Source organism: Schistocerca americana, chromosome 2 (genome assembly GCF_021461395.2).
Source record: "Schistocerca americana isolate TAMUIC-IGC-003095 chromosome 2, iqSchAmer2.1, whole genome shotgun sequence".
Lineage (NCBI taxonomy): Eukaryota > Metazoa > Arthropoda > Insecta > Orthoptera > Acrididae > Schistocerca > Schistocerca americana.
Genome location: NC_060120.1, coordinates 937,577,390 through 937,847,665, shown reverse-complemented (window position 1 = coordinate 937,847,665; position 270,276 = coordinate 937,577,390). Strand labels below are relative to the sequence as shown.

Here is a 270,276-nt window from a genome sequence, read left to right as displayed (position 1 = left end):
TCCCTTCTTATAGTCAAGTTGTGCCACAAATTCCTCTTCTCCCCAATTCGATTCAGTACCTCCTCATTAGCTGCGTGATCTACTCATCTAATCTTCAGAATTCTTCTGTAGCACCAAATTTTGAAGGCTTCTAATCTCTTCCTGTATGAACCATTTACTGTCCATGTTTCAATTCCATACATGCTACACTCCATGCAAATACTTTCAGAAAATACTTCCTGACACTTAAATCTATACTCAATGTCAACAAATTTCTCTTCTTCAGAAACGCTTTCCTTGCAATCACCAGTCTACATTTTATATCCTCTCTACTTTGACCATCATCAGTTTTAATTCCCTCAGCATCACCTGATTTAATTCGACTACATTCCATTAACCTCGTTTTGCTTTTGTTGATGTTCATCTATCCTCCTTTCAAGACACTGTCAACTCTGTTCAACTGCTCTTCCAGGTCCTTTACTGTCTCTGACAGAATTACAATGTCATCGGCAAACCTCAAAGTTTTTATTTCTTCTCCATGGATTGTAATTCCTACACCGAATTTTTCTTTTGTTTTCTATACTGCTTGCTCAATATACAGATTGAATAACATCGGGGATAGGCTATGACCCTGTCTCACTCCCTTCCCAACCACTGCTTGCCTTTCGTACCCCTCCAGTCTTATAACTGCCATCTGGTTTCTTTATAAATTGTAAATAGCCTTTCGCTCCCTGTATTTGACCCCTGCCACCTTCAGAATTTGAAAGAGAATATTCCAGTCAACATTGTCAAAAGCTTTCTCTAAGTCTACAAATGCTAGAAATGTAGGTTTCCCTTTCCTTAATCTATCTTCTAAGATAAGTTGTAGGGTCAGTATTGCCTCAAGTGTTCCAAAATTTCTACAGAATCCAAACTGATCTTCCCAGAGAATCCAAACTGATCTTCCCAGAGATCAGCTTCTACCAGTTTTTCCATTCATCTGTAATGAATATGTGTTAGTATTTTAAAGCTAAGACTTATTAAACTGATAGTTTAGTAATTGTCACACCTGTCAACACCTGCTTTCTTTGCGATTGGGATTATTGCGTTCTTTTTTAAGTCTGGCGGTATTTTGCCTGTCTCGTACGTCTTTCTCACCAGATGGTCGAGTTTTGTCAGGGCTGGCTCTCCCAAGGCTATCAGTAGTTCTGATGGGATGTTGTCTACTCCTGGGGCCTTGTTTCGACTTAGGTCTTTCAGTGCTCTGTCAAACACTTCACGCAGTATCATGTCTCCTATTTCATCTTCGTCTACATTCTCTTCCATTTCTATAATATTGTCCTCAAGAACATCGCCCTTGTATAGACCCTCTACATCCTCCTTCCACCTTTCTGCTTTCCCTTCTTTGCTTAGAACTGGGTTTCCATCTGAGCTCTTGATATTCATACAAGTGGTTCTCTTCTCTCCAAAGGTCTCTTTAATTTTCCTGTAGGCAGTATCTATCTTACCCCTAGTGAGATAAGCCTCTCTACATCCTTACATTTGTCCTCTAGCCATCCCTGCTTAGCCATTTTGCACTTCCTGTCGATCTCATTTTTGAGATGTTTGTATTCCTTTTTGCCTACTTCATTTTTATATTTTCTCCTTTCATCAATTGAATTCAATATCTCTTCTGTTACCCAAGGATTTCTACTAGCCCTTGTCTTTTTACCTACTTCATCCTCTGCCGCCTTCACTATTTCATCTCTCAAAGCCACTCATTCTTGTTCTGCTGTATTTCTTTCCCCTGTTCTTGTCAACCATTCCCTAATGCTCTCTCTGAAACTCTCTACAGCCTCTGGTTCTTTCAGTTTATCCAGGTCCCATCTCCTTAAATTTCCACCTTTTGCAGTTTCTTCAGTTTTAATCTACAGTTCATAACCAACAGATTGTGGTCAGAGTCCATATCAGCCTCTGTAAATGTCTTACAATTTAAAACCTGGTTCCTAGATCACTGTCTTTGTCTCCAGGCCTCTTCCACATATACAATCGTCTTTCATGATTCTTAAACCAAGTGTCAGCTATGATTAACCTATGCTTTGTGCAAAATTTTACCAAACAGCTTCCTCTTTCATTCCTTACCCTCATTCGATATTCACCTACTACTTTTCCTTCTCTTCCTTTGCCTACTATTGAATGCCAGTCTCCCATGATTATTAAAGTTTCATCTCCCTTCACTGTCTGAATAATTTCTTTTATCTTGTCATATGTTATACATTTCTTCAATCTCTTCATCATCTGCGGGGCTAGTTGGCATATAAAACTACACTACTGTGGTAGGCGTGGGATTCGTGTCCATCTTGGTTACAATAATGTGTTCATTGTGCTGTTTGATGTAGCTTACTCGTGCTCCTATTTTTTTATTCATTATTAAACCTACTCCTGCATTACCCCTATTTGATTTTGTATTTATAACCGTGTATTCATCTAACCAGAAGTCTTGCTTCTCCTGCCACTGAACTTCACTAATTCCCACTATATCTAACTTAAGTCTATCCATTTCCCTTTTTAAATTTTCTAACCTGCCTACCTGATTAAGGGATCTGACATTCCGCACTCCAATCCGCAGAACACCAGTTTCAGTTCTCCTGATTATGACATCCTCCTGAGTACATCCTGCCCAGAGATCTGAATGGGGGACTATTTATTTCTGGAATATTTTACCCCAAGAGGATGCCATCATCATTTAACCATACAGTAAGCTGCAAGCCCTTGGGAAAAATTGCGGCTGTAGTTTCCCTTTGCTTTCAGCCGTTCGCAGTACCAGCACAGCAAGGCCGTTTATGTTACAAGGCCAGATCAGACAATCATCCAGACTATTGTCCCTGCAACTACTGCAAGGGAACCACATGTTTGTCTGGCCTCTCAACAGATACCCCTCCATTGTGGTAGCACCTATGGCACAGCTATCTGTTTCACTGAGGCATGCAAGCCTCCCCAACAACAGCGACGTCCATAGTTCATGGGATACTGTTAGCCAATAGAGCGCTTTGTTGTGGTTACTGGGTGTATTCTTGTGTGGGGGATATATTGTTTAGGTGCAGCACTCCAAAGGTAAGCTGTGCCATCATCAAGACAATGCACCATCTCACAGCTAACGAACTGTCATAGTATAATTTGAGAGTGCTTCATGGGCTTGAGGGTGCTTGTGTGGTGCCACAGGTCAGGTGGACCCACTACTATTGTACCTTGGTGTAAAACCCATCACGGTAGCCATTACATTGTGGGAGGAGGTGGGGGGGGGAGGGGTGAGGTGTCGTAAAGTATTTGCATCGTGGTAGCCCCTGCCCGTACAGGGATTGCACTGTTGGGGCCTGAGCTGGAAACTCCCTTTGCAAGCTGAGGAGTGTGTGGTGTGTACCCACCATGACTGGGGCACACGGAGTCTGGGCACTGGTTTACTGGCCAGGTAGCTGGGTGGCGCCTGTGGGGATAGCCACTGTTCAGAATGGGTGGCACCATAGTGGAAGACTCCCACGTGAAACTAATCAAACTTCCTTCAGGTAGAACACATTGAGGAAAGGTTTGTAGAAGTGGCAACAATTTGAAAAATGAATAGTGGCTCTGTTCTGCTTAAAACAGCTGCTCGCCTGCAACAAACTGGGTGACATTCCTGTCAATATAACTCCCCATGAAAGTCTGAATAAGGTACAGGGTATCATTTTCCACTGAGATCTCCTTTTACAGACTGATATAAAGTTACCGAAGTATAAGTTTAATAAGCCACGGCTGCAAAATACTAACACGAATTATTTACAGATGAACGGAAAAACTGGTAGAAGCCGACCTTGGGGAAGATCAGTTCGGATTCTGTAGAAATGTTGCAACACGTGAGGCAATACTGACCCTACGACTTACATTAGAAAATAGATTAAGGAAAGGCAAACCTACGGTTCTAGCATTTGTAGACTTAGAGAAAGCTTTTGACAATGTTAACTGGAATATTCTCTTTCAAATTCTGAAGGTGGCAGGGGTCAAATACAGGGAGCGAAAGGCTATTTACAATTTGTACAGAAACCAGATGGCAGTTATAAGAGTCGAGGGACATGAAAGGGAAGCAGTGGTTGGGAAGGGAGTAAGACAGGGTTGTAGCCTCTCCCCAATGTTGTTCAATCTGTATATTGAGCAAGCAGTAAAGGAAACAAAAGAAAAATTCGGAGTAGGTATTAAAATTCATGGAGAAGAAATAAAAACTTTGAGGTTCGCCGATGACATTGTAATTCTGTCAGAGACAGCAAAGGACTTGGAAGAGCAGTTGAATGGAATGGACAGTGTCTTGAAAGGAGGATATAAGATGAACATCAACAAAAGCAAAACAAGGATAATGGAATGTAGTCTAATTAAGTCGGGTGATGCTGAGGGAATTAGATTAGGAAATGAGGCACTTAAAGTAGTAAAGGAGTTTTGCTATTTGGGGAGCAAAATAACTGATGATGGTCGAAGTAGAGAGGATATAAAATGTAGGCTGGCAATGGCAAGGAAAGCGTTTCTGAAGAAGAGAAATTTGTTAACATCCAGTATTGATTTAAGTGTCAGGAAGTCATTTCTGAAAGTATTTGTATGGAGTGTAGCCATGTATGGAAGTGAAACATGGACGATAAATAGTTTGGACAAGAAGAGAATAGAAGCTTTTGAAATGTGGTGCTACAGAAGAATGCTGAAGATTAGATGGGTAGATCACATAACTAATGAGGAAGTATTGAATAGGATTGGAGAGAAGAGAAGTTTGAGGCACAACTTGACCAGAAGAAGGGATCGGTTGGTAGGACATGTTCTGAGGCATCAAGGGATCACCAATTTAGTATTGGAGGGCAGCGTGGAGGGTAAAAATCGTAGAGGGAGACCAAGAGATGAATACACTAAGCAGATTCAGAAGGATGTAGGTTGCAGTAGGTACTGGGAGATGAAAAAGCTTGCACAGGATAGAGTAGCATGGAGAGCTGCATCAAACCAGTCTCAGGACTGAAGACCACAACAACAACAACAACAACAACAACTTAGAACCTCTTGTAGACTGCTCTTTAAACAGCTGCACAAACTGACAACAGTCTAACAGTACATTTACTCCATTACAAAGTATGTCATGAACAGTCAGTCACAGTTTAAAAACAACAGTAACATTCATAAATATAATACTAGACGAAGATCTGACTGACCCATCACTCAACTTTAGTATGGTACAAAAGGCAGTGAGGTATATGGCTATTAAAAACTTTTATCAACTTTCCCAGTGACCTAATGAATTTAATATACAACAAAATTGACTTCAAACACAAACTGTAATCATAGCTGTTCCTACTGCTTCAGATTTCTGAGTGGGTGAATGTTTGTTCAAGTATAAATAACTTTAAAACAGATAAAAAATTATAGCTCTTTGGAATCTCAACAATATGAAAAAGTAGTTTTATTAAATGTTTTGCAAAATTAACCTTTTTTATCAAAGGAAGCAAGGACATGGTTGCTACAAGTTTCCCCAAGTAAACTTTCATGATATTTCCCTGATTTCCAGACAGGTTTTAGCATTTTTCCCTGACAGATTTTGAGATCTCAAAAACATGTAAGGACATTCGTATTTCTCTCCCATGTGAACAAAAATCTTAAGTACTAACCTCAACATCTTTTGTAATAAACTGTTGTTAGATGGAGAAAGCAAGTCAAATGGTCTGCGTGTTTCATTAAGACTACTGTTGTTATTTTATTTCAATAAAACAAAACACATTTGGTGACAAAAATATGCACTTTCTTGGAGTCACCTTCACTGTTTTCAGAAATAACTTCAGAAAAAATTAGGCCTCTTGCAAGAAGTGTACAAGACAGGGAAGAGTTGTGTAAACCAACATTATAGGTGACTGCCAATAAATATTGGTTCTACTATACTTGTTATTGTCGTTTATTACCCACTGTGTTATGTCAATTATTTTATGGGTATTGTGTGATTTTTCTTTTGAGAGCCGGCCAGTGTGGCCAAGCAGTTCTAGGCACTACAGTCTGGAACCACGCAACTGCTACGGTCGCAGGTTCGAATCCTGCCTCGGGCATGGATGTGTGTGATGTCCTTAGGTTAGTTAAGTTTAAGTAGTTCTAAGTTCTGGGGGGCTGACCTTAGATGTTAAGTCCCACAGTGCTCAGAGCCATTTGAACCATTTTCTTTCGAGAAATATGAGTACATAGCGTAGAAACCACCAGTCACTACTACAATTTTCTTCTTCTTCTTCTTCTTCTTCTTCTTCTTCTTGTTCTTCTTCTTGTCGTCCATGCTTTCTAATACATCAAACTACTTTCAGAGTGCCAAAATATACTTCATTAAATAAAATGTCTATAAAACCTTGCACTGTACAGTGTATTTGCAATGAGACATTCTCAGTTCCTGAAATCCATCGCCTCTGGCCTACCGATGAGCACTGCAGTTCTGGGTCCATGGATAGAACATGAGAATCCACCGCATTATGCCATACACAGACAGATCTGGCCTGCAGACAGATCAGTAAGACTAGATCCGATGGGCAGGTCCTGCACATTAGTGGGAAATAAGGGGCTTCAGATTGGCAGGCCTGATCCATTAGAGAAACCCACAGAAATGGCCTGCTGTTTTGACCCGTCGTGGAATTCCACTCACGTGGGCAGCTATTCAGGAGTCACAGAGAGCATGTTGATGAACTGAGGCCACATTAATCAATCCATGCAACAGATAACTTGTGCAAATACTCTGAGAATCAGTAATAATGATAGGTAGCAACTCACTGTAAAGATGATCGCTGAGCTGCAGATAGGCACCTAGAAAAGACAATCACACTCTCACAACTAAATTTTTAGTCATAGCTTTTGTCAGAAAATGAGAGCACACACTCATTCACACAATCACTCAGACACAGCTCATGTGCATGTAGCCGCCTTTTCGAGCTGTTGCATCTACAGTCTCTGAAAATCAGAGCCAAACACACCAATCCTCACACCTCCCTGCCTCTTGATGGCAGCTGCTAGGCTAGTGGCAAGAAGTGGTGGCAGCACTGACTGCAAGCTGAGGGGAGTGGTAGGAAGGCGATGAGGGAATAGGGAAGCGGCGTACGTTCTCAACTGCATCAAGCCAGTGATGATGCATCATACATCATTAAACAAACCATTTCATCTACTGAGACAAAAACGAGATTTTTCCAGTGTTTTTTTTTTTTTTCTCCAAATTTCCCTGACTTGTTTGGAATTCCCTGATTTCTACTACAACTTGTGGCAAGCCTGAATGAGTACAAGAAATTGACAAAAAGTAAACAATCATATTAAATAGTAATACATACAGCCGCAACACATTCTGGTGGGAAAGTTGTTACCATTTGTCAGCTAGAGCAACACTAGTGCTCCAAGCAGTGAGAAAGCAGTCACGTGTCATAAGGATAATATAAGTTTTTAATTATTTTTCTGCTTAATCAATGAAATGATTGTTATATTTTTTTCCATTCCATGTGTTAGTAAAGTATCAAGGCACATGAATTATTGTGAATTAAATGTAAAAACTGCCGAATTTCACTTATTCTGACATAAGCTGCATCTTATTCATCAACAAATACCTTTGAATATGTATATAATTGAAGCTTAATCTCCTGACAGCAAGAGAATATACACACATACTTTAAGCGTCAGAAGCATATATGTCTGTTCTTGTCTGTTCTTATTATGATGATTTCATTGACACACAAAATATTTGCCCAGTCCTACACATCACTCGACTTTCTGATACATGAATATTGTTGTAAATGCAGTTACTTTTGTTTCAAAAGTGAATGACTTGAAGATACTTGTATTTTGTGGCTCAGAGGTAATGACAGCAGAAAGGTTGATTTCCTTTCTGTTGGGAAACAGTTTTATTGCTTTTGACATTTTATTATGTCTGTGTGATTTTTCCCTTCAGATACAGGTCTAGTGTCTTACTTGGTACATTAAATAACATAGGTATTGCATCCCGTACAGGATTATCATGTCCCACATTCACCGACTTGGCTGGAAGAGCAGCGAACAAAACTTCATATTGTCGGGTACATACTAGATGTCATTCTGCAAAAAGTCGGGTCTTCTGGTGTTTACTAGTAATTTTTTGTTATTAAAGAAAGACAAAATTCGTCAGTAAATGTCTGCACATTACAAGAGAACCATAAATAAACAGTCCTGTAACATAGAGACAGAGGGGCTGGCCAGTACTTACCTCAGCTCGGTACAGCCGATAGATACACAAAACAGAACAGAAAATTTACGTTCCTAGCTTTCGGAACTTTGTTCCTTCATCAGGGAGGAGAGAGTGGAAAGAAAGGGAAGAAGGGAAAGTGGATTCAGTTACTCACAACCCAGGTTATGAAGCACCAGGGAAAGGTAAACAGGGAGGGTAGCAAGGATGGAGGCATGGTTGTCAGAGGGAAGCCAAAGATATTCTATTGTAAGTACTGTGCCAGATTCAAACCAAAGAGGATGCATACAGAAGTAAAGAGGGATATAGTATAAAGATAATCACAACTATGTAGGATGAAAAGACGCATGAGTGGCTAAAGAGGAAAGGGAAAGAGAGTAAGACTGAAGAGTAAATGGGAGTGAGACTGGTTAACATAGGTTCAGTCCAGGGGGATGGCAGGATGAAAGGATGTGTTGGAGTGCAAGTTCCCTTCTCCGCAGTTCCAAGGGACTGGTGTTGGATAGGAGAAGCCAAATGGCACGTACGGTGTAGAAGGTTCCTAGGTCCCTAGAATTATGCTGGAGGGCATGCTCTGCTACTGGGTATTGGACATCTCTTAGGCAGACAGTTGGTCTGCGTCCGTTCATGTGCTCAGCCAGTTTAGTTGTCTCCCGCAACTATACTGCAGACCTTATCCACAAACAGATCTACCAAGTAATACATTCCTCCCCGTCCAACAACAATGTTCCTACCCCCAGACCACACAGGAGCATCCCCCTTGTCACCCAATATTACCCTGGCCTCGAATACATCAACAAATTACTCTGCCAGGGATATGACTTTCTCAAGTCAAGCCCTGAAATGAGATCATCCCTTGACAAAATTCTCCCCACACCACCCAGAGTTGCCTTTCGTTGCCCCCCTAATCTCCGTAACATCCTTGTCAAATCCTACAATATTCCCAGACTACCTTCACTACCCAGTGGTTCCTACCCCTGTAACCGACCCCGATGCAAAACCTGCCCCATGCATCCCCCCACAACCACCTACCCCAGCCCCGCTACAGGTAAAACATACACAATTCAAGGCAGGGCCACATGTGAAATAGCACATGTCATTTGTCAGCTGACATGCCTGCACTGCACAGCCTTTTACATCGGTATGACAACAACTAAACTAGCTGAGCTCATGAACGGACACAGACGAACTGTCTGCCTAGGAGATGTCCAATACCCAGTAGCAGAGCATGCCTTCAGCATAATTCTAGGGACCTAGGAACCTGCTATACTGTACGTGCCATTTGGCTTCTCCCACACAACACCAGTCCCTCGGCACTGCGGAGATGGGAACTTGCGCTCCAACACATCCTTTCATCTCACCATCCCTCTGGACTGAACCAATGTTAACCAACCTCACTCCCATTTACTCTTCAGTCTTCTCCTCTTTCCCTTTCCTCTTTAACCATTCACGCATCTTTTCATCCTACATATTTGTGTTTATCTTTATACTATATACCTCTTTACTTCTGTATGCATCCTCTTTGGTTTGAAGCTGGCACAGTACTTACAGTAGAATATCTTTGGCTTCCCTCTGACAACCATGCCTCCATCCTTGCTACCCTCCCTGTTTACCTTTCCCTATTGCTTCATAACCTGGGTTGTGAATCCACCTTCCCTTCTTCCCTTTCTTTCCCCTCTCTCCTCCCTGACGAAGGAATAAAGTTCCGAAAGCTAGGAACGTAAATTTTCTGTTCTGTTTTGTGTACCTATCAGCTTTACTGAGCTGAGGTAAGTACTGGCCAGCCCCTCTATCTCTTTGTTAGTATTTGTTTCACATCTTTGTATGAGATTTTCCATTAATCATTTAGTCCTGTAACATACTTTTTCATACTTCCCTGTGTCCTTAGAAAACTATAGATTGACAAATGTAATGTTATTTTCTAGTTATTGTTGATTTTTATGGTACTCAATATGCTTTGAGTTGTAAAAACTATGTTACAAATCAACATAAACAATAGTATTTGCACTCATCCTATATCATATTCAGCAGTGTCCCTGGCCGCTTGCTACACAGCTATCGCAGTTGGTAACAAAAACGAGACAGAGTGTTGCGACTTAGCGTTACACTGTGGTTTCACTCTTGAGCCACTGGGACACACAGTTTTCAACCCCCATTTGAAACCAATTTCACAGTTGTCTTAGACAATCTCAACTCTCAAAACTCATGTAAAATCATAATGCTGACAACAAATCATAATCATAACAAACAGAAATGAACTGAAAATTTAATAAATTTGAATTAAAAGTACTTACTGCCCCAGCAGTTTCATTTTGAAACACTCACAAAATCAGTAGTACAAACTAAAATTTGCATTACAAGAACTTAAGGCATGCATACTTTCACTGTCAATGATACCCTCAATATGGTCTCTTATATATGCACTGAAGCACCAAAGAAACTGGTATAGGCATGCATATCAAATACAGATATATGTAAACAGACAGAATATGGCATTGTGGTTGGCAACACATATATAAGGCTATAAGTGTCTGGCGCATTTGTTAGTTAGGTTACTGCTGCTAAAATGCAGGTTATCAATATTTAAGTGAGTTTGAATGTAGGTTATAGTCGGCACACGAGTGATGGGACACAGTATCTCCAAGGTAGTGATGAAGTGGGGATTTTCCCATATGACTATTTCACAAGTGTACCATGAATATCGGGAATCTGGTAAAATATAAAATCTTTGACATTGCTGAGGCCGGTAAAAGATAGTGAAAGAATGGGACCAATGACAACTGAAGACAACCATTCAACATGACAAAAGTGCAACAATTCTGCAAATTGCGGCAGATTTCAGTGCTAGGCCTTCAGCAAATGTCAGCACGTGAACCATTCAACGAAACATCATCGATATGGACTTTCTGAGCTGAAGGCCCACTTGTGTACCCTTGATGACAATGCAGCACAAAGCTTTACGCCTCACCTGGGCCTGTCAACAGCAACATTGGACTGTTGATGACTGGAAACATGTTGCCTGGTCGGACAAGTCTCATTTTAAATTGTATAGAGCAGATGGACATGTTCAGGTATGGAAACAACCTCATGAATCCGTGGACCATGCATGTCAGCAGGGACTGTTCAAGCAGGTGAAGGCTCTGTAATGGTGTGGGACGTGTGCAGTTGGAGTGATATGAGATGCCTGATACATGTAGATATGACTCTGACAGGTGACATGTATGTAAGCATCCTATCTGATCACCTGCATCCTTTCATGTCCATTGTGCATTCCGACAGATCTGGGAAATTCCAGCAGGACAATACAACACCCCACATGTCCAGAATTTCTGCAGAGTGACTCCAGGAACACACTTCTGGGTTTAAAAACTTCCGCTGGCCATGGAACTCCCCAGACGTGAACATTATTGAGCATATCTCAGATGCCTTGCAAGGTGCTGTTCAGAAGAGATCTCCACCCCTTCGTACTCTTACATATTTATGGACAGCCCTGTAGAATTCATGGTGCCAGTTCCCTCCAGCACTATTTCAGACTTTAGTCGAGTCCATGCCACATTGTGTTGTGGCACTTCTGCATGCTTACAGGGGCCCTACACGATATTAGGAAGGTGTGTGTGATATATTATAATCATATAGCATAATCTCAGTGACAACTGTCATTTTGAGAATCATTAGTGATTGTTACAATGCATTACATTCATAGAATTACCTCATTGTACCACTACATGTCTCTGTCTTGCAATAGCACAAGTTGTTTGATGCAAAAGGCACTGGTACGTAAAAAAAAAATAAAAAAATAAAAATGGTGATTTGAAGCAGAAAACTGTGGTACTCAAAGGGTTAAGACAGACATGTACACAACTATCTTGTTACTGGTCATCATGTTGCCATATTTTTCACCGGGAAAGTGTACCACAATAATTGTGAAACTGACTGGTTCCAAGTTATAGTGAGAGGTCACAATTAAAATCCATATAGCATGCAAATAACTAACTGCGAAGACTGACCACTCTTCATAGACCAATGTAATACAAGGTTAGTGGGTTTATAAACACTAGCGAAAATCACTACCACATTCTTAATTCAGTATCTGAAATAGAACGAACTCATAAAATGATCATAATATGAATAAGGTATGCATTACAAGAGTGTACAGGAAGAATGGGAAAACATACTCTACTGGCAGGCTGTGACAACTAGATGGCAAGATCCAGAAAAGCTCATTTTTCAGTCATAGTTAACAATACTGTCAGGGACAGATTGTGAGCATAAAGGGCTTTGAGTCCCATTTAGATATTCTTGTTGTTGTTGTTTTTTTATAGAAAAATGGCTATTTGTATTGTGTAAGTTTATGAAGCTGGGCTGAAGATCATGACTTGTGGCTAATAAATAAGGTACATGACATTCCATTAGCTACATTCATTAATGAAACATGTGTTCAAAATGTTGATCTCCACAGCCAATACAGAGCTGTGCACGTTATTGTTCACAGAATCTGACATATAACACCAACTCCCATACAACAGATTGGTTTTCTTTGGTGGTGGCTGTCAAACGTGGACAAATTCTATTGACACGATTTTCTGGCTCCTGTACATTATCTTATTTGTTTCAAGTGTCTCCACAGAAAATTAATACTTGGTATTATTGTTAAACAGCGAATGTAATAATGTAGCATGTTATGTAATTGGGATGTTTTGAGACCCTGTACTGGCCAGCTCTGGGCAATGACATGTCAAAGGCAAGGGGTTGGTGTCAACTATCGTTAATTGTATAAGCTTGTGGACAGATCACAGGGCATAAAATTGCTGTCTCAAAGTGTACCTCTTGTCACTGTATGCCACAGGGCTTACATATTGGCAAGGATGCAGGAATGCCACCACTGCGTGCTCAAACTATAGAAAAATGTTACCTGGATCAGCAAGTTACAGTACATATTAGTACATGCCAAAGTACACTGAAAATCACAAAAGGCACTTCATTATTGTTGTTGTAATCTGAAGAGACTACAGAGACTGGTTTGATGCAGCTCTCCATGCTACTATCCTGTGCAAGCTTCGTCATCTCCAAGTAACTACTGCATCCTACATCCTTCTGAATCTGCTTAGTGTATTCATCTCTTGGTCTCCCTCTGGGATTTTTACCCTTCACACTGCCCTTCAATACTAAATTGGTGATCCCTTGATGCCTCAGGACATGTCCTACCAACCAATCCCTTCTTATAGTCAAGTTGTGCCACAAATTCCTCTTCTCCCCAATTTGATTCAGTACCTCCTCATTAGTTACGTGATCTACTCATCTAATCTTCAGAATTCTTCTGTAGCACCAAATTTTGAAGGCTTCTAATCTCTTCTTGTATGAACCATTTATTGTCCATGTTTCAATTCCATACATGCTACACTCCATGCAAATACTTTCAGAAACGACTTCCTGACACTTAAATCTATACTCAATGTCAACAAATTTCTCTTCTTCAGAAACGCTTTCCTTGCAATCACCAGTCTACATTTTATATCCTCTCTACTTTGACCATCATCAGTTTTAATTCCCTCAGCATCACCTGATTTAATTCGACTACATTCCATTAACCTCGTTTTGCTTTTGTTGATGTTCATCTATCCTCCTTTCAAGACACTGTCGACTCTGTTCAACTGCTCTTCCAGGTCCTTTACTGTCTCTGACAGAATTGCAATGTCATTGGCAAACCTCAAAGTTTTTATTTCTTCTCCATGGATTGTAATTCCTACACCGAATTTTTCTTTTGTTTTCTATACTGCTTGCTCAATATACAGATTGAATAACATCGGGGATAGGCTATGACCCTGTCTCACTCCCTTCCCAACCACTGCTTGCCTTTCGTACCCCTCCACTCTTATAACTGCCATCTGGTTTCTTTATAAATTGTAAATAGCCTTTCGCTCCCTGTATTTGACCCCTGCCACCTTCAGAATTTGAAAGAGAATATTCCAGTCAACATTGTCAAAAGCTTTCTCTAAGTCTACAAATGCTAGAAATGTAGGTTTCCCTTTCCTTAATCTATCTTCTAAGATAAGTTGTAGGGTCAGTATTGCCTCACGTGTTCCAAAATTTCTACAGAATCCAAACTGATCTTCCCAGAGGTCAGCTTCTACCAGTTTTTCCATTCATCTGTAATGAATATGTGTTAGTATTTTACAGCTAAGACTTATTAAACTGATAGTTTAGTAATTGTCACACCTGTCAACACCTGCTTTCTTTGGGATTGGGATTATTGCGTTCTTTTTTAAGTCTGGCGGTATTTTGCCTGTCTCGTACGTCTTTCTCACCAGATGGTCGAGTTTTGTCAGGGCTGGCTCTCCCAAGGCTATCAGTAGTTCTGATGGGATGTTGTCTACTCCTGGGGCCTTGTTTCGACTTAGGTCTTTCAGTGCTCTGTCAAACACTTCACGCAGTATCATATCTCCTACTTCATCTTCATCTACATTCTCTTCCATTTCTATAATATTGTCCTCAAGAACATCGCTCTTGTATAGACCCTCTACATCCTCCTTCCACCTTTCTGCTTTCCCTTCTTTGCTTAGAACTGGGTTTCCATCTGAGCTGTTGATATTCATACAAGTGGTTCTCTTCTCTCCAAAGGTCTCTTTAATTTTCCTGTAGGCAGTATCTATCTTACCCCTAGTGAGATAAGCCTCTCTACATCCTTACATTTGTCCTCTAGCCATCCCTGCTTAGCCATTTTGCACTTCCTGTCGATCTCATTTTTGAGATGTTTGTATTCCTTTTTGCCTACTTCATTTTTATATTTTCTCCTTTCATCAATTGAATTCAATATCTCTTCTGTTACCCAAGGATTTCTACTAGCCCTTGTCTTTTTACCTACTTCATCCTCTGCCGCCTTCACTATTTCATCTCTCAAAGCCACTCATTCTTGTTCTGCTGTATTTCTTTCCCCTGTTCTTGTCAACCATTCCCTAATGCTCTCTCTGAAACTCTCTACAGCCTCTGGTTCTTTCAGTTTATCCAGGTCCCATCTCCTTAAATTTCCACCTTTTGCAGTTTCTTCAATTTTAATCTACAGTTCATAACCAACAGATTGTGGTCAGAGTCCATATCAGCCCCTGTAAATGTCTTACAATTTAAAACCTGGTTCCTAGATCACTGTCTTTGTCTCCAGGCCTCTTCCACATATACAACCGTCTTTCATGATTCTTAAACCAAGTGTCAGCTATGATTAACCTATGCTTTGTGCAAAATTTTACCAAACAGCTTCCTCTTTCATTCCTTACCCTCATTCGATATTCACCTACTACTTTTCCTTCTCTTCCTTTGCCTACTATTGAATGCCAGTCTCCCATGATTATTAAAGTTTCATCTCCCTTCACTGTCTGAATAATTTCTTTTATCTTGTCATATGTTATACATTTCTTCAATCTCTTCATCATCTGCGGGGCTAGTTGGCATATAAAACTACACTACTGTGGTAGGCGTGGGATTCGTGTCCATCTTGGTTACAATAATGTGTTCATTGTGCTGTTTGATGTAGCTTACCCGTGCTCCTATTTTTTTATTCATTATTAAACCTACTCCTGCATTACCCCTATTTGATTTTGTATTTATAACCGTGTATTCATCTAACCAGAAGTCTTGCTTCTCCTGCAACTGAACTTCACTAATTCCCACTGTATCTAACTTAAGGCTATCCATTTCCCTTTTTAAATTTTCTAACCTACCTACCTGATTAAGGGATCTGACATTCCGCACTCCAATCCGCAGAACACCAGTTTCCGTTCTCCTGATTATGAAATCCTCCTGAGTAGACCCTGCCCAGAGATCTGAATGGGGGACTATTTATTTCTGGAATATTTTACCCCAAGAGGATGCCATCATCATTTAACCATACAGTAAGCTGCAAGCCCTCGGGAAAAATTGCGGCTGTAGTTTCCCTTTGCTTTCAGCCGTTCGCAGTACCAGCACAGCAAGGCCGTTTATGTTACAAGGCCAGATCAGACAATCATCCAGACTATTGTCCCTGCAACTACTGCAAGGGAACCACATGTTTGTCTGGCCTCTCAACAGATACCCCTCCATTGTGGTAGCACCTATGGCACAGCTATCTGTTTCACTGAGGCATGCAAGCCTCCCCAACAACAGCGACGTCCATAGTTCATGGGATACTGCTAGCCAATAGAGTGCTTTGATGTGGTTACTGGGTGTATTCTTGTGTGGGGGATATATTGTTTAGGTGCAGCACTCCAAAGGTAACCTGTGCCATCATCAAGACAATGCACCATCTCACAGCTAACGAACTGTCATAGTATAATTTGAGAGTGCTTCATGGGCTTGAGGGTGCTTGTGTGGTGCCACAGGTCAGGTGGACCCACTACTATTGTACCTTGGTGTAAAACCCATCACGGTAGCCATTACATTGTGGGAGGAGGTGGGGGGGGGGCGGAGGTGTCGTCAAGTATTTGCATCGTGGTAGCCCCTGCCCGTACAGGGATTGCACTGTTGGGGCCTGAGCTGGAAACTCCCTTTGCAAGCTGAGGAGTGTGTGGTGTGTACCCACCATGACTGGGGCACATTGAGTCTGGGCACTGGTTTACTGGCCAGGTAGCTGGGTGGCGCCTGTGGGGATAGCCACTGTTCAGAATGGGTGGCACCATAGTGGAAGACTCCCACGTGAAACTAATCAAACTTCCTTCAGGTAGAACACATTGAGGAAAGGTTTGTAGAAGTGGCAACAATTTGAAAAATGAATAGTGGCTCTGTTCTGCTTAAAACAGCTGCTCGCCTGCAACTAACTGGGTGACATTCCTGTCAATATAACTCCCCATGAAAGTCTGAATAAGGTACAGGGTATCATTTTCCACTGAGATCTCCTTTTACAGACTGATATAAAGTTACCGAAGTATAAGTTTAATAAGCCACGGCTGCAAAATACTAACACGAATTATTTACAGATGAACGAAAAAACTGGCAGAAGCCGACCTTGGGGAAGATCAGTTCGGATTCTGTAGAAATGTTGCAACACGTGAGGCAATACTGACCCTACGACTTACATTAGAAAATAGATTAAGGAAAGGCAAACCTACGGTTCTAGCATTTGTAGACTTAGAGAAAGCTTTTGACAATGTTAACTGGAATATTCTCTTTCAAATTCTGAAGGTGGCAGGGGTCAAATACAGGGAGCGAAAGGCTATTTACAATTTATAAAGAAACCAGATGGCAGTTATAAGAGTGGAGGGGTACGAAAGGCAAGCAGTGGTTGGGAAGGGAGTGAGACAGGGTTGTAGCCTATCCCCGATGTTATTCAATCTGTATATTGAGCAAGCAGTAAAGGAAACAAAAGAAAAATTCGGAGTAGGTATTAAAATCCATGGAGAAGAAATAAAAACTTTGAGGTTCGATGATGACATTGTAATTCTGTCAGAAACAGCAAAGGACTTGGAAGAGCAGTTGAACGGAATGGATAGTGTCTTGAAAGGAGGATATAAGATGAACATCAACAAAAGCAAAATGAGGATAATGGAATGTAGTCGAATTAAGTCGGGTGATGCTGAGGGAATTAGATTAGGAAATGAGACACTTAAAGTAGTAAAGGAGTTTTGCTATTTGGGGAGCAAAATAACTGATAATGATCGAAGTAGAGAGGATATAAAATGTAGACTGGCAATGGCAAGGAAAGCTTTACTGAAGAAGAGAAATTTGTTAACATCAAGCGTAGATTTAAGTGTCAGGAAGTCTTTTCTGAAAGTATTTGTATGGAGTGTAGCCAAGTATGGAAGTGAAACATGGGCGATAACTAGTTAGGACAAGAAGAGAATAGAAGCTTTTGAAATGTGGTGCTACAGAAGAATGCTGAAGATTAGATGGGTAGATCACATAACTAATGAGGAGGTATTGAATAGAATTGGGGAGAAGAGAAATTTGTGGCACACCTTGACTAGAAGAAGGGATCGGTTGGTAGGGCATATTCTGAGGCATTAAGGGATCAGCAATTTAGTGCTGGAGGGCAGCACACAGGGTAAAAATCGTAGAGGGAGACCAAGAGATGAATACACTAAACAGATTCAGGATGGTGTAGGTTGCAGTAGGTACTGGGAGATGAAGAAGCTAGCACAGGATAGAGTAGCATGGAGAGCTGCATCAAACCAGTCTCTGGACTGAAGACTACAACAACAACAACAAACAACAACAACAACAACACGTTGCTTACTGATTTGGAGTGACAAGATGTGCATTTTGTCCATCGTGAGCAGTGGGGACCAAAAGATAATGAATGGATACTGGAGCTTTCCTCTTCGCCTTTGAATGTGACTCATTGCCAAAAAAGGTAAAGGTGATGGTGTACTGCTGTAATTTAAAACCGTATATTCCTTCCATGCGGTGGTACAAATGCATGCTATCCGGACACGTCTTAGCATTGCAATGTCAGTCGCCCTTCTGTGGGGATTGTGGCTATCTGTTGCACACAAATCCTCCTTGTGCCCCTCCCCTCTCCTCCATCTGTGTCAGCTGTGAAGAGCACCATTCACCATGATCCCCATACTGCATCATTTACAAACAAGACAAAAAAAAATCCAGGAATACAAGACCCTTGACCATCTCACAAATCAAGAGGCCAAGAAGAAATACACTGAAGAGCCATAGAAACTGGTACACCTGTCTGATATCATGTAGGGCACCTGCGAGAACACAGAAGTGCCACAACACGACGTGGCACTGACACGACTAATGTCTGAAGGTACTTTGATGTCTGTGAAGATACTTTAAAGTCCCTAAGAGATAGTTCTTTAAATCATTCTTAAATTCCAGCACATTGTCCTCAAGGCATTAAATATTCTCTGGCAGGCTGCTGAATGTGTACCTGACTCTCCTCTGTCTTTGTAGAACACAGACGGCCAAGAATTCAGTTCACAAGTTGGGCTCTGACTTACATGCCATAGCTCTCACACCTGGCTGTGCACTTCAACTACTGCCATGCTGTCCCAGTGTGAGGAAGGGAAAGAGGAGGAAACTGCAAATGAGCACCACACTTAAATGACAATGCAGTTGCACTGCACATGGCTCTGTTTCATATTTCATAACATATACCACAAATAAAACAAATTTTCAGTATTATTACTTTTTTTTGCATTCTGAAGTCATAGTATAACTTTGGTTCGGTACAAATTGTCAGTATACGGACAGACGCAGACAGTTTCATTAGATTTCAGGCTCGGGTTGCCACCTAAATGTGACTTATTTAGTTTCAAAATTGAAAACAGCGTTTCACACACACACACACACACACACACACACACACACACACACATTGATTGCATAATCCGAAAAAGCCTTTCACACACACATGTAGACTGAAATATTTTATCAAGTTTTCAAACTGATTGTGGAGACATGGGAAAAGTCCTCAAGGAAAACAACGCAAAAGTATTTGTCTTTCAAATGGGAATTACATTGCAGGTAAGCCAGTTCCAATCAGCATATGCAGAGTAGTGCTTTCAACTAAAATGGCAAATTGTCTAGAAAACAGATTCAAGATTGGCAGCATCCTCAACATTTAGAAAACCATCCTCTTAATTTTTCAAGGCCACTATGAGTTCTTCAAATCTCATGTTTCCTTTAACGTCAGTAAGTTTAGGGAAACTGACGGCATTTTTTGTCGAAATTTATTGCTTCCACAACGTGATTTTCTTTTTAAATGCTTCCCCATCAAATCACAAATAAGTTGTTTCTCACCTTGCAATATCTGTCTGCCAGCAGTGTTCTGTCAACTCCACTTACCCTGCGAGGTTTGCAATCCATGCCGGACCATTCTGATTTTCGTTCCTGCTACCAATCTACTTTGTGGTAATATATAAAGTCTCCATACTCTATGTATGTCTACATCTACACTCTGCAAACCACTGTGAGATGCATGGCAGAGGGTACGTCCCATTGTACCCGTTGTTAGGGTTCCTTCCTGTTACTTTCACATATGAAACGCAGGAAGAATGATTGTCCCCTGCTGGCATGCAGGGCCTATGGACTCATGAGGTTGTTTCCATACCTGTACACATCCATCTGTTCGATACATTTTGAAATAAGACTTATCCTACCAAGCAACATGTTTCCAGTCATCAACAGTCCAATGTTGGTGTTGACAAGTCAGGGTGAAGTGTAAAGTTTTGTCAGTGCAGTGTGCCTTTGGCTCCAAAAGCACAAATCGATGATGTTTCGTTGAGTGGTTCACATGCTGACTCTTGTTGATGGCCCAGTATTGAAATCTGCAGCAATTTATGGAAGGGTTACACTTCTGTCATGTTGAGTGATTATCTTCAGTCCTAGTTGGTTCTATTCTTACAGGATCTTTTTCTGGCTGCAGCAATGTTGGAGATTTGATGTTTCACCAGAATCCTGATATTCATGGCACAGTCATGAAATGGTCATATGGGAAAATCCCCACTTCATCGCTACCTCGCTCGTGCACTGACTATAAAGACACATTCAGTCTCACTTAAATCTTGATAATCTGCCTTTGTAGCAGCAGTAACTCATCTAACAACTGCACCAGACACTTGTCTTATACAGGCATTGCCAGTCGTGGTGCCATCTTCTGCATGTTTAGATATCTGTGTATTTAAATATGCATGCCTCTACCTCTCACAGAATTCTAAATTGTCTAAGGACAAGAAGTAGTCTTCCACAAAGAGGGAGATACTGGTGGCACATGTTCCCCCTCTGCTTCTGAGGCCCCCCTGTGGGCCCAGAAACCTTGCCCCCCCCCCCTCCCCCCCTCCCCATCCCTCGCATCCAATCACCTGGATTCAGAACAAATGTGTTTTGATGGTGTATGAGGTACTATCCAAAATATCAGAGAATTTCATTGTATCAGTCAAATCGGTAGCAGTACAACATTCTACCACTAAATATCTGTGCTTCTGCAAATTGTGAAATGAGTAACATAAAGGACCAACAGATTTGCATCAAATTCTGTTTCAAGTTGAAGAAAACTGTAGTTAAGTACCACTCCATGCTGACTGAGGCACTTGGTGAGAGTGCACTGAGTCAACCAAGAACTTTTGAGTGGTTCAAGCACTTCAAGGAAGGCCCCAGAATCTGTGGAAGATGACAAACTTTCTGGTTGACTGTCAACATGCACAATGCCAGAAAATGATCATGAAAGTGCTTGAAGAGATTGACGATGACTAAAGGCAGACAATTCACAATGTTTGTTATAGACTTGGGCTGTCGTACACTTGCATGTCAATGAATTCTAGCCAGTGAAATGAACTTGAGATGAACTGCAGTGAAGTTTGCCTCTTCCCTTATCAGCACTGAACTACAAAACCTCAGGTTTCAGACATCCCATGAGCTGAATGAAGAGTTGAAGCGTGTCCAAAATTCATATCCACATTCACAAGAGGTGATGAATCTTGGGTCTACAGTTATGATGCTGAAATGAAGCACCAATCATCACAACAGAAAACGCCATTTTCTGCAAGGCCAGGAAAAAAAAAAATACAAGTTTGCAGCAACATGAAGTAACACTGATCCTTTTTTTTTTTTTCATTCAGGTAATAATACATAAGGAGTTTGCTCCATCTGGTCAGACTGCGAGGTTTTGAAGTGACTGAAGGAAAATGTTTGGCCCAACTGGCCAGAGTTGTGGAAAAAGAAAGACTGGTTGGAGCACCATGACAATGCACCCACACACCTAGCTCATTGTGAAGGAATTTGTGGGAAAAACAACACAAAAATGGTCCCCCAACCTCCCTACTTGCTAGACCTACTTCCATGTGAATTCTACCTGTTTCCCAAGGTGAAAATCGTGTTGAAAGGTTGGTGTTTTCACTTGATTGAAAACATCTAGTGGAATCCCATTGGATCCAGAACACCCTTCAGACTTCCAGGACTGCTTCCAAAATGGGAACAATGCTGGAATTGTTGCATACATGCCCAAGGTGACTACTTTGAAGGTGACAGAGGACATTAAGATGTAAGTATAATTTTCTGATTTTTACAATGAAATTCTTAGATATTTTGGGTATTACCTCGTATTTTCACAACCAGTGGCAGCAGGTGGCCCTAAGGCACGACCTGCCTCCTTGGCCCCATCACACCCCTACAGGATGCCGATAGCATGGTCCTCCAGTGGAACTGTAGAGGTTATGTCTACCCCTTGGCTAAGCTATGACGTCTTTTGTGCATTTCCCATGATTTTGCATCGCCCTCCAGGGAACTTTGATTCCCAGCAATACGGACACCTATCCTTTGTGGCCATCAGGGCTATTTTAAGGATCACACTATGAAAGAGTGTCAGGTGGTGTTTCCACTTACGTTATGGACTCTGTCTACAGCAAGTTTGTGCTACTCAGTATGACTTGGGAGGGTGTGGCTGATCGTGTGAAGACATCTCTGGAATTTACAATCTGTAATCTGTATCTCCCTCCCTATGATGAAGTGTCCAAGAATGTGGGGTTGTCTGCATGTTTTCTCAGTTCCCCCCATCCTTCCTAATAGTGAGTGACTTCAGTGCGCACAACCCTTTGTGCAGTGGAACTATGACCACTGGCTGTGGTAAAGCTGTTGAAAACTTGCTTCCAGAACTTGATTTTCCCTTCTTAAATACTGGTGTTCCCTTTGACTGTTCAGAGATGTCACTAAACCCGCCCAAAGATGTAAACAACCATGCATGGGCAGCACCTAAAAGATGGAGGGGGTCCGACAGCTAATCAGTTCCCGTCATTCCACCAGGAAGGAGGTACATGGCTTGTGTTGTCTGTAGTTCAACCATGCCTAGACGGTCAATACTACAGTTCGATCACGTCTGCATTGTTATTTTGTGCCAGGACGGACTCTCAACAAGGGAAGCATCCAGGCGTCTCAGAGTGAACCAAAGTGATGTTGTTCGGACATGGAGGAGATACAGAGAGACAGGAACTGTTGATGGCATGCCTAACTAAGGCCGCCCAAGGGCTACTACTGCAGTGGATGATTGCTACCTATGCATTATGGCTCGGAGGAACCCTGACAGCAACACCACCATGTTGAATAATGCTTTTCGAGCAGCCACAGGACGTCATGTTACGACTCACACTGTGCGCAACAGGCTGCATGATGTGCAAATTCACTCCCGACGTCCATGGCTTTGCAACCACAACACCATGCAGCATGGTACATATGGGCCCAACAACATGCACAATGGACCGCTCAGAATTGGCATCACGTTCTCTTCCCCAATGAGAGTCACATATACTTTCAACCAGACAATCGCTGGAGATGTGTTGGGAGGTTACGCGGTCAGGCAGAATGCCTTAAACACACTGTCCCGTGAGCGCAGCACGGTGGAGGTTCCCTGATGTTTTGGGATGCCATTATGTGGGGCTGGCGCACAGCGCTGGTGATCATGGAAGGCGCCGTAATGGCTGTACAATACACGAATGCCATCCTCCGACTGACAGTGCAACCATATAGACAGCATATAGGCGAGGAATTCGTCTTCATGGATGACTATTTGCGCCCCCATAGTGCACATCTTGTGAATGACTTCCTTCAGGATAATGACATCGCTCGACTAGAGTGGCCAACGTGTTCTTCGAACATGAACCCTATCAAACATGCCTGGGATAGATTGAAAAGGGCTGTTTATGGACGATGTGACCCACCAACCACTCTGAGGGATCTATGCTGAATCACCGTCGAGGAGTGGGACAATCTGGACCAGCAGTGCCTTAATGAACTTGTGGATAGTATGCCACAATGAATACAGGCATGCATCAATGCAAGAGGACGTGCTACTGGGTATTAGAGGTACCGGTGCGTACAGCAATCTGGACCACCACCTCTGTAGGTCTCGCTGTGTGGTTGTACAGCACACAATATGTGGTTTTCATGAGGAATAAAAAGGGCGGAATTGATGTTTGCGTTGATCTCTATTGCAATTTTCTGTACAGGTTCCGGAACCCTCGGAACCAACCTGATGCAAAAATTTTTTTTATGTGTGTATATGAGGATGTGGCCTTTCAGACATGTTTGCATTCATATAACTCATAAGCCTAGCTGGGCAGTGGATCCACAAACTCCAATTATATGAATGTGTGGCGTCTGATCTTTCAGACATGTCCGTATTCATATAGCTGATATGCCTAGCTGGCCAATGGATCCACTTTCTTCAGTGTGGATGCACAAATACATCCAATCTCCTGTGGGAATCTCAGAGCAGTGAACCACGAGTAAAATGACGGTCTGCAGATAGGTGGCCCTTGGTGGGAATGTGAATCAGCCTTGAGCCATGCCGAGATAGTTTGCACTGTTGTGATAATACTGTGTCCCAGATGGTGCAGTGGTTAATACACCTGCCTAGTAAGCATGAGATCCTGAGTTTGAATCCTAGTGATACACATTTTTGCTTATAGCCGGTAATTCCATATAATAGGACAGCAGTGATCCCCTTCAGTTTTGACAAACTCCAGTCCCTGCTTAAACCCTTAGACCTTTCTCAGAACATCTCCCCTGAATCCATTTCCCTCCTCACCCCTACAACACCCCACACACCAACCTTCTACATGCTCCCCAAAATCCACAAACCTAACATTACTGTATGCCCCACTGTGGCTGGTTATTGTGCCACCAACAGAAGAATTTTGGCCCTCACTGCCCAACACCTCCAACCAATTGCCTGTAATCTAGCTTCCCACGTCAAAGACACCAACCACATCCTACTCGTCATAGTTGATCTCACCTCCCCATACACCAACGTCCCTCATGCCCATGGTCTTATTGCTGTTCAACACTATCTTTCCCAACATCCTTCAGACTCCAAACCCACTACCTCATTCCTCATACACCTTACTAACTTTATCGTAACCCACAACTACTTCTCATTTGAAGGGAAAATATATATATACAAATCTGCAGCACAGCCATGGACAACCGCATGGCACGCTCCTATGCCAATCTTTTTATGGGCCATCTACGCACGCTCCTATGCCAATCTTTTTATGGGCCATCTAGAGGAGACTTTTCTAGCCTCCAAAAACACCAAATCCCTAGTCTAGTTCAGGTTCATTGATGATATCTTCATGATCTGGACTCAGGGCCAAGACATCTTATCTTTGTCCCTTCATAACCTCAACACCTTTTCTCCCCTCTGCTTCATGTGGTCCTCCTCAACCCAGCATGCCAATTTCCCAGACGTTGACTTCCTCCTCTCTGATGGCTCCATCTGCACCTCTGTCTACATTAAATGCACCAACAACCAACAGTACCTGCATTTTGACTCCTGGTCATCTGTTTCACACCAAAAAATGCCTCCCATATAGCTTGACTACCTGGGGGAGGCATATCTGCAGTGACAAAAACTCCCATGCTCAGTTTGCTAAGGGTTTCACCAAGGCCTTCACAGACAGGCACTACACCCAGACCTACTCCGCAAACACATCTCCTGTTTTATTTCCCCTCACACCCCCAATCCTCCAACCACCCACAAAAACCAGCCACGAAGGAGTGTCCCGTTCACCCAGTACCACGCTGGACTGTAACAACTGAATCACATCCTTTGCCAGGGCTTTCTTTACCTATCATCATTCCCTGAATGACAGACGCCCTACTCGAGATACTTCCCACCCCCTCCAAAGTAATATTCCGTTGCCCACCAACCCTCCACGACATCCCTCCTGCAGCCCTAAGTCACTCCCAATCTCAACCCCTTGCCACAAGGATCATACCCCTGTGTAAAATCTGCCTAGGTCACCCACTCAGCACTTCCTTTTCCAGTCCTGTCACAGGTTTACCCTACCCCATCAGGGGCCAGGCCGCCTGTGAAAGTAGCCATGACATTTACTAGTCCACCTGCTTAGCTGAGTGGTAATGTGCTCCCCTCCCATCCAGCGGGCCTGGGTTTGATTCCCGGCTGGTTTGGAGGTTTTCTCCACTCATGGGCTGGGTGTTGCATTGTCCTCATCATCATTTCACCCTCATCACCGGCAGTCAAGTCGCCCAATGTTGCGTCAACTGAAATAAGACTCGCACTCGGTGGCTGAACTTCCTCGGATGGCCAACAATGCCATACGATAATTTCATTTAGCAACTCTGCAGCAATTGTTGCACAGCCTTTTATATTGGTATGAAAACCAACTAGCTGTCACCCAGGATGAACGGCCACCGCCAAACTATGGCCAGGAGCAAAGTACACCACCATGTGGCACAACATGCAGCCAAACACAACACAACACTATTAATTTCAATGGCTGCTTCACTACCAAAGCCATCTGGATCCTTCCCTCCACCAATAGCTTTTCTGAACTGCACAGATGGGAGTTATCCTTGCAACACATTCTCCGCTCCCATAATTATCCCGGCCTCAACCTATGCCTAACATACTGTCCCCACACCCTCCACCCAACAGTTTCCACCTTCCCCATTTTCACCTCCCACCATGTTTATTTGCAGCCCTCAGCAAATTCATCCATCCATCTTTCCCCACTTATCTCCTTTTTTCCACACCTTCCTATGCCACAGCCTCCTGAGGCTGTGCCTGTTGGCAGTCTAGTCCCTGCACACTCCAACAGACAGCGTTCATCTCTCTCCCCACTTGTACACAACTATTTCTTCCCCTTCCACTTGCCCTTCCCCACGCCCTCCAGATTGCTGCTTGCATTACAACCCAAGATGCTGGAGTTGGCAGTCATGTGTGCATGGAATGTGCTTGCTAGTGTATGTGTCTGTGTGTGGATGGTGGGCGTATGTGTTTCTCTTTTACTGAATAAGACTTAATGTGAGTGTCTTAATTGTGTCTGTTTGCAACTTGACATGTCTTCTTTAAGGCAAGTAGCATTCTATCTTTTCCTACATTGTTGTTGCCAAAATTGCAAGTTTTTTGAAGGAATCTCTGTAGGTAGTTCTCTAATTAACAACTGATACAATTCTTAAAACATGATCCTGTAACCCATTACACTGCTATGGTTGAATGACACTAAATTAAACTGGTGTTAAATAGAACACACACCAAGAGCATAAGCTTAAATAAGAGCTAGGTTAAGGTGAAGAAAATAAGGCAACCCTTTCCCAAGATTTTCTTTGTCATTTTTTGTTCATGTATGTGTTGCTGACATTAAATACATACAATCAAATAAAAATAAAAATACTTTAATGTTTATTTTGGAGAGCCTTTCCATGAAGATGCTAAGTGAAGGCAAACAATTTTTCAACAGTGCTTGGAGATTCACAGTCAGCAAAGAAAAGAGTAAGTTTTTAGCAACAGTCCTGCATGTAGCTTAATTTTTAATACTATCTTGTTTTGTTAAACAAGTCTTCCACCCTTAATCTCATTTTTGTACAAGGAAATTTTACTTTAAAATACACCACACGACAAAGCTGTATCAGTGTTTAACAGTATAAACCATTGAGATACCCTTTTTTTGATATGGAGGGATTAGAAAAATAACACAAACTACATTAGTATTTGTTTTACATAAAAACAATTTATTTAATACAACAGTCCTCAGGTAATAATCAAATAGCAGTAAAAAATTCTCAATCAATCACTGTCATCATCATTTCTGCAACGATTAAGTGGTCTTCTACTTTCCTCATCAGATCCATAAATAACATCCTCATCAGAGTCATTTATCATGGAAAATGCTGGATTATCTTTGGTAATGGGAGATTCTGCAATGAAAAAAACATCTCATTAGACAAACATATTGCACTGTTCAAATTAGCTACACTTCAAGGATGTTTTATGGTTACATAATTACCAAATATTGTTCCTTTTGAAGGAGAATACACATATGCCATTGTATACAAATAGAAATTGAGGAGGCCATAAAATGACATAAATTCTGCAGAATTCTTGTAGTTGGTAGATAATTCTGCGACAAAATTATCTTCCAGTATACCTACTCCAAATCTAAGTACAGTTATTGTAAGACTTACTGCCAAGACAATAAGCATCAACAATGTCAAAAATTTGAGCCGCATATCTGGAACAAAAACAGAGGAATAGTGACACACCTTATGACAGCTAGCAGAAGCAAACTGGTAAAGGTTGCATGAAACAATTATAAAATAGTAAATGGTGAAATGTAGTGTAATCTACAAAGGTGCATTGTTTGAAGTATCTCCACTACCATGTGAGTTAATTAAGAACAGAAGACATTCCTGAATAATTGGAATTATATAAGGTATTAAATACATATAGATTTTTATTGTTTTACAAATAATCAATTTTTTTTAAGGTTTCGTGTTTCACAGATCTTTTTTGCAGGTTTCCATACTTGTGACTACTTTACTGTTGTTACAAGATAGGCCTTACTGTTTCCTTATTCTGCTGATGAAGTGTAGCGTCCAACAAAGGACTCTCATTATAAATGTAGACAACATGAAAATAAAGACAGATAGAAGAATGCAACAAATGGTTTGTTTAATGTGAAAGCTTTAAGAATTTTATACAGCAGTTTCAAAATAGTAGTTACAAAATCTACCAACAGATGGCACTATAATCACAACATGTAGCGTAGCGCCTATAAATTGCACTCCAAGGCCCAGAGCAATGTATTCCACCTTTCAAACATGAAAAGATATAAGGGTACCGAAGGAACTAGTTGAAATCATGTTGGGGGTATCAAGCAAAATTTGTGACTGGATTGAGGATTTTTTGGTAGGGAGAACACAGAAAGTTATCTGGGATGGAGAGTCATCATCAGATGTGGAAGTAACTTCAGGTGGGTCACAGGGAAGTGTGTTGGGGCCATTGCTATTCATGTTGTATATTAATGACATTGCAGATAATATTAACAGTCACCTCACACTTTTTGCAGATGATGCAGTTATTTATAATGAAGCATTGTTTGAAAAAAGCGGTACAGATAACTGTCAGATTGTGATATGGTTTCAAAATGATGCAAGGCTGCCAATTTACTTCGAATGTCCAAAACTTTAAAATTATGCATTTCACAAAATGAAGGAGGGGGGGCAGGGGGGGAGGGAATAACACACAGCATCCCTCGATAATAATATCAAAGAGTCATAACTGGAAGCAACCAGTCCATACAAATACCTGTAGGGATATGAAATGGAACAGTCAGTTGGAGGTTAAGCAGGTGGCAGGTTGTGGTTAACTGGTAGAATACTAGAAAAATGTAATCAGTCTACAAAGGACACTGCAGACCAAACATTAATATGACTCATCCTACGATAATGCTCTAGTGTGTGGGACCTGTACCAAATAGGACTAACAAGGGATAATGAATGGATAAAAGAAGGGCAGCAAATATGGTCACAAGTTTGTTCGACCCACAGGAGAGTGACACGAAGAAAGAACTGGATAGGCAGACACTTGAAGACAAATGAAAATTATTCCACGAAGACAGAAAATTTTTAGAACCAACCTAAGTGTTGAACCTAAGAATATATTACAACCCTGTACTTAACACTCCCACAGGAATCACAAAGACAAGATTAGACTAATTACAGGGTGTGCACAGTCATTAAAGTGATCATTGTTCTTACACTTCATATGGAAATGGATCGGGAAAAAGCCATAATAACAATGGAAATTTAACCTCTGTCATGCACTTCACAGTGGTTTGCAGAGTATAGATGTAGATGTAGAAGTATTCCATTGAATAACAAAGAGTTTATGGTACTGCAATATCACAGGTTAGAACAAAGTATTGCAGCAATAAGGTATAGTTTTCAAACATGATTAAGTTCCAAAAGGATGAGAAAACCATTCGTAAGTTCGTCAACAAAACCTAACAGACAGTGTGGCCGCCCCATATAACTGTAGTTATTTCTGAAAATGTCATCATACTTTCTGAACTTATTTAGCAACTTCTGAGAATATCCATCTGAAGGATTACAGTTTGAAGTGCTCCAGCAAGCTTTCAATACTGAGAAACAGTCTACACGTTTCCATTCAAAATCCACAAAGTTACCGGGTCATTTGTTGCTGTGTGGCAAATGCCTGTCCCTGCAAACCAGACTCATATACAGGGTGATTGATTGATGAAAGAATACGGAACAAATGAGGTCTAATGAACTTATGTCTGGAAACACATGTTTTCCACGCTACAGACCATCTATTCAATCCTACATTGTTACAGAGACTGTGGCCTTATATGCACTATACGATGCAGCCACGGTTACAGTATGTGTTGAAAATGGTTTTCACATGCCTCAAGGCATGCACGTGTACACCGTAGCATGTTCTTATCTCACATGTTCACTCAGCCAGGTTGCATCCGAACAATGTCAAAGACAGCATGAATACACTGCTCCAGTGTCTCCACATCTGGAATGGGCTCTTTATACGTGATACTTTCGAGATGGCCCCATAACCAGAAACTGAATGGGCTGAGACCCGGTGAACGAGCAGGCCATGCAACTGGAACCCCTCATCTGGTCCATTGACTAGGGAAGACACTATCGAGATGTGTCAGGACATTGATGGCAAAGTGGGCTAAACCTTTCGAATCATCAATGGCACTTCTTCCAGCAGGGGAGGCAAAGTCACCTGCAAGAAACACCAATAGTTCCGACATTTTAGACGATGTGGAAGGAAGATGTCCCAAAATACGGTTGCCAATTATCCTGGTCCACAGATTCCAGTCGCATCAATGTTGATGATTCACTACCACCATACTATGGGGGTTCTTCATACTATCCCACTGATAATTGTTATGAATGTTGAAAGATACCACTCTGCATAAAGGTGGTCTCACCCATGAATAGGATGTATGACACAAATCCCAGTATTGAGGTTGCCTGGCGAAGAAACAGTGACAAAACTGCTCGTGATGTGGAAAGTCTGTCACATGTAAGACCTGCACACACTATACATGATAAGGGCAGTAACAACTGTCATTGAGAATGTTCCACATGGTCATCTGGCTTACCCCACACTGGCAGCCCGACTGCCTGTTACTGACATGGCAGTCGCATTCCACAGTCTTAATCACATTTTCCTCCAAGCCTTGTGTCTGAACATTATGGGTATGTCTTTCATGATTTCCTGATTTCGGAAATGAGCCTGTCTCAGACAAACGGCAAAACCCTGTTGCAAACATTTAATGCTGGGGTTGCTGGCAGGGACAGGTCTCCTGATACAACCTTGCTGTCCGCTGCCCATTGCCATTTGCCTTTCTGTAAGCAAACACTTTGTCAGCAAGCTCTAGATTTGAATACAGAATATAGTGTACAATGCCGTAGCACAACCACCACCGGGTGAGTCAGCAAGAGAAGTGCATTGGACACAATGTTGCCAATTAATATGGGAGGAGAGTAAGTTTGGGCATGATGTATGAGGAATAGTACCATCATCTAGGAGGAAACCATGGGTACTGTAACTGTGGCTGCATGGTACAGTGCCCATTAGATATCAGTCTCTGTAGCAAAGTATGATTGAATAAACGGTCTTTAGCATGGAAACCAAGCATTTCCGGACATAAATATCTTGAATGGTACATTACACAATCACTTGAAAGGTACATTACACATTATAGTTATATTACTTTAATTTGTAATTTAAAAAGGAATCAAAGCATAATCTATGACATAATTGTTATTACTAAACTTTTGGCGTGAAATTGGTGAACGAGGTGTGTGAGAAAAGTAAAGACTGATTTCTTATCTATCAAATCTTTTATTTTTTTCAAACAACGATCTTGTCCCTTTCAGCAGCTACATACTGGCAGATTCACTGTTCTTGCCTTGGTATCAGTGCTGAAAGGCTTCAATTGGTAGGGCCTTAATAACAAGTCAGTCACATTCTTTTGAATGTTCTCCAGAACCCCAAAATGAGATCCTTTTAAGACGCTTCTCAATTTTAGGAAAAGAAAAAACACGAGCATTTATATCAGATGAATGGGAGGGGGGGGGGGGGGGGGGGCTGTGGAACAACAGGAATGCCGTTCAAACAAATTTCGGGCTTGCAGCCGGTCGTCATTCAATACTTCGCACGATATTTCAACTGGGCACCTGCCAGTCATCTTCAGGTGAGCCGTCGCGGACTGGCAAAAACGTCCTCTGTTCCGCAATATATAGCGTACTGTAACTATTCTGTGCATGCGTCAAAAAAATATTTTGAACAGACTGACGGTGTCGCCATGGGTAGCCCCCTGTCTCCTTTGGTGGCCAACCTTTTTATGGAGTATTTTGAAGAGAGAGCGCTTGAATCAGCTGCCCTGAAGCCAACAGTTTTTTGGCAGTGTGTGGATGACACTTTCATAGTGTGGCCTCATGGAGAAGATAAATTAATGGAGTTTCTACATCACCTCAACTCCATTCATAGCAACATCCTGTTCACCATGGAAATAGAGAAAGATGGTTGTTTGCCTTTCTTGGATGTCCTGGTTCGAAGGAAGAATGATGGTTCTCTAGGGCATTCAGTTTACCGGAAACCCACTCATACTGATTTGTACCTGCAAGCATCGAGTTGCCATCACCCATCACAAACCATGAGTTTGCTTAAAACACTTGTTCATAGAGCTCATACTGTCTCAGATCTAGACAGCTTACCTCAAGAACTCGCCCATCTAAAGACAGTATCCAGCGAAAATGGGTATTCCATCCGGCAGATTAACAGGGCACCAACAGTTAAAACTAAGAAGCAGGAAGAGAATAAAGAGGAGAAGATGCCAGAACAATCTTTAGCTTTCCTTCCTTTTGTTGGCAACACTTCGTTCAAAATAGCAAGAATCCTCCGAAAATTTCAGGTAAAAGTGGTTTTCCGCCCTCCATCGAAGATTGCGGACCTTGTGGGATAAGTTAAGGACAATCTGTTACTACGAAAGGCCAGAATTTACAAGATACCGTGCCAATGTGGTACGGCTTACATAGGTCAAACCACACGCACCGTGAAAGAACGCTGCAGTGAACATCAACGTTACACCCGCCTTTTGCAGCCAAGCAAGTCCGCTATTGCTGAACATTGTATTTCTACTGGACATTCAATGGAGTATGAGAAAACAATGATTTTTTCCACAGCAACGTCTTGCTGGGACTCCATTATTAAAGAATCCGTAGAAATACGACTGGTGGAAAATCTGTTAAACCGTGACAGCAGCTACCAGCTGGACAGTGCATGGAATCCCATCATCTCCACGATTTGCTCAAATCGAAGACGACAGAGTGCGTCAATGGCCGTGGCAAACAGCAACGCAGAGGGTGACCGAGTTCCGCTATTCCACCGGTGAGGGCGCTGCTGGCGGGCAGTGTGGTTCAACTATCAAGTTTTCGACGCGTGTGCAGAATAATTACAGTACGCTACATACTGCGGAACGGACGACGTTCTCGCCAGTCTGCGACGGCTCACCTGAAGATGACTGGCAGGTGCCCAGTTGAAATATCGTGTGAAGTATTGGACGACGACCGGCTCCAAGCCCGAAATTTGTTTGAACAGTCAATTCGCCGGGAAAATTTTAAAATTCACAACAGGAATGCCCTTTGAGGTCAAAAATTCTATGATGGAAGTGTCTTGCGACATGGAATGTTGTCATGATGCAGCACCCACTTGTCTGCATGTGCAGTCTCACTCGATCCACCCTTTTCCTGAATGTTTCAAGGACATCTTTGTAAAATGCTTGGTTGACAGTTTCTCAGACTAAGCATCTGGAAGAGATGAACAGACCAGTCTACACAAGTAGAACAACACTGCACTGCCAGATTGTTTGCACTGTTGTTAGTCAGTTCCATCAATTTTCTTACATACCTTGCATATTTGCAAAAATCAGAACCAGAAACCTAGAACCCGATATTTATGAATTTTGTACGTGAAGATGTATTCATTCATTGCATTCCATTGACACCCAGTAACTCAATTATGGCCTTTGATTTAAAGCTATTGCAGTTTCCCACATGGCTTGCATCCACTCTGAGAATCAACAAGACTCAGGGCCAATCACTTAGTGTGGCAGATATTAAACATCCTGGGCAATGTCGGGCACTGCTGCTAGTAATTAATAATGAAGGATCTGATGTTGGCTCACGCTCGCAGATGACACACGCTTCCACCTGAATGATAGTGAAGAAGCAAAACTGGTGTTTTGTGTGAAGAGTTTCTGTTTGGGGTGTGGGATACAGCAGAGGCATTATTGGCCCTAAGTGGAAATTTTTGAACAATTTGTTGCCACACAGGAACTGTTGGGAAGACCGACCAGGTATCGAGTGGTCCTTGGAAGACGGGGGATTACTACCATGGATTAAGCCAAATTCAATGGCACAGGTGTGGACTGGCTTCCATGTTCACCCAATCTGACTCCTTGTGACTACTTTTTTGGGGTACATCGAAAGACACTGCCTACCAGAACTATCCCACTGCACTGGACAAATTAACTAACAATCTGTGTGACAGCTGAATCCCTTTCCATTGACACATTACAAGATTTTGAAAAGATTGTGATTTGAATGGAAGGACTGCTTGCAGAGGATGAATTCATTTATGTATGCCAAGCTGTACATCGCAACAGCCCCATGTTACCAAATTTTGTGACTACTATTTCAAAACTTCTGTATAAAATTCTGAGAGAAAAAAATTTTAGAACCCAAGAAGAACAATGTGGATTTACGGCTGGGAGATCATGTGTAGACCATATTTTCACATTACGACAGATTTTGGAGAAACTCAGGGAAAAATCAAAAAATATAGGATTAATTTTCATAGATCTAGAAAAAGCGTATGATACTGTTCCAAGAAAATTACTTTGGAGAGCACTACATATGGCAAACATAAACCCTTCCTTGATTAAAATAATACAACAGATGTATAAAGATAACATTTGCCAAGTGAAAGTTGGTAATAAACTTTCACAGAAATTTAGAACAAGCAAAGGCCTTTTACAGGGCTGTCCCATGTCACCATCATTATTTAAAATCTATATAGATATTAGCCGTAGAACATGGTCTCGTAAATGTAATAGTATGGGATTAGAAATAAGAGATGGAGTTTACCTACATCATTTATTATTTGCTGATGATCAAGCAGTCGTAGCACAAGATGGGGAGGATGCTAACTATATGTGCAATCAACTAGCAGTAGCATACAAAACTTGGGGTTTGAAGATTAATTACCAAAAAACAGAATACTTGACTAATGATTCAGATGAGCTATACATTGAAGGAAAGAAAATCAAAAAGATAAACACTTTCTGTGACTTGGGATCTATTTTAGAAATCGAGGGAAAATCAGAGTCAGAAATCAATAAAATAATTAGTAGTGGACGGAGGGTCATTGGGATGCTTAACTCAGTCTTATGGAGCAGGAATGTAATGAGCAGAACTAAAAAATTAATATACAAATCCATATTAGAGAGTGTGGTTCTGTATGGAACGGAGACCTGGACAATTAACATGAAGCACATTAAAAAATTACAAGCTCTAGAGATGGACTTCTGGAGAAGATCGGCAAGAATCTCCAGGAAAGAAAAGATAAGGAACACCGAAGTAATAAGGGGAATGGAAATAAAAGAAAGAATATATGACGTAATGGATAGGAAGAAATTACAGTGGTACGGGCATGTACGACGAATGGAGAAAACCAGAATACCAAAACTGATACTGGAGTGGGAACCGGAGGGGAGAAGAAGAAGAGGACGACCTATGACAACCTGGCTCCAAAATGTACAGCACATAATGAGGAGAATGGGCGCAGAGGAAGAGGACACACAAGATGGAAACACCTGGAGAAATATTTTGAGATTATAGTTTAAGAACGTTTATTGTTTGTATTGTAATTTCCAAGTAAATTATTATGTTGGAGATAAGCCTCTGTAATGGGGAAAAGCTCAAAATAATAATAAAATAAAATTCTTAGACCTTCCACAATAAACATGGCCATTTACATTCTTCTAGCAGTCTTTGTATTCACGTTATTTAATTTTAAAATCAGGGAGTCCTTTGTTATAGTATCTTGGGTTAGCAAACAGGAATTAATGAAACTGGAGGAACTACTTAAGTTACAAGGAACAACTTACCAAAATAAGGCATGGCACGAAGTTCACTGTATGCCCTCAATATGAGGCACACCAGGTACAGTAAATAGACACCACATGCTATGAAGAAAAAAACCTTGAAACCCTGAAACAAAAATTAAAATAGCTGAGCAGAAGTAGGACGATTTTGAATTATTTGATTGACATAAGCCTAACTACTTAAAACTAATGATCAATAACACAAAAAGTGTGTGAATAATGTTGTCTTGGGATTAAAACAATAGAAATGATCCTAGCTTGTTACTAAAGAGGTCTACACTTTCTGCATTGAGAAATGATATTGTTTTAATCATGTCCAAAAGAACAGATACCATCGGTGACCATGGAGCTCATTAGAATGACATTACAATGAAATGAATACCCCTAGCTGCATACAGGCATTGATATAAGTCAACGGGGACAGTTGAAAATGTGTGCCCCCACCGAGACTCGAACCCAGGATCTCCTGCTTACATGGCAAACGCTCTATCCATCTGACCCACCGAGGACACAGAGGATAGTGTGACTGCAGGGACTTATCTCTGGCACGCCTCCTGTGAGACTTGAAAAGATTGTGATTTGAATGGAAAGACTGCTTGCAGAAGATGAATTCATTTATGTATGCCAAGCTGTACATCGCAACAGCCCCATGTTACCAAATTTTGTGACTACTACTTTAAGCCTTCACGGACATGTCCGTGTTGGGAATGTAGGTCTCACCGAAGGCAGACATTTAGTATTTGCTGATAATCAGGTCATCACAGGTGGAGCCAACAGATGGGTTTTGGGAAAGATGGAGAAGGAAATTTATCATGTCCTTTTCTGAATAATGAATGTGACATTTGCCTTACAACAATTAAGAAAAGAATGGAAAAGCTAGTTCTGGATGGCCCCACAGGGAAATGAATACCAGTGCCCCAGATGTGGGGTCAATGCTTTAACCAGTGTACCATTTCAATCGGCTGCTTGTTTCAGAAGTTTTCATAAATGTTTTCTCAGCTGTCGAGCAAGAATTTCAAGTCCTATAAGTCAGACATTGCAAGAATCACCAGCTCCAAAAATCATCAGGACACAAATAATAATAGGTTGGAAAATAAATGAAATACTGATGCTGTAAGACAATGAGGTTGTGAGGGATACAGTGCAAGACACCAGGACAGTTCACTGCTGCATAAAGAATTTAAGTTTCTCTTTTCCTTTTCTTAACAGACTCTCTACAAGATAATGATCAGACAAACTTTTATGTATAATGGAAAATCACAGAAGCATCAAAATAAGGTAAGCAATATTGGTAAGGAAACCCTTCAGTTAAAGGTTCTAACCTAAGATATTTGCTGGCAGCCAAAACAAGGTTGCTGATGTTCTGGAAACAATTAGGAAACTGTTACTCAAATTCACATTGGACACACATCTCCAACAAAAAACAAAAAGGCCATGTTCTGATATATGCAGGAGGTTTTCTCTTACAAATACAGTATACTCATTAAATTTGTTTGTATGGATGCAAATACATGCCAATTAAAAAACTGTTCACAATTCATATCATTGCTGATAGTCTTATAACTGTGGCATTAAAATTTACATAATCCCAAACAAGTTATTTGGGCTGTTTAATGAAAGGCTTCATTAGTGAAAGCTACATGGGTGTGAAACTGATGTCCACTCCCACACATTACTGCAGTAATTATCAGCTAAACATGGTAGGAGGTCAAAAGTGAGCTGAATTTGTGGCACGGAAGGGGTACAGCTGCAGTATGTGCAGTACATTCAGAATTGGACTGTTGGTCAACTATTTTACTTTTAGACTTTTTGTACACATTTTATAGCATTGATGGACTTGTCTGGGGTCAACATAAATTGCCTCATTTGGAGATACTGGGACATTGAAGCCTTCAACTATTACAGAAATAATGTCAGAGAGCAACTCGTATGGTTTTTGTTCCAATCGTTAGATGGAATCACAATGATGTGGCATGGTACTATGCATCTGTGTTCAATTTTGACACAGGATGAGCTTACAACAATGTGTTCTCATTATATCCACTTTCAAAGACTGTGCTGTTTCCTGAAGAAATTTCATAAGTAGCTCCAGTGAAAGTAGCACTGAGGGTGTGCCAAAGAAGAGATGCTTCAAAAACGTGATGCATTATTTTTTCTTTAAATGCCATTTCTTTCTTCCCTATGGTTGAGATTTAGCTATAATAAAGAAAAAAATCAAGAAACATGACCATTTGTATGTTCCAGAACAGTATGTAGCCATACTCAAATATCCATGTGCTTAGTTTCAACTGTCATAATTTGAATCCCGATAATTTGGATTTTGATAACTTGTAGAAAGTCCTTAAGCCTCAAATCACTCCGAAAGACTATTGTAGCCCAACAGAAAGTTAAATTTTTACCTAGTAAATAGATGGACTTTCAATATGATTCACAATGGAGGGAACTTGAAACTGTCAACAAATTTACTGATGATTTCATGTAGCTTCCCAGCTCTCAACGTGCCCTTCTGGGGCTCTTCAGTATTAATATATTGGATGTTTCAGAAAGTATAGTAAATATTTTAGGTGGTAGTGTAGATTAGTTCAAATAAAAATTCTAAGCTGGAAAAACATATCCGTCTTTTGCATGAAAGAAACCTCTTCCAATAATGATAGAAGCCCATTCTCACGAAATTTCAAATATTGGGGTAAAAATCAAACCATGGAAAACCCAGGATGAAATGTAACAATATTAGAGAAGGAAAGTTGTTGCTCACCATATAGCAGAGATCCTGTTCGCAAAAAGTGTCACACAATTATAGCTTTTGGCCATTAAGGCCTTTGTCAGTAACAGACACACACACACACACACACACACACACACACACACACACACACACACACAAACGCAACTTGCACACATGTCTGCAGTCTCAGACAACTGAAACCACACTGCGAGCAGCAGCAGCAGTGCACGATGGGAGTGGCAACTGGATGGGGGTAAGGAGGAGGCTGGAGCAGGGAGGGATACTATGGTGGGGGTGGCGGACAGTAACTCAATACCATCTGGGACTGGAGCAACTGAATTACATTCTGTGCCAGGGTTTCGATTACCTCTCGTCATGCCCTGAAATGAGAAACGTCCTGCCCACTATCCTTCCCACCCTCCCTACAGTGGTATTCCGCCGTCCACCGCGCCTACAAAATATACTTGTCCACCCTTATACAACCTCTGTTCTCAAGCCCTTACATCATGGCTCATACCCCTGTAATAGACCTAGATGCAAGACCTATCCCATACATCCTCCTACCTCCACCTACTCCAGTCCGGTCACTAACATCACCTATCCCATCAAAGGCAGGGCTACCTGTGAAACCAGTCATGTGATTTACAAGCTAAGCTGCAACCACTGTGCTGCGTTCTATGTATGCATGACAACCAACAAGCTGACTGTTTGCATGAATGGGCAATGACAAACTGTGGCCAAAGTGGCCCACCCTGTTGCTGATCATGCCGCCAAACATGATATCCCTCATCTCAATGACGGCTTCACAACCTGTGTCATATGGATCCTTCCCACCAACACTAGCTTTTCTGAACTGCACAGATGGGAACTTTCCCTGCAATACATCCTATGTTTCCATAACCCTCCTGGCTTCAACCTTCGTTAGTCACTGTCCTCACCCATCCAACCTCTTCTCTGTTCCCATTCCAGCACTACACAGCTGTCATTTCACTGCCACAGCCAGTCTTTTCATTTGTTTTTATTTCTCTCCTTTTCGCTACTTATTCCCCCCCCCCCCCCCCCTCCCCACTTTCTTTCCTGCCCTTCATCTAAACTGCAGCATTTCACTGTCCGCCACCCCCACCATGCTATCCCTCCCTCTCCCCGCCTCAGCCTCCTCCTTACCCCCACCCAGTCACCACTCCCATCATGCACTGCTGCTGCTGCTCGCAGTGTGGTTTCAGTTGTCTGAGACTGCAGACGTGTGTGCAAGTTGCGTGTGTGTGTGTGTGTGTGTGTGTGTGTGTGTGTGTGTGTGTGTGTGTGTGTGTGTCAATGGCTGACAAAGGCCTTAATGGCCAAAAGCTATAATTGTGTGAATCTCTTGCCTATCGCAACTCAGCATCTCCACTATATGGTGAGTAGCAACTTTCCTTCTCTAATATTGTTAAATAATGGGGTAGCAACACAACTGTCTAGCATACCACACCATACATTCACAAAGGATTCTTGAAAATGTTTCTCCTCAAAACACAGTGGGTTTTTGGTGGTCCACCAGTATTAGTTACAAGTATTACAGTTTCTTTCACAAATGAGTGCTGCATCACTAATAAAGGATATTACTGGAATTCTGCAGCGATTTGCAACTAACCAATGACAAAATTTCAGTTGCCTACCTTCATCTCCTCCTCGGAGGTGTTGAATCCACTGTAAATAATAAGGATACAGGATGCCCACATGCAATGTCTGTCCATACTCTTGTATGTACAGGGTGTTTCAAAAATGACCGGTATATTTGAAACGGCAATAAAAACTAAACGAGCAGCGATAGAAATACACCGTTTGTTGCAATATGCTTGGGACAACAGTACATTTTCAGGCAGACAAACTTTCAAAATTACAGTAGTTACAATTTTCAACAACAGATGGCACTGCGGTCTGGGAAACCCTATAGTACGATATTTTCCACATATCCACCATGCGTAGCAATAATATGGCGTAGTCTCTGAATGAAATTACCCGAAACCTTTGACAACGTGTCTGGCGGAATGGCTTCACATGCAGGTGAGATGTACTGCTTCAGCTGTTCAATTGTTTCTGGATTCTGGCGGTACACCTGATCTTTCAAGTGTCCCCACAGAAAGAAGTCACAGGGGTTCATGTCTGGCGAATAGGGAGGCCAATCCACGCCGCCTCCTGTATGTTTCGGATAGCCCAAAGCAATCACACGATCATCGAAATATTCATTAATTAAACACGTCGGCCGTGCGATGTGGCCGGGCACCATCTTGCATAAACCACGAGGTGTTCGCAGTGTCGTCTAAGGCAGTTTGTACCGCCACAAATTCACGAAGAATGTCCAGATAGCGTGATGCAGTAATCGTTTCGGATCTGAAAAATGGGCCAATGATTCCTTTGGAAGAAATGGCGGCCCAGACCAGTACTTTTTGAGGATGCAGGGACGATGAGACTGCAACATGGGGCTTTTCGGTTCCCCATATGCGCCAGTTCTGTTTATTGACGAAGCCGTCCAGGTAAAAATAAGCTTCGTCAGTAAACCAAATGCTGCCCACATGCATATCGCCGTCATCAATCCTGTGCACTATATCGTTAGTGAATGTCTCTCGTGCAGCAATGGTAGCGGCGCTGAGGGGTTGCCGCGTTTGAATTTTGTATGGATAGAGGTGTAAACTCTGGCGCATGAGACGATACGTGGACGTTGGCGTCATTTGGACCGCAGCTGCAACACGGCGAACGGAAACCCGAGGCCGCTGTTGGATCACCTGCTGCACTAGCTGCGCGTTGCCCTCTGTGGTTGCCGTACGCGGTCGCCCTACCTTTCCAGCACGTTCATCCGTCACGTTCCCTGTCCGTTGAAATTTTTCAAACAGATCCTTTATTGTATCGCTTTTCGGTCCTTCGGTTACATTAAATCTCTGTTGAAAACTTCGTCTTGTTGCAACAACACTGTGTTCTAGGCGGTGGAATTCCAACACCAGAAAAATCCTCTGTTCTAAGGAATAAACCATGTTGTCTACAGCACACTTGCACGTTGTGAACAGCACACGCTTACAGCAGAAAGACGATGTACAGAATGGCGTACCCACAGACTGCGTTGTCTTCTATATCTTTCACATCACTTGCAGCGCCATCTGTTGTTGAAAATTGTAACTACTGTAATTTCGAAAGTTTGTCCGCCTGAAAATGTACTGTTGTCCCAAGCATATTGCAACAAACGGTGTATTTGTATCGCTGCTCGTTTAGTTTTTATTGCCGTTTCAAATATACTGGTCATTTTTGAAACACCCTGTATGATAATAATGGAAATACTTGGATGGAGCAATACATACAACAAAGGAAAGGCAACCACCCACCTATTGCAGACTGATGCACGGAGCACAAAAACATGTAACAGAAAACAACATTCACACCAATTTACACATATTCACACACACAATTACACAGACACTGAAATGAACACTACCTGGCCACAGAAAGACTGATTATTGATACTCAATTACTGAAGGCAGCTGCTTGAAGTGTTGGGGGTGGGGAAGGCAAGGAAGGAGGCAAGGAGAGGGCAGTGAGAAAGAGGTAGGTTTTTTGTCAAATGACTCCCTGGCTGTAGAAGATGAAAAGAGTAAAGCAAAAAGTTCTGTAGGATGAGAGAGGGATGGGGGAAACTGAGGGGGAGCAGAATGGGGAGGGGGAAGGGGGAGGAAGGAGGGAGGCGTAGAGAGAGAGAGAGAGGGGGGGGGGCACATTGGAGGGAGGTAAGAGTGGTGTGTGAGGCAAGGTAGTGCACAATCTGGATGTAGAAGGGGTGGTGTGGACAAATGAGAGAAAGGAAAAGGAAAAGGGAGGCAGTGGGAACAGGTTAGCGGAAGCTGAAGCCAGAATGCGAGAGTTCAGGATATGTTGAGAGAGAGAACTTATGTGGAACACCAGTACATGTAAAAATTCAATCTGTGCTTGTTGAAGGACCACATTCTACCACACAATGTTAATTTGCACCTTCAGATGACTCCTGGGCATTGCACCAGTTCCACACAGTGTAGTGAAAACATGAATAAACACTCTTAATTGGGTATCCTGCAGTTAGGCAATTGTCTACTGTATTCTCTACAAACAGCACCAGTGTTTCCATTTCAAGACCCATACACAAATACCATATCAGCAAACTCAGCATCTGTAAATATGTATAGAATACTTAATACAGTAGAATTGGCCAACATATCACAACCACAATTAAAGTTGAAAAATTCAATTATACAAACACCAGGACAACTTCAAAATCAAAACAAAAATGACAGTCACAAATAAACACAAAGCAACTGGCGTATCCACAAACAAAATTCAAATTTATCTCTGTAACCAACGAAAAAGTTGTCTATATTACCACCTCCTAAAGCATATACTGTTCCTGCTGAAACACTCTGTACACTCCGCACAAAATACCATGGCCGGCAGATGTGCAGTCAGCAGGGCATGTGTGGGGACAGCTATAGTGGTGGGGATTAGGGTCAGGCACTGTAGGGAAAATGTCAAGTGCTGGATGGGAATTGCCATTCTAAACTGAAGCTCACATTTTTTGTAAATATTACATACTTGCATGGAGGGAGAGGAGAGTGGTATGTGGGCCAAGGTATTGCACAATCTGGATGTAGAAGGGGTGGTATGCTTTGGTTAGTATCTAAAAAGAATTCCACTGAAAATGCAGCAATTTATTTATGCTTGGCCTATTAATCATTTGTAACTTTCAGAGAAGAATCCTGAATGGCGAATTTTGAGTAAAACCTATACAGTCCTCTTGCTGTCACATCACTAACATATTGTGCAGACACAACTGTGAGAGAATTTTGAGACAATTATTTATTAGTTTATTAAATGAGGAACTGAGGAAATATAAGGTCAGTGGCTTATGAAAAGCACACCTCTGTACAAAAATAACATGTAATGTCTTCAATCATGCTGTTCCCAAACCCACAGATTTTCTCATTTCACCAGCTATTGGTGGCTCTTAAAAATTAAATCCTTTCGTTGAAAGTCTGTAGTTAGTCGAATAGCACGGCACACAATGAATTTCTGCATAATAAACATATGGCAAAATACTCTCCTCTTTGTGTACTATCATTTGCCAAAATCTCTTTTAGATATCTCTTATTACTTATGAAATATGAGGTAAGATATTATGGACATTTCACTCTGGTTTTATCACAGGCACAGCACGATCACAAATGAGTATGCTACATCAGGTCAACTTTCTCGAGACTGGTGATGAATTGAGACCTTCACCAAAGCCTTAAAAAAAAAAAAAAAAAAAAAAAAAAAAAAAAAAAAAAAAAAAAGCTGAGCTAAATTTCAAATGCAACAATATACACACATTAAAAAATGTTTTGCATCACATCAGTTCCAAGAGTTCCAGAACCTGTACAGAAAATTGGAATAGGGACAACATTAACATCATTTCTGCCCTATTTATTCCTCATGAAAACCACACAGTGCATGTTGTAACACAATACAGAGACAGAGGTGGTGGTCCAGATTGCTGTACACACTGGTATCTCTAATACCCAGTAGCAAGTCCTCTTGCAATGATGCAGGCCTGAATTCGTCGCGGCATACTATCCACAAGTTCATCAAGGCACTGTTGGTCCAGATTGTCCCACTCCTCAACGGTGATTCGTCATAGATCCCTCAGAGTGGTTGGTGGGTCACACCGTCCACAAACAGCCCTTTTCAATCTATCCCAGGCATGTTTGATAGGGTTCATGTCTGGAGAACATGCTGGCCACTCTAGTCGAGCGATGTTATCCTGAAGGATGTCATTTACAAGATGTGCACAATGGGGGCACAAATTGTCATCCATGAAGACGGATGTCTCGCCAATATGCTGCCTATATGGTTGCACTATCGGTCAGAGGATGGCATTCACGTATTGTACAGTCATTACGGCACCTTCCATGACCACCAGTGGTGTACGTCAACCCTGCATAATGCCACCCCAAATCAGCAGGGATCTCCACCTTGCTGCACTCGCTGGACAGTGTGTCTAAGGCATTGAGCCTGACCGGGTTGCCTCCAAACACATCTCCGATGATTGTCTGGTTGAAGGCATATGTGACACTCATCGATGAGGAGAACGTGATGCCAATCCTGAGCGTTCCACTCAGCATGTTGTTGGGCCCATCTGTACCGCACTGCATGGTGTTGTGGTTGCAAAGATGGACCTCGCCATGGATGTCGTGAGTGAAGTTGCGCATCATGCAGCCTACTGCGCACAGTTTGTGTCATAACACCACATCCTGTGGCTGCACAAAAAGCATTATTCAACAAGGTGGCATTGCTGTCAGCATTCCTCCGAGTCATAATCCGTAGGTAGTGGTCATCCACTGCAGTTCCTGTCTCTCTGAGTTTCCTCTACGGTAGTGGTCATCCACTGCAGTTCCTGTCTCTCTGAGTTTCCTCCATGTCTGAACAACATCGCCTTTGGTTCACTCCGAGATGCCTGGTCACTTCCCTTGTTGAGAGCCCTTCCTGGCACGAAGTAACAATGCGGACGTGATCAAACCTTGGTATTGACCATCTAGGCATGTTTAAAGACAACACGAACCATGAACCTCCTTCCTGTGTAACGACTGGAACTGATCAGCTGTCGGAACCCCTCTATCTAATAGGCACTGCTCATGTATAGTTGTTTACATCTTTGGGCAGGTTTAGTGACAGTATCCACAGTCAACATCTATCTTCAGGAGTTCTGGGAACTGGGTTGATGGAAAACTTCTTTTGATGTGTGTATTATATAATACACAACCAACCCAAAATAAATGTAATCCCTAATTTTCATTGCAAACTTTTTCATATGTCTTGCAGTGTCTTACGTCCATGCAAATATCACTATAACTATGACCATTAATGAAATGGTGGTCATATCGTTATGAACCTGACAAATAAGTAAGGCAAAAATGAAATATTTTTACCAAATAGTTTCCATAAAATTGTTTGAGAAATATTGCAGGGTGTGTGCCATGATTCTTTCATCGCCAACCAGCAAAAATATTGTGAACTTGTCAGTTTCCCCTTCTGAAAAAACGAATGAACTCACCCAGCACTTTGGATGAAAATTGGTCACTGTGCATCGGCTACCATGTCCCACACAGAACCCAGCTATACAACAGGATTTCACTAGATTTTATTGCTTGTCTTCCTGAAAAAAAAATTTCTAGTGTGCTGTTTTGCATGGCATTATATTTACAACATGTATTTTTAAAAAGTGCTGAAAATGTCATGTGTTTTGTAATGTTTCCATGTTTGTTTTTCATCTAGGAAATATGGCTGAATGAGTTCCATTAACTTTGATTATAAAATATTTATATCCTGTAAATACAATATTTTTTTTCTTTAAATTCATTCAAGCATTATTCACTTAGTGCAGACACAATGTAAGGTTTTTCTGAATATTTACTTTTGAAAACTGCAACTGAAACCAAATTGAGAAGTTACTCACGTCATTGTATTTTTCTATGAGGGCTGTTTGGAAAGGAAGTTCCGATCGATCGCAGAATGGAAACCACTGTAAAAATCCAATGAAACTTTGCACAGATGTGATGGGCAGTGTCTCTAGTATGCCAGTCTATCACATCATGTCACTCTTTTCAGTTCTGATTGCACAGTGAGCACATGAAGGTGCCAAGAAAATAGTATCCCCCACCAAGTACGAGGCCTGATAAGATTTCACCTGAAGCTATGCAGCCCATATAACATAAATGTCATGTGTTTCCTTCTTGAAGATAATTCTCTAGGAGCAATGAAGATGCTTCTGCAGCATTTTCGATGCGAAGTGTTTGATCACCCACAATACAGCCCGTAATTGGCCCCCTCTGAGTTTCATCTGTTTTCATGAACCACTGGCTATGAAGACAACATTCTGGCACATACATGGATTTCTATGATGAGGGTATTGGAAAGTTGGTACAATGCTATAACAAATATCTCAGTTGGAGGGGTGATTATGTAGACAAATATCTGGAAGTTGTAGCTTACTGTTGCAAATAAAACATATTTGATTTTCACTCTGGTTTCCATTTCACCGCCGATCAGAATTTACTTTCCGAATACCCCTTGTATATAAGATGCATATATCTATACAAATACATAGAGACAATGCCTTGACCTACTGACACATCATCGCCCTGTCCATACCGCAACAGATAGTCACTTGATATTTGGAGATGGTGTTGATCTAATACCGCAGGTGTCATTTAAGAAGTGATTTTTCGAAATTCTACCCCTAAGGGGGTGAAACAGGGAAGGAAAGTTCTAGGAAATTATTTCACGATGAAAGCGTTTTCAAAGGTAAACCTATGAAAATTTGTATTTACTTTCTCTGCTAGAAATAAAAAAAAAAAAAAAATTATTTCACTGTTTATGTTTATGGAAATTCGACCACTAATGGGGGAAATAGTGGACAAAAATTTTTAAGGAAATATTTTGATATATTAAAAAATTTTTAAAGCTAAATCTATGAAAATTGGTATTTTGCTTCTTGGTTGGATATAAAGAAAGTGTTGCAACATGAAAGGAACTTGAAAACCCAGTTAAAAAAATAAAATAAAATAAAATAAAATCTGCGTAGGCCATATATTTTACATCAGCAAAGTACCAAGTGCGCTGAGCTAGTAAAAAATATCATGACACTTGTTCTCAGTTTGGAAGCAATATACAGTTCTTTGTTGTCCTGGAAAATTTAGAAAATGGACTACTTAAGTCTCTGTGATCACCAATTCATTTGTACTCTTCCATGTGTGTCATATACTCTGGCAACCCTTTCTCATACACCATAGTGACACATGCATTTAGCATGTGGCTGTTATCAAACAGGCACAAACCTTATGCCTTGATCACTCAGTCTGCAATTGACACCACTGACAATTCATCAGCTGACAGTACCACATACATACAAAGTCGTACTGTTGAATTTGCTGATGTGACAGAATTTTCTTTCTAACACCTCTAATTTGAGACATATAGAGACATATAGCAACAGAGCTACAAATGGAATGAGTAAGGAAACACAGCTAACTGCACTGTAAGCAGTTGCAGTTGACTTTCCCTAGTATCAAAAGTTTAATTATATGTACTGATTAGAGAAGTCTTATGGTGAATGAAAATATACAGTTACAAAACTATCGACCAGCAGAATGCAGGAATACTCACATAAAAGTGGCTAGTGTCCAACTTGTAACTGTACGTTGGATCTTGTACTTCATTTATCTTTTGCCACGTGGCCATAGTAATGGCTGAGAACCACAACATACCAACTATTACCATTTTTGGAAAATAGAATGTTAGAAGTCGTCGTTCATTCTGCAAAAACAAGCCCATTTTCAAAAGAATATCATAACATAAAAACACTTACAGACTGTGAACTGTGAATTAATGAATAAAATATTAAACAATGGAAAATCCAGGATGGCATGTAACAATATTACGAAAAGGAAAGCTGTGACTCACCATATAGCGGAGATTCTGAGTCACAGATAGGCACAACAAAAAGACTATTCCAAACACAGCTTTCAGCCTGTAAGCCACAGTTGCCTTAGACTGCCGTCGTGTGTGTGTGAGCTGCATTTGCTTTTGTGTGTGTGTGTGTGTGTGTGTGTGTGTGTGTGTGTGTCGTCTATTTTTGACGAAAGCCTTACTGGCGAAAGCTTTATTTGGAACAGTCTGTTTGTTGTGCCTCTCTACGACTCAGCATCTCCGCTATATGGTGAATAGGAAATTGTAATTCTTGCTGTGAATAAAATATACTTCTCTTCTATAACCCACTAATTGTTGCCAATACATTAATTTTATGCAATTTTCTTCACATAAGCCCAGTAACTCTTAATGCTGAATCTTCTATTTTTTCAGCTATGTTTGAAATGATCATGTGATGAAACTGAAATGTTGAACACCTGAGACAATTCTCCTAGTTTTGCAAGGGCACAGAATATTAAAATCACTCTACAGAACTGTTGTGATTGAATTTCACATCAAACATGTACCGGTACCATGAAAGTTTGGTATGACTGTTTTATATGTATATGCTGTTTAGCACAGCAGAAACTATATGAAAGCTCACACACAGTGCTTCAACCTAAAAGAAAGTTTTCAACTTCTGACACTGAATTCCGTTGACAACACTGATATCTTGAGTAAAACAGACAATGAAGTCAAGTTTCTCTCATTAGCAATGTGTTTGATAATACAGAAACATTATGGTTTAATATCGCATTTTATAAACCATACAATACTCCGAAGTGGGAGCATTAAGGCAGTTATTTCCATGTACTTTCAATGACAATTTTGGCTTCTACAACCAACTCATATGAAGATCATAAAAAATACTAAAGAGCTAATTAAAATTTAATTATTGGAAGAGAAACCTTTCAGACACAACTTACTTCTCAAAAATTAAAGATGAACTTTAGGTTAACTTCATACAGGACATAACAATAAATCACAGTGTTTGTTCACACCCCTCCCATGGGACACCACCTTTTCAAAGACACTTTCATTGTCAAGCAACAGAGTTTGTGTACTTCAGAGAAGCTGAGGGCTACGCCAGCAGCAGCTTAGCTACTGGCAGGGCCTCCCAAGCCAGACAGGCCTCAGCAGAGGAGCCAGACAAAGTGTGTCCCACATTACTGGATAGGAGAGCTCAAAAGGCATAGAAAATTCAAAGTTCCTAGAGGAATAAACAATAAAAATATCCAAGTCCTCAAGCACGGACACTGGGTGGGGAGCCGATAAAGTCACAATGTAAAAGTGTCATATTACAGAACCACAATGGGAGCCTTGGAATGTACAGAAATGACTTCAGCAAAGGAAATGGACAACAGATTTGGCAATAGCAATGTGGAATATACAAAAAATGATGAACTACAGAAAAACGAAAGAAACAGTTGAAGATATTGGGAAGTTTAAGTACAATATTGTGTTCCTACTAGAAGTGAGATTGCAAGGGCTTTGACAGATATATATATCTCAGTATTCTCTGCTGTATAGTGTACCAGAAAGAAGAACAAGTCCATTTGGAACAGGGTGTATAATAAAAAGAGATTAGGAGAAGTCTTTTGGAACTTGAACCTATAAATGAAAGACTAAGCAGACCAAGAACAGGAGGGAAATTCAGGACTGTGACAATAATAACAGTATACACACCAATAATGGAAGCAGAAGAAAGAATAAAAGAACAGCTTTGTGAAGATCATGAAAGTACATGTACAAAACTACAACCTATTGCTAGTTTTGGGAGCCTCTAATGCAGAGGCTAAGCGAAATGAATGCTGAGAGTGCCAGGGAAATACACTTTACATGATGAAACTAATGAGAATGGAGCTGTGTTATGTCAGTTTGGTGCTACAAGTAATTTACTCATCAAGAGTACCTGTTTTCCATAAAAATGAATACATCTTGGAATATAGAAGTCAAGTAGAATAGTTAACGAAACAGACTATGTGTTAGTAAAATTACAATATTCCATGTCAGTAATAGATGTTTGTAGCTGCTGGGTTCCAAACTGTGATTCAGACCACTATGTTGAGAAAGAGATGTTATCTGTAATAAATAAAAGCAAATTGTATTACTGAAAAATTAAATGATCCCAAAGATGTAAAAACATACTTAATAAAAATTAAAGATGTCTGACATCTGGTGAGGAACCACTTGGAAATCAAGATAGGTGGAGCAGGATCCAGAAAGTGGTGGAAGAGGCAGCGGAATTGGGATAAGGAAAAAGGAAAGAAATAGATGGTGTGATGATGAATGTAGACTAGCAACAGAACACAAAAATGCAGCAAGACGAAGAATGACATGGAGGGCGACAAGAAGAAATGTGTATAAGGAATTAAGATCTAATGCTCATGTGATATGAAAGTAAAAGAAAAAAAAGGAATGACCGAAAGCAAAATTTCAAGAGATAGAAGAACTAAAAACAGAAAGAAACATGAAAATTGTATTTCAAGAGATAGAAGAACTAAAAATAGAAAGAAACATGAAAATTGTATCATCCATTAGAATCAAACAGAGAAAATTTTCAACTAACACAAAATGCATGTAAAAATATAAATGGTAAGATAATTAGAGATGAACAAAAATATTGCAGATATGGGCAAAATATTTTGAAGATATGTTTAGTACCAACTCAAACCTGGTATCAAGAACCCACAAGAACAGGAGGAGAACTGAGAGGCAAGAGAAGAAGAAAGGGAAGAAGCGAAAATACCAACAATTCACGAGGTGGAGTCGATGAGACATAAATTAAAAAATAACCATCCACCTGGTGAAGATGTGATAGTCTCAGAATTTATAAAGTGTGGCATTCTACCTCTAATACACACGATACATCCACTAATGTATAACAAGGGAAAATGAAAGCATCCCTGAGGACTGGAAAACAGGAATATGATGATATGCCCTGTACTCAGGGTATAACTAAATTCCCTTAACAAACATTGAGGAGTTGTAGTGGTGACAAAGACAGTTAAGTTGTATGGAAATGTACCATTTTCCTGCAATACATGAGATACCACAGCACATTTCACCTGATTCCCCATGCCCATTACATGCTTGTTTACCTGCCATTCAACTGAGTTTGTAGATCGCCCCGAGAGGTTTGTACTTACTGCTGTGCTTTGGTTTTTGTTCATACTGTTCTACAGTACAGTAGTAATCATTCACTACAGTACATGATGCAAGCTGTGTGTACATTTCATTTTAGTGTGTTGATGTTGACCATGGTGAACAACACATTTGTGGAATACACTGACATGATGTTATTGTACAGTGAAGCTAGGCGCAATAGGAGGGCTGCTTGTCAGTTGGAAGAGTTTTCCACACTGACAGACACCTTTGCACTTGCTCTTTGCTAAGGTGCCAGTGAACCTTGGAGACGGGTACACTGACCACCAGCAGGGCTGACTGTGGTGCTCCTAGGCAGCATTGCACAACCGAGTTTGAAGAGGCTGTACTCGATGCAGTGGAAGAGGATGCAATGATGAGTATCAGAAACATACCTGGTAGACTGAATGTTGATTGCCAAACCGTCTATTGTGTTCTGCATGAGCAGCAGCTACACCCATACCAACCCCCAGAAGGCATATGCAATGCAGCCACAGGATTTTGCATCACGAGCCCACTTCTGCAGGTAGTTCTTTCATCAATGTGCGGACAAGTCTGGCTTCTGGCAGCAGATCCTTTTCGTGGATGAAGCCAAGTTCACTAGGAAAAGTGTTTCCAAGTCCCATAACTGTCATTTGTGGGCTCATGAAAACATGCATACTGCGGCCCTTTATGAGTTTCAGGAACGATAAGGTCTGAACATTTGGACAGGGCTCTTCGATGGATGTGCGATTGGGCCACACCTTCCTCCACCATACCTCAAGGGTGCCATGTACTTGGAATTCACCAAAGGCTCTTGGAAGATGTGCCTATCCATGAGTGGCAACACATGTGGTTCCAGCATGCTGACACACCACCTCATTTTCTACGTACGGTCCAAGATCATCTGGATTAACAGTTTGGGCAACATTGGATAGGTTGTGACTATTACCTATGGGGTCACATGAAATCCTTCAGTTACGAGGCCACTGTTAGATCCAATGAAGACCTACTGACATGGGTTATGGCTGTGGGGGATGCTGATGAACCAGGGACTGATGATTGTGTGTACCGGAACATGGTATGAAGGTACTCTATCTGTGCTGATGTTGGTGTTCATCACATCGACCCCTACTTGTAAGTGGACCCAGACAACAAGCAGGAGTCAAATAGCATCGTGTGTTGTGGTATTTTGCAGGTAGTGGGAAAACTGGACAAGAGTTCCTACACTAAAGACGGTTGTCTTGGTCTCCCCTACATATCCCAAAAGTCTATAAAGGGAATTTAATTACATGCTTTATAAGAAGGGAGAAACGTTAGCATGTGAAAATTATAAAAGCATAGCAAATGGCTCATAAGATGTTTTCTGGAGTGCTGGATGACAGGATAAAAAGTGTGCAGAAGATACCCTCAGAGAATATCAATGTGATTTCTGGCCAAATACAGGTACAGGCATAAGCTGTTTGTTATTAGACAAATAATAGAAAAATTTTATGAATATGACAAACTTCTGTCAGTTCACAAGGGAACGTAGATGCTGTTGCAGCTGTCCAGCAGATGTCTCTGCACCATATAGGTAATCATTGTTCGCAACAACAACAGTCCATGTCGCAACAGCAACAGCCTCGTGTTCTGCTACCTTCATGCCATACTGTTTCATTTCACACGAATGGACCATAAATGTCCCAGGTGCTGAGCAGTGTGTTATAGGTACCATAAGAAAGGACACATTGCTTCTGTATATAACTCCTTTCCAAACCTAAGTGAGGATGGAACAAACATGGGTGTGATGAATGTATCAGCAGTTATGGTGTCTCAAAGCAAGTTATACACTGAAGTGTGTGTGTGTGTTTAAAAAAACCTTTGAGGATGCAAGCGGATACAGGTGCAGCGGCAATGTTGGTGAATTCTCAAACTTATGTGGATCTGGGTGCGCCCCCTCTAATTCCATTGTCACACAGGCTGGTGAGTAATAGCAAACAACAGATTCACATCCTTGGACAGTTTTCTGCACCTATGACTTACAAGGCTATGGTTCATTCATTAACGTTCCTAGTTGTGGGGCCTTGCCACAGTGGTAACACTAGTTCCCATTAGATCACCAAGTTAAGCATTGTCGGGCTGGGTTATCACTTGGACGGGTGACAATCCAGTCTGCCAAGTGCTGTTGGCATGCAGGGTGCACTCAGCCCTTGTGAGAGAAACTGAGGAGCTACTTGACTGAGAAGTAGCGATCAGCTCTCGTACATACAGCCGGGAGGGTGATGTGTTGACCACATGCCCCTCCATACCTGCTTCCAGTGACACATGTGGGCTGAGGATGACATGGCAGCCAGTTGGTACCGTTGGACCTTCATGACCTGTTCAGACGGAGTTTAGGTTTTTTAGTTCTGTACAATGCTTACACTGATAATCTGTTTGGTTTGGATGCTTTCAAACTGTTCGGGCTGTCCATCCATGATGAATTGCATTTGATCTCTGAACACGTTCAATATCAAGAGTTAGATGCTCTCTGTGCCAAATTTTTATCTCTATTTTCTCCAAGACTGGGTTGTGCAATAGAATCAAGCTCATATTATGATGAAACAGTCTGCCCACCCTCATTTTTTCCGGGCCTGCCTAGTACAAGTAACTTTACAGGACCATGTAAAAGCAGAATGTTATTTGACCTGTTTCTTCCAGTGAATAGTGAAAACCATTGGTGATATTCAAACAAGCTACAGGTAAATTACATCTCTGCAAAAAACCTATTAATGCACAGCCGATCATTGATACCTATCCTTTGCCACACTCTGAAGAGCTGTTAGCCAAATTAATTCGGGGCCATTATTTTTCAAAGATTGACTTGGAAGAGGCATATTTACAGCTGCCGCTCAATGAGGAATCTACATGCCTTCTAGTTATCAATCGCCCATTCGGGCTTTATCAATACCAGCATACGCCTTTTGGTGTGGCAAGCACACCATCTATTTTTTAAAGCTTTTTAGAGTGACTCACTGCATCTGTCCCAGACAGCATCAACTATATAGATGATGTAGTAGTGTCTGGTGCCTCTACAGAGGAACATTTGCAGAACCTTTGTGCTCTGTTTTTCATTTTACAATATTCTGTGCAATTTGAATAAGCCAGTTTTTTCAACCATCCATTATTTATTTGGGTTTCAAAGTGACACGTGCTGGCATTAAACCGCTGTGCCAGCATATTGATGCTATTGTTGCATTGCCATAATCCATGTCCATCAAGGACTTACAGGCATTTTTAGGCAAGAAAGTGTCACGTGCTGGCATTAAACCATTGTGCCAGCATATTGATGCTATAGTTGCATTGCCACAACCCATGTCCATCAAGGACTTACAGGCATTTTTAGGCAAAAATGTGTACTATCACAAACTCATACTAGACACTGCTACTGTTGCACAACCACTCCATGCAATATTACGTAAAGAGATTCCTTTCCACTGGTTCAAGACTTGTGACTTGTTGAAATCAAAGCTGCAGTTGGCCCCTTGTTAGGTCACTTTTCAGCCAGTTCAGCACCTGGTGTTTGCAATGGATACGTCTCATTTGGTCTTGGTGATGCCCTTGCTCATAAGTATGTGGACAGATCTGAATGCGCTATTGCATATGCCTCTAAATCCTTAAATTCTGTGCAACAGCGTTATTCTCAGATAGAAAAAGAGGCTTTGGCAATCGTTTATGTTCTAAAAAAATTACATGTTTTTCTATATGGGTCCCAGTTTCACCTGACCACAGACCACAAATCACTTTTTAGCCCTTTTACATCCTTGCCATACAAAGCTGCACATTGTTTACAATGGTGGGCTCTCGATACAACGACGAGATACATTTTCTATCTATGGCATAACACGCCAATGTTGATGCCTTATTGTGTTTGCCAACTGTCCAGATTCAGCATCTGATAAAGTAGAATTATTTTGTTTTAATTTAGTTGTGGAAGCTCAATAAGATGTTGATGGTTTTTCTATTACCAGCACTAAAACTGCAGCCATGGTAGCCGTCAATCCTGTTCTACATAACGTTGCTTCTGCTGTGCAACACCTCCGGGTTGTGTTTCTGATCCTCTGAGAAATTATTTTGCATTACAAACTTGTCTTTCTGTTTGGAATGGAGTACTGCTGTTAGCTACGGAGGACATCGCTCCCCATGTTGTAGTCTTGTTCGCCCTTCAGCATGAGGTTATGCATTCATTACATGTGGACCACTGGGGTGTGTCATGTACAGAAGTGCTAACATGCAGTCATGTCTTTTGGCCAGGCACTGATGGCGAAATTGCGCGAGTTGTTGCAGTGTGCCACTCATCAGACAGCACACCGTGCTTCTTTGTCACGGTGGCCATATCCATCTTGTGAATGAATTCATGTAGATTTTGTGGAAACTTTATTGAATTTATACCTGTTTATTGTAACTGATGCTCGTTCTAGGTTTCTGTATGTGATGTGTTATCTGCCTACTTCTGTGGTGGCAACAACCTCAGCTTTGTAAAAAAATTTACAATGGAAGGTCTTCTGCAGACAATGGCACCCAGTTCATATCTCAGGAATTTGAATGTTTTTGTACAAAATGTGGTGTTTGCCACATCATGGCTCCTCTTTCCACCTTCAATTGAACAGGGAAGCAGAATGAATAGTATGAACATTTAAGACTCAGATGAAAAAATACATTTCGGATGTCACCAGAAGTACCTCTTGACTGATCCCTCAGTTCTTACAGGTTCCCATCTGTTGGCAATAAAGAGTCTGGCAGAGTTATTGCACGGTCATCGACCCCAGAATCTGCCACATATGCTTGGGCTGACGCCAGGCTACCTCTGGCACTAGCGCCACAATGCTGTTTGGGCTCACGGGTTTGGCCACTGGCCGAAACAGACACCAATGGTGACAGAGTACATGTGGTCCACGCCTCTGCTTTATATGCATGGCTGAGAGGAGGGTGTTGGAACACTTTGACCAGCTACAACCTAGTGTGGCCGGCTGTGCTTTGGGCACGCCTCCACTGCCCTCACGTACTCTGTCTGCTTGGCCATCACCTACATCGCAGCTGGTGCCCTTGTCTTCTCCACCGCCACTCCCAACGCTTTCACAACTGCCTCCTCTGCTGTGGATGCCTCCTTCAGCTGTCGTGGGCCATGGTGGGAGCCCGACTACTGTGCTGTTGCAGTCATCGCCTCCGCCACTGTCCCCTACATTATAGATGGTGCCACCTGTTCTGCCCCCTTTTCCGCAACATCCTTCCTTGGGGTTGGACTTGGACATGGAAGTGGAAGCTGTGTCAGTGTCGCCTGTCCTACCATACAGCCCATCACAGGGGGTGGGCACCAAACTTGTCCGTACTCTCGCCACTAACGACCCTACACTCCGGAGGCAGCGAGTCACAAGACTTAACAACCTACATCGACCACAGAAGAAGTGGACGTGAGCACTGTGCTCACTTCTTCAAAAAGGAAGAGGAGTGCTGTAACTACCAATTTAGTGTGTACGCCACTTCATAGTTCCCATACGAAGTTTTTGCTTGACTTAGCCACTAAAGGCCACCCAGCCTATTAATGTGACAGCAGTTGTGTGCGCAGCCTGCTGTGCCCTTCATTGGAACTAATGACCCTATAGGCCAGAGTGAAAGGCTTCGTCGGCCATTTGTGTCTAATTGTATTATACCTTGTCTTTGATGTGTGTGTACTAATCGAACAATAAATTAGTGTTATTGGTTTAAAACACAATCTAAACAGGGTAAGGTACTATATTACACCTGTAATGAGAAAAATGAATATGGATATGATTAGGAGAAATTTCTTATGACATATTTATGAGAGTGAAGTGAGTTAAGTGGGGAAGCAATTTGTACATTTGTAAGAAACTGATTTTACGTAAATATTAATGTCATAAATACAAATTTACCTTTAATTTTAACCCACTAACAAGTGACTTTTTTCAAATTTTGCTCCACAAATAGTTTTTTTAATTAATGAAAAACATTCTATAATACATGACATTACATATAAACACATAAAGAAAGTGTTTAAAGCTCACAAAATAAATCATCTGTAATAAAATCCAGAGTATAATCATGCACTGGACTTCGACTAAAATATCTTGAAACTTAAAGTAATTTTTTTGTTTCTGTGTGGCTTTGAAGCTGAGCACGTATTTCACAATGGTTTCCTGTGAACAGAAGTCTTTGAGAAGCTGGGTGAAGTACAAAGGACGTATTTCTCATACCACTGTGAGCACTTGTCAGTCAGTGACAAACTGTCATCACTTTATCTCTAATGAAGTAGCATTGCATTCTTCTTCACTTTCTGAGCTGCTAAATTCAATGTCAAACTCAGCATCACTACAGTCATCCTTTTTGAAAGCACAGCCTAAACAACGAAATAGAACAGAAGCAGAAAATGCATGCTTTGTAGTCAAGTATCCAGAGCTGCTCACAGTAAACACTGTATCTACTGGTAACCACCTCAACCAAAACACGATAGCCAGGCTACAAAAGTAGAACTGGATGCTCTCCAAAGGCCAAACACTTAACTACCAGCTCCGAAACGGATATAAGTGAGGTTTTACTTGTTCATAGGTCTGGTTTTAAGTTGCCTGAGTATACTAGGGATTTTATGTTACAGTGTTAATTTCATTTTAGTTTTAAGCATCTATTCATAAGTAACCCTCTACTTCCAGTTTAAAACAAGATTTTCATGCAAGAGAGAATAAACATTTCTTTTCATACACAAAGATCCCAATAAACTCTTCTTTTCTGTTACGCTAAAAAATACTATAATGTAGACAGAAAAAATATGTGATCACCAGGGGAAAATACATACTTTCTAAGAAAAAAATAAATAATTCACTATGAAGGTGGTCCATCTCTGGCTCTTATGCAAGCACTTGCTTGGCTTTGCATCGATTGACAGTGTTGTTGGATATCTTCCTGAAGGATATTGTGCCAGACTCTGTCCAATTGGCAAATTAGATTGTAAAAGGCCCAAGCCGGTTGGAGGGTCCTGCCCACAATGCTTCAAATGTTCTCATTTGGGGAGAGATTTGGTGATCTTGCTGTCCAAGGTAGGGTTTGGCAAGCATGACGACAAGCAGTAGCAACTCTTGCACTGTGTGGGCTGGCATTATCTTGCTGAAATGTAAGCCCAGGATGGCTTGCCATGAAAGGAAACAAAACAGGATGTAGAATATTGTTAATGTACTGCTGTGCTGCAGAGGTGCTGTGGATGACAATCAAAGGGAGTGTGCTATGAAAAGAAATGGCACCACTGACCATCACTTCAGGTTGTCAGACCATATGGTGGGTGACAGTCAGGTTGGTATCCCACAGCTGTCAAGGGCGTCCCCAGACACTTCTTCACTGGTCATTGGGGCTCAGTTCAAAGCAAGATTCATCACTGAATACAATTCTCCTCCAGTCAATGAGATTCCAGGCCAAAGACATGTCTGGAGACACCTTGGACAGCGGTGGGATACCAACCTGAGTGTCACCAGCCATACGGCCTTACAACCGGAAGTGATGGTACGGGGTGCCATTTCATTTTGTAGCATGACCCCTTTGGTTGTCATCTGCAGCACCCTTACAGCACAGCAGTACATCGATGGTATTCTACGCCTCACTTTGTTACCCTTCAATGGTAAGCCATCCTGGGCTTACATTTCAGCAAGATAAGGCCCTCCCACACACTGCAAGAGTTTCTACTGCTCGTCCTCATGCTTTCCAAATCCTACCTTGGCCAGCAAGGTTGCTGGTTCTCCCCAACTGAGAATGTCTGGAGCACCATGGGCAGGGCCCTCCAACCATCTCAGGATTTTTACAATCTGATGCACCAACTGCACAGAGTTTGGCACAATATCCCTCAGGAGGACAAGTCTATCAACAAACGCCAAGCTAAATAACTGCTTGTATAAGTGCCAGAGGTGAACCAACACATTTCTGACACACTTTCTCTTGAATAAATCATCCAAATTTTCTGAAATTTTAATCAATTGTTCATCTGCACATGTACGTCACATTTCCAATTCCTGTCCCATTCAGATAATGCCTTCATGGTGTGTCTTATTTTTGTATTAGAGCATAAAAACCATATCGAAATCTGCAAGTTTTCAGAGATAGCGGCTCCTCCTCCTGGCAGGAGGTCTGAAGTGAAAGAAGGGGTGAAGAAAAGGACTTACAAGGTTTAGACAATAAGAAAAGTTATGGAAAAGTCACCCAGAAACTTGGGTAAAGGAGACTTATTGGACGGGATGAGAATGAAATACTAACTGTTGGTGCCTAACCTGGATGAGATTTGAAATCATGAGAACTAGAAGGTGGAAGATAGGGTAATAATCAAGACAAAGATTACTGAAAATACATCATATGAGTGGAAAGCAAAGTGAGTTTTATATGGATGGTGAGGTGGGTAGGGAAAAGTAGACAGGTTGGAAAATAAAACATATAGAAAAGTAAAATGGAGTGAAGAAGAAGATCAGTTACCCAAAAGAAATGCTGAGACCACAGAAATTAATGTAAATTTAGGCCAGGTGGGTAATGAGAACTAAGCACATGTTGTAACACCAGTTTCCACAAGCAGAGTTCTGAGAGACTGGTATCAGGAGGGAGAATCCAGATAGCACATGTGGTGAAACAGGCACCATGGTCACAACTGTCATGTTGTAGAGTGTGCTGAGCAACAGGATTTTGTGTGTCACCAGCATAGACCATCTATCTATGCCCATTCGTCTTAACTGATAACTGGTGGGCATAATCCATATCACTTCAGGCAGGGGGGTTACCTTCATAGTCTCAGACGTTATTGAATTTAGCATATGTTAAAATTTAGGAGTAAGTAAGAAACACATATTTTTCTGTTTTCTCCAAAAACAAATTCCTGCCTTAAGATACAGGCCTCCAAAGATGACACTGCTAACATAATTTTGGAGATGCGAATTTTGCAAAAATTTTTAAAATCTGTATCTCTGTAACAGTTCTAGATATTTTGTTAGAGTTTTTTTTGCTTGAAAGATAATTGGTTTATGATTACAATGGTATCCTCTATCTGGACGTATCTGTCAAAGCTCTTTTACTGTTGCCTTTTGATTTTTTTTTTTATAATTTACAGAATTTTTTTTTTTTTCATAAGTGCCAATCCTGTAAAGTTAGATTTTTTTCTGTTGATTAGTATCATGTAATACTATATTCTCTGCAAAGGAGAGCTTCCACTTTTAAGTTGGACAGCTTTTATTTTGAAAAATCATTTTTTTAACTTTCGAGGGTAATGTATGTCTTCACTGAAGTTGTTTTTTTACTAATTCCTTTGTTACATTGTTTATTTTTACTGTCTTTGTTGCAGTTATTTCTTATCACTTTCTATGTTGCAGTTATATCTTTTCACTTTCATTGTTGCAGATATTTCTTAAACTTTGTTGTAGTTTTGTGTCTGTTTCTTTGTCATGGTTGTTCGTTGCAGGTTTCTTTATTGTAGTTGCTCAGTGCTAATTTGTTTACTGAAGAGGCTTCCAAGAAATCTGAGACCATCCAGTGAGTTCTGTGCTTTCATGACAAATTTGCCTGTTGACACAGCTGCAGTGTGTGTTGTGAAAAAGACTGTCTGAAATGTCTTCTGACTGGGGTCACAGGAGAGTGAAGTGTGCTGACTATTTGCATATCCATGAAGGAGTGATATATAAGACAAACAAAAAAACAGTCTTTGTTCAGGTTGGGAACACGTGTTCTGATTTGAAGATTCTGTTTCAAAGTGAAGATGTTTCCAGTGACAACTTTTTGTGTTCTAAATGTTTTGACAGAATAACAACAATGATAGTATCTTAACAATGTGAAGCCTCCCATGGTGCAGATGATGCAGATTTTGCATCAATAGAGGAAGAATTAAATACCCTGAATCAGTCAACTACAGAAGTAGGTGTTAGTCCTGTTAAGAAACCAGGGTCAGTGAAGTCACTCATAAGCTCTACGCAACAACAAAGCACAGAGAAATTACTAAAGCTATGGATGAATACACTACAGTAAAACTGACCACACTCTTCAAAGTAGAAATTCCATCTTCAAGAGAAAATGAAGCAAAGCACTCCTGCACTTCTTGCCAGGAATTTTTCACAAATATCAATTCAGTTGTTGAATATTGTGCATCCTACAGTGAAAAGGTGCAAGTTTTAACTATTATTCGAGAGACATTTTCAAAGAAAACAATTTTGAACCACATCCCATCAGTATCAAAGTACATGGTATACAAATCAAGAAATGTGAGGTCTGTAAAAGAAGTCTTTGGCAGACAAGATCCCTACTATGGTCATCCTGTAGAAGCAGCTCAAGTTCAAATAGTGCAGTCATTTTATCTGGAAGATAAATGGGACTGTTCTCACCGTAATGCCAAGAAAAAAGACACTATAATAGTTGAAGGTCAAAAAGTTGTGAAAGTGAAGAGGTACATGACTCGCAGCATTAAAGAAACTTTTGCAATTTATAAGAGCAGCTATACAACTTCACATATTGGAAGATCAAAATTGTATGCACTACGACGTAAGTGGGTAGTTCCACACCCACCTAGAGATGTCTGTTTAGAGGTGTACTGTGCGAATTTTGAACTTTGTGTGGTAACTTTGAAGAACTTACTGGAGCATGTGACATATGACACCTTGTTTGGGCGTCTGAAGTCATTAGTAGTCTGCGACGTAAAGTGAGAGACTTGTTTGTTTCAAGAATGTGATGACTGCCCTGGAAAGGGAGGACTGTTTTTACAGACACTTGGCCACTAGAAGACGTAGCAGATAAGTCTGCAGAAATTACATATGTGACATGCGAGGAAAATGAACTAATTAAGAAAACTGTTCCCTTTGACAGTTTCATTGATCAACTTGGTAAATGGCCAATGAAAGCAGTAACACACCAGCATCTGAAGAAATTGCAACAACACATTGCAGAAGTGAAAGGGTGTGTACAGGCTGAAGAACTATGTTTAGTGCCTGGTTTCAATTTTTATGGGCGTGACATATTTTCAAAACAAGACCATAAGTGTTGCAGTTATAAGTGATGACACAGGACATGACTCAGTACATGCTTTGCTAGCAATGCGCAAAATTCTTCAACTGGAAACAAGGGCAGAGAAGATCATCATTATTTCTGATGGTGCTCCTAGTCAGTTTAAAAATTGTTACCAGCTGTTTGAATTGAGTAAGTCATTTGTGCCAACTGACGGGATATACAGTGCTACTGGTCACAAAAAGGGGCCTTGTGATGGCGTAGGAGGCCTGCTGAAGCACCATGCTACAAAACACAATCTTTCCAGACCAAATACAGCTGTGATTCAGGATTTTACGAGAGTTGTGAAATCTTACACATCCACATTCTCCATTCTTTTGTCCAAAGAGGAAACTGAAGAATTCCATGAGCAGAAAAAAGAAAAATGGTCCAAACAAACTACTCCTGTGAAAGGAACTCAGAACACACATTTTTGGACTCAAAGTGATGGGCGAACTCATACTGCACACACTTTACAGAGCAAGAAGAAGAAATTTCGTTCATTCGGCCAACAGATTAGAAACAGCAGGATACTACTCAAATTCACAACCTGAGAAGCGATATGTTTGTGGCATGTGTGTATGACTGTGACTCGTGGGTTGCAGAGGTTATGGACACCAGTTATGAGTTAAACAAAATTGTAGTGAACTTTATGCTATCACATGGACCAGCTGCTGGATATAGGTTTTGAGCTGAAGGACAGCAACAATGCCATCAGTGCTCACTTCCTGTTCACAATGTTTTGAAGATTGTAAGTGGCCAGTTCCTATTGGTTCAACAGGAAGGCATCACCCTATATCATAGGAAGATACTGAAGCAATGGAACACATTTTTAATTGACTGACTAGCTAATTTCAGTACAAAACAGAGTGCACAGAAGTTGTATAAATCGAAACCTTGAAGTCTTTGGATCTTACGCATACATTTTGGAACCATTTAAAATGCTTGAAAAATGAGTGCCTTACTCATCTTTCAAAACTAAAATTATGTTAAATAAAGCTAGGTTTTGATTTTTATGAGCCTGTTATGTGATAATGTGGTAATAAAACAGGTTTTATGTATGGCAGAAATTTCAATTGTTCATAAAACCTGTTCAACCTAAAAGTGGAAGCTCTCCTTTTCACGGAATGTAGAACTATTTGGTACTAATCAACAGAAAAAAATCAAAATTTTATGGATTGGCATTTTTTTTTTAAAAATGAATTTTTTCCATAAATTATAAAAAGAGTTCAGCACGCTATAGTAAAAGAACTTTGACAGGTAAATTCAAATGGAGGATTTCTTTGTAATCACTGAGCAATTATCTTTCCAATTAAAAAAAAAACAAAAATTCACATCTGCAAAATGGTATGCACAGTGTCATATTTGGAAGGCTGTATCTCAGAGTAGAAATTTTTTTGAAGAAAATAAAAATATATGTGTTCCTTACTTAGCCCTTCATTGTAACAAACGCTAAATTCAATAATGTCCGAGGCTATGAAGGTATTATTTGTTCCTAGTCTGCCTGAATTGATAAGGACTATGCTGGTGGTAGTCATGCCAATGTAGACGGTCAAACAGTATTTATAGTATAGTATAGTTTGTACATGACGTGTCATTCCATAGATGGCTCTCCCTTTGATAGTTTGTTTTGCCAGTTACAGGGCTGTTATAGGTGGGGCAGGAAGGTGCCGTTGGGTAAGTCTTACAGAGGGGATGGTCACAGGAATAGTAGTCAAACGGTAGGAAAATAAGTGCAAGAAGTAGCATAGAGTTTCACCAGGATACTGCAAGGATTGGGGGGATGAAAAGCTATTCTAGATGTGATGGACAGAATGTCAAGACAGATTGGACCTCATTTCAGAGCCTGAGTTTCTCCTTTCAGAATACATATAATGCCTTATCGACGTAGCTGATTAATATATTCAGAACTAGGATAGTACAAGAGGTGTACTTCTAAGTTGTTTTTTGGAGGGATTAGCAGTACCAGGATTGGATGGGATGGCCCGAGAAATCTGCTTTTGAGCTAGGCTGGTTAGATAACTATTTACAATGAAGGCTGAAGTAAGAGTGGTGATGTATCACTGTAAAGAGTCTGCATCTGAACAGATATGTTTGCCTTGAATGCCAAAGCTGTAGGGGAAGGAATGCTTGACACAAAAAGGATGGAACCTGTCAAAACGTAAGTAAAGTTATTTGTATGTGATTCAATGTGAACAGCAGTGTGTAGCTGACCCTCGATGAAGATGAGGTCAACATCAAGGAAAGTGGTGCAAGGTTCAGAATAGGACCCCATGAAGGTTGATTGGAAGAATGTATTTAGAGATTCCAAAAAATTCAACATGTAAGCCTCATCATCAGACCATATGTCACAGATGTCACAACATGTCTAAACCAAATCAGAGGCTGAAGGCTTACAGATCCCAGGAAAAAAATGCGTGTATGGCACTGTTGGCAAGGTATCTCCTTCTGGGTAGTTCAACTGCCTGTTGCAAGTCTTTTTTATTTGATGCCACATTAGCTACTTGTATGTTGATGATGAAATGATGATGATGACACACATACCCAGTCCTGAGTCGAGAAAATCCCTGACCCAGCAGGGAACTGTATGTGGAGCACCATGATCGAGAGTCAGCAGTGCTAACCACAAGACCAAGAGCTGCTGACACATCCCACAAAAGACCCCTACAAGTGAACCACGAACAGGTTGTATAAGACGGAACCATCCTGGTTTCCAAGATCATACCCCTGGTCTGTTCACATGACTGCCCTTCAAAGGTAAAGTAGTATAAAGCTGATTAATGTGTGCAAGAAGGATGTCACCGGTTTGCAATCGGATGAGTTCTGGTAGAGGTAATGTCCAGCAGCTGACCATGTACATGGGGAATGCTTATGTAGAGGGAGAAGATGATGATGTTTGGTTTGTGGGGCGCTCAACTGCTTGGTCATCAGCACCCATACAAAGTTCCAATTTTTACACAGTCCAATTTTTACACAGTCCAATCTAGCAACCATCATGAATTATTATGATGGTGGGGAAGAAATGATGACGCCAAAACAAACACCCAGTGCCCAGGCAGAGAAAATCCCTAACTCGGCCGGGAATCGAACCCGGCACCCCGTGATCCAGAGGCAGCAACGCTAGCGACTAGACCATAAGCTGTGGACTAGAGGGAGGTGGTATTGAGCAAGGAGTGTGGGGTGGGAGTTGGATGGGCACATACTTGAGACGATCTAGGAAATGGTTGGTGACTTTAATATTAGAGAGGAGCCTTTGCAGATGCTGATCGACCAAGGCAGAGGTACGTTTAATACGCACCTTGAAGATAGCAACTATGGGATGGCAGGGTGATTGGGTTTGTGGATCTTAAGAAGAAGGTAAAAGGTGGAAGCATGTGGTTTGGGTGTGTAAGAAGTTCTGTTGATTGAGATGTTATTCCTTGTGAGGGGCCTGAGGTTTTAAGGAGGGACTGTGGGTCAGACTGTACCACAACATTGCAATTTTGATTGCTGAGGCTATATGTAGCATGTCAGAAAGCTAGCGTAGACCCTCGCTTGCATACTCCTATCAGTCAAGTAACACAGTGGTAGATCCCTTGTCTGTTGTGAGGATAATGATGGAGGCAACTGTTTTTAGGGAACAAAACACCTGGAATTCTACAGCAGACAGCTTAGAGACCTGAAAAAGAATGGTGAAGCAATGCTGAATGTTTGGAATCCTTGGAAAGGTTGTAAGGAATGATTCTGAGATAGTGGTGGTGGATCAAGTTGGGAAAGTGGTCTGAACTGTTCAAGGCAGCATTCAACATCAGTTTTGCTGTTGGAAATGTTTTGAGACTGGGTTGTAAAGTGGTACTTTGAGTTGACATTATGAGTGAGGATGGTAGGTTCTTAACCAAAGCAGCATGATTAAATGCAGATTTAAGTCTGAAAATGAGACCCTTGGATAAAAGAGATAATTCAGGAGGGGAGAGAACCTTAGGTGAGATGCTGAAAACACTGTACTGTTGTGGATGGTTCTTGGGACCCTGAGCTGCCATTCTTGGGGAGACAGTGCTGAAAAGGTGGGGGGGGGGGGGGGGGGGTGGCATGTTAAGAAGGTTGTCAAAGCCCTCCAAGTTTGTTTTTCATTATAAAATTATGTAATTTTGCCAGTCTTCACTTTGATGTGCATAAATAGTGTAGCCATAGTAGTTACTTTCAATATCCTTTCAGAGTCCACAAGTTAAATACATATAAACCATCTGATCTATCACTCCTCTGTCATATTCAGTTCTAAGAGACGCTCCCTTTAATGGACCACAAATGGTACCTTTATCTTACATGATTGAGAGGCAAGCAATTTCGGTAATGCTATTTAAAATAATAAAAAGAATGGAGACATTTAGCTCAAATAGACATCAGTGCATGTCACACTACAGGAAGCTAGTAGTGGAAAGTTCAGGTTAATCATTATGGATGCACTGCATTCTAATCCAAACCATTCATGTGAAGCTGCATCTAAGACTTTCAAGCATGAATGATGTGCTGATGTAAAAATGCTCCACATTCTAGAACAGTAATGGCGAACACATGTCTACCGTCTACAGCATGGTTCTGCCAAATTGCAGTGTGCTGTATGATTTGGAAACTATTACTAAAAAAATTTCTTAGGTGTGAAAACTAGGTGATCATCTCATACAGTATGTGCATCTGAACAGTGATTAAAAATGAGAATAGTGTCTCAAGATATAATTTTATTTAAAATCACATATTAATTTTTCTGTGCACTTCTCAACCATTTTAGGTGTCAAATGTAAGTGAAGTGTACTAAATTTGTTCAAAGGCTTGCAGAAATGAAGAACACAACTGACAGAGACAAAAATGTAGAGCTGTGGCAGTTTCTTGAGGTATAAATAGATTAAATGGCAAACAGCAACAACAATTTTAAGATTTCATTTTGCTGGATAATGTAGAAACAATGCTGGTTTCCCCTTTATTCTTACAGCAGCTCAAAATCATTGAAATGTGTGAATGTTATACATTTTCCACAACTATGAAAGTATTTATACTGTAAAAAAAATTGTTAAGACAGCTAGAGGCAGAGAAAAAGATAGATAGATAGATACACACACACACACACACACACACACACACACACACACACACACACACAGAGAGAGAGAGAGAGAGAGAGAGAGAGAGAGATAAGAGATAAGATAACAGAGGATTATTGTAAGTAGTGGATAACATTTAACAATTTTAAGAATAATGATACAACCTGCCTGAGGCCATGGTACATACACAGCCAGAAAAGCAGCAATGCACACAGGAAACTAGCCTGTAGAACAGCATCCAGCATTCCTGGTAACCAGGAATTGACTAAGAATGTCATAGGAAAAATAGGATCTGAAAAAATAAAAATGAATACTTTCAGACATTTAAATATGAACTCTATGCTATTACAACAAAATAGTAAGCTATTTAGGATAATAGCTGGACAGGAATTGATAACATAATAAAAAAATAAATAAAAAACAACAATGTTTGCAAAGTATCAAGACAATAAAAAAATTTTGTAAACTGCATTTGAGAATAATTTACTACACCAGCAGGTTTCTACTGTTTTAGTAAATTTCTCTCCTTCCATTTGTGCCCCAGTTTATCTCTAGATCTATAAATTTTCTTCCATCACCCATAGCCTCTCTTCCCACATCTTTATTTTGCAGGTGAAATGTTACCTGAAACTGTTTTTCCAATTTTCTGTCTATTACAGCAGATATTATATTTATAGTAAAAAGAAATTATCGGGTAATCAGTTGGTAATTTTTATGTAGAACACAGACAAGTGTTTTAACAACTAAAATAATGGCAACAGGAAAAATAAACCTCTAGAGGAAATTGAAATGCACATAGTTTAAATTTCACAATTTAGTGTTTAAGTACCTAATTTAGTTTATAATTAACTTAACAACAGTAATTATTTTACATATACTGCTAGATACTGGCATTTGACAGAGTTATTCACTTACTTATGATATCCATTCTTATGGACATAAATATATCTTGCCTGCTTCCTGATGTCATCTACCTATTTTTCATATTGTCTGCTTGTGTCTGTGTATGTGCGGATGGATATGTGTGTGTGTGTGCGCGAGTGTATACCTGTCCTTTTTTCCCCCTAAGGTAAGTCTTTCCGCTCCCGGGATTGGAATGACTCCTTACCCTCTCCCTTACCCTCCCCTTTCGTCTTTCCCTCTCCCTCCATCTTTCCTGATGAGGCAACAGTTTGTTGCGAAAGCTTGAATTTTGTGTGTATGTTTGTGTTTGTTTGTGTGTCTATCGACCTGCCAGCACTTTCGTTCGGTAAGTCACATCATCTGTGTTTTTAGATATATTTTTCCCACGTGGAATGTTTCCCTCTATTATATTCATATGGTTATCAGCTAGACATGGCTGGGCATGTGAGCTGCCCATGGGCACTGTGGGCATGTGTATTGCTTTTATGCAACATCTCATCACTTAAGGCTTTGTATATCAATTACTAGGTTGTAAAAGAGATTTTTCCCCCCCTACACAGTGTAACCCCACACAGCGAGCATAATTCATTCCAGAATCTAAACATAGTGCAAAACATCTATTAAGCAAATCAATTTATCCCGTATAAATCAATGTAAAATGCAAAATGTGTTCCGTGCAGAAAGAGTACTAGAAGTTTTATCTTATTCATGCCATTTATTCAAGAAAATTATACATACAGTATTATGTACTTTATTATTGACAGTACATAACTAATGTTTCTGACAATGCTTCAACACTTGACAAAAACGCAAAACAGCATTATCGCCAAATACATTTGTAGGAAGGATAGCCACTGCTTTATTGGGGTGATGTTTTTCTTTGTACAATGCAACTGATGGCCATGCTTTCAGCGTTTCTCTTGTTGCACAACAAGACTGCTGCTTTGCTATTATTGCTGCCTCCTCCTCCTCCTCCTGTGAAGAACTCCTCTCCACAACTTCCTGCTGTGAAACACACTGCAACTCCATAAGTTCTTCAGTGGTCATTTCTTGGCTGTGATCTCCCACAAGCTCATCACCATCACTGTTATCGAACTCTAGTCTCATACTCTTGGCCAAAGACACTCGTTGACTACAGGCTCCACAGGTGCAGACTCAAATGACTCAAGAGTCACATTCAACAATGCACTCCGACCAAAGCTTCTTCCAAGTTCTCTTGGTAACCCCTTCCCAAGCCTTTCTGATCATCTTGGTGCAGTCAATGGTGTTGAAGAGACATTTCCAAAACTCTCTGAGAGAGAGATTGATAGCTACAGTCACCTCAAAGCAATGCTCAAACAACACCTTAGTGTATACCTTCTTAAAGTTAGAAATAAGCTGCTAGTCCATAGGCTTGAATAATGGAGTGGTGTTGGAAGGCACAATTGGATCTTGATGAATTGAAATTCTTCAAGGAGGCGGTCTTGTAGGCCTGGAGAATGGTCAGGAGCATTGTTCGGAACGAACGAAATGTGGAGTGGCAGATTCATGTCAAGCAAACATTTTTTCACTGACTGATCATTGATCAAATTACAAAAAAAGATTGTGTGTCATCCAAGCCTTGTTGTTGGACTTCTACATCACATTTAACCTGCTCTTCTGGTCTTTGCACTTCTTGAAGGCTCATGGAGTTTCTGAATGGTAAACAAGCAGCAGTTTAGTTTTAAAAACGCCACTTGCATTGGCACAAAATAGCAGTGTGAGATGGTCTTTCATTGGCTTGTGCCCGGGCAATGCATTCTCCTCTGCTGTCATATACGGGTATGCTTTGGCATCTATTTCCAGAATAGACCTATCTCATCATGATTAAAAACCTGTTGCGGCAGATAACCCTCAAAATCTAAAAGCATCTTGAAGTTGCTGATAAAGTTCACTGCTGCCTTTGTGTCGAAGATGGCTGCCTCACTGTGCCTCATAATGCTGTGGATGCTGGATCTTCTCTTAAACTTTTCGAACCACCCACAGCTTCCCTTAAACACCTCTTTGGCCTCTGATGATCCTAGTGTATTCTTAATGAGGTTGGTGAAAATCATTCTCACCTTCTCACAAGTGATGTTCTGGTTAATAGTGTCGCCTTGCAATTGCTTTTCATTTATCCATATAAGGGGCAACCTTTCAACATCATCCAGAATATGAAACCATTGTTTTGATACTCTTGTCACTCCCTTTGAAGCATGTATCTCCTTAATCTTGCCCTTGTTCTTGAGGACAGTGCAAATAGTTGATGAAGGTCGATTGTATGTGTGTGCTAAATCAGTAAAGCTCACACCATGTTTGCGTTTTTCGTTTTTTTCCCCCTTATGGTCATCATCTTATGACTTTATAATTGGGAATGTTTCTATGAAGGTTATTAAAATTTGAACATAAAAAAACTGTGAGAACACAAGTTTAGAAAAATGATTGATCAAAAGCTGCTCTAAGATGGTAGCAGAAAGGGTGCTAAACCCAGACTGCAGTATGTACTAAAGATATTGTCCATATGCTCTTGCTGGCAATGACAGGTGTTCATATTCTTGAATGTTTCCCCTACCATGCACAAACGGCTGGTAGTGTCACACTAAATCGTCATCACACTTTATGTGAAACTTTGCTCATTAAGTGAGTAATTTTTTTAACATTTGTTTTGTTCATTATGCGAACTGTGTGTTCTGGGAGGCACTCGTTAAGTGAGGTTCCACTGTATTTCACAGTGAATGAAATTTTACTTTTGATTTTTTTTCCCTCTGCAACCAGCTCATAGTTCAATGTTCCACTTTTTTTTGAGCACGAATGTATTCTTGCAATACACTAGCAAACAACAGAAAATTAGTTGACTATCTGCACTCTGACAGAGTGACAGAGAAGGAAATAAAGGATAACCTTTTCACTGTGTAATGCCCTAATGAAATTCCAAATTGTTGTTCAGTTCAGGTGAGAAAGGGGGAAGAAAATGAAATACTGCTCGCATTAACAGCACAGATGTAAAGTAATACGCAAAGAACACATCCTTTTTTAATTAAACCTCTACTAACTTAATACATGCCATATTAATGAGAGGTATTACGTTTGGAGCTAGCTTACTACTTAAGGAAAAGAAAGCAACATCTCCTTGTATCACTCTACTTTTGCCTTTAAATGTTTTATCACTTGCATCTCGATGTTTGAAATGTTATTGTTCATCAAGTGCATTGCTCCCGTGTGTTAAACGCCAGTAGGACTACTCAGAAGATTTGATTTCGTTAATTTCAACAACTGTGGAAACTGTTCTCGGAGGAAGTTCTTGTAAAACATTTCAATATTTCCTGCAGTGTGTAACTTGTCCATGAGCACACGATTACACTGAAAATCAGTTAACTTCAACTGAATTCAGGAATCACACTTTCAACGTCCATTGTATAAGGAGTTGCAAACAACCACTGACATCAAGTTCAAACTGGTTTGAGTCACTAAAATTACAATCAAGGTTTTGTAACAAACTCATCAAAATGTTCACTCAATGTCTGTTTTTCAAGATTAATTTCATTTCAAGATTAATTTCATTTATAATTAGTGCAACTTTATAATTATTATTTATAATTAGTGCAACTTTTGAAAAGTGCACAAATGACCTTTCTGAAAGTTGTTTTACCCACAACAGTAATTTTCTTTTAAAACTCAAAGCTAACGTCAAAAACATCAGTAATTAGTTTATGTGTACCATGCAAAGTTGTACCTGTGACATTCAGTTGCTTTGTAAGGACATCTAGAAAAGCAAACTTTAATATCCACTGCAGATGATCAAACTCTTTTATTGGCATTCTTTTTATGTCCATGAACAATCCTATGTCTTTACGCAAGTTGGGAAAAAATATTCTAAAACTGCATCTGGACACAACCATTCTACTCATACGGCACATCACTATAATCACACCCCAGCTTGCCAGGAAAGAGATAAACTGCCAATGTCCCAAACCACGTGATCTCAATTTTATTAACTGTTTTACAACAATGTACATGACACCACATATTTTGGCACATTTTGCCAGCCAATTAAAGCAAACGTTTTGAGATTGGGTTGCAAAGTGATACTGCAAGCTCACAGTACGAGTGAAAGAAAGTGGATCTTTAACCAAATCAGCATAATTAAATGCATGTTTAAGTCTGAAAGTGAGACCCTCAGATAATACAGATAATTCAGCAGGAGAGAAACCCTTAGGTAAGTATTTCCTGCTGGATACCCACTTATTTCTTATCAAAGCAATGACAGCAGACTTTCAACCAATCATTACAGGAGTTTCATCTATTGCAATCACTGAAGTTTTTCTCATTATTGCTCATATTTGTAGATAATGTTTCCTAAGCAAGAATATATGTTGCCAACCAACGATGTAATGTGCTTTGACACTAAATCAATAAATGAAAGAGGAACTGTTTTGAAAACTGTAAGTATCATGGACACAAGATTATTGTGGCAGCAACAAAGCACTCCTAAACAAACTCTCCATTGCTGGCACTGTGCTTCTTCCACGCCAATAAAATTGGAATTCAAAACTAACACTGAGGGCCAATTTGCATTTCCAAAGAATATACTTCTTCCGACTTTGGCTTGAAGCACAGGGATTTACCCAATTTTTGTTTTGAGGGGCTTCACCTAAGTCTCAGCCATTTTCTTCTCATCAATTGTGTCCTACTATGAATACCAAAGAGACTTCGACACTGACAACTCTAATAACATGAAGAAAATAGGTCTGTATTGCCATGCGTGTATTATTAACAAACAAGCGATGTTGGCAGAGAAAAGATAGACTGCTACTTACAGTGAAATTGACATGTTAAGTTGCAGACAGGCACACTTACAATACACTTACACATTAGAAAGAATGGCATTCTGGTCTGAGCTGCTGGAGATGACGACCATGTGCACGAGATGTGCTTGCTTGATGGATGAATGTGTATGTGATTCTCTTTCTTTTTCTTATAAAGGATGTGGCCGAAAGCTAATGTGTGTCACTTAATTGTGCCTGTCTGCAACTTAAAGTGTTATCTTTACAGTCGGTGGCAACCCATTGTTTCCTTACGTTATTGATATTCCAAACTGGAGTTTCCATTGTTTGAGGTTATCACAGAAGTGGAGGAGGAGGAGCTACTTGCTGACAATGACCAATCCCCACAGGCAAGCAGTGTGGGTATTCACAGGCGCCCACACGTGCATAGCACATGTGCCTATCTGTGGTCTGGATTCTTTCTTGTTTTGAGGAAGCCAGCAAAGAATTTTCTTAGTCACTTTGACTGCACGTCCTCATTCTCTCAATTTGATGGCACTGACCTTTTGAATTATTCCTAATATATTACTCAAATTTATAATAGTGTACACAGCTAAATTCCTTATCTCACTGTCATAACTTAGAATTTGTAGTACGCACTTATAGACTCCATTTCAGTCACAATGGGAATGTGGCACCAACCTTCCAGACAAATTTAAAGGCCTTTTTATTCTCATTTATTTCTTATGTTTTACATCTGATCCTGTTTTTGTTTGTTTACATCAGGAGATATACAGTGCTGGTGAGAATTACTGAACCATTAGTTGTAAACCTCACTACTGATTTTTTCTTCTTCATATATTTTCTTTTTTCATTGTGAAAGGATAGTTATGAAATTCTGAAGGCTACAGATTCAAGAGCACTGTTTAATTTAGGAGACTGACAGCCTCACTGCTGCTGTTTTTATACTGGTGCCTGGTAAATATACACACCTCTTCTGTTCTCAAATATTGTTATGTTCATTTCTTGCTTCAGTTTTGAATTATACTCAGAGCATAATCTAACTTACATATTTACATCACTCTGAAAAATCATGATGAATTCAAGTCATAAAAAGAATTATGGCTTACCATTATAAAACAACAGAAGGGGCAGAAGAATTGACATCCATTTCTGTTCTATCGACCAATCAAAGACTGGGAATGCCCGAAGAGAATGAGCAAACCAACACTGCAACACAAAAAAATTAAACTTTACAATACATACTTGAATTTATAAAATGCAACAAACATATGTACTACTAACAATTTTCTTGTAGTGGCCATTTTTTGCAGCAGCAATATAATTTGTATCAATTAAAATGCCTCTGCATGCTGAAAATCAATGTTTAGTGGCCCAGATTATTTTGCCTTTATTGCTTGTCTTGGAATGTTAAACTATCTTTTTTGTACTGATGTTGATTTTCGATTATTATGTAAATTTTTTAAAATCTGAAATCAATGTCTGTAAACCAACATAATGTAAAATTTCAGGACATCCATTAATGATGTTATGTGATGTCTGGGTGATTAAATACATTCATTCACAGCATGCTAAAGATGTGCTTAATGATGCAAAAAAGTACTATTGTTTGTGCAAAGTGAAAAAATCCAATGATTTTTAAAATGGTGAGATGCAACTCATGAAGAAAAGCACAGGAATGAATGATTCCTTTAACTTAATTGCACCCCCCAGAATCCTTCAATTAGCCTTTACAAATACCCACTTAACCATACGTTAAGAGAACTTAAAAATCCATTAAATAACTTAAGGTATGGTTGCAGAGACACAAAATATGACAAAAATCTGTACATCTGTACTGTGAAAACCACAGTGGCAGAAGGTACTTGTAGGTATATTAGGGCTCTGTGTTACATTCACATGTGGAAAAATTACTGTTAAAATGCCTCTGAATGTTCTATAATTAACCTAATATTGTCCTCATAATCCCTACGGTAGTGATCTATATGGGGTTGTAGGATACTCTTAGAGTTGTTCCAGTTCTTGAAACTTTGTAAGTAGAGTTTCTGAGGATAGTTTGCATCTGTCTTCAAGTGCCTGACACTTCAGTTTCTTCCGAATCCTTGAGACACTCTCCTATGGATCAAACAAACTTGTGAACATTTGTGCTGTCCTGCTCTGTGTAAGTCTGATATCCTCTGTTAGTTCTATTTGGTATGGGCACCACATACTTGAGCATTATTCTATGATTGTCTGCGATCTCCTCTGTAGCCATTTCCATAGTAATCCACCAATAAACTGAAGTCCGTCATCCATTTCACCTACCACTGATGCTATGTGATGGTTACATTTCACAAACACAATGTGTTACACCTACATATTTGTATGAATTGACTCATTCCAACTGTGACTCATTGATACTGCAGCCATGTAGTACACAATTTTACATTTTTCAACATTTAAAGCAAGTTGTCAATCTTTGCACCATTCAAACACTGATTTAGATCTGACTGAATATTTGTGCAGTTTTTTTCAGACAGTACTTCATTACAAGTAATTGCATCATCAGCAAAAAGTCTGAGGTTACTGTTAATATTGCCAGCAAAGTTATTAACATACAACATGAACAGAAAGGGTTCCAACAAAATTCCCTGGAGGACACGCAAACTTACTCCTTTGTCTGTCAATGGCACTCCACCCATGTTAACTTGATGCATCCTCCATACCAAAAAATCCTCAACCCAATCACGAATTACACCTGATACCTCAATATGATTGTAATTTTGATAATAAGCATAGACGTGGAACTGAATCAAGTAGTTTTGGAAACAGAGAACTACTGCATTTACATAACTGCCTTGATCCATCAATGGCTTTTAGGATTCATGTGAGAAAAGTGCGAGTTGTGTTTCACTTGATTGATGTTTTCAGTATCTATTCTGGTTGGCTTGGAGGAAGTCATTCTGTTTGAGATAATTCATTACATTTCAGCTCACAAATGTTCTACGATCCTTCAACAAATGGATGTCAAAGAGATTGGATGGCTGATTACAGATCACTTCTGCTATCCTTCTTGTGGATGAGTGCGATCTGTGCTTCCTTCCAACTAATGAGCACTCCCCTGCCCCAAGGCATCTACAGTAGATTAAAGTTAAAAGAGAGGCTAACTCAGCTGTAAATTCGGTATGGGATTGATAGGAATTTCATCTCTTTCTAGAGCTTTGTTCAGTTTTCACTTTTCCTTAACACCACTGACACTAACACCTGTATCACTCATCTTTGTAGTAGTATGAGAATTAAAATGAGGCAATACCCACAGATTTTCATTTGTAAAGGAATGTTTGAATCTGAGTTAAGCTTTTCTGCTTTTGCTCTGTTACCCTCAATTTGTTCCTGTCTCATCCATGACTGTCTCGACCATTAACAGCCTTAACTTATGACCAGAATTTCTTTTGAATTTGTGAGAGATCTGTCAATAACATACTGCTACAGTAGTTGTACATGGCTTCGTGCATTGTCCTCTTGATAGGCAAATGCGTTTCATTCAGCAACTCTCTTCCTACAGACCTATGCTTTGTTTTACACCTATTATGCAGTGGTCTCTGTCTCTTTAGAAGTTTCTTTACAGCAACTGTATACTATGGAGGGTCCGTCCCATCATGACTTGTAGATGATACTTACCATGTTATATGCCTCAACGGAGTGTGTTCTGCATATTTTTCACACTGTTAATATTCTATTGGCATGCTGATCTCTGATTATTTTGTTAGTGATAGTGTGTAACATTTATATGTTTTAAAGCATCTGTCATCTGTTAGGTCTTTTATGTCCAAGAAGAGTAGGACTGCTAATTCTTGTCTTTTCATTAAGTACATGTTACTGCTCAACTATCATGATCAGTTTTTGATTGTTATTTATTCTGAAGATAAGTCACATCTGTTATTAAGTTTGTTTGCATGCAATTGCAGTCACAAAGACTGTCTGTGGTTATGTGAAAATGAAGATTTAAATGTCCTGTATGTTTTGTTCCAAATTCAAGGTACTTATAGGCCTTGTATGTTGCATTTGTAGCACATTGGGTCTCGGGCTACATGTCTTTATAACATGTTGGTTATATTGTATGCAACAGATATGTTAAAATTAATCTGCTTACATGCATACCACTGAAAGAGGCTCTGGGATGTGGGTAGAAATCAAGGCTATACATTTTGTTTAAGTAAAATATAATGAAATGACTTTAATACTGTGAAATATTGAAATGCTAATATTAATTATATTACAACTTAACAAACATATTTTAAAAGTTTCTGTGAAGACAATCTTTAATAGAGTAAAAGACATCACCCACAAGAAAGTCCTGCAACACACCGAATTTCCTGAAATAAGTCATTTTCTTGAGCATGACAGTTCTTTATTTGAAATAAATACTTTTCTTTCATTTCATCTATGATTAGCTAATTTTGCCTCCTAGGGGATTATCAGTCAATTACACACATAAATTATAACCTTTTCTCATAATATGAGACACCATTACATATTGTTCTTTCTAGACTTCTGGGAGGATCATGATGTGCTGTAAGTGTATAAAGTAATTTTTGTGTAATTTAACATGATAATTCTGAAGAAGGCAAAATAAGCTAATTGCAAATGAAATGAAACTAACTGTTTATTTCAAATGAGTAAACAGCTTCACTGCATGAAAATTACTTCTTTTAAGAAACTGAATGTTGCTGAACTCTACCACATCATCAAAAACACATTTAGTATGCTCTGGCAGATTTCTGAGTGTGTTCACATGTCTGAATATATTTCATACACCAATGTCAAGCTCCTAGAGTATTTGGAGAGGTTGTATTTGGTCCTAATATTACAGCAATACTCTGACATGTGCTACACCATTTTATGCAAATCCAGAGTTACATGATTCATCCATTAGAGTGCCACGCATCTCTATTCCCTCACTCTGCCCACACAGCGTTTGGCTTATGACAGGTTTGGACAAACTTTGCATGGAGCTGGATAGGTAGATTTTAACTATGTCATCCAAACAAAGCAGAGCTGATTCGTCTGCTTCAAACAAGAAAAGAAAATCATTCTTTTGAAAGAAAACTTAATATAACCAAAGAGTTTAACAACAAAAATTAAGATTTGTGAAATGGCAAAGAAGTTTGATGTGCAAGAATCAACAGTCAGAATAAACGTAAATAAAGCAGTTCTCAAAGTTATGACAAATGCTCAATTTCTGACTTCAAGTATCATTAGTAAACATCATAGTGTCGTTGCTCAGAGGAAAACAACGTTAAAATTATGATGTGATAATCAATTAAGAGTGAAAAACCGTCCTGTTGATCAGAATGCTGTATGCTCTCATGCTAAACTGAGCTTTGAGAGACTGAAAGGAATGGCTGGGGAGGCAGACAAAGATGATATGTTTAAAGCTAGGAATGGATGGTTTAGCCCAGTCAAAAGTCATTACAATTGGCATAGCATTGGAGAAAGTGAAGATGTGGCAAGCGCTGATAAAGAGACTGCAGTACTGTATCCAGAGAAACTCAAGGCAATGATAGAAGAAGGTGGCCATACCAGCCAAACCATATACAGCGTAGATGAAATTGGTCTGTTCTGGAAGCAGATGCCTAAAAAAAGAGAAAACCTTTCTGGGTTATAAAGTCACCAAAGATCGATTGACAGTGCTGGTTGGCACGAATGCAGTTGGTGACTGTACATTAAAACCTCTCTTAATTTATTTCTCAGATAGTCCAACAGCTTTCAAAAAAATATCTGTAGCTGGGCTGCTTGTGGTTTGGAAGTCAAAAGATTTAGCTAAAGCTTGAGTGACAACTTCCCTTTTTGAGGACTGGTTTGGTCATCACTACATACCTGAAGTCGAACGTTACTGCCAGTTAAAACAAATCCCATTTGCAGTGATGCTATTACTCAACTAAACACCAGGTCATCTTACTGTTAACAATAATTAATTTGGACCCATGTGTGAAATTTGTAATTTTGCTACCAAAAACAACCAGCTTCCTGGAACTGATGGACCAAGGAGTCATTGAACTAGTTAAAGCTTAGTACAAGAGACGACCATCTGCCCTTCTACATGAAGCTATGAGACAAAACAAAAAGTTCTCTGTTAAAAATTTTTGGAAGCAATTCAATGTTTAACATGCCACGAGAATTAATGAACAGTCGTGGAATGAAATTTCACAGAAAACTTTAAATGGTGTCTGGAAAAACTGTGAACATTTTTTTCACCACTGAAACCCCGGGGGGGATCAGCACCAGATCCTAACAAATCAATAATGCGATTGAAGAAGTGCTCTATCTTGCCAGACAGTTAAATTTAGAGTGGACGGTGGTGACACTCAAAAACTGATGGATTCACATAATCACGAGCTGAAAATTGAGCTTATAGAACTGCATGAGCAAGAGCAAAACAATGAACAAACTCAGTTCAAGCAAAGGATCAAACTACAGTTGCAAACTTGACACAAGGCCTCGTTTCAACTGAAAAAAAGATTATAAATTTTGGAAAAAAAAAAGACTCCAACAAAATGCACATTTCTGCTCAAAAAGTGGAGAATAAAAAATTTGTTAGCATGCTACAAGGAATTTTTTTGTGAGAAGAACAAAAAATTGATTCATCAGATGACTGTTAGTTTTTATGAAGCTTTCTACATCAAATAACTTTACTTTACATTGTTGCAATGTATAACACCTTGTGTAATATGATTTGCTGTATTGTTGAACATTTTATTAAAAATTTTTCTTCTAAATTACATTGTTCTCTTTAGTCTTTGGTCCCAACTGAACATAATTTGTATGTATTTATATGCAAAATTGAATCATGACTCACATGAATTTGACTTTCAAGGTTATCACTCTGTCCCACCTATCACATAAGTCCAGGGTATTGCTGTATTCTGTATTTACCCGAGTATAAGATGACCTTAAATGTAACATCTTATTTATTTTTTAACATATTCTGTCTAATCTAAATTACAAACTTTTGCTGATGTAAGGTATCTCTCTAAAAGGTTAACATTACACCTATTCTAAACTCACAAAAAGGAATTTTTTACATTAATTTTTGTCTTCAGCACCTGTTCTTTCTTTCTTTTTACTTAGCCTGTCATTTGTGGTATGACTATTTTAAACCATCACTTTAACTGGTCAGATGTGAAACTTACATCTTCATTGTCACAAGTATCTAGCTATCTCGTCCGAATATGTTGTGATTTCTAAGGTTGTGGTTACAATGACACCTGAGAACACAGTTCCCCCCCCCCCCCCCCCCCCCCCCCCCCCCCGGAACAAACAGTGGATTTAACTTTTGTACTGGCATGAGAATGCTATAATGTCTCTTGCTTCCGATCATACTGTCAATTCACCATTCCCTAATTGGTTGTGTAGAACCAGCCGCTGCATATCCCCTATTGTTGCCATCACACCTCACAGTGAGTGTCGACAACTTTGCTGCAAGAAATACGTAAGTACCGTATGCTACTGGCCCAATCTAGACTTTTAGCATTTCTGCTATTGTCATATATTTGTCCAATTTCAAAGTCAATTATTGGATTCTGAGTACAAATGATAGAGGAAAACTGCAGTTTAAAGTGGCAGATGTTCATAAAAAGCCCAAGTATACAGTATAGATTCTCTCATGGTTTGCTGCATGGCGAAATCTGCTGCCCAATCTCCACTCTCGTCATCAACGTTCAGCTTCAAATACTTACATACTGCTGTGCTTGAGCAATATGAAACACAGACTGCAATATCTTCTCTGTGCAGGACATATGTAACAACATAACTAATACACCAATAAAAAGCAATCATGATTCAGTCCAATTCTCGACTTTAGCTCGTACCATGACAGGGTGTATACGCGGACAAGAAAAAAAAATTCCCTGATTTGCAGGTTAAAATTATACTTTCTCCCAGGTGAAAATACGTTTTTTCCCTGACAAGTGACAGTATACTTTTCCTCGAAACTGTAAAACTTATCAATCCTTTGAATGGTTATAGTAAAAAACACGTTTTGGAAAGATCTTTGATGTGCAGCATGTACGCTGCATATTTTCGTATTACGAAAGTGTAAATTTAAATTCCCCCAAACACCGCATGTTACTTTCCGAAGCATTGAAATAAAGATTGCAATGGGCTTTTATAGTCAGTCATAGCTCGTCACGTGATCTCGCCAGCCGATGACAGCAGATCTTCTAGCGTAGGATACGTGATGTAGTCAGCCAATAGCAATATCAAGCCAATAGCAATATCAGTGTTAAGTAGCGTGTACACACAAATAGGAAACGTTAATGGTTTAAATTAACATACACAGCGTTACTACAAGAAAAGAAAAGCTTTCAAATACAATATTGGTCTCCGAGATTAATAAGCTGCAAGAGAAGCTAAGCTTTCACATATAATGTTGATTTTTTTGCGCGTGTTACACTTCAAGGTACAACACACAAATGCGTCAGTAAAATTTTTAATAAAGACAAATGTCTGATCTTCTGAGCTCGAAATTTTTTTAAATGTACGTCGTCAAAGACTTGATTTTTAAATGAGAGTCAAACGCTCTGTGATTTAAGAAATTCATCGTACATTCTCGCACATAATTCATCTTGCATAAAAGGAAATTTACTCTGAAAGTAACGCTTTTCGAACAACCATTCGAAATATTTTCCCGTGACCTGTTAGAAATAGGTTCGTTTCAGTAGTTGCCAGGGAGCGCCAGAAACGCGTCACTGCGCTTGCACAGCTACGATGATGCAGGAAGCCCGTATGTTCGTAGGTGTAAAACATTAAAAGATCTTACACTGTGTCATAAAAGAAACAAGACATCAGAGGATACTCCAAGAGCATCGGAATTTCGTGAACCATACTACAATGCATAATTCGGTTTAAAGTGCACATTCGCATGTCCAGATTCGGACGTAAATTTTCTTGAGTACCGGTACTGTATTATCTCATGTTTGCTTCTTTATTATGGGGTAATGCCATACGTGCTTGAAGATGAAAACATGCACTTTTGAAAAACAGTTGAAACTAGCCCATAGTATGAAATTAAACACTTCGTTTCAAATAAATTGACTGCCCTAGCGGAAAAGATTACTAAAAGCCAAATTTCTTTGGCAAACCGACAAAAATAACTTCTTTGTTCTGCAAGAAGATTAATGCCTGACTGACAGAAAGGTGGAGATAAAACCTGAAACTAATAACATATTTTAGCCTTCCGTAATTATGCGAACGTATTTTAATTCATTTGATAGCTCACGGCCATAGATATCCGTTTTGTTTTCGTTTAATGTGAGAGCAATAAATGAAGAGGAAACAGCAAAATCACTAAACGTAAACACGGGTCACGTGGAGACTCCCCACTAGAACTCAGATTGCTCTGTGTCTGTGAATCAGCCCCGGACCTCCGATATTTCCGAACCGGAGTAATATTAGATAGTGGCGCCCAACCACACGTCTGTAGCGAGAAGCAGGAAAAGGTACTTCTCATACGCGACTCAACTGCACACGCACAAGGGCCGGCCCGCAACTGCTCAAACGAATCTAAAGTAAACAGTTGTGACGTCACGCTCATCGGAGACAATTTGTTGTTAGGAAGCACTGCATAGTCTTCCCAAAGCCTTTGACACACTTTGCAGTTGGCAAACGCTTGTATGAGAACTGTGTTTTATTGTTGTATATGGCGTATTTCCTTTGCGACTTACGTTTTCTTTTCGTTTTTTTTTTTTCTCCCGTTCATCTTTTGTTGCTGCGGTATTATACTGCAGAAGCGGGATACAGTAATATCCTTTGTTAGAGTATTGGTTCTTACCCGTCAAAATCACAAAAATTTAACTGAAAACTAAAACAATGAAAAATTCCCGCAATTCCGAAAAATTCCCGGGTTTATCCCGCTTTTCTCCCGGATGAAAAAATTTCCAGGTTTTTCCCGGGTCTCCCGGGTCGTATACACCCTGCATGATATAGTAACAACTGTTGGTACCATAACCACAATGGCGTCTTTCTGCTGAAATTTATTCTTCAGATAACAAATGCAGTCAGTTTATTGTGGTTTATTTCATTTGTTCCACAATTCTGGATTAATTTTCTTTCTTGTTTCATCTTTGTATCACCATCTTATTCTAATGCTAATTAAAAGCTGATGACATTTTTCACTAAAATTCTAATGCGTGAACAGCAACCGAATTTCTCATTTAAACCCACTTGGTAAATCACTACAATTTCTCGTAACCAATAGAAAATTGACTTGGTTTCAGAATCAAGTGATGGTTTTTGACAAGCCACATAAATGTGTGTATACAACAGCCATACATATACAAGAATTTTTATTGCAAACTTGTTCAGACACAACAAACGTGTGTAAATTGATAGAATTTAACACTATTTCCTCCTGAGTTTCCCAAAATTGTCAATTTTTAAGCAGAGCATTAGACTGTTGTGAAGTAGCTAGTTCAAGTTTCTAGTGTATCCCTTGCACTACTGCCGCGAGTCAAATGACAAGTGATTGTTTGAGGAAGATCGATACTGCATTAAGCACTTTGGTGCATCGGGAAATCTCAAGCCTATTCAAATGAAAACATTGTTTGCTCTTCAAAATAAATTTGTATAAAACCTCAGTAGCCAAAGCTGCATCTGTAAATGTAAGATGACTCTATATTAAGCTATTAAACTATGTAAAAATGTTAATCTCTAAAGGAATATTTTGATCTACGAATATGAGATGACCTGTATTTTTTTAACTACGAATTTGGGAAAAAACCTCATCTTACAATCGGGTAAATATGGTATTCATGCATTACAATAGTTTTTTTAGAAAGGGAAATGTTAACAACAAACATTTACAGACACCGGCACCTATAACTTTGACACTCTGTACTCTCGTTGGATGACGTTTCCGGACATAGGTTCCTATTCAAAATACGATATACTCACTCCCCTCTACAAGCCCTAGAAGTCTGTAATGGGAATTTCCAACCACCCTATATATATTACGTCTCAGGTCACATATCTGGGAGAACAACTGTTCAAAAATCCCCATCTAACCGTCCAGATTTAGGTTTTTTGTGGTTTCGCTAAATCGCTTATGAAAAATGCTGGGATGGTTTCTGTGAAAAGGATATGGTCAATTCACTTCCCAACTTTCCTTAGTCCAAACTTTTGCTCCTCTCTATTAATCTCATTATTAACGGTACGTTAAACTCTAATCACCTTTCTTCTGTACTACGTTCTGGTGTTTGTTGAGCCACAAGATTTTTTTAAATTTTTTTTTTTTTTTCATTCTATGTCTGTTCTATAATTCTAGTGTGGTCTCAGCTCTTTGAGATTGCTGATGCATGTGCAAGTTGTGTTTGTGTGTGTGTGTGTGTGTGTGTGTGTGTGTGTGTGTGTGTGTACTGCTGACAAAGGCCTTAATGGCCGAAAGCTTTAATTGTGTGAATCTTTTTATTGTGCCTATCGCGACTCAGCATCTCCACTATATGGTGAGTAGCAGCTTTCTTTCTCTGGTATTGTTCTATAATTCTGCATGTCCAGTGACTGATCTTCCCAGTTTGTCGTGTGAAAGTAGAGTAACTGCCTGTAGTATGAAAAGGTTTGAGATGCATTTGAAATAGTAGCATACAAGTGGCTGCTCCTTTGCTTAAATTCCCCCAATTTTCATTTCAAGCCAATATTGCTTATTTGCTTAACATGTGACGTAATTTTCACACTGCTTTTAACTTTCACTTGGTCAGTACTCTATAATAATGTATACACATTTTACTGTTTCAGAAACGTTGAGCTTAAGTCTTTTAAATTAATGGGATAGGCTCACAAAGATACTTGACATAGCTTGATAAGGTTTTCACTTGTGTGTCTTGGCATCTCTCATATGCAGCAATATGCATCTATTGATATGGGTAACAATGTCTGATTAACACATCATCAAATTGAATTGCAATCTACAGTGACATTTATAAACAAAAAACTGTTATGAACTGAACTAGTTATATCGCTGTTCTTCATATTACTTATTCCAGCTTTAGAAGCTTTATGCTTTGAACACTGTTATCTTGCAGATTAATATTTTATAACAGAGCATGAATAACAGAGTTAATAAAATATAATTTTAAATGCAAATGATTACTATGTTTCCAGGATTATAATGGAATGCACTTACTGTGACAGCAAATGTAATAAGTAAGAAAATAAAACGAAACCAGATTTCAATCTGAGTGAAGGCAGGATTGTAGCTCTTGAACTGCAAAGAAAGAAAATAGTAACTTAAGTGCTTGCTACTCTCTCATTAACAATATATTTCTTTAAAAAAGACTGTGATACATCAGATTTAGGGAAAAAAGTACTAATAACAAACACGAAATATAATGAATATGAAACATATAAGAAGTTAAAAAACCAGTCAAATTATTAGCTAGCTCTAAAATGCATAGAAACAAACATATTTCTTACATAGAATGTTACATCACGGATTGTGTAACGCTGATGAAAACTTTCAAGGCCATAGAAATGGATGGTGAGGATGTAGTGTGTATAATCAAGAAATCCAAGATGCAGGACAATGAATTCTTCACAGTCCTGCCGTTTACATTTCAGATGGCGTGTTCTGAAAGAAAAAGGTGATGTTAAAATACACAGTATTAATGTTCCACAATAACAGTTATTTAATAGTTCATTATGAACTGGCTTTCGACTTCTTAGGCCATCGTCACATAACTTAACCTCTTGTATGTGACTGTAATCTTTTAGTACTGACAAGCTGTCAAAGGAATATGCAATTGGAAAGCAAAGTTATGAGAGGCTGGAGATAGCAGTTATTGATTCTTATCAGGGCAATTCAGAAGTAATTGAGCCATGTTTCTGTAATAGTGGTGGTGATATTGTCTACAAGACAAAGCAAGCACAGAAATATTGTATCTGCTTGGTAGTCTATTCCTCTGCACACCAGGCAGGCCATGTGGGCAGTCGCCCCGCCAGCCGGACGTGTGTAAACAGCTCTCATCAACACTGAAATATTTTCTGTGTGTGGGCTGGGCTGTTTACCATGGACTTACATTTTGTCTCCACAGCATCTGGTCATGCCAACCTCATCTACAGGCAGTGTGCCAGGCAGTCAGCAGGGCACTCTTTTGCTACACCAGGTCATGTGCCCTCACAGTGTCACGTGGATATCCATCTGCATCTGACTATTTAGGCCACCGCTGGACCATGCTAAGTGAGTTTACGGCAGCACCAGCCCAATAAAGTCCCAGATCTTCATGCCACTGCCTACTGCAACTCTGGGGTTTGTCATGTAGGCACATTACAGACAACATCACATGAGAGACATTTCTGTTGTATGTAGTTGTGTTGGCATTCGTCTAAGGACATTATAATTAAGTTTTGTTTTGTTAATAAATAGTTATTCTTTCAAACTGTCTTTGATCACTCCTCAGTATGAGGATGCTTAAAGAAAATTGAGGTTGATGATCTGGGGATAGTGCAGACAAATGTTGATTTAAATACTGACAAGTAATGAACTGATTTCTGATGTAGTGCAAAGGAATATTGCTGATGTACTCTAACTGGGAGTCGATCAGCAAATTGTTGCTGTAAATAATGGTATTTTTGCTGATGTTGAAACAGACTGTGGACATTTATTAAATGAAATGGCTAACAAAGTTGATGATTATGTTAATAATGGATGTAAAATGTATGTGTTTAGTAATAAAGTATCTAATGTTCAATGTAAATGAGCAAAAGACAATTTGCAAGGTAGATGGTAATGGTGAATGGATTTGCATTCGCTGGATGTCAGACATTCAGAGATTTTATTGTGTTTTGCACTGGTCTGGCAAACTTTCTGAAAGGTAAATGTGGGATTTCACTCAATGCTGCAAAAACAAATGAGATGGCAAGGGGTCAAATTAACCGTGAATTCACCAGTAAGTAGGAGGTTCACTATTCTTTAGCACACTATTTGGCACATAATGTTTTCCCAAGCTGTGTGATTTCACTCTTCCTTTCTGGAATCACTCAATCCCTTGACTATATTCCAGTAATCAAATTTTCTGTGCGCTTGTAATTACAAGTTTTGTATGTCAGTTCATACTGATAAAAGATAAGAGAATGGAAGCAAAATATTTGTCAGCAGAAATTTTGGAAAAAGTGTCTTATTTTGTTGTTAAGTATATTAATGAAGAAAGTTTGGCAAATATCACATCTCTTTCAGCAAAAATTGATGTAAAAATAGTGATTTAATCCAAAATATGAGAAAAATGTGAAATTTTTAAGAAAGATTGTAGAAACTATGATACTGCAGTGCATGTGTTGTTCAGAAAAATGATACAATGTTTCTTTGGACAAGTATGTATGCTTGCACGCAAGTCCGAAGGAGCATTTTGCATTGTACTTCTGAACGACACAAGCAGTGCAGTATCATATTTATCCACAGACATTGGGCAAGCAAATTTCAATTAACATGTCTCACCTCTACAGGAATATACATAATGAATGTACGTGTGCAGGTTAATGGCACATGGTTGACAACATACGGACGTTGAGGTCTGGTTGTGGGGCATCGTCGGATAGCCTAACAGCACAGTGACCACTCACGTTAAGTGGGAAATCTGTCTTCAACCTGGTTCAAATGGCTCTGAGCACTATGGGACTCAACTTCTGAGGTCATCAGTCCCCTAGAACGTAGAACCACTTAAACCTAACCAACCTAAGGACATCACACACATCCATGCCCGAGGCAGGATTCGAACCTGCGACTGTAGCGGTCTCGCGGTTCCAGACTGTAGCGCCTAGAACCGCACGGCCACTCCAGCCGGCCTCTTCAACCTGGTCCAGCACAAATTTTCATTGTTGTCATTCCATTATACAGCTTATGGTTGTCCATATTTGCAACTGTAGATACATTTCATGTATTTCACAATGACTGTAGTCGCTGCAGTGCCTGTTCCTTTGGACATGTATGTCTGAAGGAACACTGCATTGTAACTCTGAACAACACAGGCACAGCAATATTGTATTTACACATTGATACCACGCAAGTGACTTTCAATTAAAATGTCTCCCTGTACAGGAATATACATAATGAATGTATGACTGCAGGTTAACGACATATGGAAGCATGGGTCTGGCCATGTGTCACACTCCGATAGCCTAATGGTAAGGGGCAACCACTCGCGATAAGTGGGAAAGCTGGGTTCAAGCCCCAATCCAGCACATATTTTCATTGTCTTCATTCCAATATAAAACTGATGGCTGTCCATATTTTCAACTGTGGATACATTTCACAGATTGTTACAAAGACCGAAAAAAAAAAAAAAAAACCTGTAAGAATATAAATCAATGATAATTTGTACAGAAGCAGTAAAAGAAATGGTTTTAATAATAAATTCAGTATTATTTACGTAAATATCTGATAGCAATATAATGTCATTTGTTCAGTTTAAAGCAAATATTTATGTCAGTAAGATACAACAGATTATCTTGTCAGTTAGTGTGTGTGTCATAAAATAGTCCTTTAGGATGATGAAGAGGATTGAATTAAATAAGGTTCTGTCAGTTATATACTACAAAGAAATGTCTTGTTAGTAATGAGACGTGTTCCTGTTGAGTGGCACTCAGCAAGGCCATTTTTTGTGAGTAAAGCAAAGCAGGGATTTTGATGTTTACTTAATGAAGTAATGAGGCATAAATGGAAGAGACATATTAAGTAATGGAGATGTATATAGTAATGAAGTGACAAAATATGAGGTACAAGAAGTGACAAGTTTAATGAAGCATTATGAGGTCTATATGAAGCAGCAATCCTTAGAGACCCTGTCTTTTTTATAGTAGTTTATTCTGTGGCTGCACTTCTGCAGTCAACTTGTTTGTAATAAAAAAATGAATGATTACAAGAGAGTATTTTTTTATTGCGATGACAAATCCACGTAGTACAAGGTAAACTAGTGCCTGAAAAAGTGTGGCACATTAGTCAGGAAAAGTTTGATATTTTACATGAAAAATGAAGGTAATAATGAAATTCAGTGAAAAATTATTTGGTACAGCTAGTTGAAGAACTAATTTGTTTAAGAAATGTTGAGTATATACCATAGCACAGTTCATTTTCATGAGATTATTGTTCTTACCTCCTATGTGATGTGTACCTGTCATTTAAGTTTCATTTCAAGTAATTTCAAACAATAAGACTTTCACAAAAAGGTTTTGACAATTAACCCTTTTCAATACATGAACTAAAACTTGATAGTTTTCTAACACGAATTAGCAAAAAATGAAAAGGTAAATTTTGCAAATATAGAGTCAAATTCTGTAAATTATAGTAATTAAAGTTCAGTTTCAAGAAAGTTACGTGGTCATATTTCGGAGCAGACCATTTGGATATTCGAAGCAGCTTTCACTCTTTTCCATTCTTTTTCCATGTTTCATTTCTGCATTGTATTGTACTGATGTGCATTTCAAACATGTGAGCAGGGTATAATTAATAAGAAAGCACTTTTTTTTTACAATTCTAGAGATAAAAATTGTTAGTGTACTAAAGTAGAGGATTTTGTGTCTTCTTTGCACATGATTCCTGAGTGTATCAATGTCCAAGGACACTGACCGAGGTTCTTAAACATGGACCTGTGATTTGAACTTGTGGAAGGAACTGGCCAAATTACAGCAGTGTTTTAGTGAAGTGTTTGCAGAAAAACTGTGAGACAGATAAAAGATTTAAAGAATTTTTCTCCTGTAATCATTCACAGTAAAAAGAAAAACTTTCTAAAGAAATTCCCCAAAAGGGAAATACGTTCTTTTGTATGGTGAAACAGAATGTACATATGTTTTGAAGTTCTGTAAATTTTATGTCACAAGATGGTCATGGAAGGTAATTAGATGATTCACAATTGTAGTATTTTGGGCAAAAATTTCTTTAAAGTGCCATGAAACTTTTTTATTATGTTTTGGTAAATAATTAATTATCTTATGGACTGTTGAGTCCACTATTTCTCAATAACTGTATAATTCAATGGGAGGAGAGGGGTGGGAGTGGTATCAGATATAACAAGTTGGAAACTTCTCCATTTTTTATGTTTCCTACTTCCATGAATAACTAAATTTTTCCTGATTATTCATTTTATTTTCAGAACAGTTATACACATAACACGAGAGAAGTACAGGGCCATGTCAAAGAGTTATTGAAGCAAAGTTCCAGTTAAATTTATTGTCTGGTTAATTATATTGGACCTACAGATTTCAATAATGCAATTAGTTTTACTAAAAGCTAATTGAGCCTCTTACTATAGTATGTAATGCAGAAACATTTTGAGCTAGTAGGCAGAATAAGAAGTGCTGGTACCATTAATTTGAATGTACATATTTCACTCTTTCTGAGAACATACTTTAAATTCCTGGAAACTAATTAACTTGCTAAACAACTGATATTGAAAGTTTGGATCCTCACAACCTCAACTGCTTATTTTGCCTCAATGGTTACTGGATTCTGAACTTTGACACTGTAGTTTTGTTACTATACTTTTCCAAATCAGATAGCACAGATTATTTATTGATTGACTAGGCCACTAATTAAGATTTTGTGTAATTTACGATAACATAAAATTATTATCAAGATTCTCAGATGTTGGGACGCTGATGAGTCTTCAACGGAATCTCGACGTAGTAGTTCTCATCCGTTTCCATCAGCTGGTAGAGCACACTAGTTTGAAGTTGCTACAAGCTTTACAGTCATCAGTTACTCGGAATCAGAACGTGATAGCAAAAAGCTTCAGGAAAAAGCATGCCTTAGTGACAATTTTGATTGTAAACAAACCAATTTGCAGTCATTAAAGCACACCTTTGATGACTCGGTTTCAGGACACAAATGTCAAGTGGTTAATGACACGAGAACTCTGTAATTTTTTATATTTCTGCAGTTTATAGCAGATGAAAATTTATTTTATGTATCCCCCAGGTAAAATACTCCAGAACCTGTGTGTGCTAGACTGTCAAAGTGGAAAGATACTGGATTTGAAGAACTTTGCTATTTGTCTTCTGATGATTCAAGTTAAAAAGTTGGAAATAAGTGATTTTTGGTCCAAAGATATACTTTTAAACACTCCAGTTTTCAGACATTTATGTCCTGAGACTCATTTACTTTACTTTCGTGAATGCTACACTTTAGTGACCACCCAGTGAGTACTCGATGTGATTGTTTGAAATTAGGAATATTGTCAATAAAGCTCTTACAACGTTTTGTTGTATATTTAGCCCACATCAGAAGTTTGGCATTGATGAAAGTCTCTTGTTGTTCAAAGGTAGATTACCTTTTAAAAAAGGACTGAAAATATGTATGCATGTTGTAAAAAGTATTCAGACACTTAAAGATTCTGAGTTTGAAGCATCTCTCCAACTGAAGTAGTATGTTGGCAACAGACGGAACTGATTCTTCATATGCAGCAATATTTATTCCATTCATGAAATAAATACACCACATACATAGTATCAATTAATAAAAAATTTGCAGTTCCATCTCTTTACAATGTGACCAATTTACTCTGACATAAAGGAAAGATTTTGTTTTCAAAAACATTGATTTCTGGCCTTGAAGTTTGCCAGAGAACAATTAATTTTATTTATGGACTAAAAATTTATTTGGGTACATCAAAAGTGTCTCCTAGTAAGTACTTTGTTTCCCTCACAAACTGTTTATGAATGAATTATTGTGCTACCATGCACAAAAAGCACAAACAAACTGGAGAGACTGGATGTACAGGTTGTACAGCATGTAGCTCGCAAGCTGTGTTTGAAGTATTCAGAACAGAGCCAGAAGGCTCGACACAAGTAATGCACCATGCAGGAACTGGTCTCTTAAGAAAGGTGTGGGCATAGGTAATCAGCTTTGGTGCTAATGACACAGCACTCAGAACGGCCTGTGCCAAGCACATCTGTAGCAGAGAAGGCATTAAGATTGGAGACTGGACAAATCACAAAAATTTAAAATACATACTTCAATGTGAACTAACAAAAGGGCACATAGCCACTAACTTTGCCTCTGCCCTGTCATGAGCACATAATATACACTTACACTGCAGTGATCTGAAATGATTTTGCCACATGTTTCATTATCAAGTGGTTATTTCTGCCAGTAGAAGACTACATACACGAAGACAATGTCCTAAGAAGACACAGGTCAGAGATATTCTGCCTTTTCTGTGATGAGCAGGAAGTATCACACAGCAAGACAGTTGGTTTTCCACAAGATATAACATTGTCCATCATTTTTAACCTCTCTTCCCCACAAGGGCTCATGGGCTTTAAGTCAACTGTGATATAAGATTTAGCAGGAGGACAAAATGCTGCTGACAAGCTTCCCTGACTGCAATGCCTGTTTGCTCATTTCCCCGGATACCAAAATGAATTGGCACATAGCAGAATGCTACAACCATAAATATTTCAGCTAGCAGAATCCTCAGGGCATGGCCAAGGAAAACTAAGGAGCAGCAAATGGGAGTCGTCAAGCTTGGAATAATTTGTCTCAAATATTGTGAAGACATACTTATTCAGGTTTCTCTGGTGTGACAACCAAGTAGGGTAATCATCAAAAGTAATGACCACAAATTTTTAAAACTGAAAATGGCATAGTTCATTCCAAAATTCTGGAAGATTAAAGGCAAGATATGAGTGGTTAAAAAGGAGAAATACAGATTTCTGTGCAGAAAAAAATTTCAAACCAGTATTTTTTCCCACCCCAACCCTACACAGTCTTATCAACTAATTGTTGGACAGTTTGAAGAAGAACAGAAAACTTCGAAATTATCCATGAATAAGGAACACTGAACAACACTCCTTACAACAGTGATGAGTGAAAATTTGTGCTGGACTGGGACTTGAACACGGGTTTCCTGCTTCATATGACCAGTCGCTTTAACTGCCTTGGCCATCTGGACACACTTCCCATCCAACCCAAATTCTCAACGTGTCATATGCTAGTAGTGTCCACTGTCCATTAATGCCTTTGTTCACAGCTTTTGGCTGAGTCCTGCAACAGTTCAGATGTTGTGGGCATCTGCATTGAAATTACCATAAGCCGTCTATGCTCACAGACGCCATACTTACATATGAGTGGTGATTTAAAAAGTAAGTTTGCCCTTCAAATACAAACTTGAAGGATACCATTCTCTTGAATAAAAGGATATGATAAGATGTCACTAATGTCATCATCATCTTGCAGTTTCCTGCCACGTGCAGGGTCTACTTGGTGTATGCTTCTCCATTTTCTTTGGTCTTCCCACCATCTCTCAGTCACCAGTTTTCCGAATGCTTTCTTCCATTCCTTTTAGTCCTTGCACTTAGCCTCCACCTTGGTCTCCTGCCCTCCATCTTAATCTCATGTATTTTTCTACTTGTCCTCTTCTCAGACATTCTCTTTGCATTTTCATACCATTTTAATACTTCATTACTTAATCTTCTCTTGCAGGGAACCTTCCTCACACTTTCATTTCCAATCTTTTCCATTTATGTTAAACCTGCCTGACGTGAAAATTTTAATTTCACTTGCCTGTGTCTCGCTTTTTTTCCTTGCATTCATGACTCAGGCTGCTGCAGCATACAGCAGAATTGATGTATAATAGGTTTGGTATATCACCTTCTTACTTTTCTATGTACTTATTTCTTCCATGTCATGGCTCTCATACTCCTCAAAAAGCTATCATATTTCCTTGCACATCACTTTTCTCTTTTGTCATTTTTATCATTTTACTGCATAATAATTCCCAGACACATGAAACTTTTCATCCTTTCCCTAGAGGAACAGTTAGTCAAAAACACAAGGTCCAGAACAAGTCCTTAGAGAACACACAAGATACTAAACTTCATTGAAGAAGGAGAAAGTATAACAATGTGCCAAACAAAGCAGGAAAAACAGAAGACAGACATCTAAATAATGAGATTGGCAGTAGGTGCAAAGTGGGAGAGCACAAGATAAATGCAAAGCTGTAGAAGTGTGCATGAGTATAGGAAAGTTAAATGCTAAGTATAAGAAACTGTCTTGAGAAAAGAAAGCAGCTGTACAAATATCAAGAGTCCAGTTGCAAGCCAGAACTATGCAAAGAAAGGAAGGTTAGAATGTGGAAGGAACATATATAAGAAATGAAAAACCTTGAAGACAGCATTACACTGGAGGAACATGAAGGGGAAGATGAGAACAATAATACAGTACCATGTGAAAAACCTAACAGAGGACTGAAAGAGCTGAGTCAAAACAAGACACTGGGAGAATATGACACACTCTCAGAATTATTAATGCCCTTGAGGGAATCAACTATGCCAAAGCTGTTACATCTGGCATACAGGACATGTGGGAGAGCAGAAATATCTCCAGGGTCCGAGAGCAATATAATAATTGCAATACCAAAGAACACAGATAGTGAAAGGGTGAGCATTACAGAGCTGTTAGTTTAATATGTCATAACTGGAAAATACCAACATGAATTACGTATAAGAAGAATTGGATGACTAATAGAAGCCAATCTGGGAGAGTAATTTGAGTTCTACAGAAATGTAGAAACAAGAGAGGCAATTTTGACCCTACTACATATCTTAGAAGATAAACTGAAGAATGGCAAACCCACATTTATAGGACTAGTAGATCTAGAAAATGCTTTTGACAATACTGACAGGAATACACTCTTTGAAATTTTGAAGTTATCGGTGACAAAATACAGGAAGTGAAAGGTCACCTACAGCTTGTAGAGAAGCCAGACCTCAGTTATAAGCCCATATTATTTAATCTCTAAATAGACCGTACAGTAAAGGACACCGAGGAGAAATTTAGAAAGTGAATTAAAGTTCAAAGACAAAAAAAAATAAAAATTTTACAGTTAGCAGATGACATTACAACAATGTCAGAGAAGTGAAGGACTTTGAAGATCAGCTAAATGGAATAGATAGCATCTCAAAAAAATGAACATTAACAAACATAAAACAAAGGGACTAGAATGTAGTCTAAAATCACATTATGTTGAGGGAATTTGATTAAGAAGTGAGACACTGAAAACAGCAGATGAGAATGGAATGTAGTCTAATTAAATCAGCTTATGTTGAGGGAATTTGATTAGGAAATGAGACACTAAAAATAGAAGATAAATTTTATTTGAGCAGCAAAATTTCTGATAAGTTTTGCCTAGTTGTCTTGTATCTTCCTACAGTCACTCAACTTTGACATCTTACCTACACCACTGCATCATTAGTAAACAACTGCAGACTGCCACTCACCCTGTCCGCCAAATCATTTAGGTACATAGAGAACAACAGCAGTCCTATAACACTTCCCTGGGGCACTCTTGCCGATACCCTTGTCTCTGATGAACACTCGCCATCGAAGACAATATAGTGAGTTCTATTATTTAAGAAGTCTTTGAGCCACTCACATATCTGTGAACTTATTCCATATGCCTGTACCTTCATTAACAGCCTGCAATGGGGCACCATGTCAAATGCTTTCCGGAAAGAAGAGAAGCAGCTTTAAAAATATGGTGCTATAGAATAATGCAGAAGGTTAGATGGGTAGATAGGATAAGCAACATACAAGTACTGAAATGAATCACAGAGAAAATATTTTTGTGGTACAACTTGACTAAAAGAAGGGAGAGATTTATAGGACACAACCTGAAGTAATGAGGAATGATTAATTTGGTAATGGAGGGAAGCAGGTTCAAATGTACACAGATTGCAGCAGTTATGCAGAGATGAAGAGACTTGCATAAAATCAGTTGTTGGACTGAAGACTGCAATAACAACAACAATAACAACAACATATATGAAGTTAAAACTTCTAGGAGGTGCTAAGACATGCTGCTGTGCATTTATCACCTGCTGACATGCTGGGAAGATAGGGTCTATTTTTCACTTGCTGTCACAAAGGCAACACCATGTCATGCGGCACAGAAAATGTCAAATACTGATCCCATATTGATAAACAGTAAATATAGGAAACAACTGTTTCTCGAAGAGGCTGAGTGCTGGTGGTGGGAAGTTGGATACTGCCTGGAGGTGAGGATAATTCGAGTAAAATACTCTGGGTGATATTTCCTTTGCTGGTCTGGAGAATCCCATTCCTCATGACAGTATTAACAGAACATGTTGCACCATTACCAGAAATCCTTGTGATGCCTTCCCAAACCATAGATGATTTAGGGGAACAATTTTGCTGCCACTAACTCTTTTTTTGTCTTTTATTATATGATAACATTTCACTCTTGTGAGCCAGACAACATTCTGAACATTTGGTCAACATTTGAAACTCCACAGATATGCCTACCATCTACCTCATGACTGCAGATTGTCATCCTTCACTTCAGTTTCATCTTTGTGAACAGGTTAACCACATTTTCCATGTCCATTACACACCATACTAAGAGGGTTATGGGTCAGAGTGGAGTATTTATTTATTTTTTATTTTATTTATTAGTTGCTGTCCCTAACAGATTTGCACCCTAGCAGCAACTGAAAGTTACATTTCACAGTTTTTATTCTGAACCACAGTGCAGTAATAAATTTTTCTTTCTTAGCCTTATACGAACAGCTTAGTGTACAGATCCGAGATCCAGACAGCCTTGAAACCCAGTGAGAGAAAACTATTACTGAGAGGAAAGAGCAAGAAATGTGTTAGGAATAGGGATGAAGACAGAGGCTAGTTGTAGGATAAAAGCTACCAGAAACTGAGGCTAGGAGAACTACAGTACCCAAGGATGTGTTGGAAATCTATTCCAATGTTTGCCATTCAAAGGAAATTATATTGGTGCAGGTTACAAAGCAGCCACTGACAACTGTATAAATACTCTTCGGCAAGGTGTGCACATGTATAAGTGTGACCCCCAGTGGCAAAAAAAAAGGGTTGAGTACATCATAGTTAATTTCAATGACATCCTATGGCCCAATATCTCTCTTGGCACACCAATATCTGTTAGTACCCATTATATTACTCTGAAAAACAAACTGGTTAATGGCGATATAGCAGAAACTAACTTGGTTACATGACTAGGTACAATCATGTTCCAATTCAAAGTAGTGTGCCTTGTTACCTCACAGTGTAATCTGTGAAAATAATGGTAGAAAATGACTTCATTGAAAGCTAAAAGAACTTGCTGTTAACACCGTTACTATTACTGACTGTAAGAATGAGAAAGATGTGAAAGCCAACAGAGAAGGTGACATAATGTGCAAGCAAACATGGACAAGCATAAGTTCATTAAGTCTATGGTGTGCAAATTACAGAAGGAGAAACACAATGCTGAGTGGAGCAGGATTCAAGTATTTTCCTCAACTGAGGGAAGATCCATTAATTAGGTGAGAGGTTTTCTCTGGTGTGATGTCGTCTGTATCACTCCCCCTTCTCCACATGAGGCTGACCCCATAATTGGGTAAAAATATGTAACAATGAAATTTTTAAAATTTGTTTTAAATATAGATTAAAACAGTTTGACAGATCCACATTTTATTTATGAAGCATATTAAACAGTATTTTTAATACATTTCAAAAATGCCAACCCCAAGTACTATTTGGATGGGCAGAACAGAGACAGGTAGATGAAAAGGCTCCACAGCAATACTCTTAACAGTTTTTCAGGATCGCTAAAACCAACTTTTCTTTGAATGTTATGTACATAAATGTCACTGAACCTTTACTTACTTTGCAGATGAATGACTTTATTTGTACCTTCCTTTGAACCATATGATTACGTAGCTTTTCAGTCTCTTGATTAACATGCTCTTTAAGAGAATTCTTGTTGTTGAACTTCAGTTTAGCTTCCTTCCATAAACATTTAACTTCTTGCTTGCATGAGTGTTTCGACTTGTCAGCACGCCACTTAACACAAGCATTGTAAGAATTTTAAGGCAAATTCATGTGAACACAATAACATCAGCTTTATATGCATTGCAGAACACCACAACTGACTCACTGAATGCAGTGATTTTGACTGGTGCACCAGACAGCTCCCCAAATGAAATCTAACACTTGTGCAGTGCTTGTTTCAAATTGGGGAATCCTGGGCATGCACACATATAAAATGTTTGGTTCAATTCAGGGAGACTACAAAGATTGGTGGCCACTTTGCTTAAGATTAATTATATAAAAGAAAAAGGTTATCTGTTACAATAATGTATATTCTCTGAATTAAAAAGGTTGAAATGAGGTTTTCATTGCCCCACACCCCAGAAAAATGAGATTTGGTGAGATTTTGCCAGATGCCTCCATCACTATTTTGAAATAATGTAATTAATGGAAGTCTCCAAAGCAATTCTGCAAGGAACTAGAGCAACAAGACTCTGATGGGTGTGATGAACTGTCACAGCAACGCTCAGCAAAACGACATCATACAGAGGGAAGCAAGCGTCAGCCTGAAGTCCAGATACTGTTTCACTAAAAGGCATATTCAGAATGAAAGAGCACTTAGCAAATTTATTAAGGAAGCTGATGTAGCATAACAAACTAGCCAGTGCTTCTGAAGAGTAAAGCTGGGCAATATTACAGCTCCATTAGGCTCCTGCAGGAGGTGACTAAACAAAAAATCCAGAACAAATGAAGTCATCATCACACAATGGCAACACTATGCTGTGAAAGCCTGTTGTCCCTTCTGGAGTAGGGTGCAGCTGTTGGGGAAGTAACAGCTGCACACTTTATCCTGGCCGCTCTGTGATCTATGGATGTTGCCTCACTTTGTGCCGCTCTGTAATGTTTACGCTCATTGCCAACATTACCTACATAACGGTATTGTGCGCTGTAACAATAAGCAACCACTGTGAATATAGTGCTGATCTGTGAGCGCTGTTGGGCATAGTGACTGTTAATATCATGTACATAATGAGAGAGGGTCCCCCTAGTGATTAGACATCAAATTTCGTGTCACTTCTTGGACACATTAACCCCTTACATGTTCATTTCTTTTATACTCTATGAGTTGGCTGCTTTAGGAGTAGGATGTGTGACTTGCCTCAGAAGCCTATGTGTTATGAGCTGATTGAAAGCTTCTGCTCCCAGCATCCTCCACTCAGGGGCCAAGTAAAAGCGTGCAATCAGTACTGGCAGTAGGCTCTCATAAACATCACCCCCTCCACCACCACCACCCCAAATCAAACCTTCACTCTCTTATGCTTGCCGATGTTTTCTGTACATGACAGTATAGGAAGTTTTGCGTGATGCTGAATGCCACTGCCTTCATAAGCTGTTAACTTCAAGACAAGTATTACTGCAGTGAAAGATGAAACATCCACTCACCTTCCAATACTTCATCTCTACTAGCATTAGGCATCTGCCTGAGCTGGAGAACATATCCAGACAACTTGGTGCCTTCCCATTGCTAGGTCACATGCCAGGTGATTATCTTCTTCTATTGATTACCTTCCTGGTAGGTTGCATGTTTGAGCTTGGGCTAGGGGCTGCCTGGTCTCTTGTTACTGTACACCGGTTCCTACGGGGCCCGATCATTGCTGATCACTACCCAGTGTGGACATATGCCTTTGAATTCAGGCTTTCTGGATACCAAGACATAAACACTGTCATTCCTAATGTGGTACATTGCAACCCCGAGGCTGGTAGGAAGCCAGGAGCTGTGCCATCTTCACATTGATAGCAGCACGTGATGGCGTCAGCCTTTGGCGGCTTCGCTGATGTCAGTACCACTCGTTACTAATGGGTGCTTTGCCTCAGGCTGGCAGCTGCTGACATCGGCATGTAGTGCACCTGCATCCAACTACATTATCGATTTCCAAACAGATATGCAATTGCTACAGATCAAGATCCATAAATGATGATAAATCTAATATTGCAAAATCCATTTATGAAATGAAAGAAGGATTCTATTGTTTAATGGATGGAATGCAATAATACCATCTGATGCTACTACATCATATAAGGAATTTACGAAATCAGGTAGGTGCCCAAGTAGCATGTGGGACTGCACTTGAGATCACAAGAATATATTCTGAAAAATGTACTGCACTCAGTGGATACCCAAATTAAAGTTCTGTGGTTGCCTGTGGCACATTGCAAATTCAACACCATAGAACTTATATGGGCCCTTGTGTAGAACAAAGTAGCAAAAGTGAAGAAGTATTTTAAGATGAACGGTAATTTATAATCATTCCATTTAGCTCTGGAAACTGATCCCCAAAGTGTCTGAATGAATTCAATGAGTCATGTGCACAAACTTGAAAACAGACACGCACTATAAAACCACAGTCTTGACATAGCAACAGAACCACTGTGATCGAAGTAGATGACTGCAACAGTAGCAGTGACACCTCAGTCATCAAAAAAAGTGATTCAGGTATGTTTTATTTTACTTATCATTCTTTCCTGCAAAATTTATTCAAGTTAATCGATTTTTCATTTATTTTGAAAATGTACAATACATTTCAATGCTCATTTATTGAGACCCGCTTGTATATTAAGTGTTCACTCGCAATAACAACCGAATATGGCAATGCTATATTGGAATGTGAGTACGAAGTTGCCATTCTTCACTGGTGAATAGGCACTTGTCACACATTACTACAGTGGCAGAATGTTGGGATGACACCTATGCTTCACCACAGCCTTGCAAAGACTGCAGTTAGTAATGCAACTGCTTTTCAAATTCTTAATTGAGAAACATGGAGAGTATTCATTAGTAATGACATGTGATGCAACCAACAAAAGATTCACCTTTACACTCATGTTCTCTCTGGCACAGTAGCTGCAGTGGTAAGCTTAGTCACTGTGTCTTACATCTGTCATTACAGCAATGAAACGATTAAACAGAAAATAATGACAGTCTGCCTGGAAATAGAAAAAGGTTGTATCATGAAACTATGCATGGAAAAATTTTTCTCCTAACTACAGTCTGGCTTCTATGACTTCTCAAAATTGACGCCAAACAAAAAATTGCTCAGAAAAACAAGCTTTATCTTAAATAATACCATGCATGTCACCCACTTTTCAACAAAAAAGTAATATTCATACACCAAATAAAAGTAGATATTTCCACAAATCCAGCAAGGTACAACACAGTGATGTTCATCATGCGATGTAATCAGATTATGAGTTCCAAAATAGGGGTCAATAATTATGAAATGGATAATAATAACTAATTCAAAGTAATTCTGGTACTCCAAATTTATGGTGCCCATATGAATGGATTCAGAAAATCACTGCAAATGCTATGTTCCTTAATTCACTTTTTAAGCAGCATACTTTTCCATTCCAATAATTGTTTCCAGCTTTTGATTTATGAACTGTAGTATTTTTATGTACTAAAATTATCAGAAAATTATCTTCAAATATATTGTTCCATGAAATGTTGTGAATAAGAAGCTGAAAATATAAAAAATGTGCGAGACTCACCAAACTTACAATCTTGTTACTACTGTAGAGTGATGCAAATGTATTGTAAAGCAGGCCTGTCAAACAATAATGAAGCACAGACCCCACCTGCTTTTCACTTTCTTTTCCCTGGTCCTCTCTGTTCTTCAGAGTGCATTTCAGTCCTAGGGATAAACATGAAAAAAAGGGAACGGCAGTTTTTATGAGACACAGAACATGATGTCTATTAACATTAATCTTTACCTGAGGATGCAATTACATATTATTACATACTTAACAATTTCTGCTCCGTGTAGATGTATGCAGAATGCTTTTAAGTTTGACAGACCTGCTTTAATGCAATACATGTCACTTATCATTTTCCTTTTCTACCCTTTCAATCTCTCGTATTCCCTTTAATTGGTTTAGTTATGGAGGTCTCAAAATTAAAGAAAACAGTCAAGAATACATTACATAAGAGGTCTGTTCAAAAAATTCTGGAACTTTGTCCACAAAATTTTTTTATGCTTACCTTTTATTTATTGTGCATGGTCTTCTTCGAAATATTCTCCTCTACAATAGATACACTGCTCCCAACGCTGTTTCCACATCCAGAAGCAGTCTTAGTATGCCATTAATTTTCTTTCATCTCATCTATTGTTGCAAATCTTTCAACGGGATTTTCAACTTCAAAAATAAAATAAGTATCCAGAGCCAGGTCTGGAGAGTACAGAGGATGAGGCAGCACTGGAGATTATGGAGGATGAGGCAGCACAGTGATTTTGTTTTTTGTGCAATAGTCAAGCACCAATGGAGATAAATGTGTGGGTGCATCATCACAATGCAAGAGCTATGAACTGTCTCACCACATTTCAGGCCGTTTTCTTCTCACATATTTTTTTTTTTTGCAGGCGTCACAACACGTGTCTATAGCACCAGTGATTAACAGTTGGTCCCTGTGGCTTGAATTGATGATGAACAATTCCTTCAAAGTCAAAGAAAACTATCAACATGGCTTTGACGTTTGACCTGCTCTGACAACCTTTTTTTGGTCTTGGAAAACCTTTCCGAACCTACTGTGAACATTGAACCTTGGTCTCAACAACATTATCATAGACCCACATCTCATCATCAGTTATAATTCTCTAAAAGAACATCTCATTCTCATTTGCACAGTCCAAAAGCTCTTCACAGATTGCGAGTGTGAAGGTCTTTGTGGTCTTGACTCATGAGCTGTGAGACAAAACTTGACAGCCGCATGGTGCATTCCAAGATGATGTCAGGATTTCATGAGATGTTACATTCTTCTGCAATTTCTTGAACAGTTGGTCTTTGATTGGCATGCACAGTTCCTGACATGAGTGTCATCAGTAGACGTCAATGGGCTTCCTGGACAAGGGTCATCTTTAACTTCCGTTGGTCATTTTTAAATAATGCGAACTATTTATAACACTGAGTATGGGCTCATGGATCATTTGGAAAGGATTTAATGAGTTTCACGCATAATTTAATGCAGATGCATTGTTACTCTAACTCTACCATTTCAAAATTCACAGACTGTGTGAAACAATGTTCTATTCAATACAGCACTGAACAATAACAGACATACAACAATGAAACTTTTGGCAGTTACACATTAAACACACGCATTTGCAGGGATGCCAACTGCATTTCTTTCCAGTGCACCACTGGCATGAAATTACAAATGTTCTGGAATTTTTTAAACAGACCTCGTATTATGGAATTCATTGGTAGTGGAAAATAGATCCTGAAAGATACACTGACTGTTAACTACCATGATGTAACCCTTTCTACTGCCAGTCAATCAATTGATACATGAAATGATAGTAAATGGCAATTTACTCCATACACTGGAAAGTGCTACTTTGGAAAAAAATTAGAATATAAATAAAAAAAGTTTCTCTTTTAGTTACAATACTCATCAGCTGCTTACTAATAACATATGTTTTGGATGTACGTAAGTATGTGGTTATTTGTTGACAGAAAACTTTTACCTTTATCTATGATGTGTTAAGTTTTCTTACTACAAACCTGATCCATCACAACAGTAAGCAGGTGTGTGTGTGTGTGTGTGTGTGTGTGTGTGTGTGTGTGTGAAGATTTTATTATCACATTGGAATAGTATTTCTATGAATCCTCAACTTCCCACCATTCATCTTGGGACAACTTCTCGTGGATTTGCATTAGAATACTCCACTTCAAATTCAAGACAAAGATACAACATTTACATAAAAACTGTTTCTATATTGTGTTACATTTGTATATGTAACAAATTATCTGAACTGGCCAGAAATGCCATTTGAACTACACAGTTTATACAGTGTCCTACTGCTCAGTTTTTAAAACCAATTATTTACTGATATCTATGCATTACCTCAGTAGCCTGTAGCTCAACACACTGGGAGATAATTCCAAGTGGAATGCAATAACTCTGGAACTTCCTGACAGGTTAAAACTGTGTGCTGGACTTGAACTTGATCCTGGATCTTTCCTTTTATGGGCAATGGTAACCTCTACATAATACATAAAGTGCAAACCACTGTGAAGTGCATGGCAGAGGGCACTTAGCAAAGTACTTTTCTACCTCTTCCAATTGTGTAAGGACTACGGGAGGTATGACTGCTTTAATGACTCTGTGCATGCTGTAAATAGTCTACTCTTGTATTCATGATCCCTACAGAAGGGATACTTAGGAGGCTGATCCTCAAACATCTGCCAATTAAGGATTTTTAGTATTTCCATGATGCTTTTCCAAGAGTCAAAGAAAACTGTGAGCAGTAGTGCTGGCTTTCATTGTATATGTCCATCATCCTTGTCAGCCCCATTTGGTAAAGGTCTCCTTTGCAGATTGACTGCAGTTTCCCAGATAGTGGCAGTGGCAGTGGCTTAGTGACTAAGCTACCCAGGCACAGCTCAGAAAACACCTTCACATCTTGAATTCTGTCGCTACCTCTCTCCTGTGTTCCAAGCTATATTTATTTGTTAAATATTATTCAGTTTGTTGATTCTATTTTACTCCATTACTTTGGTCTCCTTTTGAGAAGAAAATTCGAGTGAAATGAGTGTACATTTTAATTCGGTATATGGGGATATTTTTTCAACACGAGAAAGAATATGGAAAAATTAATGTTTCATTTTTTACGTTACATAAAGTTAAGGGAGGGAAACAAATACTAATCTCTGTTTTTACTTTTCAATGTATCACAACCGACCACCAATGAGAAAACAATACTACTGCCAACTAGACAAGTTTTCAAATTATGAAATTTGTACAAAATTCTACCATAGTTATGGAAAAGTATGCCTTTTGGGCACACTTCTGTTATAAGAGAATATCTGCGTGCATTCCTGAAATCATCATATTGTGTAATTTTGTTGAGAGAAAAATTGTTTCTCTGTTATCCACCATGCTGGAATTTTTACAAAACCTATCTTCTTCATGGATTATTATTATTTTTCTTCAGTTTGGATTCCGTCAACAAAGACAGGTCATTGATTTAGGTAAATGTCTATTGGCCACCAGTATTGTAGCAACTATATTGCCTATTTTTATATATTTTTATAAGAATAAAAAGTAACAGTCTAAACCACAATTACTTTTCTTTCTACTGCTGAAAACTGGTATTGGCTGTCATAACCATCATCTAACCAAAATTAATTTACCCAGACTACATGACTGCCACTGAGTACTATCGAATGGAGCTGCTACACTGGTTTTGATCGCTGGTTCCTCATGTGATCTGGGTAAATTAATTTTGGTCAAATGATGGTTATGATAATCAAAACCAAATTATGATTTAGAGTTTGTTTTCTTATATAAAGTCAAAAAAAGGTTGTTGAAGTTCCAATAGGTTGCTAAAATTTGTTACTTTTATTATGCTGAGGAACACTTACATCGCTTCTTGTACTAATTGTGACCAAACACAGTTAACCTCATGATTTTACAAAAAATGTCACAAAATATATGACTTTTCAGCTATTGTACTGGCTGTGTGTATTTTAATGAAAAATTTTGGGCTGAATAAAAAAATTAAATGAGTGAACACAGTTACCATGTAGACAAAGTGTTAAGTAAATAATGAAGTAGTTAAACAATAGTGCTCAACCAGATGAATTTTCTTTCTATAGTGGAATTTTCACTGATCTGAAACTTTCTGACAGATTGAAACTGTGTGTCAAACTGGGACTTGAACCTGGGACTTTTGTCTTTCGTGGGCAAGTGATTCTCTGGCTAAACATCTGTGTTCTCACAGCTTTACTTCTGTCAGTACCTCTGTCCCACTTTCTAGACTTCACAAAAGTTCTCCTACATACCTTGCGAGACTGGAACTCCTGGAAGAAAGAATACTGCAGAGAAATGGTTTACCCACAGCCCATGGGATTGTTTCTAGAATGAATTTCTACTCTGCAGTGGTGTGTGGGTTCTGAAAAGGGAAGAGAGGCATGATGAGGAAACCACTATGAAAACATTGTGGTGACATGGATTTAAGTTTATGTTTATCAACATAAGTGAAGCAATGGATCCAGAGAAGTACAAAGCTGAATAGTGTGTGTGTGTGTGTGTGTATGTGTGTGTGTGTTTGTGTGGGAGGGAATGGGAGATGGAGGCATATGGGATGGGAATAAGGACAGATGTACGTGGATGACAAGAACTAACAAAGACATCATGAGGATTATAAACTAAAGGATATAACAACAAAAAAGAGGGGCAATCATCGCCCCACAGCTCAAGACAGTCGGACAGATGGGCTGGGGTGAGTGGGGGAGGAAGGACCAAACAACATTCAAATACAAGGGTCATGTATGGGTGATGATGCAGTAATTAAGAACTGGATTGACATTTGGGCAGAATAGGAGCCAAATACTTATCAGCATTGCTAGTGAGGATACAATGAGTATTATACCCAGGTTGGGCCAACAAAATGATTGGTTAGTTGTTTACAGCCAGAGAACAAGCTTGGTTGCACCATGTGTTCATTTCACTTTTGTAATATCACCATTTATCATAGGGCCCAGTTACCAAATGCAGCTGTGAATGAGAACTGTGGTCACTAATGTAGCTGTTACGATCTTTTCGGTAATGTGATTCATCTCACTGTATTGATTTTCTTTATTTTAAGTGACAGCTTGTCTGAAGCTAGCAGTGAAAGTCAGGAAGAAAGTGATAAAGTCATTATGATCCTGCAAAGTGAACTCGGTACTGCATGTTGACTGGAAATGTGTGAAGGATTCAGTATTGAATTACATGGCTGCTGTTCTCACAGCATACTGTGCAGGAGGGTACTGCAGAATTCACCTGCTTTCAGGTCTAAATCTCAATTATCCTGTTATTGCGAATTAGGTGTGGGTGTATGGGAGGGTATAGCAACAACAACCTGTTCTGTGGACTAAGTTTGGTGGCTAGATGTTGTCCCTGAAGGTCTTGGTGAGGCTTTCGACATAATAATGTCCATCACTGCAGATGCACCATTTGCAAGAATATAAAGGAAAGTTTTTTTGGTGTAAAAGGAATGACAGCTACTGAAGTGGACATATTACTGATGGCTGATTGGCTTAATAAAGGCAGAGAACTGCTTCTATGCTGCTGCCCTTTCTCCTTCAATTACCTTGGCATAATATGCGACTACTCTTGCCTGCATGTGCTTGAGTTCTCTTTCTCTCTCTCTAGACCTTCTTTATCTTTCACCTTTTAAGCATTCAGTTGACTAACTCTGTCCAAGACAAATAATCATTCCAGTGCGATCACGAAGTTGGGACAATGCAGGACGTATCTATGTGCTGCACCGATGATCTTTCAAGAAGAACATGACTTCTAAAGTTGTGTTACTATGAGCAATTTCTTGCTTAAATGGATGTCTATTGTTTTACAGATCTTCTATATCATGAATGATTGTCTTTACCCAGACCATTGTTTGCTGTTTGTATTATAATCCGTTCATCATAAGAATAAACCTGATGTAAACATGTCCATATGTACTCTTCCACATTTGCTGGAACCTCATTGGATTTCTGCTTCACGTGGGACTGCAGCCAAGCTGTCTCGAGTACCGTCAAGAATGATAATAAGGGTACATTTTGTGCTATGCATTACGTGCACAATGACTTAGCGATAATACGGGACAACAGCTTTACCGGTGCTTAACTTGGACAGCACTGGCCGTTTAGCTGCTACAGCTAGGCCTGCAGTGATGTGACCAGTTGCAGTTCACATGTAAAAAGAGATGATCAGAGGAACAATACAGCTTCGAATGTCATTTAATTTTTACACAAAATGAAATACTACACTGCAAATCTGTCACAATATGCTCCTTAGACGACTAGACAAAAACCGCAACATGTTATTGTTTTTAGCTAACATACTATCGTAATTAAAAACAAGAATGATGAAAATTCCTGACTTAACCACACTGTAATTTTTCAGCATAAGCTGTGTGTAATGCAAGAGACTATTGAAGGATTTCACCATATAGTTAATTAAATATTGAACAGTCTTTCATAAAACATCAATAATTAAGAATTTGTATTTGAAATGGAAACAGGAATTTTGTGTCCAATATGTAATTAGAAATAAGAAGACATGCATTATTCATAAAAAATGGTGATTAGTTTTATAATTACAAGATGCAGACATTTCAAATAGAACGAGGAAAAAAAAAGTGATACTGGAGAGATCTGAACTAACACACTAATAACCACATTTGTTTCCCATTCCATTACGCAACTGACCGTGCTACATGTTCAATGTAACTTTATTGATCGACTGCATTATATACAACACTGGAAAAGCTTCAAAGCCGAATATCTCCATAAATTTATGAAAACATTAAGACCAGCCTATTTCTCAGCACTTTTTAACTGTGTTCCACATGCGTGTTTCACTACGGAACAGAAAGCAGCCTTAGCCATTTTCACACTGTGCATTAACATTGCTGCAAAGGCTGTGACTATACAGGATTTTTTAAATAAAAACTACGTAGCTGAAGCATGATTATGAGAAACGTTGATGGCTATTAATACATTTGAATTTCTTAAAGTTCCATTTAACATAACTTAGTAATATGATATCTAATACATAAGTAGGACCCACTTCCGAAAGCGTAACAGCGCCAGTGTACGCGTGTTACGGCTTCTGACCAATCGTCGTGTGTGTGTTTGTTTACATCAGGTTTATTCTTATGATGAATGGATTATAGGATTCACAACAGCCTAGTTGTTAGTAACTGCGGCGACTCACAACAGCATAGTTGTTAGAAATGGTGGCGAGGCTGATGACTGAGTTTAGGTTTATGATCATTAGACTTCAATGCCAGTTAACATACTTTTTGAAAAATGCTTCAATCACCTTTGGTTAAAAATTTATGTAAGCAAAAATTGAGAGGGCTAAAGCCCAAAACTGTGTAATGCCATACTTATATGTAAAAGTGAGGAAAGGCAGCCACTCACCCACAGGAGCCCACAGTGTAGTGCATAGAAACATGCAACAGAAAAGACTGGTACACACATTCCCACATACAACCACACATACACCAAAACCCAAACTCTGGGTGTTTGTGTGGTTGTGTGCACTAGTAATTATAATAGAGAAGCAGCAAATGCTAGAAAGCTAGTGCAAATGATCTTTCCTGTTGCATGTTTCTATGCTCCACACTTACATCACCTACAGGTGAGTGACTTCCTTTCCTTAATTTTATACATTATTGCATCCAGAAATTTCAATTTTTGTTATAATGCCATAGTTGATATTTTTCTATTCTGTGTTTAATTTTACTTTTATAGTGAAATATTTTAAATCTAAACATCATCCTTTCTGTTAAGGAGGTAAATCAACAGAATGCAAAGAGATGTGACTACCATTAATATTGTGGCATTAAAATTATTCAAATAAACATCTATGATCTGTGGTATCAACAGTCCCTATGAGACCAGAAAATATTCTGCGAGAATAATTTTTCCTAGCGTAAAGCAAAACATGACTTTCATAGATGAACTACACATATGAAAATTTTAGATTTCCATAAAATATGTACTGTGATATAACTGAAAGCAGAACCAGTTAATATTCTGGATGAGTCTGATGTCAATGATGTGTCCAAGACCGCGATAAAAAAGTGTTGAAGACATTTATGAATGATGCCTCCAAAGCATTCAAGGTCAAAAATGGTGTCAGGCAAGGTGACTGACATTCTTCATTACTCATTTTCAACTATGTTTTGGAAAAAAGTAGTTCAAGTATTGAGGAAAATAAAGCAAAGTAACAGAAAAAAATTATCCAGGTTACCACATAATTTGGAAGTTCAACTATCTAAAGCAAGCTGCCAGAACGCCAGGACTACAAACTTCCTTTAAGACAACATGGCTGCCGGCCGGTGTGGCCGAGCGGTTCTAGGCGCTACAGTCTGGAACCGTGTGACCACTACGGTCGCAGGTTCAAATCCTGCCTCGGGCATGGATGTGTGTGATGTGCTTAGGTTAGTTAGGTTTAAGCAGTTCTAAGTTCTAGGGGACTGATGACCTCAGCAGTTAAGTCCCATAGTGCTCAGAGCCATTTGAACCATTTGAACAACATGGCTGACTTCAATGATGGACACAAATGGAGGACCACTATGAAGACTACATCTGTACTCAGCATGATGCCATTCAGTGCATGGTACAGGGTACTTATTAAATGATATTTATTTCCCCATTTCCTATTTATTCATGTATGGTACATGGGTGAAAAAGCTGTTGACACAAAATATTTCACATAATTTGGTAGCACAGGAAGAAAATAAATAGTAGCATCTCAAAATTAAACTGATCCTGTCACCTAACATTCTGTTTTGTAGTTAAGATAACATAGCAGGGCACAGTTATCAAAACAGAAGACTTAAAAACGAGAATAGTGGATAATTTCAATAGGTAGAGTGATGGACAAATTAGTAATTGTACAAGAAAATAGAACTGATAACACATATAAATAGAAAGAAGTGGCTGCTGTTCTATTTTCATGCATTCAGAGTAGCCCATGATTGTCTGACCCAGATCTGAAATTTGTAACCCAAAGATAACAATCAAAATTATTTCAGAAACGTAAAAAATATCTCTGACAATTTGCTGCCCTGGAACAGACCATTATTCTTCTTTCTTTTTCTTATGCCTTTTTCCTGGTACAGGATCGGTACAGGTATGAACGAATCTCGTGTAGTTTATTTCTGGGGTAGTCAGATGTCCTCCCTTGTGCTGCCCCATTACTGCCTTTGACAACTGCCTGCTTGTAGTGTTATTCATGTGAAAGTTTTATAGAAGGAAAAGTTTTATAGAAGGAAAACACCATCACTGAGAGCAACAAATTAAGGGAGATAATACAAATCTTCCAAAGTTTGAAGTGGAACCAGAACACAGGTGATAGCAAGAGCCTCTACCGAGACAGAAGAAAAAATGGCTAATGGGCTCGAAAAATATTATCAGATCAACAAGATCTAAATGTTGAAAATGATTCTGATTGTCAACATGCCATCTACTGAGACATGGGTTGACAGTACAGACACAACACATAGTTACAGAACAACTTTATTCATAACTCACTGCATGGAGAATAATACACAACTACAAACAATTTACTTGAAAACATATACTTAATGACATCTATAGACGCCAAAGGTGGTGAAAAAATTTGAATCTCAATACAGATCATAAGTCTCAAATTGAAAGGGGAAAAATTAATATTGTGTGATAATTCAAGTGAAAAGCTCAAGATGGAGGGAAGACTATCACACTGGCATATGATTTGTACAGTTCACTAGATACACTTTTATCACCCTTGGAATTACTAATTTCCTCAGATTTATTAACAGTTGTAATCTATTTACACCTGAGATACCAGATGGCAGAGAGAAGTACAGGAAGCTGAAAAGAAGGTTAATGCAAAACTAAACTATTCTCTATCTCAGTATATTTCTTTCACATTTCAAATACTAAAGAAATTTGACCATGTGACGGTACATATCAACTTTTTGGTTACCTGTTGTGGGCCCTGTCACTGTGTAGTATGGTGACAGGTTTATGGTCTGCAGTTAAACCTTCAATAGAAACACTGACATGGAATGTCTTGTCAAAAGTCTCATCTGGAAATAGAAAGACAATAAAAGAAAGAGCAGTACAATTATCAAGATATTAAAAGGTGGTAAGACATCATTATGTACAGAAAACTTTATGTTGACGACTTGCCTCTGTCACTAGACAAGGTCACTAATACACACTAGTGTAAATCATGGTGACACATAAAATATTACCATAATATTTGGCAGACAAGGAAATGAAAGGTGGTAGTGTAAACTTCTCAATCATCAAAACCATGCACCACTGTTCTGGATTAAATTTCTACCCTGTCACCATATGATGTGATGCAGTGGTTATGACACTGGATGTATTTTGGGAAAGTGGAGTTCAAATCCCTGAGTGGCAATCAAGGTTAGGTTGTCTGTAGTTTTCTTAAACTGCTTAGTGCAAATGCCACGTGGTCCTTCCAAAATGAACAAAAGCCAGTTTCCTTCCCCACCCTTTCCACTATGAGCTTGTCCTTTGTTCTTAATGGTTTTGTCATCAGTGGAACATTAAACAGTAATCTTCATTTTTCTTTCAAACTGTCTTCACAATGAGTGATAACTAAAGAAGAATTTCACACATTGCAAATCGCCCCCACACTGACGATGTCAGGAAAATATGTCCTCTTCATATAAGCATGCTGATTGTAAGTTGTTAATTGGATGAGAATATTAAGATTGTGTGTCCACTTGATGCTACTGAAGAGAAGACTTGTGCTGTCACTGGGATTACACAACTTCTTATCTCTCTCGCTGACACCATGAACACAAAAGCCTGATGCTACACTCTGCACACACCAGTCACAGCTAGTGCTTACGACTTGACACATTTGACTAAGAAAAGTAGTTGGCAGGTTGGAGCAACAAGAAGGGGGAGGGACAGTTGAAATAAAGTTGACAAAACTTCAAGGTAATTTCCAGTAATCAATTTCAATACATTTTGTTTACTGCTTCAAAACATACACACAGCATAGTGCTCAGATACTAAGTGTTAGGAGAAGCAGTTATTGTTCACTTCATGAAAATAATTTTTTGGCAACTGTTTATACACTGAGAAGTTACGTGATGCAGCATTATTTATTTTTCTTTTTTAAAAGTGATTTCCATAATGGCCATTCCTTCCTTTTTCCCCACAAAAACGACATAAAATGATTTCTCCACATGCCTTTTAGAAGCTACATCCATCAACTATCTCACATCTGTAGGATTCCTCATATCAATAGGAAATATTTGTCATTACTGCTGCATTTTCATTTGTGGGACAACAATTACAAGAATTCAAAACTATCGGCTAAAAGTCTCTAAATTACTTACAACCATCTGTCACAGAATAGTATCTAGAAGTTGGTTCATTATCATGATAGTGACATTTTGCCACCCAAAGACCTGCATTTCTCTTTATGGTTATCACATTTACAAACTTACATGCTGTGTTCAAACTTCTGAAAACAAGTCTGACATACAACCTTCCCTGTACATCTGCCACCTTACTCAACCACTGATATCAAGCCACTGTTTGGCAATTATATGCATATGATTAGGAAATAAGGTAGTGCAAAGTCATGATCAGGGATTAACAGAATCACCTACTGCATGAAACTGTTGCTCACAGCAACTCATGATAATTGGTTCTTCCACACCCTTTACTTAGCCCCACCAATAGCACAGTCTGTCATCTCCATGCTTATCCAAACAACTGCTTGGTAATTTGTCTTGAGACTTGTTTCTGAAGTCCTGTTTTCTTGAAAGATGACCTTATTTCTACAAATACTGTGTATTTGCATGGAACAGTGTTTATTTAAACCACAATTAACCAATTTCAGCTATACAGCCATTTTATAATTGACAAGTCTGTGAATACATGCCATACGTTATCCACCAGAGAAAGTACAGAGCGTGCCACCTTTCAAATAGCTTGCTCACAACTATCCAAGGCGGCTGCCAGGGGCAGCCCAGCCACCGATTGGTTCACCGTGCACACGCAGCACTACACCAATGACACATGATGTGGATAACGTCTTTATAATGGCAAGCATAGGCCTCCAGGTCCTCAGTTGTTAAAAGATGTGTGAACTAGTTCATTGTATTCTCGTTGATGTCAATCAATGATCCAATAAATTGTATCTCTTTTATGGCCATATGTTTCCTTGTGTTCCTAGTTAGAGCAGGGTAGAGTTTTTGCAGTTTTAGATTCTGTGATTTTCTCGCCATTTGGCTCTCCATAGAAGCTTTACTCTGGTCACTTCTGCAACAATAACAGGCACTTACAGCCAAGTTGGAGCATTTGTTGGCTACGACAACCCAATGTCAGCCAAGGGGTGTTCATCCACCACCACTCCGTAGAATACTGGGGCACGTACAAAAAGCAGCTTTTGTGACATTCCGGGTGGGATCACAGAGGTCTGTAAGGGTCTGTTCTTATCACTTACTGTGCCAGTTAGCTCCTCTGCAAGAACCAGCATCACTTTCTTTCGACAATATGTGTTGTTTGCTGTTCTCCTAACACTACAAGCAGCATAAGGTCACCGCGCATGTTGAATTCTACGAATGTCTCAAACAGCCACAGCAGTAATATCAAGTTTGGACGACTAAGCTTCATTACCTCAGTCACACATGTCAGTTCTTCAAGACCAAGTTTCAGGAGTCTTATGCTGACATCACAGTCAGAGATGCAATCATTCGTTAGCCCCTAGTAATGAAGTGCATCATTATGGTCTTCAGTTTGAGGAACCTTCACTAAAAGAGGTTTTGAATATTGCACAGTTGTTCGAGGTCTCCCATGCCATGGGCTGCCAATCAGAGGCTTGGAATGATGGTGCCGTTGTTGACAGCATGCAGCTCCAGCACATGGAGCATAGTGCGCTGGGGGAAGAGGAGGCAAATGAACTGGGCCAAAGCAGACGAACATGTCGTCAGCAAAAGGAACAGCAAATGCCATTCCTTCGCGTCCTTCTTGTTTTATACAGCATGAGTGGGCAGCCTGCCGTAAGCAGTAAGCCTCTGGCCATAAATGTAAAAACAGCATGAGTGGGCAGCCTGCCGTAAGCAGTAAGCCTCTGGTCATAAATGTAAAAAAAAGGTCACATAGCAGCGGTATGTTGACCCCTCCCCCTCCACCCCCTTTCATCGTCGTGTTCACTGTTGTCTGCAGCCCAGATCAAACTTTTCATTGAAGTGTGAGTGATGGATAAGCCATTAATCAAACAAGCAGATATGGGGAGGGGGGGGGGGGGGTGCATCATGCTGCTACTCAACTCATAGACATATGCCAGATTTGGTTCTCACCACTGGCACATGTCTACTGTTTGTTGATAAGCTGTAACAAATAGCAAATTCAAACTCCTATTCTCAGCCAATTCATGGCAAGACAATTTATAAACCATTGCTCCATTTCATTCAAAAATTTGTTTGGGTTAGTTGCCTTTGCTACTGTTGGATTTTTTATTGAGGATGTAGTGCATCTAGTGTCAGACCAAGTGCCTTCCAAACTGTATTCCTTGTGTTCTGAGTTATCAGATCTTTTTGCCCCAGGCTTGGGTTGTGCACAGTTTCATGGCAAACATCAGGTCTTCTGCCCATCCTTGCTTTTTTTGGCCATGACCAGTGCCAGTAGCTTTTAGGTCAATGTTAATGAGCAGGCAGTCATAGACAGCCACCTCCTCCATGCCCGGAGGAGTTGCTCACAAAGTTGGCTGGAGGTCAATTCTTTTTGAAAATTGATCTGGTTGGAGCCTACATCCAGACCTTCAGATTCCATTGGGCAAAGGATGAAAACAACTGCTTGTGATTAATATGCCTTTCGGCCTTTATCAGTATCAACAATTGATGTTTGGGGTGATTAGTGCACCTGTCATCTTTCAATGATTTTTTAGAATAGGTTACCACAGTTGTCCTCCATTGCATTAACAACCTTGATGATATCGTCATGAAAGGTGCTACCACAGAGGATCACCCATGTAACCTCTGTTCTTTGCTTACTGTTTTACATAATGCAGGCCTGAAACATAACCACACTATGCCTCACTTCTTCCAACCTTCCATTGGTTATTTGGGTCATGAAATTTCCCATAGAGCAACATATCACCACCTTTACAACTTTGCCCTGCCCATCTAATCTATGAGAACTTCAAGCATTCCTCGGCAAAGCGATGTACGAGTTTATTTGCAGAGCAGCTACTATCACCCATCCCTTGCATTTGTTGCTTTGGGAAAGGGGATCTTTTCTTTAGTCTGCAGGCTGTAGGTGTGCCTTTGTGCAGCTTAAGGTTAGTCTTCACTCCATGCCATTTCTTGCAACATTTCGAGCCAGTGAGTATCTGGTACTGGCTACAGACCTGACCCATCGCCATTCACATGGCTCTGAACAGCCTATTATTTTTGCATCAAAAACTCTCAAGGTGGCTCAGCAACATTATTCTCAGGTGGAAAAAACCTCTTGCTGTTATTTATGCCTTAAAAAATTGTGTTCCTGTGTGGAGTAAAAGCCCCCAGTTTCCTTATTTGGCATGTCGGTCTCCTCACTGGACAAAGCCACTTATCATCCTCAGCATTGGGCTCTGTTCTTGTCCCCTTTGTTCATCCATGAGGAACAGCTTTGTTCTCAACAGGATACGGAGATGAGGTACACAGTGGATGGCTTCTCCCATCACCAATGACTGTATTGGCTCTGTTGTAGTGGTGGATCTATTGCTCTGGCTTGACACAATATGGGAGGTCCGACCTGCCAGGCTGGCCACTGGCCCGTCTCCAGAATTTTTGTGTTGCACCATTGCCTCTCCCTCTTGGATGGCATTATGCTCCGGTAGACAGAAGGGTTTACTCCACGCATTGTGGTTCCAGTGGTGGGGTGTCCTCTGCTCATTACATCAGGGTCACTGGGAGATCTCTCGCACAAAACTGTTGGCATGATGTGTTTCAGCCAGGCATCGTTCAGGGAGTGGAACACCTTGTTGCAGCCTGTTGCAAGCGCTTAGATGAGCAGGTGCTGCTTATTTGCCATGGCTGACCCCTACACAGCCTTGGGAAAGAGTCCACACTGATTTCACTGCTCCTTTTTTACACACTTTCTGGCTGATGGCAACTGATGCTTTTTCTCATTTTTCTTATGTCACTTGTCCGTTGGTGACAGCAGACACAACTGTCAAGGCCCTGTTGAAGAAATTCTCCATAGACGGCTTGCCTTGTACCCTGGTTTTGGAGAAGGGTTCTAAGTTTGTCATGAATCTTTTGAAAACTTTTGTATACACAATGGCGCCTCACTTCCACCTGCAGTCAAACAGCAAGGCGGAACTCCTTGTCCAATCATTTAAGACATAGATATGCAAGTATATACACAATTTTCCAGCCAAGGAGGCTATCATTTTTTGGTAAGCTCTTACAGAATTGTGGCTAAGAGTCCTGCCGAGCTCCTGCATCGCTATCAACCGCACACAGTGTTCAACCTCCTGCTGCTCAGAAGGCATCTTCTAGTGGCATCAGTTTTGTTGATGTTCATGCCCGGCACACCAATCTGGGTCAGGGCTTTTGAACCGCACCCTTAATGGATTCTGGCTGTCATCTACAGCCAGCATACTCATTGCATCTTCATGGTTTGCACCAATGTTTGACTTGTGGCATGCCTCCAGAAACAGCTGCACTCCCTGGATGGGTGTAGGGCCCTCCTCAGGCCATGGGCCTGACATCTTGTTCTTCATTTGCCCTGACCAATCCAGGGATGGAGCTGGCCTGGCCATGCCTGCCTACCTCAGCAATTGGGGCTACATCAGCAGTGATGGCAGGTTTGCTTCCTGTGGCCGATGTCAGCGCCTTCCACCGCGCTGAGCAGGTGCTGCCGTCAGTGAGGACAGAAATCTAGTCTCCATCACCACAGCTTCTCCTTTCCAGTCTGCCGACGCCACTGCCTGTGGCGGCACTCCCCTCTCATCGATTCCAACGTCCAGATGGCTCCCACCCCCGTTGCTGGTCCTGTCGACCAGTCTCCCAAATGTCTGTGAGTGGCCCTTGTCCCACTCACTTTGTCTGTATCCACTGGTACGGGCAGATCATGAACTTCCCACAGCTATGGCAGCTGCCCAAGCACCACAATGGATGCTATTGGCATCTCTTCAATCGCAGAACTGTGGACAGCGATGTCTGGTTTTTACCCCCACAAGGAAGGAGGAGTGGAATAATCGGCTGGTTACTATATCTACTGCCCACTGTGGATGTTAAGTCGGACCACTACAATAGTCATAGTGTGCACAGACATACAGCTTGCAACTAGCTGAGGCAGCCACCAGGGGCATCTTGGCCAACATTCAAATGGTGCACCCGCAACTACCTGAGGCAGCTCCCAGGTACCAGGGGCAGCCCAGTCATTGACTGCCATCACCCGGTCCACAGTGTGTGCACAGCGCTACACAACTGACATCTGACTTGCATTCAATCTTTATAAGACCATACACAGAACACGATATACCTATACATACGCACATGACAATCATTACTAGTGTGAAGAACAATATGATGTGCATCTCAAAGAATAAAATAATTATCGTCAGACAACACAGTGTACATTATGAGCCCATCAAATCATAACACCATAGTTATCACATCATCAGTAAACATGGAAGCATGATTACTGTGTATAAAATCACAGTAAATACTATCACTTATTAGAACAAGATTAGGGTTTACCATCTTGTCAACAATGAAGCCATCAGATACAGAGCAAAATCTAGAATTGGTAAAGGATAATGAAGAAAACTGGATGAGCTCTTTCTAAAAGAACCATCCCAGTATTTATCTTAAGTAATTTAAAGAAATAATCAAAAACCTAAACTGGGATGGTCGAAGGGGATTAGAATTGTCATCCTCCTGAACGCAAGTCCAGTTGGCTAAACAGTGGGCCATCACCTTTAGTATAAACAAGCACAAGTGAGAATATGAATTGCGCTCAGTTTCACAGGACTCATTCATACATGTTTACTATTTAATATTATTTTATAATTTTACGTGTATTATAATGTTGTCTGATATCCATTATGCATTTTATACTGTTCTTGGACTTTTAATTATTATGTAGGCAAATGATGGACAAGAGTGTTCCTCAACAAATTTTATACAGTGACTTCAGCACAGATGGAAGGGCCAAAGGTGTTCCTCTGAGGTGCTGAAAGGATCAATTCAAGAATATAAAGAATCTAAACATTAACCTGAGTAACTGGTGTGCCACAACAGGAGCTCACACTCACTAGTGCACAACTAATTCAGCCACTGTTTTATGTTTTGGGCAGGAAAGGCATAAGCTGACAAACGAGAAAGTCGGAGATTCAAATTTCGCCAGGCCCAACCATGCCCTCTCTATTATGTGTCATCTATGTGGCCATATGTTTCATACCAGAATTTGTCTGTTAAGCCAAACTCGGATACGAGTATCAGCCACTGATAATGAATTATTGTGTTGTGTGTATGGATACATTGCCCAATTAGACGCCCTGTTTATTGTCTGGATGCCATGTGCCACATATTCAAGGACTTGTCCATTTGAAAATGGTTATATATCTGAAATTGAGTATCATTTTCACAAAATTCAACTACAAAATTTGCAAAAATGAGTTATATATGTATTCATGTACTTCTAAATGAGACAAATGCACTGCAGTACACAGATTTTATGAAAACTATTTGTCTGTTTAATCTTGCTCACATGACTTCGAAATTTTTCTGAACTTAACATCTACAAAAACAAGTTTTCCCAAATGAGAACATCTACTGCTTGTGGTAGACATTTGTCATTGGTTTTAGACAAATTAGCTCACAACTTCCCAATCAGGCGTCAAAGTTTCATACCACCAATCGGGTATTTGGTACCATTAAAAAGGAATTAAGAAAACTTGAAATCCACAACCTTAGCATCACGCTATCATGAGGTTCTGAACAACCATGGCACCCATATGGTTCTGAGCATGGCCTGGCAGGTGTACTGTTTCAAGATCTCTGCTAATAGATTAATAAGAGAGAAGCCACCACTCAAAATGTCTTAAGCACAAAGATAGTGCCATCTGTAAAGTCAGAACACATACTTTTCCTCTCTGATAATGCATGAAGTGAAAAAAACTAATACAGGTAGTTTAAAGAACATTCATCAGTCAGCTATAATAACACCTAGAAATCAAGTGAGTGTTGAAAAAGCTGATGCGAAAAGAAACTGAAGATATTTTTTGATAAATTACCACAAGAAGCCTTTGAGTTCTTTGGGACGGCGACAGAGTGTTACAATGAAAGTGACAATGAAAATAATAAAGCACAGTACCTTAATGAACCAATTTATTAAATTATTACGTGCTCAGCAGGTTAAAATAAACTAAAACATTACAGCTATAAAATAATTAATCTGTAGAGGGTCAGTTTTGGAAAAAATTCATGATTTTTTACATATTTTTTCTTATTTGCAACTGAAAGATAGAAATGTTTTTCCACAGTTGTATTATGTATCAGGAGTTTATTTGTGAAATATTATTTTGTACGACATCAGCAATGTATATTTTTTAAGCAGTTCGGTACAATGTGTTTCCTGAAAAGTTTGTGTTTTGTAGATGTTGACTTTCGTGAAAATGGTCCTCACTTGGAGAATAATGTTTTGCGTATATACTGCTTTATTCAGATTTGAGATGTGATCATTATAAAGTTTTAATTATCAACTCAAAAAAAGGTGTTGTAATTTTTTTATTTGTTTATAACAACATCTGTATTCCTGGTACACATTGAAATCCCTGTGCCACAGTAGTGTAGCAACACTGATAGAATTGGGAGTGTGAGAGGGAGGGGGGAGGGAGAAAGGGGGGAGGAAGAGAGAACCTGAAGCCCACTGAAAAAGTGGACTATTGTGTGGTAATTTATTTTCTGAATTTGGAGGGGAACAGCACTGCAACTACATACACTGCGTCACAGTAGTTAGGTGGCACGACACTTCCTGTGTGGTCAAATGAGCCTGAATGACGTAGAACAAAGCAGAAGACCATCTCTCTGTGAAGAACCAGGAATTGCTTGAGAATTGGAAGCCCTCTTTCTTGAAGACCTGTGTAACATATTCGAGTCAATAGTGAATAAAGTGAAAAACCAGTCATGGATCAGTTACAACATATTGCATGACATTTTCAATATGACAAAGGTTGCCACCCAGTGCACTCTGTGACAGCTCATACTGTCTCAAAAAGCACGCTGAACTGAGGCGGCAGCCGATACGTTGAGCTGTGTCAAGCTTATTCTGATGACTTCTTCAACCATCTTATGACAATGGATAATTGATGGGGTGACCCTGAGACAAAACAGCAAAGCAAGTAATGGAAACATGTGGTTTTATCATCGCTTGAAAGAAGTGAAGACCCAACCATCATAGGGCAATATTCGTAAATCCATAATTGAAATGGATGACTTGGGAAGTCAGCCAGTATAATATAAGTTAAAAAAATGACAGGAATTTCGTCATTTTTTAACATATATCATAGGCCAAGGTGATGCTGAGTGTTTCTTGGGACTGGTATGGTTTGACACTAACAGATTATTCCCATACGGGGCAAAGTGTCAGAAGGACGTACTACACTACAACATCGCACCTCATTCTGCAAAAGACAGAATTTTTAGCCATTCCTAAATCCTTTACTTCAAACTCTGAACGTAACGTACTTTTCAAAAATTCAGTCTCACTTGAGTCATTTGAAAAAATATAAAAGTCATCAACATATAAAGCTATCATAGTAACTAAGCCTTTATCTTTATGTTTTGTAAACAAACAAGGTTCTAAACCAGATCTCTTGTAACCTAGGCAGCTTAAGACATCATTTACTCTTTGATTCCACACTCCGGATGATTGCTTTAAACCATACATAACCCTTTTGATCTTCAAAACTTTTCTTTTACCATTACAGAGATTTAATCCTTTGGGATGTTGTAGGAAAATATCTTCTTTGAGAATACCATTTAAAAAAGCAGCCTTACCATCAAGACGTGTACCGTTCAAATCTAGTTCAACGTATAAAGCCATTAGAAGTCTAAGTGTTGAATGCTTACCACAGGAGAAAAGGTCTCATCATAATCAACTCCAGATTTCCGAGTGAATCCTCTTGCCACTAGTCTAGCGCAAAGCTGCACTTCACCTTCACTGTTGACTTTTTTCCTTGAACACCCACTAACACTGCTCATCACTTGCACTTTATGGAAGATTTACCACTTTCCATGCATTGTTATCTTCAAAAGCTTGTATGTTGTCACCCATAGCATGTTTCCATTCTTCTGCATCAGGTCTGCTAAAGGCCTCCTGCACAGTTGTTGGGTCCTTGAGTTGGTCTGAAGTTCCAGCAGAAAAATAAATCTCATAATCATCAAATCTTCTATTTGGTTTGAGCTGCCTTTGTGACGTTTTTTACTTCATCTTCTTGTGTAACACATTTTTTAACATCAGTTTCTTTCTCTGATGTAACTGCTTCTTTTGAGACATCATGTAAGCTCTCTCTTAATACAACATCAGACTTATCATTTTCTTCGTCATCCTCCACTGAAGTGGTGATTTCTTCATGGTTCTTTATTTCAGTTCCCGCATCATTAATATTTTCCACTATAGTCACATCATGGCTCATCACTACATCATTTGTCTCAGGGTCATAGTGTCTATAACCTTTTGTAGTATTGCTACAGCCCACTAAGATCATTCCCTTTGCCTTTTAACCAATTTTGTTCTCTTGACTTTGTGAACATGCAGAATGACCTTGCTTCCAATTGATCTGAGATGACTAATGTTGGGTTTCTTGCCAGTCCATCATTCATATGGTGTTTTATTCCCTAAACTTGAACTCACTGACCTATTTCGAAAATATACTGCGCTATTAACAGCTTCAGCCCAAAATCTTTTATCAAGTTTACCATCAATTTTTACTTTTCTACAACAGTTCTATTCAGCCATTCTGCCAAACTGTTTTGTTCTGGTGTATAGCTGTTGGATAATTGATGTATAATAACATGTTTTTTCAACAAACTGTCAAAATTCACACAACAGAATTCTTTTCCATTATCTGTTCTTACAGTTTTGATTTTTCTTTCTTGCTAATTCTCCACCATTTTCTGAAATTCTTCACAAGTTTCATTCTTTATCTACAGAAAATACACAAATCCCATTCGGGTGTAATCATCTTCCAAAATGAGAAAACACTTTGCACCACCTAATGACATAACTCCCACTGGTCCACACAGGTCTGCATGTACAACTTCAAGTGGTTTAGAGGATCTAGTGCCTCCAGGTGGAAAATGTTGTCTTGTTTGTTTGCCTTCATTGCATACTACACAGTTTTGATTATTAATGTTAATGTCTTCACATACCATTCCTTCTACAGCACCATTTTTCATTTTAATAAGATCCTTTGCATTAAGGTGACCTAATCTTCTATGCCAATCAGATGCTGTAATCATTCCAAAAAACGACTTCTTCTGTCAATGTTTAGCTTGAACACACCATTAATCAGATCTGCAGTTGCAACTAATTCTTTATGCTTGTTATAAATATTGCACTGATCACTATTAAATTCAACAAAATTTCCTTGCTCTATCAACCTGCTCACGGACAGCAAATTTGTAGTAAGTTCTTGAGCATACACAACATTTTTTACAGTAATGTCATTTCTTGCTCAATCAACCTGCTCACAGACAGCAAATTTGTAGTTAGTTCAGGAGCATACACTACATTTTTTACAGTAATATCAAACGAGTTCTTTCTGGGTACTGTTGTTAAATCAGCTTCTCCAGAGCACAAGACTGAGATTTCTGTCTGGTTTGCAGCCATCATTTTTTGCATCTTAACATCATTTATTTTGTTTTTCAGCCATTCTTCATTTGCTGTGAGATGCACACTAGCACCTGAATCAACATACCAGGCACTTCTGTCAAAAGAGCCACTTATAGACACTGCACTGAAAACATGTGAAGTTTTACTTTGTCGTATTTCATTGTCACTGTTAGGGCACTTACTTACAAAATGTCTTGGTTTCTTGCATTTATAGCAAACAATGTCCTTCCTGTTTTGATTTTCCACTGTATTTCCATTTCGGTGAGAAAACTTTGGTTTACTTTGCCAACTTTTGGACCTAAAAGCACTACCAGTTGTGGTGATGTCTTCTTCCATGTCAAGAAGCTTACTTTTGATTGCGTCCGTTGCAATTGGTATTCCTGAATGCCCAATTGCCATTATCATGGGAGAATATTTTTCTGGCAATCCTGCTAGTAGTAATGAACCAATCCATTCATCATTAATAGCAAAACCTGTTCCATGTAATTTCTAACCATTTCTGCTATCTGGTTCACATAACTCGTCATTGAATCACGTTTTTCTAGACGTTTTGATATCAGTGTTCTCAATATATTTATTCTTCTCGCAAAACCAGAGTCATCAAACATTGATTTCAGTTTCTTCCACAAGTCCACTGTTGTTTTTACTTCTCTTATGTGCACATATAAAGATGAATCAATCATAAGATTTATCTTCACTTTGGGCTTTGAATTTTCCAGTGAAACTACTTCTGAGACACATTTCACTAATCCTTCAAGAATAAGCACATTTTCGATAGCGAACACTGAATCTCCATAGTTCTCACGTCCTTTCAGCTTCGGCACATTAATCAGATAATTTGTCAGCATATTTGTTGACTCGAACAATTCCCCTCTGTGAACAGCAGCACGAACTGGACTTTGAATCATGACACGTGGGTTTTAATCAGTGATTCCTGATACTTTTAATGATTGGGTTATCTGTGTACCTGGGCCCATAACCTGTTGAGGTTCCGTGGATATTGAGAACATGATATACATGTACACATTCGGTGATTTATTATAACATTTCACATTGGTACACTTTACTACATGTTAGCACACATACAATGAATATGGACGAAATAGAACTGAAGAGAACAGCTTGTAGCAACAAAGATGTAGAAACAGTCAAAGATAACACACACATAGCTCCTCACATATCAATATCATTTAAATGGGTTTGACAAACTTAACAATTTGTTACTCTTTCCTCGGACACAGACAACATTGTGTGGTTGGCATTCCAGAATGATCTCAAGTTGACTTTTGAGGCGGAATGATTCCTGAACAATCGAAATGCAGACTTCTACAGCCAAGGTCAGTGGCAAGACGTCCATCACTAGGGAAAATATGTCATATCGAAGGGTGAAATTGTACAGAAGGAATAACATCACCAAGTTTCAAGGTGGCTGCTTGACTTTTTTGAGGTGATAATTATTACTTAATGGCTCACTACATTTATGGTCATAGTGGAAATAATGTTATCTTGCAAGAGAGTGCTAGTTATATAGTGCCCTCCATTGCCTCACTCTTCCACTACCGTTGATAAATTTGTTTCATTTTTCCTATTCTACAGGTTCCTTTGTTTATTTTTACTGGTTCCCATTTTGAGTTCTTCTCTTCTGCTTGACTGATCTGTACTCATATTGATCACAGAACATAGTGCAGTGGTATCAGCGAGTTTTTCCTGAGCTTTTGTCTTTCTCTCACAATCTTCTCTCATTTCTCTCTTCATTTCACAAGAATATCTACCATTTCCCACCCTGCACCTCCTCAGCAGGGATCATGCTGCAGTGTTTGTGTGTGTGTGTGTGTGTGTGTGTGTGTGTGTGAGAGAGAGAGAGAGAGAGAGAGAGAGAGAGAGAGAGAGAGTTTTACTGCCGAAGAGGAAAAAACAACCTGATCTTGTCCCTATCTAGGTCTCCAGAGGAACACACATACACATTCTGAATTACAGATCATCATCTCTATTCTGCTTCCATGTATTTTCACTGCTTTAACATTTAAACTGAGGTGTGTTTGGCCATTTCAAACAAAATTTTCCAGCCTTCACATAAAAAAAGTTTCTGTTATAGTACTTTTACAGATCTCTGACAATGCTTTTCAAATAGAAATATTTTTTCTTACAAAATGTATATAACTGCAGAAAGCTAGTTAATACTCTCTAACAGCATTAATACAAGAAACTATGTTCATAATTATTTGCTAAGTACCATTTCTCTCACAGAAGCACAGCTCAGAAATGAACTTCTGTTCACACCAACTAACATTTCTTGCAGAGAATACTTACCGTCAGTGTTTTCAGTGGACACCTTGGCAATAACCCACAACTGTTGGCTGTACGTAGTCATTGCAGGACTCCTCATAATGAAAGCTCGATTTGCTGAGTCACTTGCATTCAGGCGAACTCTTTCTTCTGTTGTACTCGTAATTGGTGGTCCTGTACAAGAAAATTAGAAGTTTTACTGAAACACATAATTATTTAACAAGTTGTCCACCTGATTTTCATGGAACAATTTTACAGGTAAATAACTGCAACTGCTAGTAACAATATATTTCGATGCTTGAGCTTCTCAGCGTGCTCTTAAAGAGTGTTGGCATTTCTAGTAGTGCAGAAATTGCACTAGTAAAAAAACTGCAGCTTCAGAGCAACAATCTATAAGCTGCTGCTTTGTGGAAAAAATAAGTGAACTGCAGTAATATGCCAATGGAAAATCCTGTGTGTAATACAATAAATGGGAAAAATAAAGATAACCATTTACCATATTAAGGAAACATTGTGCAGCAGTCAGGTACACAAACAAAAAGTTCAATGTTACAACTCACCCATTAAACTTCCATTCTTCTTCAAAGAATCCTGTAGTACTACCACAGTAATATATGTAGAAGACTCACTGTAAATGTGGAAGCAGATAATGGTAGGATCTGGGCCAAAAGGTGTGTTTGCATAAATCAGTTGATAACAGTACTGCTCATCAATGGTAGAGCAATATTAATCAACGGGGAGGTTTCGGCACTCTACAGATTTATATTCTTACTTTAAATGCTTATGATGACAAAACAAAACAAAGTGACTATACGAAGTAAGTGAGTGGGTGAAATATTTGAGGATGGTGATTACAATGCAACAGAAGGGAGCAGAAAGAAATGCACAAATATACAAGACTACTGTCGCAAGGAAATAAGTGAGACATGTCTTCTGGAGTTCTAAGATAAGTTTCAACTGTTTCTAGAGAGCACAATCTTTCTGTATCACAAGAGAAGAAAAATGTAATATTGTTATCAGACTATATGAGAAAAAGTGGACTTCTTTAAGACAAAGACTACAGGTCAAAGTACGAATGTTAACCGTATTTCAATAGATGTAGTGTGTTATAGAATGAAGAAGAGGGTGGTAAGGAGAAGGGAGGGGCAGGAGAATTAAGCAATATCTAAATTGAACTCGAAAAACGAAGGGAATCCACGTTCTGGAAAAGAGATTAAGAACCTGAGATTTGCTAATGATATTGTTCTAGTCACAAATAGAATAGAAGAACTTCAAATATTTATTAGAAAACTTGTGTTAGTCTACTTTGAAGTTGGTCTAAAAGACCTACGACAAAACAAAGATCATGATGAATGAAACAAGAGGGAAATACGAGTTGCAGGTACACAACTCCAAACGGTCACAGAATGTAGTCATCAGAGTCAATTTGTAAATATGAAAGCAGTCCTAAAATCAGAAATATTTTGACATATTAAATTGGACTAGGAAGTTTATGGAAGATATTCTTCAGTTTTCAAGTCTAAGATGTCAACTGAGCTGAAGAAAACAGCTTTTGACCAATGTATACTACCAGTAATAACTTATGGCTGTGAGACAAGGGCATTAAGTGAGTTCATTGTTAGGCAGCTCAAAGAAGAATGAAAAGATCAGTGTTTGGCTACAAGACACAACAAAGGTCAGTGACATAGAGGAAAGAGTAAACACCATCAAAAGGCAATGGGCTGGTGAAATCACTCAAAGAAGGGACGGCAGATGATCAAAACAAATACTAGATTGGAGCCCTTAAAACAAATACTAGACTGGAGCCCTGCGTTAAAAGAAAAAGACCGAGGTGAAGATCACCAGACAGAGGGGCCAAAGACATATGAAAGACAGCTGCATTCAAGTCGACATGGGAAGCTCAGGATCGAAGAACCTGTTAGGATCCTATGTTGCATGCCATCTCAAAGAGCCCACATCACCAAGTGATGATGTCAAAAATTGGTTGATGATGATAACATGAGGGCTATTCAGAAAGTGAGGAATGATCGGTCGCAAAATGGAAACCACTGTGAATAATCCTATGAGGCTTTTCACAGACGTTTTGGGCAGTGTCTCTCAGCTGCACTCTGCAGGGGCTGTGAAGACACTCCTGCAGCCTTTTCTATGGGAAGCGTTCGATCACCCACAACACAGCCATAATTGGTTCGTCCAGAGTATCATCTCTGTTCACATGAAATGCTGGATACGAAGACAATACTTGGGCACAGGCTACGCGCTATAGACCAGCGTAGAAAAGCATAGGCAGCTGCCTTCTATGATGATGGTGATGGAAATTTGGTATAATGCTCCAACAAATGTCTAAGTCAGAGCGGCAACTATGTAGAGAAGTACCTGGAAGGTATAGCTAAATGTGCAAAGAAAACAGTTTTGATTTTCACTGTGGTTTCCATTTCATGACCGATCATTCCTTACTTTCCAAACACCCCTCATATATACGGTTTAACAATGTTTACATGTCTTACCTGCACTTATGATTCTCCCCCCAAGAGTATTCTTCTCCCTCGCTAAGTACTGAATTCCTGAATCCAAGTATTAGGTGGTCACCACTTTCCTTCTTCTTCCATTTTCATTACATTTCAAAAATAAAAATTAAGTTAAAACCAAAAGGAAATAACCTCCTTTTCAAGCCAGGAGGAGGAGGAATTATGACCCCAGACATTTAATAAACAACAAAGTATACACAGGTAGATCCATAACACACTTAAATGAAAAACTGGGGACAATAATTAATAAATAGAGAGCCATAGCTTAAAAAGTAGGAGTTCCTACTACAGAGACAAGCAACTTGCATGGTGAAAACAAGAATTGCATCTAGGCAATTACAAAAAGGCTTAATCGTTAAATGACCAACAAACAAAAACTGAAAAAAATCCAGAACCTAATAAATGCCAGACGACAAACAGCCAAAGACATTACAAGAATTAGAAGGCATCATCAACATGAAACTCAACAGAAGAAGTGTTCAATCTCCATAAAGGACTATTGCTACATGTTTAAATATCAGTCTAAATATACTTCGCCTACACGTATGATGAAATATGAAAATGGCACATGACAATCAAGACAATGGTAAGACTTGGCAGAATGCTGCCATTAATTACCCAAGTGTGAAGAGAAAAATGGCTGCCTCGAGTTTGACCACAACATTAAAAGCAAAACGCCAACCAAAAATTTTCCACTACCGAATTACAACAAAGTGGTCACAGAAATTGGCTCACTGAAGAATTACAAAGCAGCAGCAGAAATTCAACTGATGGCAGAATTTTGGAAGTATGTCAATGATCAAACACTTGAGAAGCCACATAAACATACAATCAACATTTTGAAAACTGAAAGAATGCCTGAGGAATGGAACAAATTGGTAATCTATATCTGTCAGGAGGTTACCACTACTGGTTATCACATATAAGATTTTATCCTGTCTGCCTGCTTAGCTGAGTGGTAAGTTGCTTGCCTCCCATGCAGCAGGCCCGGGTTCGATTCCCAGCTGGGTTGGAGATTTTCTCTGCTCGTGGACTTGTGTTGTCCTCATCATCATATCATCCTCATAATTGGCACAAGTCGCCCAATGTGGCATCAACTGAAATAAGACTTGCACTCGGTGACCAAACTTCCGTGGATGGGGCCTCCTGGCCAACTATGCCACATGGCTCATTTCATTTCAGATTTTATCCAAAATTAGTCACACAGGAATTCAAGAGCTTGAACAAGAATTTGGAGAAAACAGAGGTCAATTCTGTCCAGGCAAAGTTTTCTGGACCTAATCATCAGTTCTTAGTGTATCATGACCATCAAACAGTTTGAAATAAGAGTCTTTTATTACTTTTATTGTTTCAAAAAATGTAACACTGTCAACCGGGAGTTGTTATGGAAAACCGTAAGCAATTTGGTGCACACCAAAACTTACTGACATCATTGAAATCAGACACTGCAATATTAAATGAAGAGTTAAATTTATAGGTGACTGTTTTAATCATAATAAGACTAGGTCACTGGGATGAACTCTCACCAACACTGTTTAACTGTGCAATGGAGGCTGTCACAGGTGAGTAGCAAACGAAATGGTGATCAAACATTTGAGATTTGTAGAAATATAAAAGTTGAGTGCATCGTATTTGAAACTTCCTGGCAGATTAAAACTGTGTGCTGGACCGAGACTCGAACTCGGGTCCTTTGCCTTTCGCGGGCAAGTGCTCTACTGACTGAGCTACCCAAGCACGACTCACGCCCCGTCCTCACAGCTTTAATTCTGCCAGTACCTCGTCTCCTACCTTCCAAACTTTACAGAAGCTCTCCTGCGAACCTGCATCATATTTGTACATGATCTCAAACTATTGGGATCAGCAAGAAAGAGACAGCTCCAAACTGAACATCTGGGAAACACAGCAACAAAAGTGGGACTACAAACTTCATTCAGGTGGAAACAATGGCAACCTTCACGACTGGTTTTAGAAACTCCTTGGTAGAATATAAATAATGATAGGAGTAAAAGTACCAGTTCATCATATAGTTGTGTCACTAACAGCCAGATGCACACGACTTAGAACATAATCAAGCTTTCAGATGAATCCTTTTCCAGAGCTAACAGAGTATACATACATACAAATACATGCAAACACAACTGCATGGCTACATTGTACCAGCCAACTACATTGTATTGTACTGACCCTGAGGCCTGACAGGTGAGTGTATCTTTGACTGTAATAATATTATGAGAAGCATAGTTGCTACTCACCATATAGCAGACATGTGAGTCGCAGATAGGCACATCAAAAATACTGCCAGATAGTGATCTTTCAGCCACCAAGGCCTTTGTCAAAAATAGACAACATACACACACAGCCATGTAGTCTGAGGTGCCTTGTCACTGTCTGTGCAGCCCCCCCCCCTCCGTCAAAGGTTTGAATCCTACCTCAGGCTTGGGTGGGTGTGAGTGTTGTCCTTAGCGCAAGTTAGTTTAAGGTAGATAGCTGTATTTACTCGAATCTAAGCCGCACTCAAATCTAAGCCGGAGCTGAAAAATGAGACTCGAAATCAAGGAAAAAAAATTTCCCAAATCTAAGCCGCACCTGAAATTTGAGACTCGAAATTCAAGGGGAGAGAAAAGTCTTAAACTGCACCTCCAAATCGAAACAAAGTTGGTCCATTGTAACATGAGACACAATTTGGGTCGAATGGGTGAAGATACAGCTACAGTAGTTTGGTTCGAGTCGTAAGCTTAACAGTTAAGCTTTACCAAGTAGCTATTGCTATGTGTCAGGCGCTCTGTCTGTATTTATACGGGTACCCTTCCTTTTTCATGTGCTTCGTCTGGTTTGAATCAATTGCTTATTTCTTAGATCTGATAAGTGCCATTCTCTTTGTTATAGGTTTTTACGTCACTCTAAGCTGAAAATGCATTATTGTACTGTGTCATGCATTGTTTGTCGCATTCTGATAATGAGTGTTTACAACCTGTCGCCGCTCGCGGCATGGCTTGCTTTCGTGGGTGCTACCGCAGCTTACAATAAAAAAAAAAGAGGAATTGTCTCATAAGCAAAACAATGGCAAGAGACTGCTATTTGTTGTTACTTACACTGCTGCTGTCTTTGATAATGATCAACAAGAACCAAATAATAGACTGCGTATGATAGATGTTCTGAACGAGAGTTCACCGAAAATTTTGCTCCGTTTGAAAATCATTGCAGACGCCTCTTTAGTACATTACATTCTGCACAGAAATTAGAGTCTTCTTAGATTTAAAAATCTAGTCAGTTGCCGTGCTTCATTTCTATTCAGAATAAGAATTATACGAATATAAACATGACATGGTATGTATATTCTAGCGCGTTTACTGTTGTCTCACTCTAGTTTTGTAGTTTATTAGGCTTACAGGATTTAAACGAGATAGCAGCAAACACGAAATAATACATGGCATAATGTTTACATTCTTCTACCTTTACTGACACAGAGGTTTTGGCGCCAGTATTTATCTTTGTGCCTGCAAAGCATGCCTGTGTATTCGATGGCAGAAGTTAGTTGTGGCGGCACCTACCAACATTTTTAGAACTTCCGCTTACTTTACACTCGATTCTAAGCCGCAGGTGGTTTTTTTGGATTACAAAAATCGGAAAAAAAGTGCGGCTTAGATTTGAGTAAATACGGTAAGTAACGCGTAAGCTTAGGGACCAATGACCTCAGCAGTTTGGTCCTATAGGACCTTACCACAAACATCCAAAATAAATACACACACACTCAAGCAAATGCAACATGCACACACATGACCACAGTCTCTGGCTGCGAGGCCAGACTGCAAGCCAGGCCTCAGCAGCCAGATATTGTGGTCATGTGTGTGTGAATTAAGTTTGTGTGAATGTGTGGGCATCTGGTGTCTATTTTCGACAAAAGCCTTGTTAGTCGAAAGCTCACTTTCTGACTGTCTTTTTGTTGTGCTTATCCTGTGACTCAGCACCTCCACTATGTGGTAAGTAGCAGCTATCCTTTTCATAATATTGTTACATTCCATCCTGGATTTTCCACTGTTTGACTGTAATAAACTTTATTGAATCTCACCGAGACCAACTGACTTATCTGAGCTCAAATCATCAAGTACTCTGTCAAATTATGACTGTAATATTGAATCACTTAGCTCTCCCACATCAACTTTGTTTCTCTTAAATCGTGTTGTGTTCTATTGCACAGACTGTAACTGGTAAGTTATTACAAGCCTTGCTTGTATACTAATCCTCCACATGTACAGATGAAACTAAGAATCATTCCATGGTTTTTTCTTATTGTTTTATAGTGCTACTAAAACTGACAAATAAGTTGAAAACAGTGTAGCCACTGAAATATTTTATGGTAACATCTGAGTGTTATATACTTATTGTTAAAAATGATCATTACATCTTTATATTTTGTGACAATACATTTCTGAGAAAATGCCATCTTACACAAGCATCTACAAGTAGAAAACAACATTTATCTATTTACTTTTTGCAGTTTGGTCATTACAGCATAATCAAAAATTAGAGAATACTATAAAAATGTACTACAGTTGAGACAGCTTAAGAGGCTCCCTGAAAGCTAGCAGCACTATGGCCAGCTTTTAACTGTGAAGCACAAATGCCTGCAGTTGAGACAAGAGCCCCCTGTAGCACTGCAAGGAAATTGAGGCATTGCTAGAGAGACTTTTATGAAGTCGTGTTATGTGACTTGCTGATGTGGACACGCAAAGCTGTTGCACCCACACCTCTGCAACTGCCACAGAGCTTCTTATTCTGTCTCAACTGTAAATGTTTAAGGAAGATTAAGATTTAATGATAGTCCTTATAAGTACCATTAAGGATAAAATTATCTCTGTGCCAGCATCTAGCTGTTGGCAGAGAGAGGTGTCTTGAACACTTCGAGATTTTTGAGTTACTGGTGAACTGGAAAGATCTGGCTGGCCAAGATTCTCTGTATTCTCTCATAAGTGCAGTTTTCTAGTACAAATCTGGCGAGGACATGTGGAACAGATCAGGAGGGAATTGTATAGAGGTTGATTTTGCATTACCAGTAATAATGTGCAGTGATCGGTGGGCCTGTTCAATAGATTAATGCAGACGCTCTTGAGCTATACAAGAGAAATAGAGGTTATTTTGTATTACCAGCAATAATGTGCATTGATTTGGTGGGCCTTTTCAATAAGTTAATGCAGACACTCTTGAGCTATACAAGAGAAAAACACTCAGCAGCAAGTACACATCACCCATGGCAGGTGATCACAATATTGATGTAAAAGAATTTCAGTAGGTTTGGCACAAGGACACCATTCCTCATTCAGGTTTTGGCAGTAAATCTACACAATTTAGAAAGAAAAAATAACTACAGTATATGTTAGGGCTATCAGTGAACCAGATGCTTCTAAATTATGTGCCTATAGTGAAGACATACTCACCTGCCAAACCAATGAAGACCCCAAGTCCAAAACATGCAAAGAATGCAAGGAATACCATGACAAATTCCCTCTTGTGCATAGAATACAGTCGCATCTGAACTGACCTGTTAACATATTAATGGTGTAGACCAGTTTAAAAAAAGTGAAGATATTGCATTTTCTTGTACTGAGCTACAGACACAAGAAACAATTATCTTTATTATGGAAAAAGTGGGGGAAACATTTTGAAAAATGACTGTTCTATTACCTTGATTTTGTTACAAAACTGGAGCACTTATAAAGTGCATTTCCTCAAAAAGTGAGATATTGTGCTTTAACAAGTCATGTTAATATACAGTGTGTACCTGAACTCCACCAACAATATTTCTGAGGTTGTTCAGTGACATTTTCTTAGTATTTGATACAAGAGACATGTGGTTTCAACTGGCTCATTACGGGCAATAAAGTAGTTATGGCTTATTCACTGTCATGAGTGGTAAAATACCAGTGGTTATAGGATTCAGAAAAGACCCTTTTTTAGGGTAGGGAGGACAGAAAGAAAACAAATTTTAAGAGAGGTTAGAACTGAGACAAACCTTCAGTTTGAGAAAGAAATCAAAAAACATAATTCCAGCTTATTACATCAACATAAACAGCCATTGGTTAAGAATTTTCAACTGTCAGCAGATATTTTAACTCCATCCAATTTTAAGTCAGTCAATGTGAAATGTCAGCTATCTTTATTGCATCAAAATATTCGAGGACTGAGAAATAAAATTAATGAATTAACTATCTGCATAGATGAATTAGAGTCTTCAAACCCAGCTGACATAATCTGCCTCTCTGAACATCATGTGACCACTGGTATAGAACTTTTAAGTGTTACAGGGTTTAGGTTAGCATCTCACTATTGTAGATCAGAAATGGAGAAAGGAGGAGTTGCCACATTCATCAGGAACTGTCATAAATTTAAGAACATAGACATTCATAAATTTTGCCTAGAACAGCATATGGAAGCATGTGCAACAGAATTAGATTTTCACAAAAAATCTTTCATAATATTAAGTGTATATCGAGCACCTGCAGGTAACTTTAATCTGTTTGTAAACCACCTTGAAGCTGTACTGGCCCATTTAACAACCAAAAACAAAGAAATAGTGGTTGCTGGTGATTTCAATGTAGATTTCCTTAAAGACTCTCCCAATAAGAACCTATTTGAGTTAGTAACACTATCATTCAACTTAATTCCCACAGTAAAGTTCCCCACTAGGATAACCACTTGCTCACAAACAGCCATTGATAATATCTTTATAGAAAAGTCAAATGAACAAAATTATATTACAAAACCAATAGTCAATGGCCTCTCAGACCATGACATGCAGTTCCTTCTGTTAAATGTTAATACTGAACAGGATATAAAATCTGTTAAATCTGAGCTCACGAGGGTAATCAGTAAGCCAAAAATTGATTATTTTAGGACACTCCTCAGAGACATTCACTGGACTGATGTTTACAGTGCTCATGGCATGAATGAAAAATATAACATTTTTGCTAATAAAGTGCTTACCTTATTTGAACACTGCTTTCCCCCAAAACTTACCAAGGTTAGAGCAAAGTCTACAAAGAAGCCATGGATTACTCGAGGAATAGGGGTATCTTGTAAAACAAAAAGAAAACTGTATCTGTCAATCCGAAACATTTCCAATGTTGATGCTATAGCACATTATAAGAAATACTGCAAAATATTAAAGACTGTAATACGGATGTCAAAGCAAATATATTACAAGGAAAAGATAGTCATATCAGATAACAAAATAAAGACAATATGGGATATAGTGAAGGAGGAGACCGGTAGAACCAGACATGAAGAGGAACAAATAGCATTAAGAGTAAATGATGCATTGGTGACAGATGTGTATAGTGTTGCAGAACTTTTTAACAAACATTTTATAACTGTTACTGAAAAGATGGGGTTGTCAGGTTCGGTAGATGCTGCTATGGATTACCTTAGACCAGACATTTCAAGTAACTTCCATAATATGAATTTGACCCTCACTACCCCAACAGAAATAATGTCCATCATAAAATCTTTAAAATCAAAAACATCTAGTGGGTATGATGAAATATCAACAAAGTTAATTAAAGAATGTGATTCTGAGCTAAGTAACATATTAAGCTATCTGTGTAACCAGTCGTTTATCAGTGGAATATTTCCCGAATGGCTGAAATATGCTGAAGTTAAGCCACTGTTTAAGAAGGGAGATAAAGAAATAGCATCAAATTTCCGTCCAATTTCACTGTTGCCAGCATTCTCAAAAATTTTCGAAAAAGTAATGTACAGTCGTCTTTATAACCATCTTATCTCAAATAACATACTGTCAAAGTCACAGTTTGGATTTCTAAAAGGTTCTGATATTGAGAAGGCTATCTACACTTACAGTGAAAATGTACTTAATTCATTAGACAAAAAATTGCAGGCAACTGGTATATTTTGTGATCTGTCAAAGGCATTTGACTGTGTAAATCACAATATCCTTTTAAGTAAACTAGAATATTATAGTGTAACAGGAAATGCTGCAAAATGGTTCAAATCTTATATCTCTGGCAGGAAACAAAGGGTGTTATTAGGAAAGAGACATGTATCAAGCTATCAGGCATCATCCAACTGGGAACTAATTACATGTGGGGTCCCACAAGGTTCCATTTTGGGGCCCTTACTTTTTCTTGTGTATATCAATGACCTTTCATCAGTAACATTACCAGATGCCAAGTTTGTTTTGTTTGCTGATGATACAAACATTGCAATAAATAGCAAATCAAGTGTAGTCTTAGAAAGATCAGCCAATAAAATATTTGTAGACATTAATCACTGGTTCCTAGCCAATTCTTTGTCACTAAACTTTGAAAAAACACACTACATGCAGTTCAGAACTTGTAAGGGGTGTCCCAAGAGTATATGTCTAACATATGATGACAAGAAGATAGAAGAAGTGGACGGTGTTAAATTCTTGGGATTACAGCTTGATAATAAATTCAACTGGGAGGAGCACACCACAGAACTGCTGAAGCGTCTTAACAAATCTCTGTTTGCAATGCGAATTTTGTCAGACATAGGGGATATAAAAATGAAAAAGCTGGCATACTATGCTTACTTTCATTCCATAATGTCATATGGGATTATTTTCTGGGGTAATTCATCAAGCCAAGCTAAAGTTTTCCGGGCACAAAAACGTGCAGTAAGAATTATATGTGGTGTGAACTCAAGAACATCCTGCAGAAGCCTGTTTAGGGAACTAGGGATACTAACTACAGCTTCCCAATATATTTATTCCTTAATGAAATTTGTCATTAAAAATATATCACTTTTTCAAACCAACAGCTCAATTCATGGAATCAATACTAGAAATAAGAATAATCTTCACAAGGATTTAAAGTCACTTAGTCTTGTACAAAAAGGTGTGCATTATTCAGGAACACACATTTTCAATAACTTGCCAGCAGCCATAAAAAGCTTAACAACCAATGAAATTCAGTTTAAGAGAAGCCTAAAGGATTTATTGGTGGCCAACTCCTTCTACTCCATTGATGAATTTCTGAGGAAAACCAACTGATTTGTATATAAGTACAACATAACTTCTGCACAATTTCAGTGCAGTAATGTGTTCACTGAAAATTTGTGTGTGTGTGTGTGTGTGTGTGTGTAAGTATAATCTAACTTCTGCACCATTTCAGTGCAGTAATGTGTTCATTGTAAATAAGTATTACAGTAGTTGTATTACATGTTTCTTACCTTATAAATAAATAAAAAACTTTTTTATTTTAAATTCAGTGCAATAGTATTTGTAAAATGACTCTTAGTGTTCATTAAAAAATGACGATCATTCCACTTGGGACCTGTGGAATGGTACATTAGCTTATTTGTTTTAGTTTAAATATTTGTCATGTATTGTTGTTTTTCTGACATGTTCCACATCCTGGAGGACCTCCTCACTACGGATCAATTGGAATGAAAGTAAATCTAATCTAATCTAATCTAATTACCCCAATTACCCTCCTCTCTGTGACCAAACAGTGACAGCGCCTGTAATATAATAACACTGTCCGGAGGTCATGAAGGTCCAACGGTACCAAACAGCCGTCATGTCATACTCAGCCCTTAGGCATCACAGATGTGGATTACGGAGGGGTGTGTGGTCAGCACACCGCTCTCCCAGCTGTTGTCAGTTTTCATGACTGGTGTCACTACCCCTTAATCAAGTAGCTCCTCAATTGGAAGCCTGTAATATGCAATTACCAAAATATATATCACATATGAAACACATATGATGACTGTTCAAAAAATTCTGGAATATTCGTAATTTTGTGCCACGGTGTGTTGGAGTGAAATGTGGTTGGCATCCCCGCATATGTCTGAGTTTAAAGAGTAACTGCCGGAAGTTTCATCGTAGTTTGTCTGTCGGTGTCAGTGCTGCATTGAGCAGAATGATGTGACATAGTTTGCAAATTACAAGAAGGCAAGTTAGTGGAGCAATGCATCCACATTAAATTTTGCGTGAAACTCAAGAAAACCTTTACAGATACACACCAAATGATGTAGGAAGTCTATGGTAATGATTGCTTAAGCTGTAGTTGGTGTTACGAATAGCTGACACAGTTTAAAAACGGCCTGACAGAAGTCAAAGATGACCCTCGTTCAGGACATCCTTAGACGTCTACCAACGATGCTCATGTCGGGAACGTCAATGAAGTTGTGTGTGCTAATCGAAGACTGACTGTCTGAGAGACTGCAGAAGAGTGTAACATTTCAGCTGGATCATGTCATGAAAGCCTGACACAGCATCTTGGAATGCATCATGTTGCTGCCACGTACGTCCCACAGCTCATGAATCAAGACCAGAAAAACCTTTGCCTTACAATCTGTGACGAGCTTTTGGATTGTGCAAATGAGAACAAGATGTTCCTTAAGAGAATTGCAACTGATGATGAGATGTGAGTCTACAGTTACGATGTTCAGACCAAGGTCCAGTCACAATAAGTTGGGAAAGGTTCTCCAAGACCAAAAAAAGAGCTCATCAGGTCAGGTGAAATGTCAAAGCCATGCTGATACTTTTCTTTGATTTTGAGGGATTACTTAATCATGAATTCATGCCACAGGGACAAACTGTTAATCAATGGTGCTATTGGGACATGTAGTGAGTCTGTGAGAAAATAGGAGAAGAAAACGAGCTGAAATATGACGAGACAATTCATGGCTCTTGCATCATGATAAAGTACCCTCACATTCATCCATGTTGTGTGTGACTATTGCACAAAAAACAAAATCACTGCACTTCCCCATCCTTCGTACTCTCTAGACCTGGTCCCTGCTGACTTTTGTTAATTACCAAAGTTGAAAACCCCATTGAAAGAATGAAGATTTGCAACAATAGACAAGATAAAAGAAAGCTTACAGACGGTGCTTTATATGATCCAGCAAGAGGTGTACAAGACTGCTTCCGGAAGTGGAAATGGCATTGGGATAGATGTATCAATTGTGGAGGAGGGTATTTCAAAGGCGACCATGCACAATAAGTAAAAGATTAGCTCAGAAAAATTTTGTGGGCAAAGTTCCAGAATATTTTGAACAGACCTCATATAGATTTATCTCAGAGCATTTAATCTGTTCTGTCACGAATGTAACAAATGCAAAAATGTTCCCATGTAGGTATTATTCAAAATGTTGACCACAATGATTATGGCAGAGTGTCAGTGTCTGTTATCATACATCTAACATTGCTGGAAAAAGGAACCTGAGATGGAACCAAATAGTACTAAATGCAAGCTTGAGCTGAAGGGTAAAGTGGGTGTTACTGTTGTCAACAGCAAGCATCACAAGTAAATGGAGAAAGTTTGTTTCAAAACAAGACACGAAGCACATAATGCCAAAATTTGCATTGTTGTACAGATATATTCACTGAAATATAGATATGAAGATAAACGGGGGTAAATGATTGAAATTACTGTGTAATAAGCTACTGGACTCCAGGAGTCACCTACACCAAAGTGCACAGAAAATGTCCTTGAATAACTCCAAAAATAAAATTACCAAATATGCAGCAACCAGTCACAAAATCATGTTTAATTTGTTCACTTTTGCAAATCGATTACAACTGATTAACAGCCATCATTGGTGTTACAAATACAAGAATAAAAATAATTAATAACAGTCACCTAATGAATAAATGTACATAAAGCAACTTAAACCAATTAAATGTATATAGACGCATTAAACCATTTAAAATGAACATACAAATTTACCTTTCAACCAGTATGTGCCCTGAGTAGTAATACTGCCTTAAGCAGAGGTCAAACATAAAGTGATACATCAAGAATTGACTATGACAACAAGAAACCATAAGAGAGCGTCGCAAAGCAAACCCACCCTCTATGCGAAAAGATACAGCTTAAATAAAAACGAGAAGAAGAAGAAAAAAGAAGTATGACATACAAAGTGAGGTAAAATATAATGATATAATACTAAAATATTAAAATGAAATGGATATATTGACAAAGATTTTGTCAGCTACATAGTACAGTTATATACGCCAAAAAGCAATTGTACAAATTAGTAAAAAGGAACAAACATAGATGAGAAGCACACCATCAAAAAAATTAAAAAATTTCCTTTTTACTAATTTGTACAATCGCTTTTTGGAGTATATAACTGTACTACATGGTTGACAAAATCTTTGTCAATATGTCCATTTGATGTTAATATTTTAGTACTATATCATTATATTTTACCTCACTTTGTATGTCATACTTTCATTCTTCTTCTTCTCCTCATTTTTATTTTAGCTGTATCTTTTCACATAGAGGGCAGGTTTGCTTTGCAATGCCCCCTTACAGTTTCTTGTTGTCATAGTCAATTTTTGATGTATCACTTTATGTTTGACCTCTGCTTAAGACAGTATTACTACTCAGGGCACATATTGGTTGAAAGGTAAATTTGTGTGTTCATTTTAAATGGTTTAATGTGTCTATATATATTTAATTGGTTTATGTTGCTTTATGTACATTTATTAATTTGGTCACTGTTATTAATTATTTTTATTCTTGTATTTGTAGCACCGATGATGGCTGTTAATCAGTTGAAATCGATTTGCAAAAGTGAATAAATAAATCATGATTTTGCGACTGGTTGCTGCATATTTGGTTTTTATGGTTTACGGTCGCTGTACGACTTGGGAATCACATGGAGCCCACCATTCATAACTCCAAAAATGTTGTCAGTAGAGATTTTTATTATATTGTGCCACAACTGTCTTAACCATTTTTATCTAGAAGCAAAAAATTAATCAAGCAAATGTTGTTTAATCACCTGGGAACATTAACTACCAAATATGCTTTTCTTGTAGCTATGTTCAACTGAAGATACGAATAGCGTTACGTCTTTTTTAAATAGCACCCTATATTTATTATTTGGTTATTCATTTCCTCTCCTCAAGATATTTTCAAAGATGTAGCACAGTGTACCATTCACATAAACATGACCTTATTAAAAATGCAAGACTAAACTAAGTTTGGCTCTCTTGTACTAGCACACAGTGCACGTATCCGGAGTAATGTGACTCATTCACTTGCTGGAGATGACAGTAAACAAACAAGGAAAATTCACACTGATCACTCAATCAACCAATTCCAGTTAAAGGTTTGTCGGAATACGATGTACACCAATGAACTGAGTATACAAGTGCTATTCATCTATGGAGAATGTTAGCAGCCACTATAGAGAATGTAAGTTAGCAGAACAGCCAGTGTGCATTTTCCTTGTGTTTCAATTTGTTTACTGTCAACTCCAGCAAGTGGACAAATTACGTTATCCTGGATACCTGCACTGTGTGCTAGTACAAAAGAATCAAAGTGAATTTTATGTTACATTTTTAACAACACTATGTACCAGATTTCTTGATTATCAGCTCATTAAACACATTCACGTGGGCTCCAAAGTAGAGTAGACAGGAGACATGACACGAAGGATTTTAAAATTCTGACTCCTGTTTCTAATAAAAAGTCTTAGGACTGTAGTAATTTCAATGTAGCCTCAGCTAGCATAGAGCTGGTATGAGGTAAATAAGAAGTGAAGGGTTCCTCAAATAAAAATAACCAAGTTTGTAATAGTTTACTACTTAATGCTTTCTATGAAAACTACCTACAATACATTCTAAGCTGATGTGATGTAATTGAAGCAGCAGAAACTGTAACTCTTTCTTCTCTCCGATGCCCTACTTCACAATGATCTCATCAAAACTAACATTGTAACATGAACAGATGAAATGTTATACCCTCTGTTTATTACTATTACTGGGTAATGAAAGGAAGGGGGGAAGCAAAATGCAAGTGAGTGAGATGAAATTCTTGGTAAATAGTATTGGAGTGACAAAGATGTACAGGTTAAGGAATGAGAGGATCAGGAAATTAGTGAAGCATGAACCATTACCGGATAGGATAGAGGAATCAAGTCTTAATGAAATGGAGATGTTAAGCAAATGGAGGAGAAGAGGATACCCAGAAATGTGAACAAGATGAAGGGGGAGCAAAAAAGAGCAAGTGGAAGACTAAGAAACATGGGGCTAAAAGGACAGGGTGCAGAAGAGAGGAGAAGACTGGATGAAGGTGAAACGGACAGACGATGGGTGACAGAAAATGAGGGAGAGGTTATTTTCCAAACAGATCCAGCCAGCGGCTTGAAACTGTACAAGATGATGAGGATTTATTAGTTCTACTAATATCAAATTCATTTGATATAGTTCATGCACGTTTGTTTAGTATCTTGTTAGCACAGTCACCATTGATAAAAGCCCTGGTATCTACGGGTGCATAGCATTTTGAGAAAGGCTAAAATAAATTTGGAAACCCTGTAGGAATAAGTGTACAGATATGGTTTTGGGAGTCAAAAGCTTTATGAAATTCAAACTGATTAATGACATCATTACTATCATAGCCATATTTGGTTGTGAAACGTGGATCCTTAAAAAATGCTGTAAGGAAGAGATTACAGCATTACAAATGCAGATCACAAATGATTGGAAGAATTTTTTACTAAGTTACTCACATAAGTGAAGTAGGAAACAGAATCTTTAGAACCAAATTACAACTGACATGCACAGCCAACTGCTTTTATATATAAGATCTGTGTTCTTAAGTTGCAAATCCCTATCAGCATTACTCGTTAAGTATAAAACAACAGACACATAGCAGCTGAATAATATACCTTAGAAACAAGTAGTCTTCTATACTGCTGATATTATTTTGGAGCCTCTGTAGCACATTTGTACACCTCTAGTTACGTTTTGCCCAATTTTCCCACTGCCCACATTCATTTCCACTTGCAAATCATTTTTGACAAAAGCATGTTTCTTTCACTGGTAGATGTTTCCCTTTATTTCACCATTCTACTCATTATTGCTCCTTTGCTGTGCTCATCTTATTTCCTAGATATCTATATCGATTCATTTCTTTTATTATACACTCTGAACTTTCATGTTTAACAGGCTGTTATTTTCAGTCTCAATGCTCTTCATAAATTCTGTGTTAGTTACAAATATCATTTCAACTTCTGAGTAACAAAGTTAGTTGATTAATCTGCGCAGTTCTTTTAAATCCTCCATTGAGCCAGCCACAAAAACTTTATTGCTTGTAGAAAAATCTTCTCAGAGTTCAGACTGAGAATAACTTTGATGTCAATTTTGCTAGTTTCCCTTGACATAAGTGTGTGGTATTTACTCTTATTCTTGGTATTTCTCATCACTTCTTCAAAGCTTAGCAATGGTATCCAGTCTACTTACAATTCATTCCTGCTATTCATAATTCTTTTATTTCCTTAACTGGTTCTTCAAAACATAATTTAAACAACTGAGATGATGAACTACGGCTCTGTATTGTTATCACCCTTTCATCAAATGGTTCAAATGGCTCTGAGCACTATGCGACTTAACTTCTGAGGTCATCAGTCGCCTAGAACTTAGAACTAATCAGACCTAACTAACCTAAGGACACCACACACATCCATGCCTGAGGCAGGATTCGAACCTGCGACCGTAGCGGTCGCTCGGCTCCAGACTGTAGCGCCTAGAACCGCACGGCCACTCCGGCCGTCACCCTTTCGCCCCTGTGCTTCTTTCCTTGTCACCTTGGAATCCGACTCTCTTATTCCAATAAAACATCTGAGTGCTTTATTACTTTACAACGAGGCAAACTGATGATGATGAGTCAGGTGACAGTAAGAATGCAAAAGAGACAAGGTATAATATGTCCAATACTTCAATAAATTTACTCCTGTACTAATATGTACATTTCTGTTGTTAAGTCCTACTTTGTATCTCAGTGTCATACTATCACCTCCTATGTACTCTGATGAAATACTTACTCTCTAGCAAAGTATTTTTTACAATGAAAAATACCATGCCTGGCACGAAATCTGTAGCACTCAGAAGACATGGTCAGATGTCAATGTAATTCCATGCATGTTCACACCATTAGCAGATTTGTAAATGATTAGAGTTACAATCATCTGTGACAGGGAGAATGGCCGTCAGAGTGCATTAGTATTGTTCGTGTTTAGTGTTGTTACCAGGCCCAGTATTGTATACAGGGGCATGAACAGATGTTGACTGATCACTGTGAAGGACACATAGATGCCACGTACTCATATGACGCAGCATTATCAGCATCTGACAGTTTGAAACAGGCGTCATTGTGGGTCTCCATCTGACTGGTTGGCTGAATCCAGCAATATTCTTATTTGTGGGACACTTGGATGTGAAGCAGCCTGATGCTGGACTGCAAGGGAATGCAAGGGCAGGTATATTGGTTGTCAATGTTCCAGTCAACTATTTCTGACCACCATAAGGGATGAATGCTGTATTGTGCACAAAGCACATTACCACCCATTCATTTCTGCACCTGCCATCCAAGAACAAGTAATGGCTTCCCTGCAACATTCTGTGCCAGCCCACACCATTTGGTGGAGACTAGCAGCAGCCACACTATGGAATTACTGTACCATAGGCAGGCTGCCATTAACATAACAGCACATCAAGTGTGTCTGGAATAGTGCCATCACTGGGAAGAATAGCGGTTGATGAATGGCACCCCACTGTGTTCAGTCAAAGAATTGCAGTTCTGCACTACTTCAGATGACCATCATCAGCAATATGGCAGCAACCTGGGGAGAGGCCCCATTCTTCCAATGTTTTGAAGAGGCACAGCAATATTACTGCAGGCATCATGGTGTGGGGAACCAACACATATGACTTCAAGTCATGGCTGACAGTGATTGAGGGCACCCTCAAGGCACAACACTTTGTCACCAACATGCTGTGTCTTCATATGTTATTCCTCATGCAACAGTATCATGGTGACATTTTTCAACAATGCTCATCCATACATGCCATGTATCACTATGAATTCCTGATAATGTTCCAGTGCCCCCATGGCCAGCAACATCCCCAGATATGTTCCCAATAGAATATTGTAGGATCAGCTCAAATATCAACTCTGTCCCAGTACTAGTCTCCAGGATGTCAAAGAACAGAGGTGACAAAGAACTGTTACAACAACTGTGGGTCAGCTTGCCTCAGGAATGGTTGTAACGGCCTATGACATCCTCCCCAACTGAATTAAGTGCATGCATCAAGGCAAAATTGGTTGCAACATCACAGTGCTAAGTGGGCATCTACTTTAATTTGACTCAGTTTTGTAATGGTATTATTTTATAGTGTAATTCTAGTTGTGTTCATGACATCTTAAAATTGCAGAAGAAAGCTATTACAATAATTACTGGTTCTTGATATAAAGCACAACGTAAATTTTTGTTTTGTGAACAAAAAATATTGACAGTAATAAACTTAGATATATACTATGTTTTAATTTATACAAAGAAGAAGTTACCAGAAGCAAAACACAGAGAAAATATACATTGTTAAACACAAGAAGCAATAGATGCATTTATACTCTATACCACAGACTGATCAATAGACAAACTATTCTACAATACAAAGAAATTTACCATTTAGCGAATTAGAACATAAAATTGTAATGTTAAGAACTACTACAGCTTTTTTTAAAACTATAAACTGTATAATATTATGTGTGTGATGTTGCCTACTGCTGTTATGGCCTAAGGACAATTATTACCACTGAAATGTCATTACAATCCTCTCAACCTGTGAAGTTTCATATTGAGGCTCTCTTTTGGTAGCTTCTCTTTTTTTGTCAGGCACTGTATACTGTCATGCATTTTGTAATGGACTGTGATTAGAATAGAGTTCACACCAGTATTAGCACTTCACTGACCCTCTAATAGAAAGGTGAACGGTCAACGGCTTATGCTCTTATTTCTGGAAATGAACCGAAGATTCTCTACTCAGCTTTCTCCCAATGTAATAACCTGAGTTTTCCTAATCATCACAGTCTAGTATTGCCTGCTTCCTGTGCCCTTCTTAGCAAATCCATAAATAAAAGTAATCCCAAATCCTTTGCAAATGACTGAGAATGTGTATTTTATAAACCTCAGAATATGAATTGATCATGTAGATCAGCCCATCTAAAACGTACAATTTTGTAAAAATTGTGTAGCTAGATATAGCCATCTCACCTTTCACACCGGTCATGATGGTATGCTGGAGCAATGTATCGATTGAACTCACTGAACAGGTCACTAAATTGTGATAACGTACTGCGGATTTTTAATCCCCATCCAGCTGAAGGCAGATGATATGAATATCCAAGACCTGCTCCATCAATTTTGGCCATCATGTAATACCCTGCAACAGACAAGCATTAGCTATTTTTCTAGTAAAGGAAGAGAGAATGGCAAAAGCAATACCTCAAGATACAAAAGAGCTTAACAAATAATGAGTTAACTTCTTGAACTTATGATGATAAGTGACTTAAAGAATTCTGCATAGGCAGCAAAGAAATCTTTACTCTATGGAGACTGTTGCTCAGCAAGTACTTCCTAGTCCTGAAATAGCTTGTACACTTAATCTAGATGCAGTCCAAGCCTCCGAGCGCAGTGAAGAACTACAATCACAGCGTTAAACCACAAAGTTACATTGTTTTATCCTGTAAAGCAGTCATATTCTTCAACGATATGCCGCTACAAATTGAAGTATCAGCCTCTATCAGTTCAAAATAAGATAAGATTCAAGAGAAGAAACCAAGCAGGTAAAGTTATTGCCTTCTTTTCAGTCTATGTTTTACAGTTACATAATTTTGGGAATAGTATGCATAACAAATAAAATTAAGTTGAAATAAAATAGAACTAGAATCTCTGGTACATATCTACAATGAAACAGAATTACTAAATGTGGCTGCAAATGAGTTACAACATGCAAATAATAAGTAATGAATGTAATTCAGATTTAGGTGTTCTTGAGTACCTAGCTGAGTTGTCTGTTCCATTTTGCACATAAGGCTTTAATGACTGATCTAGGCTTTTTCAGATGTTTCATGCAATGGTCTTATATATTCTCGCTGTCTGGAGCCAAACCAGACCATTTGGGGTTCAGGTGAAATGATCCTTTCATTCAGCAGTTTCAGAAATTTCTCTGCCACAGGTGCTGGAAACACTTGTCATTATGGAGAAAATTCTCACCCTTAAAATCAGCTTAGTCATGTCCAACCACCAACCAGTTTTGAAGAGCAGGGACAGACCGGCCAATCATATTTAGGTCAGAAAAAAAGCAGAAACTGGCGAGGCAACTACAATAGTGAACAGGTCTGGGCAGATAGGAAATGTTATGTTACACAGAGAGTGAACATACATGAGATTAACACATGAAAAAAATGAATAGGCCGATTAAAATGGAATTGTTGACTCACCTATAAATCTGAAAATAACAGCCAATCATGCTAAGAAAGTCTACGAAATCAAAAAATCTTTCACAATGACTTACAATTGACAATGACTGATTGATGCTACAGTTTGTAGAGTAAACCAAAAAATGTATAGTCATTAATGCACAAATTATGAACTTTAGTATACAGTATATACTCAGAATTATTATGAACTTCAACCATCATCGATTCAGTTAAATTCATTAATATAATTAAATGAAACATGACAGTTCTATAAATTTATAATGCTATCTTTATCTCTCTAGCCACAAGTTATTGTAATTGGATTACTTTTTTTTTGTTCATTGTTAATTATACACTCCTGGAAATGGAAAAAAGAACACATTGACACCGGTGTGTCAGACCCACCATACTTGCTCCGGACACTGCGAGAGGGCTGTACAAGCAATGATCACACGCACGGCACAGCGGACACACCAGGAACCGCGGTGTTGGCCGTCGAATGGCGCTAGCTGCACAGCATTTGTGCACCGCCGCCGTCAGTGTCAGCCAGTTTGCCGTGGCATACGGAGCTCCATCGTAGTCTTTAACACTGGTAGCATGCCGCGACAGCGTGGACGTGAACCGTATGTGCAGTTGACGGACTTTGAGCGAGGGCGTATAGTGGGCATGCGGGAGGCCGGGTGGACGTACCGCCGAATTGCTCAACACGTGGGGCGTGAGGTCTCCACAGTACATCGATGTTGTCGCCAGTGGTCGGCGGAAGGTGCACGTGCCCGTCGACCTGGGACCGGACCGCAGCGACGCACGGATGCACGCCAAGACCGTAGGATCCTACGCAGTGCCGTAGGGGACCGCACCGCCACTTCCCAGCAAATTAGGGACACTGTTGCTCCTGGGGTATCGGCGAGGACCATTCGCAACTGTCTCCATGAAGCTGGGCTACGGTCCCGCACACCGTTAGGCCGTCTTCCGCTCACGCCCCAACATCGTGCAGCCCGCCTCCAGTGGTGTCGCGACAGGCGTGAATGGAGGGACGAATGGAGACGTGTCGTCTTCAGCGATGAGAGTCGCTTCTGCCTTGGTGCCAATGATGGTCGTATGCGTGTTTGGCGCCGTGCAGGTGAGCGCCACAATCAGGACTGCATACGACCGAGGCACACAGGGCCAACACCCGGCATCATGGTGTGGGGAGCCATCTCCTACACTGGCCGTACACCACTGGTGATCGTCGAGGGGACACTGAATAGTGCACGGTACATCCAAACCATCATCGAACCCATCGTTCTACCATTCCTAGACCGGCAAGGGAGCTCGCTGTTCCAACAGAACAATGCACGTCCGCATGTATCCCGTGCCACCCAACGTGCTCTAGAAGGTGTACGTCAACTACCCTGGCCAGCAAGATCTCCGGATCTGTCCCCCATTGAGCATGTTTGGGACTGGATGAAGCGTCGTCTCACGCGGTCTGCACGTCCAGCACGAACGCTGGTCCAACTGAGGCGCCAGGTGGAAATGGCATGGCAAGCCGTTCCACAGGACTACATCCAGCATCTCTACGATCGTCTCCATGGGAGAGTAGCAGCCGGCATTGCTGCGAAAGGTGGATATACACTGTACTAGTGCCGACATTGTGCATGCTCTGTTGCCTGTGTCTATGTGCCTGTGGTTCTGTCAGTGTGATCATGTGATGTATCTGACCCCAGGAATGTGTCAATAAAGTTTCCCCTTCCTGGGACAATGAATTCACGGTGTTCTTATTTCAATTTCCAGGAGTGTAGCTTATTTCTGTGATGATAAATACAACCTGTAAGATTTCTCAAATAAATTACTGATCTGTTTACCAGATAAATCTAACATTAGTTTATTGCTGTTTACACAAACACTGGTTCAGTGCCAAAATGGTGCTGCATGTCATCCTTAGTAGTGAGTATTGCCACAAGTTTCCCCGGGTGTAATTTTCTGATATTTCCCCCGATTTCCAGACAAGTTTCAGCATTTTTCCATGACAAATGTTGAGATCTCAATGATGGGTAACAACGTAAGTTGTCAAAAAATGTAAAGACTTCTGCATTTCTAAATGTGTAAGCAAAAATCTTAAGTACTAGCATCAACATCTTTTGCAATAAACTGTTTCTAGATCGAGAAAGCAAGCCAAATGGTATATGTGTTTCGTTAAGACCACTGATGTTACCTTATTTCAACAAAAATACGCATTTTGTTAGACTCCCAACATAGGTTTGAAATACCTTCACTGATTTCAGAAATAACCTAAGAAAAAAGTAGGCCTCTTAAAAGAAGAGTATAAGGCAGGGAAGAGTTGTGTAAACGAACACTATAGGTGACCGCCAATAAAATGTTGGCTCCACTATGTTCATTATTGTCATTTATTACCTATTGTGTTATGTCTATTATTTTACAGCTATTGTGTGGTATTTCTTTCAAGAAATATGTAAGTACATAGTGTACCGACTGCCAGTGACTGCCACAGTTCTCTTCTTCTCATTGTCCATACTTTCTAATGTATAAACTACTTTTGAAGTGCCAAAATGTACTAGAATCAATAAAATGTCTATATAACGCCACACTGTACAATGTACTTGCAGTGAGTCAGTAGCAATTCCTGAAATCCATCACTCGCGGTCCCGGCCTGCCAAGGAGCACCACAGTTCATGGTCCATGGATAAAACACAAAAATCTGCCGCATTACACTACACACAAACAGAGCTGTGCTGTGGGCAGATCGGTGAGACTATATCTGATGGGGCCTGCACATTAGAGGGAAACAATGGGTTTCAGATCAGCAGGCCCAATTCATTAGTGATATCCACTTAAAGGCCTGTGGTTTTCATCCCTCATGGAAGTTCACTTGTGTGGCCAGGTATTCATGTGCCACTGGCACCATATTGATGAAATGAGACTGCAGTAGTCAATCCATGCAACAGAGAACTTGCGTGGATACTCTTGAGAATTAATGCTGACGAGGATAGGTAGCAACTCATCGTAAATATGATCACTGAGCCACAGGCAGGCAGATAGAAAAGAAAATCACACTCTCACTTTGGCCATAGCCTTTGTCAGAAAATGAGAGCACACACACTTTCACACAATCACTCAGACACAACTCATGCACTCATGACTGCTATCTCCAGCCACTGCGTCAACAGTCTCTGAGAGTCAGGTTCAAACAAACCACTTCTCATGCCTCCCTGCCCCTCGTCAGCTGCTGCTAGGCTAGCGGCAAGATGTGGTGGCAGCACTGACTGCAAGCTGAGGGGAGTGGTAGAAAGGGAAGATGGAGTAAGAATGAGGGAGTAGGGAAATGACGCATGTTCTCAGCTGCACCCAGCCAGCAACAATGTATGACATCTGAGTAATCAAACGATTTCATCTACTGATACAAAAACAAGATTTTTCCTGCGTTTTTCCAAAGTTTCCCTGATTTCCAGAACTTGTGGCAACCCTGGTAGTACTGAGTGTGAAAGACAAGAAATGCAACAGACTTCTTTAACATACTGTATTCCAAGTGCAGCACACAAGATTGTAATTACATGTCACAGTGTGGAGTTTGGATATGGTCTTGTGAAGGCACAGCTCATGTGAGTTTGATTTAACTACGGTACTGTAATCATCACAGAAACCTACTACAGATAGAGAAGTCATGAATGAACAATGTCTCAAAAAAAAATTGAGCACAAAGAGATGTGGAAACAAAATAAAGCTTCGTGAGTTGAGGTTGAGAGGATATGTGATGTTTACAAAATCAAGTAAAATTTACAAAGAACTCGGCAGTTTGAGCCCACTTATCAGTATTACGTTACATCTCCTCAGGCCTGGGTGCGTACATTGATTCTGTTCGGATGGGTGTCATTAAGCTGTTGTATCCTCTCCTGAGGCAAGCTGACCCTCAATTGTTGGAAATACGGAAGCATCCGATCCCGCCCGCCTGCTTTGACCCACGACGTCACAAATATGGCGGAAACGATCATCAACGACAATTCCAACATGGCGCATATAAAGTCATTACGTACACATTATGAAGACGAAAATACATTGAAAAACAAACATACATATGTTCCAAAAAAGCCTAATGACACTGACAGGACAAGTGCGGGAAATTGGGGGTTTTTGGGTGAGGACAAACTAAATATATACAAATTCAGACACCCAGCCCCATACAAAACCACGCAAAACGACAAAAAAAACGACATCTCAAAACTCCCCAAATACCACTAAACACAATATCATCTGGAATAAATTGGGATCGAACACTTCCCTTGACCTATATAGCAGCTCCCGATCCCATCTCCCAATACAAATACCAACATACACCGCCAAACATTGGGATCAAACACATCCCTTGACCTATATAGCTCTACAGCAGCTCCCGATCCCATAAATTGGGATCGAACACTTCCCTTGACCTTTATAGCTCAACAGCAACTCCCGATCCCATACCCCAATACAAATACCAACATACTCTGCCAAACATTGGGATCGAACACTTCCCTCAACCTATATAGCTCAACAGCAGCTCCCAGTCCCATGAGTTAGGATCGAACACTTCCCTTTACCTATGTAACTCAAAAACATCTCCCAATACCAATACCAACCTTCACAGCCACAAATTTCAATGAAACACTTCCCTAGACCCCAACACACAACACATACACCGAAAACAAAAAAATAAAAACTTACCACAAAAAAGTTCCGGTGCCACAAACTAGATTGGCCACCACAATCACACACAGGTGCATACGCGCACACGCAAACAAACAAACAAACACACACACACACACACACACACAAACCAACGAAAAAATACTCAACCAAAAGAAAAACCCAACCCACCCACACCTCAACCCCCCCCCCCCAACCAACCAACCCAACCTCCCCCAAAATAAAAAACCCACATACAAAAACCAAATGTAACATAAAAAAATCTGAATCACACACTACAACTCACCAAAATCTTCAACAAAATAGATCCTCCACAACTAAAACACAAACACACTCACTCCACCCCCCCCCCCCTTTTAACAAACACTCTAACACAAAATAAACCATCCACCCCACCCTAAGCCGCAGCCACCCACCCACCTACCCACACCACCCTAACCAACCACTTTTGGCCTATACATTTTACTCACAGCCCTTAAGAAAACCCGAACAACACAATAGTCCTCAGGGACACTCTTCCGCCAACAGTATTCATCTAAATGAGACTGAAGGTTGGAAGAGTGCCTCTTCCCCCTCCCAAGAACTGACTTAACCATCCCCCACATCCCCTCTATTGTATTGGTACATGTCCCCGTCTCATAATTCTTAAACTCTAAGCTACTACTAAATGATGAAATCCCCTCTCACTCAACCCCCTATACGAAGAAAAAGCATCAGAAACTATTGTGGACCCCAGCTCTATATATTCCTCAATTAACCCCACTAATTCGGCCTTAGACCTTCCTTGCCAACCCCCCCCCCCCCCCCCCCCCAGCTTACCCCTGTACTTAATAAACTCTGAACACACTTCACGACAAAAACAATACCAATCAAGCACACTCCTCTCACTCACACCAGTCTCATGCGCGCAAAAACTGTGTGGGGATCTATAACAAAAATAATAAGTAACCAGTACAATCTCGCGCATGCCCAACCTAGACTTCTCGAACCAGGTACTGCGCCATATGGAATGGCGAATGTCATCTTTCCGACAGCGCCACATATAACCATGCCTGGTCCGAGAGGCTGGAACTTCAGCCAACTTCGTTTCTTCACGGCAAACACTGCACTTGACCACCTCGGCAATTAAGCCAAAAAGCTGCAGAAACTTAATCAGCTCTAAAGGGGTGTCCCCCATCATAGCCCTCAAACGGGAACTATTAATCTTATCTGTCATATCCATTCCTGAACGAAAAACAACAACTGATTAAATTTAATAACAATACCACATGACATACAGCGATCATCACTACATTAACCTTCACACAAAACCACAAAATCGTTAACTCACTGAAACGAATTCCACTTCAAACACACTCGAACAATACTCGACACTGAGCAACAGCAAACTGAGCCCAATACACCAAACAAACAAAAACCCTGAACATACCACCATAAGCCACAACAAACCACAATACGGCGACATCTACAAACACGCCACACTCACAAACCAAACTCTGCGGCGTCATGACATCACACACCACAATGCCCTTACGTCACGGGTCAAAGCCGACGTGTGGGATAGGACGCTTCTGTCGACCCCAATTGTTGTAGCTGGTCTTTGATATGGCACTGGGATGGAGTTGAAGTAGGAGCTGGATCCACAAATGATCTATCAGGGAAAGATCTGGGGATCTGGCCGGCCAGTGGAGTAACTCAACTTCATGCAGGCAGTCTCTCTAGATGTGCCAAGTGCGGACAAGCACTGTCCTGTTGAAAAATGTCACTATAATACTGTCACATGAGCAGTAACACATGCGGACACAGGATGTCCTGGATGTACTATTGTGCCATCAGAATCCTCAATCATTACCATCCCTAACCTGAAGACATACCCAATGGCTCCACACGATGTCAGGAGTATCAGGCGTAACAATACTGTGCTTCTCCTAAACACTCGAAAAATGGGACCTTTCCCCATGTTGCCACCATACATATCAATGATGGTTATCTGGGATAATGCAACTCAACGTTGAACACAATATGATACAATTCATCAGTAGTCCATGCTTCCTAGTCACAGCACCACTCCAAGTGTAGCCATTTGTGTTGTGGTGCTAATGGCAGTCTATGCATGGATGTTAATTCCATAATCTGCCTGCTGCTAGTCTCTGACCTATGGTGTGGGATGAGAAAGAATGTTGCAGGGAGTCCATTACCTGATCTTTGATGGCAGGTGCAGATGTGAAGGGGTTACAATGTGCTTGGTGCACAATATGGTGATCTTCCCTTGATGTCATCAGATATGATCCACCAAAACCTCAACGACAAGTATACTTGCCCTCACATTCCCATGCAGCCCAACATTGGGTCACTGTCACATCGGAATGCCCCACAAATCTGGATATTGCATTTTTCGACTACCTGGCCAAATGGAGACGCACAATGAGGCCCCTTTCAAACTCATGTTTTGATAATGCTCTCTCACACAAGTATCTTATTGTCCTTCACCATGATCATTTAACATCTGATGCTGTTCACATCCCTTATACACCCTAAGATGCCTGGTAACAACAGTAAACATGAACAACACAAACACACTGTGGAGGTCATTCTACATGTCACAGAGAACTGTAATTCTATCCATTCACTTACCCAACAATTTGTGTGTACATGCACAAAGTTACATCAACATTCGATCACGTCTTCTGGGTGCTTAACTTTTTTTGAGGCAGTACTTATTTTGTATATGAAGTAGTTAACAGAAATATGAAATTCACATAGGCCTACTGAATCTATCAAGAAGGGCATTTCTCAGACTGGATAGATTATGAACCAATCAGTGTGTGTTAGAGAAACATGGTTATCTTTCCAGAAACAGTCGAAATGCCACTGGTACTCTATCCAGAATTTATTAATTTATGCAAATCATTTATTTCTGTTTATGAATCCTTGAGCTGTTATTAAAGAGCTGCCCTTCTACCAAGACAAACAATACTTGAGAAAGTGGAATAGCCTCCTTTATAAACTGGAAAAGTAGAATGCAACGAAGGCAAAAACTACGGATTTCTACCAACCAGCTACGAATGAGGAATCTCCATCGAACTATCCTTGCGACAGGTTTATTACTCAGTGCAAAAAATCTATATTTACCATATTTTGTAATGCAAAAAGGAGACCTGCAAGAAATGCATACATCAAACAGGCAGCAGAAAGCGCAGCCAAGTTTGAAATGAAAAATTATGCACAGTAGATTTGCACGTAATAAAGAAATGTTATTCAGCCTTCAGTGATCACCTCACAAGATTTTGTCAAATTTCTGGATGGAATCAATATTCATGATATTGAAACACTCAACTGCCCAAAAGCAGATGAGTGTCAGTGGAGGTGGCAAAATACACAGTTACAAATCAGATCATAATTTTTTTAAAATATTTTTTGGCTTTTTCCTACGTTTAGCATAACCTCCTGATGTACCTTCACTCATGATGTGTGTGATTTCAGAGTTTTCACATACATACGGTTCAGAAGTCACTTACAGATGTCACCTGAGAGGGGGGAGTTGCTAGATGGCTGGACTCAAACACTGATATTTTTGATGTAAATGAATTGTTCAGTTGTGCTGCCACTAGGAGTAAATTTTATATGTAACATCAAAACTTATTAAATACCAGAGAATTAATGGTTATGCACTCAATACACGAATAAAATCTCTGTATTCTCGCGAGAAAGGGGGGGGGGGGGGGGATGGAGGAGTGCAATGCCCCCTCTCACTCTACATCCTTGCAATTGTCTATGGTGTGAAGCATTTCAAACTACAGGTTTTTATTGTCATGTTCCGAGGAATATACCACATTTATTTTCACAACTGTACTCAAAACTTGTTCAGTTCTAATAATGGTTATTGACTATATCACAAATGGTTGAAGTAATGTCAGTAAAAAGTTGCAGAAAAATTCAATGAGAACTTGATAAGATTTCAAAGTGGTGCAAAGATAGCCAACTTGCTTTATGTACTCAAATATAAAATTATGCATTTCACAAAGAAAATAAAATGCCGTATTCTGTGATAATAACATCAATGAATCACAATCAGAATCAGTCAATTCATACAAATACCAATGAGTAAAAACATATAGGGATACAAACTGGAATGATGACATAGCTCAGTTGCATGTAAAGCCACAAATTTGCAGGATATTATAAAAGAACACAAAATGATACTATGAGTCTACCACTCAATGGCTTGAAACCAATAGGCTAATTCGCAGTTATGAGAAATCTAAAACAACAGTGTTCAGGAATAACAACAGAAGAAGAATAGAGGAATCTCAACACTCACAAGCACTGGGTATAAATGTAGATCAAAACACAAAATTATTAGGACTCACATAGATAATTGTTTACTGTGGGAAGACCACACTGCTACCATACCTAGCAAACTAAAAATTCGGCCGTATTTATTATCCAAAACATTAAACCACTAGCAGCAGATGATGTTATGCGAATGCTGTATTTCTCATATTTTAACGCTATAATGAGCTATGGAATAGAAATGTGAGTTCAATCAAGTGATGCAATTAAAATCTTCAAACTGCAAAAAGTGAAAATCAGAATAACACCTAAAGTGTTCACTTTTTTTGAAAATATTCCATTCCAAATGGCATATAACTGAATATGAATGTCACATCTTTCATTCAACGATCTAAAATTATCCCCTCGTAAGAGCAAATCTAGGGAAACCAACAAGTTGTGGAGTATAATGCTTGAAAGCATTCACGAGACATGTCATATTCCAAAAATGTTGGGTCGAAACTGAAAATTACAAATCTGACAGAGAAAAGAAAAATCAGAACTACTGAGTAGATTACAATTAAAAAAAAAAAAAAAAAAAAAAAAAAATCAACAGATAGTGCCCCATTAATATTCCTTGAAGTGGAGAAACACAGTATAAACTTTAAAAAAGTTTTATTCAACCTTAATACCATTTACAACACTTTGCCTAGTACATCACAAGCATTAATGGATTTACTTCATTAAATCTGAACAAAAATTAAATCTGAAAAATATGCGTTTTGAAATCTGTATTTTTGAGGTTGGTTAAGTAAAGTGTAACTTTGAGCCATTAGGCTATAGGGCTAGGGCTAAAAAGTTGAGAACATTCCAGTTCTTGGGGACGATATCTCTTTGACCTCGAAATCTGACACTTCTTCCTCATTCTTTGCCGGGTAAAACAACGTAGAATAAGCAAGCCAACTGGAGTCTCTTATTGCGCGCAGTAAAATGATAAACTACTGTTGTGTTTCCGTTGGGCAGCAAGTGCAAGAAGCGTTCTTGTGGGAATGACGATGGGCACGTGTATACTGCCGCTGTGCTTGTGTTGTGCTACGAATCTGCGCTTCACGATATTGGCCCCTACCTGCAGCTCAGAAAGGTCTGTACGACGACGACAAAGAAAAAAGCGCGAGGACCCTATTTCGGCACTGAAAATGTGCGTTTATGGCATATTTGGCCGGGAATCCACTGCTCTGTACAGATTCAATCCATCTTGACAGCACAATGGCGTCGAAACCGCCGCCGCACCGAAGAATCCGCATAATTTCCCGAGAACACTGTGACAAAAATAAATATCCCAGATACGTAGTCACTGCTAAACTCAGTGTTTCCCGTTGCGCTCGGCGATGTTAAATGTGCAGTTTAGTACAGTCGAAGACAAACATTGCCAAAAATTCTGCAATGAATAAAAAAGTTATACCCTCAGATTCCAGGAAGGGGCAAGCGGGGGCCCTCTCCCTCCAGACGGATACGGAACAGTGCGTATTATTAAATCTGACCTCTCACTACCCATCAAAACTCCAAACTTGTTAATGCAATGGATCTTACTTTCAACGAAACCTCGAAGTGCCAAACACACATGACTACTAGAAAGCCAACAACTGGCCTTCGTGTAAAATAAGTACCTACTTAACGTCCACCTTCAATATTTGCAACCAGGCCCAACATAGACACTCCTACAAGTTTACGATAAAACTCCCTCGTTATGAATTCGAACTCGCTGTAGCCATTAGTCCCGTTGATACACTTTACCACAATTTACTTTCCAATCCCACAAGAGAAGGCACATGTATTATTGGCTAGCTCCCTTCGTAACATTAATCTTTCTGAACAGCCACATGCACTCCATCAAATCATATTACAGTAAATCTAAAAGCTGCCTTCCGAAAACCAGTCCCATTTCATATTCAACCAACATGACGTATATGTTAGCAAAGAAGCAAATGTTAACTTCTCATTTAAAAAATATCATTCTAACACTGCTACATTCTTTAGCTTCCAAACATGCACTCGAACCAATTATCTAGAACGATTCCTCCTGTTAACAACACGCTGCCTAGCCTTTTCTTTCTATACCGCCATCAACTTCTGCAGTCTTTCAGACAGTTACAGCTACCATGAGCACCTAGGAATCAAATGTTAATCCCACCAACAAACAACGGGCATTTCTACTACCTCCACTATCAGGAGCATTACATCACTTTCGTCACAAAATGAACATCAAGAATATTGCTTCACCCATCAGTAACCATTCCTGCACTTGAGCGTAGCTGCGCACATGTATCACCACACAATCAAATCTTTCCTTTTCCAACATCGTAAATACCGTAATTTTCTGCTACGAATCTAATAATCTGATGCTAAAGGGCAATAATGCAGCTACAATCAGCCTGCCCCCAAAAGGGGGAGCGAAATATAACAATTTAAAAGAGTGAAGATTCAGTGACATAATCTGCAAGGTACAATACGAGGAACGTTTTCGCCACATGGCACCTCGATACGCTATCCTTTTAGTAAATCTGGTACATCAGTGCGGGATATCACAGCCTAATTTACCTGACATTTACCACACTTCGTATGACGCTGTTTTTTGATTCGGTCAGATCTTTTTTTGTATAAATAAGTGCAAGATGCGTGTAATTCTGGATCGGGCTGCACTGTTGTCAAAATCCACTCGTAATCCGGCTCCATAATTTCTTTTCCTCATTTTGTTATTTGAGAATAACTGTTAAGCACATAATTGGTAATCCACAAAAAACTGGACTGCATTGTTGTTTCCCACACGCATTTCACAAACACAAAATTAAGTGGCAACACTGAGATCTTGAAATCCATGGATGCCAATATTATTAGTAGTGTTACATATTACCACAGTCTAATTAAACTGTGGTGTTACGTTAGCGACTGCTATATCGATATCTCGAACGCAGCTAACAACAAGAGTAGGAGCTCTGGAACAGTTGGCATATTTTTCAGAACATTCTGAAAGGTGTCAATGCAGTGCGATTATGTATGAGGGTATAGGAAAGACATGAAAATTATTTAATAATATTACCTGATAGTTTATATTTCTCCAATATTTTTCGCTCTCTGCATCCCGAAAATTAAACACTCAGCTCACACGTTGAAGAGCAAAATAACATTACTGAGTGAAGACAGGGAATAGAACAGCTCTGTCAGGCGTATTAGTTTCCTTTTTGTCATTTATTTTTATTCACTTATTTTTGCGCATACCGAATACAATTGTGAACACAAAAACGAAAGTTTCCCTACCACAGTCTACATTACAACATGTAACTCAACACAGTACAGCCACGCAATCATATAATGCTTTCCTATCTAAACAGGAAAATTAATTGAAATTTAAAACATAATACGTGATAATGCTCGTGACTGTACGTGGAGCTTATTGGGTTCTATTTATAGACTAAATATCGAAGATATTGAAATTGTTTTGTACTACTCTCCCAAGGGTTTATGAATAATTAGATGTAACGGTCAATAGGGAGGATGTTGCTACTTTACAGTTACACTTTGCTGTCCAGTCGTTTTCTCTCAGCAAGCACGTGCAAAAATCTTTGTTTTCTAACCATGCCGGCCGTTGTGACCGTGCGGTTCTAGGTGCTTCAGTCCGGAACCGCGCTGCTGCTACGGTCGCAGGTTCGAATCCTGCTTCGGACATGGATGTGTGTGATGTCCTTAGATTAGTGTGGTTTATGTATTTCTAAATTTAGGGGACTGATGACCTCCGATGTTAAGTCACATAGTGCTTAGAGCCATTTTTTTCTAGCCAGTCTTTATTAAACGGTGTAACATAACTCCCTTCTTCGGAAGAGACGAACTTCTACATCTACATCTACATTGATACTCCGCAAGCCACCCAACGGTGTGTGGCGGAGGGCACTTTACGTGCCACTGTCATTACCTCCCTCATTGACGGCGTGTCTTCATCATCAGAGAAAGGACGAAACATCTTTTCCGAACGCCAATCCTTTATAATTCTAAAATGCTCAAACTACACGTGTAATGCGCTGCTAACTCATTTACCCAGTAATCACTAATTTAAGACGAAAATATATATTTTGAATCATGTGTAGTGATTTGGGGGAGGGGGGGTGAGAGCGCACGTATCATTCTTCGCATTGGTTTGCATGATTTGCAAATTCGGCAACAGGTGGTATAAAAGTATGTCCCGAGCCCTTTACTCCAGACGGTACTTTAAATTCCAGGAAAATCCCGACGAAAACTTGACGGATGGCAACCCTACACTAACTTGTGAAAGTGAGACAGGGCAAAAGATTTTCGATAAACAGACTAAAGTAGGGTTTCAGTCAGTTGTTGACCATCTTCAGACCTCATTACCATCATGGAATGAGTTCTGAAGATGGTAAAAAACTGCCCAAAACCGGTTAGCACCAAATAGAGACTGTTTGCGCTCATATTTAAGTGCCTTTTGCCAGACCGCTGTTCTCCATGAGAAATGTTCTCAAAAATTTCAAACAAAACAGTAATAGTAGTGGTGATGCATACTTAAAAAATGCAATCCCTGAAAGCAACAGCAGGACCATGTGGCCGAGCGGTTCTAGGCGCTTCAGTCCAGAACCGCGCGACTGCTACGGTCGCAGGTTCGAATCCTGCCTCGAACATGGACGTGTGTGACGTCCTTAGGTTAGCAAGGTTTAAGTAGTTATACGTTCTAGAGGACCCACGGCCTCACATGTTAAGTCCCATAGTGCCCAGAGCCATTTGAACGATTTTGACGGCAACAGAACAGCAGCCAGAGCGAATAAATTTTGTAGAAGGTACTCAGATAATAAAGCAGACGCCACAGGGAGAACACTGGTTTGGGCGTCGGCCTAGAGTGTTACATAGACTTACGAGGTAATCAAGGGTCGAGCAACGAGGTGCGGCAGTGCGTTGGCGGTGACCGTATACGGTCACGCACGAGACCTCGCAGGGCGGTGTTCGGAAGCGACAACATGGAAGGGGTGGGATGGCCTGCCAGACAGTATAAAGGCGGAGGCGGCGTAGACCATGAGAGACACAAAAACAGGGTCGCGAAGGAATGGAAACTAACGCGAAATCCGAACACCAGGAGGTTGTTCAATAGGTTACAAAGAGAGCTGAAGGCGTCACTCACTGAGCATAGAAACCAACAATGGTCAAACCGCCTCACGACTCTAAAAGTGCAGGGCAATAGCCTCTGGCAAGCCACCAAGCAGTTCACTAAAAGACGCGCAACGATGCCGCGTCTGCACGGCGAGCGAGGACTAGTGTTCAACGCCCAAGATAAAGCCAACGCATTCGCCGACGCCTACGAAAAACAATTCACACCAGCAGAGGCACAAGACCGCGAGCATGAAAGAATAGTTAGGCAACAACTAGCAGCATTTCTCGCAGCAGAAGATGACGTCGCTGACAATGCACCTACCTTCTCCCCGGAGGAGGTAGCCAAAACCATCAGATCACTGCCCACCAAGAAAGCCCCAGGCCACGATCTCCTCACCAATGAACTGCTTAAAAACCTGTCCCAGCTAGCGATAGAAAAGCTTATAGAAACCTTTAACGAGATCACACGATCACAAAACTTCCCCAAAGAGTGGAAAAATGCCGAAGTGGTCGCTATCGTTAAGCCAGGAAAAGACCCCATCTTCCCCCAGAACCACCGACCCATAATCTTACGGCCCACGCTCAGTAAGTTATACGAGCGCCTCCCACTGATTCGCATAGAACAACACATACGCAGAGAAGGAATGCTTCCCCAATTCCAGTTCGCATTCCGCAACAAGCACTCAGCACCGCAACTAATGAGAGTAGTCGACGCCGCCACAGAAGCCTTTAACCGGAAAGGCTACTGTGGCCTCATGCTACTAGACGTAGCCAAGGCGTTCGACAGTGTGTGGCACACCGGATTATTGTACAAATTGTACACACTAGGGTTCCCTGACCATATCGTTAAATTACTGGGTAGCTACCTATCCAACAGATCCTTTAGCGTCAAAGTAGACGACGCTAAGTCCACCAAGCGTAGCATACGCGCAGGTGTACCACAGGGGTCGGTGGTAGGCCCAGTACTGTACAATCTGTACACTGCCGATACACCGACCGCCCCACAGACACACACAGTGCAATATGCTGACGATACAGCTTTCTTCGCAAGCAGCAGTAACAGAAGAATCGTCACCAACAGATTGCAAAACCTGCTCGACAAAACAGAAACTTAGGCCAAGAAATGGCGAATCACCATAAACAGCGATAAAACACAGGCAATAATGTTAACACAGAGAAAGGGAAAGCGCTCCCTCCCACACCGTAGGCGCCAAAACGTCCCACTGCGACTCCACAGGAGAGACATCCCCTGGAAGGCTACTGCAAAATACTTAGGGGTAACCCTCGACCAGCGCCTCAACTGGAGGCACCATATCGAGGACCTCCGCAGGAAAGCCAGTGCTCGAATGAACACCCTCTACCCCCTCCTAAACATGACCAGCAGTCTCGCTGCAACCACAGGAGTGCGACTCTACTACACACTCATCCGCCCCATTCACGAGTATGCCTGCCCTGTCTGGGGTTACGCAGCAAAAACTCACATAGTGAGGCTGCAAAGGATTCAGAACAGGGCACTAAAACGCGCGCTACATGTCCCAACGAGATTTCCAACAGCCGACACACACGAGGCAACGGAAATGAAGTTCCTTAAAGAAAGATTCCGAGAACTCGCGGCCGCGTTCTACGAAACCGCGAGCAACTCGGAAAACCCCCTCATAAAAGAACTTGGAAATTACCCCCAAGTACAGGAACGATACAAACGATCAAAAGCAGTCCTGCAATAACTGCAGAGTTGAGAAAACCAAACAGCATAAACGTCAGGAAAAACCACATAGTTAGGAGCATTTAACAAATGCTAACCCAAGCCCGAACCCGTTCATCTGAAGGAAATGACCAAGGACAAGACCCTTCTCACTCAACATCCTACAGGAAGGAAGTTATATGCAGCAGCGAGCGACCATGAGAGAGTTCAGTACAGACAGCGGCCCAGGAGGGACGTCTGTGTAGGTCTGACACGGGGTCTGGATTTAAGAATTCGCACTGGCTCGTCCGCAACTCGTGGTCTCGCGGTCGCGTTCTCGCTTCCCGAGAACGGGGTCCCGGGTTCGATTCCTGGCGGAGTCAGGGATTTTCACCTGCCTCGAGATGACTGGGTGTTTTGCTGACCTCGTCGTTTCATCATCGTTCATCAAATTGGCGAGATTGGGATGAGCAAAGGTTGGGAATTTGTACGGGTGCTGATAACCGCGCATTTGAGCGCCCTACAAACCATACATCATCATCATCTGGGATTTTGCAATCAGGAGTAGTGAACTTACGTTCAAGTTGTTATCCAATTCTTGCTCAGACGAGCAATTACAGATTGTGATTATTCAAGTCCTGTCTTCGTTCCATTATTTCCCGACCGAGTTCCATAACTCTTTCAGACTTCCTGTTAGCCATCTCCGCGTTAGCTGACTGGACGGACCTTCCGCAGTCTACAATGTCTAGACCGCTCGATGGACGCGCCAGTGGGACGGTACAGCTAAGCTACATCTGTACCTCGTTTCCTGACAGTATTCTCGTTATGACTGTAGGTTTTCATGTGATGTAGATTCGCGTCATAGCTTTAGTACTTCAGCATAGGTCGTATGCGCTTTCACTCTGCTAATTCTGGAAAGGATGCCACAGTTTTCTCGCGCAGCTTTTTGTTGTCACATGGCTCCGTGTATTCACATTTGACAGCAGCTGCTAAGACAGCGAGTTAGGAAGTTCTTGGCTCATCGCCATCAACTACATCTTCTTGGAGACGTTGCTTCTCCTTCGATTACGCAGCAAACATTCGTTGCTTCCGTGGGCTTACCCAGAGCTACCAAGAGCTGGAATAAAAAGTTGCATTAAATTTCAGGCGTCCCTCTCCCCCTCGTCAGCTTTACTATCGATTAAAGCTTGCCATTTTGTATATGATCATTGCTATTTATTACAACAGGTGTCCAAACCATTCTTTGGGCTAATGACTAATTTATCGTTTGTTATCCTGCGCCGGCCGAAGTGGCCGAGCGGTTCTAGGCGCATCAGTCTGGAACCGCGCCACCGCTACGGTCGCAGGTTCGAATCCTGCCTCGGGCATGGATGTGTGTGATGTCCTTAGGTTAGTTAGGTTTAAGTAGTTCTACGCAGAATCGGAGAGGAAAGGAATATGTGGAAAACACTGATAAGGAGAAGGGGCAGGATGATAGGACATCTGCTAAGACATGAGGTAATGACTTCCATGGTACTAGAGGGAGCTGTAGAGGGCAAAAACTGTAGAGGAAGACAGAGATTGGAATACGTCAAGCAAATAATTGAGGACGTAGGTTGCAAGTGCTACTCTGAGATGAAGAGGTTAGCACAGGAAAGAAATTCGTGGCGCGCCGCATCAAACCAGTCAGTAGACTGATAACAAAAAAAAAAAAAAAAAAAAAAAAAAAAAAAAAAAAAAAAAAAATGTTCTAAGTTCTAGGGGACTGATGACCTCCGCTGTTAAGTCCCATAGTGTTTAGAGTCATTTGAACCATTTGTTATTCTGCAAGAGTGGATTAAAATTTAGGGTGGAAGGATATCAGTGATATCATTTTCTGATAATGTTGTCATCCTCAGTGAAAGTGAAGAAGAATTAAAGAACGTGATGAATGCTATGAACAATCTAAAACGCGCAAAGAAAGACGAACGTAAAAAGGAGTATGACAAACGATATTAACTACAAATTAGTGTTCAAATTGGAGTTTACACAGTAGACCACGTGCAAAACACCTGATACGTTGTAATCGAAATAACACACGAAGGACGATGCAAGGACATAAGAATCACAGGCAAAGAGAACTTTCGTAGCTAGAAGAAAGTCTAGGACGTTAGGAACATAAGGAATAACTTACATGGTACTAGAGGGAGCTTTAGCGGGTAAAAACTGTAGGGCAAGACAGAGACTGGAATACATCCAAGAAGTCACTGAAGACGGAGGGTGCAAGTACTGCTCTGATATGAAGAGGTGGCAACTGTTTTGCCTGGAATATCGTGAGAGTCAACTTCTAAGTTTTTACAAAAACAATGGAACTACCAATTAAACCTACAATTCTTTGTAGTATTTCACAAGATATTTGCCTTTAAAATTTGTACATTTCTGTATGAGTCTGAAACAATTCTGGAAATATTTTTTGCACTTTGGTATACATCTGGGTACATCAAAGACATGATTTTGGGAGGCTGCAACAGTGGTCTGAAGTGCTGAAAATAGCTGTCCACGGTTTTTTGATATAAGTGAACAAAAAGAAGTGGTTATAGGACAAATCACGTGAATATGGACAATGAGACATTAATTCGAGTGTTTTCTCCTTCAAAAAATTAATTATTTGACTATCGTGTGACAGCAGTCATTCTCATGATGAAGGACGATGTGGCGTTTTGGGGTTGTCTTTCCTCATTTCATCGACAACTTGTTGGCATAGTAATTTACTATGTCAAGAACGTTAATAATTACAGTGTTCACATTACCGGTCTGGGTAAATGATTGTCGTCTTCAGATGTGATAATTCTAATAAAATATTCGTCAAGGCATATAACAATTGTGGTTGTGCATTCTGAACATAATGGAGACGTATAAAATACGTCAATGAATTATATGTCCAGCCTTCCACATAGCAAAAGAGATGTTACATATCATGACGAAGCTGAATAAATCAAACTGATGATAGTAATCAGTTTTCTGAAGCCGGTAACGTAAATACAGGGCTATTACAAATGCTTGAAGCGATTTCATAAATTCACTGTAGCTCCATTCATTGACATATGGTCACGACACACTACAGATACGTAGAAAAACTCATAAAGTTTTGTTCGGCTGAAGCCGCACTTCAGGTTTCTGCCGCCAGAGCGCTCGAGAGCGCAGTGAGGCAAAATGGCGACAGGAGCCGCGAAAGCGTATGTCGTGCTTGAAATGCACTCACATCAGTCAGTCATAACAGTGCAACGACACTTCAGCACGAAGTTCAACAAAGATCCACCAACTGCTAACTCCATTCGGCGATGGTATGCGCAGTTTAAAGCTTCTGGATGCCTCTGTAAGGGGAAATCAAAGGGTCGGCCTGCAGTGAGCGAAGAAACAGCTGAACGCGTGCGGGAAAGTTTCACGCGTAGCCCGCGGAAGTCGACGAATAAAGCAAGCAGGGAGCTAAACGTACCACAGCTGACGGTTTGGAAAATCTTACGGAAAAGGCTAAAGCAGAAGCCTTACCGTTTACAATTGCTACAAGCCCTGACACCCGATGACAAAGTCAAACGCTTTGAATTTTCGCCGCGGTTGCAACAGCTCATGGAAGTGGATGCGTTCAGTGCAAAACTTGTTTTCAGTGATGAAGCAACATTTTTTCTTAATGGTGAAGTGAACAGACACAATGTGCGAATCTGGGCGGTAGAGAATTCTCGCGCATTCGTGCAGCAAATTCGCAATTCACCAAAAGTTAACGTGTTTTGTGCAATCTCACGGTTTAAAGTTTACGGCCCCTTTTTCTTCTGCGAAAAAAACGTTACAGGACACGTGTATCTGGGCATGCTGGAAAATTGGCTCATGCCACAACTGGAGACCGACAGCGCCGACTTCATCTTTCAACAGGATGGTGCTCCACCGCACTTCCATCATTATGATTGGCATTTCTTAAACAGGAGATTGGAAAGCCGATGGATTGGTCGTGGTGGAGATCATGATCAGAAATTCGTGTCATGGCCTCCACGCTCTCCCGACTTAACCCCATGCGATTTCTATCTGTGGGGTTATGTGAAAGATTCAGTGTTTAAACCTCCTCTACCAAGAAACGTGCCAGAACTGCGAGCTCGCATCAATGATGCTTTCGAACTCATTGATGGGGACATGTTGCGCCGAGTGTGGGAGGAACTTGATTATGGGCTTGATGTCTGCCGAATCACTAAAGGGGCACATATCGAACATTTGTGAATGCCTAAAAAAACTTTTTGAGTTTTTGTATGTGTGTGCAAAGCATTGTGAAAATATCTCAAATAATAAAGTTATTGTAGAGCTGTGAAATCGCTTCAATCATTTGTAATAACCCTGTAGTTATTTAAACATTAACAAGGTCGCGTACTGCCGCTTGGCAGTCTGTCAGTTCTTCAAAAATAAATTGTTACATAGCACTCAGTTTTAACTGTTCTTCGATCCACTAAAGCAATGATCGCGGTATGTGCAGTGTAACAACAGAAAGAAGCCACTACTTTCTTGAAAGTGCTTAGCAAAGTGGCCCGCGCCCGGTTAATTGCAGAGGTACTAACATCCTTGTAGACAATGAACAAGTTTTGCTACTAACAAAATAAATTCACTCTCCTTCATATAGGAACATAAATTCACAAGAACACAAAAATAGTTTCTCAGTCAAAGTATCTGACCTTTGTATCTTTCTTTACACTTTCAATAGGTAAGTCAAAGTTCAAATGTATGAATGGCTAAGTCACTACTACATGATAGGGTCAAAGTCTTCACGCCCACACTGTGCGACGACTGTCTCTTAACACAATTACAGCCATGAGCCGGAATTGTCTCTTAACACAATCACAGTGATGATGATGATGAGGTCCCATACTCCGAGGAGCATAGGGAACGATGCGGGAGACCCGCACTGCCGACTAGGCAAGGTCATAGCAGAGGTCGTTTGCCATTGCCTTCCTCCGACCATGATGGGGATGCATATGATGAAGACAACACAACAACACCCAGTCGTCTCGAGGCAGGGAAACTCCCTGACCCCGCCGGGAATCGAACCCGGGACCCTGTGCGCGGGAGCGAGAACGCTATCGCAAGACCACGAGCTGCGGATTTTTAACGAGCCGAAATTCCAAACTCCTGGGAACACGAGTGTCCAGAGGCCAAGTCTCTGCATAGCCAGGATGAAAAATGCTGGTGACTTGATGTAGCTCTGGAAGATGCGATCCCAGGTTGGCTATAGCAAAGCCTTCTAGATACAAGGCCTACGCACAGTGGCCCTATTGGCACGTGACGTCACAAACTGTTGGCCATCTTATCTTCAGTCGGCAGTCTTGTTGGTGTGTATGTTGTGTTGAAAGTGTGTGACACGTGAAAGTGATATATACTTCATACACTATTCGCCTACAGTTCTGCAAAGTATGGTTCAAATGGCTCTGAGCACTATGGGGCTTAACTTCTCAGGTCATCAGTCCCCTAGAACTTAGAACTACCTAAACCTAACTAACCTAAGGACAACACACATATCCATCCCCGAGGCAGGATTCGAACCTGCGACCGTAGCAGTCCCGTGGTTCCAGACTGTAACGCCTAGAACCGCTCGGCCACTCCGGCCGGCTGCAAAGTATGAGATAGAAGTGCTGCGTTCCCTTTTGCCAGGGAAATTGTAAATCCCAAAAAGGCATGAAAGTGCACATGTTTCGATTTCCCAAATGTGTGAAGTTGAGAAATCGTTGGATTGCAGTTATTCTCAGACAGGAATTTGTGTCTACGCATCATTCAAGGGTAAGTAAATAACAAAAAATTTGTAGCGTGTCATTTGTTTCCATTGCACCACATTTGCCAATTGTTTTTAAAAGCAGTTATGTATCATGTACCAGTATCATTTGTTTCTTAATTCTGGACCAATGCTGCGAGGTTAATACGAAGCTGGCTGTGAAATGTCTCTCATATTTGCAACTATTGTCACACAGAATAGTTATATTAATTAGTGTGACTCGAAAATGTTTAGTATTCCGTATCATTCCTAACAGATTATTGAGTTCTAGTACTTTTATTTGGAAGAGCTACAGAATGATTTTGTTCAGTTTTACATATACAGCTATTCGAAAATAATTTCAATTTGAGTAAACTACCTTAGAAAATTGCTTTAATGAATTCAGTTTTCGACAGATTAAGCAGTATATAAAGCAGAATTTCGAGGTAAGTGCATTATGATTAAATTAACAGCACTCTGTGACACGAATTTCAATCAAGGATATAGGATAAACAATCTTTTCATGTTTAAGGTTCTAAAGTTCTGGAGAAACAGGGAAATAAAATATTTTTTCGGTTTTTTTGATTTATTAAACATTATGTCAGGAGGTGCTCCATTTCGTCGAATGATTTGAGTTTCGTGTGAGATCAGCAAATTTTGAACTGGAGAGGAAAATTTACGAAAATAACCAGGGAAACAAATTCTTAAATTCTGTAGGAGCTTCAGCTGCTTTATTTAAAACCGAAAACGTTTGCTTGTTGTTGCATATTGCCGATTTTTTACTGCAAGAAAGAGTAGCTCCTGAGGTAAAAGACAGAATTTAAAATTACAGTTTGTATTCAAGCCTAGAAACGCGTATTTAAGGCAAATCGTCAAAATAATTTTACATCTTGAAATAACATAGGGCAGTTTTGTTCAGTTACTTTACGCAATGATATAACTTTCCATACTTTCATTACAAGGACATGTAGAAGAGGAAAGCACGAGAATCCCTATGCGGTCTCAGCTCTAAAACTCGTGAAGTTCGTATAGCTGCAGAGTGCTTAACAGGAGCGTTCCGATACAGACCCGGCCATCAGTATGTGACGTCACAAGTGTGCGCGCAGGCTTGTAGTCTACGTGGTGTTGGCTATAGTCCGATCCATGAACGATGGCACCGTGCAGTCGAGAAACAGATGGGCATTGCATTGTTGTCGGTTCCAAGTGGCAGCTGCGGCACGCGTATATACGTCCTTTGCGCTTGATGCAATCGTGTATCCTGCAAAATACGTCTCCCACTTGCTTGTGGAGAATTTTTCGCTTACCACCACCATTATCCATGACAATTAGCAACAAATGGAATAAAAATTAACTAAAGAAATAGTTACAATTAAGTTTAATGCTTGCACTGGGTACGTCATTCACAGCATAGGGCGCAGAACACTACAAATGCTCATTGGCTGGCGGAGAATGTCTGACAGAGGTGCAAGGAAAGGACCTAAACTCGACCGCCGTCGTTTGTGACACCAATTATAAGTGGTTGCAACGGTGTGTTATGAGCCAGCAAACAGATGAAGTGTTTGTGAACTATTTGTGGCAGCACGACGTGGCTGAGGCAAGTAGGTCGTCACTAGCTGCGCCTCCCAGGAGTGATGCTGCTGATGTGTGTCGGAGGGTCGAGCACCCTGAGTCGCATCGGTCCAAATTGTTCTCCATAACATGACTTGTTATTGCAATGTCTCGGCCCCTGCACTCTCACGTGCACCCAACCCGTGTGCAGTACTGTCATGTTGGATGGCTATATTGCCCCAGGGGAGAAAGGGTGACAGATTTCAGCGTACCAGAAGATGACGTTGCTGTTGCTGGTGTCCAGAGGAAGTGGTTGGTTGGATAGTTGGTTGGTTGATTTGGGGGAGGGACTAAACATTCAGATCATTGCCCCATCGGATTAGGGAAAGATGGGGAAGGAAATTGGCCATGCCCTTTCGAAGGTACCATCCCAGCCTGAAGCGAATTAGGGAAATTAGGAGAACCTAAATCAGGGTGGCCAGAACCGTCATCCCCCTGAATGCAATTCCAGTGTGCTAACCACTGCGGTGGCCGTGGTGGCCGAGCGGTTCTAGGCGCTTCAGTCTGGAACCACGCGACCGCTATGGTCGCAGGTTCGAATCCTGCCCGGGCATGGATGTGTGTGATGCCCTTAGGTCACTCATGTTTAAGTAGTTCTAAGTTCTAGGGGACTGATGACCTCAGCTGCTAAGTCCCATAGTGCTCAGAGCCATTTGAACCAGTTTTTGCCAACGATTGCACCATCTCCCCCGGTAGAGGAAGTGGCGAACATGGTGGACTGCTGTTGACATCTACGGCGATGGGGATGTCACGTGATGAAGATGTGCCTGCCAGGAGGCTGATGTCCGTGTGTGCCATGGATGTTGGGTGATGAGGTTGGAGCAACTGGCGTTAGTGGTTGTCGCTCTTGAGTGCTGCAAGGGACGGATTCGGAACAGAAATCGAGGAGAAAACTCTGTCAGGGCAACCGGAGCCTTGCGAGGGTGTAATCGATTGAGACAGTTGCAGCATTGGGTATGATTGGTAAGTTCGCCCTTGTTTATGGCCCTGCTTGGGAGGCATGTAATGCAAGGCAGCACCCTGTGCTGGCTGCTGGTGAAGACCACCAGTGCCCATACATCGTCCCAAAGGGTAAAGTGAAAGCAGTGAGGATGCCAGGGTAGGAGTTTATGAGTGGTGGGATGGATTATGGAGACCTGGGATCGTTGCGGTCTGCCATGCAGTTTTTCTGCCAGGCTTCATCCGTTCTGTGGTGTGGAGCGATAGCAGGCGACAAAATGGTTCAAATGGCTCTAAGCACTATGGGACTTAACTGCTGAGGTCATCAGTCCCCTAGAGCTTAGAACTACTTAAACCTAACTAACCTAAGGACATCACACACATCCATGCCCGAGGCAGGATTCGAACCTGCGACCGTAACAGTCGCGCGGTTCCAGACTGTAGCGCCTAGAACCGCTCGGCCACACATGCCGGCAGCAGGCGACAAGCAAGGTAAGTGCCTCATTGAGACCAGATGCTGGTGCAACTTTACCCTCTGTGAGGTAAAAGTGCAGACAAAGCAAAGAGCCGTGTTGTTGAACACCAGATGGAATGGTCCATATAGACTAAATTGATGATGTCCTCTTCATAAAAGAAACGAAATTACAGCGCCTGAGAGACCCAGGGTAATTTGGTCCCAGTATCAACCAAGAGGAACCCACAAAATGACCAGGACCAAGGTTATGTTGCTTTGGGTCACAGGTAACACTAACATGCTGGAACTGCCTGACGATCTGGCATGTCTGACTCGCTGCAATCTTCTGTTCAATGCCTTTATCGATGCCCTTCCTGAAGACATGATCTCATGCCAATCTTTTGACGATAACTATCCCCCAATGACCTTGATGGACCAACGTCAATAGCCGGCGTTGGAGAGCTCTTGGGATGATTACTCTGCTGTGACCATTGCCTCTGTGCAGTAAGACGACACAGTTCAGCATGGATAATTCACGGCGATGGTGCCAATACACCTGGATCTCAGGCTACTTGATGAGTTTACGATCCATCAGCCACCGTTGTTTTAAAGTGTCCAGGAGGGCCAGGTCCTCTGGTGATCTCTGGGTGACAGTCTTGGTGTCTATTGACAAACGTGTAATTGGTGCTTTCTACTATGCATCCTTACGGAAACAGGCCCCTATTGCAACAACAAAATCAGGGTTCTCCCATTGGGAGGTCGAACGGCGAATCTGTGTTCGCATACTGCATAGTTGAGTGGTAACAGATTACGTAGTGGTACCCAGAGACGAGCAGTGCTCACTGTTGGAGGCGCCAGGCGGTCCTGGTAGGTCAGTGTGGGCACTAAACAACGGCAGAACCGATTTATGGTCTGCTAAAAGAAAGAATCGCTGTCCATACACATAGTCACGAAACCATTTTAGCGCAAAAATGATGGCGAAAATGGGAGCAAATAGGTGTGTGCTAACCGTGCCTCACAGGAGCGATGCCGCTGCCATCTGGCGGCGCAGCGAGCGTTCTGAGCAGCAGAGGTGGCGTCCGAAGTCGTTTTCCACAACATGGCTTGTTACTGTTATTGTTCTACTGACACACTTTGTTCTGCTTGCCCTGTCACGTTAGCTGAAATGCGGTAGGGAGCTGGTGTTGAGTGGACAGGTTCTGAGCCATAATGAATTTATTAAAGTTTCTAAAAACACCAATGAATTTATTTTTAAAAGGCAAAAATCCAAGAATAACATTAGCGAATTGCCTCCAAAACAGAAGACACTAAATTTAGTAATACTATTAATAACAAACACCTCAAAACGGCCACAGTATAAAATGACTTCCTTTTAGTAAAGAATATTAAATCAAGTAAAAATACATTTACATTACAAACAGCAAAACCAATGATCAAATGAATATGTCACAAATATCAACAATCGGTTATTGCCAGTAATTATCAAAACGCGAGTGCCTTCGAGGTAATCAAAATGACTGATAAATGTGGTTCAAATTCATGATGATAGAGGCGGGGGCACAGGCAACGCCAGCAGCAATAATTTCTCTTTCTCCACTAACACAGGACGGCGGTTGCCACTACCACAGTACTAGAAACCTTCATTAAAAATTTCAGTCATGGTACACAGGCATCTTTAACTAGACCACAGCTGACAAGAGATACAATCACCTATCCTGTTACACAGGGCCGGTCGGGGTGGCCGAGCGGTTCTAGGCGCCACAGTCCGGAACCGCGCGACTGTTACGGTCGCAGGTTCGAATCTTGCCTCGGGCATGGATGTGTGTGATGTCCTTAGGTTAGTTAGGTTTAAGTAGCTCTATGTTCTACGGGACTGATGACCTCAGAAGTTAAGTCCCATAGTGCTCAGAGCCAATTGAACCTGTTACACAGAGACAACTTGTTAATTATGAAGAAAAAGTGAAACATACTACAAATGCAGAAAAGTACGACCGTTAGGCAGGAAACTTGGACTTCACTACCGAGGCATAACATTTTCCATTAGTTTTTCTTGGTAGATGCAGACTATTTAGTAAACATCTCGAGCTCGTGATACTGGCCAACAGATAACTATAGACATGTCTCAGAAATAAGGTAGACAGATTAAACAATTTTCACTGACTATAAAGTACAATTCGTAAATCAGAAGAATTACATATGCATTCTATACCCTTAGAGTCTTAAATCAGTTTGGAATAGTGACAGCCAAAAGCTCACACATATTGATAGAAATGAACTCAAGTAGTGCCAGGCAAAACCTTCATAAGTAACACATCTAATAAATACAAGAAAGGGCAACCAATATTCGGAGTCAAAATAGCCACCACGCGACACCAAGTAACGTGCACACTAATCGGATGCTCACCGTGATTTCTCGGAAAATCCAGCGCCCATTGACAAACGCTTGCCTCGAGAGCGCCGAGATAAGAATGTAACGACGATTACTCGTAATCGGAAACCCACTGGTATCGTCCAGCAGACGCCACCGCGTCCAGTACTTGCAAAGGCCAGAGCGGACTCCAACCCGGCACCACAATGGACACAAACTGCCTTTAACTTCAATAGCAGAGGACACTCAGAATTCTGTGCGTCCTGCAGAAGCAGCTTTTAACGAGCAATGTTCACGGCTGCTACCAACACTCGGAGCCGCCAAACCCGCAGTGAGCAAAGGCACATCTCTGTCGAACGGGCCACGTCAGACGCTTGGCCATAACAACACGCCGCCTCACTTGTGCTCCTCGCCGCCCGTGTCACACTCCCCCCTCCTCCAGGTCGCCGCAGCCATCAACCACCTTCTCCTCCGACCTGCCCTCTACCGGCGACAGTGAAGCTCCGTGCGCTCTTGCGGCCAGAGGGATTCCAAATCCGCGGAAATTACGCGAAATTAAACGTGGGCGCACGGCACAGTACCTACGCTCTCGCGTGTAGGTAAAGCATGATAGGGAATTGTCATTGAACCGTGAATTTACTATCAAAAACTTTTCTTGAAGAGTTTACTTTATTTACTAGCGATTCATCAAGAACATTAACACATTTAATCACACCATGTGAGCGTGGAAGTAGTTGCCAATTGGTAACTGATGAAACAAATTTTAAAAAAATTTTATAAATGGAAACTTTATTCCTAAAAGCCTTTTTTTAAAAAACAGATTTAAAATTATAATCAGAAAGCACCCTGTAAATATCAAGTTACAATTTATCCAGAGGCAGAAATAACAACTTTTGTTGTTGTTGTTGTTGTTGTTGTTGTTGATAGTATGAGCTTTCGGGCTGAGAAACTTGCCGCTCCCTTTTAGTCACGACCGCTCACAACAACCTCTGAAAGACTGCACTGCTGCAAATCTGCAACACACCAGATTACTTTAAACTAATAATTTTAACAACTCACACACACATAAACTATGCACCCCGTAAGAGGGATGGAGATGGTACAAAACAGGCACATTAAAAATTATTTGCCACCGAAAGTGCAATTTGTTTTTAAAAGATCTCTTAGGACGGTGGAAGGGTGGCAACTTTATATACTAAAATGACCATTTAAATAAAATCCTTGAAATGCAGTTTTACATAAAATGTACCAACATTCTCTGCATTACACATCTACCACCTCGCAAGATGATAGGCAAGATAAAAACATATTTCAGGAATTCGGCCTTTACTCTTGAAGCAATAAATCCGTTAACACCGAATCCGACAAACATGACAAGGCCGCTATTAACGTATGGCAGACAGACAGACACTAACTGCCTAAAAAATGCGGACTAGAGACAGACGAGCAAGCTGGGGACGAGAGACTGACCAAGAAAACAAGTAGAATTTAACAAGTGAAATGAAACAACATATCTCGAATCACTTAACTTCTAATAAACTGCGATGCCTGGCGAAGATCTGGCGCAGCACCCCCAACGCTCTCCCGAACCGTCCGCTGCCAGCCGCTTCAAGGAACGCAGGAAGGCGCGCCGATCTCCCGACACACGGCGTCAGAGCTCGCACCGGCCAGATCGACGTCGTGGGCCGGGCCGACCCCTACCGCTCCCGCGTCGGTCGCGAAGCCACTCCTCCCGCTACACGGGGGGCTACTGGACTCACGTGGGACCTCACACGCTCCGACGCTCAAGACGGACAAGTCATCTTGTGTCCCAGTGCGCCACCGACCCGAGCAGACTGGCGGCCTAACACATACTAGCACTCCGGACGACAGACACGACACTGACTGCCCCACACTGACCCGGCTGACCAACTAACCAGACTTGCCGAGACCGACACTCACCAACTGCCGAGTTTTTTTTTTTTTTTCCTTTATTGAGTTTCGATTCCCCCCAAAGGGAGCGGGCTGGCTGCAGCTTATTACGCCGCTCTTCAGCCTACAGAATTTGTTGTAAAAAGATGAAGATAAGAAAAAATAATAACAGTTGGCGATAAAATCGGTGACTTACAGGTAAAATGGCAAAAAATACTGAAGCTTAAAACATAAAACACAGGGTTGATGATGCTAATAAAATACACAGGAAGCATAAAAAATAATAGACAGACAATTAAAAAACACGGCGACAGTCTGGATTCTGTTCGCAAGAGATATAAAATGCACACCCAGCGACAGCATGATTTCCGTTTGCAACACTGTGGAAAGACGCACAACACTGAACACTCACTTAAACACTGCACCAAAAAGTTGGCACAAATATGACATACCACACCCGAGAGCAGGTGGGGGAAACTGGTCAGATGATGGGAAAAAAAGGGGGGGAAGGAGAGGAAAAGTGAAGTGGGAGGGGGGAAAGGAGCCAATGGAAGAGGAGGATCCAGAAGAGGGGTGGGGGGGGGGGGTGCTGAGCTGACGTGCCAGGGATTGGGGAAGGCAGAGGAGGGGAGTACAAAAGGACTCGAGGGGGTGAGAAGGGAGAGGGTAGGCAGGGAGAAAACACAGGATGGAAGGGGGGAGGAAGAGGGAGCCCAGGGAAAGGATGGAGGAAAGGAGGGGGGTGAGGATCAGAGTTGATAGGAGGGATAAATGGAGGGAGAGAGGGCACCATCCGGGAGGGGGAGTTGATGGAAGCCACCTTGGGAAAGGAGATGTAGGGTGTAGAGATGGAGGGTAGGGGGGATACAACAGTGAAGACATGGCAGGGGGCAGGGATGGGAGAGGAGAGGAGCAACCAGGGGGTGAGGGGGTTCAAGGCGGCGGGAGGTGTAGAGGATGCAGATATGTTCAAGGAAGAGGAGCAGATGGGGGAAAAGAATGAGATCATAGAGGATCCACGTGGGGAACGGGAGGCGTATACGGAAGGCGAGGCAGAGTGCGTTACGCTCAAGGATCTGGAGGGACTTACAGAATTTGGGGGTGGCAGATATCCAGGCAGGACTGGCATAACAGAGGATGGGACAGATTAAGGATTTGTAGGTGTGGAGGATGGTAAAGGGGTGCAATCCCCATGTCCGGCCAGAGAGGAGTTTGAGGAGTCGGAGGCGGTTGTGGGCTTTGGATTGGGTGGAGCGGAGGGATCCAGGTGAGGTGACGGTCAATGGTGAGGCCAAGGTAGGTGAGGGTGGGGGTGAGGCAGACAGGACAGGCGCAGACAGTAAGGGAGAAATCCAGGAGGTGGAAGGAGCGAGTGGTACAACCTACGATGATTGCCTGGGTCTTGGAAGGATTGATTTTCAGGAGCCACTGGTTACACCATGCAGCAAAAAGGTCAAGGTGATTCTCGAGAAGGCGTTGGGACCGTTGCAGGGTAGGAGCGAGGGCGAGGAATGCGGTGTGATCAGCATATTGCAAGAGGTGCACTGGAAGGGGGGGTTGGGGCATATCTGCCGTGTACAGGAGGTAGAGGAGAGGGGAGAGGACAGAGCCCTGGGGCACACCCGCAGAGGGGTAGAAGGTGTGGGAATTGGCATGATGGATGGTAACATAGAAGGGGCGGTGGGAAAGGAAGGAGGCCATCAGATGGATGTAGTTGATAGGAAGGGTGTAGGTTTGGAGTTTAAACAGGAGACCGGGATGCCAGACACGGTCGTAGGCCTTTTTGAGGTCAAGAGAGACAAAAATGGTGGAGCGACGGGAGTTAAGCTGGAGGGAGAGGAGATGAGTGAGGCGGAGGAGTTGGTCATCAGCAGAGAAGGAAGGTCGAAAGCCACATTGGGTGTTGGGGAGGAGGTGGTTTTGGTGGAGGTGGTGATGGATGCGCCGGGAAAGGATGGATTCCAAGAGCTTGCTGGACACCGATGTGAGACAGATAGGACGATAGGAAGAGGCATCAGATGGAGGCTTGTTGGGTGTGGAGAACATCAGGATACGGGAGGTTTTCCAACTGCCGAGCTCATAGCGTTCCTTAAATGCACGTGAATAGGCAACTTTTCCCCGTTCCCACCAGAGGGAGGCCACAAAGCTGCGATTGCCACAGCGGCGCCACCGCCAGAAACGGAAGGCGACTACTTTACACTACGAGCTGCAGCGCGCTTTTCAAAACAGCAGATTTTACCATGGCTTAGTCATGTTGGTGGGCAATGTGCCCAGGCACAGAACTTAGTGAACGAACCACTTTTTTGGTTCGGGATCATCTTGAAACACCCTAGCAGTCGAATGGTGCTTATTACAAATACACCACCACCCCTGATTCTTTATAGAATCGAATTCCCACTTATAAGTTCGCAGCTCGTGGTCTAGTGGCTAACGTTGCTGCCTCTGGATCACTGGGTTGTTTTTGGGGGAGGAGACCAGACACCGAGGCGTTTGGTCTCACCGGATTAGGTAAGGACGGGGAAGGAAGTCGGCCGTGCCCTTTCAAAGGAAACATCCCGGCATTTGCCTGGAACAATTTAGGGAAATCACGGAAAACCTAAATCAGGACGGTCAGACGCGGGATTGAACCGTCGTCCTCCCGAATGCGAGCGCAGTGTGCGTCACCTCGCTCGGTCTGGATCATTGGGTCCCAGGCTCGATTCCCATCCGGGTCGGTTATTTTCTCCACCTCGGGACTGGGTTGTCCTCATCATTTCATCATCATTCGCCAAAATGACGAGATTGGGCTGTGAAAAGGCTGCCTTTGTACGGGCACTGATAACCGCGTCATAGAGCACCCCATAAATCAAACATCATCTTCATCCCATGTACAAAACAGCTTCAAACACCTGATTACGGCCTCAAGACATGTACGCAGTTTCTAACTTTAATACTTGGTTTATTGTGTTAAACCGCTGACTTAAAATTAAATTATATCTCTTAACAAGTAGATTACATTTTAATTTTTCAGTTCGGACAATAACTGATGGTTAAATTTTTGTTGACCCTGTAAGCTGTTAAATTGGCAACCTGTGAATGGGACCGGATGAGCGTTTTACCCATTTAGTGGTGTAGATACCAAGGTCTTGTCTCCTGTTACAATGTTATGAACGTATTTTCCATTTTCAAGGGTTTTTTTTCCGACAGTAAATGGACGAACGTGTTTTTGGGCTTTGGCACGGAAAACATTGTTAATTACTCTCTTTCACAGTCAAATATTCATGCTAATTCATGTACTGTATGCTTCAATATGCTGATACCCCTTAATCATGTTGTACACGCGAACAATGTTTGTTTTGGCACAACAACCGATTTTGGTCAAACTTCAGCGGTGACAGAAGCACGAACACGACGAAACAAATTGTAAACAGTATTTTTGAAGGTGACCACTAAACCTCATCCCATCACCCCTCTCCACCACTGATCCTTTAAAGAACCAAACTCTCATACTGGAAACAGCTTCAAATTACGTTTAACGTTTGCTGGAAATCGGTAAGTGCTCTTATTATTAATCACTGCATAAGCACAGTCTGGGCAGTTTGTGACCCATTTAAAAAAAAGCTAACTTTCCATGCATCTCAGTGTTTGTGGTGTCATATCTTCAGTACAATGTGTCGTACCGATATAATTTTGCAGTCACATCCAGTGGTGTATCCGGATGCTGTCCGCAAAATGAGTTGCGAATAGAGTCAGTGATACAGAAGCAATAAATTAAAATGTTATGCCCATTGCTGAAGTTTTACTGCATGAACAATGAAGATGTAGTAAGCCATAAACGTTTTTCCTTTCAAAATTATGTGTGGGGTGTCAGCGAGGAAAAGTTTCGAAAAGACTTGAAATTATGTGCAACGTTTCTTGGAGATCGCTAAGTTCTCTCATTCTCAAATAGTGGACGTATATAGTCAGGCAGTTACACTGTCTCAACACATGTACACAATATCTAACTTTATTACGTGACTCGTTGTGTTAAAACTTTAACGAACACTGTACCTTTTAATGAGTAGATCATGACGGACTTTAAATTTTTAAATTCCGTCAGTAATTATATGAAATACTGAAAATCAAATTTGTGTTGTCCTTAGAAGACGTTAGATAGGCAGCCTGCAACTTAAACCTGGTAATTGTTTTAGCCATGCAGTTGTGCCGTGCCTCTCCCGAAAGGACTCGACCACCCTGTGTCGTCTCCTCATCGGCCGTACCAGGCTGCGTAATGAGCCACCCCCACTTTGTGGTTGTGGACTCTTCCAGTCAGTAGCCCACATTTTGGTGGAATGTCCCCTTCTTTTGGCTCTGCGTACCAAGTACAGACTTCCCCGCACTTTACCTTTAATATTGGCAGATGGTTCCCGGATGGTCGAACTGGTTCTCAGTTTCCTCAGTGAAAGTGGTTTTTATTTTTAAAAAAATGGTTCAAATGGCTCTGAGCACTATGGGACTTAACATCTGTGGTCATCAGTCCCCTAGAACTTAGAACTACTTAAACCTAACAAACCTAAGGACATCACACACATCCATGCCCGAGGCAGGATTCGAACCTGCGACCGTAGCGGTCACGCAGTTCCAGACTGAAGCGCCTAGAACCGCACGGCCACAACGGGCGGCTTATTTTCAGTTTTAAGGTTTTCAATCTCACTCTGGAGTAGGGGCAGGGCGGTGAGGGTTGGATGTCTCCCACTGTAAGCTTTGTTTGGAGATTCCTCACTCCCCTCCCCGACCAAGATCCTCTTTTCTTTCCCTTTTACTCTGTTTTTATAACTTTTTAGAATTGATTAGTCTCCTTTTACAATACGCACTTCTACATTCTAGCGGTTGAACGCTTTTGAATAGCAGGTGGTCTTGCCTGTACTGCATCAGAGGTGGGATATTTCCTGCCTCTAGCATAGCCTTGGGGTTGCTCACTTCTTGACTTCCCTCATTTTGTTTTTACCATTGACAACAAGACTGCACATTTACGTTTTTTAGCCTTTTACCTTTTATCGTTTTGACTTTTCTGAGATGTCAATCTGTCTGAATGGACCGCATTTGAAACAAGGGACTGATGACCTTGCTGTTTGGTCCCTTCAACCCCAATCAACCAACCAACCAACTAGTTGTGCCGTCACAAGACGTCACGCAGCCGCCATCTACATCTACATCCATAATCCGCAAGCCACCTGATGGCGTGTGGCGGAGGGTGCCTTGAGTACCTCTATCGGTTCTCCCTTCAATTCCAGTCTCGTATTGTTCGTGGAAAGAAGGATTGTCGGTATGCCTCTGTGTGGGCTCTAATCTCTCTGATTTTATCCTCATGGTTTCTTCGCGAGATATACGTAGGAGGGAGCAATATACTACTTGTCTCCTCGGTGAAGGTATGTTCTCGAAATTTCAACAAAAGCCCGTACCGAGCTACTGAGCGTCTCTCCTGCAGAATCTTCCACTGGAGTTTATCTATCATCTCCGTAACGCTTTCGCGATTACTAAATGATCCTGTAACGAAGCGCGCTGCTCTCCGTTGGATCTTCTCTATCTCTTCTATCAACCCTATCTGGTACGGATCCCACACTGCTGAGCAGTATTCAAGCAGTGGGCGAACAAGCGTACTGTAACCTACTTCCTTTGTTTTCGGATTGCATTTCCTTAGGGTTCTTCCAATGAATCTCAGTCTGGCATCTGCTTTACCGACGATCAACTTTATATGATCATTCCATTTTAAATCACTCCTAATGCGTACTCCCCGATAATTTATGGAATTAACTGCTTCCAGTTGCTGACCTGCTATATTGTAGCTAAATGATAAGGGATCTTTCTTTCAATGTATTCGCAGCACATTACACTTGTCTACATTGAGATTCAATTGCCATTCCCTGCACCATGCGTCAATTCGCTGCAGATCCTCCTGCATTTCAGTATAGTTTTTCCTCTAGATATACCACAGCATCATCTGCAAAAAGCCTCAGTGAACTTCCGATGTCATCCACCAGGTCATTTATGTATATTGTGAACAGCAAAGGTCCTACGACACTCCCCTGCGGCACACCTGAAATCACTCTTACTTCGGAAGACTTCTCTCCATTGAGAATGACATGCTGCGTTCTGTTATCTAGGAACTCTTCAATCCAATCACACAATTGGTCTGATAGTCCACATGCTCTTACTTTGTTCATTAAACGACTGTGGGGAACTGTATCGAACGCCTTGCGGAAGTCAAGAAACACGGCATCTACCTGGGAACCCGCGTCTATGGCCATCTGAGTCTCGTGGACGAATAGCGCGAGCTGGGTTTCACACGATCGTCTTTTTCGAAACCCAAGCTGATTCCTGTAGAGTAGATTTCTAGTCTCCAGAAAAGTCATTATACTCGAACATAATACGTGTTCCAAAATTCTACAACTGATAGACGTTAGAGATATAGGTCTATAGTTCTGCACTTCTGTTCGAACCCTTCTTGAACACGGGGATGACCTGTGCCCTTTTCCAATCCTTTGGAACGCTACGCTCTTCTAGAGACCTACGGTACACCGCTGCAAGAAGGGGGGCCACACGTTAAAAGCAGCGCCATTGCGCTGCCTACATGGAGGTGCCACTGAGCGAAACTACGCGGAACAGCTAGAAGTACGAGGAATCTGGTGTTTGGACGGCGAGAGCTCAGCAGCGGAAGCGGCCGTTGGATTTAACTGCGCGCCGTGGCTGCCGTGGTGGACGGCAACAACGAGAAAGAGAGCGATGGCCGGAGATTTGCGATACGATGAGACTGGGCGCAGTTTGTTTCAGGGCTATCTGGCTAGCTGTTACCGCAGCAGAACCTGGAGACTGCGGAATTGCCTGTGTGAGTGTGTTACTAGACAGGGCTGTTCTCTTATGCGGAAGGTCTGCAGATGTTATTAAGTGGTGTGCGCCGCTGTGTGTATTGAGTGAACTCAACGTGATAAGCACACATTATAAAACCAGTACTTGCCTTCTAACTATGCTTTATATCAAATTTCGACTCTCTAGCTTTTTCAGATGTGTATTGTTTTGACCACTGGATTTGATGTCATTAGTGTTCGTTATGTTCTATCAATCAACCCGCTCCTTATTTAACTGTCACGTTGCAGGTGATGCTTATTTGGAGCGTATTTTTATTATAAATATTCTCTTAAAAGATTTGCAGTAGAATTTGCTCCTTGCGTAATGGTGTCATGCATAACTTTTAATACGTATGTATTTTAAATCAATTTTTATTGCGAAACGGCTTTGATACAGTGTTTTCAATGTATTGGAATCTCACACGGTTAAGTGAGCATTTTGGTGTTAAGTAAATCCTTCTTATTGAGTAGCTAAAAACCTGATTTGTTTGCCCTTACTGTAACAGTTTTGTTCTGGAAAAAGTAACTGTCTTTCAAATTTCTGAATTGTGCTATTTTTATGAGAAAAAAAAATCAGAAATTGTATAAATGAAATAAAAATTATTTTAGCAAGGAGCAAGAACCACTCACAGCTCAACCCTGTCCTACCACTCCCCCTAGGAGCATAGTAGTGATATACCAAGGACTGCTGAAAAGCAATGTCTCCGAATTTTTTGCGTGAAAACTCTTAAGGTCTTTTAAATAAAACAGACGTCATTAAAATTCTACAACTCTATTCTTGATGTCTACATATTTGCAGCCCTCTGCCGCTAGAGGGCTCCTTATTGTAGCGCATAACTATGTCGGTGCGTGAGAAACAGTGTGCTGTATTCGAATTCGAAGAGTTCGTTTACACATGGAAGACCGTCTTCTTCGGAATGTCAGTGCCAGACCGCATACAGGCGCTGCTATACCTGAAACAATGCGACGCCCAGGGTTTGCTATCATCAATCATTCTCCATACAGTTCCGAAATTGCCCCACCAAATTTTCATCTGCTTCCAAAACTTGAAGAGAACCCTAGTGGACTTAAATTTGACAGTGATGAAGCGGTGCAAGCAGACATGAGGTTGAGGCTCCGTCATCAACAAAGGCAAACATTCAACAGTGACGGTATCAACAAACTGGTCTCTCTCGTTGGGAGAAACGTGTTCCTCGATAGGCTAACTACGTTGTGAAATAAATATGTAGACATGAAGAATAAAGATGTAGAAAGTTAATAACGTTTGTTTAATTTAAAAAGCTTTAAGGGGCTCCGGAAAGGCTAAAAAACATGAAAAGTTCAATTTTTACTTTTTTGCGTTTTCTGAATCTGCAGACTATTACCTTCTAATAGATATATAATTTATTCAATTCCGAAGACTACAACTATTTTTAATTTTTTTTTTGAAATGTGTTCTACATGGGCGTGACCCACTGTGGCGCTGTTAAACTGCTGTCAAATGATGTCATTATTAACGTCCGTGTTCATCAGGTACATTTTAGTGATGTGAGATAAAGTATGTGTTGTGGCTAACCTGTGATGGTTCAATATATATCGCTGGTGTGATTGTCGATTGTTTCATGTTTATTTACTCTGTCGTTATCTCGAAAATATTCGTAATTAATTCTGTTTCTTGAGTCTCTGTTTTGTTGAAGTATAATAATGAGTAAAAGTAAAGTTATTAGAAATCCTCTGAAGGCTTTTAAGAAAAGGAGATTGTTGGAAAGCCAAAGGTATGTGTTATTACTGTAAACAATAAAGACGATAACCAAGTGAGTCAACCTAACCTCTCAAGTACACCTGCCCATAGCAGTCAAAGTGGGAAAGAAAATACTTCACAGAAGAAGCTTGGTTCAATGAGTGAAAACTATGAATGTTTTATGGGCGAATCGGATGTGAATGAAATATTTGATATGTCGGTTCTCAAAGAAATTTTTTCAAACTGTGTAAGATGTATTCATTGTAGTGAAGTTGGTCTGGAACTCTCCATAATACAGCACGTAGGACTTGCTAGTGAAATACAACTGAAATGTGATAAGTGTTCATACATGACCACCTTTTGGAACAGTGTTGCAGTAACTGCAACTGAAGAAAATGGTAGCAAAATCTACGAACACAACAACGAGCGATGCTTGCTTTAGACAAGGAACGCCTTCGGGCTGCAGACAGGGCTGTAAAGAGTCTAGAAATACAAGCAAGAGTAAACAGGAGGAGGAACAAGAGGAAGCTGGACGAGGAGTTTGCAGAGGATGAAGATAATCCATCCTATGGACCTGGAATGCACTAAAAAGTTAATCCAATTTTTGTCGCTCGATTCCCAAAACTTTTATTTTCTCATACTAATTACATGTTTTCTAAGGATCTTCCAAACATATTTGTTTCAAACTTTCAGTAAATGTTACACAGTACCTTCTGCATAATTTAACACAGTCTTTTTCCAAAAAACTGTATATTTTTGAATATATAAATAAAAAATTGCAAAAAAATGTTGTGAATTTTCATTACAATTGAAAAAAAATCATCTTTAATAACTGAACTAAAATTTTGTAAAATCCCTGTGTCAAGTTGTAGCCCATATTCCAATAAATAATCTGTAAAAAGTTCAACTTCCTACCTCAAATACTTTGTGAGGAAAGATGTAATTTATAAGCGTTATTTTAACATTGCAAGTATAGGGCGTTCTGGAGCCCCTTAAGGTTCTTCACATACAAAGTTGGAGGCATTATTTTTCAGCAAACCCTCGTATATTGACTACTAAATGGATACCCACCGTCAAACCCTTCCCTAGCGAGGAAATGATGCACTTGTGATGTTTGTGACACATGACAGAAGTGTTTCTTTTATCTTCTCTGTTAACTCTACAAATTTAGATCCGCCCAACGTATGAGGGCGTTAAGTTGGATGGCTCGCTTAGGAATTCGAGAGGAGCAGGCCTATCGAGTTCCATCCTCTTCCTTCCCTTTGTGAGAGTTCCGGCTGATAATGTTCACAGGAAACAGCAGAACACCAGTAAAATGCAATTAACACACACTTTACTACTAAACACGAGATACAAAGAAACGCGTGCGCCGAATAAAAGTGTAAACAACAAACCGAATGAGTCAAAGATTTTCTCCCTGCGGAAGGCTAAACTCGTTGCGCTATATGAGCCAAAACATTATGATCACTTGCTTAACAGCTTGTCTGTCCGTCTTTGGAACGAAGTACATCACTGTTCTGCGTATCAGGGTGAAACGTCCCCTTAGAAAAAATTATCAATTACTGTACTGGTTAACCTCTACGTTATTTGATTTTCAAACAGCTGAGCAGAACTGAACGTACTCAGACATTTCGCTCTTTACTTATTCTGATCAACACTAAACTGACACACAATATTTTTAGCGCAAAGCAATCTAACTTTCAACAATCCCTACAAAAGAATGGCCCTGACTTACAATAACCCATACCTTTCATGAATCACCTCACAAAAATCTTCGCTACTCGAACTACTGCAATACAGCGAGCGCCAATACTGCCAGCTAAATTTAGCGCCCGAAAACCTCAAACCACACACACACCAGCTAAATAAAAGATTCTAACTACTGAAGGCACCAACTACTGATAGGCATAGTTAGCAAATGAAATATTTTGATAGAGAACAATGTATTTACCTTAATAATGTTCAAAAGTCATCAGTTCATGGCATCCGATATTACAAATTTACTCTTTCTGATGGACACACGTCCAGATCGTCCGCTCTCAAAATTCTGCCATCTCTCTCCCCCCATCCACCACTGTTGGCGGCTCACCTCAAACTGCGCAACGCTACGCGCTGTTCACATCCAACTGCCCAACACTACAATAGCGAATATTCCAACAATGCCAACCAGCCACAGACTGCACACAGCACAGCTAGTGATTTTCATACAGAGCGCTACGTGACGTTACCAACATAAAAACCTAAACAGCCTACTTACAAGGGGTCCGACAGTTTGCTGGTAGGTTTGTAGAGGTATTTTTCAACTGATATCCATGCACAGATTCAATAACGAGCCCTGATCTGCGGACGCGGTTATGGCGCCCGATAGCGGTCCATATAAGTTCCATAGGATTTACATCAGGCGAATCTGGTCGTCGAGATATCAAGTTGAGTTCTGGCTCCGAGACACAGACAATTATACTGCTAACAGATGACATCGCCGTCGGGGAAGACATCAAGCATGAAGGGTTGCAGGTGGTTCTCAGCTGTCAATGTGTCTTCGATTACTACCTAAGGTCATATGCAAGCGCAGGAGAATGTTTCGCTTAGCATAATACCGCTCCCACCAGCCTGCGTTCGTGGCGCGCATGTTTCGAGCCGCCGTTCACTTCCAGGACGGCGTTCGTGGAGATGACCAGCGACCTAGTGTAGCAAAAATGTGATTCGCCCGAAGAGACGACACGTTTCCATTGATCGGCGGTCGAATCCCGATAGTTCCGTTCCCACTGCAATCGTAACTGACGACGTCTTTGGGTCAACATGTGAACACGTAGGAGTGGTCTGCTGCGGAGCTCCATGTTCTACAATGTACGATGAAGGTGTGCTCCAAAACACTTGTGCATGCACCAGCATTGTGTTCTTTCGGCAGAGGCGTCACTGATCACCTTCGAACCCTAAGTTCTGTGAAGAGTCCTGGACGTCCAACCATTTAGCGCCTAGTGATTATTTCACTGTCCTTCTACCACTTTCCGCAGATGTTCACCACAGTAGCACGTGAGCATTCGACCAGCTGAGCCCCTTTCGAGATATTCCTTCCCAGACTCTGTGTAATATACTACTGGCCATTAAAATTGTTACACCAAGAAGAAATGCAGATGATAAACGGGTATTCATTGGACAAATATATTATACTAGAACTAACATGTGATTGCATTTTCACGCAATTTGGGTGCATAGATCCTGAGAAATCAATACCCAGAACAACCACCTCTGGCCGTAATAACGGCCTTGTTACACCTGGGCATTAAGTCAAACAGAGCTTGGATAGCGTGTACAGGTACAGCTGCCCATGCAGCTTCAACACGATATCACAGTTCATTAAGAGTACTGACTGGCGTACTGTGACGCGCCAGTTGCTCGGCCACCACTGACCAGACGTTTTCAATTGTTGAGAGATCTGCAGAATGTACTGGCCAGGGCAGCAGTCGAACATTTTCTGTATCCAGAAAGGCCCATACAAAACCTGCAACATGCGGTCGTGCATTATCCTGCTGAAATGTAGGGTTTCGTAGGGATCGAACGAAGGGTAGAGGCACGGGTCGTAACACAATCTGTAATGTAACGTCCATAGTTCAAAGTGCCGTCAATGCGAACAAGAGGTAACCAATGGCACCCTATACTATCACGCCGGGTGATACGCCAGTATGGCGATGACGAATATACGCTTCCAATGTGCGTTCACCGCGCTGTCGCCAAACACGGACGCGACCATCATGATGCTGTAAACAGAACCTGGATTCATCTGAAAAAATGCCGTTTTGCCATTCGTGCACCCAGCTTCGTCGTTGAGTACACCATCGCAGGCGCTCCTGTCTGTGATGCAGCGTCAAGGGTAACCCCAGCCATGGTCTCCGAGCTGATAGTCCATGCTCCTACAAACATCGTCGAACTGTTCGTGCAGATGATTGTTGTCTTGCAAACGTCTGTTGACTCAGGGACCGAGACGTGACTGCACGATCCGTTACAGCCATGCGAATAAGATGCCTGTCATCTTGACTGCTAGTGATACGAGGCCGTTGGGATCCAGCGTGGCGTTCCGTATTATCCTCCTGAACCCACCGATTCCATATTCTGCTAACAGTCATTGGATCTCGACCAACGCGAGCAGCAATGTCGCGATACGATAAACCGCAATCGCGATAGGCTACAATCCGCCCTTTATCAAAGTCGGAAACGTGATGGTACGCATTTCTGCTCCTTACACGAGGCATCACAACAACGTTTCACCAGGCAACGCCGGTCAACTGCTGTTTGTGTATGAGAAATCGGTTGGAAACTTTCCTCATGTCAGCACGTTGTAGGTGTCGCCACCGGCGCCAACCTTGTGTGAATGCTCTGAAAAGCTAATGATTTGCGTATCACAGCATCTTCTTCCTGTCGGTTAAATTTCGCGTCTGTAGCACGACGTCTTTGTGGTGTAGCAATTTTAATGGCCAGTAGTGTAATAATCTTCCCTTCGTCAAAGTAGCTTATCTCAATGGATCTCCCCATCTTGCTACCATATCTTCGCTACGGCTATCCCCCAACCGCGTTGCTCCGCTTATATGCTATTGTTTACCTCATCACGTCCTCGCAACGCCACCAGGCGGCATCTAACGTCGTGATGGACAGTGGTCATAATGTTTTGGTTGTTTGTAGTCTTGTTTTCTAATATTTTACTTCATCGATGATGAGGTCCCCACAGAGGCACTCCACCTTCAGTGTATGGAGCCCTTGCAGAAGTATGTCATCGAAGGTCGCAGCTGTTGACGTCGTCTTCGCGCAATTGCACTTGGCCAGTTGTGCTGTGGCTGGCTGCATTACAGGATGTGGCTGGGCCGTTTCTCGGCAAGAAGAAAAAACTTAGTGCTGGTGTCCCTGAGAGGAGAGGGGGGCGGACGTCGGGGTGGACTCAGCCTTTGTGAGGCAAACTGAGGAGCTACTTGATTGAGAAGTAGCGGCTGCGGTCTCGTAAATTGACATTCGGCCGGGAGAACGGTGTGCTGACCACATGCCCCTCCATATCCGCATCCAGTGACGCCTACGAGCTGAGGATGACACGGTGACCGGTCAGAACCGTTGGGCCTTCATGGCCTGTTCGGGAGGAGAAACTAGTTCCAGCGACAATTCACCACTATTGCAATTCCAGTTGTATGACGCTGACATATATAAGTTCACGTTTTATATATTTGTTTACTAACAGCCACTCACAGAGTTGCAGATGACATAATGAATGCCGAGAAAAACGGCAACAAAAAAACACAGAATATACGCCGGCAACAGCGGCAGCAATCGTAGAAACCGTGCAGTGCTTTAAAATAAATTAGGTGTTATGAAATTATTCACAGAAAACAGTATCTGGAACCAAGCAGTAGACAGGCAATAATGTTTTACATTGTTTATAAGTATGCTATTTTTGCACGATTTAGAATCAAAGAACCCACCGATGATGGCGTTAGTGTTTTGCATCAAGGAGGACCCACAATCCCATAAAGTTGTTTCTATGCAAACACGGACCAATGGAAAAGTTGCAAGATAAATTTATTCTAAAAAAAAGTACTTGATGTTGATGACTTGCTCATTTTTAAAAGGACAACATCTTACAGACTAATGACACTCTGGTTTCCACTTTGGAAAAAGGAAACGAAATAGTGTAGCCAGTGGCGGATTTACATATAGGCCCATTAGGCACGGGCCTAGGGGGGGGGGGGTACCTAAGGGGGGCGGCATTTTTTGCTCTGTACTCATTTTAACCTTCTACGTATTAAAATAACTGCGCTTTGAAATGACAAAAATTTTTAATATTGTTAACAACTTACTAGTTTAAACAAGTCTTAAGAACAAAATTAGACAATACAAGCTTGGAAATATCCATAGTTTACTTGGTGGCTGAACGGAAATTTAACATTGGGTTTCAGTATGGTATCGACTTCGTGATTGTTCAAAATATTTTGAAGTAAGCTGTCAGGACGGCAATCTACAATACAATGTTTGAAACGTTATTATTCCGAGAATGTTATCAGCTTCTACTTAACCCTACCATATTTTCCCTGTGAAAATACCGGGACCCCTAAAAAGCTGTGATAAACTAATCAGCAGTTTCTTAAATACTGTAACATGTGTGGGTCTCAGTATGTAAAACCCGACTCTACTTAAATTTCTTGTAGAAATTACGGGGAAGTATCAAGTCAACCCTCCATTACTGCAACTAATCTGAAAACTCTGTGGTCTTCAATATCTGAGCTTTGATTTAATGACACCCGTTTAACAAAACATGTTGAAACTGGGAATGTTTTAAACACATTTTTATGCGCAAAGAACATAAGCAGAATATCTAATAATGTGTGAAATACACTTCACAACAGTTTAAAAATTTTATTTATTTATTTAGTTACTTTTTTTGGCGAAAAAAGAAGAAGAAACCAACTTTCGTTTCTCTCATTTATTGTGCTGCAACCTGCAGGATATCAAAGTTCCCACTGTGTGCAATCGAATAGTACGTGGCATTGTAAATTTTATATTAAACGTCTTAACTAGGGTTTTTTTCTTCTGCGAGGAAAGGTTATTTTTATGTTGAAACAAAAGGTACATTTGCGTGTAGACATAACAGCAGTGTTCACATAAATGACAATACACCACGTCAGCTGCCAACAAGACTACTTAAACTTTGTCTTTTCTGCCCACAGAAACCGTTAAAATGTTATAAAAGTCGATCCTCACTGCAAGAAATTGCAAACATTATTTGCTTTTTAAATTAGAAAGACAGTGTCAAGAATCTATTTGTCTATCTATATCCGGATCCCGCTCCAGCTACTGCCGGGTCTGGGTGCTGATGAGTCCTCTCCATTTGGCTCGGTCCTCCCACCACTTTTCTTCCTCCACTTGCTGCCAGGTCACACCTCTCCTTTCCACAGATATTCTCACTCCCATTTTCCACCGTGTTCTTGGGCGCCCTCTAGGGCTTTTCCCATCCATCTTTAGTTCTTCCATAATTTTGGGGAGTCTCTGCCCATGCATCCTCTTAACATACCCATACCATCTTAATCTCTTTTTTTTCAATTTCTTCTCTCATACTTTCTTGTTTAAGGTCCTTTCTAATCTCTACATTCCTTACTCTGTCCATTCTTGTTTTTCCCTTAACTGCTCTGAGAAATTTCATTCCCCCTGCTTGCAGTGTTCTCCAGTCCCTTTCTGTCATTGTCCATGTTTCTCCACCATAGGTGACAATAGGGAAGTAGTCATTCTTATACATAAGGAGTTTTGCTTTTTATGAAACTTCCTTATTCCAAATCAGGTGTTTTATTGTTTGGTAGAAATTGCCTCCCTTCTGTAACCTCCTATTAATTTCGTTAGTTATTCTTCCATCCCTAGATATTTCACTCCCTAAATAAGTGAAACTTTCTACCACTTTAAGGGGTTTTCCATTCAAGGTAATATTTCCGTTGATCCCTTTCTCTCTTCCAAATACCATTACTTCACTCTTATCTTTATTTATTTTTAATCCATACCTTTTCATTATTTCCTTCCACGCATCAAGTTGTAATTGTACATCTACCTCTTTATCACCCCATATTACCATATCATCTGCAAAAAATCATATTTTTGTCTTTTTCTTTTACTATATCTTTAACTGCCCTATTCATTCCCTCCATCACAACATTAAAAAGTGCAGGAGATAGAATACTTCCTTGCTTAAGTCCTTGTCTTATTTCGAAGTATTCAGAGTTCTCCAACGGTGTTCTAATTCTATAATTGTGTCCTCTATACATTGTCTTTATTACATTAATGTATCCATCTTCTATATATACCTTCTTCATTTCTTCCCAGAGTCTTTCCCTGTTAACTGAGTCATATGCCTTTTCTATGTCTATAAAAACAATTATCACCCTTTTGTTATACTCCCAACTTTTTCCCATCAGTTGACGGGTATAAAAGATCAGGTCGATCGTGCTTCTTCCTTTCCTAAACCCATGCTGTTCTTCACTCAGCTCCTTTTCTGTCTTTTCACTTATCCGATTTAGCAAAATTCTTTCAAAATTCTTGGCTGTATGTCTCATGAGGATTATTCCTCTGTAGTTTGTACAAAGTCTTTTATTGTCTTTTTTGAAGATTAGAGCCATGTCTCCACTTCTCCACACACTTGATAGTACTCTATACAGCCACTGCATTCCCACCGGACCTGCTGCTCTTATCATGTCCACTGATACTTGATCAGGTCCTGGGGCTTTCCCCCCATTCATCTTCTACACAGCTATTTCCATTTCTTCCAGTGTAATTTGTCCTAATTCTGCTTCCCAACTTTTCTCAATTTCTCCATTATTTGTGGTTTCCTCGTGTACCTGCTCCTCAGCGTTTAACATTTTCTTAAAATGTTCTTTCCAGAGATCCTTTATATTCCCCAGATCTTCAATCACGGTACCGTCGTCTGTTTTCATCTTTACTGGTACTTCAGCACCCTTCCTTTTATTATTCATAATTTTATAGAACATTTTCTTATTGCTCTTCATATCTTCTTCAAGTTTTTCTGTAAACTCTTCCCATGCCTTTTTCTTTGCTGCTTCCACTATTTCTCTGCACTTCTTCTTTTCATCTATATATCTTTTATGGTCTTCGTCATTTTTAGTTTTCCACCACTTTCTCCATGCTCCATTTCTGTCTTCTAACTGCTTGGATTGTGGTATCATCCCACCAACTTGTCTGTCTTACTTTTTCCTTTCCAGATGTTCTACCACATGCTTTTTGTGCTGCTTCGACTAAAGTGTCTTTGAAAAAACTCCATTCTTTTTCTACATTGCAGAAAACTTTTTTTGGAAATTTTTCGTATCCTCATCACTTTCTTCTGTTTTCTATTTTTCACACACTGATTCATTTTCCATTGTCCCACCAGTAATCTATGGTCTCCATCTGCACCCACACTTGGAATTACGTTCACATTTGTTACTTTCTCTCCCCATTCCCTATCTACTAGAATATAATCAATGACACTCTTGGTTCTTCCATCCCAACTGTATCTGGTGATAACATGACTTTCTCTCTTCATAAACCAGCTGTTTGCTATTTTCATTCCATTCCTCTGGCACAAATCCAGGAGTCTTTCCCCTTCTTCATTTCTGCCTGCATACCCAAAACATCCCAACACTTGTTCAAATCCCTTTCTGTCATTGCCTACCTGTGCATTAAAATCTCCCATCACTATATTAGCGCTCTCCATATGGTTTTCTAACTCATTTTCAAAGTCCAAAGTGAAGAATATTCAGAACTTATTTGCATCCCAGCTAAAATTCCGGCGATGCGGGAAAGAGAAGCCAAAAAAGGGACTGTCCTGTTTTCTTTACGTGACAAATTCCAGTCGGCAGGTGTGCTTCTACTGTTCACTGACAACAGAAAAACAGGCGACAGTGAAATTAAATTACTCTGCATTGTCGTTCTTTCATAACACAGTTACTCTGAGTAATCCAAGCTGGTCAGTTCATCGTTCCGTGTTTAAAGGAAAAATCTTTGTGCTCGTGTGCCGTGTTTAAAGCAAAACGGTTTGTGCTCATAAGTGGTTTAGTACGTCCGGAACTGGATACAGTCTTTCTTTTTTTGCTTTTACAACATTTTTTTCTTTTTTTTTTTTTTACTGTTGGTTGACAATTTTGTAAGTGCCTTAGCATGAATAACAGTGAAAAAAAGGAAACGTGCAAAATTAAGTGGGGTGAAATTTCGGAATTTATCGAAGGAAAGGCGAGAACGAGAAGCCAATGTTCTAAAAACGTTTGGCGGAGTAAATAAATTTTTCGCAAAAAATGTGGCTGGTCCACTTCGAGTTCAAGTAGTGCAAGATATTTATGGCACTGTAGCTGTTGTAAAAGAAGCAAATACAGAGGAAACATAAGTTAAAAATGAAGAAAAGCAAATTGTTCCTGATTTCAAGTTTCACGAAAAACTAAATGTCGAGTCAGACATTACAGAAAGAAATAACCTCGTCAGGGATGATCCTGCAGGATGATGTGTCAATGAATCAACAATAGACATTCTCTTACAATGCGGCATTAATCAAAATTTTAACAGTGATTTTTCTAATTCAAGACGATCAATAGGCGATAAAACCAGATATTTGAACAAAAAGGTATTTTACCGTAAACTTTTAAATGGTGAACCAACTTTCCGTGATTCTCTAGAATACTCCTGTAGCACCAGTGCTGTTTTCTGAGCACCATGTAAATTGTTCGGAGGTAAGGCCGCGATTGCTACTAATGATATCGCAGATTGGGAAATATTTCTAATATTTCATCTTATCATGAGAATTCATTTGAACACAAAAATTCTGAGTTATCACTCTTAACAAGAAAATAAGGCACGGTATAACAGATAACCATTTCGATTCGTATGTTGAGACAAAAAAATTTGCTGGTGTAGTAGGTTGAAAAGGGCGTTTGCAGTAGTTAAGAAGCTAACAAGTCGCGGCCTTCCCCTACGTGGACACGTTGAATGACTCCATTCATTACATAACGATCAATTTATGATGTCTCCTGAACTTATAGCCGTGTTTGATCCTTTTCTCGCAGAGCACATTGAACGATATGGATTCAAATGGTTCAAATGGCTCTGAGCACTACGGGACTTAACTTCTGAGGTCATCAGTCCCCTAGAACTTAGAACTACTTAAACCTAACTAACCTAAGGACATCACACACATCCATGCCCGAGGCAGGATTCGAACCTGCGACCGTAGCGGTCACGCGGTTCCAGACTGAAGCGCCTAGAACCGCTCGGCCACTTCGGCCGGCGAACGATATGGAAATCCAGGGCAGGGACATACAAGTTATCTTTCTTCAACAATCTGTGATGAAATAACAGAGCTTCTTTCTGAACGAATAAAAAGAATTATCGTAAGTGAAATAAAACATGCCAAATATTTCTCTATAATAGTATATTCTACTGTGGACGTTTCAGATACTGATCAATTATCTTTCATATTAAGATATGTGAACGGAATTGGTGAACGTGTTGAACGTTGCCTTCTGTTTTTACCGGGACACAAGCCCGAAAACTTAGCTGAGGCCGTACTAAAAGTCCTGCCGACAAATTCCATTGCAGAGGCCAGTCATCTGACAACGAAAGCAATATGTCAGGAACCTACACTGGTTTGCAGGCACGCATTAAAGAATGAAATCCGAAAGCACATTATGTGCCTTGTGCAGCACATTCTTTGAATTTAGTCGGCACTAGTGCTGCAAGCTGTTGTGGGGAAGCATGTTCATTTTTCAGTGTAGTGGAAAACCTTATAATTTTTTCTCTGCTTCTACACAATGCTTGGATAAACTTCTTTCTTTCATGAAACCAGGAAGCAAAGCGGTAAAAAGTTTATCAAAAACACGTTGGTCAGCAAGAGAGGAAGCGTGTGTAAGTCTGTATAAAAATTGGGAGGGCGTTATTAGTACCCTCACACATATAGCCAATAATATATTTGAAAAACCACTTGTGCGAAATGAGGCTTCAGCTTTATTGAATCAACTCAGCAGACTAGAAACAGTATTCATGATGACAGTTTGGAAAGACATAGGCCTACTCCAGAGATTTAATAGTGTAAATCTGAAACTGCCAAGTGTATATATTGATACTAAAATAGTGCATGAATTATAAGAATCACTTGTAGGATTCGACTATTATGTAAATAAATCCACGAAGATTGTGACTGATATAGACTATGAATGCACCTGCAAAAGATTACGAAAACGCAAACTTCATAATGACGAAGAAGCGGACTCTGAAGAAGATTTTCCGACTGAAAGGAAAAAACGTAGAGTCGAAATATTTCTCCCAGTACTCGACAACTTGGATGCCGAATTAGTGAGTAGGAAGGAAATCTATAGAACACTATTGGACTCCTCCACAGTTTTCAGTAACCTTAAGAACAGTACACTTGATGACAGGGGATCCGACTCATAAAAAAATATTGGGAGGGGGGGGGGGCCCATACTGGGGGTCTTGCCCTGGGAAATGTTCTAAATTTTAGATGAAAAATAGTGAGTTTTCTAGTTTTTTAAAGCATTTTAGAGTCATATGATCAACATTAGAACTCCGAAAACTGGACTCTCGATAACACGACACTCCGGGACTCTCGACAAGCCTGACACATTTTTGACTTTGAAAAAAGAAACTAAACATAAACATGCACGGTACTTTCGTAAAAAGCTAATGTAACTTACAGTAATAATCATGCTTATAGACTATTACAGAGCAGTAAATGCGTGGCTCAGAAAAGACTGAAATTATATTTAAATAAATCCTAAACGATCATTAAAACAATAAAACATAAAATATTGCTGTCGCACAGTAACAGCACTTTCATTAATAAGTGAAATAGCTAATTTAAGCTTACTCTTAATAAGCTCAGGGTTCATTAAATAAAAACAATATCTCAAAGTTAATGCTTTAATACAGTAATAAAGTTAATACGGTATACCTAATACTTCCAGTCAAAAAGTATGTAAATAGCGGGTTTTAATTGGGTCTTACACCCTAAAAATATTTAAGTATTTGAAAATAATTATTACAGTACTATAATAATATAGTAATACAGCACTAAACTAGTTCTAATATTTTGAAACTGAAAATTTAACATTATGTATGTATTTAATTCTCTATTTTATAAAGATTTTTAATATTGCTCTAAATGCCATTATTAGGGCTAGTGTGTCTTTAGAAAGGTGCAAATGTCGACCGTCTGACTGGATTACTGAATATGAAGTCGTTGATGACTGGTCGGATATCCAATTCATCCAAAACATCTCGGTGGGCATGAAGAACAAACAGCCAAGTTGTTCAATCGCTTCTGTCCCATTGTTGATCGGAGATATGACTTCAGACGGCTAAGGGAGCTAAATGACCGTTCTGCTGTTGCTGACGTGATTGTAACTACTTGGGGAAGCTTAATGCACTTCACTACTTCACATAACATTTCTCCAACTGCAGGTTCTTGTATTCTTGTGTAATGTACTTTCTTACATCAAACATGTTTTTTAAGACCCAGTTGCTTATTATTAGCGATATCGGCAAACATGTTCAAGTATAAGCGCAGTCTCTTAACGTCTAGGACATTTTTGAAAAACTCGGTTGATTTTTCCAAATTTGTTTCACCTCTGTTTACTAAAAGCAAACAATCTTGTTCAACAGCAATGACCTGTATGAGTCCCGTTGAAGCAAACCGCTCAGTAATGCAAGATTGCACCGTTTCACATACTTCAATGTAAATAGTTTTGTAGTATTCCTTTGGGGTTTTGAAACTGTGCAGGGAGCTGGCTTCATTGTTTTCATACTTCTTTGGTATACTTCGATTCCGGGGAAGCGAGGATCGTCAACTTGTGAAGGTTTTTCTTTTACCCACAATTCCCACAAGTGTTCAAAACCATCAATATACAAATCAAACCCTCATATATTTTTCCAGATCAGTAACACTTAGTTAAGGGCATTGAATTTTTTCATTGACATCCTCTACTGGGTTCATCGCATGGCAATGAAGACATAAAAAGAAATAAGTCTCGAATTGTGACTTAAGGTAGCCTGCACATTTGTAACCTGTCTCTGTTTTCTCCTCTGCAGAAAATGTTTCAAAAAACTCTAGAAGTTGTTCAAAGCTTTTCAGTATTCTCAAGATACTAGAAGCTCGCATAATCCATCGAGTCGGGCAAAGGGGTCGTAGATCAGCTTGGTCGTTGGCACTCTCATAGCGTACGCTTCTGAAAAGTCCCATCCTTTTGTTGGATTCCCTTATGGTGCTTATTAAGTCTTGGCTAAAGCCACAGAATCCCTCATAGACATAATATGGCGGAGACTGTCTACAACTGCCAAGTCTAAACTGTGAGCAGTGCAGTGCACATAACATGCTTTTGGTTGTATGTCCAAAACTAACTTTGTTAATCCCTTGAACTTACCTTTTATATTCGAGGCACCATCATAGCACTGTCCTCTTAAGTTATCCATTGACAAATAAAGACGAGCGAAAACGTCTTTTAAAATACTAAACAGAGTTTGTGATTCGGTGTTGGAGGTCTCGTACAAGCCAATAAAGTCTTCGTTGATGATTAAGGAATCATCGACAGTACGAATACAAAATGACACTTGTACGTGAATTGAAGAGTCGCTTGTTTCGTCAACTACAATAGAAAAATGTTCACTCTTCTTGATTGAAGCCAATACCTTTCTCAAAACAGACTTCCATAGCAGATCAATGATCTCGTTTTGAATATCGCGGTATGTCCACTTATACCCCGAACGCCCTAACCAATCTTTAAACTCAGGTATGTTATTCTTTCGGAGTTCCAACAATCGAAAAAAAAAATTGTGTTTACATTTTCGTGCCCTCTAACTGCTAGTCCTTGTCGGCATAGAAATTTCACGGTAGCAAAAAATGTCTCAAGAGTTAAACAGCCTTTCTTCATATCACTATCTAACTGTTCATTCAACTGGGAGGCCACACTTCGGTTAGCGATAGAATTTAGCTTCAGAACACCTTCTTTATGCGTAAACGTATTTTCATAAAGACGGAATTTTTCCAAAGCCTTTTTCCAGTTGGAAAACCCTACAGAAGTAAATGCATCTTCTTTTTTTGAAGAAAACTGTAATAGATTTTTTTAGTATCTGCCTCTTTGCAGGTTTTGCAAAAGACTTTTTCGGTAGATGCCACATATTCTAGCCATGTACATTTGATCAACCAAAACTTCTGAAATGATCTTCCCTTACCGGGTTGTCCAGGTTTCCGTTGTGAACGGTTCTCGCCTGAAGACGACAAAGCAATTGACGACACAATAATTGTTGGAGGTTGACTTGCAGTATCATCAACTTCCAAGCGCGCCTTTTTTTTTTTTTTTTTTGGTAACAAATTCATCCATTGCAAACTTAATTCACAATGCACTAAGAGACTAAAGTAAACGAATAAAATACAGTCATATAAAATAGTCCAATAGACACTGAAGTCGGAACCCTAAACACATCCGCAGGATGCACTGAACGAAACTATCCACACCGAATGACTGCGACAGCGGGGTGGGCTTTATATAGCCGCGGCGTCGTAATGTCTCGAAGCATCAAGGCGACGCGAGGCGGAGGGTTCCAGGCGCTTCTGCCTCAGTCCTTTTGATGCCGCCGCGGCCGCAGCGCTGGCCAGCCGGCGCCAGGCTTTACCCAAAGGTTCGCGCACTGTGACAAATTCTAAGTGTGCCCGCAGCACCGTAACACTATCATTGTTCACAGCACTCGTTTTCAGTTAACCTGCTTACTACCGTAATAATTATTTGTTTTAACTCATTACTGAATGTATTTTAAAAGGTAGCTATCGTCAAAAAAGGAAAATACAAAATTCCAACATAATTTTGTGATTTTACAAAGCATAATATAACTAAAAATTTTCTTAAATTATTGGGGGGGGGGGGGGGGACTCTGCCCCCCAAAAACAATTTCTGAGGGGGCTCGGGCCCCCTCAGGCCCCATGCCTGCGCCTGACGATATTGCTGGACGTGCAGCATAACTCCCAGCATCATATGACACAAATTTAGAGCCTTCCTTCCCTCGTGAATGTGTACATTTCGCGGAACTTTTGAAATCTTCTGAGATTAGTTTTATATCAGTCGAAATGAGTAAATTTATACGAAAAGAGAGGTTACAGTCCGTGTTTCCGAATGTTGACATTGCTCTTACAAGGGAACATGCCCATCGCACCCCCCTCAGATTTAGTTATAAGTTGGCACAGTGGACAGGCCTTGAAAAACTAAACACAGATCAATCGAGAAAACAGGAAGAAGTTGTGTGGAACTATGAAAAAAACGCAAAATATACAAACTGAGTAGTCCATGCACATGACAGGCAACATCAAGGCTAATGGCAGCTTAGGAGCGCCGTGGTCCCGCGGTTAGCGTGTGCAGCTGCCGAACGAGAGGTCCTTGATTCAAGTCTTCCCGCAAGTGAAAAGTTTAATTTTTTTTCAGACAATTATTATCTGTTCGTCCGATGCGATCACTTTTTTTTGGGAGTGGTTATCACATCCACAAGAAAACCTAAATCGGGCAAGGTAGAAGAATCTTTTTACCCATTCGCCAAGTGTACAAGTTAGGTGGGTCGACAACATATTCATGTAATGTGACGCACATGCCGTCACCAGTGTCGAACAGAATACATCAGACGTGTTTTCTGTGGAGGAATCGGTTGACCTATGACATTGCGATCAAATGTTTTCGGTTACCACTGGACAGGCACGTCCTTTCGTCTACTAATCGCACGGTTTTGCGGTGCGGTCGCAAAACACAGACACTAAACTTATTACAGTGAACAGAGACGTCAATGAACGAACGGACATATCATAACTTTGCGAAAATAAAAAAGGAAAATTTTCACTCGAGGAAGACTTAAACCAAGGACCTCTCATTCCGCAGCTGCTCACGCTAACCACGGGACCACGGCGCTCCTGAGCTGTCATTAGCCTTGATGTTACCTATCTTGCACATGGACTACTCAGTTTGTGTATTTTGCTTATTTTTTTCATAGTTCCACACGACTTCTTCCTGTTTTCTCGTTTGATCTATGTTCAGTTTTTCAAGATCTATCCACTGTGCCAACTTATAACTAAATCTGAGAGGGGTGCGATGGGGAGGTTCCCTTGTTAGACTGTTTCTATGTACGGCACTTGCAAACCGTTCAGCAGGTTCTTAAAAGACTGAAATCGTTCTACGCTGTCTGAGGAGAGTTGAACGCCTTGCCCATTCTTCATATCGAAGCCTAACTGATGACTCTCTGAACTACGAAGATATGACCAACTAGCTTTCTGCCATCAAAGCCAGACGCAAACTTAGCTGACTGGTGAGTTTGTTTATTTATTCGTACTAGTTTTACAAATTTAAGATCTTAATGTGATTTTTATCATAACATAGAGCACATTCATTTGATTTACAAACTACGTATTACCTGTTTCTTTTACAATTGCCGATGGCAGAACGCGGAATTAAACCTCGTTCACGTGCAGACCTGACTGAAGGCGCCCGACAATACTAAACAATACCCGAACGACCCAGGCCGCTCGGCGCTGGACAGTCAATTCACACTGGTACTGTAGTATATACAACTGATGCTTGTTCTTGGCGTCTGCTAAAATGTATAGTTACTGCGGAAATATACGTTATCGGAGAGTACGCTCAGATGAAAAGGTGTTAATAAATAACGTAGCTCAGTTCTGTCGATAAATACGTAAAATTTTGCTAATACACTACTGGCCATTAAAATTGCTACACCACGAAGATGACGTGCTACAGACGCGAAATTTAACCGACAGGAAGAAGATGCTGTAATGTTCAAATGATTAGCTTTTCAGAGCATTCACACAAGGTTGGCGCCGGTGGTGACACCTACAACGTGCTGACATGAGGAAAGTTTCCAATCAATTTCTCATACACAAACAGCAGTTGACTGGCGTTGCCTGGTGAAACGTTGTTGTGATGCCTCGTGTAAAGAGAAGAAGTGCAGCCACGTCTCGATCCCTGAGTCAACAGTTGCGGACGTTTGCAAGACAACAACCATCTGCACGAACAGTTCGACGACGTTTGCAGCACCATGGACTATCAGCTCGGAGACCATGGCTGGGGTTACCCTTGACGCTGCATCACAGACAGGGGCGCCTGCGATGGTGTACTCAACGACGAAGCTGGGTGCACGAATGGCAAAACGCCATTTTTTCAGATGAATCCAGGTTCTGTTTACAGCATCATGATGGTCGCGTCCGTGTTTGGCGACAGCGCGGTGAACGCACATTGGAAGCGTGTATTCGTGGGGTGCCATTGGTTACACGTCTCGGTCACCTCTTGTTCGCATTGACGGCACTTTGAACAGTGGACGTTACATTTCAGATGTGTTACGACCGTTGGCTCTAACCTTCATTTGATCCCTGCGAAACCCTACATTTCAGCAGGATAATGCACGATCGCATGTTGCAGGTCCTGTACGGGCCTTCCTGGATACAGAAAATGTTCGACTGCTGCCCTGGCCAGTAAATTCTCCAGATCTCTCACCAACTGAAAACGTCTGGTCAATGGTGGGCGAGCAACTGGCTCGTCACAATACGCCAGTCACTACTCTTGATAGACTGTGGTATCGTGCTGAAGCTGCATGGGGAGCTGTACCTGTACACACAATCCAAGCTCTGTTTGACTCAATGCCCAGGCGTATCAAGGCCGTTATTACGGCCAGAGGTGATTGTTCTGGGTACTGATTTCTCAGGATCTATGCACCCAAATTGCGTGAAAATGTAATCACATGTCAGTTCTAGTATAATATATTTGTCCAATGAATACCAGTTTATCATCTGCATTTCTTCTTGGTGTAGCAATTTTAATGGCCAGTAGTGTACCATTAGAAAGGGCTATGGTTACAGCATTAACTGCAGTACAAAACTGTTCAGTCCTTACATGGATTAAAGGTATTGTGTACACTTATTATGCAGCATCTAGCTACACTGACCCTAATGCTTTACATGTTATTAGATTACAAAACAAATTTGATTTTTCCACAGTAGTCTGTAAAATTATGTAACAGCAAATCCAGTTATGTGTTTGTTCGTAGTATTTAGTTATTAGTTTGTGCACCGACATCTCTACTTCATTTTCAATTCTTATGCTTTACTACAGATTCACGTATTAATACCAAACGTGTTTTTTTTATCAGCTACACATTCAAGTTATTAGATAGTAAAACGACAGTTTAATTTTAATTTTGATCGCATCTCTGTAAAAGTAAGTATTAATTCCTAATGTATGATACGTTCGCTTCAATTTTTAGATCGTAACAACTTTTCTATTTTCAGTTTCAGTGGTTTCGTGTAAAAGACCATATTAAAAGTGAATGTATAACAAAAATCCATTTTCCCCTATTCGCTCTGCTGAGTTTTTAGACCGTAAAAGAAAAGTTATTTTCCTTGTGTTTGTTTCTGTTGCCTTTCGACAGAAGAATGTGTTAACACAATGCAGTTTTAAGTTCGTTTTATCCTCTGCCGTACACCAAGTACAGTTCAGGAACCATATTACACTTTGATTTAGCGCGACTAGACCGCTGACGCGTCCTTCAGAACAACGAATAGCAGATACAGAAACGGCCCACAGCACTCCCAACCGAAACGGCAATTGTTAAGTGAACTGGTGATAGCTATTATTTAAAACAAGTTTCCTTTTTTTTGTGGGGGGGGGGGGGGGGGGAGGGAGGGCGCATATAATATGATGTGCCTAGGGGAGCAAAATTTTTTAATCCGCCACTGAGTGTAATAACAGACAGGGATGATATTTCTTTGTGGAAGAGGCGGTATCTTCGCCAGATTCGCGAATTTAGACGTGAGAAACGTAATATATATTACTTTGATGAGACCTGGGTTAATGCGGGGCATATCGCACAAAAATTATGGCCTGACACAACAGTTACCGATAATAGGCGTGTTTTTATTGCAGGTCTGTCACAGGGGATAAAAAAGGAAAAGAGGTTAATTACTGTGCATATAGGTAGCAACTGTGGTTTTGTGAAAAGTGGTGATTTAATTTTTGAATCTAGGAAAACAGGAGATTATCACGAAGAAATGATTGGTGAAGTGTTTCTTAAGTGGTTTAGAGATGTCCTGCCAAAATTGGAGCCCTCCAGTATTATTGTAGTGAAAAATGAATTTTATCACAGTGTGAAAGTTGAGTGTAGGCCTTAAAAATATTGGAAAAAGCAGACGTTGTAAACTGGCTGGTAGAAAAGGCAGCCAATGTCAATCCTAACGCAGTTAAAGTTGAATTGCTGCTACAGGCTAAAGTTATACCGTAGAACAATAGACAGGGTGTAAATAAAGTCAGGGAACACTTTCAATCATTTATTGCACAAGAACCAAACATTGTACAGATATCATACATATGTCATTTTGAAGAGAAACCCTGGAAGCATAGTTCGGTAATTTGCCGATAGCGTTAGTCGCAAACATGGCGAGTTCAGGTGCTGAGCGAGCTTTTTGTGTGTTGGAGTTCGACAAAAACTATAGTTCAATTCTTTTATCTTGGCGGCTCGCGCATGCCCGCCCAGACGCGGGAAATTGCTGCGTTGCCAGTTGCACACGACGCACGCGCCAACAGAAGCAGCGCCATAGTACAGCATAGTTCGCAAGCTTACCTGTAGGGGGGAGCGCGCAGTTCATGAAGTAAAGCCACCACGGCCGCATTAGCCCTTTCGCTGCTACAAAGACGTGCTCCCTGCATTCCGCGCTGTGCGCGATTTTGTCACTGCACTGCTCGCCTGTGCAGACACATCGTGTTCCGACTGCTTTGACACTCTTATCAATCAATTCCACAAAAACAATTTGGCCCAAAAATTAGATTTTTACACATCTTCTTGACTGATACCTTCCCCCCATAAATGACGTAATTTTGTTTCGATGTTCAACGCAGTTATTATGCAGCATTAAATATAGCAAACCATTGCACGAAATTTTGAAGAGTTCGCAGAGGTAAAAGTCCATAGAGTATACAGTAACTTTTATATGAGATTTAGGTATCTTGTCCACATTTCACTCTCAACATTGTGGCAACTAAAATCGACCATACGGAAAGTATACGCTATGGACTTCTACCTCTGCAAACTCTTCAAAATTTCGTGCAATGGTTTACTATATTTAATGCTGCATAATACCTGCGTTGAACATCGAAACAAAATTAAGTCATTTATGGGGGGAAGGTATCAGTCAAGAAGATGTGTAAAAATCTAATTTTTGGGCCAAATAGTTTTTGTGGAATCGAATGATAAGTGTGTCAAAGCAGTGGGAACACCATGTGTCTGCACAAGCGAGCAGTGCAGTGACAAAATCGCGCACAGCGCGGAATGCGACGAGCACGTGTCTGCAGCAGCGAAAGGGTTAATAAAGAGACAAAGCGCTAGAAATTTCAAAGAATTGCATTCAAACGAATATAATTCGTGAAGTAAGGCACTTCGATATTGTTTTTAAATAATGAAAATATTAAGCGCTGCACAAGGTTTGAACTAATAACCTTTCGGTAAGCAGCCCAACACCTTAACCGTTATGCTAACACACCTCGTCTGACTACCTAACGCCATGAGTGAGTACATACCGCAATGAGGACTATAATACGCCACGCAAAATATTGACAAACACTGTTGGTATGACTACGAATTACTCACGCTTCGGCGAAGTACAATAGGAAATAAACAATTACCGCTGTTCTTTATTGTGAAAAAGCAGTTCGTGAGAGTGATACAAACACCTTTCCTTGCTATCGCCTGAATTAGGAGTCTTATTGCTTGTTTGGTTTAATTAATTAATAGAATATGAAGCAGTTGGTATAAAGAATGCTTTTTCCAAACTTTCTATAAAAGAATGTCTGCTATCAAGACATTGCTTTTGTTCTATTACTTTATTTATGACTGAACGTTTCTAAAACTGAAGACACTCGTCCATGCTCTGCACTGCAGTCGAGATGTGGCAACGTCGTTCTCTGTTCATTGGTTGACTGTGTTTTGTGACGTCAGATGCGCAGAACGAACCTAAACTCGGCCGCCAACATAAATGACGCGCACTTTAGTGTGCTACAGCTGTTCAAGGGATGTTTAGAACCAAGTACGATAAGAATCTACCAACAAGGAAGGCCATTTACCATTGGCACAACAAATTCGTTACGACGGGTTGCTTGTGTCCGGCAAAGAAAAGTGGACGTCAAATACACTCCTGGAAATGGAAAAAAGAACACATTGACACCGGTGTGTCAGACCCACCATACTTGCTCCGGACACTGCGAGAGGGCTGTACAAGCAATGATCACACGCACGGCACAGCGGACACACCAGGAACCGCGGTGTTGGCCGTCGAATGGCGCTAGCTGCGCAGCATTTGTGCACCGCCGCCGTCAGTGTCAGCCAGTTTGCCGTGGCATACGGAGCTCCATCGCAGTCTTTAACACTGGTAGCATGCCGCGACAGCGTGGACGTGAACCGTATGTGCAGTTGACGGACTTTGAGCGAGGGCGTATAGTGGGCATGCGGGAGGCCGGGTGGACGTACCGCCGAATTGCTCAACACGTGGGGCGTGAGGTCTCCACAGTACATCGATGTTGTCGCCAGTGGATCTGCGGAAGGTGCACGTGCCCGTCGACCTGGGACCGGACCGCAGCGACGCACGGATGCACGCCAAGACCGTAGGATCCTACGCAGTGCCGTAGGGGACCGCACCGCCACTTCCCAGCAAATTAGGGACACTGTTGCTCCTGGGGTATCGGCGAGGACCATTCGCAACCGTCTCCATGAAGCTGGGCTACGGTCCCGCACACCGTTAGGCCGTCTTCCGCTCACGCCCCAACATCGTGCAGCCCGCCTCCAGTGGTGTCGCGACAGGCGTGAATGGAGGGACGAATGGAGACGTGTCGTCTTCAGCGATGAGAGTCGCTTCTGCCTTGGTGCCAATGATGGTCGTATGCGTGTTTGGCGCCGTGCAGGTGAGCGCCACAATCAGGACTGCATACGACCGAGGCACACAGGGCCAACACCCGGCATCATGGTGTGGGGAGCGATCTCCTACACTGGCCGTACACCACTGGTGATCGTCGAGGGGACACGGAATAGTGCACGGTACATCCAAACCGTCATCGAACCCATCGTTCTACCATTCCTAGACCGGCAAGGGAACCTGCTGTTCCAACAGGACAATGCTCGTCCGCATGTATCCCGTGCCACCCAACGTGCTCTACAAGGTGTAAGTCAACTACCCTGGCCAGCAAGATCTCCGGATCTGTCCCCCATTGAGCATGTTTGGGACTGGATGAAGCGTCGTCTCACGCGGTCTGCACGTCCAGCACGAACGCTGGTCCAACTGAGGTGCCAGGTGGAAATGGCATGGCAAGCCGTTCCACAGGACTACATCCAGCATCTCTACGATCGTCTCCATGGGAGAATAGCAGCCTGCATTGCTGCGAAAGGTGGATATACACTGTACTAGTGCCGACATTGTGCATGCTCTGTTGCCTGTGTCTATGTGCCTGTGGTTCTGTCAGTGTGATCATGTGATGTATCTGACCCCAGGAATGTGTCAATAAAGTTTCCCCTTCCTGGGACAATGAATTCACGGTGTTCTTATTTCAATTTCCAGGAGTGTAGTTCAAATGGCTCTGAGCACTATGGGACTTAACAGCTGTGGTCATCAGTCCCCTAGAACGTAGAACTACTTAAACCTAACTAACATAAGGACATCACACACATCCATGCCCGAGGCAGGATTCGAACCTGTGACCGTAGCAGTCGCGCGGTTCCGGACTGCGCGCCTAGAACCGCGAGACCACCGCGGCCGGCAAAAGTGGACGTCCCAGTATGAGTGAGCGCGTACGAGAGACATTCATCAGGAGTCCAAAGAAATCGGTGCGTCGTGCAACTCATGAACTCGAAATGGCTCGAATTACAGTGTGGAAAGTCCTGTGACAGAAGCTGTCTATGAAACTATTCAAATTGGAGCTACTGCAGAAGCTCATTGACGACGACAAAAACAAGCGTTTTGAGTTTTGTTCGCAGTTGCAACAGTTGAATGAGGATGGGAATGACATTGTTGATCGCATAATTTTTAGCGAAGAAGCCACTTTTCGCACTAATGGGAAAGTGAACAGGCATAATTGTCGAGTCTGGGGTACAAAGCACCACATGAATGCATTGAATTTGAGCGTGATTTCCCAAAGGTAAATGTTTTTTGTGCCTTTTCACGGCGAAAACTCTACGGGCCATTCTTCTTCGCCAAGATCACTGCCACTGGATATTCCTACCTGGACATGTTGCAGCAATGGCTGATGACTCAAATGCAATCGGACTCTCCGTTCATCTTTCAGCAGGATGGTTCGTGAAATAGCCTCCCCGATCAGCGGATCTCACTCCGTCTGACTTTTTTCTCTGGGGACACATTAAAGATCTGGTGTATGTAAAGCTCCCGGAGAGAACACGGGAAGCGACTGCCACATTCGACGATGCCATGCTGGGACGGGTATGGCAAGAATTCGATTACCGTACTGACGTCTGCCGGGTCACTCATGATTCGCATATCGAATGTTTGTAAAAAAACTTTCAGAGTTTCTCATCAAAATGACATCTGTACAATGTTTAGTTCTTGTGCAATAAATAACTGAACGTGTTCAATTTATGTACACCCTGTATTTTTGATGAAGCTGCTAAGTCTGCAGGTCACATTGTCGTTAGGATATCGCCCCGTACCACTGCAATCTGAACCCTATATAGCTGATCCTGGAGTCAGGTTAAGGGGCTTGTCGTGAGGAATAACAAACGATATTTTAAGTTGCCAGACGTACTGCAATTAATGGACGAAGCAATGTCACACGTCACTGCCGAACGCTAGGGGGATGCAGAACAGCACGCCATAAAAGAAGAGGAGAAAATTTGGCGCCTGGATGGTTTCGTGGATTCTATCGTCGATCGCCTCGTTATTAACGTAGCAAATGACAGTTCGAGTGCTGAAATGTATTCCTCGGGTTCGGATGTGGAAGGTGTTCAGAGATTACCATCTGATTGACTGTAAGTAATCCCTTCAGTGACTTCAATATTTAACTGTAAGGTGAAATCCCTGCTATACTCTCATACGGCACACATAGCTTATGCAGAAAAAATACCCTGTGGTTAGGTTATGAATTTCCACCACTCTTGTATTTAATTACAATAGTATGTTTGTTAAGAACGAGAGCGTGTTAACGTTTGCCGTCCAAGAAGTGTATTGTGGGAGCTCTGCAGTATTTTTTTCATTCTGCTTAAAAATTAAATGACATTCGAAGCTGTATTACTTCTCTGGTGTCTCTTTTTACCTCTTAACTGCAGCTATTCAAGTCACTGCAGATTAGTTTGACCAGCTGTCTGGGCAGTTTGTGCAAGTTAAGTGCGCCGGTAAAGCTAGCTGTTGTCCCGTATTATCGCTGAGTCGTTGTGCACGTAATGTACAGCATGAAACGTAACCTTATTATCATAGGCGGCTCGTAGGTATACATTCTGGATGTTCACAAATTTTTAAATTCTGATACATATGAGGGTGCGAAAATGTACAAGATCCCTAATTCATGTATAAGTTAACAAATCAACTTCTGAGTTGAAAATGAGGCATTTTTACGTTACACCCACACAACAGCTTACGCTTATTACACACACCTTTGTTAAATGTTCGCTTGCGGTCATGCTTATCCGATTTCGTCTCTCAGAGAACGGACCTGGTCTGGAATGGCCTATCTTCCTTGCGGCTAACTTTTCTGTTAGCGTTTAATACGGATTCAACATAGCTCATGTTGACACTGCACAGGAAAGCCGATCCCTGCATGGTAGACAACCAACTCCAAACGCAAACTGCCGTTTGCGGAAACGATTAAATTCTGGTACTACTTCCTACCAACAAGGTCACCCGACTAGAATACAATTGAGGTGCAGAGAGCTATAAGGGCCAACAGCTTTTCGTTAATGTTCAGATACGTACGAAGTGCGTCTACAGTGCAGATAAACCTGACCCACAACAGGATCAATAGACGTCAGAAGCATGAACAAATGCTAGTCTCACAATCGACGATGAAGTGCTTTATGGGTTCCAGCGCCTCAAATGGATTACTCTAATGTACTATATCTCATTTAGAATTCCACAAAATAGGCTTTTCTACTGGTATAACTGTAAACATATACTGATGTCTGATCAAATTCTACTATATAGTGAGTGAAGTCGTGTATCTGTGTATCTGTGGAGCGTGCAACCGTTAGGGGGGTCAAGAGAACGTAGATAAAGCCAACTGCAGTGTGCTACCACCTGGTGGCATTGACGTAAACTTGTAGCTGAGTGGTAAGGGCTGGCAGTGCACTCTGCACATTGCACAACGATAATCAAATCCGTGCGTATTTGGCCCGTAAGGCAAAAAAACCACTTGCGCATGCGCAGAAGCTCATTATAACGTGCGCGAGTGAATACGTGCTCGCGACCCTGATGCCAAGCTTCACCAAATATAGAACAGCCATTCATACGTAACACGGCGTGGTAGATTTAGGGCCGTGTATTTCGGATTACCGCATGTATGTTACGCTTAACAGCATTCAAAGAAAGAACCAGAACGTAAGGTGTTCACATGCTTTGTGCTCTTACACAGCAGCCGTCACTGCTTATTACCGTAGTTGACTGTTTTCGAGGCAACTTGGCTTCCGCTCGAAGTGAAACGGCCGCGCGGGTTAGCTGCGCGGTCTCAGCCGCCTTGTCACAGTTCGCGCGGCCCCCCACGTCGGAGGTTCGAGTCCTCCCTCGGGCATGGGTGTGTATGTTGTCCTTAGCGTAAGTTAGTTTAAGTCAAATTAAGTAGTGTTTAAGCTTAGGGACAGATGACCTCAGCAGTTTGGCCCAATTGGATTTTAACACAAATTTCCAAAAATTTCCACTTGAAACGAAATTCACTGAGATTCCAGCAAACACGGAAGATTGCTCAGTGTAGTGTTACATTAATGACGAACGCGGTATAGCATGCAGTCGATGATCTGAGCCACGTTGCCAGGTGTTCCGATTGGAAGGGCGGTAGTTTAAGCAGAAAACTCGGTTGTATACATCCTCGACAGATATTTTGTCGTTGTTTGAGGGCGACGCAGATGAGGTCACCGGGACCACACAGTGCGCGGATGGCAGCCCGAAAATCTTCTCGCGTGGCCAGCAAGCTGGGCTGTCCGAGACGGACAGACCGGTAAAATCGCACGAGGTGATGCTCCATACACATGAAGCAGCTGGCGAAATACTGTCTTGTTCGAGCGGGGAAAGACTGAACTTATGACCGAAATTGCCAAGGAGGTCGAAAGTCATTATGCACTGTTCTCGCACACGTCCATCATTGTTGTAGTCGCGGTACGTCACGGTAGAATGTCACTTCTGTGTTTCACACATAACGTAGGCTCAAATGGTTCAAATGGCTCTAAGCACTATGGAACTTAACATGTGAAGTCATCAGACCCCTGGACTTAGAACTACGTAAACCTAACTGACCTAAGGACATCACACACATCCATACCCGAGGCAGGATTCGAACCTGCGAGCGCAGCAGCCGCGTGGTTCCGGGCTGAAGCGCCTAGAACCGCTCGGCCACTGCGGCCGGCCTAATGTAGGCCTATCAGGGTGGTAGAAAACCTCGGCTGTGTTACCGAGGCAAAACGCCAGTAAGATGCAATTCACACACACACTTTATTACTAAACACGTACATACAAAGAAACGCGTACGCACGATGCAATTATAGACAACGAAATGGGTGAGTCACAGATATTCCCCACGCGGAAGGCTAACTATCAAAAACTACACTGGACAAGCACTCATCGCACGGCGTAGGTACACACTTGACATTTCAAAACAGTTCGGAGGAAGTCCACAGCGAACCAGTTACGCTCTGCTGTTGCCACGAGTGGCGATGCAGGAATATTGCATCAGCTCCCTTACTAATTCCCTGAGAGTATAGGGCCACTTTGATTTTTGACAAAAGGAAGAAGGAATTCGAGGCATAGTCATTGGGTTAGTCATTTATGAAAATCCTAAACAATCATCCAATTAAAACCTTCGAGTGAAAGTTTGATTTTTTCACAACACTTTCTCTTTAAACACGTTCTGTAAACAAACTACTCGTTCATTTTCTGAGCTGCCATCGTTTTAACAATAACAAATGACAGATTTCAAAACAATGCTAATGTCTCACCTCAATAGTGCCGTCTATAGTTTATTCACGACTTCCTGACCAAGTTTTCAGGGTGGTGTGGAGAGTACAGGATGCAACCTCTCCCTATCCAGCACGTTAACAGTCGACTTTGTAGCGCAACCATAAATGCTTTGTCCATATGAGAGACATCTTCCGGAAGACGAAAACCGAATTTCGGAAACCGTTTTCCACTGTCGTATTTACATGTAAAAGCATGAAGCGGTTTTTCTAGGCTGATCAGATGTCGGTTTAGCTATTGCCAGCTGTTTTACACAAATAGTCTCTGGGAATCAGTTGTTCCGGTTTCTGATTTAGTCAGCATTTAATATTTTTGTGTGGGATCTAAAATTTAAAACCTCTCTCACACCGGCCTGATTTAGCTTCACTGATCAGGATAATAAAAAACATGCGTATATTAAGGGAATTTTCATTCACAAAGCAGGCTTATCACATTCGCACAGTTCAATACTGTTCTATCCTGATTAAATTGAGCTTAACTTAAATTCCATAAGGCAGTGAAGCAATTTCGAAGTCTCGGTGCGACGAAAATTGTCAGTCGATCTCCTGAAAACATTTGTAATAATTATTAACTTTCGGTGATCACATGGGGAAGACCGGAGATCTGCTGGTAAGACCGTGTTAGTCTATTTATTGGAAGTAATAAACTGGATATCTTGAGCATACAAAACGGCAGGTTCGTCCAGTGTAAATCAGACGTTCCCCACTGATCCCGTGCAACACAGCGTAGTAAGCAGACACTGTCAATAATAATCAGTTAAATAATACGCGAACACAATTACTTTAGTTTACTTCATGTATTAAATTCCTTCTCATACAGAATCTCATCAAGATGGCGACTACCTCAACAATACATACATATATATCTTCGTTCTTTCACGGCTAATCCGCAAGATCTCAATCACTCTTCTCATAAGAGAAAACATAGATAGCAGAGAAGCTATTCCGTGGAGTAAATGCACGCTCCAAGGAATAATAGGGCTTGAAACTACTTTGCATTGATAATCATCGTATATTAAAGTTTAGGAATCGGCAAGATAAGAAGAGATATTTCGAGATATGTACTGAGTTATATAATTTATAAAATTTCTGAAAATATCGCGGAGAGACCGCTGCAAGAGACATTACAAGCACAATGGCTGTTTCTCTTCCAATTAAATGCCCGAGGTAGACATTGTAAGTAGGCTGTTTAGGTTTTCTTATTGGTAACGCCACGTAGCGCTCTGTATGAAAATCACTGGCTGTGCTGTGTGCAGTCTGTGGCTAGTTTGCATTGTTGTCTGCCATTGTAGTGTTGGGCAGCTGGATGTTAACAGCACATAGCGTTAGGCAGTTGGAGGTGAACCGCCAGCAGTGGTGGATGTGGGGAGAGAAATGGCGGAGTTTTGAAATTTGTAAGACTGGATGTCATGAACTGCTATATATATTATGACTATTAAGGTAAATACATTGTTTGTTCTCTATTAAAATCTTTCATTTGCTATCTATGCGTAGCAGTAGTTAGTGTCTTCCGTAGTTTGAATCTTTTATTTAGCTGGCAGTAGTGGTGCTCGCTGTATTGCAGTAGTTCGAGTAACGAGGATTTTTGTGAGGTAAGTGATTTGTGAAAGGTGTAGGTTAATGTTAGTCAGGGCCATTCTTTTGTAGGGATTTTTGAAAGTCAGATTGCGTTGCGCTAAAAAAAAATATTGTGTGTCAGTTTAGGCACAGTCATGTGTAATTTTCAAAAGGGGACGTTTCAACATCATGTTCAGTTTAACTTCTCCTTCACTGCAGGAAAAGTCGCTCCGTCCAGATTAGGAGAATTTTCTTTAAACAAGACGTAAAATGGTTCAAATGGCTCTGAGCACTATTGGACCCAACATCTCAGGTCATCAGTCCCCTAGAACTTAGAACTACGTAAACCGAACTAACCTAAGGACATCACACACATCCATGCCCGAGGCAGGATTCGAAACTGCGACCGTAGCGGTCGCGCGGTTCCAGACTGAAGCACCTAGAACCGCTCGGCCACATGGGCCAGCAAACAAGACGTAACCTGACGACCTAAACGCCTGTGTTTTTACATGGGAGCGACAGTCGACTGTGGCGGAGGACATACGGCAGCTAGAATCGCATTTCCAGAATCTATATTGAAGTATTTACATAACCAACCAAAAGCGTTATTGGGAAATTGGTTTATGAGCTCCGGTTTAGGGAGCCTCGTGTAAACATGTTGTTGTTGTGGTCTTCAGTCCTGAGACTGGTTTGACGCAGCTCTCCATGCTACTCTATCCAGTGCAAGCTTCTTCATCTGTCAGTACCTACTGCAGCATACATCCTTCTGAATCTGCTTAGTGTATTCATCTCTTGGTGTCCCTCTACAATTTTTACCCTCCACGCTGCCCTCCAATACTAAATTGGTGATCCCTCGATGTCTCAGAACTTGTCCTACCAACCGATCCCTTCTTCTAGTCAAGTTGTGCCACAAGCTCCTCTTCTCCCCAATTCTATTCAATACCTACTCATTAGTTATGTGATCTACCCATCTAATCTTCAGCATTCTTCTGTAGCACCACATTTCGAAAGCTTCTATTCTCTTCTTGTCTAAACTATTTATCGTCCACGTTTCACTTCCATACATGGCTACACTCCATACAAATACTTTCAGAAACGACTTCCTGACACCTAAATCTATACTCGATGTTAACAAATTTCTCTTATTCAGAAACGCTTTCCTTCCCATTGCGAGTCTACATTTTATATCTTCTCTACTTCGACCATCATCAGTTATTTTGCTCCCCAAATAGCAAAACTCCTTTACTACTTTAAGTGTCTCATTTCCTAATCTAATTCCCTCAGCATCACCCGACTTCACTGAACTGCATTCCATTACCCTCGTTTATCTTTTGTTGATGTTCATCTTATACCCTCCTTCACTGTCCATTCCGTTCAACTGTTCTTCCAAGTCCTTTGCTGTCTCTGACAGAATTACAATGTCATCGGCGAACCTCAAAGTTTTATTTCTTCTCCATGGATTCTGATACCTACTCCGAACTTTTCGTTTGTTTCCTTTATTGCTTGTTCAATATACATATTGAATAACATCGGGGATAGGCTACAAACCTGTCTCACTCCCTTCCCAACCACTGCTTCCCTTTCATATCCCTCGACTCTTATAACTGCCATCTGCTTTCTGTACAAATTGTAAATAGCCTTTCGCTCCCTGTATTTTACCCCTGTCACCTTCAGAATTTGAAAGAGAGTATTCCAGTCAACATTGTCAAAAGCTTTCTCTAAGTATACAAATGCAAGAGACGTAGGTTTGCCTTTCCTTAATCTAGCTTCTAAGATAAGTCGTAGGGTCAGTATTGCCTCACGTGTTCCCACATTTCTACGGAATCCAAACTGATCTTCCCCGAGGTCGGCTTCCAGTTTTTCCATTCGTCTGTAAAGAATTCGCGTTAGTATTTTGCAGCTGTGGCTTGTTAAAGTGATAGTTCGATAATTCTCACATCTGTCAACACCTGCTTTCTTTGGGATTGGAATTATTATTTTCTTCTTGAAGTCTGTGGGAATTTCGCCCGTCTCATACATCTTGCTCACCAGATGGTAGAGTTTTGTCAGGACTAGCTCTCCCAAGGCTGTCAGTAGTTCTAATGGAATGTTGTCTACTCCTGGAGCCTTGTTTCGACTGAGGTCTTTCAGTGCTCTGTCAAACTCTTCACGCAGTATCATATCTTCCATTTCATCTTCATCCTCTTCCATTTCCATAACATTGTCCTCAAGTACATCGCCCTTGTATAGACCCTCTATATACTCCTTCCACCTTTCTGATTTCCCTTCTTTGCTTAGATCTGGGTTTCCATCTGAGCTCTTGATATTCATGCAAGTGGTTCTCTTTTCTCCAAAGGTCTCTTTAATTTTCCTGTAGGCAGTATCTATCTTACCCCTAGTGAGATAAGCCTCTATATCCTTACATTTGTCCTCTAGCCATCCCTGCTTAGCCATTTTGCACTTCCTGTCGATATCATTTTTGAGACGTTTGTATTCCTTTTTGCCTGCTTCATTTACTGCATTTTTATATTTTCTCCTTTCATCAATTAAATTCAATATTTCTTCTGTTACCCAAGGGTTTCTAGTAGCCCTCGCCTTTTTACCTATTTGATCCTCTGCTGCCTTCACTATTTCATGCCTCAAATCTACCCATTCTTCTTCTACTGTATTTCTTTCCCCCATTCCTGTCAATTGTTCCCTCGTGCTCTCCCTGAAACCCTGTACAATCTCTGGTTCTTTCAGTTTATCCAGGTCCTATCTCCTTAAATTCCCACCTTTTAGCAGTTTCTTCAGTTTTAATCTACAGTTCATAACCAATAGATTGTGGTCAGAGTCCACATCTGCCCCTGGAAATGTCTTACAATTTAAAAACTGGTTCCTAAATCTCTGTGTAAACGTAGCGTTTCTGTTTAGGGCAACTAAGCTAAAAACCAACGTACCATGCAAGCTGCTTTTTTCAATTAAACCAAAACCGAATTGTGGTTGTTAGTTGCTGCACGCTATAAACATTATACACTGAGAAGCCAAAGCATTATGACCACTGCACACCGCGCCGTTAGCTGCCGCCTGATTGCGTTGCGGGCACGTGGCACGGTAGCCGAGCAGACACGGACGGGGTATCACGTAGCCAAGATATGGGCTGCAAATAGGGAAATCCATTGAGATAAGCGACTTTGACAAACGGCAGCTTATTATTACGCATTGCCAGTGAACGAGTATTTAGAAAACGGCAAAGCTGGTCGAATGTTCACATGCTACTGTTGAGAGCGTCTGCGGAAGGAGGTAGAAGGATAGTGAAACTACCACTAGGCGCTGAATGGTTGGACGTCCATGACTCTGCAAGAACGTGGGGTCTGGAAGGTTGTCTGCCCCGTAACGTACGATAGATGGTGATTTATAGCATCTCTGCCGAAAGGGCACAATGCTTGTGCACACACAAGTGTTTCGGACACAACCGTTCATCGTACATTGTTGAACATGGATACCCGCAGCAGAACACCCCTACGATTGTAATGGGACATACTCCTCTAGCATCACTTTTCCTCAACAGTAGTTGTCGATACCAGTAATATTTTTCGAATTTTGGAAAATGGCTCAGAGCACTGAGGTCATCAGTCCCCTAGAACTTAGAACTACTTAAACCTAACTAACTTAAAGGACATCACACGCATCCATGCCCGAGGCAGGATTCGAACCTGCGTCCGTAGCGGTCGCGCGGTGGGAAGTGTATAAATAAAAACAATTGTGAATAAAGTTACAGTTAGAAGGAACCGCATAGCTGTATCTAGCATATTTTCTAAGGAACAAATTTTTGTAATCAGGGAAAGACTTTATGCTTACCCTTTATATAACATAAATGTACTGGAATATATGAGTATGAATTAACAGTAGATCGCTCATGCGCAATGGGCTCAGCGTTATCCCCGGTGTTCATAACAGTATGAGGCAGTATCGTGAAGTTCTAAATATCACGAATGAAAAAATATGATAGAGACTTCTGTGTTGATTTATTGTTGTTGATTCTGATGCGCCTAGAACCGCTCGGCCACACCGGCCGGCCAAATTTTGGACAGGTCAATATCATCTTAGCTGCTTTTCTGAAAACTTTCACATTATACACATTATGTTACATTCCAAGCTAAAATTTATGGAAAGGAATTACTTTATTTTCGATTTTACAATCGATATGTACAGTTAAAAACATTTTTTTAGAGACATTTGAAATTACGAATGATTTGGCACATTTAAAATTTATATTATTAATTACGCAATCTAATACTGTTTACTATGTTTATTTCAGGATTCATTTATGAAATAATAATCGAATTTAATAGAAATTCATTTGTCAAGAAAAATTGTAAACGCTTTGGAATATGGTTATAACCACAGAGTTTAGCAGTAATAAGCATGCCTCTGATGTGATCGGACGTATTTTTGTATTTTGGGCGAATAATGTATTTTCGGTTTTGTTAATGTGAAAATTGAAAAGTCTGTACGATATACTAAAATGTGACAAGATATATTAACATAGCGACAAAAATTCTGCAACAAAAATCTTCAGATTTATTTAGATCAATTCAAGTATGAGGACCTAAAATGTGAGAATTTCGGCTTCAAGAATCAGACCCCTGCACAAGAAGAACTGGAGCCAACTCTACACGAAAAGCTAAGTAAACTAGAATGTGTATTGTAATCTTCGCTCCTCTCAAAATTTTTCATAAAAGACTTTGCTTATTGTGAACAATAATTGGAATTAGGAAGGAGGAAGGAGATTACAGTGATCACATGTTGACCCAAGGGGATCGTCTATTATGATTGCAGTCAGCGCGGGACTAATCGGGTTTTGACCGTCGATCAACGGAAACGCGTCGGCCCTTTTTGCTACACTACATCAGTGATGTATTTCGTTCCAAAGGTGGACAAACAAGCTATTAAGCAGGTGGTCATAATGTTTTGACTCATCAGTGTAGACGGCTTCCATCCTTTCCAAAGTCATGCGTGATTCATGCATTTATCTTCTAGCTATTTTCAACTTTCTGCGAACTTCTTTTTTATAGGCGTCTGTATTCCCTTTGGCCAGCTTCATTTGCTGCTGTTAAAAAGATTTTTTTTAATTTTATTTTTTTTTCTTCTGTAGCTACGAACACGAACTTTGATGTGTCGACAGAAGTGCCGACACAGTGTGATTTGAGGGGACCGCAATGCACGCTATAAACACACGAAGGATGGCGTGAGGTCTGAAACAGGATACGTAATGAATGCTATAAAGAAAAGTACGTAGCTTCTGGAATACTTAACTTTAATCCATCCTTGTTGTATACATCTTTCTTGATGAGACATGCTTCATACGATAACTATCAATTGCTATGTAAGGCTAATGGCGCCTTGCTAGGTCGTAGCCATGGACTTAGCTGAAGGCTATTCTAACTATCTGCTCTGCAAATGAGCGAGGCTTCGTCCGTGTGCATCGCTAGCTACGTCGTCCGTACAACTGGGGCGAGTGCTAGTCCGTCTCTCGAGACCTGCCGTGTGGTGGCGCTCGGTCTGCAATCACTGACAGTGGCGACACGCGGGTCCGACATGTACTAATGGACCGCGGCCGATTTAAAACTACCACCTAGCAAGTGTGGTGTCTGGCGGTGACACCACAAACTTATCTGTAAATTCAAGAAAAAGGAATAAAGTAATGAGCGTTCCATTAAATATAATTTATTTGAGAGGTGAATAATCTCACAAGGTTGTGATTTCCTGCGCCTCATACTACTGAAGTCCATGACGTGCAAAGTCATCGAAACTTCGGAATATGGCATTAATGTGAAAACTACATAAACAGATGAATAAGAAGACAATCGATGTGAAACGATGAATGAGAGAGAACTTTCAGAGTTTCTCGGCGAACAGGATGGTTTACAGCTAAGTTGTCCGTTATCTTCGCACAATGTTTCGACAAACTCTTTAGTGCCCTTCTCAGGAGTCGAAGGCCGATTTGTTACTCGCTGTTTGGACTCCAGAAAAACTGAACGGCGGACGGTGCGTTCAGCACTAGCAATTGTTTCTGGAAAGAAGTGCTCTTTCGGCGCCCCTGACCAACAATTGTTTTGCGACTTACCGTCCGCTTCGAGACTTGGATCCCTGATACTTCGGAGGGGGCCACAATTATCTGCCAAGTCATCGGCACAGGTGCAAATGAGAGTTCTGGGAAGCCCAGTGACGGCCGAGTGGCCCTCTCAAATTTACACGGCGCATCGCACATTTGGCACTGTTCTCACCTCTTGCGTGGAGCGTGGCGACAAAACACGACGACGGGGCATTCCCCCGCAGCACCTTGGACGGTGTGGCTATTTCTGGAACAACCTACCTCGCTGACCATACAAGTGGATATGCGTCTCCTCCGAGCCTCTCTGATGCTCTTCGAGTTGTTTCTAGAACAGCTTAATATATGTATTCGATGTTTTAAATTTCTGTAGACACTCCTAGTCCTCTACTGTCACATCTGAGAAAAATAAATTTCTGTTGTCAATAGAGATCATGTATTCGTTTTCTTAATAAACTCCGCCTTTACTTGCTGCAATGTGTTTTATTTCTTCCACAAGCCTTTCGCCTTTTACTTTAAGGCATCTTCAGTGGAGTCTAGAATGATACAGTTTTGTTTTGATATGCGATATATGTAGATTTAATAAAATTCACGTCTTGTTTTTTTACGTAAGTGATTACTTACAGTTCCTCGCGTTTTTAGTTGGCATCTGCGTTTCCTCCCAGCTGGGCTCATGCTGGAGGTCCTACTATAACTTCGCTTACGAAACATAAGCTCTCCGACGTGTGACAAGATGAGAGAAAACGCAGATGCCAACCAAAAACGTGAAGAGCTGTAAGTAATCACTTACTTACGTAAAAAAAAAAAGACGTGAACTGTTGTATCATTATAAATAATATTGTATATATTATATTGTATGATTCTAGATTCAACGCCTTAAAGTAAAAGGCGAAACCCGTCTGGAAAAAATAAAATAAAGTGCTGCAAGGAAAGGCGGTGTTTATTTACAAAACGAATATTTCTGTGCTTGCTGCGGATGCTGACCACGCAAACAAACTAGTTACAGATCATGTGACTGGGATATTTAGTCAAACATTTTCAGAAATAGCTTCAACCAGTCGCTTCTGCAATGGTCCAATTTTTATCATTATATATAAAAATTGCACCATGACAAAAGACGACTTGTTGGATTTATTTCTGCAAACTTTTGTTCTCACGGTGACAGTGTTCTACACCAATAATGGAAAAAAGTTTTTGTTTAAAGCGTTTCTGAAAAACAGAAACTTGTTAACATTGAATAAAAAGTGTTAAGAACTAATGTTCGAAGATATTTGTATGGAGTGGAACCTTCAGTGGAAGTCAAACGTGTAAGATAAGTAGTTCAGACAAGAAGACAATAGAAGGTATTTGAAAATTGAAGAATGTGGAAAATTAGATGGATAATCGATAACTAATGTAGAGTTACTGAATCTAATTGCAAAAAGAGCAATTTGACTAAACGATGGGGTCAGATGGTTGGGCAGATCCTGAGGCATCAAGATTTTGTCTTTTAGTAATGGGCGGGATTATGTGTGTGAGGAGGAGGGGGGATGTAGAGGGAGACCAAGGTTTCTGTACAGTAAGGCGGCTCAAACAGATAAAGGCTGCAGTGGTTGTATAGAAGTGAAGAAACTAGCACAGGATAGACTAGCTAAATCAAACCAGTCTTATGACTGGAGACCACAATAACAACTCACAATAAAAACTTTGTAAAGTCACAGTTTTTCATAATCGGTAACCAAATTCACAGTTTCAGCCACCATGCCCCACCTTCAGATGCAGAAAAAATGATAAATACAAAAATAGAAAATAGAGGCATAGAAAATTTGAAATGACAACAAAAAATACAGAATAAAGTTATCATATACAGAATAAAAGAGTCAAGACATCAAATTTTCATATACAGCAGTGCGGATGTCGGATGTGGCAGCCCCACATTTTCAGTTGGTGTGACCCAGTGATGAGATGAAATTAAAGCTCTCTCTCTCTGGTTGGCATTTGTTGAAACACCGCTAAAATTTTATTCAAAAAGATGGTTTTATGAAAAATAACAAATAACTTGTGTAAGTAGGCTGTTTAGGTTTTCATGTTGGTAACGCCACGTAGCGCTCTGTATGAAAATCACTGACTGTGCTGTGTGCAGTCTCTGGCTTGTTGACATTGTTGGAATATTTGCTATTGTAGTGTTGGGCAGTTGGATGTGAACAGTGCGTAGCGTTGGGCAGTTGGAGGTGAACTGCCAGCAGCGGTGGACGTGGGGATAGAGATGCCAGAGTTTTGAGAGGTTGCTATAAGCAGACGAATGTATAAGATGACTTTTGAACATTATTAAGGTAAATACATTGTTTGTCCTCTATCAAAATCTTTCATTTGCTAACTATGCCTATCTGTAGTTAGTGCCTTCAGTAGTTAGAATCTTTTATTTAGCTGGCAGTATTGGCGCTCGCTGTATTGCAGTAGTTCGAGCAACAAAGATTTTTGTGAGGTAAGGTATTCATGAAAGGTATAGGTTATTGTTAGTCAGGGCCATTCATTTGTGGGGTTATTGAAAGTCAGATTGCGTTGCGCTAAAAATATTGTGTGTCAGTGATAATCAGAATAAGTAAAGAGAGAAATGTCTGAGTACGTTCAGTTTTGCTCAGCTGTTTGAAAATCAAATAATGTAAGAAGTTTACCAGCACAGTCGTTCATAAATTTACTAAGGGGACGTTACACTTGGACGTGCTGCTATTTACAGTTTACAGAATTATAAAATGTTGAACACTTTCACATTCGTGTTCCGTTATTTTATTTGATCCCATCTCTCAAACATTATTTTCTATTTTAGTATTAATTATTATATTCTAGATTTGAGGTGGCACATGGTGGCGGAAACTGGTAACTTGGTTAGGTTGTCCAAAACTGTGATTATGCCAAAGGGTTCTGTGGTGTCACCGCCAGACACCACACTTGCTAGGTGATAGCCTTTAAATCGGCCGCGGTCCGTTAGTATACGTCGGACCCGCGTGTCGCCACTATCAGTGATTGCAGACCGAGCGTCGCCACACGGCAGGTCTAGAGAGACTTCCTAGCACTCGCCCCAGTGGTACAACCGACTTTGTTAGCGATGGTTCACTGACAAAATACGCTCTCATTTGCCGAGACGATAGTTAGCATAGCCTTCAGCTACGTCATTTGCTACGACCTAGCAAGGCGCCATTATCAGTTACTATTGATATTGTAAATAATGTACAGACAAGAGCTACGTTCAACATTACTGGATTAAAGTTAAGTATTCCACCATCTGCGTCCGTTTTCCTAAGTTCTAAATTCTTTGTCCTGTTCTAGACCTCACGCCAGCCTGCATGAGCTTAAACGCGTGCCTTTCGGCTTCCTCTATTCATACGGGTTGGCTCTCCCGCCAGCCCACAACAGGTTCCTATAAATAAAATATTTTTGAACCTGTTATCTACATGCTCAGACTTCTGCATTCTAGTCACGTTTTGGAATCTGTTGACTATATGTCCAGACTTCTGCATTCTGGTCCCGAACGATGCAATGTGCAATGGATCAGTAGATGAGCCCAATAAATTTCTAGGAAATTTTGGGAATTCTATTAAATGACAAGCCTTTTGATAAAAATGGTTTTTGTATCGGTTTTCTCCCAACTTTTTCAGCCAGATGCTACGAATTCTTGTTTTTTGACAGATACACTACCTGATAAGAAGTATGTGTGCACTGTTTTCCTGTATGAAGGATTGAACTCTGACGGGGACACTTTCAATGAGGCATCTGAATGTTTGTGGAGGAATGGCACCCCATTCTTCCCCAAGAGACGAAATATGGGAAGTTAGTGATGTTGGTGACTGGTGTCTGGAGCGAAACCTTCGTTCTAACTCATCCCAAAGGAATGCCGTGTGGTTCAGGCCGGGAGTGTGGGTAGGCCAATCCACTCCACAAACGTTATTGTCCACCAACAAATGGCTCACAGATGATTATTTCTGCCAGGGTGCATTGTCATGTTAACACAGTCATCATCTCCGAACTGTGCCTGTATTGTACGCAGTACACTATGCTGAAAAATGAATTCGTACCCTTCTGCATTTCGGATTTTCTTTGTAGTAATACGGGGACCGCACCCTAATCACGAAAAACACCATCGTACGCTAACACCACCTCCTCCGTAATTCACTACTGGCACTACACACGACGACAAGTAACATTCTCCAACCATACACCGAATCCAAACCCTTCCATCTCACTGCGGCAGGGAATGGCGTTATTCTTCGCTCCAAATCACCCGTTTCGTCATCCACTGTCCAGTGACGTCGCTGCTCGGACCACATCGAGCGTCGCTTAGCATTGACTTAAGAAATGTGGCGGTTATGCGCAGCAGCTCGAGCATTGTTACCCATTCTTTTCAACTTCCTACGCATGGTCATTGTGCTACCTTGACCGCTACTTGGGAAAAAAACGAGCGGAGTGTTTCCTCCCACTGATTTCAAGCTATTTTTTACAACCCCCCCCCCCTCACCCCATAATGCTCGATGGTCCCTGTCCATCAGGACATGAGGTCTTCCTGGTCTTGGTTTACCTGCCGGCCGGTGTGGACGAGCGGTTCTAGGCGCTTCAGTCTGGAACCGCGGGACCGCTCCGTTCGCAGGTTCGAATCCTGCCTCGGGCATGGATGTGTGTGGTGTCCTTAGGTTAGTAAGGTTTAAGTAGTTCTAAGTTCTAGGGGAATGATGACCTTAGAAGTTAAGTCCCATAGTGCTCAGAGCCATTTTTTTTTCAAGATGGCTGCTACACTTGACATTCGTCAGAAGCAACGTGCTGTCATAGAATTCCTGTGCTGTGAAAACGAGACAGTGGGGAACAAGAGGTTGAAAAAGGTGTATGGAGATGCTGCTGTCGATCGCAGTACAGTTAGTCGGTGGGCAAGCAGGTTACGTGATGAAAGGGGGCACGGTAATCTTGAGGATTGTCCTCGCAGTGGCAGGCCTCGCAACTGCAGACACTCCAGACAACTCTTGCTTGTGGACATCATGCCAAGTGGAACCACCATAAATTCTGATGCATATGTGACGACACTGAAGAAACTTCAAGCTCGACTGAGTCGTGCTCGACCACATCGGCAAAAGCAGGATGTTTTGCTGTTGCACAACAATGCACGCCCACATGCCAGTCAAAAAACCATAGAAGCGATCACAAAACTCGGATGGACAACACTGAAACACCCGCCGTACAGTCCTGACCTGGCTCCATGTAACTATCATTTCTTTGGGAAACAGAAAGACTCTCTTCGTGGAACAAGGTTTGGAGATGATGACTCCCTTATGCACGCTGCCAAACAGTGGCTCCAACAGGCTGGTCCAGAATTTTACCGTGCAGGTATACAGGCGCTGGTTCCAAGATGGCGTAAGGCAGTTGAGACGGATGGAAATTATGTGGAGAAATAAAAATATTGTTCCTAAAGGATGTATCTACACACTGTAAAACTTTCAAACATGTAGAATAAAAGATGGATTAAAAAAACTAGTGTGCATTTCTTTTGGAGTGACCCTCGTATGGCCGGCCGGAGTGGCCATGCGGTTCTAGGCGCTACAGTCTGGAACCGCGCGACCGCTACGGTCGCAGGTTCGAATCCTGCCTCGGGCATGGATGTGTGTGATGTCCATAGGTTAGTGAGGTTTAAGTAGTTCTAAGTTCTAGGGGACTGATGACCTCAGAAGTTAAGTCCCATAGTGCTCAATGCCATTTGAACCATTTTTGACCCTCGTATGTAAGTGGTTAACGTTGCAAGACGATAGGTCAATGTAAGCGCGTGATAAGCCATTACAAATGTGAAATGCTGGTACATTAATAACCGGTGTAATCGCCAGAATGTTGAATACGAGCATCCAAACAGGCACGTGTTGTGTTGAGCAGGGGCTCATACCAGTTTGTGGATGGAGCCCCATACCTGTTGCACTTGGTCAGTCAATACGGGGACGGTTAACCCTGTTTGTGGATGACGGTGGAGTTGTTCGATGATGTTCCATACGTGCCCGATTGGGGGCAGTTCTGGTGATGGAGCAGGTCAAGGTAACCTGTCGACACTCTGTAGAGTCTGTTGGCTTACAACAGCGGTATGTAGGCGAGCGTTACCCTATTGGAAACACCTGCTGGAATGCCGTTTATGAATTGCGGTGCAACAGGTCGAAACACCAAACTGGCGTACAAATTTGCAGTCAGTGTGCATGGGATAACCACGAGAGTGGTCCTGCTCTCATACGAAATCGCACCCCAGACTCCAGGTGCAGTTCCATTGTGTCTAGCATGCAAGCAGGTTGGTCGCAGGTCCACAACTGGTGACTGGCCACCTTTAACCGAGACACACGGCCATCACTAGCAACGAGCCAGAAACAGCTTTCGTCAGAAAGCGCAACAGACCTCCATCCGGATCTCCAATGAGGTCTCACTTGACATCACTTAAGTCGGAAATGAGGGTTGTTTGAGGTCAGTGGAATGCACGCTACAGAGCTTCTGACTCGGAGTGATCCTTGAAGTAGCCGATTTGTAACAGTTCGTTGTGTCGCTGTGGTACTAACTGCTGCTCAGATTGCTGCTGCAGATGCAGTACTATGAGCCAGACCCACGCACCGAATACGATGGTCTTCCCTTCCGGTCGTACCACCTGGCCGTCCACAGCCCGGACTTCTCGCGACCATACCCGTGACCACCGCTGCCGGCGATCACGTACAGTGGCTACATTCCTGCCAAGTCTTTCTGCAATATCGCGTAAGGAGATTCCAGCTTCTCGTACACCTATTACAAAACCTCGTTCAAACTCAGTGACGAATTGATAATGGCGTCTTTGTCGCCGTAAAGGCATTCTTGACTAACATGAACTCAACACGTTCTAGGCGCTTCAGTCTGGAACCGCGTGACCGCCACGGTCGCAGGTTTGAATCCTGCCTCGGGCATGGATGTGTGTGATGTCCTTAGGTTAGTTAGGTTTAAGTAGTTCTAAGTTCTAGGGGACTGATGACCACAGATGTTAAGTCCCATAGTGCTCAGAGCCATTTGAACCAATCAACACGTCCAATCTCAAAGGTAATTAATGCTCACGACCGTTAGAGCGTGTATTTAAAGCGAACCTCATTTGCATCCTCATAGTGACGCTACGAGCACCACTCTTACGCAACTGGAACTGAATTTCAATAGACATCATCTGTGAGATGTAAAACACCCTTACCAAATTTCGTTTATATCGTACAACCCCTATTTGGTGCTGCGATTTTTGTTTCTATCTATGTATTTCCACAAAAGCTAGTTTATTGTTACAGCCTGGAGTGAGCATTGCGTTCTGCGCATGTTGTCAACATCAAACCAGGATTGTCACGTGTTTTCGGGACTTCGCTGTGCGTGTGTGCTTTCTGCAGCGTTTGAAGTTTATAATATCAAGAGTTTTTGTTTTGTTTCACCGTTTGTTGATAGTGTAATAGCGATGGTGAATTACTGTTGTTGCTACGGATGCAAAGAAAAATATGTGAAAGGAGGGATAGTAACTTTTCATGGGTACATACCATGTAGCTCTAATTATAGTTATCATATTAGTAAGAGACACTGTATATGTTTAAAAATTTCGAAACGCATTATAATTAAGGCTTGGTTCTGTAGACCTCTTTTTCTACGATTTTATGACTATATGCCGGCCGGAGTGGCCGTGTGGTTCTAGGCGCTACAGTCTGGAACCGAGCGACCGCTACGGTCGCAGGTTCGAATACTGCTTCGGGCGTGGATGTGTGTGATGTCATTAGGTTAGGTTTAATTAGTTCTAAGTTCTAGGTGACTGATGACCTCAGAAGTTAAGTCGCATAGTGCTCAGAGCCATTTGAACCATTTTTTATGACTGTATGATAGATATTACGTCTCGTACAAAAGCTTACAAACAATCGCGTCCTCTCGTAAATTTGCTAGTGGAACAGGAAAGGGAATGGTTAGTTGTTTCAGCAAATACTATCCTCCATGCATTTATCAGTGACTTGTTGATTAAGTATATAGATTACTCAGTCTACTATTCATTTAATAAACTGGGAGCAAGCACGTAAAATGCGTTAAATAAATACTTCAAAGTGTCACCAGCAAGAAAAATTGTGCTTTAGGTCGCAAAAACGAGAAAATAAATACGCAGAAATAGCAGGAATGTAATCGCTAATGTGTGGCAAATTCGGTGTTTTTCAGACACTTGCAAAAGTACTAGCGTACTGTCAAATCGTTTTGCAAGACTATCGCTGTAAAAATGTACGCCAGGCTCTGTAATATTATAAAGTGCCGTATCATACCGAAAACTACCAAAAATCGAGTGCATATGAACTGTGACACCTATCGCAAAGAAGCAGGATGTAATATCACTTGCCCTTAAAAATTACGTAGCTGGTTTATTCCCGGTATCAAATGGATACTGTTAAAATGTCTGCGCAACATATATAAATAATCCACGACACATACGAAAAGAATCCGTCCGTACTAGGGATGTAGTGACATTCTAAATACACAGGGCGCTATACGGACAAACACACGACGTCCCGAGATCACGTGACCAGGCCGGCAATGTCTGTTGACAACACAAAATCTGTTCTGCGCATGTGAATGCGCACTCCAGAGATATTTACTCTATAGTTACAGCGCTCAATATTATTTAATAGCCAAAGTTGACAACGAGTGTAAACATTCCGTAGCCATCCGAAGTCAGTCGAATTTCACGGATCAGAGAACGGCCTTCTTAGACTGTGCAATTAGCATCTGGCAATACACTGTGATCGATCAAAATTGTACAAAAAATTGGTAGTAGGGAAGTGACGGATGTCTTTTCATGCTGCTGCACCTGTATGCAATGTTGACAACTCTGTTCGAGTGCTGCGCCATCGCGTCGACACCGGCAGCTCCCTACGTGACCGCCAACCTGTGGCCTCCTTTGATATTTGGGTGTGAAATTGCCTTTGGAAGGAGCGACCTCTGAAGCGAGCCCGAGTGGATTCTTTTATTTTGCTGTGTGAGCGCTACTGCATACACGAGCGAGCAGGCTGAGGTGCTCATGTAACATTACTGACCATTAAAACTGCAACGCCATGAAAGTGGCATGCAACAAACGTCAAAATGGATGACTTGTACAGCATGGTTGTACATGAAAATGACTAGTATTTCGGTGCAACAGCACGAAGAAGCTATGAATAGTGTCTTCTGCATTCTATATGTAACGAGATCATGTAGTGGGTTTCTCGTTAAGAAATCACATTTGAATGTTGTATCGGGTGGTTACAATTAAAGTGCAAGGAACTCATGGAGGTCCAGTGTGGGCAGTAATTATGGTATAGTAGCGAAACTGCGTGCAGATGCTAGTGCATTAATGCGGAACCGATGTACGCCGGAAAACAAATTAGTTCAAATTTTGGGCACCAGGTGCAAATATGGCGCTGTGCACTGTTTGTATGATGCTATGGTGCGTTTACACTGCCATTTGTATCGGCACATGTATGAGATACATGTATATGCGACTTTGCGACATGTATCGCGACTTGTATGAGTTGACAAGCATCAACCTCATACGTGAATGAGCGTGCGTTTACACTGGTTGATATGTATCACTGTGCGATAGCTTTCGACGACGATTTGGAAGATTTCAAAAAAATGGTTCAAATGGCTCTGAGCACTATGGGACTCAACTGCTGAGGTCATTAGTCCCCTAGAACTTAGAACTAATTAAACCCAACTAACCTAAGGACATCACACACATCCATGCCCGAGGCAGGATTCGAACCTGCGACCGGAGCGGTCTCGCGGTTCCAGACTGCAGCGCCAGAACCGCGCGGCCACTTCGGCCGGCTGGGAAGATTTCACATTTTTATGTGCTGGTACACTTGCTCTTTTGGAAGATGATAGGAAGAAAAGGCGGAGGAAGCGTAGATGGTGGCAGAGAGAGTTTCTGGCGAATTAACGCTAAAGGATGGCGCACATTTTAGAAATTATGTTAGGATGAGTATGGAGGATTTCCGCGGTTTGTTATCACTTGTGGCTCCTCTTGTGTCCAAAACCAACACAAACTTTCGGGAAGCGATTCCACCATAGGATCAGTTGGCAGTAACACTCCGTTTTTTTGCCACTGGGGATTCCTCTTGAAACGAAGATTTCATTACAAAACATTTGCATTGTCGCGCGATTGCTAATGCCAACGTCTCACACACGATTGTCGGCATCCGTTGTCAACATTATCACGCGAGTCCGTCGGAATAATAGCAAAAAATTGATGTACGTGCCAGATGCATGAAAAAATTATAGAATGTATTACATACTCTGATATATATAAAACTTTTACCTTCACTTTCCAAACTTGCACAATGGCCTCGCAAACACGAAGAATAATGTTGCATATGGCACTTTTTGATGTTCTATGCAGGTACATTAACGTCGAAACGATAGTCGGCACCTCCAAAACTCAAACAGCCGCCAAAGAGCCTGGTACTACGCATGCGCTAATCATCAAAATAAGCGGCAGGCGACAAGACGACAGGAAATGATAGTACTGCGAATGCGCGAGTTCTTCAAATGTCGCTCATACATGTCGCGTATGTGGCGAAAAAGCGATATACAAAATGTATACGCGACATGTATGAGCTCGAGGGTCCGCATACAAGTTCCGTGAATTTTTGTATGAGGTGATGTATGGCGACATGTCAAATTGACATGTCGCTCATACATGTCGCGATACATGTATCCCAGTGTAAACGTACCTCCACAGTGTCATTTGACAATCTATGATGCGAGTGAACACAGTGTCATTTGACAAGCTATGATGCGAGTGAAGAGTATGGTTACTGAGAAGAGAGACCGTGCGTTGTTAGTGAAACAGTTTCTGTTGTTTTTTTGTGGTAGGGACTATGGGACCAAACTGCTTAGGTCATCAGTCCCTAGGTTTACACACTACTTAATCTAGCTTAAACTAACTTATCCTAAGGACAACACACATATCCATGCCCGAGGGAGGACTCGAACCTCCGACGGGGGGAGTCGCACGAACCGTGACAAGACGCCTTAGACTGCACTGCTACCCCGCGCGGCGAAACAGTTTTGTGTGAATACTTACAGTTCTACATTGAGAGAGTATCACTGACTGAAAGGTCTGAGAAGAGGCCCGACACCATAAAATTGTTTAAAGAAGATGATAATGAAATTCGAAAACACAGGTTATCTTGGGGTGGCATCTGGAAGAGGAGGGCGTCCTAACGCTTTTGAAGTTACTGACTATTGGAATATCACTTTGGCCAAGGAATCTAGGCCATGCACAGAATTCTTACATCAAGGTAAGTGTTTAGTATACTGTGTGATGCCATTTGCTCTGTACTTGTCTGTGTGTGTTTATGAGAGCTGTTGACAAGGTGCTAGGTGCGATATTAACCGATGAAATAACGGTCTATGTAGATTACCTCGTAGTGAGTGCAGAATGCTTCAAACACTGTAAGATCCACAATGAAGTATTGAGAGCTATCTATAGAGGAGGTATGAAACTAACATCAGTAAATCTGAAGCTGGAAAGAAGAAAATTTCATATGTGCGTTACAGGATTAACAAGGAAGGCATACAGCCTCATGCAGAATAGCTTGCTGCTACTGCACGTATCCCACCACCCAAGCTGGAGTACAGCTTTCATTTAGTAAGAACACGAGCAGACATGGCAAACGCGACCATTATGTTGGACACACAAGATTATAACAAATGAATGGGGGGTCTTCTGAGTGAATACATTTACAGAAACTTCACAGAGATCCAACGTACAAGACAATCAAATTGACACAAACACTACTAAAGTAAACTAGAACGAATTTTGACACGGCCAGAAGACTCATCCCACAAGTTCCACAGGCACCAAAAAAATTTGGTGCACAGAAGGTCCACAAAGAGGCCTTTCCTTTACAACCGATTGTGAGTACCATTTATTCACCAACGTACGGTCTAGGGAAGGAACTGGCCCCAAAGCTCCGGCATTTGGTGAGCTAAACAAAATAGTACATTAAGGACTATACCCATTCGGTGAAGCTTTTAAAACAAAACTGTATCTCGGCCACAGAAATGATCGTTAACTTCGACGTCAAGCCTTTATTCATGATTGTACCTATACACGACACCATGATCAGGGGCGCATGGCACCCGATATCTGCGATGTAGTGCTCCACTGTGTTTAACGACCACCTATTTCAGGCGGAAAGGGAAATTTTATGAACAGAGAGGTGGAGTAGCAATAGGCTACCCTCTTTCGCCTATTGCAGTAGACATCTTTATGGAAGAATTTGAAGAAACAGCATTATAGTCCGCGCCATTACACACAGATTAATGGCTCGGATATATACAAAGTACTTTTATTATCTAGCCACATGGAGAGGAAGAGCTACGAAATTTCCAACAGCACCTCAACCATCAGCGCGAAGTATCCAATTTACTATGGAGATGGAAAAGAATCAGGTGCTGCCCTTCCTCGATGTGGAAGTTTACAGAAAGCCTGCTGTTGCTATAAGTGTCCTTGCAGCTTGTACTCCAGGTGGTACTAGTGCTCGTGCAGTGTCAGGAGAATTGTCCATCCAATGGTCAACAGTTCGGGAAGTTCTGTAGTCTGTTTTATACTGGTTACCTGTACAATATCCAGATGGTGCAGCAACTGAAAGCTTATGATCTGCAGCAATGTTCTGATTTTGATCTTCAGTTTGTGGCACAGATCGAAGATGTTGACATATGGCCAGGCAATATTCTGTGGAGTGACGAAGCACAATTTACGCTGCAGGGTGCAATAAATAACACAGAACTGCGGAATTTGGGGGCCATTGCACTAGCCGTATGTGACTGTGTAGTGTGGATTCACTAGCACCTTTATAACCGGCTCGTTCATCTTTGAAGAGAATACACCCAGACGGCCTGTCAGGTGTACCGTGATATTTGGACGTTGCCGAGACCTCCTTGTACAGCATGTAATTCCAAAGCTGGAAGAGCACAACAGTGTGGAAACCACAGTTTTCACCCGAGATGGGCCAAAACATCATATCACTGCCCAGTGAAAGTTCTGTTTAATGCAACCTTCCACGAACGTGTTATCTCCAGACATTTTCCAGACGCATGACCTGCAATATCACCTTATCTGAATCAATGTGAACTGGCTCTGGGGATATCTAAAGGGGCGCATTTACCAGGGACTCGTTCAGTTTGTACCTGATCTGGAGGCCGTACCGGAACACGCTGCTCAGATTCCACTGGAACTGTTGCGAGCAACTGTTCAAATGGCTCTGAGCACTATGGGACTTAACATCTGAGGTCATCAGTCCTTTCTTGCATTCACAATGCAGATGAGCATCTGGTGGCCAAAATTGGAACTAATTTGCTTTCCAGCGTAAATCAGCCCCGCATTAACGCATTGGAATATGTACCAAGTTTTGCTTCCATACGATAATTACAGCCGACACTGGATCTCTTGAGTAACTGCACTTTAATCACCCGGTACGTTCGTGAGAAGCTCGTGTTATGTCTCGTATAAGTTGGAGGAATGTTTATCGGCACGTGTTGGTATTCGACAGCGGCAGGATCGTGGCCTATGAAGAATTTTTCAATATATTGCACCGTAATATTGCTGTCCTGCAAATATTGATTCGATAGGTACAGGCGGCACATACACTACTGGCCATTAAAATTGCTACTCCAAAAAGAAATACAGATGATAAACGGGCATTCATTGAACAAATATATTATACCAGAACTGATATGTGATTACATTTTCACGCAATTTGGGTGCATAGATCCTGAGAAATCAGTACCCAGAACAACCACCTCTGGCCGTAATAACGGCCTTGATACGCTTGGGCAGTGAGTCAAGCAGAGCATGGGTGGCGTGTACAGGTACAGCTGCCCATGCTGCTTCAACACGATACCACTGTTCATCAAGAGTAATGACTGGCGTATTGTGACGAGCCAGTTGCTTGGCCACCACTGACCAGACGTTTTCAGTTGGTGAGAGATCTGGAGAATGTGCCGGTCAGGACAGCAGTCGAACATTTTCTGTATCCAGAAAGGCCCGTACAGGACGTGCAACATGCGGTCGTGCATTATCCTGCTGAAATGTAGGATTTCGCAGGGATCGAATGAAGGGTAGAGCCACGGGTCGTAACACGTCTGATATGTAACGTCCACTGTTCAAAGTGCCGTCAATGCGAACAAGAGGTGACCGAGACATGTAACCAATGGCACCCCATACCATCACGCCGGGTGATACGCCAGTATGGCGATGACGAATACACGCTTCCAATGTGCGTTCACCGCGATGTCGCCAAACACGGATGCGACCATCATGATGCTGTAAATAGAACCTGGATTCATCCGAAAAAATGACATTTTGCCATTCGTACACCCAGATTCGTCGTTGAGTACACCATCGCAGGCGCTCCTGTCCGTGAAGCAGCGCCAAGGGTAACCGCAGCCACGGTCTCCGAGCTGATAGTCCATGCTGCTGCAAACGTCGTCGAACTGTTCGTGCAGATGGTTGTTGTTTTGCAAATATCCCCATGTGTTGACTCAGGGATCGAGACGTGGCTGCACAATCCGTTACAGCCATGCGGATAAGATGCCTGTCATCTCGACTGCTAGTGATACGTGTCCGTTGGGATCCAGCACGTCATTCCGTGTTACCCTCCTGAACCCACCGATTCCATATTCTGCAAACAGTCATTGGATCCCGACCAACGCGAGGAGCAATGTCGCGATACGATAAACCGCAATCGCGATAGTCTACGCTCCGACCTTTATCAAACCCGGAAACGTGATGGTACGCATTTCTCCTCCTTACACGAGGTTTCACAACAATGTTTCACCAGGCAACGCCGGTCAACTCCTGTTTGTGTATGAGAAATCGGTTGGAAACTTTTCTCATGTCACCACGTTGTAGGTGTCGCCACCGGCGCCAACCTTGTGTGAATGCTCTGAAAAGCTAATCATTTGCATATCACAGCATCTTCTTCCTGTCGGTTAAATTTCGCGTGTGTAGCACGTCATCTTCGTGGTGTAGCAATTTTAATGGCCGGTAGTGTATTATGCAGAATCTCAATGACCCTACGCGACTACCGCTGAGAGGACACACGAATTGTTCGTTCGACCTTGTAGAATCGTACGTAAGGTAATTTGATTAAGGATACTGAACTGTTTGCAGCAAAACAGGTGACTATGTATACTGACAGTGTGACGACATCTGCAGCAGTGCTGCCATCCTGGTGACCACTGTTGCAGCTTCAGTGAGAGGCGTGCCGTAAGCTGTGTGCTCACTGGTCGTACACTGAGTTGACAGAAGCCACGGAATAGCGATATGTACATACACAGACGGCGGCAGTATCGAGTACACAAGGTGTAAAAGGGCAGTGCATTGGCGGAGCAGTCATTTGTACTCACGCGGTTCACCTGAGAAGGTTCGCGACGTGATTATGGCCGCACTACGGGAATCAACAGACTTTGAAACGCGGAATGGTAGTTGGAGCCAGAGTGCGCCGAGAATACCAAATTTCAGGCCATTACCTCTGACCATGGACAACGCAGTGGCCGACGGTCTTCACTTAGCGACCGAGAGCAGCGGCGTTTGCGTAGAGTTGTCAGCGCTAACAGAGAAGCAACACTGCCTGAAATAACCGCAGAAATCAATGTGGGATGAACGACGAACGTATCCGTTAGGACAGCGCAACGAAATTTGGGGTTAATGGGCTATAGCAGCAGACAATTGCCACGAGTGCGTTTGCTAATAGCGCGGCATCGCATGCGGCTCCTCTTCTGGGCACATGGCCATGTCACTTGGGTCTTAAAATGGTCCAAATGGCTCTGAGCACTATGGGACTTAACATCTGAGGTCATCAGTCCCCTAGAACTTATACTACTTAAACCTAACTAACCTAAAGACGTCACACACATCCAAGCCCGAGGCAGGATTCTAACCTACGGTCGTAGCGGTCGCGCGGTTCCAGACTGAGGCGCCTAGAACCACTCGGCTAAAACGGCCGGCCACTTGGATCTTAGACGACTATATAAGCGTGGCCTGGTCAGATAAGTCCAGATTTCAGTTGATAGGGTTCGAGTGTGGCGCAGACCCCACGAAGCCATGGATCCAGATTGTGAACAAGGCACTGTGGAACCTGGTGGTGACTCCCTAATGGTGTGGGGTGTGCTCACATGGAACAGACTGGGTCCTCTGGTCCAACTGAACTGACCATTCACTGGAATTCGTTACGTTCGGCTACCTGGAGACCATTTGCGGCTATTCATGACAGCTCTCAGTTGACATACGTCTACAAAGCGGCAAGTTAAGTGTTTATCTTTCTCTGTGTTTTCCACGTAGTATATTTATTCTATGTTTATGAGGTTTAATCGCGCATTTTTGTGTGTGTAAATTCACCCAGTTTGTAGCTCAATACGAGGACTATGCCGAAAGTTTTTAGCAGCCCGTAAACCGTAAGGCGGAGGACAATGGTGATTTTTCGAGGGGTCGGCAGTCAATTGAAGATGAACCTCATCCCGGTCGGCCAGCAACAGCTGTGACTCCTGAAAACATTGATACTGTGAGGAAAATGATCAAAGAAGATCCACATCTTACATTTTGCGACATTGAAGGGACCCTAAATATTGGATAAACAGTAGCATAGACCATCATTCATAGTCACTTAGGCCTTACTAAGAGATGTGCGCGTTGGGTACCACATTCCCTGACAGAAAGCCAAAGGAGGCGAGAGTGGACTGGTGTCATTTCATGCTCGAAAAATTCAATGGAAGGAAGTCCCAAGACACCTACAATATCGTCACAGGTGATGAAACGTGGGTCTACCATTATGACCCTGAAACGAAGAGACAGTCTTCTGTGTGGTGCTTTCCAGGGGAGGAACCACCCACAAAAGCTCGACGAAGTCGGAGCTGTGGAAAAAAGATGGTGGCAACTTTTTTCACTAAGATCGGGCATCTCACTTCTGTGATCTTAAGACACACGTCGTAGAGTCAGTGTTGAATGGTACATGAACGATTGTCTTCCGAAAGTCATCGCCACATGGAAGTCACAGCATCCAAAGTCCAAGAGTGGGCACATTCTGCTGCATCACGACAGTGCATCTGCACACAGGGCTGCCGGAACGATGGACTTTCTGCAGAATGAAAAAGTGCAAATGTTACCCCTTTCCCCCTATTGACCTGACCTGGCCCGTTGTGACTTCTTTCTGGTCCCTAAGACTAAGGAAAAAATTCGAGGGCAGCGGTTTTCATCAGATGAAGAGGCCATTGCAGCGTGCGAGACTGCATTAAGTCACATCCCAAAAGAAGCTTGGACTGACACATTTTCTAAGTGGTTTCAGAGAATGGAAGAATGTATACATGCTAATGGAGAGTATTTTGAAAAGTTGTAAACGTTTTTTTGCAAATAAATTTTTTTCACACATTCTGCTAAAAACTTTCGGCATAGCCCTCGTAGATGCTCACTGAACAGCCAGCTACGCAGCTCATTAACGCATCAGCGTCCTTTGCTGAAACATCAGGAGGGTAGCAAGTTGCATATCTAGGACTGTTGCTTTTGCAGTTCACTTCTTCAATTACCCTTGCTAGGGTGGCTAGGATTTGTGCATGCTGTGTGCGGACACCGCAGTTTGCGAACAGCTGACTGTGCTTTTGGCTACGGTCAGCCACCTTCAGGCTGTGGCGTCGGCCTGTAGCTGTGGCGGAGAATCTGGCGCGCCGCATGAGACACCTCAGTTGTCACTTGGTTTGTCCTCGGGCTCTGCTCCCGAGGCACCTTCTAGTGCACCCAGCGCACTGGATCCACTCTCACAGCAGGGCGAGTGGCGGGTGGTAACGCGTTCGCTTCACTCGAGGCAGAGAGCCAATGTGGAGACTGGTCGCCTGGCATCGCCCATTCACCCAGTGACTGGACAGGTGACCGCTCCTTCAGCAGGCCCGAGCAGGCACACGGGGGGAGGGGTTTACTAGTTACTGGGAGCTCCAATGTTAGGAGCGTTACGGAGCGTCTTACGCAGATATCATTAAGGACTGTAACGAAAGCCAATGTGCACTCGGTATGTCTGCCGCGGGGCCTCATCCGAGATGTGGAGGAAGTCTTGCCTGTGGCTATCGAGCGTTCAGGGCGCAGTCGTCTGCATCTCGTGGCTCCAACAACGGCGATCACATGGGTTCTGAGGCGATCCTCAGTTCGCACAGGCAGCTGGTGGAAGTGGTGAAGACTGCTGGCCCCGCGCGCGGGGTGCAAGTAGAGCTCGCAATTTGCAGCATCGTTCTCAGAGTTGATCAGGGCCCTTTGGTTAGGAGCCCAGTGGACGGACTCAGTCAACGGCTTCGTCGACTCTGTGACGGTCTTGGCTGCAGATTTATAGACCTGCCTTATCGTGTGGGAATTTGTAGGACTTCCCTTGATAGGTCAGTGATGCATTACGCCAAGGAAGCAGCAACTCGGGTAACAGAATACTTGTGGATTGAACGTCACTAGTTTGAGGTCCTCTAAAGAGCACTCGCCAGTCGATATGCAGCAAGGGAAGTCAAACGGCGTTCAGAATAAAGACGCTTCAACTGTCACATTTTTATCAGTAAACTGTTGAAGTATTCGTAGTAAAGTTCCCGAATTTACTGCCCTCCAGGAAAATTCTCGCTCTGAAATTATTCTTGGGGCCGAGAGCTGGCTGAAACCCGAAGTGGAAAGCTCTGAGATATTTAGCAAGTCGTAGAACGTCTATCAGAAAGACATATTAGAGGCCATAGGAGGGGAAAGTGTTCAGTGCAGTTGAAAAAAAAAAAATTGTCTCTATTGAGGTCGAAGGTGAGTGTGACTGTGAAGTCATCTGATCGCTTATAACAGGTGTAGATGAAGCCAAGTTAATTGTTGGATGTTTTTACTAGAGTCACTCACAGAAACTCTACAGTCAACAGCGCGTAAATACTTAGATCATGCAGTACTGTTTGGAGGCGACTTTAGCCTGCCGAGTACGGACTGGGATATCTATGGATTAATTGGGGGCGGGGAGGCGATGGGGGGGGGGGGGGGGGGGGTTGCAGACAGTCATGCGAAATACTTTTGAACACGTTTTCTGAAAATTGTCTTGAGCATCTAGCTCGGCACCGCACACACACTGCAAGTACAGGGTGTCCGAAAAGTCTTTCCCTGATTACATAAATTGATAACTCAGGCTTGGAGTAAAATACAAATATGAAACTTGTGTCGAATTGTTTACAGCTATCAAAGTTTTTTTCTGTTTTAGGTTCGCAGTACGTAAGTAGTGGATGAGGTGCAGTGCCCAAGAAGCCATGTTAAACAATCAGGAGAAGGCACAGTGTGTCCTGTGGTACCATGAGCCACGATCACCAATCACAGTGCAGAGACACTTCCAGACAACATTTGGAAGGAATCCACCTGATGTCAAGAGCATTAAAGCCTGGTATGAAAAGTTCGAGAACACAGGATCGGTTGCTGACCTTCCGACGTCTGGTCGACCAAGAGCCTCAGCAGACAGGGTGGAAGCAGTCTTTTCTGCGAAGTCCGAAGAAATCGGTGAGCAGGGCCTCACGTGACTTACAGATGCCAAAAAGCTCTCTCCATGACATTTTACACAAACGTTTATTGTTTAGTGCATACAAAGTGCAAATCGTTCAGGCCTTGTTGCCCAATGACGGTACACGTCGATATGACTTTGCGGTCGAAATGCTATCACGTATTGAGGACGATGATGGTTATCTCAGACGAATTACCTTTTCCGACGAAGCGACCTTTTTTGTCAGTGGAGTAGTGAATCGTCATAATGTGCGCATTTGGGGTTCATAACCCCTTGGCGAGGTCATGGAGTGCACCAGAGGCAGTCCAAAGGTGAATGTTTGGTGCGCGCTATTGCACGATCGAATTATCGGGCCAATCTTCTTCGCTGAGGCTACCATCACATCTGCAGTGTATCTGGACATGTTGCAACTGTATGCTGTTCCTCAGCTGCTTCAGTATCACCCGGATGTCTTGTTTCAGCAAGACGGTGCACTGCCTCATTGGGATTTGGACATCCGTGCCTATCTCGATATGACCTTTTCTGGGTGATGGGTTGGTCGTGATGGGCCAACGGTTTGGCCTCCACGCTCTCCTGACATAACCCCATTAGACTTCTTTTTATGGGGTTATGTCAAGGACGAGGCCTACCGAACACGTGTACCAGATCTTGAAACCCTGCGGCAACGGATAACCACAGTCGTTGAATCGATCCCTCCAGTGATGTTGGTTAATGTGTGGACGGAAATTGAATATCGCCTGGATGTGCTACGTGCTACCAAGGGTGCTCATGTGGAAGTTTACTGATGTGTGAAAAAACTTTGGTAGTTAGTAAACAATTAGACACCAGTTTCATATTTGTATCTTACTTCTAGCCTGAGTTATCAATTTATGTAATCAGGGAAAGACTTTTCGGACACCTTGTATCTTAGACCTTGTAGGTACCAATCGGCTAGACCTTACCGACGATGTCAGTACAGAAACGAGGATTAGCGATCATGATGTCATAATAGCAACTATGATTACGAAAGGCCGCGTGACTGCTACGGTCGCAGGTTCGAATCCTCCCTCGGGCATGGATGTGTGTGATGTCCTTAGGTTAGTTAGGTTTAAGTAGTTCTAAGTTCTAGGGGACTGATGACCACAGATGTTAAGTCTCATAGTGCTCAGAGCCATTTGAACCATTTGAACCATTACGAAAGTTAATAAATCAGTCAAGAAGGCCAGGAGAGTGTTTCTGCTAGAAAGAGCGAATAAGCAGCTATTAACATCTCACATAGATAGTGAATTGGCATCATTTAGTTCCAGTAAGATGGATGTAGAGGAATTATGGGCAAAGTTTAAGCAGATTGTAAATCGTGACCTTGGGAGTTATGTGCCTAGAAAGTGATTAAGGACGGAAAAGACCAATCATGGTTTAATAAGGAAATTCGGCGGATGCTGAGGAAATTTGGAAATTTGTGGTAAGTTCCTGTAGGACCAAACTGCTGAGGTCATCGCTCTCTAGACTTACACACTACTTAATCTAACTTAAACTAACTTACGCTTAGGACAATACCAACACCCGTACTCGAGGGAGGACTCGAACCTCCGACGGGGGGGGGGGGGGGGCGAGAACCGTGGCAAGGCGCCCTAGACCGCATGGCTACCCCGCGCGGCGATGCTGAGGAAGCAGAGGCTGTTGCACTCTCAGTTCAAAAGGGAATGCATATATGACGACAAGCGAAGGTTAGTACAGATTCGTGCGTCTGTAAAAAGGTCCAAGCGCAAAGTATACAACAACCAGCATCGTCACACGTTAGCAGAAGATCTGACAGAGAACCCGAGGAAATTCTTGTCTTACGTAAAATCGCTAAGCGGGTCTAAGGCTTCCATTCAGTCCCTTGTTCACTAGTCTGGTGTGCCAGTTGAAGATAGCAAAACGAAAGCTGAAGTTTTAAATTTCACCTTGAAGAAATCGTTTACACAGGAGAATCGTACAAACGTACCGTCATTTGACCATAGCATAGACTCCCGCATGGATGACATAGCAATAACCATACCTGGCGCAGAGAACAACTGAAATATCTGAAGGCAAATAAATCACCAGGTCCGGATGGAACCCCAGTTCGATTTTACAAAGACTACTCTACGGCAACAGCCCCTTACCTAGCTTGCACTTATCATGAATCTCTCTCCGAGGCAAAGTCCCAAGCGACTGGAAAAAAGCACAGGGGATTCCAGTATATAAACGAAGTAAAAGAACGGACCCGCAAAATTACAGACCAATATCCCCAACTTTTGTTTGCTGCAGAATCCTAGAACATACTCTCAGTTCGAATATAATAAACTTTCTTGAGACTGAGAGGCTTATATCCACGAATCAGCGTGGTTTTAGAAAGCATCGCTCGTGCGAAAACTACGGATGAAGGGCAACAGACAGATTCCATATTTCTAGATTTCCGGAAAGCTTTTGACACGGTGCCCCATTGCAGGCTGTTAACTAAGGTACGGGCATGTGAAATAAGTTCACAGATATGTGAGTGGGTCGAAGACTTCTTAAATAATAGAACCCGGTATGTTGTCTTCGACGGCGAGTGTTCATCAGAGACAAGGGTATCTTGAGGAGTCCCCCAGGGAAGTGTGGTAGGACCTCTGTTGTTCTCTATATACATATATGATTCGGCAGACAGGAGGGCAGTAGTCTGCTGTTGTTTGCTGATGAAGCCGTGGTGTACAGTAGCTTATCGAAGGTTCAAATGGCTCTGAGCACTATGGGACTTAACATCTGTGGTCATGAGTCCCCTAGAACTTAGAACTACTTAAACCTAACTAACTTAAGGACATCACACACATCCATCCCGAGGCAGGATTCGAACCTGCGATCGTAGCAGTCGCGCGGTTCTGGACTGAAGCTCCTAGAACCGCTAGGCCACCGCGGCCGGCAGTTATCGAAGTTGAGTGACTACAGGAAGATACAAGACGACTTGGAGAAAATTTCCAGTTCGTGTGACAAATGGCAGCTAGCCCTCAATGTGGATAAACTGTAAGTTAATGCGGATGAGTAGGAAGATCAAAACTGGAAATTTGTGGTAAGGTCTTATGGGACCAAACTGTTGAGGTCATCGGTCCCTAAGCTTACGCACTACTTAAGCTAACTTAAACTACCTTACGCTAAGGACAATACACACACCCACGCTCAAGGGAGGATTCGAACCTCCAACGGGGGGAGCCACGCGGTCCGTGACAATGCACCCTAGACCGCGCGGCTACCCCGCGCGGCATAGGAAGATCAAACCTGTAATGTTCGGATAGAATATTACTAGTGTCACAGTTAAGTCGTTTAAATATCTGGGCATAAAGATGCAAAGCGATATGAGTTGGAACGAGCATGTGAGAAGTGTGGTAGGGAAAGCGATTGATCGACCGGTTTATTGAGAGAATTTTAGAAAGAGCCTTCAACTGTAAAGGAGAGCGCATATAGGATGCTGGTGCGACTTATCCTTGAGTACTGCTCGAGTGTTTGGGATCCGTGCCTGGTCTGATTGAAGGAGGACATCGAAGCAATTCAGAGGCGGGCTGCTAGATTTGTTACCGGTAGTTTCGAAAAACTCGTAAGTGTTACGGAGGTGCTTCGGGAACTCAAATTGGAATATCTGGAGGGAAGGCGACGTTCTTTTCGAGAAGCACTATTGAGAGAATTTAGAGGATCGGCATGTGAAGCTGACTGTCGAACAATTCTACTGCCGCCAACATACATTGCGCGTAAGGAGCACGAAGATAAGATACGAGAAATTAGGGCTCATACGGAGGCGTACAGACAGACGTTTTTCCCTCATTCTATTTGCGAGTGGAACAGGAAATAAAATGACAAGCAGTGGTAGAGAGTACCTTTTGTGTTAGCAGAAGAGCCAACACCGTGTTACGAGTGGAGGCCGAAATGCACGTGTTTTAGCTCACGCAGGCTGGCGTGAGGAGGGAACTATACCGACGTGAGGTCTGGAACATGACAAGGAATGAGAATTCAGAAAGCGGACGTAATTAGTTTGATACTTAACTTTAATCCATTAATGATGAACGTCGCTCTTGACGGCACATGATTCACAATATTATCTGTTCAGAATACATTCTTGAAGTAATTATAGTAACTGAATATGGCGCCTTGCTAGGTCGTAGCAAATGACGTAGCTGAAGGCTATGCTAAACTGTCGTCTCTGCAAATGAGAGCGTATGTAGACAGTGAACCATCGCTAGCAAAGTCGGCTGTACAACTGGGGCGAGTGCTAGGGTGTCTCTCAGACTAGACCTGCCGTGTGGCGACGCTCGGTCTGCAATCACTGATAGTGGCGACACGCGGGTCCGACGTATACTAACGGACCGCGGCCGATTTAAAGGCTACCACCTAGCAAGTGTGACGTCTGGCGGCGACACCACAGTACCCTCCGCAACGTACCGTACGGTGGCTTGCGGAGTATCGATGCAGATGTAGAAACAAGGAGGGATATAATTATTGTGGATGACGACGCGCCATGACACAGGGCACAATTGTTTGCGATTGGTTTGGAGAACATTCCAGACAATTTGAGCGAGTGATTTGGCCACACAGATCGTCCGACATGGTTACCATCGAACAGTTATGGGACATAATCTAGAGATTAGTTCGTGCCCAAGATCCTGCACCGGCAACACTTTCGCAATTATGGACGGCTGCAGAGGCAGCGTAGCTCAATATTTCTGCAGGGGACTTCAGACGTCCTTGCCACGTCGAGTTGCTGCACTACACAGGGCAAAAAGAGGACCGACGCGATATTTGGAGGTTTACTATGACTTTGTCGCGTCAGTGTAGAACTGCCATGACATCGTCCTTTCTGAATCTTGGTTTTATGTATAATTAATTTAATTTGTGGTAAGGTCAGAAGGATGTAGGTTGCAGTAGGTACTGGGAGATGAAGAAGCTTGCACAAGATAGATTAGCATGGAGCTCTGCATCAAACCAGTCTCAGGACTGAAGACCACAACAACAACAACAAGGTCTAATGGGACCAAACTGCTAAGGTCATCGGACCCTAAGCCTACACACTGCCTAATCTAACTTAAACTACGAGGGCAGTTCAATAAGTAATGCAACACATTTTTTTTCTGAAACAGGGGTTGTTTTATTCAGCATTGAAATACACCAGGTTATTCCCCAATCTTTTAGCTACACAACACTATTTTTCAACATAATCTCCATTCAATGCTACGGCCTTACGCCACCTTGAAATGAGGGCCTGTATGCCTGCACGGTACCATTCCACTGGTCGATGTCGGAGCCAACGTCGTACTGCATCAATAACTTCTTCATCATCCGCGTAGTGCCTCCCACGGATTGCGTCTTTCATTGGGCCAAACATATGGAAATCCGACGGTGCGAGATCGGGGCTGTAGGGTGCATGAGGAAGAACAGTCCACTGAAGTTTTGTGAGCTCCTCTCGGGTGCGAAGACTTGTGTGAGGTCTTGCGTTGTCATGAAGAAGGACAAGTTCGTTCAGATTTTTGTGCCAACGAACAAGCTGAAGTCGTTTCTTCAATTTCTGAAGAGTAGCACAATACACTTCAGAGTTGATCGTTTGACCATGGGGAAGGACATCGAACAGAATAACCCCTTCAGCGTCCCAGAAGACTGTAACCATGACTTTACCGGCTGAGGGTATGGCTTTAAACTTTTTCTTGGTAGGGGAGTGGGTGTGGCGCCACTCCATTGATTGCCGTTTTGTTTCAGGTTCGAAGTGATGAACCCATGTTTCATCGCCTGTAACAATTTTTGACAAGAAATTGTCACCCTCAGCCACATGACGAGCAAGCAATTCCGCACAGATGCTTCTCCTTTGCTCTTTATGGCGTTCGGTTAGACAACGAGGGACCCAGCGGGCACAAACCCTTGAATATCCCAACTGGTGAACAATTGTGACAGCACTACCAACAGAGATGTCAAGTTGAGCACTGAGTTGTTTGATGGTGATCCGTCGATCATCTCGAACGAGTGTGTTCGGACACTCCGCCATCGCAGGAGTCACAGCTGTGCTCGGCCGGCCCGCACGCGTGAGATCAGACAGTCTTGCTTGACCTTGCGGCGATGATGACACACGCTTTGCCCAACGACTCACCGTGCTTTTGTCCACTGCCAGATCGCCGTAGACATTCTGCAAGCGCCTATGAATATCTGAGATGCCCTGGTTTTGCGCTAAAAGAAACTCGATCACTGCCCGTTGTTTGCAACGCACATCCGTTACAGACGCCATTTTAACAGCTCCGTACAGCGCTGCCACCTGTCAGAAGTCAATGAAACTATACGAGACGAAGCGGGAATGTTTGAAAATATTCCACAAGAAATTTCCGGTTTTTTCAACCAAAATTGGCCGAGAAAAAAAAGTGTTGCATTACTTATTGAACTGCCCCCGTAACTTACGCTATGAACAATACACACACCCACGCCCGAGGGATAGCTCGAATATCCGACGGGGGGAGCCGCACGGATCGTGACAAGGCGCCTGAGTCGGCGCGGCTACCCCGCGCGTCTTTTATGTATAGCATCACAATGGACGTATCCGTCTGTGGAGGCTCCGAGTAAAATGAACATTGCCAGATTGCATTTCTCATCGTCATAAATGCCTAGCGCCTGGCGTGATAGTATGGGTGCCAAGTGATATGCAGTGTAGTACTAGTGTGTCAAGGAGAGAACTTGGACAGATAACTATCTCACCTCGTGGTGATGAGATAAGACATACCGGAAGCCTCACTCCCAACCCCTTCACGCCGGCTGAGGCTGACACATGCCCAGGTCACGTCTCGGGCACTTGTGCGAAAAAAAATTCGTGGGAAAATGAAGTTGGCAAGTGTCCTGGTCAAGCCCATGGCTCTGCGGCGGAAAACCCATCCCATCCTCCCACTTTCTCTTTAGTTCAGCTGCATGAGCCCATCATTTGTGCAATGTGCACCATAGAGAGAGGAAGAATCATAAGCAGCATAATTATACAGGGTGATTCAAAAAGAATACCACAACTTTAGGAATTTAAAACTCTGCAACGACAAAAGGCAGAGCTAAGCACTATCTGTCGGCGAATTAAGGGAGCTATAAAGTTTCATTTAGTTGTACATTTGTTCGCTTGAGGCGCTGTTGACTAGGCGTCAGCGTCAGTTGATGCTAAGATGGCGACCGCTCAACAGAAAACTTTTTGTGTTGTTGAGTACGGCAGAAGTGAATCGACGACAGTTGTTCAGCGTGCATTTCGAACGAAGTATGGCGTTAAACCTCCTGATAGGTGGTGTATTAAACGTTGGTATAAACAGTTTACAGAGAATGAGTGTTTGTGCAAAGGGAAAAGTTCTGGACGGCCGAGAACGAGTGATGAAAATGTAGCACGCATCCAGCAAGCATTTGTTCGCAGCCCAGGAAAATCGACTCGCAGAGCTAGCAGAGAGCTGCAAATTCCACAATCAACTGTATGGAGAGTCCACATTGGCACTTATCTGTCCGTAACTACCTGAACGTCAACTACCCGAGGCGATGGATCGGCCGCCAGGCAGCCCATGACAGAGCACTTCATCACTGGCCTCCAAGAAGCCCTGATCTTACCACCTGCGATTTTTTCTTATGGGGGTATGTTAAGGATATGGTGTTTCGGCCACCTCTCCCAGCCACCATTGATGATTTGAAACGAGAAATAACAGCAGCTATCCAAACTGTTACACCTGATATGCTACAGAGAGTGCGGAACGAGTTGGAGTATCGGGTTGATATTGCTCGAGTGCCTGGAGGGGGCCATATTGAACATCTCTGAACTTGTTTTTGAGTGAAAAAAAACCTTTTTAAATACTCTTTGTAATGATGTATAACAGAAGGTTATATTATGTTTCTTTCATTAAATACACATTTTTAAAGTTGTGGTATTCTTTTTGAATCACCCTGTACTACTTAATTTATTGGCTTGCTGCATAAGTCCGTAGCGTTTCTCCATAAATTTAATTTAACAAAACAGATACACATAACAGAGACTTTACTCATCAGTAACGTATTCTCCTTCAGAATTTACAACAGTCTGCCAAAGCTGGGGTAACTTTTCGATTCCGCGACTGTAGAAATCACGTGTATTTTAAGGCGGAGAACTCTGTACCACACATGCGGCTCGTAGTGAAATTGTGTGCTTATGGAATATCGTCTCAGTTATGTGACTGGATCTGTGATTTCCTGTCAGAGAGGTCACAGTTCATTGTAATAGACGGAAAGTCATCGAGTAAAACAGAAGTGATTTCTGGCGTTCCCCAAGGTAGTGTTATAGGCCCTTTGCTGTTCCTTATCTATATAAACGATTTGGGAGACAATCTGATCAGCCGTCTACGCTGTCGTTTATCGACTAATAAAATCATAAGAAGATCAAAACAAACTGCAAAACGATTTAGAAGAAATATCGAAATGGTGCGAAAAGTGGCAGTTGACCTTAAATAACGAAAAGTGTGAGGTCATCCACATGAGTGGTAAAAAGTACGCGTTAAACTTCGGTTACACGATAAATCAGTCTAATCTAAAAGCCGTAAATTCAACTAAATACCTAGGAATTACAATTACGAACAATTTAAATTGGAAGAAACACATAGAAAATGTTGTGGGGAAGGCTAACCAAAGGCAGGACACTTAGAAAATGTAACAGACCTACTAAGGAGACTGCCTACACTACGCTTGTCCGTCCTCTTTTAGAATACTGTTGCGCGGTGTGGGCTCCTTACCAGATAGGACTGACTGAGTACATCGAAAAAGTTCAAAGAAAGGCTGCACGTTTTGTATTATCGCGAAATATGGGAGAGAGTGTCACAGACATGATACAGGATTTGGGATGGACATCATTAAAAGAAAGGCGTTTTTCGTTGCTACGGAATCTTCTCACGAAATTCCAATCACCAACTTTCTCCTCCGAATGCGAAAATATTTTGTTGACACCGACTTAGATAGGGAGGAACGATCACAAAGATAAGGGAAATAAGAGCTCGTACGGAAAGATATAGGTGTTCATTCTTCCCGCGCGCTATACGAGATTGGAATAATAGAGAATTGTGAAGGTGGTTCGATGAACCCTCTGCCAGGCACTTAAATGTGATTTGCAAAGTATCCATGTAGATGGAGATGTAGAGCCGTGTTCGGAGCGCATTTTCGTCTGAAAAGCAAGTTCCTTAAAGATTCTTTCATAGAGAGCGGAAAAGGTGAAAATTGGAGGTCGCAAGTTCAGGTGAATAAGGCGGGTGCGGAAAGACTTCCCAGCCACAGTCTAGCAGACTGTGGGCGGCCGTAATCGTGGAGTAGCATCACCCACGTAGTCTTCCTGGTCGTTATTCTCGGAATGCGTCTGCAAAACTTCTCAGTTTTTGATAATGAACGTCAGCAGTGATGGTTTCACCTCGGGGAAGCAATTCGTAGTACACCACACCGTCCCTGTTCCGCCAGATGCATAACATTGTCTTTTGTGAACGCCCGCAGGTCTTTGTATGGGAACCTGCTGCTTTGTTTGGGCTAACCATTCTTTTCTTTTCCTTATATTAGCATTAAGACACCATTCCTCGTCACACCAGTAACGATTCAGGATGGCAAAGATCGATGTTGTTCACGAGTCAATTCATGATGGAAATAGTTCAAATGGCTCTGAGCACTATGGGACTTAACTTCTTAACTTAGCATTAAGACACCATTCCTCGTCACACCAGTAACGATTCAGGATGGCAAAGATCGATGTTGTTCACGAGTCAATTCATGATGGAAATAGTTCAAATGGCTCTGAGCACTATGGGACTTAACTTCTGAGGTCATCAGTCCCCTAGAACTTAGAACTACTTACACCTAACTAACGTAAAGACATCACACACAACCACGCCCGAGGCAGGATTCGAACCTGCGACCGTAGCGGTCGCGTGGTTCCAGACTGTAGCGCCTAGAACCGCTCGGCCACTCTGGCCGGCTAATTCATGATGAGAAAGCAGAGATGCAGATATGGCCACCCGCTGATTTTTGTGGTTTTTGCTGAGAGCACTCATTTTTGGACCTTCCCCATTACATGCAAATGCCGCACGATGGTGGAATGACCACAGTTCATCACATTTTCCAGTTCTCGAGTACATTGACGTGGATTAATGCGTTTAAACGATCTTCGTTTCTTCCTGAACGTGGAGAGTCGCTAATGCCAGAACGATCCTCCTTAAAACGAGAAAGCCATTTTCTTGTCGTGCTCTGTCCAATGGTATGATCCCCAAACACGAAGCACATGTTTTTGGCTGCGTACGCTGCTGTCGCCGCTCTATTGAGCTCAGATAGAAGAATGTCGGAAATCTTCCGATTTCTCCTCTTGACATTTACCGTGCGAGGTGGCCAGTGGTTAGCACCCTGGACTTTCATTCTGGAGGAGGACGGTTCCAACCCGCGTCCGGCCATCCTGAGTTAGGTTTTCCGTGATTTCCCAAGATAGCTTCAGGCAAATGGCGGGATGGTTCCTTTGAAAGGGCACGGCGGATTTTCTTTCCCATCCGTACGAGATCCGAGCTTCTGCTCTGTCTCTAATAGCCTCGTTGTCGACAGGATGTTTAACACTAATCTCCTCCTCCTCTGACCTCCTCTTCGCATTCAATATTCTAGCGTCCACAGCTCCACTCAGTATCTCCAAATGACAAAATAAGAGTATGTAAACTCATATAGCAAGGGAGAACTACAAATAAAAAAATGACAACTGATAAATAAATCCATAGTAACCGGAATACAGACATGCAAAACATAAACGCAACGAACTCATGCACCAACCTAGTACGAGGTTAAGGCACATAGACATTACGGTGCGCGACCCAATTACTATAATTTAATGTCATCATGGCATATTCTGCAAAATGGTGGTATAATTTATGGCGTACTATAAAATAATGACGTCATCTCATGGAGCAGATGGGCCGCCTGCAGGGCAAATAGTTTCTCATCAGTTCCGATGTCCTTAGTGTTCTACAATCGCAGACGAATGCTGGTCTACAAACAATTGGTCAATATTACTGGCACCTATGGTACTTTACCAGCACCAGGTACGAGTAAGAAGATAACAAATCTGAAGAAGATTGCATCTTTACCTATATTGTCAGGTCCTAATTACTTTTTAGGACTTAAATTGAATTTTTCCATTTCAAAAGCATCTGAATCAAGTACTATAGGTAATGGTTGGATTACCTTTGCTGTTGTTGTGTGTCATGACGCTTCTAGGACCCAACAGAGAAAATAGTCCAGTTTACACATGACCCTGCCGACCTGTGTGGCCGAGCGGTTCTAGGCGAACAGTCTGGAACCGCGCGACCACTACGGTCGCAGGTTCGAATCCTGCCTTGGGCATGGATGTGTGTGATGTCCTTAGGTTAGTTAGGTTTAAGTAGTTCTAAGTTCTAGGGGACTGGTGACCTCAGCAGTTAAGTCCCTTAGTGCTCAGAGCCATTTGAAATTTCACACATGACCATCTGTACGTCCTACAGCGGTAGGGGAAGGAGGTGTCATTCTGCTGGGACCAGAGCACATGGAAATTTGTGAAAATGAAATGCAGGCAAAGTCGCCAAGGAAGCTTGCAGGGAACGTAGCGGTACACAGTGTGCCATTCCCTTGCAGGCTATCATCTCGTTGTTGAGTCGCAGATAACAGAGTTAGGGGAGGAGTGGCTGGTAGTGACAGACAATAAACTGCGCTTGGTGAAGCAAACTGTCTGGCCGTGGCGGTCCTATTGCCGGTCACTTCGGCGGGATGAAGTGGCTCTGACGCGCCTCCGAATTGGACAGTCTCGTCTAACGCATGGCTTTCTAATCGGGTGAGACAACCCTCCGGTCTGTGATACTTGTGGCGTGCAAATTACTGTACGTTACATTTTAACTGAGCGCATTTTATTTTGTAATAAGTGGGCATAAGCAAATTTAGCTACGGATCTGTCCTCTATTCTAGCTGATGACGGGACAAGTGTGGTCAAGCTTTGGAAATCTGTGACTTGTCTAAACTCTGGCGTAAGCTTTTAAGCTACAGATTTTAGTGTCTTGCAGAGCGGCTGGCTCATCCCTTCCATTCCAGTGACCAGCCATCCGAAGGCATCTGCTTTTACTTACTTCCTTTCGCTTTTTCCCTTATCATTGTGTATTACATCTGACGTTATGATACTCGTTGTTTTGTGTTTGTTTGCGTGTGTGTGAGTGAGTGTGTGTGTGTGTGTGTGTGTGTGTGTGTGTGTGTGTGTGTGCGTGTTTAAGAGGGAGAGAGAGAGAGAGAGAGAGTTTGCAAGTTTTTAGGACGTTCTTTATGTCTTTATTTGCAGCCACGTTTTAATAATTTTGGATCCTTTATTGACACCCATCTCATCGCATTTTTGTACTGGCGCTACAGATCTTCCTAACATGCGCCATCATCATAACATCTCCATCTAAGAACGCTGTAAGCATTGCACAGCGCTGATTGTGTAATTCGGAATACAGGTGTGCTAATTGTTTGACATATGATATTAGTGTATTTTGTTTAAATATCACAATGTGCTAATTGTTACAAAGATTTAAAAATCATATGGATACGTGTACCTTAGGATGAAAGTGCGGTAATTCGGGAAAAAATCTGAATCCTAGCGTCGAAAAATTAGGTCTGCAAGGAAATTACATTTTTGAACAAGATAACGACCCAAAGCATACGGCTCTAAATACAAGGCAGTGGCTCCTGTACAATACCCCAAAACAATTAAACACCCCTGCTCAGAGCCCAGACATTAATCCTATTAAACAGCTTTGGAAAGTACTGGAAGACAGCATCAGGAGAAGACACATTTCTGACACGAGAGACCTAAAAGAAGCACTTCCAGACGAATGCCGAGACGACTAGAAGAAGTAATAGCTGCAAAGAGAAACCCCACTAAATATTAATTTTTGATTGTAAATAAAAAAAATGTGAGTGGACGAATACTTTTTGAAGTAGCCCTTGAACGGATCCTCCATTTTGTCAAATTTGCTATCGCGATGGATGTTATTTATTTCCTTGTCCATCAATAAAAATGACTTAACCAAGGTTCGTTGCATATGACTAGAAGTTTACATTTTATGTTCCCTTTCTTCCACGTGACATATACTTAATTTAAAAAAAAATTGCAGCTGGACGAATACTTTTTGGACTCACTGTAAGTGTTCAGTAAATTTATAAATCTTCCTTCCTTCTGACACTTTCATCCTGAGTGGATACTAGTCATTCGTAGCATCTTTTGGTATCAGTATATGATGCTCCCTTCACCATATCTACATCTACATCTATACTCCACAAACTACTGTGAAGTGCATGGCAGAGGGTACGTCCCATTGCACCCGTTATTAAGGTTTCTTATGTGCCATTCACGTATGGAGCGCGGGGGAATGATTGTTTGAATGCCTCTGAGCGTGCAGTAATTATTCTAATTCTAGCCTTACGACGTGTGAGCGATACGTAAGAGGTTGTAGTATATCCCTAGAGTAATCATTTAAAGCCGATTCTTGTAACTTTGTTAGTAGACTTTCTCAGGATACTTACGTAAAGGACCCAATGGAACTATGACCAAAAAGAAAGACAAATTAAACGAAAAGATAATTGTTTAACTCAGTTGGATAACGGTGAGACATGGGTACTAACATGCGAAGTTAGCAGCATAAATGAGTTAATAGTGTACTATCTCCACGCCTCGAGCCATCACCAACCGTCACAAAGAAATTCGATGCTAAAGATTCTGGCCTACAGAGCTCGTACACTTTCAAACGTGGAGTACCTCGCCGAATAGTGTACCGAAGGATTGGGTAGTGAAATCATCAAACTGAAAGAATGATGCAGTCAAACTCAAGAATGTCTGTGAAAGAGGTGGAGACTGAGACCGAGGAAGAGAAGTCAAAAATCTCTTACCTATTTTCTGTTGACCAAGTATCTGGAAAGATCGGTAGACTCCTACGGAAACACAGTCTGGCTGTAGTGCAGGAAGCGAGTAGGCCTCCACATAATAGCAAAACCCGCAGCACTTAAAAAGAAATATTGCACATAAAATGGAAAAAATTCAACTCGACAGAACACTCGGAAGCTCAATAAAGCAGTCGCTCCGAGGAAATCTGAAGTGTAGGAAAGGGGTTCTCTAGAACCTACCGTACTATCCTATCAGAAAGGAGTTATATCTCTAATTTTAGAGGCAAAAATTTACAAATATCACAAAGAATTGGGCAGAAATGCAAAGGGAATGGATGAAAATCGCATTCCAAAATCAGTTGTGCAACCCCTAGAAAGACGCAGCGTGGCACATTCTAGAAACGGGTGTTCTGTTAAACCAGGACAAGCCATAATTACGTAGGCTTCCACAGCCACCGTCAATTTCATTAAAATCCTTCTGTTAGTACAGGCGCATACACTTATATGAGTAAAATGGGTAAACGATAAAATACTCAAATTCTACTGGTGTAACATGACCGAACGGTGGATATGTATTTTTTTTATTTACGCATTTTAAGATGACGCAGGATCTTAATGGAAGGATCTCAGCCCACGCGACCTCCTCCATGCCAGTCAACATGGATCCCGAAAACAACGGACATGCAAAACCGAACTTGGACTTTTCTCACATGAAATCCTGAAATCCGTGGATCAAGGCAGTCAGGTGGAGGCTTTTTTTGACTCCAAAAAACATTTAACTCTGTACGCGCCAACGGTTCGCTTATTGACACAAGTGTAGTTATATGCGGCATCAAACAATCCGTGTGACTGGATTGCGGACTTCTTGGATGGGAGTTCGCAGCCTTCCATTTGGAATGGAATGTCACCAAAAGAAGTGGAAGCAGCTTCAGACATGCCACAGGTAAGCGTGTGGGGACCATTGAGGTTCAAATTGTGTGTCAGTGACCTGACAGACAATATCAATTGTAAATTCAGGATATCTGATGAGGCAGTTATCTGTGATGTACTGTCTGAAATAAGCCGCACCGACATCCAATCCGATCTTGATGAGATTTCAAAGTGAAGTAAAGATTGGCAAGTTGTTTTTCATGTAAAAAAAATGTAAGATTGTGCACTTCACAAATTCTGGAAAATACTAGCTAATGATTCCGACATCAGTGAGCCAGTATTGGAACCCGTCGACTCATGCATGTACCTAGGTGTGTTTTTGTTGTGGTCTTCAGTCCTGAGACTGGTTTGATGCAGCTCTCCATGTTACTCTATCCTGTGCAAGATTTTTCATCTCCCAGTACCTACTGCAACCAACATCCTTCTGAATCTGCTTAGTGTATTCATCTTTTGGTCTCCCTCTACGATTTTTACCCTCCACGCTGCCCTCCAATACTCACTTGGTGAACCCTTGATGCCTCAGAATATGTCCTACCAACCGATCCCTTCTTTTAGTCAAGTTGTGCCACTAACTCCTCTTCTTCCCAATCCTATTCAATACCTCCTCATTAGTTATGTGATCTACCCATCTAATCTTCTGCATTCTTCTGTAACACCACATTTCGAAAGCTTCTATTCTCTTCTTGTCGAAACTATTTATCGTCCATGTTTCACTTCCACACATGGCTACACTCCATACAAATACTTTCAGAAACGACTTCCTGACACTTAAATCTATACTCGATGTTAACAAATTTCTCTTCTTCAGAAACGCTTTCCTTGCCATTGTCAATCTACATTTTATATCCTCTCTACTTCGACCATCACCAGTTATTTTGATCCCCAAATAGCAAAACTCCTTTACTACTTTAAGTGTCTCATTTCCTAATCTAATTCCCTCAGCATCACCTGATTTAATTAGACAACATTCCATTATCCTAGTTTTGCTTTTGTTGATGTTCATCTTATATCCTCCTTTCAAGACACTGTCCATTCCGTTCAACTGCTCTTCCAAGTCCTTTGCTGTCTCTGACATAATTACAATGTCATCGGCGAACCTCGAAGTTTTTATTTCTTCTCCATGGATTTTAATACCTACTCCGAATTTTTCTTTTGTTCCCTGTACCTAGGTGTAAAATTTGTAAATTTGTAGAGATATGAACACTGGATGATCTCATCGGCTCACTCGCATGTCAGATAAGTGGCAGACTTTGGATATGGAGAAAGAATTTCTTTTTTCGTATTCTTCTGCTGCCAAAGGATAAGGCTGATATTATTCTCGAATAATCGTGGACAACTTTCTAAGTTACATAGTAATAAACCCAGAAATGCGCAGTTAAAGCTTAATTTTCACAACATAAACAAATTTTTACTCTTGTATCAACAAAACAGGTTTATACCGGTTAAATCATTGTACAAATTGTCGTAGAACACGAGCTGTAGTCATTAGGCCGCGCGGGATTAGCCGAGCGGTCTTGGGCGCGGCAGTCATGGACTGTGCGGCTGATCCCGGCGGAGGTTCGAGTCCTCTCTCGTGCATGGGTGTGTGTGTTTGTACTTAGGATACTTTAGGTTAGATAGTGTGTAAGCTTAGGGACTGATGACCTTAGCAGTTAAGTCCCATAAGATTTCACACACATTATTTTCTGTAGTCATTAAAAAGGATGTGCACATACATCTCTGGCTCACTAATGAGTAAAAAAACTGCTCATGGATGATTATTAACATAGAAATATGCAAGATGCGAAGCACGCAAATACATAATTAAAAATGATTGTCTATTGGGTTATTAATTTTTTACGCCTGTTCAGTTGTGCAGCTTTCGATCTTTACATCGCAGTTCGTGATTTATTTTGGTGTTTGGCTATCACATTTTTCACATGCCTGAAGCTGAAGTAGTTTACTATAATAGTTCGTTCGAATAATTTTGCCGGCCGGGGTGGCCGAGCGGTTCTAAGCGCTGCAGTCTGCAACCGCGCGACCGCTACGGTCGCAGGTTCGAATCCTGCCTCGGGCATGGATGTGTGTGATGTCCTTAGGTTAGTTAGGTTTAAGTAGTTCTAAGTTCTAGGGGACTGATGACCTCAGGAGTTAAGTCCCATAGTGCTCAGAGCCATTTGAACCTTTTTTTAAAAATAATTTTCGTTTTACAATGCTGCAGAGCTGTTTCAAGTTAAAACTAAGCATAAAAGTTATTCTACATCAGCGACGATTCTCGGCATTCATATGGTATGTTATGTCGTGTTACTGTGCTTCTGTCACACGAAACAACGGTTTGTTGTCGGTGAACATATTAGAAAAGTTAGGAAGAAGCATTCACTGAATTTTAAATGTAACACCGAACAGATAAAGTACTGCATTCTACCATAATACTTCTCCTAGCTTACTGCGTATATGTTTATTTGCAGACCCCTAGTAGGTTATCTCTGAACATTCCACATTTTTCGTCCCTGTTCCTTCACCTGAAAACAGTTTTTCTTACGTATAGTTCAATTACGTTCTGTTTTACATGCGGCAGTCATAGCGAGTACTTCAAAACAAATAGTGAAAGTAAATAAACAATGTCTTTCGTCATGCTACATCTCCTATCAAATGCCACATTTCAACATAGCGTTACATAACAGACTTAATGTTAAGAAAAATGTCGAATTTCAAGCTCAAAATCTGATATATTGTCAGCTACAGTGATAAATTGAATCGTTCATTACAAATGAAGAGATGACGACAATGAATTGTTAGCGAATTTGCAGTAAATCAACACAAAAGAAATTGAAATACAATTCTCTCCGTAAGTCAGCCGTTTTCTTATTTTGCATGCATTGCAATCCGCTAGTCGTTTACTCTTCGCGGAAAAATAGCAACACCTGATTCTATTTGAAAATTATAGATATAAACAGGATTTCGCATCACTATTTTAATGACTGTGACAACTCTCTAACCACATACGATATTAAGTGAGATCCTATCAAATATTGTTATCAAAAAGTAATTTCGATTCTGGGCAACATCTCCCTATGTCATCAACAAAAATACGCCAATCGCCCACAACGTCATAGTTTTGCTGTGGAATATCTCAGTCGCTGAAAAAAACATAAACAAAAACCTTAAATGGCAGACACACGAGACGTAGTAATATCTTTCAACTATGTTCTGAATTAATGAGGAAACACCAGCACTACGAACTTTCAATTAAAATTCGTAGAACGTTGCAGCAAATTACACTTTGTATGATGTTTGTAATTATGCGTGTTATCATTGCAGATCTCAACGATAGTCTAATAGTTTACCAGACCAGTTCTCACTTACATTACTGACAGTCTTTTTTCTCATTGTCAATAATGATTAAGATACAACGCGGTTTCATTTATTTTGCCTATTCCAAGCTGTAATTTTACGTCAACGCGTGTCTATTCAAAACCAAAATGGCATCAATTAAATTAATAGTAAGTAACATAGGACTACTGAAAAAGAATCTCAACCATGTAAAATAAAAGATAATAACAATATTTTGTGAAACAAGTTTTTGATTCATTTTCATTTATTAAAATAGATCGCATTTACCTTTCAGTTTCATAACTGGTTTTTAGGCGATTTTTCAATTAGACTACAGCGTGTGTACATATTTTACATCCAGAGATATTTGTGCACACACAATTCTCAGAATTGTCAGTTGCAACCGGAACAGGTGTTTCCTTGTACACAGACAACACATATATGCGACTATTGTTCCGAAATTACTACCCTTCTTATTTTGTTTGTGCTTTATTGCACCTACAGCTTTATTAAGTTTTTCAAACGCTGGTTCTGCAGTGACGCAATACACTGAAACTATTATTGCACAGGTGGCACATTTTAATATTATGTCACCAAAAATTCGTAACCTCTGCATTTAGCAAGCGATGCGCGGGTACCTAAATGTAGGTTGTGTTTCTGGACGTATAAGTGCCAAGAAACGAGGTGAAAGCGTGGATCCCGAGCCCAATTTTACCGGAGGCCCATTTAACTACCTTCACTAACCTCTTTCAGCTGGTTAAAGCTATCTTCCGCGGAGACCCATGGACGGCATGAAGTTCGTATCGTGTGAAACCCGTCGGATGCGATGATCCGCTACGTCGACCTGACGACGAGCGTGCAAACTCGTACACACGCAGTGAACTAGGTCGCCAGGCGTAAAGCTAGCCCGTGGTGCGGTGGCGGTGGCGAAGTGGCCAAGGGGAGGGGGCTGTTGTCATGGCAGCCAGTTATTGATCTGCGTCTGGCGTGCAGCCGTCCACAATCGCCGCTTCGGGCGTTATCTTGACGTTGTCTGTCGTGTGACGTCCTCGCTGACCACACGGCGTTTACTGGATTATGCGTGCAATAAACGTGCGACTTATGAGCCCTTTTCAGATAATAAACTAGGGTCCACAAATCACAGAGAAACAATGACGAAAATAGCGATAAAACAGAACTTTATGTGTCAAGTGTAATGAAACTTAGCCGAAGCGTAACACACATTATCAGCGATAAACAAATCGCAGAATCATTGTGACAAATAAAGAAATAATGTTAGAAATCATTTCGTGTTTGAAATGTACAAAAACAATGTGGTAATTCTGTATAGCAAAAGTAGTCATTTATTTATTTATTGTGTCAAAAGGAAATAGCCTGCAACACATATGTACCCAAGTTTAACTAAAGACGGATTAGAAACATAACAAAAAACTTGAAAAACTGCAGAACATTGCTTGGCAAGATCAAGTGCATTGATCGCAGTTTTTGTGAAATCCTGTATGGCGAACAAAATTGGACGTAGTCGCCGCTGTGAGTAGTCAGATGCCTGCTGAGTCTCACGTTCATAAAATATAGACGGCACCCCAACGCCCTATCCCTGGAGATTATTTTTGCCAACTGTGACACCAGAATGGTCTGTTGAATGATCCCAAGATGATAATTCTTCAGCGTGGCTATGAGGAAGTCCTTCAGGTATTAAGAGTCCCCGCATTCCACATTTGTTGTCTCGTTTAACCTTCCTCCTACTAGGATTTATTTGTTCCATCGACCACCAGTAAAATCATAAAGACAACTAATTTTCAAGCCATATTTTGCCAGTATTTTAAGAAACTAACGTAAAAAAATTAAATTGCTACCGTTCAACGAAAGGCCGCCCCCGGTAGCTGAGTGGTCACCGCGACAGAATGTTAATCCTACGGGCCCGGGTTCGATTCCCGGTTGGGTCGGAGATTGGGTGTTGTGTTGTCATCATCATTTCATACCCATCGACGCACAAGTCGCTTTTCATAAATGTTACATTCAAGAAACAAACAGAAATTTAGATTGATGTCATTTTGTTGATCCCAGTGGCATTCAGTGCAAAAAACTATGAGTAAATTTTAATGTTTTACTCATACAAAACTGAACAAAGCATTATTGGATTCATTTGACTTATAGGCATAAAATAATTTATTCTGAACATCATAGGTTTGAAAACAAGGAAGATATATATTTTCAGTGCACTTACTCGTATGGGGTCATATGATCCCAGTGATACTAGAAAGGGTAGAGCAACAGCTGAGGCAAGCTAACCTAATAATGGGTACTAAAGTAAATGGGAAAGAATATTTTCATTGTTGCAGGTGTTCCCTGTAATAGCTGTTCAATGTAACAGTCATCATTCTACTTTAATAAATGTTTGCATTCAAGAAACAAACAATTTAAATGCCGGGGGGGGGGGGGGGGGAGGAGAGGGCTTATTGTCCCCCCTGGTACTCAGTGGAAAAACCATGAATATATTTTAATGTATTGTAAATATAAAAAATGAACAAAGTACCATTGGATACAACTGACTCAGAGGGAGTAAGTCACATATTTTGAAAACAAGGGAGATGTATATTTCCACTGTGATTATATCGTCATACTGACCCTATTGGTACTAGGTGAATTAATATAGCAGCGCTATGAGCGGATAAGTAGTATTCTTTCTCGAGGGTGAGGGAGGAGGACGATTTTCTACTCAAGGTTAAATCTAACTTTGGCTCAGAAGGGGATAAATTATGCTGCCACAAAAGTCTTTGGTCACTTACATAATAGCATCAAAAGTCTGACAGATAGCCATATAGCATTTGAAAGTAAATTAAAAGAATTTCTTAATGGCAACTCCTTCTACTCATTAGATGAATTTTTGGATATAGTAAGTGGGTAATTTCCCCAAACCCCACAAAAAAATTAAAAATATTTAAGAGTCATGTAATGTTTTGTGTAATGTAATGTCTTGTATAGACACCTTTTATTAACCTGACACGTTCCACAGCATTACAAAGTGTCGTATTCATGATCTACGGAACAAGTACTAATCTAATCTAATCTAATCTACTCTCCTGCGCCAGACCTTTCATTTAACAGTAGCACTTAACAACCAACATCGTTAGTTACTTGTTCGATGTATTCCAACTCTGTCTCATCCATCAATTTGTACCCACCATACGTCCCTCAAGTACCACGAAAATTGTCATCCTGACCCTTCTTCTTGTCAGTATTTTTCTCTCCTATTCTGAGGTGATCATGCTCGTTTCTTATGTTGTCATTCCATCTGATTTTAAACATCCTTCTGTGGCACCACATGTCAAATGCTTCGAGACTCTTCTTTTCCGGTTTTCCGATACTCCATGATGCACTTCCATACAGTGATGTGCTCCAGTCGTACAGTCTCAGAAATTTCTTCCTCAAATCAAGGTCGATGTCTGATTCTAGCAGGCACCTACAACCAGGAATGCCCTCTTTGCCTGAGTTAGTCTGCTTTTTATGTCCTCCTCTCTCAGTCTGCCGTGGGTTAGTTTGCTTCCAACATAGCCGAATTCCTTCACTTCGTCTATTTCGTGGTCCCCAATTTCGCAGGCCGTCCTGATACTGACGATCTAAAGCGTCCATCGGACGGAAATCGGCATGATATCCCTCAGGAGGCGATCCAACATCTCAGTCAATCAATAATAAGCCGAATAACTGCTTGCTAAGGGCCAGAGGTGGATCAATGCGTTATTCAACTGGTTCAAATGGCTCTAAGCACTATGGGACTTCTGAGGTCATCAGTCCCCTAGACTTGTTTGTTTTTTATTTGTTGTCTTCAGTCCTGAGACTGGGTTGATGCAGTTCTCCATGCTACTCTATCCTGTGCAAGCTGCTTCATCTCCCAGTACGTACTGCAGCCTACATCCTTCTGAATCTGCTTAGTGTATTCATCTCTTGGTCTCCCTCTACGATTTTAACCCTCTACACTGCCCTCAAGTATTAAATTGGTGATCTCTTGATGCCTCAGAACATGTCCTACCAACCGATCCCTTCTTCTAGTCAAGTTGTGCCACAAACTCCTCTTCTCCCCAATTCTATTAATACCTCCTCATTAGTTATGTGATCCACCCCTCTAATCTTCAGACTTAGAACTACTTAAACCTAACTAACCTAAGGACATCACACATCCATGCCCGAGGCAGGATTCGAACCTGCGACCGTAGCAGCAGCGCGGTTCCAGGCTGAAGCGCCTATAACTGCTCGGCCACAGCGGCCGCCCAGTGCGTTATTGACTTGATCAATTTGGGGAGCTCTTTCTCTTGAATAAATCATCCATTGTTTCTGAAACTGTAATCATTTGTTTTTCTGTACGCGTACATCACGCCTACCGATTTCCATTCCATACAGATAATTCCTTCGTGGTGCGTCTTTTTTTTTGTCTTAGAGTACACATTTTTTTCTTTTTTTGTGCAAAGGTAGCAGACTACATCCGTCCAGCATTAGAGTATGAAAGCATTTAGCGAGTTTTGACACTTCCCCCCCCCTTCCCTCCCCCCCCTTCCTCCCCAATGCCCATTTGTGCTGAAAGGCGTGACAAGTTTAAAATTAAGTTTACATATGAAATACACAACCAATATAATGAACTTAGTTTTCCGTATCTGAAATTATGTGTAGTAGATGGTAACATTAACTTTGATATTTACAATTAACCTACCGCAACAGATAACGTAATTCGTGTCTCTTCTTGTCACCTCTTTAAGTACAGATTGGCATTCTTTCAAGCTATGATCGATCGTATCACTGAGATGCCCCTAACACCTTGCCACAAAACTTAAACTATATAGCGGTGAAAAACGTGTATCAAGCAAACCTTGCACAAAAACTTTATAATAAACTACGAAGAAAATAAATTTGTCTACGCTTAATAAAAATCTTACTGTTAAGAAATACACTACAATCCCATTTCTATGTGACATTTCAAGTCGTACGGCGAATTTATTTAAAAGCATTCTGCTCTTTACCACCAATAATGCCATCAAGTGGCTACCTAGAGTACATAAAATACAACGTAATATATGTTCGAATCAATATATAGGACAGACAAGGAGGGCATTTCAGAGGCGCTTTCGTGAGCACTTGCTCAACAAAGGTTGCGAGTAATCATATACGTCAGCTTTTGCAGAACATCTCAAAACAGAGAAACACACACTTCCTCCTCCATCCCTGCTTAAAAATGGCTCTGAGCACTATGGGACTTAACATCTACGGTCATCAGTCCCCTAGAACTTAGAACTACTTAAACCTAACGACATCACACAACACCCAGTCATCACGAGGCAGAGAAAATCCCTGATCCCGCCGGGAATCGAACCCGGGAACCCGGGCGTAGGAAGCGAGAACGCTACCGCACGACCACGAGCATCATCCTTGCTTAACATGCAAATTTTACCTATAGTTGGAAAGGGGTACAAAATGAACCTTTTAGAATAATTTGAAATATATAAACATTCTTACTTAAATTCAAAAGTTTTGTCGAATGATCGACTTGCATTAAAAACAGACACTATTTTGATTGCATGTCATCTTTCATAAAATGTGAAAATTAGCCTATTCCTTTTATAGAGGATGTAAATTTTAAGCTGACAAACCAGTATAACTCGAAAAATAAGCTTCACACGAAAAAATTTGTAGAATCCAAAGTTGTTATTTTCGAGGGGGACATCTGCTGATGCTAAAATTAGCCCGCCACCCCAGCCCCCTGGGGGTGGGGCCAGAGGCAACTTTAAAATTTCAAATGAGAACCCCCATTTTTTATTGCAGAATCAGATTCTACATAAAAAACTACGTACCTTTTGTCAATAAGTGTCTGCGTGTGAACCATTCAACGAAACATTATGGATATGGGCTTTCGGAGCCGCAGTCCTTGATGACTGCACGATGCAAAGCTTTACGCCTCGCCTGTGCCCGTCAACACCGACATTGAATTCAGGATGACTGAAAACATATTGCCTAGCCAGGCGAGTCTCGTTTCAATTTGTATCGAGCAGATGGATGTGTACGGGTGTGGAAACAACCTCATGAACCCGTGGACCCTGCAAGTCAGCTGGGGACTGTTCAAACTGGTAGAGGATCTTTAATGGTGTGTGGCGTATACAGTTGGAGTGATATGGGACCCCTGATACGTCTATATACAACTCTGACAGGCGACACGTACGTAAGCATCCTGTCTGATCTGTGCATCCATTCATGTCCGTCGTGCATTCCGATGGACTTAAGCAGTTCCAGCAGGACAGTGTGACACCCCACACGTCTAGAATTGCTACAGAGTGGCTCCAGGAGCACTCTTCTGAGTTTAAACTCTTCCGCTGGCCACCAAACTCCCCAGACATGAACATTCTTGAGCATATCTGGGATGCCTGGCAACGTGCTGTTCAGAAGAGAAGTCAATCCCTCGATTTATGGACAGCCCCGCAGGATTCGTGGTGCCAGTTCTCTCCAGCACTACTTCAGACATTAGTCGAGTCCATGCCACGTCGTGTTGCGGCACTTTTGCGTGCTCACGGGGGCCCTAAAAAGGTCCTGATCTTTTGAAGGCGTTGTGGGTTGAATAAAATCCAGCAGTAGGGACAGGTGAATCACCTTGTATGATATACACTCCTGGAAATTGAAATAAGAACACCGTGAATTCATTGTCCCAGGAAGGGGAAACTTTATTGACACATTCCTGGGGTCAGATACATCACATGATCACACTGACAGAACCACAGGCACATAGACACAGGCAACAGAGCATGCACAATGTCGGCACTAGTACAGTGTATATCCACCTTTCGCAGCAATGCAGGCTGCTATTCTCCCATGGAGACGATCGTAGAGATGCTGGATGTAGTCCTGTCGAACGGCTTGCCATGCCATTTCCACCTGGCGCCTCAGTTGGACCAGCGTTCGTGCTGGACGTGCAGACCGCGTGAGACGACGCTTCATCCAGTCCCAAACATGCTCAATGGGGGACAGATCCGGAGATCTTGCTGGCCAGGGTAGTTGACTTACACCTTCTAGAGCACGTTGGGTGGCACGGGATACATGCGGACGTGCATTGTCCTGTTGGAACAGCAAGTTCCCTTGCCGGTCTAGGAATGGCAGAACGATGGGTTCGATGACGGTTTGGATGTACCGTGCACTATTCAGTGTCCCCTCGACGATTACCAGTGGTGTACGGCCAGTGTAGGAGATCGCTCCCCACACCATGATGCCGGGTGTTGGCCCTGTGTGCCTCGGTCGCATGCAGTCCTGATTGTGGCGCTCACCTGCACGGCGCCAATTTAATGGGAAGTGGCGGTGCGGTCCCCTACGGCACTGCGTAGGATCCTACGGTCTTGGCGTGCATCCGTGCGTCGCTGCGGTCCGGTCCCAGGTCGACGGGCACGTGCACCTTCCGCCGACCACTGGCGACAACATCGATGTACTGTGGAGACCTCACGCCCCACGTGTTGAGCAATTCGCCGGTACGTCCACCCGGCCTCCCGCATGCCCACTATACGCCCTCGCTCAAAGTCCGTCAACTGCACATACGGTTCACGTCCACGCTGTCGCGGGATGCTACCAGTGTTGAAGACTGCGATGGAGCTCCGTATGCCACGGCAAACTGGCTGACACTGACGGCGGCGGTGCACAAATGCTGCGCAGCTAGCGCCATTCGACGGCCAACACCGCGGTTCCTGGTGTGTCCGCTGTGCCGTGCGTGTGATCATTGCTTGTACAGCCCTCTCGCGGTGTCCGGAGCAAGTATGGAGGGTCTGACACACCGGTGTCAATGTGTTCTTTTTTCCATTTCCAGGAGTGTATATACAGGGTGTTAAAAAAGGTACGGCCAAACTTTCAGGAAACATTCCTCACACACAAAGAAAGAAAATATGTTATGTGGACATGTGTCCGGAAACGCTTACCTCCCATATTAGAGCTCATTTTATTACTTCTCTTCAAATCATATTAATCATGGAATGGAAACACACAGCAACAGAACGTGCCAGCGTGACTTCACTTTGTTACATGAAATGTTCAAAATGTCCTCCGTTAGCGAGGATACATGCATCCACCCTCCGTCGCATGGAATCCCTGATGCGCTGATGCAGCCCTGGAGAATGGCGTATTGTATCACAGCCGTCCACAATACGAGCACGAAGAGTCTCTACATTTGGTACCGGACGAGCACGAAGAGTCTCTACATTTGGTACCGGGGTTGCGTAGGCAAGAGCTTTCAAATGCCCCCATAAATGAAAGTCAAGAGGGTTGAGGTCAGGAGAGCGTGGAGGCCATGGAATTGGTCCGCCTCTACCAATCCATCGGTCACCGAATCTGTTGTTGAGGAGCGTACGAACACTTCGACTGAAATGTGCAGGAGCTCCATCGTGCATGAACCACATGTTGTGTCGTTCTTGTAAAGGCACATGTTCTAGCAGTACAGGTAGAGTATCCCGTATGAAATCACGATAACGTGCTCCATTGAGCATTGAGGTGGAAGAATATGGAGCCCAATCAAGACATCACCAACAATGCCTGCCCAAACGTTCACAGAAAATCTGTGTTGATGACGTGATTGCACAATTGAGTGCTGATTCTCGTCTGCCCACACATGTTGATTGTGAAAATTTACAGTTTGATCACGTTGGAATGAAGCCTCATCCGCAAAGAGAACATTTGCACTGAAATGAGGATTGACACATTGTTGGATGAACCATTCGCAGAAGTGTACCCGTGGAGGCCAATCAGCTGCTGTACATCGTACGGAAACAACTGGTTCTCCCGTAGCACTCTCCATACAGTGACGTGGTCAACGTTACCTTGTACAGCAGCAACTTCTCTGACGCTGAGATTAGGGTTATCGTCAACTGCACGAAGAATTGCCTCGTCCATTGCAGGTGTCCTCGTCGTTCTAGGTCTTCCCCAGTCGCGAGTCATAGGCTGGAATGTTCCGTGCTCCCTAAGACGCCGATCAATTGCTTCGAACGTCTTCCTGTCGGGACACCTTCGTTCTGGAAATCTGTCTCGATACAAACGTACCGCGCCACGGCTATTGCCCCGTGCTAATCCATACATCAAATGTGCATCTGCCAACTCCGCATTTGTAAACATTGCACTGACTGCAAAACCACGTTCGTGATGAACACTAACCTGTTGTTGCTACGTACTGATGTGCTTGATGCTAGTACTGTAGAGCAATGAGTCGCATGTCAACCCAAGCACCGAAGTCAACATTACCTTCCTTCAATTGCGCCAACTGGCGGTGAATCGAGGAAGTACAGTACATGCTGGCGAAACTAAAATGAGCTCTAACATGGAAATTAAGCGTTTCCGGACACATGTCCACATAACATATTTTTTTAATTTGTGTGTGAGGAATGTTTCCTGATAGTTTGGCCGTACCTTTTTGTAACGTATATATACCATACGAGGTGATTCACCTGTCCGTACGGAAGGACGACGGTTCAATCCTGCGTCCGGCCATCCTGATTTAGGTTTTCCGTGATTTCCCTAAATCACTCCAGGCAAATGCCGAGATGGTTCCTCTGAAAGGGCACGGCCGACTTCCTTCCCCATCCTTCCCTGTTCCGATGAGACCGATGACCACGCTGTCTGGTCTCCTTCCCCAAAAAAACCAACCAACCTGTCCGTGGTGCTGGATTTTATGCAACCCACAACGCCTTCAAAAGCCAAGAGCGAGATATTTATGTTCTCTCGCTCGTTACAAGTGCATGTGAACTATTAGTTGTACAGAAGAAAGATCAGGACTTTTTTTGTAACAAATTCACTGTAAATGCATTTTGTACTCTGATATATTTTCGCTAGAGGCCATAAATAGCAAGTTATTCAAGAAAAATGTTCAGTTTTGTACCTTTTTCTTGAATAAATCGAGAACTATGGCCTCTAGCGAAAATGTATCCCAGCACATAATTTAATTACATTATATTTTCTACAAAAAGATCCTGTTCATTTTTTCTCATTATTCTCTGTAGGGATAATAGTCTGCATGTAACGAGCAGAGAATGTAAAAATCTTGTGTGTGATATCTGAAGGAGTTGTGGGTTGCATAAAACCCAACATTAGCAGCTGCGGAACCACACTGTATAAAGGGGGAAAGTTATTAGCAAAAATATCGAAAAGTTAAGGACTGATTTACTTCAAAATTTTATACGATACTCTTATCAGAGTTGGGACAAACATAGGCTAAATATTTTTTTTATATATATAGTATACGGACGTATAAATAAAGTCTACACTACAACTTTGTATATAAAAACAATTAGTTGCCTAAGGTTGTTAGCAAAAATAACCAAAAGTTCTTGGCAGATTAACTTCAGATTTTTACATCACACTCCAATAAACGATATGATACGCATAGGCTACATATTTTTAATATATATGTTATGTAAATATGAATGTACTACATAAAGGAGAAATTTTGTTCGTAAAAATCTCGGAAAATTCATGACCAATTCACTTCAAACTTTTACATGACAATCTAATAAGGAGTTGGACAGACATAGGCCCTATATTTTTAATATACGTATATGGCGTATCAGCGTGTGCATATATATATGGGGAACGTTGTTAGTAACACTCTCGAAAAGGTCCTATTACAGCTGACTGCGAGAAAGAAAATTGTATTCTATGCTGTGTTGTGAAAATATGTGGTTTCGTTTTCTTTCTCACAATTAGTTTTAATTTAGATAGCAAGGCATTTAAACCATTAGACAAATTAGGCAAATTGTTTCTCCTTATGTATAATTCAAGAAGAGTTGTGTACAGAACTTCCTCACAGTAGATTTTCACAGAAAACAGGGATTTATAAATGATAGAGCACAACAATCAGTCGTCCTTTTTTGTAAGTTTTTTTGGCAAATCCAGATTTCGGCTAATGCCTAGCCATTATCAATGGACTATTTTCTCGTCTCAATGCATGTCAGTTCCCTGTTGTTCGGGCGTCAGTCACAGTGGCTCTGTTTGCCGCATTGCATATTTTTTCAGTTATCTTCTGTGCTATACTGTAACAGTTTTTCTGTATTTGGTCTAAGTTCCATCAAGCTGTGTTGCTTGATAATAACACACTGTGCGAATCTTACTTTTGTCCATAAGTTTTGCACACCAACGAATTTATGGGTTGACTTGAGCAAGGCTGGATGGGGACCGGTGGTGCCAACATTACAAACAGCGGTGCTAAAGTCGCAGCGCGATTTTCCTACGCCGGTCACGTTTGCAAGTGAGCGACACATGTTATAGGAGTATGTCCACTAGCATACAACTTCCCCAACTTCTGCAAGCATTTGCTCTGGTGTTTGCATAAGAACAAAAACTTGCGCATATTTACTTCTGGAAGTCTCTTGGCTTTGTTAATTTCAGGAACTTGCTGCAAGTACTTGCAGAAATGTTGTGTCGTGAGACAGATATGTGGAAGTTTACAGAGTCGTGGTTAAAAACAGATCAGACGCCACCGTTGTTGCATTAAGAAGAATAAGATGAAGCATCGTTACGAAGATGAGAAATCTTCACGAAAAACAATAGTTTAGAATGAAGAAATGTTCGGGTGAACAAATGGAGTCAGAAGCGTATATATTTTAATTATCAGGAAACGCCGTTGAATTTGAGAAATCTGAGGATTTCGTCTAGATTAAAAACTTTCTGAGAACGTCGAATGCTAGTTTCGGACATTTCTTGTCTATTGCGCAAACAAATATTCGAAAATAGAAACATAAATGCGGCAAGCTATACTACAACAGATGGCCTTTCAATTTCCTTTCGATTTTCGCAGGTAGTATTTATTAATAAAATATTCCCGGGTTTCAAGCCGCATCAAGTGGTTAACTATCAACGAACTTTCGGCAGACATCCTCTGCCATCGTTAAGTGGTTGGCTGTCGTCTGGATGCCGCTGCCGTGCTTATGTCGCTGCGTCGTCGCCAATGACGTCACTGGTGCTTGCTTTTATTACAAACTAGTGAACCTGGCAATGCCTCGCAATTGCTAAATATGTATGGGAAATGCATATACATCCTAAATTCCTTGGCCTTCTCTCTGCCCATCTTCTCATCCCCACCCTATCTCCGTACATCTCCTCATTTCCCCCATCTCTCTGTGCATAACCTCCTCCGCCTCTATCTGTCCTTTTCCTTCTGCCCGTCTCTGTCCATTGTAGTCCGAATGTTCATTACAATATTATGTAAAAATTGGAAGTAATTCGGTCAAGAACTTTCCGAGATTTGTGATATAACGCTTCCCCCTTTACATACTATGTGATCAAAAGTATCCGGACACCCCCA

The 270,276-nt window shown here is 41.3% G+C and overlaps 1 protein-coding gene across 1 annotated transcript; it reads right to left on the bottom strand.

Moving 5' to 3' along the window:
• Window positions 1-27,592: 27,592 nt before the first annotated feature.
• Window positions 27,593-258,868, bottom strand: LOC124595551 (transmembrane protein 181). The gene is made up of 13 exons (XM_047134331.1): window positions 258,717-258,868; window positions 146,316-146,484; window positions 133,700-133,803; window positions 125,764-125,913; window positions 111,557-111,659; window positions 85,677-85,830; window positions 85,387-85,467; window positions 74,339-74,438; window positions 67,710-67,837; window positions 48,020-48,169; window positions 36,103-36,205; window positions 27,889-28,113; window positions 27,593-27,799 (listed from the first exon to the last, which is right to left on the bottom strand). The coding sequence occupies exons 2-13, from the start codon at window positions 146,474-146,476 to the stop codon at window positions 27,669-27,671; spliced, it is 1,590 nt and encodes a 529-aa protein (XP_046990287.1). The 5' UTR covers window positions 146,477-146,484; window positions 258,717-258,868; the 3' UTR covers window positions 27,593-27,668.
• Window positions 258,869-270,276: the final 11,408 nt, after the last annotated feature.

Excerpts from the sequence above, each read along its gene's own strand:
- LOC124595551 (XM_047134331.1), bottom strand. The coding sequence starts at position 146,476 with ATGATGGCCAAAATTGATGGAGCAGGTCTTGGATATTCATATCATCTG. Across the intron at positions 111,660-125,763 it reads GTCCACTGAAAACACTGACG|ATGAGACTTTTGACAAGACA; the intron begins GTAAGTATTCTC and ends TTCTATTTCCAG. Across the intron at positions 67,838-74,338 it reads CCTTCTGTTGTTTTATAATG|ATCCTATTTTTCCTATGACA; the intron begins GTAAGCCATAAT and ends TTATTTTTTCAG.